Source organism: Sus scrofa, chromosome 17, assembly GCF_000003025.6.
Source record: "Sus scrofa isolate TJ Tabasco breed Duroc chromosome 17, Sscrofa11.1, whole genome shotgun sequence".
NCBI classification, from domain to species: Eukaryota; Metazoa; Chordata; class Mammalia; order Artiodactyla; family Suidae; genus Sus; species Sus scrofa.
Genome location: NC_010459.5, coordinates 39,358,796 through 39,575,348, shown reverse-complemented (window position 1 = coordinate 39,575,348; position 216,553 = coordinate 39,358,796). Strand labels below are relative to the sequence as shown.

At 48.8% G+C, this 216,553-nt stretch overlaps 2 protein-coding genes and 1 long non-coding RNA gene across 30 annotated transcripts; 1 reads left to right on the top strand and 2 right to left on the bottom strand.

Moving 5' to 3' along the window:
* Nucleotides 48,257–52,750, top strand: LOC110257364. Its single transcript, XR_002339877.1, has 3 exons — nt 48,257–49,806; nt 51,656–51,779; nt 52,674–52,750. It is a non-coding gene; the product is annotated as an uncharacterized LOC110257364 (long non-coding RNA).
* Nucleotides 54,154–76,667, bottom strand: AAR2 (AAR2 splicing factor homolog). Of its 6 annotated transcripts, none has more exons than XM_001926938.7 (4): nt 76,358–76,650; nt 72,597–73,405; nt 68,058–68,287; nt 54,154–55,472 (listed from the first exon to the last, which is right to left on the bottom strand). In XM_001926938.7, exons 2-4 carry the CDS (start codon nt 73,351–73,353, stop codon nt 55,305–55,307), a joined length of 1,155 nt encoding a protein of 384 aa, XP_001926973.3. In that variant the 5' UTR covers nt 73,354–73,405; nt 76,358–76,650; the 3' UTR covers nt 54,154–55,304. The 6 variants fall into 6 exon arrangements, with proteins under 6 accessions (XP_001926973.3, XP_013840796.1, XP_005672965.1 ...); XM_013985342.2 differs by having other exon boundaries at nt 54,366–55,472; nt 76,588–76,667; XM_005672908.3 differs by having other exon boundaries at nt 54,366–55,472; nt 76,444–76,653.
* EPB41L1 (erythrocyte membrane protein band 4.1 like 1) lies at nt 80,285–214,961 on the bottom strand. Of its 23 annotated transcripts, none has more exons than XM_021078008.1 (26): nt 214,358–214,510; nt 196,886–196,936; nt 140,157–140,347; nt 138,846–139,010; nt 136,790–136,894; nt 136,144–136,186; nt 130,895–130,970; nt 127,330–127,548; nt 124,490–124,577; nt 123,757–123,909; nt 122,209–122,306; nt 121,752–121,927; nt 118,749–118,897; nt 117,874–117,909; nt 115,346–115,528; nt 112,226–112,330; nt 106,485–108,449; nt 105,875–105,982; nt 104,406–104,816; nt 102,446–102,550; nt 100,437–100,517; nt 95,270–95,356; nt 94,385–94,468; nt 92,313–92,393; nt 91,857–91,973; nt 82,727–83,727 (listed from the first exon to the last, which is right to left on the bottom strand). In XM_021078008.1, the coding sequence occupies exons 3-26, from the start codon at nt 140,331–140,333 to the stop codon at nt 83,719–83,721; spliced, it is 4,821 nt and encodes a 1,606-aa protein (XP_020933667.1). In that variant the 5' UTR covers nt 140,334–140,347; nt 196,886–196,936; nt 214,358–214,510; the 3' UTR covers nt 82,727–83,718. The 23 variants fall into 23 exon arrangements, with proteins under 23 accessions (XP_005672960.1, XP_020933674.1, XP_020933672.1 ...); XM_021078010.1 differs by lacking the exon at nt 214,358–214,510 and adding an exon at nt 201,636–201,730; XM_005672903.3 differs by lacking the exons at nt 196,886–196,936; nt 214,358–214,510 and adding an exon at nt 157,604–157,780 and having other exon boundaries at nt 80,285–83,727.

Here is a 216,553-nt window from a genome sequence, read left to right as displayed (position 1 = left end):
TTATTCCAACCTCTCCCTGGGGATGACTGGAAGATGTGGGGATTAAATGTGCTCTGCAAACTGTGGAGTGTTGCACACACCCTGCGGGCCTCAGGCCTGGCCTGGGGTGACCACCAGGAGACCACGGGGAGGGCGTGGGAGCAGAATAGGCACTCTTCCCAAAGTCACAACAAAAGCGTCTGGTCACACAAGTCTTAAAGGGCTCCCTCCATGAGAGTCTGATGAAGTGGGGAGTGGGTCTGTCTTTGGTCCAACACAGGAAGCCCCTCTTCAGTGCCGGCCTTTCCCAAAGAGGGTGCAGTAGAGTCTGCGTGGCAGGGCACCCCACCCAGCCCAGTTGGCCCCTGCACTCCCTTAACCATCAGGGTCCTCTATTAGAAGGAACTGCAGAGCCTCACATGAAGCCCGCCAAAGCCACCGAGCCCCATCGTGTGACAGCCCTCCTCAGGCTCAAAGATGAGGCAAAGCCCCTGAGGACTCCCTTCAGGGTGGCCAGGACAAAAGACTCCAAACTGTGGGCAGACGCAAGGTCCCTCTGAGGTCACCAGGCCCTAGCTTTCACTTTACCAAGGGAGCCCAGAGAGGGCACATGTCCCATCCAAGGGCACATAGCAAGACAGCAACAGGGCTCTTGGCACAGGCTGCACATGACAGCACACTGCCCACCTCCATGGCCAGCCTGCTCAGGAGGTCACCTCTTCCTGGAAGAACACGTACCCCCGCCAACCCCAAGCCTGCCCAGCACTTGGCTGCCTCCCTGCCTCCATCCATGCAGTTCTCAGCCAGCAGTGCCCTTCCCCACATTCTCCATCGACCCAAATCCCTCTAATCCTCCAAAATCCACCCCAGATCCAGTGTATGTCCTCCAGGAAGCACTTCCCCGCAAGGCCCAACTAGTGGCCCCTTCCCACCGCTGGGACAGCACCGGCCTCCTTCACTGGCAAGGGCCTGGCAAGATGACTCTAGTTTGCAGAGCAGGGCCCCTTGGGTTTGACTCTAGGTCCCCAAGCCTGGCCCAGGGCTGGGCACCCAGCAGGCCTCAGGAGCACTGGCAGCTCAAAGACAGATGGAGGACTGGGCAATGGGAGGTGAAGGAGCTGGTGGCCTAGTGAAAGAAAGGAGGGGTGAACCAGTAAATAGGTGATAATGTGAGCAGATGAACTGATTCAGGAATAAAGGGCTGGCAAGATGGGCACAGACTCACCCAAGAAAATGTAGGGTCTTGCCTGAGCGTGGCCCCCTCACCCTCCTGTAGAGCCCCTGGGGGCCCCTAGCCTTATTGGGATTTTCAAGGCCATAGGCCTATCACTCCTAGAGGCCAGCCAAATGCCTCTAGGTTTGCAGACCCAGTAGTCGGAGGCCAGGAACCCACAGGGATGGTTCAGGGTCCCACTATGCCCTACCCCAGCCCTTGACTGAGAATGGCCCAGACCTGTCCTCAGTACCAATGGAACAGCATGAAGAGGCAGGCAAAACCCTGGCCCTCCCCACACCAACCACACCAAGCAACATCCAATAATGAGGAACAGTGACTGGGGAAGTGAAGGCAGAGGTCCACGGGGCTGCCCAGGTGATGACAGGGACACAACTTGGCCTGGGCACCAAGGAAAGCTTTCTTCTGGAAGTGATGCCTGAGTTGAGACCTGGATGATGAGTAGTAGTTAAGTAGGCAAACACGGAGAGGAGGGCAGGATGTTCAGGCCAAGGAACCAGCAAGTGCAAAGACCCTGAGGTTGGAGGGAGCCTGGTCTGCTCTAGGACCTGAAAGCAGGCCAGGGAGACGGGAGCCAATGTGGCTAGAGGAGGAACGAGTTGGAGGAGGAAGCTGGGCTTCAACCTGGGAGCTGTGGACATTTATTGAGTACCTACCACGGGCTTAAAAAAAAAAAAAATTCTACATTCAAGATTTTTACGAATTCACATTCCAGAATGTTTAAGTGTAAGTATTTAAATACATTGTAACCAGATAATGGTATTTTTTAAAAGCTTTTTTGAATGAATGAATCTATCAATCATGGATGTCTGGGAAGGTAGAGACTACCTGCTCCCTGTCACACTGAGTGCCCAGTACAATTCTCAGAACCTCCTCAGCATGGAGACTGGCATTTATGGAGCCAGTGGCCCATAAACCACACAAGAACCTAACGAGATGCCAGTGGGTGCCCCTGATACATCCAATACGTCACTGAAAGCTCCAAAGTACACAATCTATCCTTAGTTTCCAAGTGCTGCACTGCCTCTCTTCAAAAACACCAATTCAGCTGCCAGGCTGCCACGCACCCAGGGCACAGCCCTCAAACCTGCAGCTCCATCGCAAGGCTGGCTCCTGCCGGATGCTGCCCTGGGTACCACATAACTCAGCCATCCATCGGCCCGCTCCATCCCACACTTTCTCTCCAGTCTGGGCCTTGCACAATTCCCTAGTGCTCAGCACAGACCGTCTCCCCACCACCACAAAATAGGGGCTCCTTGAGGGTGGGAACCACATCAGGCCATCACACGTCCCCAGTGCCTCGCACAGGCCTAGCCTGGCCGCTGATGCATGAATGAGGGGTGGGTGCCATGCACACCACACACAGGCATGCTCGCAGAAGTCCAGCTGCTGTCTCTGGGCTCCGGGAGGACCCAGGAACCCTGGTGCACCCCTGCCACAGCACGGGCACAAGCACACACACCTGCCCCACGTGCACAGCCTGTGTCCCTAGGAGCTGCTGGGAATACTATCAGCATCTGCCCTGACTGGCCACCAACAGCCAGTGCCAGGGTCTGCTGGTGGCTCCCAACACTCCAGCTACTGATGGGCCACCCCGCTCTGTGGCCCCACCCAGTCCTGCTGCCCCCAGGAGTCTGGCTTAGGCCCCTCAGGCCACCCTGGGTCCAGGCAGCCCACAGTCCCCTCTGTGGGATAGAAACTGGGCTCCTCCAACAACCACTCTCTGAGATGGTCCTGTACAGTCTCGCTCCAGCACCTCCAGCCTGGCAGAAAACACAGCCCCCTCCCACAGGCAAAGGCAGGGAGGTAGAGAGAGCCAGGACCCCAGGGAACTGGACTGGAGGGGAGGTGTGCAATGGGGCAGAGGCAGGCCAGTCCAGTCTCCCTGGAAGCAGAGGACTGCAGCCCCCTCCCCCTCTGTCATTTCCACTTCCAGGCAGGTGGGGGTGCAGGAACCCTCCCCCCATTAGTGCTGCCCTTCCAGCTTGAGGCTTCCCATCCTGGGGGCACCTAATCCACCCTCTCATCCCCCAACCCTACAACTGGCCTTTGCCAACCCATAACCCCTTTCCCTATTTCATTTGTTCCCCAACATCGACAGTCTCGGGCAGCCCCTCTGCAACACAAGCAGCGCGGGGGAAGAAGGGAGAAGGGAGAGGGATGAAGGTATAGAGGAATGAAGGATGGAGGGGGATTGGAGGCGACAGGTTCGGTAGAAAGAGGCCAAGGGCCATCACATGTCCAGGTAGCACATGTCCCCTCCCAGCAGGCCCAGCACATCTGGACCTAGCTGGCCTCTCCGACCACTTGTCCACCTGCCACCGGCTCTGAACGCGAACCCCTTTCACCGCGGGGCGCCGCACGTGGGGGCCTCCCGTAGCCATGTGAGCGCCCCCCCAGCCCAGGTGCCCGGGTCAGCCTGGCCCCTCCCGGGTACGCAAACAGGGAGGGGGCGCTATGCAGCGCTGGGGCGGGTGGGGTTGCCCTCGCCCCCTCCCCAGATGCCTGGTCCGGGGAAAGAGCTCAGGAAGGGGGGACCCGGCGGGCAGGCTCCCCGGGCTACAGAAGCGGGATTGGAGGCAGCTGGGTTGAATGGAGGAATGTCCGGGCCGGCCGGCCAGGAGAACCCTCCCTCTCCTTAGCTCCAAGGTTGGTGGGCTAGGGAGGGGTCTGTCTGATCCCCTGACCGCCCTGCGGAGAGAGGGTCGGGCCGGAGGAACGGCTTCCCAGCTTTAGCAGCCGGTTGCCAAGGGGGAGTCCGCGGGAAAAAGAGCTGGAATGGGGGCTCGGCCCTGGTTAGGGGGTTCTGGGCCCCAGCGACGCCGCCCCCCGGCTTGAGGGTCGGAGGAGACCTAGACTGGGGGATCCGACCCAGAGAAGGGGGCTTCCTAGCCGCAGAGCCGCCCCCTCCAGTCGGGGGCTCAGAGACAGAATTGGCAGGGGGAGGGGGCTTTTCTGCGCCAGCGCCGCCCTTCGGTTCAGGGAGGTCTGTCCGGGAGGAAACCCAGATTTGAGGGTCTTGCCGAGGGAACGGGGCGCACCGGCCCGGGAAAGGGGGTCGGGGCTATGGCGCGCCACCCCCGCGCCCTCACCTGTGCCGGGCGCCGCGGCTGCCTCCGGCCCTCACGGCCGCTGCGCTGCGCCGCCGCCGCCGCTCTGGTCCGTTCGCAGGTCCGCCCGCCTAGGCCCCGGCCCCGGCCCCGGCCCGCGGGCGCCCCATGCCTCTCCTCTCGCCGGCGCGGCGCCCCAGATGCGGCTGCGGGAGGAGGAGCCGCGCGGCCCCGGCTCCCCGAGAGCGGCGGGGAGGGGGCGGGGGGCGGGGAGATGCGCGCGGGGGAGGGGGCCGCGCGGCTGCGCCCAAAACCAGGCGCGGATCAGGCCACCGGCCCGGGGCTGGGGGTGGGGTGGGGGGCCAGTTTCCCGCGCCCACCCCCACCCACGCCCCCTCAACCCCGGGGGGAGGGGGAGGGTCTCCGTGGCCAGCCACGCTTGGTCTCGAGCCGGAAGGGCGCTTAGAGATCCCTGGTTGGCCGTCCAGAGTGTGCAGGATATTGACACAAGGTCACACAGCACGGGCTGGAACCCCAGGCTAGAGAGAGGGTCACCAGGAACCTAAGCTGACAAGGGCCGCCCCCCCCCTCCACCCCGTGGAGAAGAAAAACTGAGGCTCGCACTGGACCAGATTGGTCCGAGTCATACCGCGCGAGTCAGGAGGCCCCAGGATTCGAACTTAAGGCTCCAGCCACTGGGAACGTGTGCCGCCTCCTGGTGACCCGTTTCTTAAAGAACCCTCTCCCTGGTGTCTTCTTGCCTATGGCAGCATAGGGGTTAAAAACAATCCCTGAAGTCAGAGGGACCTGAGCTGAGTACTCATCCTACCCTCTCCTGGGCCTTTGAGATCAGAGACAAGAGACTGTCCTTTCTGAGTCCCAGTTTCTCCACCTGTAATATGGGGACAACATTAGTATGGTATTCCCAACTGGGATCCAGGAAGCAAGGAGATAATGGGTGTAAGCTCCTTACTGGTGCCTAGCATTCAGTAGGTGTCAAATGAATGTGCTTACTCTCAGCTCCCACATCTCCCAAGAATGCCAGTTGAATGCAAATAGAATCAGGACAGCGCTAAAGGATGGCATTCAAGGCTCCTCGAAGCTGTTTTTCCAGCTTCATCCACCACCCACCCACTCTGCCTGCATCTCCATCCTAGAAACAGCTCTTTGAGTGCTTCCCTGCTTTTCCCTGTGCCTGCAATGCCTTTCCACCATCTCTAGCCAAAAACTCCTATTCATCTATCAAAAGCCCAGAGCAATCAGCTGATAGCCCAGCTTCTCACACTCACTACCAACCATTCATGCCTCCCTTCACCACTCCTATTGTCTAGTCTAAATTTGTCTCTGTCCCTGACAATTGTGGTAAGAGGATATCACTCAGAGGAGATGATACCATGAGGCCATGCTCCCTGGAGGAGGCAGCTCCAGTGGGGCCTGGAAGGAGAAGTGAGTTTGGAGTTCCAGGGGAGGAAGGAAGAGTATGTAGCAAAGAAGTGGCTTATGTTTGGGTAGAGTATCGATAGGGCCACAGAGAAGGGCTGCCTGGAGCATTTGGGAAGATCTAATTGTCAAAGCTGGGAGCCAGCAAGAGCCAAGGACTGGACAGTGACCTAGCAACATAAGGTCTGGTCAGAGATGAGCAGGCTTTGCCCTAGAGAATACCCCACTCAGGGGTCCCAGGAGACTTGTACAAGGATGTTCTTAGCAGCATCATGTGTAATAGTGGGAAGCTGGACACAGCCTAGCTACAACCCTGCCCATCAAGCCGAGACAGGATAAATAGCGATGAATTCAGGCAATGGAAAAGTCTCCATGCCATCATCTTCAAAAGAGGTGAATGCAAGCCACATGCATCCATGAAGATAAATCTCAAAAAACACACTGTGACTCAGTTCGTAAAAACTCAGAGTTGTACACTTATGTTTAGGGTAATCTTTGAATTTTATACTTTGATACAATTTTTTAAAAATAAAAATATGTATATCATTGGATGAAATAAAGCAAATTGCAGGTGGAGGATATAGTTTGATAGCAGATACATAAAGTTTGAAAACCTGCAGCACAATACTGTATATTGTTTAGGGACACATGCATATGTAACACAAGTGTATTACATGAAAACATAAAAACACGCATGGCAGTAATAAATAGCAAATTCAAGAGAGTAGTGACCCAGGGGGAGAAAAGAAAGGGAATGTAATAGGGGCATTATTTCAGGCTGGTTTATTTCTTAAGTTGGGCGGTGTGTACATGGGTGTTTGTTATACTGCTCTCTAGACTTTTTTGTGAACATGAAATATTCATAATGTAATAATGCTTAAAAAAAAAAAAGAAAAAAGAAAGTCAGGAGATGCCTGGGAAGGCAATGGGGAGCCATTGCTGGTTCTTGAAGGGCTGTGACACGGTTGGTGAACTGGAAGGGACAAGACTAGAGAAGTGAGGTCGGGGGAAGCTGGTATGACCGTCCAGGGGAAAGGTGCAAAGTCCTGAACAGGGACAGGGAGAGAGTTATGGGAGAATGTTTATCTGGAGGAATAAACAACTGATGTACTTAGGCAGGCGTATGGAGCCAGGCAGGTTAATAACCAGGCAGGCAGTCAGGGAACTATATCCAGTCACTTGTGTAGAACATGATAGAAGATAATGTGAGAAAAAGAATATATGTATATATGTATGACTGGGTCATTTTTCTGTGCAATAGAACACAGTAAATCAACTCTAATGGAAAAAATAAAAACCACTAAAAAAAAAAAAAAAACCTTAAGCAGGAGGTGAGCAAGGAGACATGTGGACTGTGATACACCATCTGGCAGGGGCAGCCCCTACTCAGTGCCAGCTGATTGTTGCCATGTAGGAAAGGAGGCCCAGTGGGGTGATATCTTGTTGTTGTTGTTGTTGTTTTTAAGAGAAATCAGCATTTCAGGTTTTTTAAAATGCAAAATCTTCTGAATTTTAAATGATAGCAACTAAACAAAAAAATATATATCAAAACTTTTTAGGGACCAAGCCTTAAGGTTTGCAATCTCTGGTAAGGAAGAACCTCCAGGAGATGAAATAAAGGGACAATGATACCAAGTTTTCCTGCCAGTGAGTCTGAAGAGGCTCATAACCTGAGCAGCAATCAGGGAAGGCCTCCTGAAAGAATTGACACAGGGTAGTGAAGAAGGAAGGTGTTTCAGGATGAGAGAATAGTAAGAACAAAGGCAGGGGTTGAGGTGAGTGAGCCCAGAAGAGCAAAAATCAACAACAGGGCGTTTTACAAAAGGGAAATATGACTGCTGAACACGGAGAAGTGCCCAACGGGGAGAGATAAGTCAAGACATAAATCAAGCTCAGTGGGTACGAGCTGCCACTTCATACCCATTCCACTGGCAAAAATGAGAAAGTCTGACAATACCAAGTGTGGGTGAAGATGTAGATCCGTGCAGCTCTCTGTATATCCAGCAAATCCGCTCCCAGATGCATGTGCCCAAGAGAACCCTCACGTGTAGACTGGGCCAGTGCTTCTATAACGTTCCTAGGAATCCTCCAAGGATCTTGTTCAAAGGCAGCTTCTGATGTGGCAGATCTAGGGCAGGGCTGGAGAGTCTACATTTCCATTAAGTTTCCAGGTGATGCCAAGGCTGTTAGTCGCCAGGCCACGTTTTGAAGAGCTTTAGGAGAAACGGCACAGGAATATCCATAGCAGCACTGTTTGTAAGAGCAGAAAACCTGAAAACGGTCCAATTATCAACTAACAGGAGAAGGAACAAACAAATAAATAAATAAATTGTGGTAGAGTCATACACAATCCTCAAAATGAATGACTTACGACTATACACAAGCTAGACGAATTCTCACCAACATAGCACTGAGGGATTTTGTTTTTGTTTTTTAAATTGTTTTTGTCTTTTTAGGACTGCACACATGGCATATGGAGGTTCCCAGGCTAGGGGTCAAATCAGAACTATAGCCGCCAGCCTTCGCCAGAGCCACAGCAACGCCAGATCCGAGCCGCATCTACACCACAGCTCGCACAATCTGGGATCCTTAACCCACTGAGCGAGGCCAGGAATGGAACCCACATCCTCATGGATACTAGTCAGGTTCGTTTCCACTGAGCCACAACAGGAACTCCCTGAGGTTTTTTAAAAAATAATATTATATACAGTATACCTTTAAAAATAAATAATAAACAAGTAAAAACTAATTGTTTAGGCACTCATATGTAATAAAACTAAAAGCAAGTTTCCCTTGTGGCTCCGCAGGTTAAAGTTCTGGTGTTCTTGTCACTGCCGTGACTCTGGCTATACCTGTCATGTGGCTTCAATCCTTGGCCCAGGAATTTCCGCATGCCATGGGCATGGCTGAAAAAATTCAACAAATTAGTGACTTCTGGCAGACAGCTAGAGGATGGGATAGGGTACAGCACAGAAGTGGACGTCAGATTTTGTTTCAGTTCTAGTTCTGGGTGGGGGTGGACAGTGGTTCCCAGGCACATATGTTGTGTTTTATAGTGTACTGTATTATATTATATACATCGGGCTGTGCATGGACCAATACTGAGGTTGTGTCATCAGGCAAGGATGCTCTTAACTCATGTGTACCTCAGGTCCACGTTTTCAAAAAGAGAGAGAAGGAGTTCCTGGTTGTGGCTCTGTGGGTTAAGAACCCAGCATAGTGTCTGTGGGAATGCGGGTTCAATCCCTGGCCTCACTCAGTGGGCTACAGATCCGATATTGCCGTGAGCTGCAGTGTGTGTTGAAGATGTGGCTCAGATCCCATGTTGCTGTGGCTGTGGCGTAGGCCAGCAGCTATAGCTCCAATTCAACCCCTAGCCTGGGAACTTCCATATGCCCTTGGGTGTAGCTGTAAAAAGAAACAGAAAAAAAAAAAAAAAAAAAAAGAAGAGAGAGAGAGACTGAGAGAGATGGGGAGAGTTGAGGACAGGCATGGTCCATTTGGGAAAGGTGTTCTAAGGGAGCAGCAGATGCGGGACTGCGGGATGGTTGCCTGACCCCATCCAGGGCCCAGAAAGGACCTGACGTGGTGAGGAAGAGGCTCGGCACCCTGAGTGTCAGATTATCTTCTGACCCCTGCCAAGGGCCCACCAGCTCACACCACACAGATCATAGGCTTCAGGAAAGACCCTGGGAGAGGACAATATTACTCAAACCAAGTGGAGAGAGTCCACTTGGCAGCAGGTAAAGTAACCTCCAGTCTTGTGTAATAACCAGCTCTGGAAATGACTAGATCTGGGTAGTGACTACATCTAGCTAATGATGAGACCTGGCTAGTGACCAGACCAGATAATGTCCAAATTCATCAAGACTGCATTGGGGGATGCCTGGCCCCAGCCCTGCCCTCCAGGTCAACCAGGCATCTGGTCAGGCTGGGTCAGCCCCTTGGGGAAATGCAGAGGGAGGAAAGTGCCAGGGCCCCTGCAGGCAGGGAGGGTTGGCCTCTTTCTCCTTGCCCTAGTGCCCTCAATTAACTTTCTCTCTCCTATACAGCCCCTGGGTCTGGCCCCTCCTCCCCACCACTCTGTCCCTGCCCGGGGCAGCCTCTGAGGTCCCCTGACTGGACCACTACTCTGGTGTCCTCCCAGGATTTGTCTCCAGTCTTCCCCTTTTCAACCCATCCTCCACACCAGCCCCAGAGAGATCTTTCTATAAAACAGATCTATGTCCCCCCACCCCCTTGCTCAGAACCCTGCATTGGCTCCCTAGCACCGGGGTGAAAGTTTGAACTGGTATCCAGAGTTAGCCCAAGGCATTCAAAGCACTTGGCTCTTTGGCCTTTGCATCATCTCTTAATTCAATTCTAGTCAAATTTCATGACTCAGGTACAGGCTCTGCAGTCTCTCCCCAAGACAAGTGGTTTCACACCTCAGCCTGTACAGGTCCTTCTACCTGGAATGTCTCTTCCCGCACTGGATACTCATCTTTCAAAATTCAGCTCACAATGCCAGAAAGGTGAAACACCCACCTGTGTGCAGAGGACCCAATAAATGGTTTAAGTGGGGGAGATTAAGGAGAATTAAAAGAGATAAGGCTACAGTGCTAAGCAAAGGTAAGCTCACAGGGTGCATTTTATGTTCTGTTAAGCGGCACAAATTTTATCCTATGGAATTGGGAACCACTGAATTTTTTTTTAAATAAATGGCTTTGACTGATTACCTTATTTAAGATTTAAATGGAATAAAAAGATCTCAGAAAAGAAAAAGAAAACATTTCAAGGAAGTACGAAGAGAATTAAGGAAGTCTAGTTACATATCAGCCATGAGCAGGGAGTTTCAATAATAACAGAAAAAATATTTTAAGTTTTTGTGTATTCCTTTTTAGTTTTATTTTTCTTGGGTACCTACATCTCCTAATAGGCATTTTGGAATGTATGCTGATTATATATTTAAAATTGATTGCTATTATCAAAAAATGTTAAAGAAGGTCTCTGCAAATAAATAATAGTTACCTAAAAAAAAAAAAAAATTCAACTCAGATGTCACCTACTCTGAGAAAACCTTCCTTGATTTCTATGTCCCAGTCTCCATTCCTAGTCTGTCACCCCCCAAATACTTTATTTTTTCCCCTTGGTATTACCAAGCATTTCTTCCTTTTTTCTTTAGCTTTACTGAGGTACAGTCAACAAATAAAAATTATATACATTTAAGAGGTACAACTCGATGTTCTGGTGTGTGTGTACATTGCGGGATGATCACCACAGTCAAGTTTATTAACATATCTGTCACCTCCCATAGTTACTTTTTTTCCTAGTGGTGAGAACACTTAAGATTTACCATCTTAGCAAATTTTAAGCAAACAATACAGCATCGTGAACCTTAGACTCCAAAATGCTTTATGATAGCAAAGACACACCATGTCTCAAACACCTTATAGCAAATTTGGTGCCCACCTTGGAGTCCAGCAGCAGCCAAGGTGGACAGCTCTCAGACATGGGTCCAGTGGAGGCACCCAACAGTTCTCTCTGCTCTTCTGCCTAACGACTTTTTTTTTTTTTTTGTCTTTTTGCCATTTCTTAAGCCACTCCCACAGCATTTGGAGGTTCCCAGGCTAGGGGTCCAATCAGAGCTGTAGCCACCAGTCTACACCAGAGCCACAGCAACACTCACCACAGCTCACAGCAACGCCGGGTCCCTAACCCACTGAGCAAGGCCAGGGATCGAACCTGCAACCTCATGGTTCCTAGTCAGATTCGTTAACCACTGCGCCACAATGGGAACTCCACAACTTTTTTTAAAAAAACTGAAGAATAGGTAGGTGATCAATATTGTGTTAGTTTCAGGTGTACAGCAAAGTGATTCATACATATAATTCTTTTTCAGATTCTTTTCCATTATAGGTTATTACAAGATATTGAATATAGTTCCCTGTGCTATACAGTAAATCCTTATTTATTTTATATATGGTAGTGTGTTTCTGTTAATCCCAAACTCCTAATTTATCCCTCTCCCCCTTTCCCCTTTGGTAATCATAAATTTGTTTTCTATGCCTGTGAGACCATTTTCTGTTTTGTAAATAAGCTCATTTGTATTACTTTAAAAAAAATTTTGGCCACACTCATGGCATGTGGAAGTTCCCGGGCCAAGATCCAACCCAAGCCACAGCAGTGAGAATATTGAATCCTAACCACTAGGCCACTAGGGAACTCCTGTATTTTTTTTTTAAGATTCCACATATAAATGATATCATATAATATTTGTCTTTGTCTGACTTACTTCACTTAGTATGACAATCTCTAGGTCCATCCACGTTGCTGCAAATGGCAGTATTTCATTCTTTTTATGGTTAATATTCCATTATATATATGTACCGTATCTTCTTTATCCATTTGTCTGTTGGTGGACACCTAGGTTGCTTTTATGTCTTGTAAACTGATGGTGTTTTCTGAAATCCCAAGAGTTTGCTCTGCCCAAGCACAGAACAACTTGGAAATGCAGGGGAGTTAACACTCTCAGGAGCATCGTCAATCACGGGGGTCAGGAACCAGTGGGTAAATGCCCAGCTGCTTCTCCTTCAGGGAGAGTTCTGAGGCGTTTTCTCTGCTGTTCCTCAGAAGGTCCCCAGTAGCATGGAGTTCCAGTGGCCACGTGCTAATGCACATTTTATTTCTTTCCTCTCCTGTCTCACTCTCCAGACCTTCTCCTTCCTGCTTCCTGGAATCACCTCCCAAACGAACTACCTGGCTCAATCACTGTCTCAGGTGCTACTAATTTTAGGGGGAAATTAAAACTAAAACATACCTTCTATCTCTCCCATAAGACTGGAAATAGTTCCTTGAGGCCCAAGGCTACGTTAAATTCACCTCAAATTGTAGCTAATGGTCTGGGTTCACATCCTGGCTGTGCTGCTTGCCTTGTGTGGCCTCAGCCAGGTCACTTCCCCATACCTATAGGCCCAGGCAAAATAAGTAGGAGATTCCCAGACTGTTAATGAATCTGGGTTGGGGAGGGAGGAATTATATAATTTTCCCTTTCCTTTTCTTTTCTTATATTTTCCAAAAATTTCAAGTGTTCCTATTTTCCTTTGCTTTGTTTTGACACTATGGAGGGGGTGTGGGCTCAGGAGTGAGCAGGCCCTGGGTTCAGCATGTGGCTCTGTCACCTACTGGCTGTGACTAGGCAAGTCACCCAAACTCACTGGGCCTCAGCTTCCACATCTGGAAAATGGACACAGGCATGAGCACCTCCTCTGCAGGGTGGTTGTGATTTCCATGATGGAAGCTCTTTGTAAACCACAGAGTGAACTGCAAGCCTGAGCTGTGGTCATCCCTATGGCTGGCATGAGGCCTGGCATGAAGGAGGTGCCTGGGAAATATCCAGAGAGCAAAAGGAGTGAAGCTAGTAGTGGGACCCAAGGATGTTCTTTACCTTCCTCCTTTGTTCATTCCAGGCTCACTGATCCCACTGGACACCAGGGATGCACAGTTGCAGGAGGAACGCTCTGTCCTCAGGAGACTTGCCAGCTCCAGAGGAGACCCATGAAAACCCACCATTCCCAGCGGGGCTCTGACCCAATGTCGGGGGAGTGTAGGAAAGCGTCTAAGAAGAGGTGACTCCCAAGCTGTGTCGGGCTTGGTCTGATGAGCAGAGGGAGGACAGAATGGACATTCTAGCAAGAGGGGACAGTGTGCCCCAAGGCCTGGAGGACAGGCCAGGCCCCTGCAAGCCACCACGGGCAGTTCATTAGGGCTGAAGCTTCAGAGTTCAAAGATGAAGCCAGAATCTAGCAGCGGCTGGATCATCATGAACTTAAAGTCACCTGAGGAGTCATGATTTTCAGTTGAAGATGGTGGGGATCTATGGAGAATGAGGACAAGACTGGGAAAGAAGCTTTGACTTTTCTCTGTGAACCAGGGCAACCCCCTTTGCCTTTCAGAGCCTTAGTTTCCTCGTCTGTACAGGAGGAGCAAAAATATCACAACAGGGATGTTCTGAGGAAGGCTCCGGCCTGACCAAGGAAGGTGCTCTGTGGATATGAATGGAATGAAAGGATGAATGAGCAAATGAATGGATGAATTTCTGCCGGGCACAGGATCACCCTGGTACCCTCCCTCACACTATTCTAGGCCTGGAACTCAGCCTCTTCCCCTCAGTCCTACCCTTTCCTTGTCCTGCCTTTCACAGTAAGGTCTCCTACTTGCCCACAGGCCAATGGACTGTAGGGCTGGGACTTTTCTAGGGTCATCAAGTGAGTCAAAAGCACAGCCAGGTCCAGTGCTCTGTCCCTGCTCTGTGATGCCAGAAATGCTTCTTCTCTGCCCTTCAACATGGATTTACTTCCAGGCCCAGCCCTGGTGCTTTCTGGGATGGGGAGATGCTTGGGTTCCACTGTTTCGTTGACGGGCCAGAGCCGCCTGCCTCTGCCTCCCAGATGCCCGAGCGACCATCTGCTCCCACCAGAGCCCTCGGCTCTTTTCTTAAAATAATTCCTCCTGTTTCCTTGGAGACAACTCTCACATGGAAGAAAAGAAGGGAGGAAGGGAACAGGAGGAGGACAGGTTGGGTCCCATTTCCTGAGTACCTACTGTGTGTTGTGCCTGACCCTCGTGACATCCCTTTGACCTGGGGATCCCCCCACCCCTCTTCAGATGAGGAACTGAGGCTGGGAACCAGTGATCACATGCTCCAGATCTCAAAGCTAGTAAGGGCAGAGTCAGGATTTGAACCTGGGTCTGTAAGGTTCAAAAGCTAAAGCCTGGGTGACATGAGAGGAAGGTGCATTTGGACTGTCCTTACCCCATGTCTGAATGCCCCAGACAGGGTACTACCCCAAGCCACCCTCCCTTACTTGACCAAATCATAAACACATATGAGCACCTGTTGTATGTTAGGCCGTGGACCAGGCATGGAGTAGGAGGAGTGCCTCAGATAGGAATCAGACAAAGTCTCCTCCCTTGAAATGGAGTGTAGAGGGAGTGGGAGGGGCAGAAGACATTTATTTCCTGTGCATACACAAAAAGCTTTGGAGGGAGCATTTCAGCTGATCTTCCAAAAACTGCAATTGGTAGGATTTAAGCGAGGATTTATTTTTCAGAGAGGAAACTGAGGCCCAAAGATATAAATTCACTTATCCAAGGATACACAGGGAGCAAGTGGTGAAACTAAGATAAAGCCCCAGATTATGGTAAAACGTGCCAGAATTGCCCCAGAGACCTGCACAAAGTGTTGCTATGAGGTTAGGAGGGAGTGGTGGCTGGCAGCTCAACAATGCTTAAGTGAGGGGAAGAAAAAGGATGTGGACAGATGGGTCTCAGCCCTTTTCTGGCCTCAGCTCTCTTGAGCCAGCTCCAAGGCTGATGTCACCAGGGTATCAGACACTACCAGCCCAAGTAAAGAGGTAACCAGATCCCACTTATCTCAGTATCTCGTGAATCCCACATAAAGCATCTCATAGACATGTCTCACCAATGAACATTTGGTCAACCCTAAACCCTTGTGTCCTCTGGTTGCCCTTACTCATGCAGCCCATCTGGTTGACCACACTAGGCCAGGTCTTGGGTTTAGAGGCAATTCTTACACGTGGTGGCTAGGCCTGGGGAGATGAAGCTGTTTCCAAAGATTTCTGGCAAAGTGGGATCAATGCCATATCAAAATGCCTGCAAATTTTCACTGCCCCACTCTGTGGTGCAGGTCTTACTGCAGGGACTATGGCAATCCCCCATTAGGCAGAGGAAGAAGGGAGGAAATTTTGGGTGGAGGGCCTGCATGAACAAAAGGCAAGACGAAAGGGGGATTCAAGGAAAAGCAACCAAATGAGTGTGTGTGTGTGTGTGGAGGGCAGCAGAGCTGAGGCCAAAGAAGGGGTTTGATCAGGAAAGACCTTGAATACCATATCAATAGCTCAGCCTTCATCTGGGAGGCTAAGAGGTGCTATCACAGGGTTTAGAGGACAGGGAAGATATGATTTGATGTTGTTTCATGGTGTCTGATATAGAAGATGGCTATTAAGAGAGTGAGAGACAGAGTTCCTGCTGTGGTACACCAGGTTAAGGATCCAGTGCTGCCGCAGGTGATGGATCCTAAAGTTGGCGATGGAGGGGGAGGAGGCAAAAATGAGGCTCAGCTTTCTGGTGTGGGCGGCTGGTAGGACTGCCTTGAGATGAGAAGACTGGACAAAAGGCAAAGGGGTGGAAGGCCCACCTGGGAAACTGAGTCAAGTGAGGTGTCTGTGGACGCATGGTCCTGTTCCTCCTTTGGGCTGCATGTTTTATAGTTTACAAAGAGTTGTCCATCCACAGATTCCCTGGAATCCCACCAGCAACCTATGAGACCAATATCCTTTTCTCAGAGAGAAAATTCAAGGCTCAGAGAGTGACAGTGACTGAGGGTTCGCTGAGTAGGTGATAGAGCTAGGTATTTTGCCTTCAATATAAGGCTAGTCTCCTGCACCCAAGGGGCCTTCCAGTCACCATAGGTTTGTAAGGAGATGTCCAGGAAAATGGGAAAACAGGGGAGAGGTTGGGGCTGGAGATAGAGTGACTGAAGGCATAGAGTGAATGAAGTCATTCATGGAGAGGGGTTCAAGAGAGACAAGAAAATCACCTGGGCAGCAACCGTCAAGAGTTGAGCAGAAGAGGCCAAAAAAATGTGAACAGAGAAGCAGAAGATAAATCAAGAGAATGCTGTGGGACATAACTGGAGAAGGTCATGCTTTCAGAGGAGCAAGCAGCCAACAGTGTTAGGAAATGAAGACTGTTTTTCTTGCCTTGCCCATACCTGGGGCCCAGGGCAAGGCTTCCAGGAGACAATGAATACACCTGGTGGAGTGCTGGACACAGGCTAAGGATAGTTGTTCTGGTCCTGGCTCCGCTACCATCTCTCTCTTTTCCTCTCTAGACCCCTGTTTCTCCCTCTAGCTAATAAGAGGGCTCCTGTTCCTGGAAGCATTCCTTTATTTGTTCAATTAATTCAAGAAATATTTACTAAGAACCTGTCATGTGTCAGACACTGTTCCAGGAATCTGGGAGACTTTATTAAACCAAAGAGATAACTATTCAGGCTTCCTAGAGCTTAGGGGACTGGTCAATAAGCACACACACACACAAAGATACAGTTTACTAGGTGGTTATAAGTTCTATGAAAAAAAGGAAAAAGGCAGGTCAAGGTAAGAGGAGTAGGACGTGCTAAAGTTGGTGCAGATTTAGTTTTAAATAGGGTAGTCAGGTAGCACTCACTGGGAAGGTAATATTTGAGGAAGAGAGTGAAAGAGACATGACATCCCTGCAGGTATGTGGGGGAAAGGCATTCCAGATGGAGGAAACAGCCAGTGCAAAGGCCCTAAGGTGAGAGATACTAGAATCTTCACTATTAAATATCTGAAGATGCCAGAATAAACCATATATTGAAATAGATAAGTCTTAGAGAATTAGAGAAATCCTCTCATGCCAGAAACAAATTTGGAACATGAGACCAATAAGATAAACCCACACTGAAGCTGCAGGATGCCAGGCAGACATCTACAGCTCAGGTAACACAAAATCTATGGCCCATGTAAGGCAGAGAGCAAAATGAGTCAAGGGTCATCCTGTGGATATTATGGAGCCAAGAAGGGCTGCACCACTGGAAAAAAGGTGAACTTAAACAAAAATCCTGCCTCACAAAGGGACGCAGCAAAGAAAATGATCTGTCTCTACCCAGGGCCTGTGTGACATTAAAGAAAAATCTCCCCTATGAAGGTGTAGAAATTGACTGGCCCTGACATGGCCTCATGTTAGGCCTGAATTTTAAGTATTGATGAGGTACTAAATTCTCAGCTTGAAATTAAAGCTGAGAATTTCAATTTAAAGTGGACTCCCAAATTAGCAAAGCCAAAAGTTAGTTCTTTGAAAAAAGATCAAGAAGAGAGAGAGATAAAAAGTTAACATCAGGAATGAAGAAAGGCCATCACTACAGATGCTACAGACATTTAAAAAATAATAAGTAAAATGGATAATTTCACTGAAGTGGACAAGTTCCTCAAAAATTTTTACCCACAAAAACAGACACAAGAGAAATAACAGTTAGAATAGTCCTATATCTATGAAGGAAAATTAATCTGTAATTAAAAACCTTACCATAAAAAATTCTAAGCCCATGATTTCACTGTGAGTTTTTCCAAATGTTTAGAGAATTTATCAATTCTATAAATTCTTCTAGAGAACAGAAAAGGAAAGAATATTTTGTGACCTGGTTTATGATTTAAGCCTAACCTGTTACCAAATTCTGAGAAAGATATTATAAGAAAGAAAAATTAGAAGCCAATGTCTCCATGAACATAGATGCAAATGTATTAACAAATCTAGTCATATATAAAAAACATAATACATTATGACCAAATGTGATTTATTCTATGAATGCAAAGTTAGTTCAACATCTAAAAATCTATCAATATATAATTCACCACTTTAATAGAGTTTGTTATATTTCTCAAAATATGTGGAAGATATATTTTATAAACTTTAACACCTATTCACAATTTAAAAAAAAACTCTGGAGTTCCCGGTGGCCCAGTGGTTAACGAATCTGACTAGGAACCATGAGGTTGCAGGTTCGATCCCTGGCCTTGCTCAGTGGGTTAGGGATCCAGCGTTGCCGTGAGCTGTGGTGTAGGTCGCAGACACGGCTCGGATCCCACGTTGCTGTGGCTCTGGTGTAGGCCAGCTGCTACAGCTCCGATTAGACCCCTAGCCTGGGTACCTCCATGTGCCGCGGGTGCGGCCCTAGAAATGGCAAAAAGACAAAAAACAAAACAAAAACAAAAACAAAAACAAAACCTTTGAGAAAACTAGGAATATAAGGCATTTTCATTAATCTTATAAAGGGCATCTATAAAACCCTATAGCTAACATCATATTTGTTGGTAAAAATTTGAGTGCTTTTCCCTTTAGATGAACTGTCTACTATCACCATTGTTATTCAACACTACAAACTAGCTAATGCAATAAGGCAGGAAAAAATGTACAATATGGAACAGAAGAAGTAAAAATGTCCTTATTCACAGAGGACATATTGCGCATGTGGAAAATCCATAAGAATTTAAAAACAAACTTCAAATTAATAAGTGAATTTAGCAAGACCTCTACATAAAAAGTTGATATTCAAAAATTAATTTATTTACATATATGAGCAACAAACAACTAAAATATAAATAAATAATGCCATTTACAATGGCACCAAATTCCATAAAATATTGAGTAACAACTCTAATGAAAGATGTGCAAGGCTTCTACACAGAAAATTACAAAACCTTGCAGAAAGAAATTAAATAAGACCTTAACAAAGGTAGAGATATACTTGTTTATGGATGGAAGACTCACTATTTGGAAGATGTCACTTCTTCCCACATAGATCTATAGATCCCAATCCCAATCAAAATATTCTCTAAGTTTTGATAAGCTTGTTCTAAAATTTATATGAAAATTCAAAGGACTTTCTTTTGGAGGACTATATTGAAGAAGAAGAAGAAAGTTGTAGGACTAACAATACTAGATTTCAGGATATACTGAAAAACTACCACCTCACACCAGTCAGAATGGCCATCATTAATAAGTTCACAAATAACAAATACTAGAGAGGGAGTGGAGAAAAGGGAACCCTCCTACACTGTTGGTGGGAATGTAAATTGATACAACCACTCTGGAAAACAGTATGGAGGTACCTCATAAAAATAAATTTAGAACTACCATATGAACTAGCAATCCCACTCTTGGGCATGTATCAGGACAAAATTTTCCTTGAAAAAGACACATGCACCTGTATGTTCATTTCAGGAATATTCACAATAGCCAAGACATGGAAGCAACCTAAATGTCTATCAACAGATGAATGGATTAAGAAGATGTGGTACATATACATAATGGAACACTACTCAGCCATAAAAAAGAACAAAATAATGCCATTTGCAGCAGCATGGATGGACCTGGAAACTCATACTAAGTGAAGTAAGTTAGAAAGAGAAAGACAAAATACCATATGATATCACTTATATCTAGAATCTAATGTATGGCACAAATGAACCTTTCCACAGAAAAGAAACTCATGGACTTGGAGAATAGACTTGTGGTTGCCAAGGGGGAGGGGAAGGGAGTGGGATGGACTGGGAATTTGGGGTTAATAGCTGCAAACTATCGCCTTTGGATTGGATAAGCAATGAGATCCTGCTGTATACCACTGGAAACCATATCTAGTCACTTATGATGGAGCATGATAATGTAAGAAAAAGAATGTATAAATATATGTGTGACTGTGTCACCTTGCTATACAGTAGAAAATTATAAACCAGTTATAATGGAAAAAATAAAAATCATTAAAAAAAGAAAAACTATACTTTGGAGGACTAGTTCTGGAGTATATAAAGAACTCTCAAAGCTCAACAGTAAAAAAAAAAACTCAGGTAGAAAATGGACAAAAGGCATGAACGGACATTTTAACAGCAAAGACATTCAGATGACAAATAAGTACATGAGAAGATGTTCAATATAATTAGCCACTAGGAAAGGTAAATTAAAACCCCGTGATGAGCTATGACTATATACCCATCAGAATGGCTAAAGTAAAAAGTAGTAATAAGATCAGAGTTCCTGTCATGGCTCAGTGGTTAACAAATCTGACTAGGAACCATGAAGTTGCGGGTTCGATCCCTGGCCATGCTCAGTGGGTTAAGGATCTGGTGTTGCTGTGAGCTGTGGTGTAGGTTGCAGACACGGCTTGGATCCCGTGTTGCTGTGCCTCTGGTGTAAGGCCGGCGGCTACAGCTCCCATTGGACCCTTAGCCTGGGAACCTCCATATGCCGCAGGAGCAGCCCAAGAAATAGCAAAAAGACAAAAAAAAAAAAAAAAAAAAAGTAGTAACAAGATCAAATGCTGCTAAGGATGCAGAAAAACTGGATGACACATAAATTGCTGATAAAAATTTAAAATGGCATAGCACACCTGGAAAACAGTTTGACAGTTTTTTTTTAATAAAAATAAACATGAGCTCCTGGAATGATTAAGAGATTATATTAAGGTTGCAGAATACAAGGTTAATATATAACAGTCAATTACTTTCCTATATACCAGCAAATGACCAAATAGCATTTGAATTAAGAAACACAATATCATTTACATTAGCATCTCACAAAATGAATTACTTAGGTATAAATCTAAATATATATATATGATTTTATGAGGAAAATTATAAAACTGATGAAAAGAAATTGTAAAACTAAATAAATGGAATGATATTCCATGTTCATGGATAGGAAGACTCAACATTGTCAAGATGTCAGCTCTTCCCTTGGAGTTCTTATCATGGCTCAGTGGTTAACGAATCCGACTAGGAACCACGAGGTTGTGCGTTTGATCCCTGGCCTTGCTCAGTGGGTTAAGGATCCGGTGTTGCCATGAGCTGTGGTGTAGTTTGCAGATACGGCTCGGATCCCGCGTTGCTGTGGCTGTGGCGTAGGCCGGCAGCTAAAGGTCCAATTAGACCCCTAGCCTGGGAACCTCCATATGTCACGGGAGCAGCCCTAGAAAAGGAAAAAAGACAAAAAATAAAAAAGACACACGCACCCACATGTTCATTGCAGCACTATTCACAATAGCCAAGACATGGAAACAACCTAAATGTCCATCAACAGACAATTGGATTAGGAAGATGTGGTATATATACACAATGGAATACCACTTAGCCATAGAAAAGAACAAAATAATGCCATTTGCAGCAAGATGTATGCAACTAGGGACTCTCATACTGAGTAAAGTCAGAAAGAGAAAGACAAATACCATATGATATCACTTATATCTAGAGTCTAATATATGGCACAAATGAAGCTTTCCACAGAAAAGAAAATCATGGACTTGGAGAATAGACTTGTGGTTGCCAAGGGGGAGGGGGAGGGAGTAGGGTAGATTGGGAGCTTGTGGTTAATAGATGCAAACTACTGCCTTTGGAATGGATTAGCAATGAGATGCTGCTGTGTAGCACTGGGAACTATGTCTAGTCACTTATGATGGAGCAGGATAATGGGAGAAAAAAAATGTATACATGTATGTGTAACTGGGTCACCACGCTGTACAGTATAAAAAAATTGTATTGGGGAAATAACAATTTAAAAAAAGAATATAGATACAGACCTTACACTCTTCACAAAAATTAATTCAAAACGGATCATATATCTAAAATGTAAAACTATAAAACTCCTACAAGACAACATAGGAGAAAACTTGGGTGTGGTGATGAAGCCTTTTAAAATACAACATCAAAGGCATGACCTGTGAAAGAAATAACAGCTAGATTTCATTAAAATGAAAAAACAAAAAACGAAAGACTTATGCCCTGGGAAAGACAATGTCAAGAGAATGAGAAGACAAGCCACAGATTAGGAGAAAATATTTGAAAAAGATGGGTTTGATAAAGGACTGTTATCCAAAAGATACAAAAAATTCTTAAAACTCAACAATAAGAAATTCCCATCATGGCTCAGCAGAAACAAATCTGACTAGCATCCATGAAAACTCGGGCTTAATCCCTGGCCTCATTCAGTGAGTTAAGGATCCAGAGTTGCAGTGAGCTGTGGTGTAGGCTGCAGATGTGGCTCAGATCTGACACGGCTGTGGCTGTGGTGCAGACCAGCAGCTACAGCTCCAATTCGACCCCTAGCCTGGGAACTCCATATGCTGCAGGTGCAGCACTAAAGAGCAAATAAATAAATAAATAATAAAAAAATAAACTAAACAAAACCTTAACAATAGGAAAATGAACAATCCAATTAAAAAATAGGCAAGAGACCTGAACAGACAACTCACCAAAGAAGACACACAGATGGCAAGTAAGCACATGAAAAGATGTTCAGCATCATATGTCATTAGGGAAAACAATGAGATACTGTAGTTCCTGCTGTACCTCAGTGGGTTACAAAACGAACTAGTATCCATGAGGATGTGGGTTCAATCCCTGGCCTTGCTCAGCGGGTTAAGGATCCATCATTGCCATGAGCTGTGGTATAGGTCACAGATGTGGCTCAGATCTTGCGCTGCTATAGCTGTGACGTAAACCAGCAGCTGCAGCTCCAATTCAACCCCTAGCCTGGGAACTTCCATATGCTGCACAGGTGCAGCCCTTAAAAGAGAGTGGCCAAAATCCAAAACATAGAAAACACCAAAGGGCAATGAGGTGTAGAGCAATAGGAACTCTCATTTCATTGCTAGTGGGAATATAAAATGGTAGAGCTGCTTTAGAGGACAGTTTCTTACTAAACTAAACATACTCTTACCACATGATCTAGCAATTGTGGCTGTGGTGCAGGCCAGCAGCTACAGCTCCAATTTGAACTTCAGTATTTACTTAAATGAGCTGAAAACTTAGATCTACACAAAAACCTGCACATAAATATTTATAGCAGCTTTGTTCATAATTGCCAAAACCTGGAAGCAACCAAGATGTCCTTCAATGGGTGAATGGATAAATAAACTGTGGCACATCCATGCAATAAAATATTATTCAGTTCAAAAGAGAGATGAGCTATCAATCCATGAAAAGACATGGAGGACACTCAAGGAATATTACTAAGTGATATAAGCCAATATAAAAAGGTATCAGACTGCATAATTCCAACTATGTGACTTTTGGAAAAAGGCAAAACTATGGAGACAGTAAGAGGATCAATGTTTGCCAGAGGTTTGAGGTGGGAGGGATGAATTGGCAGAGCATAGAGGATTTTTTATGGCCGTGAAACTACTCTGTGTGATACTATAAAGATATACATGACATGCATTTGCCCAAACCCATCGGATGTATAACACTAAGAGTAAATTCTAACGTAAACTATGGACTTTAGGTGAAAATAATGTGTCAGTGCCACTCCGGTGGGGGATTTGATAGTGGGAGAGGCTGTGCAAATGTAGGGGCAGGGGGAGTTCCTGCTGTGGTGCAATAGGATGGGCGGCATCTTGGGAACACTGGGATGCAGGTTCGATCCCTGGCCAGGGACAGTGTTGCTACAGCTTAGGTAGCGACTGCTGCTCAGATCTGATCCCTGGCCTGGGAACTTCATGTGCTTCTGGGTGGCCAAAAAAGAAAAAAACCCACTTGTAGGGGCAGGGGAAGTATGAGAACTCTCTGTTTTTTCCACTCAATTTTGCTGTGAATCTAAAATAGCTCTAAAAAAATAACATCTATATCAAAAACAAACCAAAAAAACCCACCACTACCAATAACAACTAGGAGTTCCCACTGTGGCATAGTGGGTTAAGGATCTGGCATTGCTACAGCTGTGGTATAGGCTGCAGCTGTAGCTCAGATTTGATCCCTAGCCCAGGAACTTCCATGTGCCACGGGGGCAGCTGAAAACAACAACAACAACAAAAACAAAATAAGCATGCTATTACCATACAACCCAGAAATGCATTCTTGGGCATTTATCCAAAAGAAATAGGAACTTAGGTTCACACAAAAATCTGTATATGAATGTTCAAAGCAACTTTATTAATAATATCCCCCAAATTGGAAACAATTCATATCCTTCACTGAATGACTAAACAAATGTGTACATTCACCGCAGAACACTATTCAGTAATAAAAAGGAACACACTATTGACTCTGCAATGATTTGGGTGATTTTCTTTTTTTGTCTTTCTGTCTTTTCTAGGGCCACACCCAAGGCATATGGAGGTTCCCAGGCTAGGGGTCTGATCAGAGCTATAGCCACCAGCCTACACCACAGTCACAGCAACGCAGGATCCGAGCCGCGTCTGCGACCTACACCACAGCTCACAGCAATGCCAGATCCTTAACCCACTGAGCAAGGGCAGGGATTGAACCCACAACCTCATGGTTCCTAGTCGGATTCGTTAACCACTGCGCCACGACGGGAACTCCTGATTTGGGTGGTTGATTATCAAGGGAATTTATGCAGAGAGAAAGAAGTCAATCCTACAAGGTTACATACTATGTTATTCCATTTATATAACACCTTTGAAATCACAAAATTATAGAAATGGAGAATAGAATAGTGATTGCCAGGGATTAGGGATAGTCGATGCAGTGGGGAGAAAATGTGAGAGGGAGAAGGGTGTGGCTAAAAAGGGAAATGCAGGGGTGGGGGGGGATTCTTCTGGAGATGGAATTGTTGTGTATCTTGTCTATGGTGGTGAATACACGAACCTCCTCATGTAATTAAAGTGTACAGAACTGAACACACACACACACACACACACACACGAGTACAAGATGGGAATTCTGAATAAGACTGTTCTGAATAAGATTGTTACCAATATCCACATCCTGCTTGAGAGACTGTATTATACCTTTGCAAGATGTTACCACTGATAGAAACTGGGTAAAAGAGCACATGGGCTCTCTCTGTATTACTTTTTAAACTATACGAGAACTTCAATTATCTTGAAATTAAAATTTTAATTATTTCACAAATATACAAATATCAAATCATTCTGTTGAACACCTGAAACTAATGTTATAGACAATTATGTCTCAATAAAAAATGAATTAAAAAGTTTAATTTAGAAATAAGCTACAATAATTAAGTTGGTGTGCCATTAGTGCAAAAATAGACAAGTAGATGAAGAGTAAAGAATAGAAACTCAATAACAAAAAACAAACAATCCGATTGAAAAATGGGCAGAAGACATAAAGACATTTCTCCAAAGAAGACATTTAGATGGCCAGTAGGCACATGAAAAGATGCTCAGCATCGCTAATTGTTAGAGAAATGCAAATTGAAATTACAATGAGGTATCACTTCACATCAGTCAGAATGGCCAGCATTAATAAGTCTACAAAAAACAAAAGCTGGAGAGGGTGCAGAGAAAAGGGAACCCTCCTACACTGTTGGTGGGAGTGTAAACTGGTACAACCACTATGCAGAACAATGTGGAAGTTTCAGAAAGCTACATAGAGAAATACCATATGATCCAGCAATCCCACTCCTGGGCATATATCTGGAAAAAACTATAATTCAAAGAGATACATGCATCCTTATGGTCATAGCAGCACTATTCACAATGGCCAAAATATGGAAACAACTTAAATGTCCATTGACAGATAAATAGATTAAGAAGTTGTGGTACATATATAGAATGGAATACTACTCAGCCATTAAAAAGGAATGAAATAATGTCAAGAGCAGCAACTTGGATGAAATTTGAGATTATCGTACTAAGTGAAGTAAGTCAGAAAGAGAAAGACAAATACCATATGTTATCACTTATATGTAAAATCTAAAATATGGCACAAATGAACCGATCTACAGAACAGAAACAGACTCACAGACAGAGAACAGACTTGTGGCTGCCAGTGGGAATGGGGGAGGGAGTGGGATGCATAGGATTTTGGGGTTAGTAGATGCAAACTATTACATTTAGAATGGATAAACAACAAGGTCTTACTGTATAGCACAGGAAAATATACCCAATCTCCTGGGATAGACCATGATGGAAAATAATATTTTAAAAAGAATATATGTATATATATGACTGAGTCACTTTTCTGTACAGTAGAAATTGGCAAAACAGTGTAAAGCAACTATATTTTTTTAAAAAAGAATATAGAATAGAGAGTCCAAAACACAAATGCTGCACACATATATGATTACAGGTGTCTCTGCAGTTCAGTGGAGAAAAGATAAGTATTTTTCAATTAAAAATATTTACAGGAGTTCCCATTGTGGCTTAGCAGGTTAAGAACCTGACCAGTGTCCATGAGGATGCAGGTTTGATACCTGGACTCTCTCAGCGGCTTAAGGATCCAGTATTGCTGCAAACCTCAGCATAGGTCACAGATGTAGCTCGGGTCTGGTAGGTCATTGCCGTGGCTGTGGTGTAGGCCAGCAGCTAAAGCTTCAATTCGACCCCTAGCCTGCGAACTTCCATATGCTGCAGGTGCAGCCCCCCAAAATAAAATGTGCAAAAAAGTATATTTATTTTGTATTTTCAATAAATAGTTCTGTCAAAACTAGATATCTGTATGAAAAAGAAAAAAAAAGGATTCTGACGCTTACCTCACACAACATGCAAAATAAATTCAAGATGGAGGATCATAAATCTGTATGTGGAACTGAAAAAATACAAATTCTAGAAGAAAACATGGATAAATATCTTCATTCTTGAAGATTTCTGAAAAGGTATAAGAACTATAAATGATAAGAGAAAATAATGATAAATTAGACTTCATTAAATTTGAATTCTTCATTTAGGAGCATTTGAAGACAAGCCTCAGGGAGCTCCTGCTGTGGCTGAGTGGTAACAAACCTGGCTAGTAACCATGTGGATGCAGGTTCAATCCCTGGCCTGGCTCAGTGGGTTAAGGATCTGGGGTTGCTGTGAGCTGTGGTGTAAGTTGAATACATGGTTCAGATCTGGCGTTGCTGTGGCTGTGGGGTAGGCTGGCAGCTACAGCTCCAATTCAACCCCTAGTCTGGGAACCTCCATATGCTGCAGGTGCAACCCTAAAAAGACTGAAAAAAAAAAAAAAGACAAGCCTCAGACTGGGAGAATGTATATTTTAATACATCTATCCAAGTAAGGGCTCATATCCTGAACATGCAAAGAGCTCCAATGAATCTATAAGGAAAGGACAAGACAGCCCAAGTTTTAAAATGCCCGTGAGGACAGGTTAATGATGAGACAAGAAGGGCCCCTGACCTGCTCACACCTCAAAGGCTCAGCCACCATCCCCCTTCCCTGAGCAGAAGGGCCCCCCTGGACTGGACAACACAGGATGTGAGCTGCATCTCAGCTTCCACTGCCCCTCAGAGAGGGGAGATGGATCTAAATTATGGCCTAAGACAGGCTCTAGAGGAAGAAGCAGCCCAGGCCTGAGATAAACCACAGTGGTGGATTTCAAATTCTCATCAGGATAGGGGGGATGTGATATTTCTCAGGTAAGCGCATATTTCCTGAGGGAGAGGTTTGGCCTCGAGAAACTGCCCTTGGTTAGCAGCTGCCCTAACCAGTCACTGCAGGCACAGATCATCAAGGTAGAAAGATGGAGAAACACCCTAGGGAACCAAGTATGGGCAATGTAGGTTTCCTTGTTGCCATTACAAATTGTCTCCACCCACCAATGCTAACTGGTCCAAGATATTTGATGCAACCTGGGGGCTCAGGTATGAGGAAACCCCAGCAGGCAGCCCAGAGGAGGTCCCCAGGAATTCTATTTTTTTTGTTGTTGTTGTTGTCTTTTGTCTTTTTAGGGCTACACCCATGACATATGGAGGTTCCCAGGCTAGGGGTCTGATCAGAGCTGTTGCTGCAGCCTATACCAGAGCAACAGCAACGCCAGATCTGAGCCACATCTGTGACCTACACCACAGCTCACGGCAACACCAGATCCTTAACCCACTGAGCAAGGACAGGGACTGAACCCACAATATCATGGTTCCTAGTTGGATTCGTTTCCAAGGCACCACAACGGGAACTCCTCTATTTTCGTAACCTCAGTTTTCATGATAAGATGAGAAGCTGAGGCACAGAGGGATTTAATGTGACCTGCCCAAAATCAACAAGCAAGTCAATGGTAGAGCTAAGATTCTAATCTAGGCAGACTGACTCCAGAATGTTCTGTGGGAAGAGCTATGTGATTGCTGGGTTGCAGAAGTCACATTTTGAAAGACTCTATTCCACAGCAATGCTAAAATAGAAATAAAGGAAAGTGGACAATTAGTGGAATATTTCTTGAATTTTTGGCTGTAGACTTTCAGGACTAGAAGGGACCTTGGAGGTCTGTTTGCTCAAAATCATTGTTTGCTGCTGTGCACACAAATCTGAGAGGATTTCCTGACATGCCCCAACAGCACCAACAAATCTTCAAACAGTTGACTAGAAGCAGATATAGAACCACAATCTTTTTTGTGCAATGTGAAAATTCAAAGAGCTCAGTAAACTGAAAGTTCTTTTACAGATAATTGGTGGTTGACTCATTTGCAGGCAAAAAACTGACCTCAACTGATGTGAGGCCTTTTTATACCAATTAGTATGAATATTTACATATTTTGCTGCAGAAATATCAATTAGTTTCATTAGAGGTGTTGCCACAGACATAGTGGTGTCCCAGAGCTGATCCATACTGGCTCATGGGAGCTGCTTGCTTAAATATTCAAGAATTCTGTAAGCCATTCAGTTGGTAGCTTGAAATTGGCTGTGGCTGGAGTATTTACACTGAGGAAATCAGAAAATGCTACAAATCAGGCTATTTTTACCTCCAAGAGCCAGTACAAGTGCACCACTGCCCTACACTCTGCTGGAGGTGTTATATAATGTGGAATACGCACCACTTTTACTCTTCCAGTGTATTCCAATTAATTCCAAGTTCAAAAAAAAAAAAAAAAAAGAGGACAACAGATCTGAAAGTGCATCAAATAGGGTATCAAAATAGCCAATAAACATAAAAGGCGTTCTACAGCATTAATCATCAGGAAACCACAAATTAAAGCCACAATGAAATACCCCAGCAGAGTGGCAAAAATTAAAACTATACAATGCCAAGTTCTGGTGAGGATGTAGAGCACTTGGAACTCTCATATATGGCTCATGGGACAGTACACTGGCACAACCACTTTGGAAAACCGTTTGGCTTATCTACTAAAACCAAACATCCATATACTCTATCACCCAATACTCCTGGGTATTTATTCAATAAAAATAAGTGCTTATGTTTACCAAAAGTAATATGCAAGAATGTTCATAGCAGCTTCATTCATAATGGCACCAAACTGGAAGCAACTCAAATGTTCATCATCAGGACAATGGATAAATAAATTGTGGTATATTCGTAAACTGGAACACTACACAAATTGTTACCACATACAGTAGCATGAATGAATCACATCCGATATTACATCAAGATAAGGAATCCTGTGTTAAACCATTTGCATAAATATTCACAACTAATCAATGATGGTAGAAGTTAGAATAGTGGTTCCCTCTAAAGCCTTGTGGGCTTTGCTTTTTTGTAGGAAACTGTTCAATTTTCTGAAGTATCGAAAAATATGAAAAGAAATTCTGTGATGCTCCCAGAAGCAAAACTAAATCTTCCCTGGAAGAAAAACCCCTCATTCTAGCCTTCAGTGAATCCCCGCAGATACAGGTCAAACTGACAACTGAAAAGATTCAAAGCATTCAAGAAAAACACGCTACCCTGAGCAAGACAGAAGAAGCCACACACGACAGAAGCAGATCCCCAAAGACTTCAAATATTTGTATTACAGGGTTGAATACAAAATAAATACACTTCATGTGCTTAGAGAAGTAATAGAGCCAGTTGAAAATATGAGTAAGGAGCAAGAGACTCTCCCAAAAGGACAAGCAGATTTGAAAGAGAACCGAGTCAGACTTCCAGAAATGAAAACTATAATATTGGTATGTGAAAACCCATGGCGGGGGGGTGGTTTAAACAGCAGATCAGCCTCATATGAAGAGAAAAAAATATGACTTGGAATCTGAAGAAATTATCCAGAACATAGGAGAGAGAGGAGACAGAGAGAAGTAAAAAATGAGATTTGGAGGCTAGCCCTAGAAGGTCTAACAAATGTCTACTTAGAACTGCAAGAAGAGAAGATAAAGAGAAGAGTAGGAAGGGAGTATTCAGAGAAGTCTAGACCTGATGAAAGACATGAGTCCTCAGATCCAGGAGTTACAATAATCAAGGACCTAACATAAACAAATAGCCTGCATGTACCATGACCCAAGGCAGACCACCAAAGACCACCAGGCATGCAGCACAGGACCCAGAACCCAAACCCTCTGGCTGACCCCTGAGGGGACTATTGGTCACTTAGAGGCTTGTGAGGAAATCTATTTGGACTCTTAAACCCAAAGTGAAAAGTGTGCCCCATAACTGGGCCCTCACCTTGTGGGACATGGGAATTACTCAGTTCACTCTCTCCAGGGTCACTTACTACCAAGCTGTTTCCATGGCAGCCACACCTTCTGGAACTCACAGAAACCCGGGTGGGGCTCAGCCTCCCCACTGGTCTCCCTTCTTCCAGACACTTCCTCTCCTATCCATGCTTATGCAGGAGCCAGAGATCTAATCAAAAGACAACTCTGACCTTCACACTCCTCTGCCCAAACTTCTTCCATGCCCCCAACCCTCTCCTTCACTGGCACTTGGGGCTGGGGCCCTTGGTATCCAGCCTAGTGATAATAGGAGACTCTTTCCCTCTATTCCTGCTTACCCACCCTACTCTATGTTTCCTCAACACCCTGGGTTTTTGAAAATCTCTGACTAATGTGCTATTCCCTCCTCCTGGCAGGCCCTTCTCCCTCTTGAGTATCTTGAAAATTTAAGCTCATCCTTTAAGATGTTGTTTAAATGTCCTACACTCACAAGACCTCCCCCCCCAATCGCTTCCTATCCCACCACCAGTGGTCTTTTGCTCTTTGATGCTTCTCCAACTTTACATAGACTTATATTTTAATAAGTCATGGTATTTTTCATATTATACTGTAATGATCTGTTTACATGTCTGTCTCATTGCACTTGCCATAGACTGTGAGGATATTGAGGTCAGGGACCAGGTCTTGCCATGTCTGTGCCACTAGGGATCAGCCCATCACAGAGAGGTGGGTCCCATCCCTCACAGAAGGCAGGAAAGTCAGCGTGAAAGGTGAAACATAAACAGTTAAAATTGCCCTATGAGATCCAACCAATCGCCTCTGAAATGTGGCATTTGTGGTTTTGCTTTCACCAACCCACTTAGTAACATGTTTCTGTATAATCATCTGGAAAGTCATGTGGTTCAGCCATCCTCCCTCGGGGGCACACACCCACAGAGGGGAATGGCAGGTAGAGTCAATTGTGCTTTTAAAATTAGTTTTTCCTCTCTCTGTGTTTTGCTAAGGATATGGTTGAATTTACATAAGTTAAATGTGCATATGATCCAACTGTACTGTTGAATAAATGAGAGGACAGTGGGATAGAAGAGTGGGTGGATAAATGGATAAAAAGATGGATGGAGGGATGGAGGGATGGATGGATGTGTGAGCGGGCAGCTGGACCAATGGAGCAGTAGTAGACAAACAAATAAAATAATTTTTGTTTCAATGCCAGGTTATCTCCAGCCCTGCTGTTAGACCTCAGAAGTCAACCTCAATCCAAGCTACTTGTTCTCTGACCCACTCAGACTACCCTCCCCCTGAGTCTGCTATTCACAATGCTCACTCTATCTCCACTCAGGGAAGGCACTCACTCAAACTGGTCTAATAGTTTTGACAGCCAACACCCCCCTACTGACTTCAGTAGCAAATTATGTGATGGAATGGCCACAACAACATCTCTAATTTCACATGCTCTCCCATTGAGAGGTAAGGTCTTTGTTCCTTTCCTCTGAAACTGGGCGGGCTTATGATTATTGCAGAAGTGATGCAAGGCTACGTGATTTCCAAGGTTAGGTCATAAAAGGCACTACAATTTTCACATGGCCCTTCTGGGATGCTTGTTCTTAGAACCTAGCCACCATGCTGTGAGAAAGCCCAATCCAATCCAGGGAGAGGTGGCATGAAAAGGCCATGTGTAGTTGCTCTGACAGACCCACTGAGGTCCCAACTGACAGCCAGCACCAATGGCCAGATGTGGGAGGGAATGTACTCCAGAGGATTCCAGCCTCCACTGCCTAGTCACCCTCAGCTATTGAGTCTTCCCAGGGGAGGCCCCAGACATCATGAAGCACACACCCCCATGGTGTCCTGTTCATATTCTTTACTGACAGAGCCTGTGTGTGTGATAAAATGGTTGGTTTGTGCCTCTAAATTTTTGGGTGATTTGTACTGCAGTAATAGTAGCTGGAACATCCTCCCCCATCCAGCCAGGCCCTGCCCTGACTACCCTTAGGGAGGTGAGGGGGAGGTCTGAGCCCTGTGCTGGCCTAAATCCTGTGTCAGTCCCAATTGAGGCCCAGTGGGCGCAGGGAGCGGGCCTCCACCAAGCTCTCCTTCCCTGACTCTTCAGGGTGGAATGAGGTCAGCTTCCAGGTGTCCTGGATTCCCTACAGACAGGGGTCAAGGCCAGGCCGGGGCCCCTGTTGATGAGATGGGGCTTCTGAGCAGGAGCTCAACTCCAGCAAAAGCGTGTTCTGACTCCATCTGAGACTGGCCTGGTTTGCTTCCAGATTTTGTTCTTTTTAAAACTGGTTCACTCAGTGGGTATTTAAGACAAAAACCACAGTCTGATTCGAGGGGAAAAAATAGTATTGGGGTCTAGGAATTCGACAGATCTAGGTTGAATCCCAGCTCTGCCACTTACCAGCCGTGTGGTCTTATAAGTGACATCACCTTTCTGGGCCTCTTCTGTGTAGTGGGGATAAGAATAGTTATCTCTTCATGGGTTTGTTGTGAGAAGAAAAGAGATGAACTTTGGAAGGCTCCCTACTCAGTGCCTGGCACACAGTAGGAGCTCAATAAATGTCAGCTCACTTTCCTCACTTCTGAGTGCAGTATATCTCTCTTCCAGCCACAAGGCCTAATACAGTGCCTGTATACACTACACATGCAATAAATGTATCTTAAATCAATGGATGAATTTCTCAAAGTCCTCTCAAGTCTTCTCGGCTCCTCTCCAACTTCAATCCACACGTTGACACATCTCTTCCCCAACTGACACTGACGTCCCAGGGGCAAGGATACTCACTCTTATTCACCTTTTTTATCCTTCTGTACCCCCAGCATACATTAGGTGCTTAACTGGCGATTACTGAAACAAAACAAGTGATTCTGGTTCGGCACAGAGTCCTTTAGGATCTGCATCAGGTTCCTGATGAAGGTTGGAGGTGAAGCTGCCACAATACAGAGCTCTCTGCTACCCGGGTTTCCATCAGCTTCTCTTTACCAGAACCATCTGCTGACCAGCACTATCCCCTCCCCTCCCAGAGCCACAGGCCCCCATATTTTTGTCATCACAGCCCACGTGATGGATACACTCCCAAGAGTATCCACAGGCTTTTGACATCTCTCAAGAATTCTTAAGGTCAGGAAAGCACACGTGATTTTGGATAGTGTCTTAGGCTGGGTTCCCCTGGATGAGGACTGGAGTCACAATGAGGGGAATGAGCCAAAAAAGAGAGTGACATCAAGAATGGAGCTAACTGAGTTACCACTGCAAACGACTGTCCCGCTGAGGGGCGAGGAAGTCTTTCTCCACCACCCCCAACCCCTTTGGTGGGAGATAGCTCCTGGGGCCCTAAGCCCCTGGCCCTTTGGGCTGAATGTGCTCCCACAGCAGAGAACACCCTGGGGCAGAGAAGCGCAGAGGTCATCGGCAGGCACCCCGCACACGGGAAAGGGAGTGGGACACACACAAGCCCCTGCCTCAGCGCCAAGAATGACTGTTTGTTTTGTTTTGTTTTGTCTTTGTTTTTTTAGGGCTGCACCCATGGCATATGGAGGTTTCCAGGCTAGGGGTCAAATCAGAGCCCTAGCAACTCTGGATCTGAGCCGCATCTGCAACTTACACCACAGCTCACGGAAACACCAGATCCTTAACCCACTGAGTGAGTGAGGCCAGGGATGGAACCTGCATCCTTCATGGATACTGGTTGGGTTCATTAACCACTGAGCCACAACAGGAATTCCCCATGAATGGCTGTTAACAGCCATCAGTTACTCATAGCCTGAAATACAGGTGAGGGGCTGCAGGTTCTGCAAGGTCCAGGTAACTCCCCCACTCAAGGATGAAAGTGAACAGGGGTTCACAGCTATCTCTGTAACTTTGAATCCACTCAAATTGACCATACTTAAAGGAGATCATTTGGAGAATCTAGGACTTTTAACAGTTATTGTGTAACAAACCTCAGATCCCAAAGGAGAGGCTGGAAGGCACTGCCCCACAGGACAGAGATAACAATGATCCTCAAATGCCCTCAGAATCGCCCAGATCCCATCCACTTTAAGTGGGCTGCAGGCTCCAGCCCCCTGGTTTCTCCGCAAGTTCTAAGTCCCCCACATGACAAGAGGAAGGGGCTCCTCCAGGGCCCCCAAGCTGGGGCTTGGTGGGTAGCCCAGAGGTCTCCAAGGCTGTCCCCAGATGACTCCTTCAACCTGCTTCCTTATCTCTCAGCAGCCACCTGTGGACCGAGGCTCCCTGCATTTTTCTAGGCTTTTCCTGAATGCATTTCAGGAAGAACCAACTCTGAATAGCAAACTTGGGATAAGACAGTGATCAGAACAAAGATAACAACAAAAATAGTAATACTTGTCTCCATGAATCCTTTTTAAAGCCCAGAAGAACATAGAGAAAATAATAGCTAACATTTATTTCGCATTTTTCAGATAAATGCTGTCTCAGATAAAATAATTTACTGACCACTAACAAGTGACAACTGCTGGCATCACAGAGACGAATAAGGTGAACATAGTCCCTGGCCTCATGGAGCCTACACTCTAGTGAGAAAGACCGATAAGAAACAGACAAATCGTGATGATAAGTAGTAGCATCTGATGAGCACTTGTTAAATGCCAAACACTGTGCTCAATTCTTAACATGGATTGTTTCATTCAATCCTTACAACAATACTACTTCGAAGTGATAATGTTTTGTCTTCAATATACAGATGAAGAATCTGAGGAATAGAGAAGGTAAGCAATATGCCTGAGGCCACGCAGCCGGCAAGAGGCACATCTGGGAATGCTGAACCTAAGATTTTCTGATCCCAAAACCCATGTTCTCAACCAGGCTATCTCACTCATTTGTTCCCTGCATCTCAGTTTCTCATCTGTAAAGTAGGAATAAATGATAGTAGCCTCCTCATGGCATTGTTGTGATTAACCAAGATTGTGATGGGAATACGCTGTAAATGGCCCAGTGGGAGCTGCTGGTTTTCTTATCTCTGGCTGAGGCCTGAGGCTCTGGCCTCTGATGCCTGCCCCTTGCCCCTGATGGCTGTCTGTGCATGGCCCGATCCACAGCCACCAGGCAGGGCTCTTGATTCACAGAGAAATCGCTGTTTCCCTCACCAGTCCCCTAATGACACCGTGGCTCCATGGCTGATTTAATTATAGATTAATCAGGAGAGCCAGGGTGAGAGCTCTCTTCTTTTCTCCCACAAGCTGGAACGTGAGCCTTGAGTGCACACATGCATCTGAGGGACAGAAGTGAGCCCCCTCCAGCCCCCTGCCTCAGGGGAGAACTGAAATAAGTCAGGACCCCTCTGCCTGGGGCTCATGGTTCTCCCAGCCTCCATCTGTCCAGCACTGCCCAGGTCAAGTTCCCATCACCAGGCCTTTGCTGTCCCTTAGACACCAAATGTCCTTATTCTAACCTATCTCTTTATAGCCACATTTTCAAGATTCTGCCAAAACTCTGCCTTCTACAAGAAGCCTCCCCTGATGTCGCACATGGGGTGACTTCTTCCATTCCTCTTCTGAATTCCACAGAAGTTGACCTGGCTTCATGTGAAGTCCCTGACTATTCCTTATCCTGAGCTCACCTCCCGCATGGGATGAGAGCCCCCTGAGGACAAATGTGTCCCCAGCACCCAGCAGGGACTGGCATCATTAAACTGACAGAATGAATAGCGATGACAGTAAAGCTACAGGGGAATTCCCATGGGCCTGAAGAATCTGGAGGCAAGAGCCCAGTCTCCTTCCAGAGCCCCAGTCTCCTGAGAACATGCTGGGCCCTGGAAGGGCTCACACATCCAGATGACCCCTGTGGCCTTTCCTCAGAGGCTGGATGGCTTCTTTGGGCTTCTCTTGCCCTCCTGGAGACTGGCCTCCTGATTTCCACTCAAGGGGAGCTGGTACCAGGAGTCAGGCATAGGCTGGGAGAGATACCACATGCCCTGCATCCTACGCCCGCCAGAACAGACCTATGCGCTACCTGCGGCTGCCTTATTTCTCCCTAGTGGACCAGACCAGATGAACCACTGCTCAGCCGTGACCATAATGATGCTGGTGGAATGTGCTGATCACTTACACCGGCTCCTACCCCATCCCACCCCATGCCTGTGATCATTGACCTGTATTATGTCCTTCAACCCTTCCAGTGACTCAGAGCAATGCCATTATTGGCCCCTTTTTCAGATGAATAAATTGAGAGGTGCATTGACTTCATTAGAAATGGCAGAGAAAGGAGTTCCTTTTGTGGCGCAGCAGAAATGAATCTGACTAGTATCCATGAGGATGCGGGTTCGATCCCTGGCCTTGTTCAGCAAGTTAAGGATCTGGTGTTGCCGTGAGCTGTGGTGTAGGTCACAGATGCAGCTCGGATCTGGCATTGCTGTGGCTGTGGTGTAGGCCGGTGGCTACAGCTCCAATTCGACCCCTAAGCCTGGGATCCTCCATAGGCCAAGGGTGCAGCCCTTAAAAGAAAAAAAAAAAAAAAAAAGATAAAGAAATGGCAGAGAAAGTCTTAAAGACAGTTTGACTCCAGAGCCTGCACCCAGCAACTCCCCACACAGGCTGTACCCTAGGCCACCTACCTGGCTCCAGCCGTGGCCCTTGACCCCTGACCCTAGGTCATCCTTGCTGCAGATGGGATCCATGGCCCCAGGCCGCTGCTCCTGCGCACCTGGCATCCTCTCGGGTGGCATGAATGAACCAGCTCATGAATATGCAGGCATGCCTGCGCTGCGCACACAGCGCTCTCAGCTAAATCTGATCACAATGAGGGATAAATTAAGCGCCAGGATAAATGCATTAAAAATCACGGTCGGAGGAACATGCTGTTCAGGGAGGGGTCTGGAAAGTGGGGAGAGGAGCAGTGGGGGAAGCTCTGCCAGGCGCTGCCAGCCGCTCCCAAACAGCCCCAAATGAAGTTCCCTTCCGTGGGGGAGGACCCTCCCCCATCTCCACCCCCCCCCCGGTTCCTATGGAAACGCAGAGCAGAATTTAGGAGGGAAAATGCCTGGTGATTCGCGATATGGGGAGGGCCCAGGAATAGCAGCTGGGGCTGGGGCTAGGAACAGGTGTCAACAAGGACTTCTTCCTCACATGGGGTGAAGGAGAGGGTCTGGTCCAGCCCAGAAGCGCCCCCCCAAGCTCCTAGCAGCATCCAGAGAGGGGGTGTGGATAGAGAACCACATTTGACCAGACACAGGGTCTAATACTAGTGGTGTGTCTTTGGGTAATAACATACCAATAATAGCAGCTGGACAGCCCCACAGTATTGGTGGCCCCACAGATGGGAGGAAGGCACTCGACGTCCCTCTTTTATGGGTGGGGGAGGGTGAAGCTCAGAGGTGTGGAGTGACTTGTCCAGTTTCACGCAGGTAGGACTGGACCAGGCAGCTTGAGTTGGCATCACTCCATTATAATCTCTTCTCAGGGCAAATCTTGTTCATCTAGTCACCCAGTTACTACTCTGTTGCAAGCACTTCTGCTAGGCACTGGAAATGCAAGGGAGGGAGACAGACAAAGCTGCCGCCTTCAGGGAGCATGAAGTATTGACTGGAGATGGGTGGCTTGGCCCAGGCAAGGAGAAGATTCCAGGGCTCAGGCCAGAGGAAGAAAGCTTTTGGGAAGCCAAGGATGGACTTGAGGGGTTCACAGAGCTCAGATGATATAAAGCCTGAATAGTGTTTGGTTGGCTCTATGTGACAAGCAGGGACTCTAAATCCAGCTCTGCTGCCTGCTGGCTGTGAGATCTTGGGCCAGTTCCTTAAGCTCTCTGTATCTGACTTTCTCCATCTGTAAAATGGGGATGATAATGGCAGCCACATTTTGTGACTAATGAGGTAGTACATTTAAATACTTAGGACAATGCCAGGCGTGTATTGAGTGCTCTTAAAAGTCACCCATTGATATTTTTATTATTAGACCATTCAGGCAAGAGCTCTGCTCTCCCTATGTCCCAACCCCAAGATGAAGGGCCAAGGGCGTGCGCTTTTTTTTTTTTTTGGCTTTTTAGGGCCGTACCCGCAGCATATGGACGTTCCCAGGCCAGGGGTTGAATCCGAGCTGCAGCTGCCAGCCTACACTACAGCCATAGCAACACCAGATCCCAGCCGCGTCTGCAACCTACACCACACCTCACAACAATGCTGGATCCTTAACCCGCTGAGCGAGGCCGGGGATCAAACCTGTGCCTTCATGGATACTAGTCCGGCTGTTACAATTGAGCCACAAAAGGAACTTCCCCAAGGGTGTGCTTCTTTCTCCAAAAACACCTCCAACTTCAGTCTCCCAGAAGCTGTTCCCCTGGTGGAGGAGGGTGGCTGAGAGGCTTGCAGGTCATTGCCCACCCTGCCTCCCACAGCCAAGCTTGGGCACGGATGGGTGCTTGTGAGGGAAGCACACCACTGCTCACCCACCACTCCCAGCAGCCCCAGCTCAGAGTGGGTGAAGGAGAGAAAGAGTCCACTGAGAGGTGGACCTCACCTGAATCAAGTGACTAAAGGGACCTAGCTGGGGAAGGGGCACTGAGCAGAGTAACTGCTCAAAGAAATGTCTCCCTGGCCAGTGCCCACGATGTCCCAGGACATCGCTGGACTTCCACGCTTCACTGCATTCTCACTGGGCAGCTCAAATGTCCTGACTCATTGCACAGGGATTGGTTCCATTGTACTCTAGCGAAATACTCAAAATAAACATAGGCATACAATGAGGAGTGAGAGTTAAATGAAACAAATGCCTGAGCCCAACTCAAGATCCTCATCTCTAGCTGGTGGCCAGATCTGCTTTGCTTCCTCATCGCCACACACTTTGAGTTGACATCATCCCTGAACCCTGCCTGCCCAGGGTGTGAGCTTTGGGATCAGGAATGTGAGGGTACGTGGAAAACCACAAAGGGCAGTATAATCCAGAGGGATGACTTGGAGCTGCCTAAAACCCCAATCTCCCAGTTTAAAGGTCTGATGCAGCTGCTTCTGAGCTAACCATTGGGAAGGTCTCAGGTTTGGGGTGGGGGTGGGGGGTTGGCCACACCCACAGCACATGGAAGTTCTTGGGGGTGGACTCTGAGTGCAGCTGTGACTTACACCACAAATGTGGCAATGATCTTTAACCCACTGTACTGGGTTGGGGATTGAATCACTGCAGAGACAACACTGGATCCTTAACCCTCTGCACCCAGTGGGAACTCCAGGAAGGTCTTTGTCTAGATCCTTGTGCTGGTCAATAAAGAGGTCTGGGTGGCAGGCCTCCTCTCATGGGTGGCTGCCTCTCTTCTCCTAGTCCCCGTCGCCTCCCCCTCCTTCCTCCACCCCCAGCTCTCTCTCTCTCTCCTTCTGGTTGGCTCTAAGCTTGTTTCTTTCTCAGATGGCTCTTTGCTCCCCCAGTCTGAACAGAGTGAGACCCCAGAGAACAGAGCAGTGGCCATGATGGATGGAGGGGCACTGGATAAGGAGAGACAGTCCTGGGGAGACCTGGCCGTGAGCACCCAGGAAGCTCTGGGCAGAGCCCCTTTCTACTCTCTCAGCTTGTCCTACCCCTTGTCCAGTGCTGGCTCCTGGCCCTTCTCGCTCTGAGCTCCTCAGCTATGCAATGCCACCTCCCCTCTGCATTGGTGCTCCCATTCTCTCTTCCACCCAAGCTGACCTCCAGCCTCTGGTGGAGCTCAGCCCCCTTCACACACCCCTCAGGCCTGCAGCCAGGGCCCCCACGCCCTGCAAGGCCAGCCCTATAGTATCTAAGCACCAACTGTCAACTGGCAGGATCCAGGCTGCATCATTCCTCTCCTCAGAACAATGGTGACATGTCACACTTGCTCTCCATAGTCCCAGGTGAGTGGGGAGCTGCAGGCAGAGAGAGGGCACATGACCTGCCCAGGATATTCAGGAAGAGGGCAGTGGAGAGCCAGTAGCAACTAGCTTGTGAGCTGGGCTCCCATGAGCCTAGTTTTGAGCCTCCCTTCCTGGAAGCACAGATGAGCCTATGAGGCCCCTATGCAAGCAATCAGCCTGGAGAGCAGGAGATACAGAACAAGCTCCCTGCCTGGTTCTACACATTGTAGCCACCAGCAGAACTTGGTGGAGGCTTTCTACCGGCTGGATGTTTGGCGTTATGGTGAGAAATGAAGCAATCTCAAGGACACCAAGCCCGTGACCCAGCCAGTCCACTACTATGGAGCCTAAGAATGGATGTGGTTGAGAAGCAAAGATGCTTCTTCTCTAAGTATGTTCACTACAGAATGTTTGTGAAAAATTAGAAATCCGTTCCCCAGCAATAGGAGGGTGGCTATGCCCAGGTATATATACATACAATGGAATATTATGTAGCTGATAAAAGTGATGCAGTAAATGTAAATCTACAGACATGAAAAAATACCAAAATCTTACAAAACAGCATGTACAGTGGAATTGCATTATTTGTAGATGTGTATCACCCGCCCACACACACGCACAGATGCATGTACATGAAAAAGACTAGTGTTTTACAGCAAAATTCTTAACCACAGTTTGGTGGTAAGAACCAGGGGAAGTTAAAGAGTTTTTTCTTTAGCTGTATTTTCTAAGTTTTCTTTATTATATGTTCATTGTAGAAAAAGAGAATAGAGTTATAAGTTTGCATTTATCTTTTTAAAAAAGGGTAACCCTTTGACCAGTCATTCCAGGTCCAGAAAGTTGTCCTCAGGAAATAATTAGGATAACCAAAGATGTAACTACAGGAATGAATGATTTGTTGCTTCTCATGGGGAAAAAACAGACATAAGCTAAAATTTTCAGCAGTAGGGACTGGCTGAGTAAAGAGTGGTGTAATCATATGCAGGGTGCCATGCAGCCACTAAAATTCACGTTGCAGAAGTGCAGCTGTTGACTAGGACAGATGTTTATGAATATATGATTGGGAAAAAAAACAGGTTTTAGAACATTATGTACTGAATCAGCCCTTCTCTCTAAAAGATGTGCTCCATCCACAGTCTGGAAGGATATATGTTTAGATGTTGATGGTTGTTTCATTTAGCACAGTTTGATTACAGGTGATCTAATTAATTTAGTTCTTCACACTTTTCTGATTATTTTATGATAAATATGCAATATTTCAGGTTTATTATTACATATGTATTATTAAATACCTAGTTTTAAAAAATAAATTTTTAAGAAGGAAAAATAGCCTATTCTGAGCAGCCAGGCAGTAGTGGTGGGAGCTGGACCCCATCCATACTCCCCTCCAGGGTGGGCAGAGGCTAAAGCTTCTGGAGAGAGGGCTGGGATTGGGGGCAGCCAGCTCTGAGCCTGCGCTAGCTAAGGAAGCGCCCCCCAGCCCCCCAGGCCTGCTCTCTGCCATTCACCCTCTGGAATTAGCTTGCAGAGACTGTTTTAGGAAGCCCGTGGGCGGCTGGAAGCAGCTTGTGAGCAGAGCTGGGGGCCGGCTGAGAGCGGCAGAGAATGAGTGCCCAGAGGAAGACAAGGCAGAAAATAAAGGGAAGCCAGCACCCTTTCCCATTTTTCTTTTTGGTTTGATTTTTCAAAAACAATCTCTGGAAAATCCTTGCTTCGGTCCAAATGTTTCCTCCTCCGCCTTCCCCATCTCCTCCAGGCCTCCATAAATGGGCCAAGTCTAAGCCTGTGAAGCCAGGACCAGGGTTCTGGTCTCAATGCTTCCTCTTAACTTGCTGTACAACCTTGCTCCAGGTGCTCACCTTCTCCGAGCCTCAGTTTATGATTCTACCAAACTGGACTAGAATGGGCTCGACGTTCTCATCTCACTCTTGAGGCTCCATGTTTCTGGGATTCTATCTCAGGAGCGAGGCAACTGGACCACATATTTCCAAGGCCTCTTTACAGCTCTAAGATTCTGAGATTTGTGCTTTGAGATCCTTGAGAGTCTCAAATATGCTGGCAAAGCCTCTGGATTTTGCAGTCTATGGTTCCAGAAAGGTATTAAAGGTATTAAATTGCTAAGATTCTAGTTCAGATTCTAGCTGAGGGGCTGCTCGCTGTTCAATATCAAAGACTATTTCTGGGAACATCCCACCCCGGCCATGGAAATGTGAGCTCATGTCAGGAGTAAGTGGCCAACTGGTAGCTGAAACTCTGCCTTGAGCTGCCAGTAATATCTCCGTTTATTCCACACCCACTATGTGCCAGGCCTGTGGGCTACAGGGATTAGTAGATCTAAGAGGTATTATGTTTATGCCCACTTTCCAGATGAGGAAGCTGAGGCTCAGAGCAGTCCTATGACTTGCCAAAGTCACAGAGCTAGACGGTGGTAGAGCTAACACCTGAACCCAGATTAGCTGACTTGAGAGCCTGCTGAATTGCTCCACCACCTCCCTGCAGGCCCCAGCTCTGCTGGCCCCGGATGGGCAGTTGGTCGTGGGGAAAGGCAGGAAATGGCTTCCAGACAATCAGACTTGCAGGTCATGGAGCCAGTGCACACCCCTGCCCTGCCTACCTCCCCCAGCCAGCTGTTGAGCAGGGGCTTCCTAGAGGGTGGGGCCTGCATGCTTGGAGGTGTGGCTCCAGGAAGGTGTGTCTCTGTGTCTCCGTGTGGGTGTTCCTGGGCATGGTGTGTGTGTGTGTGAGAGAGAAAGAGAGAGAGAGAGAGAGATGTGAGTGGTTTGGATGTGGGTGCTGCTGTGTCTGTCCCGGAGCAGAGCATGTGAGAGAGACAGAGGTGGGTGAGCTCTGTAGAACTCGCAAGAGGGAGAGTTTCGGGGTACGCTCCCCCCCTCCTCCTCATAGGGTTGGGCATACAGGCCTTCAGAGGTCCATGGCCTTGGGCCCCTAAAAAGCTACCTGTCCCCCATGTATCCCCTCATTTTGCCAATTTGAACCCAAAGCCCCCAGTCCCCACACCTATTGCTTTCCTGGGCTCTCATCCATCTGGTAGCTGGATCCACCATGATCCAGCACCATGACAGGAACCTCTTGGGCCAGATTAGGGTCTCGAGTTAGCCTTGGCTTTGATTCAGGGAGGACCAGTGAAGACCCTGCAAAAAAGGCTGGGTTCCAGGATCCCTGGTCCTGAGCCTAGCTGTGTGTTCACAAACAACTCACCTTCAGCCTCTGGACTCCCCCTTCCTCTGCCCTGAATTGGATCTGCTATTGCTTGTGTCTGTCTTAGGGACCGGTCTGAGGAGAAAGTCCTAGAAAAAAGATCTGTGATCTAAGACCTGGAAGGGAACTTCACAACTACCTACTGAAGCTGCTCTCCTGGTGGATGTCTCTGTTAGCCCCATTAAGCTGCCTAGGTTTTATTTGCCTACCTCTAGGAATGGAGAACACGCTACTTCCAAAGAGCTCACTCCGTTCTGGGCAGCTTTAACTGTAAGTTCTACTTCATACTGAGGTTTAGATGTGCCTTCATCCCACTGGCCTCAGTCCTGCTCAACACTGATCATTTCCTTTTCTTTCTTTCTTTTTTTTTCTTTTTTTTTTTTTTTTTCTTTTTGCCATTTCTTGGGCCGCTCCTGCGGCATATGGAGGTTCCCAGGCTAGGGGTTGAATCGGAGCTGTAGCCACCAGCCTACGCCAGAGCCACAGCAACGCGGGATCCGAGCCGCATCTGCAACCTACACCACAGCTCACAGCAACGCCAGATCGTTAACCCACTGAGCAAGGGCAGGGACCCAACCCGCAACCTCATGGTTCCTAGTCGGATTCGTTAACCACTGCGCCACAACGGGAACTCCAACACTGATCATTTCTGCTGAGGTGGGGGGAAGTCAGTATAAAGCCTTGTGGAGAACCTCGAGACAAGAGGCCGTTTCTGGCACCAGGAAAAGGGTTGAGAACCTCACAGACATGCCAGGCTGAGCAGGCACAGGGGGGCCAAGGTCTGATCATTCTTCTGGGGGCTGATCTCACAGCTGGGGAGATGAGAGTCCCAGGCCTGCCAGACCAAGGATGCAGGGTGAGGCCGCTAATGCCTATGAGAAGCCAGTGGTGGCTGTGGGCTCTGGAGAGCTCTGGGAACGACGGCTGGGAGAGAGGGGTGTGTTCACATAGTGAACAGATGACGGGGAGGGGTGTGGCTCCCCCTCTAGCACAAGGCGGCCGCCAGGATGAGTGATGACATGTGCTGGGAGCTGGGCACACGGAAGGGGCTGGATGAGCACGGCTGTTAGGATCGTATTCATCCATCCACCCATTCATTTACTCGCTCTCCTCCTCTGTGCCAGGCCCCAGGACAGAGGGATGGTGACCTGGAGATGTAGCAGGCACAGCCCCACTTCTGCCCCCGAGGACTGGGCAGGAGGGGACAGACTCTGCTCTGGCATGTGATCATGCACCAGTGCATGCTCAGCACGCAGGCCCTGGCTCCAGACACAGCACCCAGAGGGGGCTGTGAGCATCCTTGGCTCAGTGCCCTGCTAGGGGAGGTGGGGAGCATACAGCCCCCTATCCTTTAGGGACTGGGTGCTGGGGTTTCACAGGAGTCTGGGGCAGAACCAACACCCCATGTAGGAGGAAAACAGCCCCAGAGGAGCTTAAGGACTTGTCTGAGGGTTACATCAGGGTCAAGACTCCTGACATGCTTGCAGAACTGCAGTTTCCTGATGGGGAACACAAGTGAGAACACAGCTCTTGAACTTGGGGCAGGTGGATAAGACCATGGGAACCTGTCCCTACGGAGCAGCCCCAGCCCCATGCAGCCCAGGCTCCAGGCTGCACATGGAACAACTGGGATGCCACTCTGACATGAACATGCCAGGTGACCTTGAACAGAGCCTCTGTCCTCTGTGGGCCTGTCTCCCCTGCTCTAAGACCAGGGCACTTCAACTGGACCAGGAAAGACAAGCAGCTTTCCCTCACGTGCCAACTTCCTGCACTGGCTGAGGCTGCCTGGGGCATCACATTGAGAAGGAAAGGGCATCAGGACCAATTCGTCACGTCTCACCAGGGAGAGGGCGTGGAGTGGCAGTGTGTGTGCCAGAGCACCCCCTGGGTCAGAGAAGCACTGGGACCCCCACCTCCAGCTGGCAGCAGTGTCCTATGAGTCTGCGGGCCTGAAGCCTCCTCAAATGCCCCCTGGGGACGCCCCCTTGCCCCACAGGAGGGGGGAAACACATTGAGCCTCTTTCTGAGGAGTACCCAGGGCCTCGGGTGCTGTGGCCCAGCCCTGCCTCCAGAGGCCACTGAGCCCAGCTCTCCACAGTGACACAGCCCTGCTACCAGGCCAGCTCCCCATCGCCTTCCCCTCTAATCGATTCTGACAGATGACCAAGCCTGTCTGCATTCAGTGTGGACCAAATAAGAGCGAAGGGTCTGAGTGAAGGCAGGAAGGACGGCACTGAGAGGAAAGGGCATGAGCGAGGCCCTTCCTCCTGCCTTCCTGGTGCCTGGCTGTGTCCTGGACACTTGGGGAAGAAAAAGACTTACTTCCACATTCACTATTCATTTGCTCTTCACTCTTATCCTGAGAGGTGGTTACCACCCCCATTTTACAGATGAGGAAATCGAGTCCCTGAAAACTTCAGTAACTGCCCAGTATTATCATTTTGAGCAAGGCTGGGATTCATTCATTTCCAGAATCCAGGTGTTTCTTCTTTCTAGCCTAATGGGCAGTCAGCTGGTAATGCTGTGGTTATGAGAGCACCACACCTGTGCCTCAGAAGGACCTGAGTCTGGCCCAGCAGCTCTTTCACGAGGTGGGTGGGTTACTGACCATTTACATTGCCTCACTTGGTCCTCTGTCCTCACCTGTAAAACTGAAGAATAAGTCTCTGTCTGCTCTCTCAGCTTCCACACGCCCCCACCTTGTCCCTACTTCTGGTGCTTCGCTGCAGAGGCACATTCAGAATGAGTGAGTGTGGGCCCGGGCAGGACTGGGGTATAACGACATCAGTTCTCCCACCAGAGGATGGGCAGAGACCCCGTGGGTTAGAACGTCATCCTCTGGCCACACAAAAGTAGAGTAGAGCAGAAAAGTTGCAAGTTGGGCTTGCAAATGTGTTTTTGGTTGGCGTGCACAGTGTTTTTTTTAAACCTGAATTTGCTGCCAACATTTTAAGACAGAGAAGTTTCATATAAAAACCCATATTCCTGACTTCTCTTGAAAAACTGGAAGCTCTGACAAGCCTGCCTTGAATTGGCCACCCTTGGATGGAGCTGGGAGCAGAGCATGCTCCCCGTCCACTCAGCTACGGGCCTGCCTGTCCCCTGTCAGCTTGAGTCCTCCTCTCCTGATGCAAAGGGTAAGACCTTAGGCTCTGCAGTCAGGCTAGCCTGGGTTAGTCTAAGCGCAGAGCTCAATTGCAGTGGGACTCTCAGAAAGTTCCCTAACTTCTCTAGGCCTGTTTTCCTCACAGGTGAAATGGGGATTCCCATAATACTTCCTTCACGAGGACGCCGCCAGGCTTCCACATGAAGGTGAGTGTATGTAGAGCTATTGCTATGGTTTAAGATGCTGCCTGGCACACAGTGAGCACGCAGTAAATGGCAATCTTGGTCTTCACCACCACCACCCTCTCTCGACAGGGGCCACCAAGTCAGGGGCAGCAGAAATAGCGGCACTCAACATCCTCCCCAGCCTGGCTCCGGCCCATCCTGGAGCTCTCCCTTGGCTGAGCACATGCTTGTGGGGTGGCGGCAATGCTGTCTGGGTGAGGCGTCCAAAAACAACAGATCAACAACCACTCAGAACTCCAATGCCATGGCTGAGGCCCACGACATAGTCCAGGCTGCTGGCCAGTGAACTCAAGCTCTTTTTCCTTTTGGGAAGGAAACAACTCACCATGTGACCTTGGATGAGTTCTTTTTTCCTCCTGGGATCTTGATTTCACCAACTGCAGGATCAGCCTGTGGTCTCTGTGCTCCTTTGAGCTCTGCCATCTTGGGAGTTTTGTAGATGGGAAGGCAATGAAGGCTAAAGCCTCACAAATGTAAGAATGAATTAGGATTCGCTTGACTGCAAGGGCAGGAAACTGTCACAAACAGCTTTAAAGAAAAAACGTATTTGTTGTTTTGGTGACTGACTTATTTCACTCGATATAATATCCTCGAGTTTCATGCAGGTTGTCACATATTATAGAATTCCCTTCTTTTTAAGGCTGTATAATATTCCACCACATGTGAATTCTACATTTTCATTATCAAATCACCTTTTGATGGACATTTAGGTTTTTTCCACATCATTGCTGTGGATAGTATGAAGTAACAAAATAGTCAAATTCACAGAATCAAAGACTAGAATGGTGTTGCCAGGAGTTGGTAGAGGGGGAATGAGGAGTTACAAGTCAATGGACATAAAGTTCCTAATAAGCAAGATGAATAAGTTCCAGAGATCTGCTGTATAACTTTGTACCTATAATCAATAACACTGTACTGTACACTTAAAAATTTAAGGTAGATCACATGTTAAATGTTCTTACCACAATAAAATAAAATTGAAAAAAGAAATTTAAAAAAAAACTATTGTATTGGCTCATTTAGAGGAATCCTAGGAATTATGGGCTGCAGGTGGGGCTGGATCCAGGTGTTCTAGTGATGATGTTGACTCTTATCTCAAGGCTCAGCTTCCTTCTGTGTTGTTCTTATCCTCATTTCTGGTGCAAGGGCTTTTTTAAAATGGGTATGACGAACCCTAATAGGTCCAACTCAGAGTCCCTCTACCACCATAACACCAAAAGCATGCAGTATCTTTCTGCACCTTCTAGAAGAAGCATCCCAGGGAAGACGCCAAGTGGCTTAGCTGAAGTTGTGTGTCTATCTCTGTGGGCAGAAGGATGGAATGAGTTACTGTGATTGGCACTCCATAGTGACATGTCATACCAAAGATGACATGGAGTAGAAAAAGGCTTCCTGATAGCAAAGGAGGCTTGATATCAAAAGGAAGGTGAAGAGAAATGGGTTGTTTCATCTACAAGATAACAACTGCTGGCCATTCTAGGCCCTTTAATGCAGGGACAGAGCCTTCTCAAAAGGGGGAGGTAATCTCCAAGTCAATAAAGAATTTATGCAGTTAGCCTCATGCTTGGAGCAAGAAAGTACAGAATTGTGAACACATGATTCTAGCCTTGAGAAGCAACAAGAAAAGCACTCCACATCACCAGACTGTAATACCAAGGGCCAGATATGGGTGTAGTTCTGGCTGTAAATGCCTTGAGGGGATCAAAAAGGTTTATGAGAATCCCTTGATGGCTGAGGAAAGGACACGGATTGAGGTGTGAGGTGGTTTTTAGGACTTAAAATATGGAGAGGAAAAAATCAAGAACAGATGTGAGGTATGAAAGGTAGGGGTGGGGACGGATTAAGTGGGGCTGAGGAAACATGGTTTTGACTGTGGCAAAATACAAAACAAAAAACCATAACACTGAGAAACATTTGAACAAAATATGGGTTAATGGGTATTCCATCTTGATTCAGGAATGGACTTTTAAGTATTAAAGCAGTAGGAAAAATCAAAAAGAACAAGCTTGGCATATTTGACATAAAAAAGTAAATATACACTTCAAAACATCATAAAGTTAAAAGGCAAATTGGGGGAAATATTTCTAATATTAAGATATGTTATGATAAGATAAACACATACTTTTTTTTAATAAAAGAAGATTCAATAGAAGAATGAGCAGAGGACATAAGCAGACAATTTCCAAAAGGGAAATGAACAACGGTGGAGCCTTCTTCACTCAAAATGTATCAAGGAGACACCGGCTCAACCCCGATATTCTGTTCTCTACCTTTGGGCTGCTAGGCTTGCAATAAAACAGTTTATTGAACCACAGACGATGTTCAGGCATTCAATCAGCCCCTCAGAGGCCTTACATCTGGCAGCATCTTTCTCTAAAGCAAATAAATACCTTCTGCCTCCACTCAGGTGTACCCTAGCCTGAGCAGCCCCTCGGTAGCCCCGGGGGTCCAAAAAGAGGCTAGAAGCAGCCTCCTTCAGGACCAAATGCTGCTCCCCTTCCTCCAGGTGCCACCCCACCAGAGCCAGGCCAGCCCATTGTGCCCAAGGCTAGATACAGACACTAAGAGTCTGAGCAAGCTGTCATGAACCAAGAGGCCATCGGGGCCTGCCCACCACCCTTGTAAGTGGCGGACACTGCCAGTTATCAGGCTGGCAGCCTTGGATCCACTGGTAATTATCACAGATTACGTAACCATTCTTATTAAGGAGTGCTGCGCGGTGGCAGGGCCGTGCTGAACTCAGGCTGGGATTCTGACTCTGAGACTTGCTGGCCCGTGCCTCACCTCTCGGAGCCTTGTTTCGTCATCTGCTTCCTTAAAGACTTGGGGCCCCATGTGAAGAAGGTGAGTGAAGGACCCAGCACATACCCAGCAGCGAGGAGGGAGGCCCCCACTCCACGCCGGCTCATGTTAGTTGCCTCCAAGTCCATAGACATTCCCTGGTGGAAGTAGGTGCACGAATCATCCTTGACCAGGACAAATTACTACCAAGAGCCTTCAACTCTCATTAGTTACCAGAGCCCCCAAATAGCAAGGGTGACCCTCCTTATTGCCCAGGGGCTGCAGGAACAGCCCCGCCGGGTGCTGGCGGTGACCACAGCCCATCTCGGCCCTGGCTCACTTCCTGCTTCTTAACAGAGCCATTGAATCTCCTGCCTCCACCCCACCACCCAGAACTCCTCTGACAGCCCTGCCCAGTCCGTCGTCATTGCCCTGCCTACCCGAATGTACCATGGGCATCTGGGAACAGGCAGGGCTGGCAGATCCCTGATGGGACAGTAGTAGGGGACCCATGGGGTGGGGGTGAGGGGACCCAACAAGTCAGTATTCTGCTCAGAAAGCTGAGACTTCAGAATGAAGGGTTATCAGGCTAGAAGGGCACTGAGTCATGAAGGCAGCCCCCGCGTGCACACCTGGTACCACTCTGATCCGAATCAGCGCCATCTCTCACCTGGATTATTGCTTTAACCTCCTTACTGGTCTCCCTGTTTCCACCCATCCCTCTGCAGTCTATGTCCAACACAGCAGCTTGTGATCCTGTTAAAACAAAAGTCAGACCAATCACTCTCCAGCTTAAAACCCTCTAATGGGTCCCCATTTCACTGAGTAAAACGAAACCTCTTACCACAGCCCCTAAGTCCTGGACAACCCGACCCCTCTGTAACCTGGATGTTTTCTCCTTCCATTCTCTCCTTTGATGCTCCACTCACGCCATGCTGACACCCTGGTGTTCCTCTAAAACACCCGACATGCTCTTGCCCCAGGGCCTTTGCACTTACTGCTCATTCTGCCTAGAACACTCTTCTGCCAGATACACACATGGTTCACTTGCTCTCAGCCTTCAAATCTTTGCTCAAATGTCCCCCATGTAAACTACAATGTGCCCCCTTACCCTGCCAGAACTCTCACTTTTCCTTATCCTGATCTACTTTTTTTCCAGAGCATTTCTCACAACTAACACACTCTAAAATCTACTTCTTCAAATAGATAAATAAGGAGCGCCTGTCGTGGCTCAGCTGTTAGCGAACCTGACTAGCATCCATGAGGAAGTAGGTTCCATACCTGGCCTCACTCAGTGGATTAAGGATCCAGTGTTGCTGTGAGCTGTGGTGTAGGTCACAGATGAGACTCAGATCCCGAGCTGCTGTGGCTCTGGTGTAGGCCGGCGGCTGCAGTTCCAATTGGACCCCTAATCTGGGAACCTCCATATGCCGTGGGTGCCGTCCTAAAAGACAAAAATAAATAAAATCTACTTTTTATGCTTATTGCCTGCCCCCTCACACACCCCTCCCCCCAACCAGAATGTAAGCTCACAGGGCAGGTGCTCAGAAAGTATTAGCTGGGTGAAGAAGGAAGAAAGCCAAGCTCCGCCCAGTGCAGTTTCTTCTATGGGCCCCAGCTCTGCATTCTGGATGCAGATGCCTCCTCCTTTGCGACAGCTCTCCCAGCCTCTCTGCCCTGGTGCAGGCCCCACATTTGTTTCCAACTGCATCTCATGCGACAGTTCCCTCTTCTCACCGTGTAACTCCAACTGCTGGCATCCCCTTAGACATGGAGAGTCCAGACTCAAGCCAGGTTTAAAAAAAAAAAAAAACCCCTCTGGAGATGGACAGAGAAAATGGCGAAATCTGGGGAGGGAAGAAGCAGGACAGAGATCCAAGGAAGAGACACCTGTGGAATTTCTTTCAAATAGGCCATCTGACATTGAACTGAGAAGCCCTCTACTTCTCCTAACTTCCTCCCACCATGCATTTTTAATAGACAGCCTGAGAACCCTGAAGATCCATTTTCCAGAGAAATCTACCAAGTCCATGCAGGTGAGCACCAGATTGAGCCCAAAGGACAGAAGACCTAGCTGTTGGCGGGGGGTGGGGGGGGGAACAGGCCTCCCTGCCCCCCAGCAGGGAGCAGCTGACATGAGGTTTGGCTCTCACCCCCCATCTCAGCAGGGGGGCCAGTCCACAGCAGGTGCCCAGGGTTTGGGGGGAGAATAAGCAGCCCCCACGCTGCTGAGATAGAAAGGTCTGGAGGGGCCTACGGAAAACAAAGCCTGCCTGGGCCAGATGTGGTCTGTGCCAAGGTGAGGAAGTGCCACTCCCAGTATCAGCAGGTGGCTCAGGTGAACCTCCCAACTCCATCCTGCTTTAAATCTGGCGGACGTGACTCAGAGGTGGCTTGGCCATGGCATTCTCTCTGTATCTCCAGCCCCCATCAGCAGGGGATGGCATCTCGGTCAAGCCAAAGTCTGATTAGTTGGAGAAACCAACATGTCACAGCACCCTGAGAATATTAAATAATATTTACAAGGGGATGACGTTGGAAAAATAATTACCGACGGTAAGAGGCAATCAGTGGCAGGGAACTCCTCCACTGCTCAAGTGGTGAGAAATTAGGCAGATCAGGGCTCAGAGCAATGAGAGCTTGTCACAGGGACAGTGGAAGGGGTTGGAAAGTCGATACCTCTGCTGATTCTGTTAATAGGATAAAGCAGCCTTGCAAATAAGAACCAGACCCCAGGAGGCCTGCATTTGAGGGGATTTTAAAATCAGGCCAGGCCCTGCCAATAGCTTCACTTTCGGATGCGTTAAAAGTGGAAAGGAGCTTAGAGATCAGCAATGCCACTGGTTCTGTGTGGAAGGTTTCTGCCTTCCAAAAATACTGCAAGTATTAAGTAATTATTAATTTGTTTTCACATTTTTTATTCATCAAAGACACAGAGAGGACTGCCATCTGGGACAAGCAGGAGAAGACAGAGAGTCGGTGTCACTCCAGCCCCAAACAAGAGAACTATTGTTTTTTTTTTTTTTTTTTTTTTTGTCAATCCAGCCATATTATCTTGTGTAAATGGAGTCTCCCTTTAGAAAACAGTTAAAATAACACAAGGGTCCATTTTTAAGTGGAGGGAGCCTGAGGGAGCCTGGAGTATCTCTACCAGAATCTCCCAATCGAAGCAAACGCTCTTATTTTATATGTAAGTACACTGAGGCCCAGAGAATGTTCATGGCTTGTCCAAGGTCACACAGCTGGCTGTCAATAGGGCCAAGGCTAGATCTGGGGACGTGGAAAGAGGGGAAGACTGTCTTGGACATGCAAGGGCAGGAAAGGAGTAAATCATAGCAATGAGTGCAGCACTGGGCTCAGCTACAGACACCAACAGGCTTGGCTTGACTCTCGTCCTCAATCCTTACTAGGTATGGGAAACTGGCAAAATGATTGAAGCTCTCTGAGCCCGTTTTTCCTATCAGTAAAGTGTGGACAATAACAGCACTTACCACATATTGTTGTGAAGATTAAGTGAAGTAACAGAACACATCATTTATAAATTGTAGCTACTTTTCCTTCACCCACTTGTGTGCGTAGGTGGAGGGGGGAGTGTCTGTCTAGACCTAAGACCAACAAGCTCAGAGAAGGGCACATGATCCAACTCCCAGGTGCTGTCCTGACAATGCCAGTGGGAGACAAATTCTGTCCGAGTGGCGCTCTAGGCACCAAGTTGTATTGCTGTTACTCCAGGTAGTAACTCTAAGCTTGCCTCAGAATGCAGGCCACATCCAGATTCACTGCCTCTGCACCATCTTAAAGTGTACACTTTCAGTAGTTTTTACTATATTCATACGGTTGGGCAACCATCACCACTACCTCCAGAGCCTTCAGCACCCCAAAAAGGAAGCTGGTACCCATTAGCAGTCAATCCCCATTCTGCACTCTCCCATGCCCTGGGAACCACAATCCTTCCACCTCTAAGGATTTGCCAACTCTGGACTATTCATATGAATGGAATCATACACGTGGTCTGTGTCTGGCTTCTTTCACTCAGCACAGTGTTTTCAGGGTTCGTCTCTGCTGATGCATGGATCAGGGCTTCACTCCTTTGGAATGTGCACTTTTAACAAGCTCCCCAGGTAGTTCTGATGAGTGGGCTTTTGGGAGAAAAAAGAACAGCAAATTCACACAAGGTGAAATTTCTGGTTACTATATAGATACAGCGCCTGGATCCTTCCTTCAGATGTGTCCATCTTGGAAGCCCCACCAGCAACTGCTGCACGTCGCTGGCTGCCTGTCTCCTCCAGGGCCTGCAGAGATTGGGCAGGGTCTCCTGGGGCTCAGGAGGAAGGACAGGTGCACCTAGGGACATTGCCTGGCTGTGCTGGGAATCGGGCAGATTAACTATAAGAGACTCACGCAAGGGGATTTAGACTCAACTCAAAGACTTTAATGTACGTTATGCTCCTGGAAAAACAACTCCAAGGAAACAAGTGGAACCAAAAGTCTTAACCAGCAGGGACTCTCATTCAGAAACCTGGTGTGAGCTGCAGCCTTGGGAGAGCAGCTCAGGGACGCTGGTCACAGCACAACAGTGTGAGGTCAGGTCATGCAGGGCCTGTGTGCCTGATGGGTGTGCCCTCAGGACTCCCAGACACCGGAGCATCCCCACTCCTGTGGCTGATGGCACTACAGCAGGACTGGGAAGATCTAGACTGACCAGGTCACTTCTGAAGCTTTGAATAAAGGTGCACAACTTCAACAGGGCCAAAGAGAAGCCAGCTTAGAGCAAGAACCTTCTCTCTGTTGTTGAATCTCCAGGTCATCAGAAACAGTCACAGTTGACTGTGGTGAGGAATGGGGCACGGGAGAGTTGCCAAGTCCCACTTCTAAGTCTGACGCCTAAGAATGGAGCAGATGGGAGGGGTAGGGCCCCGGCAAGGCCTCTGAGGTCGATCTTGAAAGACTATCCACTGGGACCCCTGGACAGGAGAAAGAGGCTTAGATGGAGAAAACAAAAGCTGACTGCTCATCAGAATCAACCCAACTGTCTTCTCCAAAACCCTTCCAAATCTGGGGCTCCAGAGGGGTCACACGCCATGTTTTCTGTAATATGTATTCCCATTTAACAAAGACAGGCAGAAATTCTGGCTCATCTCTCTGTTACCCTCCGCTGACCTTTTAAAAAGTCATCAACTGACATCTCAGACTCCCGGGCAGTCCAGGGTTTCCTGTTTTCTAATGCTTCTATGGAATAAACAATCAGTTCTCTTGGGCTCTGGCTCAATTTCTTCTCTTTTGGAAGGAAGCAGGCTGCTGCCAAGGCAGGTCTTTTGGAATTCAGTTAGGTCAGCACCAAGACCGGGCTGACAGGGAATCACAAATATGCCTTTACGACAGGATATAGCCCCTCTGGCACTGAAGGAACTTATTTATTGGTGAAAGAGGGAATTCTGGCTCCATTTCTGCAGAACTTGGTGGGGCTAGTGCCCCAACAGGTTCCAGTAGGAAGGAGGAACGGAGAAGCCAGGACTGCAGCCATGAGGGAAGGGGCCTCCCCGGGGCGAGAGCATTCCTGGTTAGCCGGTCCCCACACCCTCCGGGAGCTCCACCACCACCGGGGCGCAGTCCTCAGGCTCTGCTGCAAAGTCCCATCGAAACTTCTTGGTCAGGTGAGCTTGGAACTTTTCAGCTTTCTGCCTCAGGGTGGCATCCACAGCCACACTGCAGGCGGAGGAAAAGAAAACCTATGGAGAACAGAGGATAAGTCACTCTTGAGAACACAGAGGGGCTGAAGAGAGCTGTGGAAATTTCCTCAGGGTGTTCAGCTCTCTGGGGCGTGTGGATCAGCTGCTGCTGGCAAAGGCCCAGGACACCTGCTGTGCTCCCCCCAACCAAGAAAGAAGGTCCAAGCCCAGCTGAGAAGCTGGGGCAGGACCAGAATGGAAAATTACTATCTTGAGCAGAGATGCCCCACTGACAGTAAGGCCAGTGGGGCCATCACCCTGGGCCTACCCTCTGGGGAGATCTACTGGGCACCTGGGCAATAACTCAAAGTGAGAGGTAGTTAGCTATACCAGTTGGGGCTAAGAAAGGCTGGGGGGCTTCTAAATCCCTGGATTCCATAAAGTCCCAGGCCCTAACCCACTGAGGGTGAACTGTTGCGCTAATCTAAATGAGCCACAGGCTGCTGATTTGAGGTTTCTATTCCCTTTAAAAGTTGTCTCTGATTTTTGTAAATTGTGGTAATATATACATAATATAATATCTACCATTTTAACCATTTAAAAGATTATCATTTAAAAACTGCACTAAAGGGAGTTCCTGTCATTGGCTCAGTGGTTAATGAATCTGACTAGGAACCACGAGGTTGCAGGTTCAATCCCTGGCCTCGCTCAGTAGGTAAGGATCTGGCATTTTGGTGAGCTGTGGTGTAAGTCGCAGACACGGCTCGAATCCTGCATTGCTGTGGTGTAGGCTGGCAGCTACAGATCCGATTAGACCCCTAGCCTGTGAACCTCCATATGCCGTGGGTGTGGTCCTAGAAAAGACAAAAAGACAAAAATAAATAAGTAAATAAATAAATAAAAACTGCACTAAATGTATATAAAATCTACCATTTTAACCACAGTAAAAGCCTGTGGCATTAAGTATATTTACATTGCTATGCAACCATCACCACCAACCACCTCTAGAACTTTTTCATCCTCCCTAACTGAAACTTTATACCCAGTAACTCCCCATTCCCGCTCCTCAGCCCCTAGTAACCACCATTCTACTTTCTGTCTCCAGGACTTTGACTACTCTAAGTACCTCCTATGAATGGAACCCTATAATACCTGCCCTTTTGTGCCTGGCTTATTTCACTTAGCATAACGTCCTCATTTCACTTATGCAGCAGGTGCCAACATTTCCTTTCCTCCGAAGACTGACAGTCCACTGTACGCATACACCGCATTCTGTTTTCCACTCTGATCTGTCAATGGCCACTTGGGTTATTCTGCCTTCTCGCTCTTATAAGTAATGCTACTACGAATGTGGGTGTAAAAATATCTCTTACAGAGAGATATTTTAGAGTCCCTGCTTTCGGTTCTTTAGGGTATATACCCAGAAGCAGAGTTTTGGGATGATAAGCTAATTCTGTTTAATGTTCTGAGGAACCGCCATACTCTCTTCCCACAATGGCTGTGCCATTTTACATTCCCATCAGAATGGAACAAGGGTTCCAACTTCTCCACATTCTCTCCAACATCTGTTATTTTCTGTTTTTGTTTGTTTGTTTACAATAGCTAGCCAGATGGGTGTGAAGTGGTGTCTTACTGTGGTTTGATTTGCATTTCTCTAATGATTAGTAAGGCTGAATGTTTTTTTCACCTATTTATTGGCTGTTTGTATATCTTCCTTGGAGAAAAGTCTACTCAAGTCCTTTGCCCATTTTTGATCAGGTTGTTTTTTTTGTTGTTGAGTCATCAAAGTTCTTTACATATTCTGGATAGTAATCCCTTGCTTTGATTCTTTTAAATTCAGTTTCGTCCAATAAGAACATGGGCAGGGTGAATAGTGATTTTCTCTACATCTAAAACTCCATTCTGGATTGTCTGGGATCCCAACCCCTTCTAAGAATGACAGCAAACCCATTACTGCTTCTCACACTATTTTACTGTTTTCAAAGAAGTTTTAGAGTATCCCACTGGAGCCTCACAAGGCCCTGGGGACACACACTAGGATGCCTATTTTACAGAAATGGAGGCTGAGAGGAGTTAAATGGCAGGGTCTAAACTACCAGAAAGGAAGGAGTCATTTTTCCCACGGGCTCTCTGCATGACCACCCCAAACACAGGGGCGTGAGGGTGAAAGCAGCTCTTCAATGCGCATCACCCTCATGCCACAGCTGGCCCGCAGAGCACCACAGGAAGAATCTGGGCTCCAGGGGCCTTGACCTGACAAAGGCAACAGGTACATTCTGCAGCTGATTCCAGGGACAACCCCCTCCCCATCCACCGTTTCTCCACTGTCTTTCTGTTAGCAGGAGGAGTGAGGCTCATTGCTCAGAGCCACTTTGTTGGGGTGATAGTATGGACAGAAGTGACAGGGATGGGGTGTGGAAGGAGAAGCTGGCAGAGGGTGGGGTTTTATAGAATTTGGTTTCATTACTTGGGAATTGACTAAATATAGGAGCAGGAAGCATAGCCACGACAAAATGCCAGGTCAATAACTAATTAGAAGGGCTGTGCAAGCTTGGTGGCCAGAGGACAGTGGGGAAGCTGGTGGCATGTCCGTAGGCAGGTAATGGAGGTTGCTCTGGAGCGCAGAATGTGAAGCCAGAAGGGCCTGATCTGGGAAGCAGAAAAGCCTTGTTTCAAACAGCATTAGCTCTGGAGGCCCTGCACACCCATGGGTCTATCCCTAGAGGTCCTAGGGAGCCTGCTGGCTGAACTAGCAAAAGCTTTCTCCTGTTTCGCCTCTTTACATGGTAAACTGCACTACTCTCTATATTGCCCTCCCTCTCCAGCCACGAAGAGCAGCTGCCCAAACACGCTCTATTGGCTCTTCTATGCCTCTACGCACACATGCTTTTCCCTCTGCTTATAACAACCTTCCACCTCTGCTTTCTCCTCCTTCATCTACCAACTTTTACTAGTGACTCAGGGTCAGCTCAGATGCCACCTCCTTCGGGATGTTCTCCCAGACCAAGGATGGAACAGGTGCCCCTCTGGACTGCCCTGATGCCCTGGGTTACCTGGAACAAAGCCTCACTCTCAGTCAGTAACACTGCTTTAACTGTTAAGCTCTCCCAAGGGATAACAAGCAACCCCAAAGCAGTGACTCCTTTTCAGACCTACATCCCCTCTCCTGGCACAGTCTGATGTATAAAGAGGAACCATTAGATGTTTAATGAACAGGAGAATAAAGATAAAAGGTTCTCAGAAAATCCATTTCTGGTTCCCTTTTACACAGTGCCTGCATCAAATGATTGCTTGATAATTACGTGATTGCTAGAGAGAATAAAGGACTCATCCTGGGGAGGAGGTGGCTTATTTACCAGGCCCCTGAATGCCACTGGCTCACAAGCCATCTCCTTGTGACACGCCTCTTATAAAAACTTAAGCTGAGGAGTTCCCGTCGTGGCGCAGGGGAAACGAATCCGACCCGACTAGGAACCATGAGGTTGTGGGTTCGATCCCTGACCTCAATTATGGGTTGAGGATCCGGCATTGCTGTGAGCTGTGGTGTAGGTAGCTGACGTGGCTTGGATCTGGCGTTGCTGTGGCTGTGGTGTAGGCCGGTGGCTACAGTTCCAATTAGACCCTTAGCATGGGAACCTCCATATGCCATGGGTGTGGCTCTAAAAGGACAAAAAGAAGAAGAAGAAGAAAAAAAAAAAAAAACCTCAAGCTGAAAAGAACTGCTCTAACCTCTGCTCCCCAGTACTGGCTTGAGCTTCCCTATGGCATTTCTCACATTCTGCTCACATCACAGTGATCTATGCGCCTTCAGAGTAGGGATCGCTTCCTAATTATCAATGTGACCCCCAGAGTTAGGGCCCACAGAATGCTCATTGAATAGATATGAATGAGGTGGAAGGATCATCCTGTATTTGGCAATGGCCAACAATGACAGACTGGAACAGGCTGGGCTCGTACTCATCGTTCATCCTCCTCACCCACCTCTCCAATACTGCCTGGGGGTTACATCAACTACAGGCAGGTATAACAGGAGCCTCAGCCTGAAAAACTAGGCTTCTAACCTGAAAAAAGCTATGTCCTTTTTAAAGAACTTGTCAATCTCATATTTACCACAAACCTGGAGGTAGGAGGACAGGATATTACTATTCCCACTGTACAGATGAGGATGGTGATAAATGCTGAGCAAGTGATAAATGCCAAGCAAGCAGGGAAACAGAAATCCTGCTTCCCTACCAAGACCTTCTTTTAGTCTTGATACAGACCTAATGTATCCTTGATATTTTCAGCAATGCCCTGGGGGAAACCAAGGGGCTTGGAGACCAGATGCTTCTGGAATTGCCCCTTCTGCAGGCCTCCAGGACCCAGGGCACCACCTAGGTTAACCATTTTAAAAATCAACTTTATTGAGGATGGGATTAAGATGTCTGAATGGAAGGACTGGAGCTCAACTGCTCTCCTAAAAACAACAAAATTTACAACCAAATACTGAGCAATCTTCAACCAAATGGACCAGAAACTTTCAAAAAGATATCCTACTCCAGAAGACAAAGAGGAGGCCACATCAAGAGGAAGGAGGGGCGATTACACGACATAAGCAACCCCATACCTCCCAGGTGGGAAGCCCCACAGACTGGAAAGTAACTGGTTCACAGAGACTCACCTACAGGAGTGAGAGTTCTGAGCCCCACATCAAACTCCCACGTGTGCAGATCTGGCACTGGGAAAAAGGGCCCCCAGAGCATCTGGCATTGAAGGCCAGTGGGGCTTGTGCACAGGAGCTCCATGAGACTGGGGGAAATGGAGACCCCATTCTTAAAAGGCACACACAGACTTTCAGGTGCACTGGGTCCCAGGCAAAGCAAAGTCTCCATAGGAATCTGGGTCAGAACTGACTGCAGTTCTTGGAGGACCTCCTGGGAAAACAGGGGTGAATGTGGCTTGTTGTGGGGGAAGGACATTGGAAGCAAAGCTGTTGGGAATACTCATCAGTGTGCCTTTCTCTGGAGGTGGTCATTTTGGGAAAATCTGGCCCCACCCATCAGCACTGAGAAGCCCCAGGCCAAACAACAATCCTGGTGGGATCACAGCCCTGCCCCTCAGTAAACAGGCTGCTTAAAGACACGCCACACACACAGCCCTCTAATCTCACCCAGAGACAAAGCCCCACCCACCAGAGGGATAGGAATCAGCTCCACCTACCAGTGGGCAGGCACAAGTCCCTCCCATCAGGAAGCCTACAGGAAGGCTACAGCAAGCCCTGGTACCAACTTCAGCCACAAGGGGGGCAGACACCAGAAGTAAGAGAGGCTACAACTCTATTATCTGCAAAAAGGTCACCACACCAAAAACCTATAAAAATGAAAAGACAGAGAACTATAACTCAGATAAGGAAGAAAGAAAAAAATCCCAGAAAAACAGTTAAGTGATCAGGAGAGTCTCAGCCTCCAGGAAAAAGACTTTAGACTCTTGATGCTGAAGATGATGCAAGACATTGGAAATAAACTGGAGGCAAAGATGGATAATTTACAGGAAACACAGAGCAAAGAGATACAAGATATAAAACTTAAGCAAGAAGAGATGCAAAATAAGTGAAATAAAAAATCCATTAGAAGCAGCCAACAGCAGAACACAGGAGGCAGAAGAACGAATAAGTGAGGTGGAGGACAGATTAGTGGAAGTCACAGATACGGAACAAAAAAGAGAAAAAAGATTGAAAACAAATGAAGAGCGTCTCAGAGAACTCTGGGACAACGTTAAACGCACCAACATCTGTATTACAGGGGTGCCAGAAGAAGAAGAGAGAGAGAAAGGGACAGAAAAAATATTCGAAGAGATAATAGCCTAAAACTTCTCTAACATGGGAAAGGAACCACTTACTCAAGTCCAGGAAGCACAACGAGTACCATATAAAATAACCCAAGGAGGAATACCCTGAGACACATATTAAACTGACCAAAATTAAAGACAAAGAGAAAATCTTGAAAGCAGCTAGGGAAAAGAAATAAGTAACATACAAGGGAACCCTGACAAGGTTATCGGCAGATCTTTCAGCAGAAACTCTGCAGGCCAGAAGGGAGTGGCATGATATACTTAACGTGATGAAAGGAAAAAAATCAACTTTATTGAGGTAAAATTTGCATACAACTAAAGTCATACATTTTAAGTATTCAATTCGTTTTGATAAATGTATACATCCATTAACCACTATATGATATAATCAATAGACATGTTTATAATTTTTTCTTTTGGTATCCAATTCTATGAGCTTGAAGGCCCATATATTATCATAATCAGGATACTGAACAATTCCGTCACTCAAACAAATTCCTTTACGCTGTCCCTTAGCGAGCAAACCCCCCCCCTTGTCCCCAGCTCCTGCCAGCCACTGATTTATTTTTATCCCTTGAGTTTACAAACTTGATATTTTAAAAACTCAACAATTCAGAAGAAGGGATGTTTAGATAGTATCTCATTTTCAAACAACAATTTACTTTGATTCTCCTGTTTTTAAATTAATTTTATGGGAGTTCCCGTCGTGGCGCAGTGGTTAACGAATCCGACTAGGGACCATGAGGTTGCGGGTTCGGTCCCTGCCCTTGCTCAGTGGGTTGACGATCCAGCGTTGCCATGAGCTGTGGTGTAGGTCACAGACGTGGCTCGGATCCCTCGTTGCTGTGGGTCTGGCGTAGGCCGGTGGCTACAGCTCCGATTCGACCCCTAGCCTGGGAACCTCCATGTGCCGCGGGAGCGGCCCAAGAAATAGCAAAAAGACAAAAAAAAAAAAAAATTAATTTTATGAAAATTTAGTAATAATCTGGTTGTTTTATATACTAATGTGAAATCAAGTAAACTTAAAAATCGCTGAGAAATGAATCATCTTAATATCAGAAGATTAATCCTGGATATTTTTTAAAAACTTCTGGAATAGGATAATAACAGTTCACAAACATTTGCATTTATCCAAAACTAAAAGCACACCCATTGGGCATTCTTCTTCAAATGTTAAAAAAGGTACTGGAGTTCCCGTCGTGGTGCAGCAGTTAACGAATCCGACTAGGAACCATGAGGTTGCGGGTTTGATCCCTGGCCTTGCTCAGTGGGTTAAGGAAACGGCGTTGCCGTGAGCTGTGGTGTGGGTTGCAGACGTGGCTTGGATCCCACGTTGCTGTGGCTCTGGCGTAGGCCGGTGGCTACAGCTCCGATTAGACCCCTAGCCTGGGAATCTCCATATGCCACGGGAGCAGCTCCAGAAAAGGCAAAAAGACAAAAAAAAAAAAAAGGTATTAATACTTTCATCATTAAGATATTGTAAACTGTAAATTACTTTAGTCAGAAATATGAAAGCTTTCCTTTAAACCCAAGTTAAATCAACTGAGTTCAGTCAGGTCACCTTGAGAAATCCAAACTACCAGGTAGGTAGTTGAGTCACCGCTTATCCTATTTTTCGGCTTGATTGAAAAAATAAAATGTCCTAATTTTTTCAATTCCTAAATGATTATTCAACTTAGAATGAAACTAACCAGAGGTAGTACATTTTACTTCCACTTGCAGAAGAAAGTCTTGTTAAAAGCAGGACTATCATTTCACAATGATCACCAGGAAGGAGAAAAGCAGTAGGAGTCATGTCTTCTGAGGTCAGTTTAAAGAATTTGAAATGCTTCATGTGGGGCTCTCATCATATACTAGAGCCCACCACAGTGGGCTTTAGAATCAGAGTTCATCCACCAGCTCTGGAAATCTTGGGCAAAATCACATGACCCTCCTGTTCTTCATCTGTAAAATGGGATTACATACTTAACTCCTAGCATTGTTGTAAGGGCTAAATGAAGTAACTGCAGACTAAGTGTGCTGAAGTGATAGCTGATGGCAAGAGGTGTAGGAGTAGGTAGGTGAAATTTATCATAGCTGGTGTTACGATAAAAATCCAGGCATACGTAGTTTTATTATACCTCACAGATATTGTGTTATTTACAAATTGAAGGTCCGTGGCATCCCGGCACTGGGCAGTTCTGTTAGCGCCATTTTTCCAATAGCATTTGTTTACTTTATATCTCTGTCCCATTCTGGTAATTCTCGCAATATTTCAAACTCTCCACCACTAAAAAGATTACAACTCACTGAAGGCTCAGATGATGGTTAGCATTTTTTAGCAATAACGTATTATTTTTAGAAATAATGTTAATGCACCCTTCATAGTCTACAGTGTAACATAAACATGACTTTTACATGCACGGAGAAACCAAAAAATCTTGTGACTCACTTTTGGTGATAGTCGTTTTACGGTGGTGGTCTGAAACCAAACCTACAAGGTCTCTGAGGTCTGCCTATACTATAGACATCATTGTCAGAGCTAGTGTTTTCTCTTAAGAGTTAAAGGTGGACACTAGCATTTGGAATGCTAAATGCAAGAAACAAAGCTGGAAAGCCTATACAGCCTATTGTGACTAAAGGTATTTAAAAAAATAGGTTACATGACTATATGCCTCAATGCGATGCAATCAGCAATAAGAGTCCTTATTTTGGGAGTTCCCGTCGTGGTGGCTCAGTGGTTAACAAATCTGACTAGGAACCATGAGGTTGCAGGTTCAATCCCTGGCCTTGCTCAGTGGGTTGAGGATCTGGCATTGCCATGAGCTGTGATGCAGGTTGTAGACGCGGCTCGGATCCCACATTGCTGTGGCTCTGGTGTAGGCCAGCGGCTACAGCTCCGATTCGACCCCTAGCCTGGGAACTTCCATATGCCACAGGAGCGGCCCAAGAAATGGCAAAAAAAAAAAAAAAAAAAAAAAAAAAGTCCTTATTTTGCACATAACTCACTTTCTAACATACTATTAAATTCAGATTATCCTTTCATTGGTTTTCAACAAACTGCGATGACTCAAATTGCTCCAAATAAGAGAAAAAAAGTGGTATCTATTTTTGTAAAACAAATAACTTTTATTCAAGCTAAATCCATGGGATTTGTAAAAACCAGTGGCATCTATTCAAAAGGCCTCTAATGGCAGAGGGCATTACGTGGCTGATTTGATACAAGCTGATTTGGCTGTCCTTAAGTGCTCACACACACAAACACCAGTCCCTCTCCATGGGAAGTAGCCATTTAAACTCCGAGGTAAGAAAGCCAGTTCCACTTACTTGACTACCTGTGGGGAGAGCAGGCGGCTGGCTGAGGAAGGCTTTTATGGGCTGATTCATTCCCTCACAAACACCCGGAGTGAGTGCCTGTGGGCAGGGGGACTGGATCTCACTGCCAAGAAGGCATCAATGTAACTCTCCATCAAAAAAGAGAAAAGTTTTTAATATCCTTTCCACATTTTGCCCATCAAAAATCTGTGTCATCCTTCAAGCTCATGGTCAAATGGCCCCCTTCACAAAAAGCCATCCCTGACCCTCTGTCTCCTCAAATCTCAACCCCAGGCCGAATGAACCAAATCCCTCTCTGGGGCTCCTAATGCCCTTTGATCAGACTTCACTATTCACTCCTATCATATTAGGGTCATCTACTTACACTGCCACAGGAATCATGCACTCTGTCCATCTAAAAACACCCAGTAACACAACGTAAGATAAGTGCTAGGCCTCAACTAGATGGTGAAGATAACCAGATAAACAAAAAAATAGGCTTCTGGTGAAAGCTCATGGCTCAATGGGGAGTCAGGTAGAAAACATACACATTCTAGCAAGCACAACCTGTGCAACATAACAGTGACAAGTATAAAGTCAGCTGATAGTATGGAAAGAAGGGAGATCAGGGGTGGCCTCACAGAGAGGGGTGCCTAGAGGGCCTCTGGTAGGATGAACAAGTACATACCAGGCAGAGGGAAAATAGGGTCCAGTTAAGAAGGCCTGAAACATGGTTATAAAGTTCTAGTCATGTCAGATGAAAAACTTTTAGAGATCCACTCTGCATATAGTTAACCATACTGTACCATATACTTACAATTTGTTAAGAGGGTAAATCTCATGTTATGTATTTTTTACAATAAAAAAAAAAAAAAAAAGAAGGCACAAAACAGCATGGCATGTCTGGCGACTTGCAAGGAGACCACTGCCGCTGGAGTTGATGGGGGAAAACAGGGAAAGGAAAGAGAAGCCGGAGAACAGGTTAGGAGTCAGATCAGACTGGACCTTATGACCTCTGGTTGGGCCTTTAACTTTTTAGGCAATGAGGAGCACAGAGAAATAGGATCAGAGGTGCACTGTGATAGCAGTGTGGGGGACAGGTGGACTGATGGGGGTAAACATAGAAGTTGATAAATTCTGATGCAGTCTAGATAACAAAAGGGTTAGGGAAATGGCAGGCCTTCTAAAACACTTACTGCCATCTGGAGTTACCTGATTAAATTATGTTTACTTTCCTGCCAAAATATCAACTCCAAGTCAGGGACTGTTTCTCCTGTTCACAGCTATATTTCCCATCCTAGAATAGGGCCTTGTATACAGCAGGTGCTCATCAAATACCCGCTAAACCAATGAAGAGATGTTTCTGCACAAGCCCTTCAACTTCCAGAGTTTTATGTCAGCTGCCTGATCACAGGGACCCTTCCAACAGTGTGCTGGTTTTAAAAAGTGTCCTATACCTCTAAGAAACAGACTAACTCATATATGGATTCCTCGACACTTTCAGGAGAATGTTGTACATAAAGAGAGATGCTCAAAAAACACATTTTGATATATATATTTTTAAAGGCACACATTGTGGATTTTTCCAAATAATGATATCAAATTTTCTTGGTGAAAAGTCTAAAGACAGAATTCTTCTAACCATCAGCTTTGCACACTCCACCTGGACATCTAGCAATCCAGCTGGGCCCTTTCTGCTTCGCAAATCATTGCTGGCAACAAAGCCTGAGCAATTAGAGCTCAGCTGTTGGTTGTGCCAACAACGGCTGGGACAGCCGGTGATACAGTGTGGCCCTCGTGTGTTTGCATGACAGCATTAACGCACATCACATGGGAAGCACGTACTCCCATGGGCCACAGCCACTGCCAGAGGTGAGTCAGCAGGCATCAGCCTCCTACTGCTCTGCAGCCCATAACCCAGTAACTTTGGGGCAGATTTCCCCTACAGAGGAAGGATTAAGGGATTTAATTTCTGTTATACCAAGAATCAATAAAAGGGTAGTTTTATAACTCTTCTCAAGTAGAATACACCAGGCTCAAATCATCAGCCAGAATGACTCATTTCCATGGTTTATACAAGTCCTTCAACTTCCAGAGTTTTATGCCAGCTGCCTGATCACAGAGATTCTTTCTACAGTATGTTGGTTATGGAAAAGTGTTCTGAACCTCTGAGAAACGGGCCCCTGATGGTGTCTCTACTAATGTCAATCAAGAATATTTAGGGGGGAGTTCCCGTTGTGGCTCAGCGGTAACAAACCTGACTAGTATCCATGAGGATGTGAGTTTGACCCCTGGCCTCGCTCAGTGGGTTAAGGGTCTGGCATTGCTGTGAGCTGTGGTGTAGGTCGCAGATGTGGCTCGTATCCAACATTGCTGCAGCTTGGATTTGACCCCTAGCCCAAGAACTTCCATATGCCACAGGTGAAAAAAAAAAAAAAAAGAATCTTTTGGGGAAATCTACATTGCATTCAATATGCAGGGGGTAAGCACAGGCCTTAAACCTAGACTCACACCTGGGTACAAATCCTGCCTCTGCCACTAACTAGCTATGTGACCTTACATAAATGACCTTTTTGAGTCTCCGAGTCTCATCTCTGAAATGGGAATCATCCTCCCTGCCCTACAGTGCTCCAGAGAGAGTAAATGAGGGAATCCTTATAGAGAGATAAACATGTGCCTATTAAATGACAAAGGGCATTTACTGACTATTCATTTCTTCCTTTTTCATAGGTGGGAGTAGGAGGTTAGTCAATTGCCACCTTTTAGGGAGCAGGCTTTGTGGGGGTCTCACATGCATGGATAAGAAAGCAGTCATGGAACAGAAAGTATAGAAACTGACAGCTTGCAGCTTCTGCCTCTTCTATACTTGAGAAGTTACAAAATGTGAGTGACAGAGGCTGTCCCAAGAACATAAAGGAAGCTAATCTGTTTGCAAAGGGAGGAAATAGCACAGGATGAAGATTGTAAGTTGTTTGAAGCTTCTTCCCTAATTACCACTCATAATGAAAATTTAATTGCTAAGTTAAAAGCAAATTTCACTTTTTCTGTCAGAGAATCTCTGCAGAAACTGGCACATTTTGTTTGAACAGGAAATCAAAGTTACTTTAATGCTTAAATGAGATCTAAGGAGCTGCAGATGTTTCCTGGGGAATAACTAGCTTCAAAACTCTGTCCTACTAGATAGCAGCAACTTTCAGCTACAGGGAGGAAGAAAAACTGTTTTGAGCCAAGTAGCTCATGGGGTGGGGCTGATTCAAATGCCATGTACCCCAGTGCTAGGCATTCTGGGGGCAAAGCGAGGAGAAGGTTGTACAGAGAGGGCCTCTGGCATTAAGGAACTTACAGTCGGTCGATTAGGAGAGAGAGAGAACCAGTGAACAGCCTACGATTAGGAAAGTGAAATGAAGAAAACTTGGCTCAAGGAATAAGAGCAAGAAACGAAAAGGTAAGCCTGCGAGGGTACTTTCACACACCTTGGTCTTAATTCTGACCCACCTGGGCATCAGCCAAAAGCCTGCTCACCTGTAAGGTGCTGGTGAGGAAGTTGTCCTGGGAGACAATGTCCACAAAGAAGTCAGCGGGGATCTCACCGAGCTGGTGGTACAGGATGGAGATGAGGTTGATGTAGAGGGTGTGGTGCTTCACCATGGCCTCTTCTGACCGGCACAGAAGGTTCAGGAGCTGCTTCCAGTGCTCGAATGCCTCGTACACATTCCCCAGAAGGAAGCATACGAAGGCAAACTGGAGCTCACCTGAAAGGCGCAGAGAGGAGAAACGATCCTGAGCGAGGGGAGCACCAGCTGACTCCCACAGGCTGTTAGTTCCACTGGACCTCGGCAACGGGGGCTTTCTATCCTTGTCACTCCTCCAGAGCCTGGCATGGAGGAGCTTTACACCTAGCAGCTACTCAACAAAGCTTTGCTGAACTGCTACATCTCAAGCCATGACAAACCAAACTGATCCTGGATTTCTGTAAAATCAGACTGCAGGTGAAGGGCTACAGCATTGAAAAAGTCTACAAACTGTGTCCATAGATATTATGCCAAGTAGATCTCCAAACTAGCTTCCCATCTGAATTACCAGAACTTGTTAAAAAATAAAGCTGCCGAGGAGCTCCCACCGTGGCACAGTGGATTAAGAATCCAACTACAGGAATTCCCACCGTGGCTCAGTGGTTAACAAATCCGACTAGGAACCGTGAGATTTCGAGTTTGATCCCTGCCCTTGCTCAGTGGGTTAAGAATCTGGGCATTGCCCTGAACTGTGGCGTAGGTTGCAGACACGGCTCGGATCTGGCGTTGCTGTGGCTGTGGTATATAGGCCGGCGGCTACAGCTCCGATTATACCCCTAGCCTGGGAACCTCCATATGCCGCAGGAACCTCTAGGTGCAGCCCTAGAAAAGGCAAAAAGACAAAAAGACGACAAAAAAAAAAGAAAGAAAGAAAAGAAAAAAGAAAAAAGAATCCAACTACAGCAGCTCCAGTCACTGCAGAGGTATGGGTTGGATCCCTGGCCCTCTGTGGTGGGGTTAAAGGATCTGGTGTTGTCACAGCAGCAACATGGATCACAGCTGTGGCTTGGTTCAATCCTTGGACTGGGAACTTCTACATGCTGAGGGTGTAGCCATAAAAATAAAAAATAATAAAGCTGTCAAAGCCTCTCCGTGAGAGAACTTGTTGCGGACAGATAATAGGGCCTCAGTATCTGGAGCGCTAACAAGCTCCTCAGGTGATCCTGATGCAGATGGTCTACTGCAGGGTCAGGGAAACACTGCACCACTCCAGGTAATCCTCAGCCCAGCTCCAGGAGACCGTGAGGGAAGGTGGCATTTGTCTCATTTTATTCATGAGGTCAAATGACTTCCCCAAGGACACATATCTAATGCTCGGTAATTGAACAATGGAAAGATAAAACAAATTTCCTATGGGTGGAACAGTTATAGAGCCTCTCAGCACAGGAAAATTCATAAGCACTTTAAAATTATTTGGGAGTTCACATCATTGCTCAGTGGTTAACGAATCCAACTAGGAACCATGAGGTTGCGGTTCGGTCCCTGCCCTCGCTCAGGGGGTTAAGGATCCGGCATGGCTGTGAGCTGTGGTGTAGGTTGCAGACACAGCTTGGATGCCACGTTGCTGTGGCTGTGGTGTAGGTTGGCAGCTACAGCTCTGATTAGACCCCTAGCCTGAGAACCTCCATATGCTGCAAGTGTGGCCCTGGAAAAGACAAAAGGACAAAAAATAAATAAATAAAATAAAATGAAACAAAATAAAATAATTACTTGTTTAATAAATAATGATAAAATTATTCTTGTTTAATCATAGGGCTGTGTGATTTAATGTTTATTTAATGAGCAGCTTGTGGCTAAGAGCATGGGCTCTGGAGCCAAATGGGGTTCAAATCTCAGCTCCGCCACTTTGCAGCTACATGACTTTGGACAAGTTAATCTGTGCTTCAATTGCCTTATTTGGGGGCTGTAGGGAAGATTAATATTATATATTAATATTATATCCCTACAAATATAATATCCCTAACAAAGCAGCACTCAAGAAATCTTAATTATTATTCCCACATGCCCACCAGATGCCTGTCTCAAACAGTCTTGATAATCCAGAAGCCACTGTCCTTGGCCAAGAGCTGGGCCTCTGGCTGCCAAGATATACTGCTGCTGATCAGAGACGTTCTCTCTGGCTTCAAATTTAAGGAGGGCTTCTGTGGTATATCTACATGTGGGCCATAAAAAGAATAGATGTCCTCAACACCAAACACCTCTTTCAACACATGTGGTGTCTGATCTGTCTCCTCCAGAGACCTGGAGCTCTAACTAATTCCCTGTTTCCAGGCTTGTGGAACTAAGTTTGCTTTATGCAAATAGCTACCTGGTCTAGACATTTTGGACATCTGATCAGTATTTTCAAAATATAGTCAATTTTTCTTTGCATGATAGAGATTAATGATTTGCTTCTTCAGTTGGCTTTACCTTGTTAATTTGTGAAAATACAAGCTTATTCTCTAAATTTAGGGCACTTATTTCAATTCATACATTTCTGTCCTAGTCTAAAATTAAATTATGAGATCAGAAATAATTTCAAAGAGCTGTCATGAAGATACAGTGATCCCTGCAACAGACCTTTTCACAAGACCTTTTCTGAAGAACTGAAATGTTTAAGAGGTAGAAAGGAGAATTTTTGTTCTTTTTTTTTTTTTTTAAAGGACCCAACCCACCGCATATGGAAGTTCCCAGGCTAGGGGTCAAATCCGAGCTACAGCTGCCAGCCTATGCCACAGCAACAGCAACACGGGATCCAAGCTGTGTCTGCGATCTACACCACAGCTCATGGCAACATGAAATCCTTAACCCACTGAGTGAGGCCAGGGATCAAACCCGAAACCTCATAGTTACTAGTCAGATTTGTTTCTGCTGAGCCACTAAGGGAATTCCTGGATTTGTTCCTTTTTAAGCCAGAATTTCAAGTGTTACTTGTTAAATGAAAATAGACACACCCCTTAAAATGTCCCTTTCTATCAGCTGTGCCAAATTATATAAGAGGCCATATATTCAAAATTCTCACTGATCTTCCAACAGACAAATATGCATATACTTGACAACTTGTAAAAGAAAAAATATTAAGAGCTGTTAAAGATGTGACAAATGTTTGCTGTCACTAGTAATAGAAGAAATATAAATTTAAACAAGATGTCAATCTTCAACTATCCAGTTGGAAGAGGCCTTTGCTAAATTGCCATGTCAAATGCCCTCTCAAGGGTGATGGGCAAGAGCCTCTCCAGCTGGTAAGAACGCGTGACCTTCTCCTGGCAACATGCACACTCTGATCCAACAATCCCAACTCTAAATGAATGCAGGACACACAAGGATGCTCATGGGACAACGCCCATAATAGGGAAAATAGGAACAGCTTAAAGATCCATCAACAGGGGCTGGTTCAATAACTAAGGAACATAAGCAGCAGCCACTAAAGAGAAGTGACCATTTCAGTGACATGGAAAAATGTTTATATTAAAGCAGGTTATGAAATAATATACTGTAATCTTGTTTTTGTAAAAAAAAAATATAGACATATATACCTATAACTGAAGTTTTAAAGAGACTAAAAGGAAACAGAAATATATATATTAAAAAACTGAGAAATACATACAAATATATATCTAAAAGATGGAAAGTAAATACAACAAAGTGTAAAACAAGTGGTTATTTATAGGTGGTATGATTTGTAATTTAATTTTTGTTTTTCTTCTAGGATGAATATATGTTACGTTTTATAATAAGGGGGAAAAAACAAAACAAAAACTCTAACAATTAAAAAAAAAAAATTACTGCTCGGAGTTCCTGTCGTGGAGCAGCAGAAACGAATTTGACTAGGAACCATGAGGATACAGGTTCAATCCCTGGCCTTGCTCAGTGGGTTAAGGATCTGGTGTTGCCGTGAGCTGTGATGTAGGTCGCAGACACGGCTCAGACCCTGGGTTGCTATGGCTCTGGCGCAGGCCAGCAGCTATAGCTCCGATTGGACCCCTAGCCTGGGAACCTCCACATGCTGCAGGGTGCAGCCCTAAAAAAAAAAAAAAATCACTGCTCTGGCTGGAACCTAGAGAGTCAGGAGCAAACTGAGGGGCAGACGAGAGGTCCCTAGTAACCCAGCTAGGCCTGAGAACCAGGAGCCCTGGGCTCTAATATCACTACAACCATACCACTAAGTCAAATCCTTTCTCTCCATGGACTTCAATCTGTAAAACACAGTGGCAGGAAGGCTGGGCCACACCATCAGTTCCCAGAGGACTGTCTGCTTCAGCTTCACCTACAGTGCTCCTCTGTTAGGTAGACAGATAAATTGCTGGGACCTCACTCCAGATCTCTTCAATCAGTCTCCAGGGGGAAGGCCTGGGAATCTGTATATTCAACAAGTGTACTGGGCAAGACCTCCTCCTGGCCAGGTGTAGGAACCACTGGACTAGATAACACAAGATGTGTCCCCTGTTCTAAAGCCCCTCAGTACATACCCCTCCCCTGGCCCACTCTCAAAGAGCCTGTTCCTCCTCACCTAGCACATCCTGGGGGCTGTTGGGGAAGTGCTTGCTGAGCACAGTCTCCAGGGCATAGCTCAGGTCCATGCTGTGCCTGGTTATTTCTGCTGGCGTGGCACCTGCCGGGAACATCTGTGTGGGCAGCTCTGAGAAGCGGATCTCTGTGCCGGCTCTGGGCTTCATCTCAGGCAGCCGGGCCAGGCCCTCCTGGTAGCTTTTGCACTCAGTGCCGCAGCGGGGTAGATTCTGGCCCACCCGGTCCTTGGTGTGCTTCATGGACAGCACTGGCAGCACCTCCGAGAAGGCACAGATATGTCGACTCTCGGGCTGTAGCTTCTCCACTGTGGTCTCACTGATGAAGCTGGTGAGTGAGATCCACTTCTTGAGCGTGGCATATGGGTAGGGTCCCAGGAACTGGTCCAGTTCCTGGAGGTTGGCCCTCATGGCCTCCACCTCAGCTTCTGGGGCTGGGGACAGGTCTACCTCTTCCCGGACTGCATTCCAGCGCAGGACCATCAGCCCCCGCTGCTGGAGGCTGAGGAAGAAGCCCATTCGAGGGCCCATCTCCCTGGGATTGGCCTTGTCCACAGAGCTATAGTGAAGGAAGTGGATGCCTGGTGGGATCATCTTCACACCCCGGAACTTGGGCCCCACCTCCCAGGAGTTGTAGTCAATGCCAAACTCCGTCCCCTTGGGCATATTCAGGATGACCACAGTGGCCCCTTCAAAGAAGAGGCGCTTGGCAAGCTCAGGATCCATCTGCATGGTAGCCATGGAACCAGTGGTAGGTGACCAGAAAGAAAACTTCTCTAGTCTTCCAGAAGAGCTGAAAAAGAAAAAAGTCAGAGTTAACCAGAACCTGGGGAGGATGCTCCACTTGCTGAGCATTCTCTATGTGCCAGATATTGAATTAGACCCCTGACATAATTTTTGCCCTTAATCTTCAACACAACCCTGTACCATTTTACAGATGAAGAAAATGAGACTCAAAGAGAAGAAGGTTTTTGTGTCTTGGTTTAAGGAGCAAGAACACTCACTTCGAACACCCACTTCACAGCTAGAAAGACATGTTACAGAAAGTGTCGTGCTCACAAAAGGACCCAGTTAGAATCTGGGTACCCTGCCCTCCAGGCCAATGTTCTTTCCACTATTCACTCTGGATCTACTCTCAGATCTCCTTCTCATACAGAAGATGAAGTCAGAGAAGGCCTGAATGGTCCATTCTTATAACTCTGCCTAAACTGTCTTAAACTAGAACCCTGTCTAAAACCTGTTGTTGGAAAGTCCCCAGAAGAGTTGAGATCTACTCACTCAGTTTTCTATAAGCCCCAAGGAAAGCCCAGAAATGGACAGAAGGTGGAAAATGAGTGCTTAGTAACTAAAATTCACAAATGTTTTGGGTACTGGAGAAGTTTTCAACCACAACCACAACCCCCTTCTCCTCTTACTTATAAAAACCTAAAGTCCAGGGAGTGAACTATAGTGAAAGTGAAGTGAAACAACTTCCCAAAGGGTCCAGTCAGTGGCAGCTCTGGACCACTCACCCAAAATGGATTCAGGTAGCCTGACTGGCCTCAAATCACTATTTAGAAGAGAAAGACCTGAGAACATTTATGTTATCTACCTCTGAACTACCCATGAAGACACAGTGATAAAACTTCTGTAAGCAGACACTACCTTTATAAGAATTGTTCCAACATGAACTAATCTAAACAGAACATTATCTAACCTTCTAGTCCCAAGACACCTACCTATTCAATTCAATAAATAATCCTGGAGCGGCTGCACTGTGCCAGGATCTTCGCCGAGCACCAACAGAAGCTTTTGCAAAATAAGTAAAAAGTTACTGCCATCTAGAAACTTCCAACCTAGCCAGACATATAAACAAGACCCTAAAACTTCACAAAGAGAAGAATCAGCTGCCTGTTTAATTCTTTTTATTCATTTTAAACAAACAAAACAAAATAACTGTGAGGAAAAGAACCCTTTTCCAAAAATGTTAAGTGCAGGGGATTCCCTTTGTGGCACAGAAGAAAGGACTAGTATCCATGAGGATGTGGGTTCAATCCCTGGCCTTGCTCAGGCGGATCGAGGATCTGGCATTGCCATGAGTTGTGGTGTAGATCATAGACAGTGCTCATCCCTCATTGATGTTGCTGTGGCCTAGGCCGACAGCCGTAGCTCCGATTCAACCCCTAGCCTGGGAACTTCCATATGGCGCGGGTATAGCCCTAAAAAATCAAAAACAAAACAAAACAAAAAATGTTAAGGGCATATTTTATTGTCTTAATCCAAAAACCACTACGAATGACTCTCACTCTAAACTCACATTTTTTTTCAACTGCAAGTCATAATCCATTATTGGGTTAAGAAATCAATTTAGAGGATCTCAACAAGCATTAACTTTTTAAATAAAAGGGCAGAATTTTTAAAAATCAGAGTGCATTATAAGTTGTAAAGCTAAGTACTGTTTTCTGAAGCTTTGTGTATTTGTAATGGACTCTTGCTCACAACATAAAATGTATCTGTTACTGTAGGTCACAGTCAAGTTTCAAAGCCACTGCTCTGAATAATTTATCTTCATCTTCCTATTCCCAATATTGAATTCAGAAAGTATTTAGTAAATATTTGCTAAATAAACAGTTATTGGGAGTTCCCGTCGTGGCACAGTGGTTAATGAATCCGACTAGGAACCATAAGGTTGCGGGTTCGGTCCCTGCCCTTGCTCAGTGGGTTAACGATCCGGCGTTGCCGTGAGCTGTGGTGTAGGTCGCAGACGCGGCTCGGATCCCGCGTTGCTGTGGCTCTGGTGTAGGCCAGTGGCTACAGCTCCGATTGGACCCCTAGCCTGGGAATCTCCATATGGCGCAGGAGCGGCCCAAGAAATAGCAAAAAGACAAATAATAATAATAATAATAAACAGTTATTGCATTTAGAATAATTGCTCATCAATTAACTATCTTTGCTGGTGGCATCTGTGTGCTCCTCCTTGAAAACAACACTCCTTTTCATTCTATTTTCATAACTGTAGTTCTCTTCACTATGTCTTCTGCAGCTGGCACATGGCCTGGCACTAAGTAAAGGCCCTGGAATGCAGAAAGTCACATCCATCCACTTCTACCACCTCCTTACTCTAAGCTACCATATGGCTTGTCCAAAGAGTGACTGCTCCTCCAATCCCTTCTCCAACAGCAGAAGTGACCTTCTCAAAGAGCCAATCTAAGCATGTCACCGCCCACATTTAACATTCTCTGATAAGCTCCCCATGTGGCTCCTGGCAAACCAAAACTCTTACCATAAACCTTCAAGGCCTGCGTGGCATGGTCCCTGGCAACTCCTCTTCAGTCTGGCCCCTTTCAGTCCTTCAAACAGGAGGCTTCCGAGGATAGAAAACTCTTCCCTTCCCTCTTTCTCAAATCACCTTTCTCAGTCACCTTCTCAGCAAAGTTTCCCTAACCTGGGGCTAGGTCAGGTCTCCTATGACACACTCTCATGGTGCCCTGTCCTTTCACTTATCAGAGCAGCAATTCTGCAAATGTTAATAAAGGGCTGTCACCTCCAGGAGACTTAAGTTTTTTTGTTATGTCTAGCACTTACTAGACGCTTGGTAAACATTTACTTAATAAAAGCATGATATGCTTTTTGTAGAGGAGAAACAAAGGCTTGGTTTGGAAAAAAGATCTTATCCGAAGTTACAGAGAGTAGGACAGGACCAAGTCAAGCAGAGCCAAGGCTTCCAGGCCCCCCAAGTCCTAAGGTTAGGAAAAAAGCAAGTTACCCTGGGTACCCAAGGAAGTCCGGGCGACGGTTTATCTAGCGCCGGTTCCTCAGGGAGCAAGGCCCGCAGAGACAGTTGGGACTCACCACCGGCCCACAGACAGGAACGCCGCAGACCCGGCTGGGTGCCCTAGCTCAGGGCCCTCCCCGATCCCGAGTCGGGAAGAGAAGCGGCCCAGCCACACACAACGAAAGCAGAGCAGTTGAAAGACGACATGAGGCCGCACTCACAGACTCGGACCTTGCCCCCGGCTCAGAAACCACGGAAGCCACCGGAAGTTCTTCCGCTTTAGCGCCGGATGGGAGCAACGCGGAAAGGAGCCGGGCGGATCCCTCGGTCGCGGGAGGAATGGCCCGTGGCTGCCGGTTCCGCCTTATCAAACGTTGCCTTTCGCTACTTTTAGTTACTGGTTTTGGCTCCTGAACTGTGGATAATAACATTCATCAAACGATGCATTTTATATCCCGCTCCAGAAACACTTCCACCAGACATGGTTTTTCGTTCTCAATCAGTCAAGGTCTCTGAATTTGGGGTCAAGGTCATGGCTACCCAGTAGCCACTCAGAGCTCAGTCATGGTCCTGGTCAGCCAATCTCTATGCAAGTGACAGTGTCACTGCTGGCCGGTTATCACGGTCCCAGCTTCCAGCCATACTCAGCTGTAGGGGAGAACTTCTGAAACCCAGCCCAGAGAGAACCAGTCTCACAGTAGTCACTACATTGGTCCCTCCAGCCATAATCACCCAGTGTCCTCTGGCAGTGCAGGCCTAGTGTGTTATCTCAGTCAGGCTGTACATGCACATTGAGGGAGGGAGCCTGTCTTGTTCACCCTTGTTTTCCTGTAAACTAGCACAAAGACAGACCCAGCTCAATACATATATTATGCATTTAATTAATGACCATAATTCTTTATTAATTAGTGACTTTTATGTTGGGGCCTAGCCCTGTACTGGGTGGTTCTATCAGAGTTCAACAAAAGAAGCAGAGCCAGTAGGAGGTGTATAAGAACTTATTGAAAGGAATTGGCTTATGTAATTGTGAGGGCTGGCTAGCTAAGTCCAAAATGCACAGGGTAGACCATTTGGTATATGATTTCGAATCCTTGAACAACCCTAGTAAGCAAACAGTATTCCAAACGTACAGAAGAGAAAACTGAGGCTCAGAAGTTACACCGCCAGAGAGTGGTGGGGCTTGAATGCAACGCTCTGACTGGCTGTTCTTGTCCCCATGCTACTGCTTCCTAGCTTGTCTGTCACACTTTCTCAGTGACAGCTGGACATGCCAATCTGTCTCAGTCAAAATTCATCTCTTAGTGTGTAATAGACTAGACCGGGCCCTGCAGTCATGGTTAATCACAATGAGCAACTGCAGGATTAACCAGAGATGGCCTCCATCAGTTACAGCCATGCATGTCAATCTTCACAGCCTGGCGTGTCTGTTCCATTTCCTGCATAAAGAGGATCAGCTCCCTCCCCACCCCTTCCCATTCCCATTCTTAGATGCTGAGCTTGGTCAGTCTGTTTTCAGAGCTCCTCATTCCAGCTGGGCTATCTTCTGAGACTCCAGGGCACTGAACTGTGGACATAGAAGCTCTAGGTGGTAGTTTAGAAATTCCACCTGGTAGGTTGCCTGTCCATCCAGATCAGGTTTCTTAGCCTTCATACTATTGAAATTTGGGACCAGATTAATTCTTTGTTGTAAAGTGGCTGTCCTATGCATTGTAGGATGGTTAGCAGCATCCCTGGTCTTTACCCACTATATGCTAGTAGCACCCCTCAGTTGTGACACCAAAAATGCTTCCAGATGTTGCTAAACGTTCATGGGGAACACAATCGCCCCTTCTCCCGCCCACCACCACACACACAGATTGAGAATCACTGCTCTAAAGGAATCAGCCAGGTTAATTCCTAAGCAGCTCAGAGACTGACCCTGTATTTATGGAAGGCAGAGATAGAGATCCAGAGTGTGTGGTACCCAGTGTTCGCAAACCATGTCTTATTCCAGGACCCTAGATGTGACAGATAGCTAAAGGAAAAACTACGGGGAGAATTCAGGGAAGGATTCACAAAACTCCCAGAAGCAATTGCCTCTGAAAATGGACAGTAGTCTGGAGGAAGTTTAAGAATTGCTTTTCACTGCACAGCAGTTTGTATCATTTAATGAATTATCTTTAAAAAGAAAAAACATATTTAGTATTTGAAATTATAGAGAAATTCTCAGGATTTAAGTTCTTAAAGACATTTATAATGGCATGTACAAGGTGACTTCAATTCTGATAAAATACATATACATGAGAAAAAAAGAAAATGTATCAAATAGTTAGCAGTGGTTCCTATGAGATTTGGGGGAATAAGGAAAGGTGGTTTGGGGTGAGTTGTTTGGTAGAATAAAAGGAAAGTGCTGGTACGTGCACTTCCTGTAGCCCAAGGAACAAGTTTAGCTTTTACATGAATTATGATTTTTAAATTTTAATATTTTGCGTTTATTTTTATGAAGACCTCCTTTCTTTGGCAAGTGACACTAGTTTTTAATTTGTGTAAGAAATATAGTTTCCTTAAAAAAAAAACACTTTTGGGGAGTTTCCTGGTGGCTCAGTGGGTTAAGGATCCAGCTTTGTCCCTGTTGTGGCTTGGGTTCAATCCCTGGTCCAGGAATTTTCACATGCTGCCCAGCCAAAAAAGAAAGAAAGAGTTCCCGTTGTGGTTCAGTGGGCTAAAAACCCAGCACAGTCTGCGTGAGGATGTGGGTTCAATACCTGGTTCAGTGGGTTAAGGGTCTGGCGTTGCCATTAGCTGTGGTATAGGTTGCAGATGCAGCTCGGACACTGCATTGCTGTGGCTGTGGTGTAGGCCTGCAGCTGCAGCTGCAGCTCAGCTTCAACCCTTCGCCCAGGAACTGCCATATGCCACAGGTACAGCCCTAAAAAGAAAAAGAAAAAAAATCCACAGATAAAAAAGAGAGAAGAAAAATTTTTAAAAAAGTTAATTTGGAGTTCCCATTGTGGATCATCGGTTAACGAACCCAACTAGCATCCATGAGAACGTGGGTTCGATCCCTGGCCTCGATCAGTGGGTTAAGGATCCGGTGTTGCCGTGAGCTGTGATGTAGGTTGCAGACGTGGCTCAGATTGTGTGTTGCTGAGGCTGTGGCGTGAGCTGGCGGCTACAGCTCCTATTTGTCCCCTAGCCTGGGAACTTCCATATGCCTCAGGTGTGGCCCTGAAGAGACAAAAAGACAAAACAAAATAAAACAGTTAATTTAAAGAAAAATGGTAAGTCAACATTGGAACGAGTGACACGTATGGGGCTATGGCAACACATGTGCAGGTGATGGGCAGGGGCTGAAGTTGGAGTTTGCTGTATACATTATCCACTGGGCCTCCGTGGAGGGGGGTGTAGGAAAAGACCCCAGTGTGGATGCTCTTCTTTCAAGTGTGCCTCCACACTCCAAGCCTTTCTGGGTTCTGGGTCCCCGCGGTTACTGTCCCTGCTGCCAAGATTGCTCTCATTCAAGTTCTTCACCTTACTGGATCTTTTTCTTCATTCAGCTCAAAAATCATGTCCTGAGGCAGGCCATGACTGGTCACCTTATCTAAAGAGGTCTTCTTCAGTGACCATACCCTCCCCCAGTGCATTTCTTTCCTAATGCTCATCAATCTGGAATTGTCTTCGAGTGTTTGCCTGTTTCCCCCACTAGCCTGCGAGCTCCCGGAGGCCTAGGACTTTGTCTTATATGTTGTGGTACCTGTAAAGCCTAACCCAAGAGCTGGATCACACTGGGATCTGCAAATATTTGAATGAAAGTATTGTAGGTTGAATGGAAATATTCTAGTTGATATCGCTCTACCCCAGTTTTAGCCCTTTCCAATCCCAAATGTACTAGTAGCCAAAATGAGAGTAAGAGTAGGAGAGAGAGAGAGGCCAAGGCAGTTTGTGGATCAGCATCAAACACATTTATTTCACTTTTATTGAGTATACAAGAACAGAGAGCACACGCATACAGCACGGAGCACTGAGGTGGGGGAGCGTGGGGACAAGAGAGGAGAGAGGGGTGTGAGTAAAAAGGACCAGGACAGCATTGCAGTTGGTTGGGAAGGTGCTTTTGAAAAAAAAAATTTAGAGTGATGTTGCTCATGCAATTTCAGGCCAGTCTTGGAATGTGCTTGCAGGATTCAAAAACTGAAACAGGTCTTGGCACTTCCTGTACCCTCAGATGGAAAAGATCCCAAGAAAGCAAAAGAAGAGAAAACAAAGATTTGTAGACTGCAGAGAGGAAAAAGGCCATGGAGAGCATCTGCTTTATCCTGTTCATTTTGCGAGTGGGGAAACTGAGGTCCCAAAAAGGGGATGGGACTAGCTCAATGGCACGTGTTGAGTTAGGGGCTGAGCCAGCTTGGCCATCCAGAATGCCTGCCTGCCCTCCAGGACTTTTCCCACTATGCTACATGGTCTTCTGGGGCAGGGAGGGGGTGGAGAGGCGGCACAGAAAGGATGAGAAATGTAAAAAGGAAAAAAAGGAAAAGTAGGTTGAAGACAGACAAGACAAACGTCTATATTCCCTATGAAGAGGAGGATGGGGAGGAAACGGTGCCCTAGATTTCAGCTTTGCAGCTCCCCTCCTCCCTGGTGGCACTGCCTGCATCTCTGCGGAAGGAAGGTCAGAGCATCTGTGGGATGGAATGCTCCACAAACCCTGGCTGACCCACACGCTACGCCTGGTCCCTTCCTCCCTGCCCTAAAGCCACACACTTAAGGTCTGTAGGCAAGTACAGAACCTAGAACAAATATTCTCCCTCTGAGATATGTCCAGGGTGCTCAGGACACCTGGTTTCTGCAGAGAGGGAAGCCCGAGCCAAATTCCAGGTGGCCCAGAGAGGGTGGGGCCATTCCAGTTCTTGGCCCAGAAAGAGCGGGGGCTGTCAGGTTGAGGACAGGAAGGAGGTTCTGTGGCCTCTCTCCCAGGACTGTAAAAAGGACCTGGTGCGTTCAGTGCACTATCACTCTCAGGGGAAGCTGGAGTGGGCCACCAGCTTGCCCTGGGGGGAAATGTAGCTGACAGTGCCATCTGAGTCCAGGCACAGGGCTCTCTGCCCTCTCTCCATCCCATTGTTGCCCACAGAGGCAAACACTACTCTGGTTTCTTGTCCTGCCTCAGGTCAGCACCAGTTAAGCAGCTAAGCATATGTGTTACCGGGATAACTGATAAGCAAGCCCGGGCCCTCGGTAGGGCATCGCCAGGCAACATCCGGTAACTGGAGAGAATACGGAAATGCTCTCAGAGGAGATGGAGATGTCGGGTTGGCTCAGGGGGCTTCCCAGGTCCCTCTGGTCCCCCCACACCTTCTCCTCGAGCCGAACCATAGTGCCCGGCATGGGTAGGCACTCGATAAATATTTGTTAAGTGAATTTATAGACTGCTTTAGAAGCAGGATGGGGGAAGGGAAATGGGACCAAGAAATTAAAGAGCAGAGGGGACGTACCCCCTCAGAAAGGGACACATTCAGCTCAGGAAAGCAGCCTGTGTCAGGAGAGCCTGGGAAAGCCCCTTTGTGCCAAAGGGCAATGCCAAGCTCTTGAGGGGGTCTTCCCCAAGGGCTTCTGTGGTCTCAGGTCCATTTCTGGGACTCTGAGGGCACAGACTCAGGGCAGACACTGACGGAAAGGGGCAATCTCCAAAGCCAGGGTCTTATACACAGATGGAGCCTCAGCAATACCACCTTTCCTCCCAGCTTGTTCTGGGGCAGACGGAGCCTTTGGCCGTGCAGTTCTGACCTATCTGAGCCTGCCCTGTGTTCGGTCTCTGTCATGGCTCCTTTGGCCCAGGAAGAAGAGAATGATTCAGACAGAATACAGGAGTGGTAAGGGAAAAAGACTGAGCCAGGTGAGGGCCACCATCTTCCGAGGCAGCCTGGGGCGTCACCTCCCTTTGAATGGGAGTCGCTCTCACAATACGATCAGGGAAAGGCAAGACATGTGGCCAAAAAAAGAGATGATTAAGAATTGAGGCAAGCCTCCTAGGGAGGTAGGGGGACTGAGCCCGGGGACCTGGGTGGCAAAACTAACTCTGGACCCCACGCCTGAGCACAGACCAGGCCTGGTTGCTATTGCCCAGGGGAGAAGGCATCTTGAACCACATCCGTGTTGCTTCCTTCCTGCCAAACCCCTGCCTCTCCACTTGGGGACCCCGCCCCTCCCCACTAATCAACCAATTACAAACACCACACACTGTATTTCTACACTGAACCATGAGCTCCTACTGTGAGCCACCCACAGCCAGAGTCTGGGTCTCTTTGGCTGGGCCGGTTCGGTGAGATCTAGGAACCTTGGGATACATCAATCACAGTCAGATAATTATAATTTTAAAATGTCAGCTTCATACTTACCAGCACTGTTTATTTTAATATTTGTTTCCTGTTATAGGTAATATACATAACTTAAAAGCACATCCATACAAATCTCCTACAAGCTGCACCTTCATAATGAGAACCCATAAACATACAAGGTCTACTTCCCTTCCTGTGGCTTGGTTTTACGTTCCTGCTCTTCTTTTTCCTTTTTCTGGTTTCCAATGAGAGTCATCTGCAGGGGCCCTCAGCAGGACCAGGACACAGAGGGTGAGGGGCAAGGGGTGGGGAAGAGGGAGGAGGGAACCCAGACTGAAAATGACGACAAGACGTGGGAGAGTCGAGGGGGGAGGGAGAGGAAGAAAGGAAGGTGGATTTTGCAGCCCAGTGTCAAGACCCCACAAATAATCCAGTGTTCCTCCTCCTCCTCCTTTCCCAGTGGGAAATTCTCTCTCTTTCTCAGAAACTGGTTGACGGGGCGTGTCTTGCTGTTGCAGCTTCTCTTGCTTGGCTGCAAAAGTGTTTTCCTTTGCATTCGAGTGGGCAACAGACGCAGGAGGAGAAGAAACGCTCATCCACTGAACGGGACGTGCAGAACCCAGATCACATTATACCTCTACAATCAGCACGGCCTGGCTCGCCTTGGTTGTTCTGCAGGCCTTCAAAGAGGGGGAAGAGCAAGGGATTATTGTTGTTATACTTTTTTTTTTTCCCCTCAAAAATCCCACTAATTCTTCGATTTGTCTGCAAAGGAAATGAAGGCGTTCAGATGTTGGTTGTTGCTATTGGCCGAATACTCGGCCAGCCCCGGCAGCAGTGAAGGACGTGGTGTTTCCTGTATATATATCTATATCTATATATATCTATATATATATGCTTTTCCTTTCCCGGTCTCTTGTCAGGGACAGTACGTCGCAGCTGGGACGTCGGTGTTGAGTCGGAGAATCCAGAATGAAGGCCCCTTCTTTACGGTTCTCTGGCTTGGGTTGGACCAGAAACACCAGCATCTCTTCACAGAGGTCAGGATTCCTGAAGCCAGAGGTATGGGGGGAAGGGGATGCAAAGAAAGGGGGAGGACAAGAAGAGTTAGTAAGTTCAGTCACTCATCTTTAAATACACGGCAGGAGGGAGTTCCCATGTGGCCTAGCAATGTGGGATTTGGCAATGTCACTGCTGGTTCCATTCCAGGCCCAGCAATTTCCAAAATAAAACCAAAAAAAAAAAAACCTGGCAAGAGGCTGTTTTCACTGCCTTTACCATGTGCCTGTTATTATGACTCAGGAAGAGTGACTTGTCCAAGGCCACACCGCTTCTAAGTGGCTGTGAGAACTGAACCCACATCTGTCTGACTCCAAAGCTCATGCAGGTTTGCTGGGTTGTTTGTTCCCAGGGAGGTGGTATCTTTAACTTGGGCCGGAAAATTTGTCCACGCTGCCTTAAACACTGAGAAGGTAAGACTACACTTTTTTTTTTTTTTTTTTGGTCTTTTTTTGTCTTTTTAGGGCTGCACCCATAGCATATGGAAGTTCCCAGGCTAGGTGTCGAATCTGAGCTGTAACTGCCAGCCACAGCCACAGCCACAGAAATGCCAGATCTGAACCACGTCTGTGACCCTATACCACAGCTCACAGCAATGCTGGATCCTTTAATCCACCGAGCGAGGCCAGGGATCAAACCCGTGTCCTCATGGATACTAGTCGGGTTGGTTAACCACTGAGCCACGGCAGGAACTCCTACACTTGTTTCGTATTGCCTTTTCTTTTGTTCTCAGTTCTGAGAAGTGTTTAGTCGTAATTGAAGTTATTCTTTGTCTTTCTTTTCTTTTTTTTTTTTTTTTTTTGTCTTTTTGCCATTTCTTGGGCCGCTCCCACGGCATATGGAGGTTCCCAGGCTAGGGGTCAAATCGGAGCTGTAGCTGCCGGCCTACGCCAGAGCCACAGCAACGCGGGATCTGAGCCGCGTCTGCAACCTACACCACAGCTCACGGCAACGCCGGATCGTTAACCCACTGAGCAAGGGCAGGGATCAAACCCACAACCTCATGGTTCCTAGTCGGATTTGTTAACCACTGCGCCACAACGAGAACTCCTGTCTTTCTTTTCTGTTCTCCACGGCTTGCTGTGTCTTGGGGTTAAATCCCAGAGAGTAGTGTTTAAGTAAAGAATCTGGAGTCTGGATTCCAACACAGGTTTGGTTCCAAAACTTAGTGGTTAAGGGGCAAGGGCTCTGAAATCCAATCCCATTCCATGTCTACCAGCTCTGTCATTTCCGGTAAGTTTCCTAACCTCTTTAGACCTTAGTTACTTCATCTGTAAAATGGGTCCTGCCTCATGCAGCTGTAGGGAGGATTTAAGACAAGGATCAGCATATAGTAAGCGCTGGGTAAATACAGCATTATTTATATTATTATTATTATTCTATTATTATTATTACTGTTCTTATTATTACTATTGTTGTTAATTTAACAACATACTCTTCTGATCTCATTGAGGGCAAGGGCTGTCTTTTTTTTTGGCTCTACCCATGGCATGTGGAAATTCCCGGGCCAGGGATCAAATCTGCACCACAGCTGTAACCAGAGCCACAGCAGAGACAAAGCCAGATTGTTAGCCTACTGAACCACCAGGGAACTCCATGGTCTGTCTTTTCCTCATTGTTGTCCTTCTAGTGCCCAACACTATCCCTGACACACAGCATCTACCCCAAAGCATTTAGCAGGTGTTGTATCATCCCTTTACCACTTGCATATGGTCAAGTGCTAACGGAGCTGCAGAAATCTGATTCTCCTCGGCTCATTTGACAGGTGGGAAAACAGAGGCCCAGAGGATTCAATGACTTAGCAAGTTGGTGGCAGAAACAAGACTAGAATCTGGGCGTTCCCTTCATGCCTCAGCAGTTAACGAATCCGACTAGGATCCACAGGGATGCAGGTTTGATCCCTGGCCTCACTCAGTGGGTTAATGATCCTGTGTTGCTGCAAGCTGCCGTATAGGTTGCAGATGTGGCTCGGATCTCGTATTGCTGTGGCTGTGGCATAGGCTGTCAGCTGTAGCTCTGATTTGACCCTTAGCCTGAGGACCTCCGCATGTGGCCCTAAAAAAAAAGAAAAACCAAAAAACAAACAAAAGAACTAGAATCTAAGGCTCCTGCTTTGGAACAGGTCCATTCCCCACCCCCCCCATTTGATTAAAATTTTGAGTAAGAAAGCTCTGAGAAGTTGGGTGGCTGCTACGTTCTTGCTGGAGGGGTTTTGGCATCAGGTCCTGCCTGAAGGAGGCAGGCCAGTGAGCAAATGTGGAGCAGAAGTCCCACATCTGGCCTGTGAGTTGCAGGAAGAGAAGACTGTGTAAGGTGGGCGTGATTTCCACCCTCAGAGCAAGAACTTGGAAGAGGAAGAAATTTCACAGGGATGTCTGCTGGAGCAGGGACAGGTGTTCCGGGAGGACTGGGGGAGGGGAGGGAAGATGAAGACTGGCAAGATGGACACCCACGTGGCAACGGGGCCTCGAGCACGAGGCTGGTGGTAGAAGGCTAGGGTCTGACTTGCTCTCATCAACCCCTCAACATGGCAGAACTACAGGGACAAGGAATCAGGTTCCTATCGCCAAGCACCTTCTGCAGGTGAGACACCACCTGGGTACGTCACTATGGACTGAATGTTTGGGTCCCCCTCAAGTTCACGAGGTGAAGCCCTAACCTTTACAGGGCTGGTGTTTGGAAGTGAGGCCTTTTGGAGGCGCTCATAAATGGGATGCAGGCCATTATAAGCTGAGACACAAAGACAGACTTTCTCTCTCTGCTCTCCACTGTGTGAGCACACAGAGAAGATGACTGTCTGCAGATCAGAAGAGGGTCTCACCAGCAACCGGACTGGCCAGCATCTTGGCCGTGGCCTTCCCAGTCCCCCTACCTGTGAGAAACCAAATGCGTTGTTTAAGACACCCCGCCTGTGGTGTTGTTACAGCAACCCAAGCGGCCTCTGACACTCATAGAGGTTGTTTAATTATTACAGCAGCTCCAGCTTATAGATTAATTCTACCTTGTAGATGAGGAAACTGAGGCCCAGGAAGGTTCCTCTGGGCACACAGCTGGTAAGGTGTCTCTGGGTCCAAAGCTAGGCGTGTTCTTTCTACTTGATTCTGCTACTTTCTGGGAATTTTTTTCTTACGGTGCCCGTTTCACCTGAAATTTGCTCATCAGTTAATCAAGTGCCTGCCATATAACTCAGTGTAAACATGATGTGGGTTTGTGGGATATCTTCAAGAGCCCATAGACAATTCAGAAGGACCGAGGACATCTGAACAATACCGTATGATAATTTATTCTCAATTTATTACAGCAGAGTCAGAACAGGCAGCATTCTGCTACCCTCCTTTGCATTAATTAATAGTTATAGCCATAATTATCTTTTATCAAGCACTTACTATGTGCCAGGCACTGCACTCACTGCTGTGGGTGTGAGATCTCAGTAAGCCTATGAGACAGATGCTATGAACAGTCAGGTGTGGTGAGGAGGTTAAGATCATAGGGCAGCTCTGGAGTCTAACAGATGAGGTTTGATTCTAATTCATTGTATTCCCAGTTCCATATGTGTGAGCAAATCATCTAATGTCTCAGAGCTTCGGTTCTCTTACTTGTAAAATGAACAAGTGGATGACAGTACCGACAGCAAGCACAAAACCTAGTGCCTGGAACAGTGTAAGCACTCCGTAGATTATAGTGATTGTTACCATATCACTGTCATTGCCATTTGGCTGACGGGGAAACACAAGCTGGGAAGGTTAAAAAACTTACTCAAAATTGCACAGCTAAGAACAGGCAGGACTGAGATTCAAATCCAGGTCTGTAGGACTATTATCCTGGGTACCAAAGTGCATCCATCCATCAAACCAACATTTCCCAAGCACTTTCAAAAAGAATTTTTTTTCCTTCTTTCTTTCTTTTTTTTTTTTTTTTTTGTCTTTTGTCTTTTTTGTTGTTGTTGTTGTTGTTATTGTTGCTATTTCTTGGGCTGCTCCCGCGGCATATGGAGGTTCCCAGGCTAGGGGTTGAATCGGAGCTGTAGCCACCGGCCTACACCAGAGCCACAGCAACTCGGGATCCGAGCCGCGTCTGCAACCTACACCACAGCTCACGGCAACGCCGGATCGTTAACCCACTGAGCAAGGCCAGGGATCGAACCCGCAACCTCATGGTTCCTAGTCGGATTCGTTAACCACTGCGTCACGACGGGAACTCCCTTTCTTTTTTTTTCTTTCTTTCCTTCTTTCTTTCTTTTTTTTCTTTTTCTTTTTTTTTTTTTGCCTTTTTAGGGCTGCACTGGCTGCATATGGAGGTGTCCAGGCTAAGGGTCCAATCAGAGCTGTAGCTGCCGGCCTACACCACAGCCATGGCAATGCAGGATCCGAGCCACATCTGTGACCTACACCACAACTCATGGCAATGCTGGATCCTTAACCCACTGAGCAAGGTCAGGGATCAAACCCGCGTCTTCATGGACATTAGTCAGGTTCGCTAACCACTGACCACGAATGGGAACTCCTAGAAAAGGAATTTCTAGCTCAGAGAAGACCTCTCCTCAAGAATTAATGAGTCTAATTATATTAAGAATCAGAGGTGGTTCCTACTTGGTGGTAATTAACGGGAAAGCAGGTGGGCAGGAAAGGCCAGGGAGAAACTTCTGTCTCTACAGGAGCAAGGACAGAGGACTGGGGAAGGGGAGAGAAGATGGATCCAAAAGAGACAGGGTGTGTGGCACTGCATGGGACAATGGCAGCAAAGAAAGAACTAAAACAGGGGTGAGGAGGAGGGAATAAGATGGCAAAGGGAGTAGTGAGGTGGGCAGATGTGAAAGGCTATATGGGGTGGGCGGGATGTTGGGGGCTGGGATGAGAGCACTGAATGGCCAGGGAACACAGGAAGTCAGAAGCCAGGGGGCTGGCTGGGATGCCCCAGGAAAGACAAGGAGGAGTGAGACTGAGAATGGAGACACTGTAGTAAAGCAAACAAACAGCCAGAGGACCCTATATCACTGGAAGGGGGCTTGTCCCATCTCATCATTTTGCAAATGAGGAAACTGACACCCTGATGGTCACACAGCCCATCAGTAGGGTGGCTGGGATTGGAGTCAGGTCCCAAATCCCAGCATAGAGGTCTCTGTACCAGGTGCTCCTACACCTGGCAGCACACAGACCTCCTAAGAACCAAAGTATAAAGATTCCCAGGTCCTGGCCTGGTGCTTCTAAGTCAGCCTTTATGGCAACAGTTCTCTAGTATTTGGTTGCCCCAGGTGATAGGGCCAGCTCAGCACCAGGTTGGCAAGTGACCTACACTCTACCACTCTGTGATGCAGGGGACAAAAAGCAACAATAACTGGACAACTGAGGGGACAGGAGTGACAATCTGTATGAAAGTCTGAGGAAGGCTGGGAGGTAGGCTCTGCCCATGATCAGCTTACACATCTTCTAGACCAGTGCTGCCCAACAGAAATAGAAAGCAAGTCACACATGGAATTAAAATTTTTTCTTCCTGGAGCTTCCTTCATGGCTCAGCAGTTAATGAAACCAACTAGGATCTATGAGGATGAGGGTTTCTAACCCTGGCCTTGCTCAGTGGGTTAACAATCCGGCGTTGCGGTGAGCTGTGGTGTAGGTCGCAGATGCGTCTCAGATCCTGCGTTGCTGTGGCTCTGGCGTAGGCCGGCAGCTACAGCTCCGATTCGACCCCTAGCCTGAGAATTTCCATATGCCGCATGTGTGGCCCTAAAAAGCAAAAAAAAGTATATATATTTCTGCTTTTTAAGGTCCACACCCGCAGCATATGAAAGTTCCTGGGCTAGTAGTTGAATTGTAGCTGCCGGCCTACATCACAGCCACAGCAACGTGGGATCCCAACTGTGTCTGTGACCTACACCACAGCTTGTGGCAACGCTGGATCCTTCACCCACTAAGCAAAGCCAGGGATTAAACCAAAAATCCTCATGTAGATTGGGTTGGGTTCTTAACCCACGGAGCCACAACAGGAACTCCTAAAAATTTTTTAGATAACAGATTTTCTAGACAACATTTTCTTTTCTTTCTTTTTTTTTTTTTTTTTTTTTTTTTTTGGTCTTTTTGCTATTTCTTGGGCCGCTCCCGCGGCATATGGAGGTTCCCAGGCTAGGGGTCGAATTGGAACTGTAGCTGCCAGCCTACACCAGAGCCACAGCAACGTGGGATCCGAGCTGCGTCTGCAACCTACACCACAGCTCATGGCAACGCCGGATCGTTAACCCACTGAGCAAGGGCAGGGACCAAACCCGCAACCTCATGGTTCCTAGTCGGATTCGTTAACCACTGCGCCACGACGGGAACTCCTCGACAATATTTTCTAAACACTCTAGATATTTCTGGTTTTCTAAAATTTTCCAGATAGATAGAAAATTTTCATTTCTAAATTCTAACTGTAAAATTTATATTAAAAACAGTAAAAAGAAACAGGTGAGATTCATTTTAATAATGTATTCTACTTAACCCATTATATTCAAACATATCATTTAACATGTAATCAATATAAAAATTATTGAGCAGTTTTATACCCTTTTTTCCATATGTTAACTTTTGAAATTTGGCACGTTTTACCTTTAAAGCACATTTCATTTCAGATTAGCCAATTTCAAGTGCGGAACAGCCATGTGTGGCTAGCAGCTCTTACATCATAGCACAGAAAACCCACTTCCATCATTGTGGAAAGTGCTCTTGGATGGCACTGGTCTGGATGGGGGTTGGTAGCCTTTCAAAGTGGTAAGAAAATGTTTCAGTGCTTTTTCTTCTGACACAAAGTGAGTGGTAATCAAAGGATGAGACAGGAATGTTCTTATATCTTTGGAAGAAAAATAAAATGGTTTCCTTCACCAGGGAAGAGGACAAATAGGAGACCTACTGTTTGGGGGGTTTTCTTTGAAATGGATTTAGTTTTCATGGAGGTGGAATGTGTGAGGTATGCAAAGTACACAAGTCTGAGTGTGGAGCTTGACACATCTTTACACAAGTACACACCCATGTAACCCCCTACCCCTGCTCAAGAGCTGATACTTCCATGGTAACCTGTGGCTCCCTCCTGTTAATGCCACCCCAGAAATAACCAATACTCACACTGTAATCACTGCTGATTAGTTTTGCCTGTTTTTGAACTTCCTATGAATGGACTCGCACTGGATGTACTTTAAAAAAATTTTTTTTTTGGTCTTTTTAGGGCTGCATTCATAGCATATGGAGGTTCCCAGGCTAGGGGTCGAATGGGAGCTTCAGCTGCCGGCCTACGCCACAGCCACAGCAATGCAGGATCCTTTAACCCACTGAGCGAGGCTAGGGATCAAAACTGCATCCTCATGGACACTAGTCAGATTCATTTCCACTGAGCCACGACAGGAACTCCTGGATGTGCTTTTTTTGTGTTTGACTATTTCACTCAACTCAATGTCTGTGAGATTTTGTTGTTATAGGTTTGATAATATGCAGTAAATTTCCAGAAGGGCCAGAAGAACCCCTTCCCCAACTTCCCCTAATTTTAGCTGATAAAAGACCTCTCTGCTAGGACACCATCTCATTCCTCTTATTCACCAAGGCCTTGATGGAAAGTAAAATATTGGGCTCCCTAAGATTCTGGCCCCAGGTGGCCTGAGAAGGGTTTCCAATCTAGCAAGATGGATGAGATCAAGGGCTCTGGTCATCATGTCCATTCTTGGTAACATCCAGTGACCAGTGATGGAGACAGAGACACAGGGACAGGAATATGGCCCTGGGCCTGGTAGAACTCTTTCTGACTTCCAGCTTATAGGCAATGGCCAATGAGGTTATGTCTCTCTCCATCAGTCTCATCTCAGGACTGACAGGTAATCTTCTCTCCCCTTTTCTGACCCCTTCTGGATTTTACTTTTCTGAGTCTGGAGCCTGAAACCCCAAAGAAACTGAGGAACCAGTCTTCCTTCCCCGCTGCACTCTGACTGGTGGTATCTGTGGTAGCTGGCTCTCTAGGAAGGTGCGAGGGGAAGGGGGTGGGTCAAAGCTGTGCTGGGGTTCAAGCCTCTCGGTAGGTCCCTTGGCAGGGAAATGGCCCTGGGAGGATCTTGCCTCTGTTGTCTCTTCCATGCCCTGGCTACTGAGCCTCATAAGCCTTACCTGTGGCTTCTTGTCCCTCTCCTCCGGGGATGGGTCTGTTTCTCTGTATACGACAGCTTTGGTTACCAGCATGTCAGGATGTTGCAGTTTGGCCTCCTTGATGGCCAAAGCCAAGGCCTGGAGGAAAGGAACAGCAAAGTGAGGATCCAGAGCACAACGAATTCCGGAGAGGCCAAGGAAATGTACGAGCTCCCCCATGCCCAGCTGATGAGGCTGAGGCCCCCAGAAGGGCAGTGGTCAAAGAGTTAAAGGGAGAGATCAGATCTAGGTCTTCTAACTCCTCCTGGCTCCCATTCAGTGTCCCTTTCTTAGGAGGGGGCTTTTCTCCTTTGGACGTGGTCAGCAGGAAGTGGATATCTTCTCTGCTCACAAGTGCAGCTCTCCACGGGTAACCCAACATGGGAGGGACTGGGGGCTGGGCAGCACCACTGGGAACCAGGCTCCCCGTCCCCCTACCTGGTCTTGATCGACATCTTCGTCCCCTGTGATGATGATCCGCTTCTCAATCCTCGTCTCAGAAAACCCTCCTTTCACAGTCTGCAGATCGAGAGAGGGGCAAGCTCAGCCTTGGGTCCTGCTGGGCCAGCAGCCTTGACAGGGGACCTATCCGAAGCCTCCTTCAGGGGCAAAGCTGGAACCAGTGGTTGCCTTCCCTCCTGGCTCCCTCAGTTTTTTCCTTTTCTGGTTTTGGGATCCACGATTGCACATCCTGCCTGGCTGCCATCACTCCCCCAAATACCAAGCTGCCCCCCCTAGTCCTTCCAAGCCCAGCTCAAATGCTGTCACCCTGACCCTGGTGAGCAATCCCTCTGCCTTCCTGCCCTGGTGCTTTCTGAGTGGCAAGTTCATATCTCTCATGGTTCTCGGCCTCTCTGCCTTGTGCTGACCTTGCGTGTGTGACCTGCCTTGCTCATTAGGCTGGGGCTCTTGTGGCAGGGGCTGTATTTTGTTCATCTCTGAATCCCCTCCTCCCCCACTCCCCTGTCCAATCGGTCCAGGACAGGTGCTAAAGGCGAATTTGTTGAATGAACACATGAATGAAATGTGAATGGTGACAAAGCTCTACTTTGAATGACTTCAAACAATATTAGAAAAGAAAACTGCACTGATGATGCTTATAACTGCCACTGTTTTCTGAAGGGGTGGGGTTTGGATGCAAGTTTAGAAGTAGAAGGTGGGGCGGGACCTAACTGCTTGGTACATTAAAGGAGAAGGGTGGCTTAGGGAAATCCCAGCTGGAGTCAGGAGTGAACAGAAAGAAGAGGGGGCTCCCAGTTGGCAGGGCCAGGAGGGACTTTGGGAAGAAGAGTTATCTGAGCTGTACGCGGTAGGGTGTGTGATCGAAAACCTTCCTAGAAAGCTTTCAGTGAGGTCATCATTGCTCACTGATGCTTTGGGTAGGAGTGGGTGCTTTCTGGGGAATGTGGTACATGGGAGCAGACAGGGCTGGGACAGTCTGTGCATCAAGGGCCAGCACTGCTTTCCAGACTCCTTTGATGCTGGAGCAGAAGCTCCAACTCATCCTGGCTCCCTGGCCTCTCTCCTCCAAGCCTCGCTCCCTGCCCTGGGCCCCCTCCTGCCTTTCTCCCCGCCACTCACTCACAGACACATCGGCCAGCCTGTCCTCAGCCCTCTGTCCTCAGCTAAGCCACAGCTGGCACTCCAAGAATGCCTCCCTTCTTTGGCCCTGACTCTTCCTCCCCACATCCTGCTCTAGGCCCTCCATCCCTAGTCTCTCCATAATGCTCTTCTTTATGCCCTCAACTCTTACCTCCTGGTGGACCTAATCTCCTCTCCTTAAACCCCTCTGTATTGGGTCACTCCCCAGTTCAAAAATCTTGACAGCTTTTCAGTGGCTCTCGGACTCAGACCCTCTGTTGTCACATTTGTCCTGGGATGTGTCTTATTTGTCTCTATTCTGCTTTCCCTACCCCTTGTCTAACCTAATTTCCCACAGTTACAGCCCCTACATGCTGCTTCTTCCTGACAGAGACCGTTTCTCCTGCTTCCCACATGCCTCGCTTACAGCCCCTCCAGCAGCCCCTGGCACAGAGAGGCAGCATAAGGTGATGCTCGCTAACTTTTGCTCGGTGGATAAATAAGCAAACACACAAGGTCTGCTCCCATCTTCCATGTTGCTCAGAATGTCTACCTCTGTCTTCTTCCTTACGAGTCCATCCTGGCTTTCCAAGACCCTATACAAACCCCACTTTTTCCAGAAGGCCCTTCCTCATTCTTTGAGCCTTCTTTGAATCGCTCCCCCCACCTAAGTCCCTCCAGCACTTAAGATCTATAAGGCGCAAATGCCATGGTTCACAATTACTTCAAGGAGATGGTCCCCCAACCTGGCCATCAACACTGAAGGGCAGGTCGGTGCCTGGGACCACCTGTAGCACAGGACAAAGTGCACAGCACTCCGGAAACTGGGAACACCACAGGTCTTCTCTGTTACAAAGCAGAGCCATGGCAATGACCTTACCAAGCCCCACGTCCAGGCTGGGGGCAACCAGCGCCCTGATGCTACTCACTTTGGTAACATGGGTGGTGGTGGAGGTGGAGAGGGTTTCCGCGGTGGCGCCGTAGGTGCTGGTGAGGACATCTTTCCCGATGATCTGCAGAATATAACCACCCCCACCCCGGGGTCAGGTGAGGATGCTGGGCCCTGCATGATGGGGGTGGGGATGGGGTAAACCAAGGGAAGAGTGGGGGCCCCATGAAGGTGAAGTTTGGAAGTCAAGATGCTTTGAACCACTAAGACTAAGAATTCAGGAATACTGGAATCTTCAGAATGCTAGACCCATGAAATTCTCAAACCCTGGAATCTAAGATTCCTAGAACCCAAGATTCCTTGGGTCCAGAATCCTAACAAGACCCTAGAACTTAAGAATCCTGGCATCTTAGAAGAATGAACAGAGGGATCCAAGGTAGATAGAGAGCCCTCTTGTTCCCCCACCCTGTCAGGGCTGGGAACAGGCTCTCTCTGAGGCTAGAGGATAAGAAAGACAGAACTGGTGAACACAAGAGCTGCAAGACCTCACAGTGACAGACTTGGAATATTGAGGCTGCCACCGACAGACCAGGTCCAGCATCCAAGCCTCTGGACCCCTAGCCCATTGCTCCCCCTGGCCAGTAAGCAGAGCAGATGCAAAAGAGCTGTCACATTACAAGCACCACCAAGGGGAGGGGTCACTTCACCCCATACTGCCACTACCCTGCTTGTGAGTGGGAGTGGGGGTGGAGGGCAATGGACCAGGGAGCCCTGTGGGCATCTGAATGTGAGGCCGTTTCCTGGTGTTGCACTTAAAGGGGCGGCCTCCCGGGCTCTATGCTGCACTTGCTGCGGGCCACCTGTGGACCAATGTCCACATTCTCTGCATGGAGTCCCCTAGCCTGAGCTGGCCCTGCCCACTTACCGGAGAAAGAGAACGGATTTCCGTGGCCACCGTCTGTGGGCCTGGGATCATGGCAGCTGCCCCCTTCCCGGACTTGAGACTGTTCTCCTGGGGAAACAATAGTGCTCAGATGGCCAGGTCTCAGGTGGAGGGGCCCCCAGGATGGACAGAGCACGTGGCCATGTAGCTCTCACAGCCACAAGGTTGAATAGTGACACTGGAAGCAGAGAGCTGAAGGCATCGCTCAGTTCAGTCATTCTGCTTTTGTTTATTGCTTGCTCAAGCGCTGGTGCACGCGCGCATGCACACGCACACACACACACCCACACACACTCACTCAATGCCTGGCACTGGGGACACTGTGGTGAACAAGATGCAGAGTTGCTCCCTGGAAGTGCAAACAAAGGAGTCAAGACACCCAGATTTCATCCTGGTCCTGTCAAGTTCCAGCCGCATGACCTGGGGCAGAACCACGTCCGCTCTACAGGCCTCATGGATTCAGCCACAGACAGGGACCCCTGCAGTGCAGGTTCATCCATGGTAACAAATGCCCCACTCTGGTGGGGTGGGAATAACATATACACACGACTGTAGAGAAGGGATGATTGGCAAGAACCTACTCTAGAGCAGCAGAAAATCTACTCAATAGCTTGTGATAACTATATGGGAAATAAGAAGGGTTATATCTATACGTGTGGATGATTCACACTGTTATGCACCTAAAACTAACTGGTATGTAAGTCAACTATATTCCAGTAAAAATTAAAAAAAAAAATTCTCAAGCCCTGGAATCTAAGATTTCTAGAGCCTGAGTTTCCTCAGGTGGGAGGTGCTGATGTGGGGAGTGCGCTAGTTGTGTATCAGGGCCAAAGAGGGGGGTTCTATGGGGGAATCTCTGTGTTGTCCTCTCAATTTTGCTGTGAACTTCAAAATGCTCTGAAAAAAATAGTCTTTTAAAAAAGTTTTAAAGGGGAACCCATGTCCCACTCTCACAGAGACATTTTGAGGCTAACAGGAAAAAGCTTTGCAAATGGAAATCAGTAGGGTAAATACAGGGGTACAGACTGGCTACTGACAACAGAATAACCAGTGTTTTCTGAGTACCTGCTACACGCCAGGTATTAGGCTAAGGATGCATGATCTCATCTGAGCCTCCAAACTACCACTGGAAATTGTTTTATAGTTGGGAAACTAGAAGGTCGGAACTGTGAAGTGCACTATTTGTTCAAGTCCCCCTGCAAGTGAGTGCTAAAGCGTGTATTTATTTATTTATGTATTTATTTTCCTTTTCCTTTTCTTTTTTTTGCTTTTTAAGGGCCGCACTTGTGGCATATGGAGGTTCCCAGGCCAGAGATCTAATCAGAGCTACAGCTGCTGGCCTATACCACAGCCATAGCAATGCAGGATCTGAGCCACGTCTTCGACCTACACCACAGCTCATGGCAATATTGGATCCTTAACCCACTGAGCAAGGCCAGGGATCGAACCCGCAACCTCATGGTTCCTAGTGGGATTCGTTTCTGCTGCACCATGATGGGAACTCCTAAAGCCTGTATTTAGATCCAAGTTCACACACTCCTGCAACAGCACTCTCCCCTTGGAAACGGTACCCTTGAGGTAACTCTCTGCGTCCTATCTTGGAGTCCAACTGCTGGATTTGGCTCTGGATTTACTGGCCCACAGCTGGAAGGGGCCCAGCTGCCAGCCTCCACCTTCCACTTCCTGCACCATCTCAGGGCTCAGCCTTGTCCATCCAGGGGCCCAGAGCTGCATCCATTCTGTAGCTCCCCAGCAGGCTGAACCCCAGTCCTGGTCTGTGCAGGATACTGGACCTCTGCCTGCGGGGAGACAAATGAGGATAGGAGCCCTCTGCCTTCGCCTAACCATCCCCCAATGCCTGCCTCCAGCTGAGGCTGGCAGTGACCTGGTTACCTGGCATTCCAACCACAGGGCACTGTCTCAGAGGAAGTTCCAGAATGTAGCCCAGCAACAGGCCTTAAGAGGGAGTCTGCTGGGGTCAGTACTTCCTTTCTCCCAGGGGAGGGAACATATACTAGCCCTTGTGAATGCTAATGTCACTCCAGGCCTTTCTCCCCTCAAGGCGCTGGTTCTCCCACTGATCCCTTCCCTGGCAAAGCTTCACCTCCACCTTCACACTGAAAACAGAGGCTACTAATGGGGACACAGGTGGTTCAAAACATGACTGCCAGCTGCTCCGCCTGCCTCTCCTGTGTCTTCAGCCAGTCCCCTGTCCCACCTCAGGGAGGAGCAGTCCCAATCCCTGGCCAAGGCTACGCCACCATCTCCCTCTTCTCGCAGACTCAGGGCTCTCTTCCCACCGCCCTCTCTCTGGGCCGCCCCAGCCATTCAAGGCTTGCACTGCCTCATCAAGGGCACTGTCCCCTATCCCTTTATCTGTAGCTCAGATCTTTCTTGAACTCTAGACCTTTAAACCAATTGTCTCCTAGGCATTTTCTCCAGAAAATGTGCCCCAAGATACCTCAGGCTCTTCAGACCCAACATGCAATTTGCGGCCCCCTCCACGCCTGACACACACCTGCCCTAAAGAGCACCCTCGTCCGTGCTCCTTGTTTGTGTTGGTGCTTCTTAGACTTGAGGGGTATCACCTGGAGGGCTTGTGAAACCATGAGACCACTGGGCCCCACCCCAGAGTTTTCGAGTCAATAGGTCTGCGGCGGGGCCTGAGGATTTCCCTGCTAATGGGCTCCTAGCACCTTGCTCAGAACAGCCAGGCTAGTGACCTGCGTCACCAGCCTCTCTCTCCTCTGATCCATGACCAAATCCTGTACCTTTCTCCCTCCAGGCATCCTTAACCCTGTCCCCTCATTGTTAGCATCTGCCTCCTCACACTCCGGCCCTGCCCCAGCCCCTAAACCAGTTCCCTGCCTTCTCTTTCGGTCCCTCCCAGTGGAATGTGGGCGCAGAGATGCTATTTTCTATCTCCCTCAGTGCCCGGTTCACAGTGCCTGGCACACTGCTTCACACATTATAAGAGTTCAAGAAATACTTGCTGAAGGAAGGAAGGAGGGGAGGAGCAAGGAAGGAAAGGAAGGAAGGAGGGGAAAAAAGGGATCCATGACTGCAAGGGAGGGAATTTTGGCTCCACAGAGGTGGCTGGAGTAATCTTCCTAAAACACAGAAACACACATTTCATGACATCATGCCCCTGCCTGAAAAAATTGAAGTGGTTCTCCATGGTCTCCAGGATGAAATCTGAATTTTGCACATGACATTCGAGGTCCTTCACGCCCTGGCCCAGCTTTCCTTTCCAGCCTCTTCTCTCGCTGCTCACCCACCACACAGGGAACATCTCATGTCATTGACCACTTCCTTTCCCTCAGTGCTATGATTCTTCATATTCTTGCCTTTACATCTGCGGTTCCCACGGCCTAGAAGACCTCCTCCCATGACTGTACCCTAATTTATCCTTCCAGAGTGGCTCAGATGTCACTGTCTAAACAAAGGCTTCTCCATTTCCTACAGTGGCACCCCATATCCTGTGGTCCCTAGGAAAGCATTATTACACTGCTCCATGAAAGCGGGAAAGGATAGTGGCAGCTCACATTTATGGACCACTTACAATGTGCCAGGCCCTCTTCTGACCACTTTGCATAGATGACCTTCATTTAGCCTCACATCCCCTCTTTGAAGGATATGCTAGTATTTCCCCTCTCCCCATTTTACAGAAGTGGAAGTTGAGGTTTGGAGAGGTTTGGGTAACTTGCCCAAGGTCATCCAGCCAGGAGGTGGGAGGGCTGGGCCTTGTTCACCACGGTGTGCCCAGGACCTAAACACAAGGACACGGCACATTAGATGTGCACATAACTGTTACTTGGATGAATGAGTTCTAATAGACATTATCTTTTTTTAAACTCTATATCCCCATACTGGGCAGAGTAGAGGTTAATAAATGCTTTTGGAACAAATGGATGGATGGATGGATGGATGGATGGATGGATGGAGGAGTAAATGAATGATGTAACAGCCTGTTCACCATGGTACCAATTTACATTTAGCCCTATAAACATCCTGATGCCACGTGGTGAAGGGTTGTGAGGAGAGGAGGGTCTGAGTGACCGGGGGAAAGTGTGCAAGTTGGTAACTGGCTTGGGTTTATTTATCTTAAAGTCTTTGTTTACTCAAAACCTTCCTGCTGGGTAGTCTGAATTAAAGTAATTTTCTTCCTATGTGCAAAGCATGGGTTTGGTAAGAGAAAGCATTTGAAAACAACCCCCCCACAGCTCAAGACAGATCCAGCCCAGGCATGGCTACCCTCCCAGCCCAGCCCCGGCAGCCCCGCGCAGCCAGAGTTCACAATGGTCAAGGTGAGGGAGCAGAGCAGAGTGGGTGAGGGGGACAGTGGGGCTTCTGGCATCAGAAGGCCCGGGTTGGACCTGGCTCTACCCCCTATCAATTGTGTGACCTTGGGTAAGTTACTTTGCCTCTCTGAACTTCGTTTTCCTCATCTGTAAAAGGTGGAGAAAAAAGAGCCTCCACCTCACAGTTCTTGTTTTATTCCATGAGCGCAGTTCATGGCACCACAACCTGTGAGCCCCAAATGCTGGCTCTCTGTCATCATTAAAGAAGCTAATGTTGCTGGGCTCTCTGAAGAGCCCGTGAGCCAGGCCGAATGGGGAGTATTCCCATTTTACAGATGAGGACACCTAAGGCCAAGAACCTTCCTTCATGGGTCAAACAACAAATTAGGAGCAGAACCACTAGATCCCTCAGGAGACAGCCCCAGATCCTGAGCCTCCAGTTTAGGTTCACCGCACGCCATCTACTGACCGAGGTGAGGAAGTGGCCTGGGACACGAGAAAAACACACAGCTGTCAGGAGGACAGACCTTGCGGCGCAATCCTGCGGTGTTGCCTATAACCCAATAGTACCAGCCCCTCTTCATCCCGGACACAGGTGACTGAAGGTCCAGGTGACTGAAGCTCAGGGACGCCACCTCCCTCATTATTCAATGTGGAAAACTGAGGTCTGACTGGATGTCCTGCGGCAACCGTGTGCCAGACAACAAGAGTGTGACGTTCTGTCGCTTGGCTGATGTGGTAAGGGCAGAGGAGGGCTTCCTGCCACGGCTGGCGAGGGGAGCTTGTTTTCTGGCTGTCTCCGGCCAAGGGGTCTGGTCAGAGAGGGAAGGCTCTTGGGTCCTACTTACCATGGTGGTCGAGATGGTCTCTGTGGTGATGGAAGGAGTAGTGGCCATGAACTCCTTCCCCCCTGGGGCAGCCCCATCCACCTGCCAGTCAGAGGAGGAGTTGTCAGAGGGAGAGGGAGTGAGGGGACAGAGAGAATATGGGATACGCCTGCACCATGCGCCACCCGGGATCGAGGCATCCCCGGGTCCAAAGTGACAGGCAGTATGAGCAAACAGGCAACTTGAGGAGGGGGATGTCTACACATGCGCCAAACTACAGAGGGGCCTCACAGGTGCTCCAGTTCCTTCCAATCATCTTTTTTGATAATGGGAAAAGAATCCCAGATAACCTGATAAATTCTATCCAAATTTCAATTGCCCCAGTGAGCCCAATGCTAGGGATTCACCCTTTGGATATAAACTTTGAAAACCAGGAAGTCTGAACAAAAAAGTTCACTGCAGCACTCAGCATTAACTGCAAAAGAAAAAAACAAAACAATCACAGGTCCATTGATGGGAGATAAACGTGTGAGAAATCGGGATCCATTCCTAAGTGGGAAGGAGGCTGAGACGGGGCCACATATGCCAATAGAGAGTGATCTCCAAGCTAAATATTAAGGTAAAAAGGTAAAGTGTAAAAGAGAACAATCTCGGCTCAGCAGAAATGAATCTGACTAGTATTCAGGAGGATGCAGGTTCAATCCCTGGCCTCTCTCAGTGGATTAAGAATCCAGCATTGCTGCGAGCTGTGGTGTAGGTCGCAGACGCGGCTCAGATCTGGCGTGGCTGTGACTGTGGTGTCAGGCCAGAGGCTACAGCTCCGATTTAACCCATAGCCCAGGAACCTCCATATGCCACAGGTGCAGCCCTAAAAAGACCAAAGAAGAGAGAGAGAGAACAATCTCTTTTGTGTAAAAAAAATTTAAATATCTAGAGATGTAAGTACATATGTTGTTATATGCATACATTTTCCCCCCAAGAGGAATCACAATGAAAATTTCATTTTGTCCTATTTGAATTTCGTAACATATTTTTCTGTTGTTTTAATGTCAATAAGGATTAATGAGCTGTGGAATTGGGGGCCGTTTTTAGTTTTCTTCATATTTCTTTGTATAAAAACAAAACCAACACATGTTCCTAAAACAAAACAGGCCAGAGAGGAAGCAGGCTATCTGTGGTCACACAGCTTGTCAGAAGGCAAGAGGTCTTGACAACTGCATTTACGGCTTCATAAACCTCTGTGCATGGTTATAAAAGTGGGAGAACAAAATTATGGAAACAAAAGAATTGCCCAGGTTGTGTAGATTGATGTCTTACTTTAGTTTTTGAGACAAGGACTGGTCTCCAGGGCAAGAAACGCCCCAGCAGTGCAGTTCTTCTGGGCAGACAGAACCAAGAGGGCATCTCTCAGACCCTCAGTCTTGATTTTCAAAGCTTAAAAACCACAAAAGGCGCTTAGGAAGTGCACTGTGAGCAATGCACCTGTGTCTGTTTATGCCGGCTTTCTCCAGGGCACTAGTGGTTCCATCTTGCTGAGACAAATGACTTTAATCTCTCCTTCGGTTTGTTCATTTTGTCAGTCTGATGTGGAACCCCAACGCACACACGCACACACAGTGACCCAAGGTGAGCTGTTCTGACTAAAGCTGAATTGGGGTCTCCCTCCTCTCTCAGAGCAGCCCCTGGGAATACCTCAAGAAACCTCTCCAATTCCTTGCAGCAACCTGAAAGTCATGAGTTAATCCACTATCAGGTTTAGTCCTGATAACACTCCCAGAAGGATGCGGGAGGCATGACCCTCCCCATTTTACAGATGGGAAAATCGAGGCTTTGAGATGTGTAAAGGACAGGACAAGGGGCTGTCCCATCACCTACCCCTGCAGCTCAGAAGGAACAATGAAACTCAGAACAGCATCAGGGTTAAAACGGCAGTCCCGGGGGAGCCAAGGTGGCAAGAGTTGGCTAAGGGTCTTGGCCATGGTGAAATGCCCCATGCCTATGCTCAGGGCACACTGGAAGGCACAGGTTACCTGGGTGGCGTCCACATTGGTGACTCTGGTCTGCAGCACAGCCTCCGGCTCGATCTTCTTTCTGATGGCCAGGCTGCTGACAGTCATGGTTTCCGCTTTCACAGGCTGTAGAGAGATGAGGAAGAACACGCTATCTCCAGCCCCGGCATGACTCAGGGTCACAGGCGACTGTGGCGCAGGGTCAGCAGGTCATCTCCCATCCCTGCAGCTGGCCGAGTCTCCGGACAGGAACACAGGCCAGGGCAAAAGAGGTATGGTGTGAGGTCAAAGACAAACAGCCCAAGAGGGAACCCAGAACCACCAGCAGCACCTGGACAGGCTGCCCATGACCCTGCCACCACCAACCTCATGGTGGCTACCTCCTGGGTTTCAGGCTACCACTAAGAGGACATTCACTATTCACTCAACATGCTCTGGACCAGGCCCCCCCCACTCAGTATTTTCCTTATGTACATAATCCTGAATGGTATCAATGGTTATGCCACTACCTCCCAGGTGCTTTATTTGAACTGTTCTTTAGAACAGGACACAGGGGGTGGCAGTGGGGGGCCAGTAGGAGATGTGGGTAAAGTGTTTATTGAGGAATTAAGGACCAGACCAACTGGGGCCATGGCCTCCGAGTGACTGAATCATCCGATTTTTTTTTTTTTTGACCAAACTCTCAGCATGTGGAAGTTCCTGGGCCAGGGATCAAATCCAAGTCACAGCAGTGACCCGAGCCACTGCAGTGACAATGTCAAATCCCTGACCTAATAAGCCACTTGGGAACTCATGATTTTTTTTTAATGATATAAAAAATCCCTGGGTTTTATATTCACTGTCCTGATTTTTAAATCAAGGTCAAAGAAAATACATTTGCGAGCCAGATCTGGCCCAGGGCCACCAGTTTACAACTTGTACTCTAGAAGTCATCGGTTCAATGATTAGTCTCTTCTGAGTCCTCCATCTAACCTAGCTCATGGCTATACACACAGCAGGTATTAACACACGTGAGCTGAATGAATGAATGAAAGGTAGCTTGTTATTTGGTTGGGAGAGCGGTAAGAGGGGATTCTTCAAGCTGGCTGTAACTGAGATCTAGCCATTCACTCAATTAATCATTATTAGTGTATGGTGTAAGCTTAGTGGAGCTGCCACCTGGTGGGAAAGCAGACCTGTCAGCCTCCAACCTGACTACTTGTGATGATGCTGGGAGCAGAAGCATTGCAGAGCAAGGGGCTGTGCAGGGAGCAATATTTCTGCCCAGGGTCATCAGGAAGGCGTTTGCTAAAGTGCTATCTGAACTTGATCCTGGAACATGACAAGTCTGCAAGGCACAGAAAGGGAGGAAAAATCTTCTCCAGAGGGAGTGAAAGCCCAGAGTGGTTAAGCTCGTAGCTCAATGCCTGGTATGTGGGGGAAAGGGGAGTGTGGTGGAAGGTGGCTGGGGCCGGAAGAGATGAGAGAGCAATGGAATAACGTGAACAAAGATCCTCCGAAGGGAGGACACAGCAGAGAGGCCTGTGTCCCCATCAGTGATGATGTCTCCTCTTCTCTGGGAGTTTCCACTGCTACTACCCCCAAGACCCCAGGCCCCCAGGGAAAGGAGCTGAGGGTGGGATCAGGAAAAACCATCTGACTTTCAGAGCAGGCTGCAGGCGCCCCCATGAGTCCACAAGCACACGTCTCTGCAGGTGCCATGCAACACAGGCAGGGGAGGAGAAAGTAGGACCAGACCGCCTGTCATCACTTGACCCCAGGCAAGCGATGGGACCACAGGTAGAAAGCGCCCAGGAGTGCAGTCAGGGGTAAACTGAGCTGCCCAACATGCGAGCACAGAACCATGCTGTTCTGCGGAGGGACGATCATGCAACACACAACAGAGCTTCAGGCTGGCGGCTCAGTCTTCTCACACATGGCCCAGGGCCCTCTGAACATGCAGTGCCTGCTGGGCCCGGATCTCCACGATGCTCCACTGTACCTCGAACTGGGGCATATCTGGGGTGGAGCAGGCCCCTCTGTCTGGGCTGTCCTCAAGGCCCCCAGACTCGTCATCCTGGCTGGGGCCCCCTTTGTTGAGATCCCGGGAGAACACTAGGCCCTCGGTTTCTGAGTCGCTTTTGTCTCGGTCGAGCTCAGGCAGGCTGCGGGAGAAGTCTTCGAAGGCGCTGCCGTGGTAGTCGCCAATGACCGTGAAGTCGACCTCGGCCTCCAGGCTGGATGTGGAGCTGACCGTGATGCTGGAGCACTTACGCTCAATGGCCAGGTGGTTGTCCTTCAGGAACACCGCGTCCCTCTCCTGGTCCTGGTCCTCGTCTCCCGTGTCACTCTCTGGGGCCCTGGGACGTGGCGGTTTGACTTTCTCCTCGGAGCCCTCCCTCAGCCCTGCTCTCTATGGCCAGGTAAAATCAAAGGAGTGGGGGCGTGGGGTGGGAGAGAGAGAGAAAGAGAGAAATCAAGATGGTGAATGACAGAAGAAATCTTGGAGCCGTTCGATGCCCCAGTGGAAGAGTAGGTCAGGAAAAGAAAAATACCCCCAGAAAGGTCCCTCGACATAATAAGCTTTAAAAAACCGAAAACTTCTCAAGAGTGAGGATGCTCCTTTCCAAGGGTCTCCCGCTAATGGCAAAAGCAAGTACAAAGCAAACATCCTGCCAGATGGTCCTGGACAGGAGGCCCCATCCAAGATTTGGATCTGGGAGCTTATCAGAAGCAGCACTGTGCACAAGGCAAGGATGGGAGCCCAGACCCCAGGCCCATCCGTGCAGGAGGACATCGAGAGACAAAAACCAAGGAGGGGGACCCCGGGATTCAGGGATACCCAGGACGGGGAGGCAGAGAGGCTGGAGCCGAGAGCTTTAAGGAACAGAGAAGGAGCCAGCACGGTTTGTCAATTCCACTGAGTCTCTGTGGAGGGCTCAGCATCGTCTAGAGGGAGGAGCAACGTGGGACAATTCCTGGGAGCCGGGGGCTACATCGCTTCAACCCCGAGCTCCATGAGTGGGCTGGCGGCCAGGCCACAGACTGGAGATTCTGGTCCCATCAGTGTAATTGACAAGAGCAGGCCAAGGGAGTGCTGGAGGGGGACCAGCAACTCTTGTCCGACATACATACCTCTCAACTGGCCTGTCAGGGATTAAACACCACACACACATTTTTGGCTGTTTTATGACATTCTTTTCAGAGACCAATCTAACACCCACCAAATATTCGTAAAGTACATGGCTTCGGGTTCTAGAGACTCAGTACGCTTAGAGTTTCACGTGCTAGAGACAAGCCTCCATTTAGCCAGTTTACGGAAGGTTGAGCGGTGTGAGGACGCATTCCAGACAAGCCAGAGTTGAGCTGCCACAAGAGGCGCTGCCGGAGCAGGTAGGGACCTAAGGCAGCGATGCACCCTGGCCAGGCGAAGGTGGCCGGGTCATCAGGACACCGAGGGGCTGCAGAGACCTGAGGGACTGAGGGGCTGGCGAATCTCAGGTGCACCCTCTTTCCCGGGGGGTTCGCTGCTAAGCTGGTGACGTGCTTCTCTTGCCTCACGGCATCTCCGGGTTTGTTCTGGATTAGAGAAGACAGTTAGTCTTAAGGAGGCAGAAAGGAACTTGGCACTGGGACGGAGAGGGAACCAGAAGTGAAGGATGGAAACCGCTGGACCATCAGCTTCCCCAAGGCAGGAGCATCAGGGAAGGGAAGGGATGAAGGAAGATCGTTGGACAAGCCAAGCCAAACAGTAGGAACCCAGCAGGTGGGGGCAGCAAGGCAAAGCAAGTGTGTAGTTTGCTGGTGGTGGTGCCACCTTCTCCACTGGGGCTGGGTGACCCTCCGGGCACCAGGTCACACCAAAAGCCGATGCTCTTTGTGGCTAAGCTAACATGGGCCAAGCAGATGAACTCGTCATTCCGCTACACTCGGGCCTGTTTAGGGAAAAGAACTCATAGGGATGGACAAGCAGCCTCTGATGGCAGTGATGACGAGGGGCCACTGAAACATGCTTCTAAAGAGCTACGCGGCATGCGGTCAGCTCCCAGGCTGGGGGGCAGCGGCGGGGGCAGGGGCTCACGTGGCCAGTTCCCCCAGTAGCTTCCTCCAGTGCGGTTTCGCGGCCTGGACTGGCAGACACGAGCTCGAGGTCCATGAGTCCTTCACCGGGGGATGGGGCAGAAACGCCCTCCCTGAAGTGTCTGGTAGCTGATAGCATCACTGAAGGTGTGGCTTTGGGGACAGCAAAGTCCCCTAGAGGCTGACACTGGACAAATCCCAGGTCTAAAAGCTTATTTCGTTGTTGCTCGACCTGCCCCGTGGAGGCCTCTGATGACAACTCGGTAAAGGCCCTGGTTTCACCTTGACTCACCCGGCGGGTTTCAGCTCCGTGGGTCTCAAAGATACGAATTTTGTTGGCCACTGAGGTCTTGCTAATGTCTTCCAGGGAGCCCTGCTTCCCCCCAGCCTGGAAAGTGGTCATCTCCTTTTGCTTTTCTGAAGGAAACACCAACCCCTCGGCTTCTTCAGGAACAGCTCTGGGCTTTCTGCTGGCGACAGGAGGTGCCCAGCGCTCTCCTCTGTCCGGGGTCCCAACCAGCCCTCCTTGGTCCTTGGGCTCCAGGCTCTCTTTAGGAGGATGGGCATGTTTGAGAAGTAGAGGGGACTCTTCTCCAAAGGGGTCCCTGAGCTGCAAAGGCTCCCCTGACCCATGAGGGGGTGAGCTTGGAGAAGCTTCCTCTGGAGATGACTGAGCTGAAAAGGGCCGGGGGGAGGTCTGGAGTGGGGTGATCGCCTCCATCTGAAGAAACACTGGGGTCTTGCTGTCCTCCACTGCAGGTTCTCCCATCTGGGTGTGAACTGGTCCCCTCTCTTTGGGCAGGAAGTTGCCTCTGTCCGGCTTGGCCGGCTTCCTGTCGTCACTAGGTGCGATGGCCCAAGGGTCTGGACACACGGGCCCTCCTCTGGGAGGTGAGTGGTTCCATCCTGCTGGGGGACTTTTCGCAGCTCTTCCCATCAAATCTCCACTCTTGGGGGCCTCTTCCTCTGCAGCTACTGAAGATACTGGGTGGGTAAATTCTCCTTCCACTCCCCACCGGGACTGGTCCCAGTCCCCAGCAAATGCCGGCCCTGGAGAAGGTCCCTTTCCAAGCTGCTGGTCAATAGCCTCCAGGTCATTTGGTCTATGGTTCCTGCGAAGCCCGGCCCCTTCCTCTGAGGAAGCTTCACCCTCTTGGGCCTTGTTCCTGCCGGCAGTGGCAGCAGAGCCCTGGGGGCCTGAGGAGTTCAGCTCCCAGCTCTCCATGAGCTCCTCCGAGAGCTTCCACCTGGTCTCATCTGGTCCAGGTGGGACATCAAAGTGCTCTTCTCTCTCCTCCAGGGGTGGAGGGAGGGCTTGGTCTTCAGAATCTTTCTCTCCGTAGTTTAAATAGAAGCTCCTCTCTGCAAGGGAAGTGTCGGTCTCGTCGCTCGAGTCGGCTCTGGCTTCTGTGTGGGCTGGGTCCAGCAGAAAGGACTGGAGTCCTCCAGTGTCAGAGGCTGAAGAGGGGACATCCACCTCTGCGGGTCTGGTTCCTGGGGCAGTGGGTCTTCCACAAGCCTGGAACTCCTCTGGCTCAACCACTGGGCCCTCCAGCTGACCACCGGAGACCTGGGGCTTCCAGATGGTTGCCTCCCCAGGGTCCACCCTGAGCTGGGAGCCCTCCAAGAGCTTTCCTGCCCCTGTGCAGCCTGCAGGCAGAGGAGCCCCTCCCGGGCCTTCCCGGACCCAGGGACCTTCCTCCCACACTGACTCGAAGTCTTCAGGGCTGGCGATCATTCTTCCTTGTTGCTGGGTGTTTGCTCTCCTGGCTCCCACCATTTCTTCTGTGGCCACTTCAACTTTGAACTTGTCCACCAGGATGTCTACCTTGGAGAGTCTGCCATCAGCAAGGATGTCTGCGAGGCCTGCCTCACTTTCTTCCTGCTGCGTGGTGGTCACTGTGAGGAGACTGAGTTCTTCTGGCCTAATGTACTCTCTTTCTATAAATACCCAATGCTCTGAACCCTGTGTTTCAATTGGAGCAAGAAGAGTTAACATGAAATATCAGGCACCTGAAGAACAGGTCACTTCTTCTCTCTGCCAGAAGGGACCAATCTACCACCGAAAGGTCAACTTGTCTCCAGAACTGACTGGGGAGAGGAAGGCAGGACAATTCTGGTCAACCCCACCAAGGCTACTCTTCCCATCAAAACACTGACTCCCTTCAACCACTGCCTTAACTTTGTGAAATGGTATCCCGTTCACAAAGTTGGGTCTCATGCCCTCCCTGTGTTAGCCGTGGGAAAATGAAGATTCAGAGATGGTCCAGGACTCTTCCTCCTCCATTTTTAATAACACTACCAGCATCAGAGGGGAAAGTAGCAATTACATCAGATGGATTCTTTGAATGGTAGAGCCGAAAGAACTCCTAAGACATCCTCCAGTCCAACATCCTCATTGGGCAAATGGATAAACTAAGGCCTAGAGAAGGTCAGTGATTTACCCAAGGTCACAGTTAGTTGATGGTAGCGTCAGGAAAAGAAAGCTTGATTTTTGATGCCTGAGATCCTTGCCGACTTATCTCACAACCCATGAAATATGGGTCCCAAATGTGATCTAATGTCAAGGTGGGCATGGAAGCATTAAGTTTCACAGGTCACAGCCTGAAATCAGACCTTTCTGCAAGAGCTAATTGTAAGGAAAGTGATTAGAATGAAAAATACGAACAGCCAGCTCTAGAGGTCAGTACCAGTCACCACAGTGGCTTAAACAGCTTGCACTTTGTGGGGTTCATTCCCATAGAAACAAATGCCACGGCCTGGTCTCGGGGAATTCTAACAAAGTTCACAGAAAGAGTGGAAAAGGACTGGCCAGGACACATCATGGAAGGAAAAGACAAAGAGCAGGAATCCAGCGCTGTCAAACAGGAAACCGCCCTTTACCTCCCCTAGAGTCTTTCAAACGACACTTAGGAGGGAAGGATGGACCTCTGGAATTATTAAAAAAGAAAGAAGGTTATTGAGATTTAAATTTTCTGGCAACAACAGAATAGTTTCTTCACATAACATCTTGATGGACGTTTAACAAGAAACACAGATTTTGAAGTTGGAGGTCTGGGTGCCCCAGAGCCCCACAGTGCCTACCTCCTTTGAAACCTCTGCTCTGAGTCAAGGCCCTTATGGTGGAGATGTGGAAACTGAGGCCTGGGGAAGCTAAGCACAGTGCCCAAGGTCAGAGAGTGAGCACAGTGGCCAAGGCAGGCCTAGAACCTGGTCTCTGACTCCAAGTCCTATGAAGAGCTCCATGTTAGGAAGCACCAAAAACTGCTCCCTACAACAGGAAAGGGCAGGTCTCCATGAGTTGGGCTCTGATCCAGGGGCTCTGGGTGAGGAGTCTGTCAAAGCCCAGAAGACCTGGAAGATTCTGAAGGATCAAGGGAGCACTGTAAACCCTCTGACCTCCACTCCCTTGCTCCATTTTAGCAAAATCTCCGTGACTGTCAGGGAGTCACACCGCGTTAAGAGAAACTTGCCAACAGGAAAGAGAGAGAAGAGGAAGAGGGAAGACCCAGACAAAGTTTGTCATGGGTTTCCAAGATTTTTCTTCAGGTGGTTAAGCCTTCAGGACCACAGCACTTGAACCACCCCAGAGGGGAGAGCTTCAAAAGCCTACAAAGCTTCCTTTTTCTTCTGCTTGGGAAGCAGGTGCCTTGAGCTGCTCACATTCAGCTTGCACTGACATCCAGACAGTCCACGAGACTGCTTCTGGAACATTCCTGCCCCAAGTCTAACTAGAAGCTAGTTTCTAGAATAGAAGCTTAGAAACTAGGTTGAGTGGGGGTGGGAACTGGCACAGAGCAGAAAGTTCTGCAGGAAGAAAAAGGGAAACACGTATTTATATTTAGATAGTATGTGCCAGGCAATGTCAGCCCATTGTTTAAGGTATTAAATTTAATCCAAATGGTGACCTGTGAAACAGATCCTGTTAATTTCAGAAGGGGAAACTGAGGCTCCCAGAGGGAAGAAGAGGTTCTATTTCTAACAAGCAATTCTGAAGAGAAAAAAAAAAAAGATGGAACAGAAAGAGGAAAACTAAAAGAGAGAAAGAAGCTTTGGCTCTCTAACCTGATTCATAGGATGAATGATAGGGATGTCCCCAAGTCATTCTTTCCACTGAGCCAGGGGACCTTCAGTGCCTGCTCAGAGCGCCCCCTGCTGTCATTTTGGGCAACTGCAGCAAGAAAGGCCACAAAACCAAAGCTGGGAGCACAACTGGGGCCAGTTCTGTTCTGTTCCTGCCCAAGCCGATAGGAAGAAAATCTCCAGCCAGGCATTTCTGCTGACCCTGGGCTGTTCAGAGCCCACCTGGAGTTCTGAGCCACATTTTGGGCCCTACTCTTTACAGCAGAGTCCCAGATTTGGGGGGGAGGGTGGGAGCAAGATGAGGAACCATGCCCTGGGAGAAGTCGCTAAAGAAAAGGGAGGAAGGATGCTCAACTCTGAAGAGCTGTCCTGGAGGAGGATGCAGAACAGACCTACAGGCGCCAGGGGGCAAAGTGAGGCCCACAGGCATAAGACTCAGAAGGGCAGGTTGTAACTCAATATGAAAACTTTCCAACAGATGACTGACTGAAGATAAAGTGGACTGCTGTTAAGAACAGCAAGAGCCCCCTTGTGGAAGGGGCTCTATGGATGATTTTCAGGGATGCTGGTGAAGGGCGAAGGTTGGGGCCCCCACTCCTCAAGTAAGGGCAGCTGTGCTTGGCTCCACATACATCTCTGTGCTCTGAGGCATCACTGCTTCCCTAACCCTAGGAGGCTGCTGATTCCCATCCAACTCGCTCAAGAGGGAGTGCTCCCAGTTTTGTTTTTATTTTTACATTGAGGAAAAATTCAGAGCAGAACTGTGATTTATGTTTTACCACTTACATGGCTGACTCATGTCTCTCTTATGTGTGTTCCAGCACATTTTTAGCAGCTACAAAATTTTCTCCGGGAATAGAGAACAGTACATACCCTCACACACACTATGCCCACAGAGGAGGATCAGATGTTAGAAAGAAGTTTCACCCAGATGATCGGTCAATCTCATCCAATCCTGACAGTCTATGAAGTTCCAGCAGACAGGGAGGAGAAAGCTCCCCAACCCCTGGGCCTGGATTCCACCAGGCATCCATGCAGGGGAACAGGAAGTTCCGAGAGCCCTCCACCGGCCGTCGTGCTGGGCACAGATGCAATGGCCTCCTCATTTAGAAGGCCTGCCTGACCAACATCTCTACAACCCCAAGGATGCTCCTTGGAAAAAAATGCCCACTTTTGCCTGCCTGGAGACTCTGACAGACCCAAGGTCAAAGTGGAGTTTAGAGAAGATGGAGGCAGGGGATGGAATAAGTAAGTTAGACCTTATTCACACTTGAACAGAGATAAGACCTCAGGGCAGAAGGCATTTAGGTGCTATGACCCCTGATCCCAAGCTTAGCAGTCGGAGCCTGCCTCCCTGGGGCCTAAGAGGAGAGCATTTCTGCCTCCCCTTCTAGGCCAGAGATGACTAGGGCTGTCCTGTCTTCCTGGAATGGTTTCAGCCCTGTCCTCCCTAAGAAACCATAGATGAGGGAGGGACCGGCCCTTTATGGATCCCTGGGATGGGAGACACTCACTTATCGCAGCACGGGGACACCACGGGCTACCCACTGCTCCCATCTGCCTGGCAGAGCCTGGACCACCCCCACCCCAGCCCAGAGAAAGGGTTTTCTTAAGACCATTAGGGCAGTTCTGGGCGGGTGGGGAGGTGAGGACAGTAACCTCAGGAGATGCTGCGAGGCTTTTCTGAGTGAATACTTCCAAGCCTGTGGCCGTCCCAGGCTCAGGTGCCAAGTCCTGCTGAGAGGTGTCCTGGGTCCTCCGGGACTGCAGGGGAGGCCCAGGGCCAGAGGAGAGGGAGAGAGGGAGGAAGGGAAGGAGAGACAGAGAGGGAGGGAGAGAAAGCAGGAGAGATACACACACATACACAGAGTCCATGAATAGCCCGCAGACTATGTAAATCCCGCCCCCTTAGGATTAGGTCAGGAAGGAGCCATATGCCATGAGGACTGTGGGGCAAGATGGAAAGGAACTGCCTCTTGGGGTAATTCAAGGGAGGGAGGCCCATGGTCAGCTGCCAGCCAGCACCTGGCCTTGGGCCTTTCTTTCCTCATCGCCTGCACACTCTTAGGAGGTTTACAGCCGTATCACCTAGACTCTGAGTCCGAGCCTTCTCTGGGTGTCTTTGGTTTAGGTAATGGTTCACTCCTAAAGTTTGGATTTCAACCCGTTTTTTAAAGTTACCTTTGAAATGAAAACCTGTGTTTGGCAAATGGAAAATCCTTATGGTTTGGGGTCTCTCTTTTGATTTAAGTTCCTACCATTTTCCCATTGGACCAGATGAAGCCCAGCAATATATGAGGAAGCGACTAGGAACTCTGGATGACACCCTCGAAGGACATTCCCAGAGAGCCCATATTTGGATCTGGGATTCTAGTTACTGTCAGCAATGGCCCCATCACTGTCGAGCCCTTTCCAATTTAAAAAGTGCATATTTTATATCCATTATTTCACTCGACCTTCCCAACAGTGCTTAGGAATTTCAATTTTGGTCCCCTTTTAGATGGACTGACTAGGCAGTGAGGTTCAGAGAGGTGAGGTCACTCACCCATGGACCCAGTCCAGTCCTGGGCTATGGCTCCTCCCCATTTCCCAAATCTTCAAGGGCCTCTAAATGCCAGTGGGACCTGTAAACCAGTTAAATGGTCCATTGCTCCAAGGTGAGGTCCTGGATCGGGCTTTTCTCCAGCAATGGACTATGCTTCTTGTGGGGCAGCAAGGGGTCAGGATGTGAGACAGCCACCACTTTTTAATAAGACCCACCTCCTAGCAGTCCCAGCTGTCACCAGTAGGTGGTGCACCCAAGCCAGGCCGCTCTGAAGCACCTCAACTCTCCAGAGCCTGGCTCTCCAGGGCTCAGCCTTCCCTTCTCTGCTGGAGTCAGAATTCTTTCTGATGCCTTCACATTCACCTCAGGACTTAATAGAGGCCACTCTGGCCAAGTGTCTCTCAGGGCAGGAGGAAGGGGGCACATAACTGGATCACTAGCTCAGCCTCTTGGCCCCACCCAGGGTCTTCAGGGCCTTGATTGTGCCAGGAGTGACCGTGAAAGCCCACCGTGGGTGAAGAGATTTGCCCTCTTTCTGTAGCATCAGCCTTAAGGCCCTTAAAGCAACCCTAACTCTGTGAAGCACCAGCCAGGGAGCTACCACAGCAACCTCGCTAAACCAAGCCCTCTGTTATCCAGCATGTCAAGGCCACAGGAGTGCTGATTCAATCAAAGGCGCACTTATTAGATCATGGCTGCATCACCAATTTTTGAAGCAGTAAAGGGCATCACATGCACAATTGACTTTATCTTGGTCTTCATATGATTTGGTCTTGTTCCCGGGCAGCTGTGATTTAATAGCAAATACAATGTTCGGGGGCATAAGAAAATCAAGTTCTGGCCCCTCTTCTATCAGCTATGACACTGATCAAGTCCTTTACTTTTCTGAGCTTCTATGGCCCACCAGTAAGACCTTGAACCAAGTGTGTTCTGAGGGTCCTTCCAACTTTAAAAAGGATTCTGACTTGGAATGAATCTTCTGTGTGAGTGTCCCAGGACTCTCAAAATGAAACAATAAATAACTCATATTGAGTATCTAGGTACCTGATGGCTCCTCCATGCTTTATCTCACTGAATGCTCACCATACTACTATAAAGTAGGTACTTTTATTATCTCCACCTAACGGAGGCTCAGAGAGGTTAAGTAACAAGCCCAGAGTCACCCAGCCAGCAGACAGCAGAGCCAGAATTCAAACCCAGGCACCATTAAGTCTAGACCTCAGACAGGGTTGAGACCAGTAATCAGCAGCACTATAGAGAAAATACCTAAGTATAAATGGGGGGTAAATAGTGCCAAGATTTAGCAGTGCTAAAAAATAAACGCTTGGGATTACAAATATAGGAATTTTCAAGATCCTACCTTTCTCTTTTTCAATTGAGAAAACACCCCATGCTTTCCATTCTGAAAGGCGGATCATGTGGGATCTTTTTCCAGAGCAACAGGATCAGCTCTGACTTTCCTAGAGGATCTGTTCCCCTTTGGTGGGCTCTGAGGATCCTTCCAGGAAGGAATGCTCCCCCTTCAGTGTTCGTACAATAGGCACAAAATGGTCTGATCACTGGACTTAACTACTAGTGTGCATAAGAATTGCCTGGGGCACTTATTTAAAATACTGAACCCAGGGCTCTGCCTCCAAATATTCTTTTTTTTTTTTTGGTCTTTTTGCTATTTCTTGGGCCGCTCCCGCAGCATATGGAGGTTCCCAGGCTAGGGGTCGAATCGGAGCTGTAGCCACTGGCCTACACCAGAGCCACAGCAACGCAGGATCCGAGCTGTGTCTGCAACCTACACCACAGCTCATGGCAACGCCGGATCGTTAACCCACTGAGCAAGGGCAGGGATCGAACCCGCAACCTCATGGTTCCTAGTCGGATTCGTTAACCACTGCGCCACGACGGGAACTCCCAAATATTCTGATTCAGTAGGTCTGAGCCCTAGAATCTGCATTTCTAACCAGCACTCCTGCCCCAATACACTCTTGCTGATAGAAGACAGATACACCAGGCTACGGTGAGACTTTTGAGTCTTTTAAGGTGGTCTCTGGGGCTCAGGATTCCAAGACTGAGTGAGTCTGACTTCCTCGATTTAACCCACCACCCTACGCTCATCGCCACCTTAGGCAGCAATGGGGGGAAGCATATAGGTGGGGAGGGGAAGGGGACATCAATACATAGCAACCTTCCCCATGGTCTTTACCCAAGGCCCCAGGTGAGTGGTTCAAGGTAAGACCTACCTCATTGGCTTTCTCAGGGGTGCCCTTGGGGGAGGGGGAGGCAGGCGAGGAGGGCAGCCTGCGTTCCCGCTCCCAGTCTCGATCCCGGTGGATCAGTTTGCTGTTGGGTTCCTTCAAGGTCCTCTTGAGCTCATTGATGCTGGCCTGGTGCTTCAACAAGACGTCCTCTGGCTTGTCTAAGAACTAGGGGTGCATGGAGAGGAGAGTCAGAGGAATCGGCAGTGAGAGGAGGATGCAAGGTGTGGTAAAGCTGGTAATGGTCCCCAACACTGCTCTTCCTCAGCAAATGGGTTCCCATCCATGGCCCTGCCTTATCCCACACCTTCCCATAAGCTAAACAGGGCAGGGATGATTAGCCCCAACAGGTGAACAAAGCACTCAAGATTAAACAAAAGAGCAAAAAGTACTTAAGTTTAACAAGGTTAAGATGAGACTTCTCCCTGGCCTGAATCCTGGCCTCGGAACATCTAAGTCAACCCAAATCGCACAGGTCTGGATGAGTTCCCTCTAGTTTCATAAGTCTCAGAGGTGACGTCTCTCTGGTTACAACCAAGGCACAGAGAGAGCTCACTGATCCTGTTCACTAGGCTGCTCTGGCCCATTTCCTGGATCCCTACCTCTGGTCCAGACTTGGACGACTGTGAGTAGCAGGACCCTCAGTCTAGGCCCCTCCTAGCCCAATATGTGCCATCACTCAGCTTCTGTAGGGCCCTTCTAAAGCCAGGGACATCCATAAAAATGTGCCCTGCTTCCACACCAGGCACCCAGGAGAGATTACGTTGAGCATCTTCGGCTGGGAGCCACTACCCTTCCCAAACACCCAGGATCTCCCAGATACCTTGGAGGTACCAACTGCTCAAGGTGACAGTGTGAGATACAGCCAGAGAGAGAACCTAGGACTCTGTGGAGTGTTCAGGAAGATGAGAATTAGAGACCAGGAAGAAGAGAGGTAACTCCCAAGGCCAGGCCCAAGAACTGCGCTGCGGGCGACAGCTGGAGTCACAGGTGCACATTAAACTGCCAAGCCTGAGTTCTGGCCAGTACAGCATGAGACAGCAATCTGCTCTCAGTCAAGAGAGGACCAGCCTTTGCATGGGAGCTGGCAGTGGCCAGCCTACTTCTGGGGGGAGGGCAGGTGGGCTGGTAGCCCAAGGACCCTTATCAGCAATGCTGTTTTGAGGATTTAGGACAAGAAGTGGACCATCTCAGCTTATTATAAAGTCAGATCAGTGATTCTGGAACAGCGACCTGGAAGGCAAGCTTGCCCTTGGACAAGGCTAGAATCTTGCCCTGGGCATATGTCTGGCATCCAAGGATCCACTATGACTAACTCCTGAGTTAGTTCAGGAAGGAAACTGATGCCGTTGAGGCTCTGCTTTCCCTCTCGGTCTGTACCTTCTGCATCCCTTCCTGAGCAGGGCTGCCTCAGGAAATGTCTGTCTGAGAAATCAAACCTGAGAGTTTGCCCAGGGCGGGGGGTTGGGGCTGCTGTGGACCCAAGATGTGGCTAGGGACCTTCTATCCCGAACCTGCCGCGCTAGCTCTGTGGACATGGTGTGCCCGAAGGCTGAAGGGAGTTGTGGAACCCTGGGATCCTTAAAGGTTAAGGGCCTGAGGGAAATCTAGTCCAAATGCCTCACTGTGCAGACAGGGGGGTTGGGGCCTGAGGGGCTTTCTCAAGACCCTCAAAAAGTCAGTGGCAGAACTGAGGTGGAAACCCAGATCTTGGGACTCCAAAAGCCAGGCCCTGCTAATGGCCCAGCCTTTGGCCTTTCCCTCAACGCTTCCCTAAGAACAGGGAAACTGCAGTTAAGGTTCAAAGGAGAGACGTGGAGACTGTGAAAGGGAAGGAGTGGTTAACACAGCAGGAATCAGCTGACAGAAGCATCAAATGGGAGGAGGGACAGGAGGAGAAGGAGGAAAGAGGAGGCTTTCCTGACGATGCTGGAGCAGCAGAGGCCCTACCTGTGGGAGGTGCCCCCGGGGTCTGAGAGGTCAGAGGTGCTCTGAGGCTCCTCCCTCCCCCCACCCCCCACTCCCACATCTGGTTGCAAGAGATACAAAATGAAGCTTGGGGTGGGACGCAGGTGACACAGATGAGGTGGAGGCATGACCAGATGGTGGTGTGGGGAGGAGAGGAGTCCAAGGAAGGGTTGGGGGCATGGGGGTGGAGATGAGTTCAATGAAAGGATGGAATGGCCTGGAAGAACTGAGGGACACAGGTGGCAGGGTCAGCAGGTGGAAAGCAAGCATGGGGTAGTCTGGAGAGGTGGAATATGATGCTGGGAAGAGGGAAGGAGGGGAGGGAAGAGAGGGGAACATGGTTGGGGGTGGGGGTCTATGGATGAGCTTAAGACGGGGAGGGGGTGATGGCAGGTGTGGGTGGGTGGGGCAGGAGTATGACCGGGAGAGGAGGAGAAGCTCAAGCTGAGATGGTGCCGGGATATGAGCCTGGGATGGAGGGTGGGCCGGTGACAGAGAGCTGGGAATGAATGGCTGGGTGAGAGGGGACAGGCCCCATGCAGTACCTCCTGCTTGTGTCTCGGCGTGGTTTCCTGCTCCGGCTAGCGGGACGTGGGAGAAGGAAAAGGAACCAGCAGGGTCAGTAGAGCAAATGGATTAGAGATACCGCGACTGGCCTGGTCCAGCAGATAGCCCAGAGCACTCTGGGAAGCTGGGTGGGCCGCCAGCAGGGCAGCGAGGTCGTCAGAAGGTGTTGGGCGTGTAGCAGGGAGCCCAGGAAGGTGGAGAAGGGGAGGGGAGGACTGGAGCCAAAGCGAGCAGTCACACTCAGCAGATGGGACGGGAAGATTCTAGACGATTACGCTTCTCGCTGTCCGAGGTGGGAGTGCATGACGGAAGCACGCTACACCGTGTATGCATGAGCCTGTGTGCGTGTGCATGCTGTCTGCATGTCGGGTGCATAGCTCTGGGTGAGAGGGGTATCTGTGAGTGAACGGGTGAGTCTGGGGCCATCTGGGCCTGTGTGAGTGTGGGCACAGGTATGTGGGAAATGGGGGCAGGCGGCAGGAGGGGACACACTTGAGCCTCACACTGTGAGGGCCTGCAGGGACACCCTATCATGGGTGAAGGGCGCTGTGCACATCCAGACCAAGTTGCAGGGGCACATTAGGAGGGAGCAAGGAGGCCAGAGTCCACTAGGAGAGCCCCTCAGGGAAAGCAGGTGAGGGGAAGGGAAGGGGACAGGGTGGGCAGGGGCTCCACCGCGCCTGAGGAATGCAGGTGTTGAGCATGGCCCAAGGGCAAGGCCCTGTCCATGGAGCACCGCACAGCAAGGGTACCTGGCCACAGTGGGGGGCATCGGAAGGCCAAGGCTGAGCCTAGACCCAGGATCAGGCTCCCAGCCCCCTGGTCAGAGGGTACAAGAAAGCTGGGCTCGTACCTTTAGCTCCTTGATCTTGGTGGGAGTCCTGACCTCTCCTTCCTCAGCTTCTGATCGCCGGCCCCCCGACTCGCCATCCTCCTCCCGCTTGTCACCGTCAGGTCCTGCATCATGGTTCTCACTGACCGAGGCTGGGCGGGAGAACTCTGCTGAAGTGGGCAGAGACAGCCGGGCAGCCGTGTGAATCATCTCCCAGGTGCAGGGACGGGAAGCCAGCCCACCACCCACCCAACCATGCCTGGCCTGGAGCAGCAATCCCAGGTCACTCAGATGTGGGAGGAGAGCCGCCTCCAGCCCCGGGCCCTCTCCTGATTTCTATAGCACTCAAGCCTGAGTTCAAATCTCAATTCCATCTCTTCTTGGCTGTGTGATCTTGGGTAAGTTACACAACCTCTCTGGAACTCAGTTTCCTCATCTACAAACTTCAGACAACTGAAAGGAGGAACAAGAAAGCTAATGAATCTGAAAGAAGTGGTGGCTGGCACACAGTGAGCCAATTCGATCAACGGGGACTCATAAATGTTACTGTCTTTGTAGTGGTGGTTGTAGCAGATGCTTGACCATCATTTAGCAGTACACAGATAGCCTGAGATTAGCTGATGTTAGTGAAAGCTAAAGTGCTGAGGTTTGCAAATGATTGACCTTCTTTACAAATCAGAGAGAATTCAAGGGAATCCTACAATAACATCCTTCCCTCTCACTGGCACTCCAAAGTCCTTTTCTGAACAGGAAAGAAAGGGATGGAGTTATAGACTTTACACCAGACACTGAGTATCTGTGCCCAGATACTACGCCCATGGATTGTGTCTCAGTGGAAAAGTGGCTGGAAAACACTGAATTAAAATGACCAGAGCATAGATTATATTTGGGATTGCCAAGGATTTTTTTCTTTTAAAAAGGAAGAAGAAAAATAAAAATAAAATAAAATAAAATGGAAGAAGAATTACCCTTTTTATTCGTAGATATTCACTCGGCAAAGTGCCCATTTATGTACATTATTTTATTTGACATATACAATACTCTGCGTTGATGGCTAGGATGGGAATTAGGATAAACTGAGACATCGAGAGGGGAAAGGTCCCACTGGTAACCTTTCAGTCAATCAGGACAAGGATGCAGGCCTCCTGGCTTAGAGACCAGGCTTCCTAGATGATGAGCTTCACGAGTTCTGGGCCAATCTTTGCTGCCTTGCACAGCCTGGGCTCCGTTTAACCCTGGGCATAGTACTGGAAGCTGCAAGGGAGGACAGAGGGACAGGCCTTGCTTTCTCTTTGCTTAAATCTCAGCTCTCAGTCCCTGCCTACTCGAGGAGAACAGGGAGCTTCCTGAGCCCCAAACTGACCCTTGCAAACCTACATGTCCTCCAAACACGGCCGGGGAGTCTGTGGCGTCCTAGTCACTTGGCAAACTCCTAGGTTTCCCTCAAGGCCCTGCCTTGTTACCCTCTCTCCTCAGGGCTGCTCTGTATTCTGTACACACTTCTCCTATCACTGAATGCTCACAAACCTACGATTCTGTGAGCTTCTCAAAGGAAAGGGCTATACTTACTCTAAACACCATACCCAGGACCTAACGCAAGGCCTGGCACATGTCCAACCCTCAGAAAATATTTGTTGCCTTGTCTGGAGATCAGCCCACACATGTTCTGGGAGTATCCAATGGTCTGCCACCCAAGTTCCCACCTCTTTTCATCAAGCTACCCTCTACAAACCTAAAAGCAATAATAATCTAATCTTGGTCCTGCAATTTATTGAGGTCCTACTATCTGCCAGGAACTGTTTGGGGTGGTTGTAGAGGTTTCATTTATTTAGTTCTCCATATAACACAATGAAGTAGGTATTATTTATTTTGCAGAAGAGGAAACAGGCATAATGGAGTTAAGTTGCTCAAGGGTCTCCCATCCATTCATTCAAATATTTCTGGACCACTTCCTGCGTCCGTGGAGCAATAGGTCAGTGTCAAGGCTGGGATGTAAACTTGGATCTACTGAACTCCCAATGCCTCATGTGGCTTCTGAACCTCGTCTATAAGCTTGTGTGCATATCCTGGGAGAGTCCTGCACCCTGATGGGTGCTGATTTGGTAGGACTGGGTCGAGGCCTGGGACTCTTCATGTTTATAAGCTCACAGCTGGTCTAATGCAGTTGGTCTGCAGACCACGTTTGAGAAGCCCTGGTCTGCTTGATACAGGGCAACATAGGGTCAGTTTTCAATGATAGTAAGGGCACCTGTCAACTCAACAGAAATGGGAGCAGTGGAAAGTGCCCTACAGTTAGATGTCAATCAGCTCGGAATCCAATGGAACCAGAAAAAATGACTGAGAACAACTCTTTCGCCTCCAGTAAGGCATCAGCAGCTCCACAGTTTCAATATACCATTTGGCAATATACCATTTGGCAATATACCATATATGGGAGTTCCCGTTGCAGCTCAGTGATTAACGAACCCGACTTGGTTTGATCCTTGGCCTCGCTCAGTGGGTTAAGGATCCAGCATGGCCGTGAGCTATGGTGTAGGTCACAGACGCAACTTGGATCCTGAGTTGCTGCGGTTGTGGTGTAGGCCAGCGGCTACAGCTCCGATTATACCCCTAGCCTGGGAACCTCCAAATGCTGCGGTGCAGCCCTGAAAGACAAAAAAATATATATATTGATATACATATATATACCATGTATACCATTTCAACATACCATTCTCCCTTTATGGTGACAAGCTGTGAATTGTTAAGCTTCTCAGGCAGGGGGCCCGAAAAAACACATGGCTGAACCTGGGACCCGCAACTCAGGGAAGTTATGAGAAGTCCGTAGAGTGGCCGTGTCACATCCCAGCAGGAGAGCTGCCATAGGTTGAACTAACCCACCAACACGAACTAACCCATGCAGCAATGCTCTGGGGCCGCCACGCCTGGTGCAGATCAAATATGACGTGTCCACCACTTCCACTGCTCACTGTGCAGCACCTGGCATGCCCCCCCTTCCCTCGAACACCACCTTCTGGGGCATACCTCCATCGAGGCTGCGGGACATGGTGTACCGTTTGCTGGAGGAACGCTCAAAGAAGGGCGCGGGCCGGTCGATGAGGGCACTGGCCTGGCGGGTCTGTGCCTGGGTCCTCCCACTATACCGGAACTTGGAGCCCATCACCAGGAAGCCCTTGGGCGGGGGCTCAGGGGACACCAGCCTGCAGTGGAGGGATAGAGTGGAGATAAGGAGGGAGGATCAGACCTGCAATCCCAGGGCCACGGCTGGACCACAGCTGGCCTTCCGTCCCACTGTCCCACCAGCCACAACAACTCTAAGTGGCCCAGAAGGGGAAAGAGGAAGGGGGTGGAGGCCGGGGACAGGGGAGGGTGCTTTCCTAGAGTCCCTACTAGCTCCTCCTACTGACAAAACACAAACATCACCTTCATCCACTTGTAGCCTCTGCCTCAGCCCCTTACCCCAGCCCAGGGTCAGGCTCACCGGAAGAACGTATGGTGCTCGATGCAGACCTTCCACAGTCTCTTGGCCGACCGGTGATTTGGGAGCTTAAAGCCAATCGTGCTCTCAAACTGCTCATACTGCAAAAGCAGGGTGGGTGGGTCAGAAGCAAGGCCTGGGCCCACTCTGGCCACCATTCCATCCTTTCTGCACCTCTTCCCAGGGATGTTCAGTTCTGGCCTGTTTGTTCATTTATTCATTCACTTAATCAGTCAGGTGGATTAAGCCCTTACCCTGTAACAGGTCCAGTGCTAAGCAACAGAGACACCATGGTGACCAAGACAGAAGCTTCTCGGGACTGGGGGTGGGGGTCGGGGGTGCTCTGATAATAAGTAGTAAACAAGCTCATCTCAGATACTGATAAGGGCACAAAGGGAAGGAAGAGAGATGTGTGATGTGCCAGAGAACGTCTGGGCAGGCGTGGGGCTCAGGGGGTGGGGAGTGCTATTTGAGAAAGGGTGATCAGGGAAGGCCCTCTGCCCAGGTGATCTTTGAACAGAGAGCTAGAGGATGGGAAAGGAACCAAGGCTGGGTGAGAAGGTGGGGCAGAGGATTTCAGGTAGAGAGAACATCAAATGCCAAGGACTCAGGCAGGAGAGAGCTTGTTTATTCAAGGATCTTGGAGAAGGCCAAGCGGCTGGAGCGCCGAGGGTGTGGGGCAGCAGGGCAGAGACGTGTGGGAGAGGCAGGTGGCCAGACAGAGTCAGGACTTGAGTTCAAGAGCTAAAGAGAGTTCTTCAAAGACTTAAGTGAGGGGATGGGAGTGGCGTGGGTCGGACACGATCTGACGGAAGGGACTAATTTTAAGCTCTCTCTAGCAGCTATGAGGAAAATGGCCTAGAGAGACAATGGAGCAGGAAGACCAGTGAGACGAACATTGTAGGGACATAGGGGAGAGGTGGTGGCTGGTGCAGTGCACAGAGGGGTAGGAGCAGACAGGTTCTCGCTTATTATTGAGGTAGAAGGAAATGGAATTTTTTTTTCTTTTTGGCTGTACCCCACGGCATGTGGAAGTTCTCAGGCAAGGGATCAAACCCATGCCAAAGCAGTTACCCGAGCCACAGCAGTGACAACGCCAGACCCTTAACCCGCTGAGCCACGAGGGAATTCCTAAAATGGACTTTTTGATGGGTGGGACGCAGAGAGTGGACATATTCATGTTTGCATGTGTGTGTAGTCATGTGGCTGTGTGTATCTTTGTATGTGTACACACCTTGGTACTCTATGTAAGCAAGTTCAGGGACATGGACATATGTTAATTGATCTGTGTTACCTGAATATATGTGGTTTATCTTTATACCTGTGTGTGTGTGTGTGTGTGTGTGTGTGCGTGTGCGCGTGTGCACAGGCACATACCTAAGGTACCAGGTCTATGTAGAGAGCCCCAGCAAAAGAGGGCTCTCTCCCTACCCAGCACCCAGCACCTCCATCCATGCATCTGGGGTAGGAAAAAACCCAGACCCCGCTGCCAGGGTTCACTCCATTTCAGTTGATCCCAGTGAGGACGGGGAGTTCCCAAGGCAGGCTCACCTCCCCAGGCCGGATCTTGATGTAGAAGTTACTCCTCTTATAGGAGATCTTGAGAATCTTGGGCCAGGCGAAGCGGTTGATTCTCAGCCGGTCCCGGTAAATGAGCAGGCCATTGGCACAGACTCCTAACATGATGTCAATGCCCTCAGAGTCCTGTGGGAGAAGGGACCGTGGAATGACAGGACTGGGCTCCATGCCTGGGGGCAGCCTGCAGCCCACCCCAAAATCCCTTGCTGAGCTCTGCTTGTAATGAGCCCTCAGGAGCAGGCTTTGAGCATCCATGCTGGAGTCCCACTGACTAATCCCTCACATAGCCATTCATTCATTCATTCTGTCATTCTGTCATTTATTCACCCGCTCACTTGTTTGATCATTTTCTCTGTCAATCACTCAGTCAATTGCCCAGCAAAGATTTCATGGTACCTATGCCATGCTTGGCCATGCACTTTGTGCTTGGGATACAGAAATAAGTTAAGGCCTACATCTTTCCCTCATGATGCTCCCAATCTAGTGATGACACAGACAGGTTCATAAATAAATATAATACAAGCAGAAAATAATAAGGGTCATAGGAAACTACAGGGTTATAGAACTTCAAGGAATGAGAAATGAGCATAGAAAAGGCGTTGGGTTGGAGGTAACATAGGGTCTGGCACGCCGAGTCCTCCAGAAGGACTGGTAACTCCTCAGAGGCGCCCCCAGACACTAGAGGAACCCCAGCACCTAGTGGTACCTTGGCATGGTGCAGGTCTACTCCGTACATGGAAAGCTTCTTGGCATTCTCTAGGAAGTGGATTTCTGCTTCTCCTGGGGTCATGCCCCTAAGGGAAAGAAAGTGATTGCTGGTGGCCATGGAACAGGCCCAGGCCAGAGTCCTGCTGGTCGAAGGTGGCCAAGATCAGAACCTGTGATTCTAGAAAGGCAAATGCTCTGGGGCAGGTGTGTGGCTGGGCCTCACCAATCCCTCCCCTCTGCCCGCAGTGCAGGATGGTGCACCCCCAGCCCCCATTCAGTCCACTGAAGTCTCATCTCCTGCCAAAGCTCAGGTCCAGTCTTGTTTCCTCCAGGAAGCACTCAGGGGCTCAACTGGGACTCAAGTTTTTTGCCTCATTCTGCCACTGGGTTAAATGTGAGCCATAAATTCTGTTTCTCCATGACAGTAAAACCACTTTGGATGACATTGCTCATTATAATCACCCAGGAGCTCCTAAATTATTACCTACATGAGCTATTTTTCTCAGAATTTTGTATCAGAAACCACTTAATCTCCCTTGAGGAACAGGTCACATTCTCCTTTCTGGAAAGAAGAGTTACGTCATTCAACAAGTTCCTTCTTTGCTTTGGCTGCCAGGAAGCTGTACACTTTACACTTAGTCACAGCTAACACTTATTGAGTACTATGTGCTGATTATTGTTCCAAGAACTTTATGTGTATTAACTCATTCGAATCTTCATAACGAGTCTATAAGGTCGATATCACTATTCTCATTTTATACATGAGGAAACTGGGGCACAGAGAGGTTGAATAATTGCTTGAGGGGACACAGGTTTTAAGCAGCAAAATCAGGATTTGAACCCAGACAATGGGGCTCCATGGTTTGTGTTCCCAACCATTTCACTTACATCTGTCTCCTATCTTCAGTTGCCTGAGCTTTGTCTACCTCAGGGAGCTGCTGTGTGGGGTACCTGGACATTAGATGTCAGTGTACTTTAAGTCAAAAGAGTTTTTCATTTTGTTTTGTTTTGTCTTTTTGCCTTTTTCTGGGGCTGCTCCCTTGGCATATGGAGGTTCCCAGGCTAGGGGTCGAATCGGAGCTGTAACCACCAGCCTACGCCAGAGGCACAGCAACGTGGGATCCAAGCTGCATCTGCAACCTACACCACAGCTCACAGCAACGCTGGATCGTTAACCCACTGAGCAAGGCCAGGGATCGAACCCGCAACCTCATGGTTCCTAGTCAGATTCGTTAACCACTGAGCCATGATGGGAACTCCAAGTCAAAAGACCTTTTAAAGCTGAAAGGACGGCCATTAGGATTTCTCCAGCCCATAGTGATCTGAACTTATTTTTCTGAATTATTATGACTCTTGCAAATCCCTAACACATTTTGCTGCCTACCACCGGGATGACAGACTGGCAGACACTGCTATCTGGTAGTACAGTTTCAGCGTCTACTCAAGACAATATGATGACGGCTGTTACTAACCAATCAGAGTCAGCATGCAAATCTCTGAGAAACACATGTGCCATCTGGACCTAGTGTTCCATCACACCCAGCAGGCTTTCTCCCTCATGTACACCATCCCTCCATCTCTGGCCCTGGACCTCTCTCCAGATGCAGCCCCCAGGACACAACCCTTCTCATTCCTTCCGCCCTCATTAGCAAAGACATAACATCACCGTACCCCCACACACACGTATAGCACTTTACAGTTTATAATGTGCTTTCACATTATTTATTACATTGGGTTTCCCTAACAAATCTAGACTCAGAGCCCAAAGTACTTCTAGCCTAAAAGGACCATTTAGTTTCAAGGGTCCCCCCCAGGGAGGGTGGATCACCCTCACAGCAGGGATTTGGAAATGGGGGTAAATTTGGTGGTTACAATGACGAAGGGGGTGTTATAGGCATTTAATGCTTAGGGGCCAGGGATGCTAAACATCCTACACAATGAAATTCTCCCGCCCTGAACACCAGTATTTGAGAAACACTCTGGAATAAGGTGCTTTCTGCTGCACAAACAACTATCCAACCCCTCGAATCACAAAGCAACAATAATAGCCATTGTGTGGTGTGTCTTTAACAGGTGCCATTTAGACCCCCTCAAGAACCCTACAACATAGGTTTTATTAGTGCCCACGCTGAACAGATAAGGAAACTAAAACAAAGGTAAGTGAAATGACCAGCCTGAGATCCCCTGCTTAGAAAGTGGCAGAGCCCAAAGATGAACACAGACTGCCTGGCTTTAGAAGGAAAACTTTTAAACTTTATGCCAAGATCAAAACATCAGGACCCGGAGTTCCCATCGTGGTGCAGCGGAAACGAATCCGACTAGGAACCATAAGGTTGTAGGTTCGATCCCTGGCCTCACTCAGTGGGTTAAGGATCTGGCATTGCCGTGAGCTGTGGTATAGGTCACAGACGTGGCTCCGATCTGATGTTGCTGTGGCTGTGGTGTAGCTCCGATTCGACCCCTAGCCTGGGAACTTTCAAATGCCGAGGGTGCAGCCTGAAAAGCAAAAAAACAAAACAAAACAGAACAAAACAAAATAGGACCCTTACCAGGGACACACAATAGTTATTCATATCTCCAACTGGCAGATAAGGAGACTGATTCTCAGAGGCCAAGGACAGGGAATTATCACACCCATATAGGAGCTTAAGATCCTAAGATCCCAACAGGTCATTTAAGCTCACATAGCTAGTTACTGTCATTCCCACTTGATGAGATGATCTGTTCTCAGACACACCTTGGATCATCACAGGTGGGGTACCTACGGTGCAGTATCTGGGGGCCTAGCCAGCCAATGGGCCAAGGAGCCAGAGCAGGCCTGGGTGGAGGCCCTCTCACCTGTATGTCTTGTGCAGCTCCATGATCCTTTCTTCCAGCTCCCGGGTCTGGTTAGGGGCGAAGCGGAGCTCGCTGACATAGTTGCCCACATGCTCCTCGGCGTCATAGTCGCCCAGCTCAGCCTGCACGGCGTAGGAGCCCAGCAGGGCGTGCGTGACGAAGGAGCAGGGCAGGCGGCCTGTGATGATGTCCGCCCGCAGCTGCAGGCACAGGTAATATCTGGAGATAGGGGAGAGCGGGCATGGGCGCTGGGGCCCACTCCCTCCCTGGATGCCCCCCAAGCACAGCTGCTCACCCACCTGCAGCACCAAACTGACCCACACTCAGGGCAGTAGAAGAGGAATGTTCCCAGACACTGGCATGTCATATGTTAATAATTTGGGTGTATCCTATAAGACGGTTTTGTCACATTTGATGTGATAAACATTTTTGTTCATTTCTAAGTCTGAGGGATTTTTCCTACTATGGGAACATTTTCAATTTTAACTCATTTTCAAGCTAAATTAGGACTACTTTGCTGGTTTGACCTTTATTTTTCACTTATTTACTTTAGCTTTTTTAGGGCCGCATCTGCAGCATATGGAAGTTCCCAGGCTAGGGGTCGAATCAGCGCTGCAGCTGCTGGCCTACGCCACAGCCACAGCAACATGGGATCCAAGCCACATCTGTGACCCACACAACATCTCATGGCAATGCTGGATCCTTTATCCCACTGCGTGAGGCCAGGGGTCAAACCCACATCCTCATGGATACTAGTCGGGATTGTAACCCACTGAGCCACAACGGGAAACTCCAAGTATCATATATTTTTAATTACACAATTAATATACTCATTATGGGAAAATAAGTAAACTTCAGAAGTGACTAAATTTCCTGTTGTTGTCCGTTCTCAGTCCTAATCCCCACCCCCAGAGGCCACTCTTGTTACCCTTGTGGTGGTTAGTCCTTTTCCTCCGGGGACATACAGAAATTCACGTGGTTTTGATTCATGTAAATGCTATCAGATGCTATATCTGACTCTACAGCTTGTTTGCTTTTTCATAGCCAACTATGTGCCTTAGAGCCCTTCCCATGTTTGCACACGTGACTCAGCCTTAATCATTTTAACTTTTGCACCATATTCCTCAGTCTGGACAAACTTGTTTGCCAGTGTTTTCTCAAAAAAACTTTTTTATTTGGCTCCAGCTCTAAGTGAATTGTCTAAAACCAAATTGGTTTAAAAGAAACATTTCCAACCGCTAGGGCATGATTTTTTTATAACTTTCATGCACCCTTGGATGATTTTACAATTTTTAGAACAATTTCAAACCATTTTCATTATTGTTTTTTAAGTTATTGTGTATTTTTTTCAATGTTCTGGTTCATTTTCATCCTATGATACCTCCTTGCCCACTTTGCTGTTTCACCATTTTTTCCAATTACTTGTTTCTTTTCTTTTTAAGTCTCTGTTACTTAGTATAATTTTTACTGTCCCATGACATTATTTTGCAGTGAGAACTGAAGCTCTGGCAAAAAGCATGTGGGGGCCTCAGTGTGTGCTCAGAGCTACGGCAGAGACTCAGAATCAGCAGCAGCTAAAACATCACAGGCATCAAGTATGGGCTCATAGGCATTGCACTCAAGAGTCTTTAAATTCAGAAATTACCATCAAATACACTGACCAGTCTTTCATTTCGGGCACTTTGTCATTTTGACCAGTTTATTCCAGATCTAAATATTTTTTACTAAATATCTGCTACCACCACCCAAGCCCCTGAGGCCATCTATACTGAGCAGGGCTAACTTCCCTCCTGGTTTCCCTGGAGGTCCAAGGTCCAGGGACCGGCACAAAGAGGAAAGGCACCAGTGGGCCTGACCAGAGGGATGGTGGCTGTATTGATCTAAAGCTTTCAGCCCTTTAAGGAATGAAGTTTAGACCCTGCCGCTGCCACCTTGGCCCCAAGTGACCTCAGGGATTAAAGCAGGGCTAATGAGGCCAAGGCTTCAGGACTGATCTATTGCAGGGACATCTGTTTTATCTCCCAAGGCCAGAGTATCTTGACCTTGGTGCACTACCTGGCAAACAGGCAGACATTAAGAAGGGACCCGATGGGAGACAGAGGCTGGCTATTAGCCCCCTCTCCTGCTGTAGGAATAACTCCAAGCCCACCTTTGGTGGGCATGGAGAGCCCAATACATAGATGACACAGCCCTATGATATCATGACGTGAGACTATCTCTTTGGGAAGGGGCTTAAAGAGAAAGACCCTTCCTTGTTTTGGGTTCTGGAGGCAGGAAGAGCCCCATGGAAGCTCTCACCCTGAGAGATCTTTGCACCCCTTCTCTTTTGTGGGGGGGATCACAAGTGCAGAATATGGAGGTTCCCAGGCTAGGGGTCAAATCGGAGCTGCAGCTGCCGGCCTAATGCCACAGGCGCAGCAACTTGGGATCCAAGCCACATCTGTGACCTACACCACAGCTCACGGCAACTCGACTCCAGATCCTTAACCCACTGAGGGAGGCGAAGGATCAAACCTGAATCCTCTTGGATACTAGATGGGCTCGTTCCACCAAGCCAGGACAGGAACTCCCTGCAGCCCCTCCCCTTTCTAATCTTCCCCCTGAGGCGGGAGTTACTATTGTGGCTCAGTAGTAACAAACTTGACTAGTATCCATGAGGAGGCAGGCTCTATCCCTGGCCTTGATTAGTGGGTTAAGGATCTGGTGTTTTCCCGAGCTGAGCTGCGTGGTAGGTTGCAGAGACGGCTTGGATCTGGTGTTGCTGTGGCTTTGGTGTAGGCCGGTGGCTACAGCTCTGATTCGACCCCTAGCCTGGGAACCTCCATATGCTATGGGTGGGGCCCTAGGAAAAAAAATACTGGCCCTGAGGCACAAGGAGACTGCACAAGCCACCCATGTTCAACCAAGCAGCCGGGGCAGTTGGGGCAAACTCCGTGGGGCAGTCACATGCCTCCTTTGACCTTCACATGTCTGACATGTGCACAGAGTAGCACGCAGGACCAAACTCCAATTTGCAAAGGCATCTGTGTTCTAAATCCCTTCTTATCCCTAAATAAAACACTGGTGGGCTACCCACAACATCAGCCTTCAGATGTGTTTGGATTCTCTGACCCAGAGATGGCCCATATCATGCTTTTTAAAAGTTTAAATTAGTTGCCAACATTTAAAAACTGTGGTTTTTACTCTCAAATCTCTAGCTTCACTCCAACAATCGGGCCTGATTCCCATATAGCAGTGACTGCCTGAGCAGAATGGCAACTGTTCTAAGTGGCGTCTGTCCTCCTGAATTCACGTTGAGCCCCAATGCCGCCTGTAACAGCTCCCCATTTGCAGTCAAAAGTCAGCTGCCATCCACCACTGTGTTTGTATCACTTTCTCTTGCACTGAGCTGGCTTCCTTTGTTGATGCTGTCTGCCTGGTCTCAGTTGGCATCTGGGCTTGCAGCTGCCATCATACACCCATACAGCACCTCGAGTCTCCCAGGGCCAGGTGCCCTCATCACTAGTCACACGGCCAGCATGCCTGCCCTGCTCCACCCCCATCCCCATCCCTCCCTATCCCTCACCTTGTGATATCTTCTGTCAGCTGGGCAGGGTCAGGGGGGTAGAACTTGACTGTGAAGGCAAAATTCCAGGGACTGCCTAAGAGGAGAAGACAGCGGAAAGATCAGAGAGGCCCCATCACCCCAGTGGGTGGCCCAGATGCACCATTCTAGGCAATTTCTCAAAGTCTTCCCATAACTATAATCTTAGGACAATCCAAGAAGAGAGCCTGGAACATTATCTCACTTGAAAGATGAGGAGGCTGAGGCCCAGGTTAGAGGACTTGGAACTAGCAGTGGAAGGAAGGTAGAAAGAAAGAAAACCAGTGGTATACACCAGGCATGCTGTTACTTACTTTACATTGCTTCATTAAACCTCATAACAGCCCTATAAGTCCGTCCATGATTAGCCCCATTCTGCAAATGAGGACCAGGCAGTAAAGGGGCCAGTCCAAGGTCACCAGCTAGGAAGTGGCAATGCTGGGGTTAGGACCAAGGCCACCTGGCTCCAGAACCTGTGCCCATTCCTCTACACCAAAGTCTGCGCCACAGGACATTAATGCAAAGATAATTAATCTAGAAAAGTACCACATTAAATAGGTTTCCATATGTATACTACTATATATAAAACAGATATTCAACAAGGACCTACTATATGGCACAGGGAACGCTACTCAATACTGTGTAATAACTTATATGGGAAAAGAATGGATACATGAAGTTCCCATTATGGCTCAGCGGTAATGAACCCGACTAGTACCTATGAGGACACAGGTTCGATCCCTGCCCTTGCTCAGTGGGTTAAGTATCCGCTGTTACCATGAGCTGTGGTGTGGCTTGGATCCTGCATTCCTGTGGCTGTGGTGCAGGCCAGCAGCTGCAGCTCCAATTTGACTCCTAGCCTGGGAACTTCCGTATGTCACAAGTGCGGCCCTAAAAAGCAAAAAAAACAAAAGGGGGGGGGGATATGTATATGCATAACTGATTTGCCTTGCTGTATACCTGAAACTACTAACACAATATTGTAAATCAATATAAAGTAAAATTTAGGGGTTCCCACCATGGCACTGTGGATAAAAAATTCAAGGGCAGTGGCTCAGATTGCTGCACAGGTGCAGGTTTGATCCCCCACCCTGTGCAGTGGGTTAAAGGATCCAGTGTTGCTGCAGCTATGGCATAGGTGGCAGCTGTGGTTGGGATTCAATCCCTGGCCCAGGAGCTTCCATACGCCATGGGTGCAACCATAAAATAATTTATATTTAATTAATTTAAATTTAATATAAAATAAAAAATAAATTAAACAGGTTTCCTAACTTTTTTTTTCAATAAACTTTTTATTCAAAGTATAACATGCATACAAAGACTAGGTCTGCTTTCACTATTACATCTTCAATGCCTAGCACAATGCATGATGGGTAGAAACTCAATAAATATTTGTTGAACAAATAAACGAATGTAGAAATATACCTTACGGGAGTTCCCGTCGTGGCACAGTGGTTAACAAATCCGACTAGAAACCATGAGGTTGCGGGTTCGATCCCTGCTCTTGCTCAGTGGGTTAACGATCCGGCGTTGCCGTGAGCTGTGGTGTAGGTCACAGACGCGGCTCGGATCCCACGTTGCTGTGGCTCTGGTGTAGGCCAGGAGCTACAGCTCTGATTAGACCCCTAGCCTGGGAACTTCCATGTGCCTCAGGAGCGGCCCAAGAAATGGCAAAAAAAAAAGACAAAAAAAAAAAAAAAAAAAAAAAGAAAAGAAAAGAAATAGCACAAAAAAAGACAAAAAAAAAAAAAAAAAGAAGAAATATACCTTACGTGGTGGTGGATGGTGGTGGTTTATAAAACTCATTTTAGGGGCCACATTCCCCAAAGAGCCCAAAACATAACAGCTACCACGACTGGGCAGACTTATGTGCTAATTCTTATGCTACATCCTTTACGCAAATTGTTGCCTCATTAATTCACCAATATCAAAACAGTAGATTAAATTTCCCTTGCCAGATGAGAAAACTGAGGCTCAATTAGAAATTCGGTTCCCAAGGGCGGAGAACCAGGCCACCACGGCCGTGACTCCGGAGCCCAGGTGGGCTGGACCCCTCAAGGCTCAGGGGGATCAAAGGGTGGAGCTCAGAGGAGCAAGGGGGCTTCTTGAGATTGGGGACCGGTTCTGGACTGTCTCAGGAGAAGGGAACTTGGCAGGGTGTGCGGGGGCCACCTGGGAAGCAAGAGTCCAAGGCCCAGCCCTGAAGGCTCTAGCCTCACTTCATACCTCCTCTGGTAGTGCATGGCAACACGCTCCTGGTGCTGAAAGTCGCTGCCATTGGTGCCAGCCGCTCACGGGCCTGCCTGAGACGCCTTTGTCCCCCTCCAGAACCCGGGAGCCCCTCACGCCAACCAGCTGCCATGTCTACCACGTCAAGCTGCCCATGGACACCATTCGAGCAACCTCAGCTCAGTCAACCCAACCGCCAAGCCAGGTTTCCTAACTTGGGACTTCTCAGAGCCCTCTCTCTGCTATTGCGCATTGCACCTCTCCAAGGGAGGCAAGCAGTCAAGAATTTCCAAAACCCATTTGACCTACTGCATCCATTTGTCACAGGGCATCCTTCCAGATTAATATTTCTCAGAATATACTTTGGAAAACTCTGCCCTATATTATGTTGACTCCATCTCAAATAGCAGAATTGGATTATAAACAAGACCCAAAGGCAAATATAATGGGCTAAAAGTAATAAAGAGCATTTCACAGGGATAAATGTTAACCTTCACATTAGATATGAAAAATCAATGGTACACATTTAAAAGGGAGAGAAAAATAAAGGCTGTGGTTTTAGCTGGAAACAAGCTCTGCAAGCCAAGAAAAAGGATGACCACTTAAGAAAGGGTCAGGGAGGCCTTGATGAAAGACCATAATCCAAAACAATGGTCAGATTGCCCCTGGGACATTGTGGGCTCCATGCTCTAAAAGGGCCCCTGACAAAGTGAGAAAGCGAGGTCCACTGGGGTAAGACAGTCAAGAAGGGCTGGCGGCCCTGCCATCACTGCCATCTTGTCCCTGTGGCCATCACCTTCTTCACAGACAGTTATCACGTCTCCAACACCTTACTAAGTGCTGGTCACTTAGCTTGCTAAGAACTTTAAGCGCATTTTTGGAATTTAATCTTTATAGTGATTCTGAGGTAGATTTTCCTTTTTATAGATGAAGATTTTGAGGAATTCTCCCAGGATCACCCAGCCAAGTCAGCAGTGGAAAGCAGAGGTCTAGCCTCTGATCATATGACCCCACAATCTAGGCTCCTGACCACTGCTGATTGCCGGGAAAAAGCAGCCTCAAGGGGAAACAATCCCTGTCTCAAGAATAATAATGGCAATCATTAATAATAATAATAATAATGGCTAATACGAACTGAGTGCTACTATGTGCAGACAACCTTTAGGTGTTGAACACATAATAACTCATTTAATCCTCACAACAACCCTGAAGATAAGGGTTACCGCCACTCTACAGATGATGAGGCACAGAACAATTAAATAACACAAGAAGTAGTGATGAAGTCAGGATCCGAATCTAGGCCGTCTGACTCTAGCATCTGTCCTTTTAACCGTTACACCAGATAGCCTCCTACTATGTGAAGCACCTACTGTGTGCTGGCTGTTGGCCCATACCCACATCACTGAACTTTCATTCTCATCTTGTGAGGCAGGAATCACTACTTCACTTGCTAGGAGGATGCAGGAATCCAGAGAGGTGAAAGAACTAGATGATGGGCACTGAGGTTTGGGAGGAAATATACCCAACTCTGAAGGCCAGGACATAAGGACTCAGGCGCCACCTTCAGAAGGCTGGGGGCTGTCACAAATAAAGACAGGGGTAAAAAACTGATCCATTTTTCAGATGGAGCAGAAGACAGAACTGGGGAGTTCCCTGGTGGCCTAGAGGTTAAGAATTCAGTCTTGATACTGCTGCAGCTTGGGTTCAATCAAGAACTTCCACATGCTGTGGGCATGGCCAAAAAAAAAAAAAAAAGAACTGGATGAATGGGTAGAAACTACTCAGAGCCAGTGTGTGTCTCTACTGAAGGAAGCAGCCCTGCTTCTGGATAACTTGAGGGTGCCCTTGGGAGGGAGCAGAGACCCAAAGATTCTGTCAGCATCTTCTCTTTTCTGAGGTTCCTGGTCCTTGTCAAACATTATCAGCAATCTGTGTGTGTTCTGATTCTTTCAGGCATGAGAGGCAGGCCTGCCAGCCCACTGGGGCTCCTGGGGGCAGCCTGAGGGTCAAGCCTAAAATCCTGTTAGCCCCAGAGGAGGGGGCTCTGTCTGTGAACCTGGCTCTTTGTTTCCAACTGACAGGAGGCTAGAGGAAGAATCCCTCAAACCCCCTCCTGCATAGTCAGCTGGCATCCCTAGGCCCAGCTGCCTGCTGTCATGGCAACAGGCTCCACTATAGCTTTCCAGCCAGGGGACCATGGAGCCCAAGCACAGCCAAAGGGGAGGAGCCCCTGGTAAAGGCATCTCTGCTTCTAGGCTCCAGATCCCCACCCACTGCATGCTCCCTGCCTGGGGCCACCTACCTCCCCCTTCTGCCATTTGAAGGCTGCCCCACCTCTTCCAACAGGCCTTTTTCCTCTGGGCCAGAAATGACAGGTTGCTGGCCTGTTCATCTCTCTCTGCCCTAGGCCTCGAATTCAAGGAGTGCAGGATGGTGTTGGGAGGCCAGGGCTCAAGACCTAGCTTGGCCAATGCCTCGCTCTGTGATTTTGGGCAAATAACGCCTTTCTCTGGGCCTTGGTCACCCATCATTAAATACAGGATATGGCAAAGATCAGGGAGGAACCTAGCTTTCTCCTGACACATTAACTCCTGCCAGTTGGCAACAGCCTAGGACAAGGATTCTGAGCTGGGTCAAGGGTCCTTGATCACTGAAGCCTGCACTGGCCCTGGACAGGAGGGTGGCTGTTTAGGGCTATCAGTTTATCCTCTTGTCCTACCTGATTCTGCAGGTCCGTGCTAGGGCTGACATCCTAAATGCACCTGGGATTCCTCTGCTCACCTCCTTAAGTGACTCTAGACAGTCATTCCTCGTGTCTAGGTCTCAGGCTCCTCATCTATAAAACAATACCTGCCTTCCCCATGACCTGCCATGCACAGCAAATGGACTCCTGGGTCTGAAAGAACTTCCCAAAGCAGGAAGGAGCAGCACAACTGGAGCCCTCGAGGCCTGGAGCCCCCGCCCACCCTTCCTCCACAGTCCAACCAGACCATGACACTCACTTCGGATTTGCTTCTTGATTTCCTTGGAGGGGTCCAGCCAGTTCTGCAGGAGAAAATAGAGTTCCTTAGAGGGGAGATGGAGGAGGGGACTGGGGTAGGTTCAGAAGAGAGAAACATCCTCAAGTGACCTGCAGACAGCCTCCTTGCAGGGAACACGCTTCCCTGGCTGAGTTTTCTGGGTCCCTTCCTTGGCACTGGGAGGTGAGGGAATGGGGTTTGGATTCACACAGTGTTGGGGCCCTGGGCCTAGCATTGCCCCGAGGCAGCACAGTGCTCAGGTGATGCAGCTGCAGTGGGATTAGTGGGAAGGAAGAAACTCAGAGAAGGAGCCTCCCAAAGGTGGGGAAGAGACCCAGGGGATGAGGGCCTCAGTTCCCCCGGGGAGCCATGCCTTGGCTCTCCAGATACCCAGCTGGGGCTGACTTGCAGGTCCCCAAGAAAGGACTGGGAGGGGGTGGGGTGGGGGGAGACAGAGAACCAAGGACAGACAGGGCTCGCTGAACCTTGGGGGTGTGCAAAGAAGGTTCCTAATGAAGCTCTGAGGACTGATGGAAGCCATGGGATGTAGCCAGGCCACTGGGGGCCTAAGAAAAGAGGTGTCCCCACGGCAGGCCTTCCAGCTGACCCCACTCCCCAGCCCAGGTACCTTCTGGCTGTCGGCGTCACAAAAGGTCAGGCCAAAGTAGTCCTTCTCCAGGAGGTTGAGGTGTTCACAGACCAGGTCAAACAGCACCTGGCCCCGGCCATGTTTCTGAAGAGAAGAAAAGAGCTGCTGTGAGGCCAGAACACACCTCAGGGTGGGGTGGGGAGATGCCCCAGACTCCACTAGGACAAGGCTCCCCAAGAGATTTCCAGGGTCTGAAAAGATCTCAGCATTCCTACTACCTATCTGGCTGTGCTCCCCAAGTCCTAAGGGACCCTGGGGTGACATGATGCCCAGCCCATGCACTGCCGTTTTCCAGCCCTACTGGGGTCCTCCTAGAACTCAGACCTGTTGTGGGGAGAGTCAAAGTGGGGTAGGGGAGTGACCAACTTCCCCTTCCTGTATAGTGATCAAGAGAAACAGGCTAAGTTGGATCAAGAAAACCAAAAGTCTGAGCTTTGGATGCAAGAGGAAGAGAAGAGTCACCTGAAATGTGAGGGACGTGGGCAAGGGAGGAGAGGAGGGCCTAAGACTCAGGGTCACAGCGTGACTCTCCTCCCTTCCCCCCTACCCCTTACACTGAGGGAGTGCCACCCCTACCCAGGCAGCAAGTGAGCTTCTACAGGGACTCATGGAGCCTTAAGTAGCCTCAGCTGGAAGCAGCACACTGTTGGGGCCACCTCCTCCCCTGACTGCCATCATCCAGGCATGGTACCTCTCTGAACACCACCCGGGCCTGAGGACTCAGAAGGAAGAATCTGCTGGGACCCCAGACCCACAGGTGTGGGATGAGCACCACTAAAGGATCACAGGGCAGAGGGCGTGGGACACAGTCACTACCCAAAGAGGCAGGGGACTCCAGAGAGAGAAGGTAGGGTCCCTGCAAGGTCTGGTGAGGTCACTGGGGACTGGGACCAGGACTGACTGGGAAGAGTAGCTAGAAAACCAAGGAATTCCTGAGCCTGGTGGAGTACCTCAGAGAGAGTGACCTCAGCCAAACCCTCACACTTTTCTTTTGTCTTTTGTCTTTTTAGGGCCGCACTGGAGGCATATAGAAGTTCCCAGGCTAGGGTTTGCCCTCACACTTTTCTAGGGCAGCTGAAACAGCATCTTGGGGCCTGTGTGGGCAGGAGAGAAGAGGTAGAAGAGATCCCTTTTTCTTTTTTGCCCAGGAGTAGGCAAGGTGTTCAACCTGAAACCTTTCTATCAAAGACATAAACATTAAAAAAAACAAAAAACAAAAAAACCAACCCTGCAGAGAAGAAGGACCCAGATTCCCAAGGCTCAGAGGTCAGTCAGTGCCTAAGACCAGGCTCAGGGGAGAAAGAGAGATGGGTCCCGTAACTCTCAGCAGTAAGGCCACCCTCTGGACTCTTCCATACATGAGCACAGGGCCAGGAACAGTGCCTACATGTGGCAGAACCTCTTAAAGGGACAAGTGAGAGTTCAGAATTGGGGGTTGGGGGTGCTCCTGGCCTGCAGAGGAAAGGGAGATGCTGAATGTGGGGCCAGGAGGGCTGACCCCACAGAGGAGGCATCCGCCCTGCCACCCGCTGGGACAGAACCACGCCACAGGGTTTCTACATGGCCTGGGTGGGCAAGTCCTTCCAGTGGGCCTCCTCCCTAAGCCTGGAGGACACCTTAGCATGCAACCCTTGAGACCTGGCTCCCTGAACAGGTGGTTCACAAGGGAAGACCCCTCCCCACCCAATAAATACATGAAAATGATTCTAGATGAAACTTCAGTGTCTGCTGGGTAAGACGGAAGAGCCCAGGTCCTCAGCCTACTGGGCTACAGATCAGCCCCTAGACAGTGGCTCCTTGCCAAGGTACAGCCACCCTGAGAAACCTTTTCCTGGCACCAGCCCTGTGCCTCATCTAATTCTCTTTGCAATCACAAGAGCCCTCTGAGCCTTGATGTCACTATCTGTGCAAAGGAGGACTAGCTGGGACTTCTCCCCAGAATGTGGCAGTCAGTCCAGGACGCCATGAGAATGGACGCCCTCTGGCTTGGCCAGTTGGCCAGGGACAAGACCTGTGGCGCTGGGTTGCTCCCTACCTCCACCTCACACTCATACTCAGAGGCATCGAGCAGAGTGACTCGGCAGATGGCACTCTTGAATTTCTTGGCAATCTTCTGGGGTGATTTCTGGGCCTTGCTGGGCGTGGTCCTCTCTGACAGGCCATCGGCCTCCCCGTAGTCCTTTTCTTCCATGTCTAGGCTCTGTAGGTCCAACCAGGGAAAGGTCTGGTCAGTGAGCTTGAAACTATAGCATTTCATCCAAATGAGATGCAATAAAAAAGTAGCTGGGAGCTCCCGCTGTGGCCCACCGGGATCAGCGGCATCTTGGGAGTTCTGGGACACAGTTTCATCCCTAGGGCATTAAGGATGAGGCGCTGCCACAGTTGCAGCTTAGGTCATGACTGTGGTTCGGGTTGGCCCAGGAACTCCATATACAGCATTGGGGGTGGGGGGGAGGCAAAAAAAAAAAAAAAAGGCAGCTGGCATTAAGAGAGACCCCAAAATGAGAGCCACAGCCCTCTAAGAATGCCCCCCTCCCCTGCCCCCAGTGACCAGGATCTACGGTGGGTGTGTACAGGAGGAAAGCCAGAGCTTCTGTGTATAATGGGTGGGCTCAGGTGAGGGGTCCACTGCTTCCCTGCAGGTCACTGCTGCTGTGGGCAGCCTCTGCAGGCAGGAGCATCCTACAAACCACACTCAGTGGCCAAAGCTGTCCTGTCTCTCTAGAACAGGGCATGAGTTATCAGGGCATGGTTTCTTCCTCCTTAGTCTGTCACTGGGTCGAGAATGAGGCCAGGACTGATCTTGTGAAGGGAAGGGAGATCAGAGCCCTGCCCATGAATCCCAACTCTGCCACTGACACCCTCAACGACCTTGGCCCAGCCCCCACCCTCTCTGGGCCTGTCGTGAATTAAGGGAGATGGGAATTTGATGGCTAGATGATCCCCTAAGTCCCTTGTCTCTTTAGGGTGATGAATTTTGCCCTGGAGTCACACTGGGTTTGCCAAGATAGGATGGACAGGCCTCGGGGAGAAGAAAACAAGGTGGAAAGAACAAGGATTTTCAAAATCAGATCTAGATTTGACTTACACTTCTATCACTTTACAGCAATGGGACTTCAGGTAACTCACTTCATCGTGCTGGGGCTCTGTTTCCCCAAGTACAAAATGGGGGACTTAATAGTTACTCTCTTCGGTCTTAGAGAGTTTAATATAAAAATGAACACAATGTCCCCAGCACAGTGCTTAGCATGTAATGGGTCAATAATACATCTTGGTTTCCTCCTCTCCTCCCTCCTGGAGGACTAGCTGGGCAGGAAGAGGGACGTCCATGTCCTCAGGCACACACCTGTTCAGCAGGCCGAGCGTCCTGCTGGGGCGGATGCTTCTCATTGGAGTTGGCCTCGGGATGGCCGTGGCCTGCGGGGGTCACTGGGGTGGTTGCTGTGGCAGCAGCCTCAGGCTGCTGCGGGGCCTCCTCCTGAGCCTTCTTCACCTCGGAATCAGGGCCTGTCTCTGTTGTCATGGTGACCAGCACGCCTGCATTGGCACGAAAGAGAGAGCACGTGATGGGAGAGAGGGGCAGTGATGGTGTGACAGAGCAGAGCGAGGGGGACAGGAACCACACACGGAGAGAGACAGATGGAGACAAATGGACAAAGAGCCACAGGAGAAGGGAGGGAGAGACAGAGGCCGTGAGGATGGGAAGGGCATCATGAGAAATGAGGGGCAGCAGCCGAGGTCACAGCCCTCCACCCACACTTGTGTCCATACAGCTCCTCAGGGACTCCAATCTCTTGGCCCAGGTCTGAAATCAGGGCCCTTCCTAGGGGTAAAGAAGAGTCTCTCCAGGGAGCCTCCACGCTGCCAAGAGCACAAAGGACAGTCAGTGACCACCTCCAGGCAGGCCCTCAGCCAGGCTATCTCTCCAACCACAGCACCTGGTACACAGTAGCCCTTCAATAATGTTGGATAAACTGAAGCTCCCTGGGCTCTTGGCCCTTCAGTACTGATGCTGGGCAAGGCTTTTCATGCTCCAAGCCTCAAGGACTCCTGCGCCCTGATTTCACAGGGATGGTATCAGGATGGATGCAAAGGGACAAGACAGGAAGGTACTCTTAGAAAAGGCAATATACAAACAACTCATACAACTCAAGAGCAAAAAAACAACCCAATTGAAAAATGGGCAAAAGACCTGAACAGACATTTCTCCTAAAAAGACATATGGATGGCCTGTAACTGGCACATGAAGAAATGTTCGACACCACTAATTATTAGAGAAATGCAAATCAAAACTACAATGAGGTAGAATGGCTCACACTGGTCAGAATGGCCATCATGAATAAGTCTACAAATAAAAAATGTTGGAGAGGGTATGGAGAAAAGGGAACCCTCCTACACTGTTGTGACAATGTAAATTGGTACAACCACTATGGAAAACACTATGGAGGTATCTTTAAAAACTAAACAGAACTACCATGTGATCCAACAATCCCACTCCTGGGTATATATCTGGACAAAACTGCCATTCAAAAAGACACATGCACCCCTATGTTCATTGCAGGACTAATCACAATAGCCAAGACATGGAAACAACCTAAATGTCCATAGATAGATGAATGGATTAAGAAGACGTGGTACCTATACACAATGGAATACTACTTAGCCATTAAAAGAAAAAATAATGTCATCTGCAGCAACATGGATGCAACTAGAGACTCTCATACTAAGTGAAGTTACGTCAGAAAGAGAAAGTCAAATGCCACTCATATGTGGAATCTAATATACAACACAATGAACCTGTGTACAGAAAAGAAACAAACTCATGGACTTGGAGAACAGACTTGTGGTTGCCAAGGGGAGGGGGAGGGAGTGGGATGGACTGGGAGTCTGGGATTAGTAGATGCAAACTATTGCATTTGGAATAGATAAGCAATGAGGTCCTGCTGTACGGAACAGGGAACTATGTCCAATCACTTGTGATGGAATATGATGGAGGATAATGTGAGAAAAAGAATGTGTGCGTGTTGCTTACATATATATACATGTGTGTATGTCTATGTGTATATATACACACACATATATATATATATATATAAAACTGAATCGCTTTGCTGTATGGCAGAAATTGACAGAACACTGTAAATCAACCATAATAAAAAATTTTTTTAAATAAATGGAGGAATTCCCATCATGGTGCAGCAGAAACGAATCCCACCAGGAACCGTGAGGTTGCAGGTTCGATCCCTGGCCTCGCTCAGTGGGTTAAAGATCCCGCATTGCCGTGAGCTGTGGTGTAGGTCGCAGACATAGCTCGGATCTGGCATTGCTGTGGCTGTGACATAGGCCAGCAGCTACAGCTCCAATTTGACCCCTAGCCTGGGAACCTCCATATGCCAAGGGTGCAGCCCTAAAAAGACAAAAGACAAAAATAAATAAAAAAATAAATAAGTAGAACAAAACCTGCATAGCCCTGATGATGTAAAAGTCAGGAGAACTGGGCTCAGGCCCCAGATCTGCCACAAATGAGCAGTCAATTTGGCTCACTAGGACTCATCCAAGAAACAAGGGACTTAGAGAGAAATTCCAACAGATTATTCTTATCATTTCTGTTTTAGAGCAGGAAATGAAGATATTTCAGAGAATCAAGGACCTACTGCCCAGCTGCTCTTTGGAATAAGCTAATTGCAAAGAGGAAAGGAGACAAAGACAGAGAATGAGAATGGCGTGGTCCCAATTTATATTAAAAAAAAATCCCAGTAACTTCAACAATATATCTTTTGTGTTTGTATACATACAGTAAAAGATCTAAAAGGATACACACCAAACTGTTAAAAGAGGTTAATAATTCAGAAGTAGATAGAGGAAAATAAGAGAGTTCCATAGGGTGGGATAAGAGAGGGATCTTCATTTTTTCTACTTTATACACTTTGGAATTACTTGTAAAATTAAAAATAGGGAGTTCCCATCGTGGCTCAGCAGAAACAAATCTGACTAGTGTCCATGAGGATGCAGGTTCGATCCCTGGCTTAACCTCGATCAGTGGTTAAGGAGCTGTAGTATAGGTCACAGACGCGGCTCATATCTAGCATGGCTGTGGCTATGGTGAAGGCCAGCAGCTACAGCTCCGATTCGACCCCTAGCCTGGGAATTTCCATATGCTGCAGGTGCTGCCCTAAAAAGACACACACATACATACAACTCACAAGTTGTTTGCTTTTTTAGGAAGGCAAAGGATGCATTCTAACCCCCATCAGTGGAAAAAAACCCTCCTTCAAAAAAGTTTGGAGCTAAAACCAGGGCATGAGAAGTGAGGAGGAACCCTCACCCCTGCAGCATATGGAAATTCCCAGGCTAGGGATTGAACTGAACCTGCAGCTACCAACCTACACCACAGCCACAGCAACACAAGATCCGAGTCACATCTGTGATCTATGCCATAGCTCACAGCAATGCTGGATCCTTAACCCACGCACGAGGCCAGGGATCAAACCAGCATCCACACAGATACTATTCGGGTCCATTACCACTGAGCCACAACTGGAACTCGCTGAATCCATCATATTAAATGAGAAAGATCCAGATGAGACTTGACAGGTCTCTCCCCTCCTCAACCCCACCCACCGTGGGGGCCTTTGATGGGCAGATAGACAAACACTGCATCCACCCTGAGCTGTGCTGTGCTCCCAGCCCCAGCTGCAAGCTCCCTTTTTTTAATTCTTCAGTTTCTCCCCTGCATTCCAGGTGTCGCCAGCCCTGCTGAAAGCAAAGGGCACTGGACAGAAAGCCATGAGCCCTGAACACCCAACACAGCCACTCAAGAGCTCTAGAGCCCTAGATAAGGCACGAGCATCCTCAACGGATAATGAAGATAAAAAGTGGAACGCTCTGTAAGCTGGAGCTCACTGCACAAATAAAAGGGTTTGTTGTTATTGATGCTGCAGTGAAGAAGTGAGATGAGAAGGAAGGGAAGGCCGGGGTCCACTGCCTCATCCCCACCCAGAAATGTTTTCCACTCATGTCATTACCCTGGGCTTTACAGATACAGTGTAAAGCCACAGTTAAATAAAGGCTCTCTGCTGCTCATGTGACACTAAGTGCCGATCCTGTGCCAGAGTACAAAGTAACAAGAGCTGCTCCAGAGGAGCTCACGGCCTCGTGGGGTCAAACTGAGACGTATCTGCCTGGCTCTGGATTTCATCTAAGCCTGCACTGGAGGATATCAGCCATTGTGCTAGATAAGGCCTAGAAGGAAGAACCCTTAAAATAAATGCCTGCTTAATTTTGCTTTCAAAAAAAAAAAAAAAAAAAGAATCCACAGGCTAATCTGTATGTTTTGTGCTGGGAGAAGCAGAATCCACATGCCCCTCACGGGTCCAGGCAGCCTAGAGGCTCTGACACATCCACTCCTCCCCTCTGCCTCTGTCTGATTTCAGCCCGTTCTCTCTGAACCTTTCCCGGGCATGCGTCTTCTTGGAAATAGCCAGGAGAGTAATCTTAAATAAATAGCCCTGTCTTTCACTGCCTGGGTCTCCAGCAGAGCCTGCTGGCAGTGACTGTGCGGTACTGGCAGAACCACAGATGAGAGGAGCCACAAGGTTTCTGAGACAATTCAATCTCCTCCTCTTTTACCCGTGAGACCCAGAGAGCAAAAGAGGCTTGAGGAACAGTCATTTCCTCAGACAGGTTCTCCCTGGTCCAGCCCACCCACCAGTCTCCCCCACCCAGCCTCCTGACTCCCCAGGTCCTAGCTCTGGGTCCATTATTCTTTCCACTGCACTTTGCTGCCTCAAGCAAACCCCAACAGAATCTTCTCAGAGGAGAAAGCACTCAGGCCCCCAGCTAGAAACCAAGGAGGGGGCACGAGCCACCCACAAACTCCAAGGCCAGGGGCTGGTTAGATAAATAATGGCGGATCCACGCTAACAAGTGAAAAAAGATGATGTAAAAAAATCATGAAAAATATCTGAGTGAAAAAGCATGATACACGCCAGTTTGTACAGGTTGACCCTATTTTGATTAATGCACACACACAGATGCAGAAAAGTCAGCAAAGCATTAATTATGGTTGTTTCTAGATGGCAGGAATACGAATTATTTTTTCTTCTGTCTCACTGTAGATATTTTTTTCTACTTGGAGATTTCTTGAATGGTTTAAAAAAATTAGAAGTTAAAAAATAAATTTTTCTGGAGCTCCTGTCACGGCACCATGGAAAAGAATCCAACTAGGAACCATGAGGTTACCAGTTCGATCCCTGACCTCACTCAGTGGGTTAAGGATCTGGCGTTGCCGTGAGCTGTGGTGTAGGTCACAGATGCAGCTCTGATTAGACCCCTAGCTTGGGAACTTCCATATGCCGCAGGTGCAGCCCTCAAAAGCAAATAAATAAATAAATAAAATTTTCCAATGCGCATGGCCTGGTATGACAGGATGAGAAAGAGATAAATAAAATCTGTTTAAATTTAAATTTTTTTATGAATTAAAAAGGAAAAAATTACATTTTTTTTTAAACCTATGATGAGATCCTTCTTTATTTCACAAGTGTAGGGATAATGGCATGGTTCTCTCAATGGGGCACAGCCAGTGAGCCAAGAACCTGGCCTTGGCTTCTGCCACAGCCAGTCACGTGGGCCCAGTTCTGCCCAGGCCCAGGTCAGCACAGACTGACGGAGCCTGCTGGGCGGCCAGGCCCTGTAGGGGACCCAGAGGGCCATGTGCTACTTCCTGTGGAGCTCACTGCAACACGGGAGGAGGATGCTCACCCAGGAAATCGTTGAACACCCCAGTAGGATGTGGCTTAGATTTGCCAGAGGATGTTTCAGCCTCTAGAAGATTCTAGGACATGGTGATCAGGAGTACAGCCTGGGGTCTGTTCCCAAAGAAGACTTATAGCTAGGGAGTAGAGGGTGAGGTGGAGTTAGGTTTTGAAAAAAGGAAGAATCTAGACAGGTGACAGCAGGGAGGGCATTTGGGCTGAGTCACCACGTGGGCAAACTCCCAGGAAGGGAAGCGGGTAGGGCTGCGCAGAAGACAGGGAGGAGCCTTGACATCTTGACTTCTTGGAACAAGGAGCCTACAAAGGCGAGCTCCAAACAGCCTGGCAGGAGGGATGGGTTGGAGTCAGAGAGAAGAGAAGGAGCTGGGGGTGGGGGAGCCTTGCAAGAGTCAGAAGTGTCACTGCTGGAAAGGTCCAGACTCCCCTCGGTGAGCCCCACAGTTGGCCAGGCCCAGCATTAGGGACTCCATGCATAGGCATCTCGTGGACCCCTCACAGGGCAGCAGGACAGGGGGCAGACCCACATCAGTCAGATGCAGACCCAAAGTCCAGCTCTACCAGTGATGGGGCAAGTGACCTTGCTCCCTCCCTCGCAAGGTGGTGATGGAGCTTCAGGAAAATAGACAGGACACCCAAAAAGCAACCCTGAGAGGGTCTAGAATTACAAGCAGTGATGGGAAGCCACAGTGGGGACCAGTCTGAGAACCAGGAGTTCAGAAGCACCCAGGAACAGATAGTGAGAGAGATGTGCTAAGAGACAGAGGCCAGCAGAGCCTGACTGATGACACTAACATATGAAAACCCGAATGCACAGGATTAGAAAAGTGAAAGGTCAGCCAGAGAAGTAAACGCTGACGGTGCCTGTGCCAGCCCTGTCTGCAGGAGAGGGGCCCAGTAAGGCCCAGCATGCCTGCCTGGCCAGGTCTGGGGCCAGCTCAGCAGGCTGTCAGCCTCTGATACTATTCAGTATTGCAACCACTGGCTATCTCTCTGGCTTACCTTCCCAGGGCACTGAGCAGCCTTTGGATGCTGTGGCTTTCCATCTGGGTGGCCTGCAGGGGGAGGGTGTCCTAGCCCAGCAGAGGCAGTAACACTTGGCCTGCAGTCCTACTACTCATTAAAAATGAATTGACTGGTTTATACATCAAGCTCGCCCACCAGGTTTAGCATGAATCAGCATCTCTGAGTCCAGCAAATTGAATTTGTTCTTTCTCTCCAGCTCCATGTCTGCCCAGGTCCAAACCACTCTCAGTTCCTGCCTGCATGGCTGCCCCAGTCTCTTCCATGGTCCCCCTGTGGCCACTCGGGCCCTCCTCAGGTTTATTCTCTACAGAGCAGCTTCTGGAATCTTTCCAGAAGCCCAACTGGATGCCCTCTTTATCTATTTATTTTGGCTGCGCCCACAGCATGTGGAAGTTCCCAAGCCAGGGATCGAACCCATACCACAGCCATGACCTGGGGAACTACAGTGACAATGCTGGATCCTCAACCCACTGAGCCAGAAGAGAACTCCAGATGCCCTCTTTAAAACCTCCAGTGGGTTTGTTCCCTGGCCCAGGGCTGTGAGTTAAGGATCCCGTGTTGCCTCTACGGCTCGGATTTGATCCCTGGCCCAGGAACTTCCATACACTGCGAGTGTAGCCAAAAACAAAAATAAAAAAACCTCCAATGACTTCCCATCAAAATAAAACAAACTCATCAAAGCTGCAGGTCCTGCACATGGCCCATGCTTCAGCTCTTACCACGAACCAGCCCGTACAGCCACCATCACTGTGATGACTGTGTCCCCCTGGCTTTCTGTTGGCACCTCAGCCACACTAGGCTTGTTCGTGTCTTGGGGCTTTGCCCTCAGTGGTCCCTCTGTGTGGATGGTGGGCTGTCCCCTGTCTCTTGGCAGCTCTCACCCTTCAGATCTCAATCTTTGTATCCCTTGACCACTCTGTCTAAGGTGGGTTCCTCTTTTTTTTTTTAGGGGGGTTACAACTGTTTGTTTTGTTCTGTTTTTTGTCTTTTTAGAGCCGCACCCGTGGCATATAGAGGTTCCCAGACCAGAGGTCAAATTAGAGGTGTAGCCGCCGGCCTATGCCACAGCCACAGCAATGGGGGATCTGAGCTGTGTCTGTGATCTACTGCAGCTCATGGCAACACCGGATCCTTAAATCACTGAGCGAGGCCAGGAATCAAACCCAAGTCCTCAGGGATGCTAGTCAGGATCGTTAACCGCTGAGCCACAACGGGAACTCCTTCAGCTGGTTTTTTGGTTTTGCCATTTTAACCACTTTTAAGTGTAACAATTCAAGGGCATTAATCACATTCACGATGCTGTACAACAATCACCACTGCTTCCAAAATTTTTCATCGCTCCTCAAGCAGAAATTCTGTTCCCATGAAGCAAGCATGCCAAGTTTGGTTTTTTTCGTAAGTTCACAAATAACTTATATTTATTGATCGACTCATTTGTTTCTATTCCTCCTCTAGAATATAAACTCCACCAAGACAAAACTATCTGTTTCATTTTTCATTTTTCCCAGGGCTTAGTGCAGTTCTTGATAAATAACAACAACAAAGCGAATATTTATAAAGTTTGCTATTTTACCGGCATTGATCTAAGCAATTTTACATCTATTAACTCGTTTAATCTTCATAATAGCCTACAATAGGTAGTCTTTTTTTTTTTTTTTTTTTTTTTTTGGCTGCACCTACAGCATACAAAAGTTTCTGGGCCAGGGATCAAACTTGCGCCATAGCTGTAACAACACCAGATCCTTAACCCGCTAAGCCCCCAAGGAACTCCTATAATAAATAGTCTTAGCATCTTCATTTTACAAAAGAAACTGAAGCACTGAGAAGTAAAATAATTTGCCCAAGATCACACAGCTAGTAAACGGCAGTCCCAGAAATCTGAACTCAAGAGAACCTGGGGTCAGATGGATGGGTAGACAGATATATGGAAAAACAAATGGGCGATGGGTGGATGGAACACCGAGACAATTTCCAAGTCTAGAGACACCTGGGCTGCATTCACCTTGGGAGACTTTCTGGCTACCATCCAGCCAGCCTGTCCTGACAACCTATCAGACCTTGAGCACCTGACTTCCATCCAAACTCCTAATATGATCATCCTTGTTTTACTGATGAGGACACACAGGCCCCAAGAGGACAACCAATTTGCCCAAAGTCACAAGGCTATGCCAAGTCTCTCTGGCTTCAAAGTCTGTCCCACTATATGGCATTTCAGCAGCCTCAGGGGGTTTGTCCTGTACTAATTTCTCCCAGGGATGTAAAGCTAGCTAAGGAAAAACTTCCCAAGATTGAAAGGCAACTACGCTGAGAAGTGTTGAATTCAGAATCAGGACCACAGTTTCTTTTTTCAGTTCTGTCCCTTCCCATCTGATGGGCCTTGGGCAAGTCACTTCTCCATGCTGAGCATCAGTTTCCGTATTTGTCAAACAGGGATGAGAGGCCCATCATCTCACATCAGTGCAGGGCTGTGTAGAGAAAGGATGTTTCAGAGAACAAAAGGACTTTGAAATGCAAAAGTTCAGTCACACTAAAGACAAGAGATTCTCATCTCATCACAGATGTTGATGATATAGGTACTGAAAGTGTGCCTTTGCATATATATGCACAGCAGTGGAACAGCATGAAGGCACCCACAGCCAGGAGTGTCCATGGTTATGAGCAATTACTCCCTAGCCAGGAAGGCTCTCTTCTACATCTGAGACACTGATGATTTCTGCCCAGGCGTTTGTGGAAATTCTGAACCAGGTAGGAAGGAGCGGAGAGAGAAAGAGAAATGGACAGGGTGTGGAAGACACCAAAACACCAAGAGAATACTAAGCAGAAAGTGAGATTCTTCTGTTCTGAATGATGTAGGATGTTTTCAATGATGACAGTTTCTAAGACAATCCTTCTTTCTTTTGGAGGAAGTCAGGAAGCACACCTTCCCCTCCTACAATCCCCTACAACCATCTCCTGGGCTGCTGGTCCCTACGTACACCCCCAGCACCAAGCCGTGCTCAAAGAAGCAAGATGCTGAGCTCTTGGACTGTCCTTTGAACCCCCTTGCCTCCTGATTTCTGCTTGCCTTTGGCCAATGGGAGGCACTGGCAGATGAGAGTGTGGAAACAGAGAGAGGCAGATGTACATCTTCCCAGTTGCCCTCCCTATGGTCCTGGTGGTGGCTGAAGGCCTCTGTGACAGCTCCTTGCACAGACCCAGCCAGCACTGAATTCCGGTAACCCCATTCCCTCCTTCTGCTCATTCAAGCTGAAGGGACGTAACAGTTTCCGTCACTATGAGTCTCTAGGTACCCTTTGTGGGTTCCCTTAACCCTGCCCTCAGCCTTATAAACATCTCCAAGTGGAAGCATCTGAATGGAATTCTGCTTTCTTCCAGAATCTGACCGATATAGCACCTTACACTAAACAGAGGGAGGGGAGGAGAAATTGGGAAGAGGCTGTATAGACTAGTGGTTAAGGATAACACAGGAGACCAGGAGATCTTGAACACCCCCTTACCCTCTCTGTGCCACCCCTTACCCTCTCTAAGCCTCAGTGTCTTCATTTGTAAAATCACCACAACAATCTTACCCACATCACAGGTTTACTTTGAAAATTGAATCAGATCATGCCTGTAAAGCACCTACATGCCAAAAACCACAGTTAGGCCTCAAGAAACATTAAACTTTTCATCTTTAGTATTGAGTCTGAAGGCTCAAGTGTTAACAATAACATTTCCTTGGAGCAGGAATTACGGACTTTTTTTTTTTGGCTTTTTAGGGGGTTCTCTATGTTACACAATTTTTCTACTATGAGCATCTATTACTTTTGGAGTCAGAAGAGAAAAAAAAAGAATTAAAAGAAAAAACACAGTGAGAGAGAGAGCGAGCCTATTAAGACTTATGCTTCCTCCTGGGGAAGATGTTACTTCCCATTGGGATTTCCCCAGTGCAGAGCAGTCACTCCCTCGAGTGACAATCTCCAGGTGAACAGAAATGAAATGACTGCCTGTGATGAGGGAAGAGGGGGACCCTGTGTCTCCCTCCCAGCCCAGCCCCTGATGGAGGCAGGGGGTGGAAACCAGAGCTGGGTGCACAGTCACTCTTACTGCTGCTCAGGTCCATACACGGCAGTGGGGAGACAGCAATTTGTCAGAGGCTTGTGGTACCCATGGGCATTAAATAAAACCAAGCAATGTGAAGAGGCTGCCACCAGTCGGCACTGGCTTCTTGCCCAAAGGTTTCATGTGCCACCGTGGAGCCACAGACTGATGTGCGGTTGTAGGCCAGGGACCACGTGACGTAGCCAGAAGTGCGGAGTAACAGCATCAGGAAGGAGAAGCGCCTTCCGCGTGGACCGCACTGATGACTGCAGAGGCAGACGGAAACCTCCCTGTAGCGGGACATCCTCTGAGAGGCGGACAACGAGCTGGCTGTCTGCCGGGCTTTGTCTCCTTTGAGCTCAACAAGGGCCACACGAGATAGGTGGGCTTATTCCCCAGGCTTGTTGAGCAGACTAAGATCACAGAGCTAGTCAGTTCGAGTAGAGCCAGGACTTGGACCCAGGTCTGCTGGCTCATAGTCCCAGGCTCTTCCCCCTCAATCCCGCTATATCCCACCACCTCCAACTTGCTGTTAACCATGTAACCAAAGCTACCGTTGCTCTGGATGTAGAAATAATAACAGCAGTTCAACTGCTCCCACAAGCAGGGCGCTTTACAATCTAAAGGATCCTTTTATAATCGTTTCACTTGGACTTCACCCATCAGCAGTTGGTGAGAGGGAGCATGGAACAGCAGTTACAAACACAGGCTTTGGAGCAGTCAGTCCTGGCTCCACTGGCTTGGGGACCTGGGGCGAGTGACTTAACCTTTCTGAGAGCCAGTCTGAGCATGTGAAAGACCTCCTCCACCTCAAAGGCATTTAGTGAGAGTTAAATGAGACAAGGCAGTGAAGCTCACTCAGCACCATTTCTGCCACAGAGCAGATACGCAGTCAGTGGCAGCGATGGCTCTCATCAGTAAGGCTGTCACCGCCAGACAGGTGGACAAACTGTGGTCCTGGGAAGGTCAAGAACTTGTCCAAGGACACTCAAGGTATAAGCAGCCGTGTGGCCCAGGCAGCAGCTTACAGCAGCCAAAGGGAATATGAAAATTATGCAGGTGAGCTCCGTACTGGGTGAATGAAAGGAAGCGTTCCCCTGAGACATCCCCACCCTTTGAGGGTGACAGAGACAGACCTCCTCCCAGAGCCCAGTCCTAGCATCCTTGCCGCTCAGGTTGCACTGAGAAGGGAGAAGCAGCAGGCTTTCTAAAGCAACCCTTCGCCACCTCGCTGTTTCTGAATCTCTCTCACTTGATTTTCTTTGTTTAAGCATTAGGAGAGTTCATTGTCAGCATTATTTAGAGTACAGTAAAATTGGAAACAACTCTAAATGTTCATCAATGGGGGCTGGCCAAATGAACTAGGATTTATCCACTGAAAAATGAATTACAAAAGCACTACATATATATTGGGGACATCTTTGAGATGCATTTTATATATACTGACATGGAAGGATGTCACTATATAAGACGAAAAAATGTAAATTATAAAATAATAATGCAATTTATGGTCCCATTCTGGTTTGTATGCTTATGTAAGCATAGAAAATATTCCAGAAGGACCCACACCACACTGTCCTCATTGGTTACTTCTGGAGAGAAAAATTTTGGTTGGGGAAGCAAGGAGAGGATATGCATCTTAATTACTAGCATTTTCCCCATAATTTGTTTGTAATTAAAACTAAAGAACAAGGAGTTCTCTGTGGTGCAGCAGGTTAAGGATCCGGCATAGTCACAGCAGCAACTGGGGTTGCTGCTCTGGTGCAGGTTCTATCCCTGGCCCGGGGACGTCCACATGCCGTGGGCACAACCAAAAAGAAAAAAGAAAAAGAAAAGAAACAATACAGTATTTTTTTTAAGGTTTGTTTTGATCAGTCTTATTTACTTCCCACAGTACCTGCTGTAGCACCACTTCTGCCTGTTCTATTCCAATCTGTATCTATGGTCAGACCTAATTTTATACCACTTTAATCTGAGTGCTCACAGTTTCATGGTTTTTTTTTTTTTTTCATTTCACATTAATTGTATCAGAAATATTTCCACATTATTATAGGCATCATTATCATCACAGCTAACATGCATGGTTGCTTCACTATGTGCTAGTTCCCAAGCTAAGAACTGTACATGCCCTAAAGCATTTAGTCTTGACCTGAATGCAGGTACCTGGCCCTAAACGCAGGTACTCAGATTATCCACATTACAGATGGGGAAACTGAGGCTTAAGAAGATGAGCAGGTTTGCTAAGACCTTACAGGTCGGTAAGGACAGAAACTAGACTTAAGCCCTGATCTCTGCGCATCCCCAGTCCTTGCTAGGAACCTCTCCATCCTACTCCCCTCCTGGATACTTAGTGGTGAGCCAAGAAGGTGGCAAGGCAGGAAGTGGAGACCCAGGTCCTGGGTCTTCCTACTTGCGTGACCTTGAGCTAGTCACTTCCCCTCTGTTTTGTTCACTCAATCAATTCTTCCACCAGACAAGCACTTGCAAATCACTCAGCCACACGCTGAGGATAGAACAATGAATAAAACATGAACCCAGCCCTCAAAGAGATCAGAGCCCAGCCTGAATTTTTTCCGTGTAGGGGAAGGCTCTAACCCTGGCCCCACCTCTGTCACAGGGACAGGAAATGAAGGATGCAAAGGAGCTTCACAAGCGCACAGCTCCATACACTGCAAGGGTAAGTATTTCTGTGGCTGTTCACGGCTGCATATTATTTTATCCACTAGATGTTCCAAAATGTTCTCAATCATCTTCCTATTGTCGGGCATTTAGTCCCAATTTGCTGCTATTATGGAAGAAGCTCTGATGGGGATTCATCCAAAGGAAATTATGCAAAAGGAAAAAAAAAAAGCCAGATGCACAAAGAAGATACTGCACAACCTTCGGAATGACTGAAGGGAGAGAAAAGCCTTTCATCTTAAACTCACGAGGCTATAAACCACATTCACGCCCCTGTGGCCTTCCCCACCCCAAACTGCCCCCCACCCCCAGCCACAGGGATGAGGGGGACCATTTTAGTGCATTTTCAACCTTTCTCCTTCCTTGGCCCTCCAGGGCCACAGGACTGCTCTTTTTCCTGCAGGCTATAGTCCATCCTCTCCTTGTGGTTCTCATAGCTGCTAAAGGGACCTTCTCAGACATGGTTCTGTCACACCCCAATGCATGCCCCATTCAGACCAAACACCTGCAAAGGTTCCCAGAGCCTCCAGGCTCCGGTGGAGTGGAAATACCTTAGTCTGACATTTGAGAGAGACTAAAGGGGAAGAGAATGTTTACTGAGTCCCTGCCAGCATGGCACTTAGATCCTTTCTATAACAACCACCATCATGTGGTCTCAGTGAGATAGGTGTTCGTCCTGATTTTACAGATGAGGAAACTGAGGTTCAGATCAGCTAAGTGCATGTGGCTAAGAGCATGTGGCTGGTAACAGTGGAGCTGTAACTAGAGCTCAGGTCTGGCAGATTCCAGAGTTTTGCCAAAGACCCAAACACAAGCTGACTTTCTGACTCACCTCCCAGTACCCTCAGCCCCCTACACCATCTGCTGCATACACACCAAGGCCGCTTGCTCTTCAAAGACACCCCTACTTCCCTCCCCCCTGACATGGGGAGAGGGTGCCCTGCCCCCACAACTATCAAAATTCTACCTAGCCTTTGGTGCCCAGTGCAAAGGCCTCAATCTCCTTGAAGCCTTTCCCGATCACTAAAAAGGGGATCCATGCTTACACAGGCAACGGCATACCCTTGACCTCCCTGGGTCAAGTCCCCGTCCCTCCAGGCTAGACTGGGAGCCTCCTGAGGGGAGCGATGTTTTTCCAGAGGCCATATAGGACCTGCAGGAGGTACTCAGGGGAAATTTTTCAAATCAAACAAAACCGAACATGACCTCTGAGAAGAAACTGCGGGCTGCTGGCATGACCATCAGGAATGTGGCTCTGACTCACACTGCCGGGATGTGAATCCTAGCTCCCCCATGACCTAGCTGTGTGACCTTCAGCAACTGTCTTTCCCCTGCTAAAACTCTGTCCCTTTAATCTGTAAAATGGGAAGAAGAATTCCAACTGTAAAGGGTTTTGTGAGGCGTGTATGAGAAGATTTTGACAAGATTGTATGTTAAGTCCTTAAAACAGTACCTGGCATATAATAAGTGCTCGATAAATGTTGGCTGCTACTATTCTTACCCACAGGCCTCCCACCCACAGAGGAAGCAGTGCCAGCCTGCTCCCACCTGTCCGCCCAAGCTCAGGTCCCCTCCCCACAGGGCCTCCTCGTCACAGTCTCAGCCAGGACCCCTGCATTCCCTCCCTTGTATTTTCTGGCCAATGAGCTCCTATCAAATGTGGCAGAGGCGAGTGGCAGGGCCAACCAGTCTTAGAGCCGACAAGCCTTCCCTCATACCCAAAGGGAGTCCACAGTGTCCCCACTTCTAAGGATCCTGGCCAGGAAGCAGAAGGCCACAGCCAATCCCTCTCTCAGGTTTTCAGCCGGTACCCCTCTGCCTCTACCCCTTAGGACCATAGGAACACTCGGGCCACAGGGCCACCCTTGCCTCTTAAGATCCAACATGCAGTCCTCTCCACCTGCACCAACCCTGGTGCATCGGTTGTCTGGCTCTGCTAGACACCAACCTGGTGCTCCCAAACACTGCCCCCAGTAAAATGTCATGGTGGAGAGAGGGGCTCTGGACCCAACCACACACTTTCCAGCTATGTAACCTCAGGCAGGTGATACAGTCTCTCTGAGCCTTACTCATCTTTATAAAGTGGAATAATAATAGCACCCTCCTGTCAGGGTTGCTGTGAGATAATGCAAAGTACTTATTGCCCCAGTGCAAGGCAAACACTAAGTACTCAATAAATGTCCTTGCTCTGACTGGCTAATCATTGGTATTACTCCAGATAGAGATTATTATCCTCTTTTAATAAGTGGAGACACAGAAGCCCAGAGAGGATCCCAAGGATATCCACACTGGCGCTAACACAGAGGTACCTCTCACCTCGGCTGGTCTGGTGAGGAGACCCTCTACTCCCCACCGAGGCTCAGGTCCAGAACATGCCTGGGCACCCAGCATCCTCTTGGCTCTGGACCCTCCCAAGAGGGACCAGCTCTACCTTGTTACCTCATCCCTGTGACAATTAAAAGGCCCATTATCTATGAGGCAACCTGGCCCTTCCTCCTCACCCTTTGGGGCAAGGGCTGGGAGATCAATGTAAGGGCCCCTCCCAAGGGTTAGCCTCAGGCTCCATGCCGTCGGTAATGCCCGGAAGCAAGCATTTGGGATGTAAGAAACCCAAGCCAGTTAGAAGAGCAGAGTACATAAGCACTGGCTCTCACCCAACTGCCTATGACCTTGGATAAGTCATTCTCCTTCTCTAGGCCTCATTCAATGCTCCAATATTTACTGAATGAGAACTACAGGTCCAAGCATTGCTCTTACACGCTTTCTGTGGAAGCAGCCTTCCATGAAGCTCACAGCACTGGGTCCAGGGAACTGTCACGTGGCCCAGGAAGGGTATAAATAGGAATAATGCCCCCTGAGCTGATCTCCTCTAGGACTGCCTTAAGGTGCCCCTTAAGGAACCATGCTCTGCATACACAAATATGGCGCATGGGATCACCAGGTAGGCCTGACCTCAAACTGGCCAGCAGAAGCCAACTTTATCCCTGCATGGAGCTGGCAGAGCCTCCCTAGGCCACAGTGGCTCAGAGAGGAGGCTGGCACAGGCTGCCTCTGCCGCAGGCTCCATCCGGGAGGAATGGGTGGGCAGACCGACACACAGTTGCCTCTATTCTCCACACCCTTGCCCAGGACGGGCAGCACCGATTCTTCCAGGAGCTTCTGAGGGCACTATACGTATCCCTAGCTCTCAACCTGGCCCAGCTGCTAACTGAATCTGGAAGCCTCCTAATGCTGGGAGGTGGGGGAGAAACGGAGCAGGTGAATGCCACACAGCCCCGGGAAGGCCCTAAACCCAGCCTTTCACTCCCACCTTTGGGTGCAGAGGAGGAGATAGACAGATCCAGAAGTGAAGGCAGGATCACAAGGCAGTCTCTCCCCCACCAATGTATTCTCAGAGTTGGGGGTGGGGGGGGGGGGCGGCAGGCACAGGGGGAGCAAGGACCATGGCCAGCAGCCACAAAGGCAACCTCAGAACTCCCTCCAAGTCCTTGTCTAGCCCCCAAGGTTCCGTGGGCCACTCAGCGTCATAGCTCTGCCAGACAGTGGCCTTAGCACCTGATAAGTATCCTGGTAGCTGTGGTCACTTGCCCTGCTCCCAAGACCCCAGCCTCTTGGGCCCTTGGATGTCCCCAAGTGTGAAGGTGCCAGACACAACCCGGACCCACAAGTCCTCTCCCTCTAATGGGTGGGGGCAGCCTCAGGCCAGGACAAAGCCAGGCCAGAACCGCAGAGGTCCTAGGGCTTTCTATCCCCCCAGCTTTGGGAGACTTGGAAGGGAGGTGGGATGGGAAGTGAGCCTAGAGTGGTGAAAGGTCTGCAACCAGAGGGTGACCGTGAGGGTTGGAGCTCCCCAACGTCCCAGCCTCCAGCCAAGTGACTGGCCTGCAGCATCTGAAGCCTGGACAGAGATGTCCGGAAAGCTCCGGCCCTCCACAGGGGCGACAGGAGTGGTCCCAGGGAACAGAGTGGGCCAGCCCAGCACCCAGCAACCGTTCATCCCTACAGCAAGCACCAGCCCCCGCCTGCCCACCTCTCCCTCCAGGCCCTGGGGAGGCTGCAGACCTGGGAGGTAGGGAGGAACAGCAAGGACCTCCCCGAACTGCCCAGAGGGCCCACAGCCCGCAAACTCAGTTCCTCCCGGTCTGCCCCCGTCGTCCCCCAGGGCTGAAGGCTGGGCCTCCATGTACCGAGCCCCCAGCCCCTAGTGCCACCTGATCCCCGCCCCTCACGTGCCTACCTGGGCCTGGGGGTCCCCATCTCGGGCAGGCTGGGCGGGGGGCGCCCCCTCGGCTCCTGCGGGCCAGCAGGCCGCGGGGCGGGGCGGGTGCGCGGGGCGGCGGCGGGCTCTGCGGAGCAGCCTGTTCCGCGACACCCCCGCCCGCTGATGGATGCCGACTGCAGCAGCGGCGGCGGCGGCGGCTCGGCGTGCGCCGGGGGCTGGGCACCGTGCCCACAGCCCCGGGCCTGGCGCCCGACGCGCGGCCAGCCCCCGCCCCCGCCCGGCCTCCGCGCCCAGCCCGGGGGCAGCCGCGGCGCGCCTGCCTGCTCCCTCCCGGCGGCCCTGCCCCTGCCTCCGCCTCCTCCCCTCCTGCCTCCCTCTCCGTCTCCCCCTCTCTCCCTCTCTCGGGCTCCCAGGCCACCTCCTCCCCGGCGCTGCCACACCGGCAGTTTCCGGACCACTGCGGGACTGAGCATCAGAAGCCAAGTCCTGCGCCTCCGCTGCCCCCCACGCCCCGGCCCCCACGCCCCCAGCTCTTCCCGCCCAGGCCAACCCCTCTGGGAGGACGCGGCCGAGAGGGAGAGGGAAGGGGAGGAGGGGAGAAGATCCTTGACTCAGAAGGGGTGACTCAGCCTCAGTGGGCCTCCCAGCCCACCGAGCCCAGCCGGATACCCTCACCTCCCCCCACAGCTCAGAGCAGGGCAGAGCCTCCCTGGCAATCAGCACTCTTCCCCCTCCAGAGAGGTCTCCCGTATGCCTGTGTGTATATGTGTGCATTTGTCCATCTGTGCTTCCCTGACAGTGACCATAAGTTGTAACGGTGGGCCCGTGTACAGACGTTTCTGGATGTGCCGGGTGCATCCAGGATCCAGGATGACGGGGATGGGGGGTGGCCAAAGAACCTGTGACACTGGCCAAGGGGCTCAAAATCGAGTGAAGCCCTGCTCCCCACCTCCCCCAGCACTATTATAACAAAAAGCGTCCAGACCACCTTACGAGATCCACAGGCCAGGACTGCCAACGGCCTGGGTTCAAGTCCAGCTCTGCCATGGGTCAGCCAGTACCTTGGGGCATGTTGCTCTCCTGCTCTGGGCCTCACTTTGCCAACAATGAAAGAAAGGACTGGATGTACCCATTTCTAGGGGTCCCAGAAAGGCCTGGGGAAGGCCTAGAAAAAATAGTGTGTAACCCACAACATGATCTCCCAGGATTTCTCCTCATGGGTCCACGTTTGCAGCCCACATGACCCCTGCTCCCTAACCACCACCATGACCATCCCAGGCATGCACATCTATTCTTTCTTTCCTCAAATAATTCCTGAGTACCTGCTATGAGCCAGCCACCGTTCTAGGCACTGCAGAATCCATCACACTGGAAACCGCAGAGGTCCAAAGCTGGGAAGCCCCCAGATAAGAACCAAGCCAGCACCCCACCCCCCACCCCCATGCTGCATTTCCTTCAGAGTCAACCTCACCACCAGGCGGTGTCCCTCATGAACACATCACCTGCATCCATCTCTACTCCCACACTCCAGGGACAGGCAATTCCCTCCCTGCCCTCTGCCCTCCCAAGACGGCTGCTCTACCATGGTGACCTCTTCCACCCCAGGTCCCAGTACCAACCCCAGGTCCTCCACAGAATGAGGCTGTGTCCCCTCCCCAGCATCTCTCTGAGAGTCCAAGATAGCAACTCTGTCCCTTCTCCCCACCCCCAGACCAAACCTTCTCTTCTCCAGGTTAAACATGACGAACTCCTTCACCAAATGTTCCCAAGACACAGCTTCCACGCCTTCACTCTCTCTACTGCCCACTAGGCTCAGGAGTGGTCAGAGAGCAGAAGGCAACCAGCTCCTCCCAGTCCTAGAGAAGACACTCTCCCACTAGACAGGAGACAGGAAGATGGACAAATAAGCACAGGGCCAGTTCACAGGAGGACTAGAGTCCTGCTGGGCAGACTTCCTACTCATTTCCTCCTTTGCCTTCAGACTCCCCAGCTTCCCAAATTTAGTTCTTCCCAGGAACTCCCCAGGCCCTCAGGGGTGTGGTCTTGGGCAAGTCACTGTGCCACTCTGGGGGTGCTTGAATTCAATTCACCACACATTTATTCAAATGGATGAATGAAAGATCAGTAAAACTTAGGAGTAACAACAGATGAACTTATTGTTTCATACACACATATGCTAAGAGATTTCTGACTGCTGGCAAGTATTTTTTTTCCAGATTGACTCTCAGCCTCCTCTGCTTGTGGTCCTCCCAACCCTGGGCTCCTGTTGGCAGGACAAAGCCAAGGGGCCAGAGCCCTCCGTTCCTCCTGGTTCAGCTCTCCCTCCCTCGACCCCCCTCCCCTTCCTTTCTTTCCCCAGGCTGGAGCCTTCCCCCTCCTCCCCTGGGGCAGGGCCACTTTCCCACCCTCCTCAGCTAGATGGAGACTCTCACTTTCCCAGAAGAATCCAGACTACATTCCAAAGACCAAGGCCGAACATTCCCAGACCTCAGTCTGGATTTACACCCAAAGGGTCCAATTCCCTTCAGGTCAGTGGAACCATACAGACAATTGGGCTTCTATGTCATCATTATTTTTCTGTTACTATTATTGACTAGCATTTCTATTAGCACTTGCCAGTTTGCAAGGGACTTTCCTGTGCCATCTTCACATCTGGTGATATACCACCATGTTATAAACAGGCAGTCTGAGGCCCAGAGTGGCGAGTGACTTGTCTAAGGTCACACACACATAGTAACACTAGCTCTCTGGACCAGACACTTCCACTTCCCCTCACAATAACCTTTTCCAGAGCAATCTGATTGGGGTGGGGTGGGATGGGGGTACACTCTGAAGGACACATGGCCCCCTACAGGCATCAGTTGAAATCACTACCACAGTTACTCCGCTGCCTTCATTCCCAGGCCAGGGAAACTGAGGCACAGGACCAGGACCCAACCCAGAACCATATCTCATGAAAGCCCCTGTGAAGAAAGGCTAGGAGCCCAAGTGAAGGAAGAGGACACCCCCCCCCCGCCCCCCAGTGTAGAAGGGCTCTTCTGAATTCTGCTTTCAGCCCTGGCTCTGCCACTTCTGTGTTTCTTGGGCAGATGATTTGACCTCTCTGAGCCTCTTATAATATGGGAGAAATTCTTCCTCCCTACTTGAGTCACTGGGTTGCTGTGATGGGAGATCAGCAGATGCTAGCAGAAGAAAAGGGACAGAGTCCTTCAACCCCTCTCTGGTCTGCCTGGGAGGTAGGAGAAAGTCTTTCTTCTTCAATTTTAATGGGAGGGAACTTGATGGTGCAAAAGTGGGAGGATACAGGAAATGCCCGGAAAAGGATGGGACTGATTCACTCCATTAACTGGGAAGGCCAAGCACGAAGCACATGGTGTCAGCTACAGGCCCCCAGGGCCACTAGTGGGGCAGAGACTAAACCAAACATTCAATGAGGCCCCTAGAACCCCCATCCCCAACCCATTTTATCTTTTTTTTTCTTTTTTTTCTGTTCTGGCCATCCCGCAGCACTTGGAGTTCCCATATGACAGGGATCAGATCAGAGCTGCAGTTGCAACCTAAGCTGCTGCCGCAGCAACACCAGATCCTTAACCCATTGTGCGGGGCCAGTGATCAAACCAACATACCAGCGCTCATAAGACGCTGCTGATCCCATTGCACCACTGCAGGAACTCCAGTTATCTTTCGAATGCGGAAACCAAGGCCCAGAGTAAAGTGGCAATTTGCCAAGGTCCCCCCAGGTACTTGGTGGTCTCTGCCAAGGTCACCCCAAGTAGTCAATGGTCTCATGACTCCCAGCCATTAGGGGCTCTTGATTCCTGGGTGGGCAGTATGGGGTGGTGAGCATCCTGGTGCAAAGTTTTGTTTTGTTTTTTGTTTTGTCTTTTTAGGGTCACAAGTGCAGCACATTGAAGTTCCTGGGCTAGGGGTCAATTTGGAGCGGCAGCTGCTGGCCTACACCACAGCCACAGCCATGTTAGATCCAAGCTGTTTCTGCGACCTACACCACAGCTCATGTCAATGCCGGATCCTTAACCCACAGAGCGAGGCCTGGGATTGACTTGTCCTCATGAACACTAGTTGGGCTCGTTACTGCTAGCTACAAGGGGAACTCCCTAGTGCAAGGATTTAATCTTTCATTCAGCAAGCAATAATGTTCACCCTGAGCCTGCGGAAGGCAAGAGGAATTGAGTTGCCTCCGCCCTTGAATTCACAATCAGTCCAATGGGGGAAAATGGCAACAACACCAGTACATTGGAGGTACTGTAAGATGAATCCCCACCACTTTCTGAGGACTTGCTCTGTGCTTGGTACCAGTCACACATTCATGTGTTTAATCCTTACAATAATTCTCTGGCATCAAAAGTATTAACCCTTTTCACAGCTGAAGTCCCCGAGGCTCAGGAGGTTAACGACTTCCCAAAGTTCATCCAGCTAATAAATGGCAGAGCCAGGATGTGAATGCCAGGTCTGTCTGGTGCCAAGCCATGAGCTTCAACCCGTATGCTCTTCCCTCTCTCTTTAGGGCTCTGCTGACCCATCGGGTGGACACTATTCATATATGGCTACTGAGCACTTGAAATATGCCTCATGCACAATGTAAGTGTGAAATTCACATTAGATTTTGAAGATTCAATAAAATAAATGTAACATATCTCATTGATAATTTTTGTATGGATGTATTCAGTTAAATAAAATATATCATTAGAATAATTTCATCTGGTTATTTTGGCTCTTTTTTTTTCATGCGCCTATTAGAAAATTTAAAAATCACCTATGCAGCTCACGTGTGTGGCTCACATATTTCACAAGTTTAGATGTTCTGGGGCTCAGAAAAGGGTTCCTGCAGGAGGGGACACCTAAACTGAATAGCGTGAAAGGCAAGGTCATGGGGGGAAAAGTATGCCAGGGCAAGAGAGCTGCAGAGTATCTGGCTCTGGCCCCAGAGGGAAGCAGGGCCTGGGTGGGCTGAGCTGCAGCCCCAGGCAGCTGAGAGCCGGGCCCGCTTGAGGAGGGTTACCAGAGCCAAACTTTCCAGAGGAGCATGATCCACAGGCCTGAGAAATTCTGCCAGACAAGGCTGTTCTCACTGATCCTTGGCGGTCTCTAGAAGGCACTGCAGGGCAGCTGTGTCTGGGCGTAGAGAGCAGGCAGGGTGGATGGGCAGCAACGCCCACCTGGCAGGGACCTCTCTGCTCCAGCTGCCCTGACCACCTCTCCTTCGGTCTCCTGCAGGAAGCCGCCCAAAGCATGATAGTCCCCAGTGACCTTCCAGCCGAAACCGTGGGAATAACATTCTCCCGCATTAGGTCACATTCTGGTGTGGAATGATGACAAAGCTCCACAAAGGGTCACACAGTGTGAAGCATTTTTCTATACCTACTGTGATGGCATTGAAGAGCCAGAGGGCCATGCTTACCTCTGAGGAGGTGGCCAGTGGCAGAGATGCGGAGATTCACTAAAAGTGACCTTGAGCGGGGTCTAAACCTCTCTAAACCTCAGTTCCCACCTCTGTACAATGGTGATAACACCAACACCCCTTCTTCAAACCCCTAGGACACGGGAGGATACCCACAAAGGGCTTAGTGGACCCCTGTGCTACCATCGGTCTCTCCAAAGCCTCCAAGTCACCTCCCCTCTAGGAAGGTCACCCTCCCTGCCTCCTCCGCCCAGCCTGTCCCTCCTCGGCCTGCTGGACCACACATCTCTTGTCTCTACTTCTGAATTTGGGGTTCAGTTGTCATGAGGCTCTCTGGCCTCTCCAACACGGCAGCAGTTTATCAAAGGTGGGAACTTGGCCTTCCCTTCCTTTCCCTCACTTCTCCCCCTCTCCTCCCTTTGCCCCTCCCCCTACCTCTGCGCCCACAGCCAGGCCCCTGCACAGGTCTGGGCATCCAAGAGTCTCTCACAGCCCACTAGTGGCTTGGACACTTGGCCACCATCTTTTTTTTGATAGGCAATAAATAGATAATTATTAAAATAGGACGCTTGTGAGAGATGTAAGCAGACAGGCAAGAAGGCTCTGCCTTGACCATCATCTTTGAGCAAAAACAATGTGGACCCAAATGACTGCATATGCTGATCTCCACTGAGCATATCTTGAGGAGCTGGTCCCTCCCTGGAAGAGCCTTCCTCCCTACTCTCTGATGAAGCAACTCAAACCCCTCATCCTAACTCTGCAGACCTTTCACAGCCTGGCCTAACCTCATCAGCCTCATCTGCAGGGTCCGTGTAGGCAGTTCTGTCAAACTGAATCACAAGGGCCCTGCCTCTCTGTTTTCGTGCATGTTCTTTCCTCTGCCTGGGAGACTCTCCGTTTCCCATGGTCTTTCATCCAGCCATCCTCCAGGAAGTCCCTCCTGATCCCCTGCTCTCTGCAACAACCCCTCCCAGATAGAAGGCACCTTTTAGCCCCTATCCTTCCTCTTGCACTCTGCCCTCCAGCCCTGGGATGTGTGAATTGCCCTGCCTAGCGCCCAGCTCAGAATATGTGCATGATGCATGTCCCTTGAGACACATCTGCATTCCCAGAGCCAGAGGCCAGGAAGCAAGCAAGAGTCAAGAGTTCACCCAGGATGCCAGGACCCTGCTAAGGCTGAGTTCTGTGACCCAAACTCCACCTCGGCTACATTTCTTAAGGGATCTCCACACTCCAGCTGCCCCTGGGAAATCAGCCCTCTCCTAGGAGGTCTGGGAGCCATACTCCTGGAACATAAAAGATCTGGCGACGTTCCCACTGGATACAGACATCCGTTCAGCTGCCTGGAGTGTCAGCTGAGGTTTGCATCATCCCAGCATCACAGATTCCTTACAGTCAGAAGAGACCTTGGAGAGTATCACACTGAGGCTGGGAGCAGTGAGAGGCAACGGGAAAAAGGCTGTGTGTGTGTCGTGGTCCCCTGTGCCAGAAGATGCTGCAGCGACACCATCAATCAACATCATCATCATAGAGTGCATTTGAGACCCTGCTATGTGCTGGCACTATGCCTGGAAGTATGCATATATTTTTAGTTTTTAACTTCTTACTTCTCTGTAAGGCAGAGATTATATATTTCACCTTGAATTTATGGGGAGGAAGCTAAAGCTCAGAGCAGATAAGACACTAGTCCAAGGTCACACTGCTCATGGGTAGGGGGCCAGGACTCAATCCTAGGCATGCCTGATTCCAGAGCCTGTTTTTTCATCATTAATCCTGCATATATTGGGTTTAACACAAATTAACTGAGGAGATGCTGGCCACGTTTTAGTTCCTGTCTGTGGGGTAGTTACATAAATATGTGTAAACTTATGATCTGGGTACTTCTCTGGATTTATATAATAACTTCAATACAGTTTTTTGTTTGTTTTGTTTTTGTCTCAGAGATGAATCTATGCTAGAGATTTTGGGGATGTGACATACTTTTTTTGGCTATGCCCACAGAACTTCCCTGGCCAGGGATCAAACCCATGCCACAATAGTGACCAGAGCCACAGTAGTGACAATGCCAGATCCTTCAACTGCTAGGCCACCAGGGAACTCCTCAGGTGTAAAATACGCTTAGCATTAGAGTCTGAAGCTAGAAAGCTGGGGGGTTTTGGAGTTCCCTTGCAGTGATGCAGTTGTCACTGTAGCAATTGCCGTGGCATGGGTTCTATCCCTGGTCTGGGAACTTTCACATGCCGCAGATGAGGCAAAAAAAAAAAAAAAAGATATATTTTTTTTTTCCTTTTCAACTATCTTTCCATTGCAACAGGGACTGTTCTGAAGAACTCATAAACCCCCAAGCCAGATCCAGCAAAATTTCACCTGCTTTGTCCACTGCTCAGACCACAGACATTTTCTTGCACTTATAGTCCCAGACCAAGTGTCACCTAGCTAATACTTCTCTTCCAGAAGTTGGCCTTGCTCTGCAGTCTTTGCAACCCTCTCGTCATCCACCTGTCTGCCCCAGATGGCTAAACCAGCGGCTGTGTCACTGGCTAATCCCCAAGTTCATGAGATGGCCGGGCAGCCCTATCTGGATGCTCCCATCTCCTCACACCAGGCCAGGCTGGACAGAGAAGCCATCCATGTATGTAAACAGTCTTCTGCTTGGGCAGCTCTTGCTGGACTCTCCTGGCCAACTGGGCCCTCTGTGGCTTTTATCTTTCTGCCCAAAATAACCATTGGCTTCAGTGATTCTCTGGGCATGAATCAGACTCTCATGAGAGCCTGTGGCAGCTTGAAGACAGGAAGGGCACATTATCCATCTTTGTTTCCCCAGTGCATCAGGGCAAAGATTTGTGGGATTTATTGAGCGCCTCTGTGTGCCTAGAGGGACTGGTGTTGGGGCCCAGAACTCACTAGAAAACACAGTCACGCACTTAGGAAGCTCAAAGTTTAGGAAAAGAGAGAGTTCCTGCTGTGGCACAGTGGATTAATGATCCAGCTTGTCTCTGTGGCATTGCCAGTTTGATCCCCAGCATGGTGCCGCAGTTGTGGTGTAGGTGCAATAAGTGTGGCAGAAAAGGTAAAAAAATAAAATAAAAGGGAAAAGAGAGAAAACGCTAGTATCAGCCAACTGCTATAGAAGGCTAAAATACTAAAGGTTGTAGGAAAGGGAAAAAGTGTTTTGGGGAGTTCAGAGGAAAAAGAGATGAGAGAGGAGCAGGTGTCAAAGAAAGTTTCAAGGCAGAGGTAGTATTCAGGTTGAGCATTAAAGCCTGGGCAGAAGAACCATCAAGATGGAGAATATAGCAGAAAACAAGGCACAGGGTTAGGATGTTCATGGTAGACCCAGGTGACGGGCCTTGAATGGCCTGGAGTCAAGGATGCTGAGGGTTGAGGCTGGGGCTGGAAAGGCGTATGGTGCCCAAGGGAGCCTCAAATGGCCTACCAAGGGGTTTCCTGCACTGTTGAACAGCTAGCCACATGTGACTATTTAAATTAATTACAATGGGAAAAAATGTGAATTCATGGCCACATATGGTTAGTGGTCACCATGTTGGATAGTGCAGATGCAGAGCATCTCCATCACGGAAGACAGTTCTGCTGAATGGCACTGGTACATACAGCAGAAAATCCAGAAGACTGAGCAGAGCTGTGATATGATCAGAGCTGGGCTTTAGACAGGTTACTTTTTTCCTAGTAAAGAGTAAGTGACTGGGGAGTTCCTGTCATGGCACAGCAGAAACGAATCTGACTAGGAACCATGAGGTTGCAGGTTCGATCCCTGGCCTCACTCAGTGGATTAAGGATCCAGCATTGCTGTGAGCTGCGGTGTAGACTGCAGACACAGCTCGGATCCTGCGTTGCTATGGCTGTGGCATAGGCTGGCAGCTGTAGCTCCAATTTGACCCCTAGCCTGGGAACCTCCATATGCCACAGGTGCGGCCCTAAAAAGCAAAAGTAAGTAAATACATACATACATACATAATAAAAAGCCAAAAAAAAAAAAAAAAAAGGGGGTAGGCAACTGGAAGTAAAGTAGGCATTGCAATAATCCCAGTGAGATCAATAACCACATCTCTTCCCCATGTTCATCGCTTCCTATCAGTACGCAGGATAGCAGAGCACCATGGTTCTCAAAGTGTGGTCCCTGGACCAGCAGCATTACTCAGGGAACTTCCCAGTGTGCAGATCCTCAGGCCCCACCCCAGATCTACCAGGTTCAGAGCAGCAACCTGTGCTTCTATCAGCCCTCTCCTGGTTCTGATGCATGCTCATGTGTGAGACCCGCAAGCATAGAGGCTAGGAGCCCACTGGGGTTCTAGGCTCTCTCTATACCTCTACCTTCTGGAGTCTAGAAGACCTGGCTCCATATCCTGGCTCAGCTGTTCACTAGCTGTGCTTAATCCCTTTCTGCCTCAGTTGTATAAGGATTAAAGGGATTTATTGATATATTTTTCTTAGAAGAATGCCTGGCATACACTAAGTGCTCAATGAACATGAATTACCATTTTTAATGCTCATGTGCCACTTCATCTAAACTCCTTTTTGATACAAAGTTGAAATCCTCCCACAGACAATGGGCCAGCATTTGTCTCTTACCAGTAGTGATGGGCTCCTGCATGTCCATCATGTGATGGTATTCCTAGGCCCACTCCCCCATGAAACCTGGATTCTAATCTTGGCTGTGAGATCTTGGGCAGTCATTTTCCTCTTTGGATTCAATTTCCTCACCTATAACACAAGGGGCCTGGACAAGCGTAGTTCTCAACTTTTTATGGGTCATGGCTTCCTTTGAAAATGCGATAGGAACTGCAAAAGCTTCTCCCAGAAAATGGCACACACCCAGACACACACACAGTCTTATTATAATTGCAGGTATCAAGAGACCTCAAGACCTCTATGGACACTTGGATAAGAAACCTTGGCTAGATGGTCTCTAGTCATCCAGATAAAAAGACAACTGTATCTGTATCTAATTTAAAGGAACTCTATGTTAAAAATTTCACCCAAAAGATGAGATTTGAAATGGGCTTTCATAAGATTCAACTGTTGATAGGCTAAATGGTAAGCATCGCTCCCAGAGCCTGCCCCCCACCCTTTTCATACTGCCTCTCAGCACTCTCCCTCCTCTTCCTGCTCCCCACCAGCCCCCAACTCAGCCCAAAATGATCACATAGTCCTGAAAGACACCCCTGCCCCCACCAGCTGTCTCTGGCTCTTCCAAAAGAGTAGGCAGATTGTCCCCGGCCATGAGGAGGTAAAAGAGGAGGAGACTGGCCTGCCTCTTATTCCCCCATCCCAAATGCCTGGCTCAGATGCCAACCACTAAAGAGCCTCCCAGGTGTCACACTCAACCCCCAACACACACACACACACACACACACACAGAGCCATGCGAACAGCCAGAGCCAAGGGACCGCACCTTCAGACACTTGGTGGTGCGGTCACTTGGAACAGGCAAGTTATTTTTAGAGACCAAGTGACAGGACGGGTGAGAGCAGTTCCACTCAGAGCAACTGCTGCCGCCACCAGCCCCGATGAATCACTACCCACTGCGTGAATGTCCACGTCTGTCAGCGTGGCCAGAGAGGCTGCACTGGCTTCTGGAATGAATGTCTTGGATTGGTGATCATGCTGATCACACCAGCATGAGCCCAGGATCACACGAGGGCCAAGACTGCTCAGACTGAGCCAGTGCAGCTGACCCAGACCAATAGCCTCACCCAGCCCAGCACAGCCTCCCCCGAGCAACACAGACCAGACAGGCTCAGCCTGCACCACTGAACCATCAGGGGCCTCTCTCTGCAAAAGTCCCTTCAGAGTAGCTATCGATGCCTCTTGCCCTCCTCAGTCTATCTGAGTAAGCCACTCACCCCCACACCACTGCAATCTGGTTACTAAAGTAATGAGCATCCAGTTAATCACACAGACTTGGTGAGTGTCAAAGCAGCCATCAACTGGTTTCATCTTTCTGGAGGTCACTTTGGAAAAGCACATGATAAGCCTTAAAATTGTATACATCTTTTAACCCAGAAGTTCCTCTTCTATAAATTTAACCTATGGGACCAATAGATATACACAAAGATGTAGCTATAAGAACATCGTCTGGGGAGTTCCCTGGTGGCCCAGTAGGTTATAGATTTGGTGTTGTCATTGTTGTGCCCTGGGTCACTGCTCTGGCATGTGTTGGTTCCCTGGCCTAGGAACTTCCACATGCTACAGGTGCAGCAAAGAAAAAGTAAATAAAAATAAAAATAAAAAGAACATCTGTCTGCTGTATACAAGAGTCTTGTCTTGTATACCAGGGTGAAATGAAAAAATGAAATTAATACAAACATCCAAAAAGAGTAGGTACTTTATATGTAACCTGAAACATGATGCAGCTGTTAAAATACAATGTCAAGGATTCTATGTAATAATGTCCACAACATAATATAGAATTTTAAAAAGCATATGTAACATAGGAGCCAATTTCTATAAAACATATGTGTGCATACATAAGGATAAGAAAAGCGGAAAAAAATATACAAAAAATAATGTTTCCAGAGATTGTTTCATGACAGTGGAATTCCTTTTGTGCCTGGGTTTTGTTTTGTTTTGTTGCTTATTTTCTACTGTATGTATGTGTGTGAACATAAATCATTTATATAAGAGAAACAGCAAGAAAGTCCTGCTATCCTCACCTCACTCATAGCCTCTGGCCCGAACCATCAAAGCCCTTGCTGAAATCTTTTCAGAGCCCCAACTCCTTCAGTCACCACTCTGATCAAGTCTCCCCCCCCAACCCCCCCAGCCCCCACCTCCACCACAGGCTTTGAACTTTGTTGCCTTCCTCAGTTGCCCCCTGGGGTTTCACTAATTGGGAGCCCCATTCGGCCATTCCTCAGAGTCCACTGACAAAGGCCTCCCAGGTCGAAGCCCCTCCTCCAGGGCCCCCCCATTCATGAATCTCATCCGGACAGAAAGAGTCCAGTCCTGGAGAGAGTGTGTCTCATTTTACAGTAAGAAAAATTATTATTATTATAATAAAGATAAGAGTGGTATTGAACCTTCACATTTATACATTGTCTTCTTTTTTATAGAACACTTTATTATACACACTTCTCTTAACCCTCCCAGTGGTTTGTAAGCAGGCATTATTATACCCACTGCCCAGATGAGGAAATTTAGGCCCAGGAAGCAGAGTAGCACAACATTTGCAAAGGTCACAGAGTGAGTCAAGATTCAAATGCAGGTCTGAGTTCGACATATATGGAGTTCCATAAATGGAAGAGCTGAACAGGTTACCTTGGGCCCACATTCTAAGGAGTCTTATTCTACAGCAGCCCTCCTCCCAGAAAATTTCAGAGTTGCTACCCCCCACCCAGAACCCCACAAAAGCCCATCTGGGGCCAAGTGCCCTGCAACTCCACAAGAGCCCATCATTCCCTCCCAGCTTTGGCAACGGGTCCTTGCTGCCTCCTTGGGTCTCCTAGCAACGAGACATCCTGTGGCACCTCTCCACCTCTGGGCTCTCCAGCTTAGGCCTGTCTCACCAAGGCAGGGGCAGCCAGCAGGCTCCTCTCACAGGGGTTGTGGTACCCATGTGTGGTAGAGGGAGAGAAGGAAGGAGATGGAATCAGCCTGCACGACACCCTTTTGGGCCTGCTCCCAGCTTCACATTTGGGGCATTGGCTTTATTGCACTGTCCTTTTCTTGAGCTTCTATCTGCTGACTGGAACAAAAAAAAAGAAGCTGAATCACAGGGTTTGAATTCTGGTCAACTGCAATTTACCTCTGCATTTTGAAATACATGGAATCTTCCCATCGGAATATTAATATTAAAAATAGCAGTAGTAAAGGTACTAGTAACAAAACAGCTACTTTGGCGGGGAGGTCTTTTTGGGGCATATGGAATTTCCTAGGCTAGGGGTCAAATCGGAGCTATAGTTGCCAGCCTAGCGCCACAGCTATAGCAACGCCAGATCCAAGCTGAGTCTGCGACCTACACCACAGCTCAAGACAATACCAGATCCTTAGCCCACTGAGCAAGACTAGGGATCGAACTTGCAACCTCGAGGATACTAGTTAGGTTCATTACCACGGCACCACCACGGGAACTCCAGCTACTTGATTTTTATTCAGTGCTTAAAACCACGCGGGAGAGGCAGAAGCTAGTTTCCCTATTTTACAGGTGGGGAAACTGAAATGTAACTTGTCTAAAGACACTCAGATAATGAATAGCAGCACGAGGACTTGAACAAGTGTGTCTGACACCAAAGGGTATGCGCTGACCACTGCACCACACTGCATCTCTTAGAAATCCCACCCTCTTACCACACAGACAGGGAATCTGAGACCCAGAGCAGGGAAAGTATCTGTAATCAGCCAGCATTTATTTATTTACTGAGCAACTACTATATGTGATGCACTGAGCTACTGCTGTGAATGATAATCTGTTTGGGTTCCACATTGTTGGATAGATGGACTGTGACTATTGAAAATTGTCCCCAAAAAGGAGTTTCCTGGTGGCCTAGTGGGTTAAGGATCTGGCATTGTTATTGCTATGGCTCAGGTCACTGCTATGGTGTGGGCTCAATCCCTGGCCCAGGAATTTCTGCATTCTGCAGGTATAGCCAAAAAAAAGAAAAAGAAAATAGTCAAATTGAGCAATGGGTTAGTGGAAGTTCATTATACTGTCCTCTCTGGTAGTTTTCTGCAAGTTTAAAATTTTCCATAATAAAAAAAGTTAAAGAAAAAAGGCTGATGAGTATGTAAATTTTAAGCCTGGCTTGACTAGGAAATAAATAAAATCACCCAAACTTGGGGATAGTTTCTACTTTTTTTTTCCCCCTTTTTGGCCACATGCTCGGCATGTAGAAGTTCCCTAGGCCAGGGATCGAACCCGTGCCACAGTAGCGACCTGAGCTGCTGCAGTGACAATGCTGAATCCTTAATTGGCTAAGCCACAAGAGAACTCCGACCTCTGACTGTTCTGAAGTTCAGGAAAAGGCAACTTACTGGAGCCCACTTAGTAGCCTCTTTTTTTCCATCCTTCTATGAAATTTTCTGCCTCTATGTTGTTGCTAGGAAACCGGTGAGCCAGGAGAATCCCAGTCTGACTGGCTGACCTTTCCTTCCCACATAGCCCCTTTGGGGGATATAGTGCCCTTATCCCCCAGGAGCTGACCCTACTAGGCAGGCTTTCTGTGGATCCACAAGCCACATGTCACAGAAGAAGATCCTGTCAGCCACTGGGAGAGAGACAGCTATAAATCCAGAGAACTATGATTAGAAAGCAAATTACAGGCCTCTCTCTGTAGGTTTCCAAGTCACAGAACCTTCTAGCAATCAGAGGGCCTTTATTCAAGCTCCTCAAAATTTCCAGAGAGGGCACACACAGTCTCCAGAGAGTGAACAAACACAAAGCAGGAGAATGACAACGTGAGCACGAATGAGAGAGAAAGTACACAGTAGAGGCAGAAAGTGATAGATGGGTGAAGAACGAGAGGCCACTGGGAGGCAGTACAGCACGATGGGCAAGGACTGGCAGCGTGTCAGAGCTCCAATCCCCTTGGGCTTCCTAGCTGGGAGACTTAGAGCAAGTGACTTCAACTCTCTGAGCCCTTATTTTCTCAGCCGCCAATTGGGGATAATTCTACCTATAATACAGAGTGAATGTAGGGACTAAATAAAGCCAGATAGGTCAAGCACTTAACCCAATGGCACATAGTAATCACACAACAAACAGTGGCTTTTAAAAAAGTGCTAACCAGGAGCTCCCATCTTGGCTCAGTGGTTAACAAACCCAACCATTTTTTTAGGAGGACGTGGGTTCAATTCCTGGCCTCACTCAGTGGGTTAAAGATCCGGTATTGCCATGAGCTGTGGTGTAGGTCGCCGATGTGGCTCAGATCCCATGTTGCTGTGGCTGTGGCATAGGCCAGCAGCTACAGCTCTGATTCCATCCCTAGCCTGGGAACCTCCATATGCCATGGTGCAGTCCTTAAAAAAAAAGTGCTAACCGTATGATCTAGTAATTCCATTTCTGGGTGCATCCCCAAAAGAATTGAGAGCAGGGTCTTGGAGAGATATTTATACATCCATGTAATAAATAGTATTTATTATTCACAATAACCAAGAAGTGGAAGCAACACAAGCATCCACGACAGATGAATAGCTAAACAAAATGTGACCCACACATACAAGAGAATATTTGACCTTAAAAAAGAAGGAAATTCTAACATATGCTACTACATGGAAAAATCTTGAGGCCATTATGCTAAGAGAAATAAGCCAATTACAGAGGACAAATACTGTGTGATTCTGCTTATATAAGGTATCTAGAGTAGCCACAATCATACAGGATGAAAGTAGAATGATGGTCACCAGGAGCTGGGAAGAGAGAGGAATAGAGAGTCATTGTTTAATGGGTATAGATTTTCAGTTTTGCAAGACAAAAAAGTTTTGGAGACAGATGCAGTAAGGTTATACAGCTTCACTCTCGTCATGGCGCAGTGGAAACGAATCCGACTAGGAACCATGAGGTTGCAGGTTCAATCTCTGGCCTTGCTCAGTGGGTTAAGGATCCGGTGTTGCCATGAGCTGTGGAGTAGGTCACAAATGCGGCTCAGATCTGGTATTGCTCTGGCTCTGGCGTAGGCTGGCAGCTATAGCTCTGTTTAGACCCCTAGCCTGGGAACCTCCATATGCCACGGGTATGGCTCTAAAAAGCAAAAAAAAAAAAAAAAAAAAAAAAAGGCTAAGATGGTAAATTTATGAGTATTTTACCACAATTTTTAAGGTATTTAATTAAAACAAAAGGTGCTAGAGAGAAAACCAAGAAAGAGAGTAAAAGACTAAGAGACAAAGCTAGAGAAAGAGAAAGAACTAAAAAAAGGAGAGCATCATAATACTGAATGGGGTGATACACAGAGGAGATACTCACAGTATACACACCCTTTTAAAGCCATCGAGCATAAAGGGAGGGATTTTCAGAGGGGATTTTTATTTCTAGGATGCTTAGGGCCTGCTCTCTACCCTCAATTCTGTCCCCACCATGGCCTGTTCTGATAATCACTGAAGCACAAACCTGTGGGAGAATCTGACCTCAATCTCTACCACTTCCTGGAATCCTCAGGGAAACAGGAAGGGATCAAAGCCTAGAGGAAGTGAAGGAAGGAATAACAGGTAGAGATGGCAGCTTCCAGGTGGCAGGGCAGCATGTGCAAAGGTTCTGAGCTATGAGCTATGTGTGGGGAGCACTCCAGGGTGGCAGGAGCCTCTGGTATATAGAGGGAAGTGAGAAGGGGAGGGCAAATAGAAAAACACCTTTATGATCACCTACCACACGCTGGACATGGCCCTATATCATCATCTCAGTGGAAGTTCCTAGGCCAGGATAGAACCCATGCCACAGCAGCGATGCTGCAGTGACAATGCTGGCTCCTTAACCTGATGCTCCGCAAGAGAACTTCACCTTTAAAGTAATCTTAACAGGGAGGTATTAATGTACCCATTTTATAGAGAAAGAAATAAAAATTCAGATAAAGTAACTCACCCCGAGGAAATATAAATGGTAAACAGAGAGTAGGGATTTAAAAACCAGCTGACTCCCAACCTCATGCTTATTCCTTTAGCCCACAGGATACCAGCATGTAAGCCCAAGATCATGGGCTCTGGAGTCAGAATCCCAAATCCCACACTATCTCTCACTAGCTGTGTGATGTGGAGAAAATTATTTAACCATCTAAGTGTCCGTTTCCTCAACTGTTAAGTGGGGATAACCATAGCACCTGCATCACATGGGTTTTTGTTTTTGTTTTGCTTTTTAGGGCCGCACCAGCAACATATGAGGTTCCCAGGCTAGGGGTCCAATCAGAGCTACAGCTGCTGGCCTACACCACAGCTCACAGCAATGCTGGATCCTTAACCCACTGAGCGTAGGCCAGGGATTGAAACCTCATGGTTCCTAGTCGAATTTGTTTCTGATGTGCCATGACAGGAACACCCATCATATGGTTTTAAGAGAATTAAATGTGGGAGTTTCCATCGTGGTTCAGCGGAAACAAATCTGACTAGTATCCATGAGGATGCGGGTTTGATCCCTGGCCTCACTCAGTGGGTTAAGGATCCGGCATTGCTGTGAACTGTCGTGTAGGTCGCAGATGCAGCTCGGATCCTGTGTTGCCGTGGCTGTGGTGTAGGCCAGTGGCTATAGCTCCAATTCAATCCATATGCTAGCCTGGGAACCTGCATACACTGTGGGTGCTACCCTAAAAACACTGAAAAAAGAGTTAAATGTGTAACATGTATGCAACTAGAGAGTATCATACTAAGTCAGAAAGAAAAAGACAAATACCGTATGATATCACTTATGCGTAGAATCTAAAATATGGCACAAACTAACCTATCTATGAAACTGACTCACAGACACAGAGATCAGACTTGTGGTTGCCAAAAAGTAGTGGGAGGTGGGGAAGGGAAGGACTGGGAGTTGGGGTTAGTAGATGCAAACTATTACATTCAGAATGGGTAAACTACAAAGTCCTACCATATAGCACAGGGAACTATATTCAACATCCTGGGATAAACCATAAGGGAGAAGAATGTAAAAAAGAATGTATATATGCGTTTTTTAAAAAGGGAGAGAGAGAGAAAAAAAAGATTAAATATAATACTGAGGAGTTCCCGTTGTGGCTCAGTGGTTAACAAATCCGACTAGGAATCATGAGGTTGCAGGTTCGATCCCTGGCCTAGTTCCATGGGTTAAGGATCTGGTGCTGCTGTGAGGTGTGGTGTAGGTCGCAGACACGGCTCAGATCCTGCATTGCTGTGGCTATGGCGTAGGCTGGCGGCTACAGGTCCAAGTTGACCCCTAGCCGGGGAACCTCCACATGCCATGGGAGTGGCCCTAGGAAAAGCAAAAAGACAAAATAAAATAAAATAAAATAAAATAAAATAAAATAAAATAAATAAATATAATACTGAAAGAAAAGTGCATTGCACAAAGTCGTGTTAGGAAACACAAAGTAGCTTTTCTTATTCATTATGCTTAGGCCTCTAGGCTACAGACACCACAGACAAACTTGCAGCCATTGCTTGTCCCTGGCTGGGTCTAGTGCAATCTTTGGAGCAAGGCAGAGGCCAGATCCAGGTGCCAGAGAGAGCTTAGAGCCCAGGCTGGGCAGGAACCTTGCAAGAGCTGCAAGAACATCCTGGAAATGGCCTACTCCACTCTCTGTTCTTGACCCTAGGGCTTGCATAAGTGGTTCTGCAGACACTCAGTGGGATGTAATATGAGCAGCCTCTGTTCTCATAGGGCTGGACGTAAATAACCAGGGCCACCAACCTGCCTACTCACTGACCTCCACCACGGGAGGACCCCCACTCCATAGCACCTTTTAGGACCAGGTGACCTACAATCGCAAAGCCTTGACACCAGGAAGACCTTGGAGACCATCTAATGCCATCCCTCATCGTACAGATGGCAACACTGAGGAGGGGAACCTGGAGATAAGCGGGGATCTGCTTAAGGTCACAACGTGAGCCAGTGGCAAAGCTGGAACACAACCCTGAGCCACCCATCTCCCTGGACTACTGAAGTTTCCCATTTTGCCTTCCCTATTTTATTGTTGTGTCAACTTCAAGTTTACATATTCAAATTTCAAGAGGTTTAGGAGTTCCTGTTGTGGCTCAGAGGGTTAAGAATCTGACTAGTATTCATAAGGATGTGGGTTTGATCCCTGGCCTCAATCAGTGGGTGAAGATCCAGCTTTGTCACATCTGTAGCATAGGTAGCAGATGTGCCTCGAATCCTGCATTGCTATGGCTGTGGCATAGGCCAGCAGCTACAGCTCCAATTTGACCTCTAGCCTGGGAATCTCCAAGTGCCACAGGTGTGGCACCCCCCTCCTAATTTTTTTTTTCAAGAGGTTTAGTCACCCCTATAGACCTAACTCTGGGATGTTGGCCTTATGAGAAAGGCAAGAACTTTGGGGACAGATAGACCTGGGTTCAAACCCCAACTCCATCACTTCCTAGCTGAATGGCCCTTCATTCATTTGCATATTAGAAGACAAGAACTTTTGGGGACAGACAGATCTGGGTTCAAACCCCAACTCCATCACTTCCTAGCTGAATGGCCCTTCATTCATTTGCATAGCTTATAGTCCTAGCCCTGCCACTTCCTGGTGGGCAAGTTACTTTAGCAATCATTGTTTCAGTTTCCTCATCTGTAAAGCCTGCCTCGCATAGTCATTTGAGTATAAAATGAAAAAAAATATTAAGAAAGGACCTGGTACAATGCTTGCTCAGTAAATGATGTCTACTTAACAGTACTATTATCCTTAATTCTATGACTAGAGCATGTTGCCGGCAGGTAGCAAGAAGATACCTCAGTCTCAAAGCTCTTCCTCACTCAGCTCCCTGACAGAATCACAGAATGTTAAAACTGGCAAGGGCCGCATTTTACAGACAATTGGAGACCCATATGGAAATGACTTGCTCAAGGTCATGGAGCAAGTTCATGAGAGAGTTGAACTAGAACCCAGATTTCCTGACTCCTTTGGACTTAATTCCATAAACATGAGCTCTTACTCTCCAGGCAGCTGTGTTTGTGCATGGATTTGGAGGATGGGGGATGGTCTTTCAGACCCCAAATACCAAAGTGTAGCTGGCTTCAGCCAGAATGGAACTGGAGCAGTAACCCTGCCATGATGGCAGGCCCAGGGCAGAAGCAGGGTGGGACTCTGTGCTGGCAGACCAGGCCAGCTGGGCCAGCAGCCAAAGTGGCACTATAGGCACAGCTCAGAGCCCTCTCACTGGCTCCATAATAAAGTAATTATGGGATTAGGGATAAAATTAGTCACTTGTGTAATTATTTTGCTTAGAACAAGAACAGAAAAGGCCTTTTTAAAGAGTCATTCCTTGGCTCCTCCCAAGAGTATTGCTTCAGAAACCCAGATGAGTGAACACACACACAAACACATATACACACGGCAATGATGGCAGTGGATGGACAGGGCTGCTTGGCTTCCTGTGGCAATGCCTCACAGAGGGCCCACACCTATCAGTGGGGGACCATGGACCACGTTTTCTGATGCTTGCCTTGTGGAGCACCTTTGTCACACTGTCACAGGATATACTGCCTCCCCTTGGGGCCCTCCACCACAGAGAACCTGGTGCTACAGTCTCTTATGACCCTCCCTAACCACAGGAATCAGATCTGGGTTCCCCTGGCCCTTCCTCCAGCATGGAGGTTGGTGGTGCAATTCCAGCAATACCTGGGGGTCCACTAATCCAGAGAGACCCTTGGTATTGGCCACTGTGGTAGGAAGAATAATGTCCCCCCACCATGATGACCACATCCTAATCCTAGGAGTCTGTGAATAGATTACCTCACATAGCAGAAGGGGCTTTGTACAAGGGATTAGGTTAAGAACTTGGGGATGGGAGTTCTCACTGTGGCACAACAGGATGGGCAGCATCTCTGGAGCACTGGAATACAGGTTCGATCCCCGGCCTGGCAGAGTGGGTTAAGGATATGGCATTGTGGCAGCTGAGGTATAGTTCACAACTGCGACTTGGATCTGATCCCTAGCCTGGAAACTCCATATGCTGCAGGATGGCCAAAAAAGAAGAGAAAAAAAAAAAAAAATGGGGGATGGGTAGATTATCCTGGATTATCCAAGTGGGTCCAATGTAACCATAGGGTTCTTATAAGTAAAAGAGGAAAAGAATGGAGTGAATGTGAGGGAAGGAGATGTGACAATGGAAGCAGAAGTTGGAGGGATGCCAATGCTAGAAGGGAGCCACAAGCCAAGGAATGTGGGTGGCCTCTAGCAGCTGCAAAAGGCAAGGAAAGGATTCACCCCTGGAGCCTCTAGAAGGAACACAAAACTGTCAACGTCATTTTTGCCACATAAGGCCCATTTTCAGAATTCTGACCTCTAGAACTATAAGGTAATAAATTTAGGTTGCTTTTTTTTGGTCTTTTTAGGGCTGCATCTGCCACATATGGCAGTTCCCAGGCTAGGGGTCAAATCAGAGCTGTAGCTGCCGACCTACACCAGAGCCACAGCCAGGTCAGATCTGAGCCACTTCTGCAACCTACACTACACCTCACAGCCACGCTGGATCCTTAACCCACTGAGCAAGGCCAGGGATGGAACCTGCATCCTCATGGATGCTAATCAGATTTGTTTCCTCTAAGGCACAACGGGAACTCCAAATTTAGGTTGTTTTAAGTCACTAAGCATGTGGCAATTTGTTACAACCATAGAAAATTAATATAGCCTTGAAACCCAACTTCCCCTCTATGTTTGAAGCCCTCAAAGAAACTCTTTCCTCAAGGGCCAGCCAAGGTGATTCTTAGGGTCAGAACTACCATGAATTACCCCTCGAACTGAAAGCCCAAACACTAACCCAGAGAGACACCTTTGGGGGAAATGGCACCCCAGGAAAAGGGATGGTTCTGGGAGGAAAGGGAGAGGCTACCTTACAGCTCCACTCCAGGGACTCAGGCCCTTGACCACACTCTCCAACAAAGGGACACTGACCCCCCCAAAAGCTGACCATCCCCAGAGGTAGGCTGGCTTCAGTATAAGAGACTGCCTGGAAGGCAGAAGCCTGGGTGCTCGCCTCAGCTCAGTCTGAATCACTAGGTAGCTTCCTCTCTCTGACCCTCTGTCACCATGGGTCAGCATCTATCAAGTGCCTCCCATGTGCCTCCATGCTTTACACGGATGAAAAAGCCCCTCGTCAGGTGGTCACTCCCATCTTGCCCATTTTAGAGCCAAAGAAATGGACTCAAGCAGATAGAGAGGTGAGATGGTTTGAACCTAGACAGCTTCACTCCACAGCCCTACCCTGCCCCCATCTTAGAGTGAATGAGGGGATGGACACCAGGAACAGTCTCTTTAGACCTGAAAGGAATCAAAAGCAGTTCCTGCTCCATCACCTTAGGGCTTTAAAGTGGCACAGAAGTTGGGCAAGATTTACTGAGTGCCTGGCATCCACAGCCTTTGACCCAGAATTCTCCTTCTAGGACCCCACTCTAAGAGGCTTCATCTGACATGCAAAAAAACCACTTTATGGCATATTCACTGAAATGCTATTTATTGGAGCAAAAACTGGAAACAATCTGACTGTCCATCAGCAGAAAAGGGGGTAAACTGCTCACGTATTTAACGGATTCCTCTGTAAAGACACTGGAGGTGGCTTCACATACACTATTAGGTAAACAATGCGGGGCAGCCCTGAAGATATACTAGAGAGGATGACAGCTGTGTAAGAAAAGAGCCAAGGAAAAGAGCTAGAAGGAAACACCCCAAACTCTCAACAATACTCAGTAGGAGTCATTTTTTTTTCCTCTCCCTGTTTTCCAGAATCTCTGTACTGTTACTACTTTAATGATTTAAAAGGATTATTAAAAACAGCAGGAGTTCCCGTTGTGGCACAACAGGATGGGCAGTGCCTTGTGAGCGCTGGGATGCAGGTTCCATCTCTGATCCGGCACAGTGGGTTAAGGATCCAGCATTGCTGCAGTTGCAACTATGCCCCGGATCTGATCCCTGGCCCGAGAACTTCATATGCTGTGGGACGGCAGGGGCAGGAAAAATAACAGCAATAGCAACTTCAGTGGAGCCCTGAGGACCCCACACACTGAGCAGTCAAAGAGAGGAGGAAGAAGAGGCAGATGCAAGCCAGCTGGAGAGGTAGTGGGCAAGCTGGAAAGAAGGGTATGGGGTCATGGAGACAAGGAAAGAGAAGGAAGTGGGGATCCCTAGGGTGAGTGTGGCTTGGAAGGTGCTGGCGACTCGATGCTTGTCCCTATGTCCCCAACTGCATTCACAAGGCAACCCAGGTGCCCAGAAGAATCATCATCAACCCCCAAACATTCCCCACTGAGGAATCTCAGAGTGGCTGCACTGTGACCAGTATCACCAGGAGCAGTGCTTTCAATGCAAATCAGGCACCCAGGAGAATCAGTGAGGCACCGCCCTCAGCCATCCATGCCCAGCCCAGCCCTGCCCAGCCCGGCCCGAGCAAAGTAGAGGAGGCCTCACGTAAAAGAGCCTGGTCAGGATGTTATCTTCAGGACAAGGCTCTCCTGGTCCATAGCCACTCACCAACTCTGCCACCTGTTTCCACAGGACCATGTTCGAATTCTACACAGATGCAGGTGCGTGCACACACACACACACACACACACACACACCCCAACTCACTTCTTGGGCTCTGCCACCTGTTTCCACAGGACCATGTTCGAATTCTACACAGATGCAGGTGCGTGCACACACACACACACACACACACACACACACACACACACACACACCCCAACTCACTTCTTGGGCCTTTCCTCAGCCTCTTTGAGACATGTCCCTTAGATGTTGTGCCTTCTTAGTGTAGGCAGACTCACAGCGTGCCCAGAGTCACACCACCAGCCTTCTCTTGAGCACCCTTTATCTACCCACTCCATCACAACCCTGGGCAAACCTGTTTAAAGGAGGAAAGGTCCCCGGGTAAGTCACATCCCACTTCGCCATATCCCATCCCTGACTCCTGCTATACCCAGGGCAGGCAGCAGCTGAGGAGAGGTAGATGCAGGCTGGTTACAGAGCTAAAAGCTAAACCAGGGAGTTCCCGTTGTGGCGCAGTGGTTAATGAATCCGACTAGGAACCATGAGGTTGCGGGTTCGGTCCCTGCCCTTGCTCAGTGGGTTAACGATCCAGCGTTGCCGTGAGCTGTGGTGTAGGTTGCAGATGCGGCTCGAATCCCGCGTTGCTGTGGCTCTGGCGTAGGCCAGTGGCTACAGCTCCAATTGGACCCCTAGCCTGGGAACCTCCATATGCCGCGGGAGCGGCCCAAGAAATGGCAAAAAGACAAAAAAATAAAAATAAAAATAAAAGCTAAACCAGGCTCTGAAGGCCAGAGACCTAAGAAGCCACCTCTGACCCTCAATCTAGTGAGTCAACAAAAAGCAGGCCGAGTCACTACCAGATGTCCCCCATTACCCCCTCGTTCAGAGAAAACTGACACTCCTTACTGCAGCCCCAGCCCAGATGTAGGCGCCATCCTCCAGCTTGTGGTAATGAACGTGGTTGAGCCAAGACCAGGCCAGTACCAATTAGGCCACCTCCTTTCCTGCCAGTGAGCTCAGCCTTATTACTTTGCTCCATTTGCATCTCATCTGAAAGATCCTCATTTGAGGTCCCTGGAGAATCTTAAAAGTGTTATTCAAACATTAGCTGTGACACTCGGCCTCCCCCACTCAGACATCACCCGCCCAAGGCAATGCTTTGCTCCCTGTTTTTTGGCACTGCCAGAAAAGAGCAGTAGATAATCTGCCACGTAGCACAGCAAGCCCCGCCACCCCCAGTCCCTCCTCAATCTGGACTTCCCCGGCTCCTGGTCTTTTTTAGGGGAGAGACCAGGAAAGCGGACTCAGTGCCTCCAATATGGCAGGCATGTCATCTCATTCAATCTTTGCAACAACCCCAAGGGTGGCATTATTATTCCTGTGTCATAGATGCAGAAACTGAAGCTAAGCAGCCTGGTCAAGGTCACCTAGCTAGCAGGTAGCTGAGTTATGCCTAGAACGCAGGACTTCTGAGCCCCAGCACTCTTCCAACTGCCCTCACCTGCCCCACATGCTCTTCCCCACTCTGCCCCACCCTGAGCAGAGATGGGTGCCATGGGCTACTTCTTGGCATATTACTCTGAGCCTGGGTCCAAGTGGAAAGGATGAGACAAGAGGGGCTGCCGGATTTAGGGCTTGTAAGAGAGGGTTTCCTAGGGGAGAGAAAACAAAATGAAACAATGCTAAGAGCTGGTTGCAACTCCCTATTCTGCCCTGCATCTTACAGGGATACCTATTAAAAAGAACATGGTCAGAGCTCAAGAAGAGTCCAGATGGAAGGTCAACACAGAGAGCATATGGGCTGTGTGGTCAGGGCAGTCAAAGCTGGAAGGACCGGCAAGTTTAGCCCAACATCTTTGTCTTTAAAGGTAGGAAAACTGAGGCCCAAGGAGGGAAGGGGCCTGCTCAGGGTCAAGAGTAAGTCTGTGGCTGTGCCCAATCCTCTGCCCCATAGGTTAGTTTTCCTTGACCTGGGAGAATGAAGGGTCTAGAACAGATGCTGCCTGGCATAAATGAATGAGTGAAGGAACAAGGGGACCCATCACCTCTAGAGTGAAGGGGTGGCACACAGAAACCTACAAGATGCTTCCATGGGGACCCCAGCCTGGCTCTAGTCTCTCACAGCCACGGAAGATGTAGGCAGGAGGGAGGCCCCTCCATTCACTGAAGCTCAAGTTCCACCAGGAGCCAATCACAGCTCTGGAAAGAGGCAGAAACTTTAGTTCCCCTGGCAACACAGACAAAGGCCTCTCCTCAGCCCAGCAATCAGCTGGAGTAGGGATGCGGACTGTATTCCACCCCATTCAGACCAGGCTCCTTTTTTCATAATGAGGGAACCAACCCAATCCTCCTGGTTTTAGCCCCCACATTCAGCCATGCCTCTGGGCCCACCTCAGATCAGAGGAGAAGTATGGATGGGACCCTGAGCTGGGGGCTTAGGACACTAGTGAGTCCTGCCCAGTCTGCGGGGGTCCACTCTTACCAGGTGTGCCTCTGAGTTGGGCCAGGGGCTGTGTGGATGTTCCTCAGCTCATCATCCCCACACTCCTTTAAGAGACAGTGCCAGCTGCAGAAGCACAGGAGAGACTGGACCTAAGGGTAGGCACCTGGCCCAGGCCCAGCTCCAGCATTAATTCACAATTGGAGGGAGTTCCCATTGTGGCTCAGCTGGTTGAGAGCCTGAAATAATGTCCATGAGTATGTGTGTTCGACCCCTGGCGTCAGTCAGCGGGTTAAGGATCTGGCGTTGCTGCAAGCTGCAGCATAAGTCACAGATGTGGCTCAGAGCCAACGTTGCTGTAGTTGTGGTGTAGACCTGAAGCTGCAGCTCCAATTCAACCCCTAGCCTGGGAAGTTCCATATGCTGCAAGCACGGACTTAAAACATTTTTTAAGTTTTGTTTGTTTGTTTGTTTTTAATTCACAATTGGACCTGAACAAGTTTCATTCCCTTCCTCTTGGGGACTCATTTTAGCCATCTGTAAAGTCTAAAATCTAAGACCTATAGTTCTTTGGAATAACAGCTCACAGTCCATGCTCACCAAAAAATTATAAGAAGGCACAGACAGGAGCTTACCTGACACCACTTTTGAAAGATTATCTCATCCTTGGTTCATAGCCTTGGAATACATAAAACATTCCACTGAATGGACTTGCTTCTTTGTTCACACTTTGAGAAGAAGAAAGAAAACTGATGGACTCTGCAAAACAACTTCTAAGTAACCCCCCCTTCTTTGGTCAAGCCAGCACCCCCTCCCTCGCCCAGTCCCTAGCCCAGCAGGGACAAGATGTGTGCAGTGTCCCCATAGAAGGCTCTCTTGTCACTCAGGGTGGAGTCAATCATTCAGAGATTTTTTTTTTTTTTTGGCCGCCCTGAGGTGTACTGAGTTCCCAGGCCAGGGATCAGATCTGAGCCACAGTAACCTACACCACAGCTGTGGCAACGATGGATCCTTTAACCCACTGCACCAGCTGGGGGAGCAAACTTGCTTCCTGGTGCTGCAGAGGTACTGCCAATCCATTGTACCACAGCAGGAACTGCTCATTCAGAGATTTTTGAAAGATTTACCACATCAAGAGTCAGAACAAAAAGAGAGGTTTTTCAGGAAGCTTCTCAAGTCCCAGAAGTTGAACTATTGACATCCAAGCTCACATGCACTCCCCACGCTTTCAGCCTTATGATCCCTCAGCCACCTACCAAGAAACCCTGCAGCCATGAGGACAGGCTGTTTCCCCACCCAGTGCACACACCTGTCAAGACCCACGCTCTGCCCACTCTCCTTCTTCGCCTACTCTCTTATCGGCCACCTCTTCTCCTTCCAAGTTCCCGAGTTTAAGCCCATCACTTCTCACCAGGGCCACCCGCATGGCTTACCCCCTGGCCTCTAGGAACTCTAGGCTTGCCCTTCCAGGCCATCTTCCCACCGCCAGAAATCAGATCACATCATTCCCAACCTAACACCCTGGAGTGGCCCTTATCACCCTCTAGACAAGTTCCAGCTCCTGGCCCAGCACACATGTGCTGCAGGATCTGGGCCTGCCTGTGGTCCACTTTTCTTTTCCTATCGTCCCCAGTGCACACAGCAAACTCCTGTCACTCTAAAGCGCCCTCCTGAATCATGCCTCTGCACTTTTTTCTTGTTTTTTTTGTTTTTTTGTTGTTGTTTGTTTGTTTTTGTTTGTTTGTTTTTTTGTCTTTTGTTGTTGTTGTTATTGTTGTTGTTGTTGCTATTTCTTGGGCCGCTCCCACAGCATATGGAGGTTCCCAGGCTAGGGGTTGAATCAGAGCTGTAGCCACCGGCCTACGCCAGAGCCACAGCAACGCGGGCTCTGAGCCGCGTCTGCAACCTACACCACAGCTCACGGCAACGCCGGATCGTTAACCCACTGAGCAAGGGCAGGGACCGAACCCGCAACCTCATGGTTCCTAGTCGGATTCGTTAACCACTGCGCCACGACGGGAACTCCCTCTGCACTTTTTTCTTTGTACTTGTGGCTCCCTCTGCCTGGAATGCCCTCTCTGAACCCTTCACTGTTGGATGAAGATAACAGTTCACCTTTACTGAGTGCTCAGTATGTTCTAGGCTCTCTGCTAAGCCCTTGGCAGGCACTACTTTATTCATTCTCACCAGAATCCTATGATGCAGGCACTTAATGTGGCCTGTTTACAGATAAAGAAACAGAATCAGCGATGTGAATGGACCTGGCAGATGTCGCATGGTTGATAAGGGGAGGAGCCAGAATAGAAATCCAAGCACCTGACTCTTAGATGGCTCCAATCCTCTGTCCCCCAGGAACAGTGCAATTGCGACGTGGAATCAGAAAACACAGCTTATTCCCAAGAGCATCCTTTCTTCCTGGGCCGTTGGGAATAGCCTGCCTCAGAGTGCCTGCAGAGAGGGCCCAGACTGTTCCTCTCTCAGTTCACCTCCAAACTCTGCACTCCCCCAACTACACAGCAAGCCCTCTTCAAGTTTACTAAGTGTCTGAGCCCCTACCTCAGAAGTAGCTCTCTATAGTTACAATTAATGGCCCAGCAGTGACTCCCAGCAATGTCCTTCAGGAAGTCTAAACTCTTTGATCTAGCATCAAGGGCCTGGCAGGAGGTGGTACCAGCTCATCTTTTCAACCTTAATTTCCCACTGTATCCTCTGCCCCTGCGCATGTGTGCTCTAGCCCCAACGACGTGATGAGGGTTTACCATCCCTGTCATGTTGGTTCTCACTAAAAGCTGCCATTTAACTGAGCAACTTCTGAGAGTCATCCTCTGAGTCAAGCATCTCGTCTCCCTACAATTCATTCATTCATTCATTCATGCATCCAACAAATACTGAATATATACTATGTGCCATGTAACGAGGAGTGAACATTAAAAATAAGACAAATGGTTACAAATTATGACAAGCAGTGTGAAGAATCAAGAGGTGGAGATAGAGAGCAACGCAGTGGGGCCAGGATCAGTGGTGGTGGAGGTGGGAGGGTCTCATTAAGCTGAACTAAAAAGGATAAGAAAGATCTCATGCTGCAAAGAGCCAGGAAAAGAGAATTCAAAGCAGAAGGAACCAGCACATGTAAAGGTCCTGAGGTGGGAAAGAATTTGTTACATAAACAGAGAGGAAGAATTAAACAACCAATGAAGAGATATATGACTGAAGAGGGGGAGGCAGGAGTCAGCTTATTCAAGGCCTGGTAGGACCTGGTAAGGAGTTCAGAATTTATTCTAGGAGCAGAGGAAAGACACCAGGTGACATGGTCTGATTTGTGTTTCACAAAGATCATTCTGCCTGCCCCGTGGAAAGGACACTTGAGGATATAGATAATGTATAATGTATGCAAAGTAACTGGCAGAGCACTGGCTCAGGACATGTTAATCCCTTTTTCCTTCCCTCTTTACCCCCTTCCTAGGCTAAGAATGTTCTCTTTAATTCCTATTCCTTCTTCTGACCTATATATTGTCAAAATTTGGATTTGCTGAGGATGTATGATCTGCATGAGCTTTACTGCTAGATGTGGTACAGCAAGAGAATGCGATTTACCCAACTGCCACACAGCAGGGCTGTGGCCGTGGTAGAACTTTCCTGCCTCTCTCCTTCTCCCAAACTGTACCCTGGGTGGATCGGGAAAGTCAAGAGGAAGAGGAGACAGCAAGTGCTAAGGCCTTCTCCCTGGGTTCTCTCCCCACCTCTTCATGAAGAAGCTCAGAAAGCCTGGTTCTCAGGCAATTATGGGCTCAGGGTGGAGAGGGGCTGGATAACCCCCTCACCCCCCTCCTCTAGGAATACTCTCTTCTTCTGTTTGAGCCAGATAAGGGCAGGCCACAAAAACACTTATGATGGAGGCAGGAGACTTGCTAGACTATTAGCTGATCCTATCACCATCCCCAGGAAGCAGCAAGGGTTGTGGCCCTCATTCTGCCATTCAGAAGCCAGCATTCGGTGTGCTATGACTTGCCTAAGGATAGAGAGAATACAGCAGAACTCAAACTGGAATCACAGCAGGTGGCTGAGGATTCTTGAGCTGAAAACCCTATTGTACAGATGAAGGCACTGAGGACCAAGAAGGGAAGGGGATGGGTCCCCAGGTCACATGCTGAGTAAGTGATGGAACCAGGACTAGGAGTCCAAGTGGCTTCTGCTTTTCAGCTCCCCATGCAGCCTCCCTTAAGAAAGATGGCAAAGGGGGCAGAGGTGAGACGGCTTGGGGGTGGGGAGGGAGGCAAGGACAGGGCAGCGCCAGCTCTCCCGGCCTGCACTGCTTCAGCTCCCAGCCCTCCCACTGCTCCTGGGTGTGGCAAAACCTGCCAAACCAGTGCCTGTGCCCAGGCCAAGTGGCAGAGCCCAAAGGTACAGGAGTATAGGAGGCAGAGCCCAGAGCTGCAGGGGCACAGATAAGCAGCAGATACCAAGAGTTGGAGGGTAGGGAGGTCACAGAGAGGCTTGTCCGTGGCCTACTAGCCAGGCCACATGGGCACTGCCCCAGGGCCAGGATGGGCGCTCGGCACTGAACTTCTCTGTCATCCAGAATCAGGCACAGCCAGGACTCCCCAGGCCTCCTGTCCCCATCTGGCACAAGAGCCTGCCCTCTGCTTCCCCTCCTCCCCGGGACATTCAATATGTCAGCTGTCAGTGCCACCAGGACAAGAGACCCAGGAACTTACAGGAACTTACAGGAGGCAGGGAATTGTGGCAAAAATGACAGACAAACACTTCTCCCCTCCCAACCACAGCCACAAGGATGAAGTCCTGCCACCCTCTGCCTTGCTGGGGACACACATGCTTTACCTCTTGCCCTCCCCCCATCTCAGTGACCAAGACCCACGAAGTAGTTGAGCCCAAGATGCGATTGTGGGGGGAGAGGCCAGGAGATGGCCCTCCTAGGTAGCTCTGTGGCTCAGTGACCCTCGGTGTGGACGCAGGAAAGCCTGCCCTCTGGGTCTTCGGTTTCGGCGTCCTTCCTATGGCGGGGCCAGGTCAACGCCATAGTTTCAGGGAACCTTGAAGTTTTACTCTCACCCACCCGCCCCGACCCCATCTCTCACTTCCTCCTGCCCAAAGGAAAGTATAAGAGGTTATACCCACCAGTGTGCTGGGCTGCCGCTGGATGGAGCTGACCTCTGTGTCAGGGATAACCTGTTCTGTCAGCAGTAGTGCCAGCTGGGGAAGTGGGGCCCACAGGCCAGACTAGGGGGAGGGGAGGGTGCTGATGATCCTATCAACTTTTCCCAAGTGGTCAGAACCCAATTCAGAAACCACTCCCAAGGCTGACAAGAGCCAGAAGCCAACAGCTAGGCAGGAAGGGTCCTTGGCATCAGCCTGGGCTCTTGTGAGCCTGGGACACGTGGGCCAGACAGGTGCCCTACAAAGGTCAGGGAGTATTCTCATATCCCAACCAGTCCCCTCCCTTGGTAGACAGGGAGGAGAAGGCCCAGAGAGAAGCAAGGACTGGCCCAAGGTCACACAACAAGGCCATGACAGAAGTGGAACCACCACCCAGGCCTGATCCCTAGCCCAGGGCTTCCAGGGTCTGCCACCTCCCATGGCATAGACGTTTTTCCAAATTCAAAATCCTGCATCCAGTTTGTGCTGTGGCACAATGGGATTGATGGCGTCTCTGCAGCAGCAAGGACTCAGGTTCAATGCCTGGCCTGGTACAGTGGATTAAGGATCCAGCATTGCCACAGCTGCAGTGTAGGTGGCAACTCTGGCTCAGATTTGATCCCTGGCCCAGGAACTCCATATGCCACCAGGTGGCCAAAAAAGAAAAAAGAAAAAAAAAAAAAAAAATCACACATCCCATGGAGGAACCAAGAGACACCTTCCTCACCACTGCTTGGAAACTGTCAGAGACCAGTATGGACCTCTGCCGTTCAGTACCTATCACACGTATACCTGTTGTGTTCACCTCTGTGCCTTGGCATGTGGGTCAGTGCCTCATGTGCAAATTGGTTGCCTATATCGACACAATGGAGGAACAACTGCAGGCTGAATCTACTTCTGGGCCCAAGCCCTGGGGTTGGGGGTGAGGGAGCTGGAAACAAAAGAGAGAAATGGACAAGGCTCAGGATCTAGACAGGGACACTGTTGGCCCCCAGCTTCCAAAATCCTGGGCCCAAAAGTGAGACAGGTTGCCCCCAATCACCCTGAGGGTACAGACTTTAGGATGTGTGTGTGTGTGTGTGTGTGTGTGTGTGTGAGAGAGAGAGACATGGCAAGGCGACCAACCCAGACGCTCAGCCACTTATTCAGCCACTTGCTCCCTCACCCTCCAAAAACTTAGAGTGAAGATCAGGGTCAATAACAGTCGTCCCCCACTTCCCTGGCAGTGCCGCCAGATCTAGAGGCTAATCCTTGCAGCATCTTTGGCCAGGAGTTGAACTTCCAAAGCAGGAAGACCTGAGCTGAACTCACTTCTCCTAAGACTCACAACCACATCTGTAAAACGGAGATGGCCATGCCTTCCTGCCTCCCTTCAGGAAGTGCTCTGAAGGCCAAATGGGTACGAACATGCTTTGAAAACTGTAAAGTGCCAAAGAGATGTAAGAGATTATTAATAATAATAGCATTCCCATCACTAGCCCCACTGGCCCCCAGAGAATCTCAATCTCTAAACTTCAAGGATCATCACCATTATGGCTACTAACAACACAGTGACACCAACCAGTTCTTAAGCCTTCAACTGTTGCCTGCCTTCTCTCAGTTGAGCTCCATAACCTCTGAAGTAAGAACTACTATTGTGTCCATTTTATAGATGGCAAAACTGAGGCAGAGAGAAATAAGGTATCTTACTCAAATTTACACAGTAGATGGTAGAGCAGAGACTCAAGACTCTATATCCAAGTGTGTCTGAGTCTCTAGCAACTGATGCCAATTACTTACTTTCCAAGTCTTAGTTCCCAACTTGCCAACCGGGAAAACTAACTTGGTCAGTCAGCAATGAGTTCTAGAAACCAACACGGCTGCCACAGGCCCGCACAAGGCCCAGGAGACCAGTCTTGGTGTCTTTGCTTCCTTGCCGCCCCCAATCCAGGGAGGGCTGGAAGTAAAGACCATGCCAATACTACATTCGGAGTTGTGCAACCATCACCACTATCTAATTTCAGAATCCCAGCTATTCTTAAAAGGGCCCAGCTGTAGCCCCCAGTGCTCCTTAGGAACATGGGGCTCCTCTCTGGTTTGGCCCAGCTTGCCACTTTTCTGGGAAAGGCCAGGGTGCCCCTAGGAAGAATTTCTCTGGGCAGAAGTGGAGCAAAATGTAAACACTCACTGGACACTGTGCTCCACTTAGTGAAACAAAGTTGTGGATTTTCTGGGAAAGGGGCCCATCCTATCAGGCCAGCCCAAACCCCAGCCTTTTCCCAGCCTTGCCTCTCTAGCTGCCCTGAATGCAGTGATTGTGCTGACCGTGGCCTCAGTTTCCCCATATGCTCCCTGGACAGCAGGCAGAAACACATGTCTCCAACATCCCACAGAGGGATCCTTTCCAACAAATGGCTAATCTCATCCACTTCGTCAGAAGAAGACCAACCTCTTGTGTCAGGCGAGATCAGCAAGAACCATAGGCTAGGGCTGGATTGAGGAATGCTCAAATTCAGAACTGGTGATGAAGCTTTATTCTTCAGGCCTTAGAAAGCTTGGGAAAGTCTGAACTGGGGAAATGGCCCCTCCATACTGGAATGGACCAAAAAGAAAGTCCCAGAGGCTGTCCTTATAGCCATTAGCACTGGGCAGCAGGAAGAAAGATAAGGATTCCAGACACTGGTTTCTACCTTCCATTGCTGCTCTGCCACTCATTAGCTGTGTGACCCTGGAGAATTCACTCGCTTTCTCTATGTGACCTTGGAGAAGTTACTTGCTTTTTCTGTGTGACCTTGGAGAAGTCACTTGCTTTCACAAACCCACCCACAAAATAAAGATAATTATATCCTCCCTGCCTTAACTCTCAGGATTATGGGGAAAATCTGATGATGAATAGAAAAGCCTTTTGTAGGAAAAATATAAGGGACTTTGACTTAGTTTAGGAAGTAAGAGCCTTGGGGATGAAGAACCCTCCCCCAGTGAAACAATTTCCCTTTATTCTCTACCTCTTCTCCCCCTACAGAAATGCTGAAATCCCTCTAGGAAGGGTGGGAGAAATCCAGGGATCCCAGAGGTAAGAGGGGTCACAGAAGGAATGCTGGACATCTGGGTCTTGTCTAGATGACATTTGTGAAGCCTGCCCCCCCGTCCCTGCCCCCGGACATCCCCTCTAGCTCTCAGGCAGGAAGCAAGCTGGGGGGAAAGGCCTGTATCCACACTGGAGAGAGGCTGGAGAGCAGACAGAGGAGCCACAGTCAGCATTTCTGAGCCACAGCTACAGGATTAGGTGGGCAAGGGCAGAGGGAAGGTGGGGAGGGAGGTTGGGGGCACATTCTCCTGTTGAGTCTCCCCCATCATTCCATCCCTCCTATAAGAGACTTCATCCCTGCTACAAGAGATAATGATGCACCACGTTTCATGTGACAACTGTACCTGTCATTTTCCTCCTCTGTAAAATGGGGGTGATAAAGCCTCTGACACACAGTGAGTCCACTTCAATAAACATGACTGCCATTCTTCCGTCCTTCATAACCCAGAAGGCTTCCAGTGCTAACATCCTCTTCCCCCAATTTTCCACCTGACTTGTTTGAAGAAAAAGCTGAAGGTACTTTCAGGACAGAGCCCAGGCTCGAGGGCATTATCCATCTTCCGACAAGGTGGATGAGATTCACTGTGTGCGGAAGGGGCTGGGGGAAGGAGAGGGGATCTCTCTGTGGGTTAGAGGGACATGCTTCAGCCTGCTGGCCAGGAAGGGGATGGGGAATCCTACCACTCAGCAAGGCTCTTAGAGACAGTCCTGGTTCCTTGAGCTTGTACTGCCTGGAGGAAAGGCTTCCCCCACCCCACCCCAGGGCAATGGTCCACAGGGGAACTCTTCTCCCACCATTTGCCACCAGGAATGAAGGACTGACACCTGTTGGTGCCTGGGCGTCCTTGTCCACCATCCATGTGGGGCCTGCCCTCTTTTTTCTCTTTTTTATGGTTGCACCTGTGGCATAAAGTTCCTGGGCCAGGGATTGAATCCAACCTGCAGCTGTGACTTACGCCACAGCTCTAACAATGCCAGATCCTTTAACCCAGTGTGCTGGGCTGGTGATGGAACCGGCATCACTGCAGCCACCCAAGCTGCTGCAGTCAGGTTCTTAACCCACTGAACCACAGTGGGAACTCTGGGCCTGACTTCTTTACATCTGCGAGGAAAGGTGAAGGCCCTGTGTGTAGCTGGAGACAATCAAACCTTTTCACGTCTCTGAAGAGAACAGTGGGAAGGAGGCGGCCTTTCCGTGAAGCCTGAAAGATGGCTAGCCACCTTCCCCATCCCAGATCTTTAGTTCCGGCCAAATGGAAGCACTCCTGCTTCTCCCTTCCACACCTTTTCTCAAGCATCTCCCTCCACCCAGAGAGCCCTCCCTGAACTGAAAGTCCTAATCCAGCCCCCTCCAAGGCCTAGATCAAATGTCCCCTCCCCCAGGAAGCACATTTTGACTACTGTGTCCCATGCTGCCCCCTTTCCCTGAGCTTCATTTGTGCTTGATCTGTCCCTCTCCATTGGCAATTTGCACTGTTGGCTGTGTCACAGCCATACCTGCACACGTTTATTTATTTCCCCTCTGGGGGACGCAGGTGATTGCAACAGTTTCTAGCACAGGCTCAGAGCCAGGCACACCTGAACTCAAATGCCAGCTTTGCCATTTATTAACCATCTGACCACAAGAGAGTCATTTCTCTTTTATGAGCCTCAGTTTCCTCTGGAAAATGGGGGCAATAACAGTAACTGCTTCACAGAGTTGTTGTTGCAATTGAAGGTGACAGTGCATATTAAGCACTCAGCACAGAGCCTGGCACAGAGTGAGAACTCTAGTACTCTGACTTATTTGCTACAGTGACATTTCAAGCAGGTTCACGGATAATTTTTCTTTACATCTCCTATCACAGAGCCTCACACTGGACAGATGGATGGACGTCTATGGAGGTGGATCTGTGTGCAACATAAGGAAGCCCTTCCCAATGGCAGAGCAGAGTAAGCTGGACCTGGGTCTGCCTCTGGAGGTCATGATCTCCATGTCACAGAACAGCATGCAAACAGACGTAGGATCCACTTGAACTTCCAACAGAAGCATTAGATGTGGGATCACAGTGTGGGCTCTGAAGCCAGACTCCTTGATCTTGAACTCAAGCGTCTCTTCTTACTCAATGTGTGACCTTCACTAGCTGTGCCTCAGTTTTCCCATCTATAAAATGGGGAGAGTAACAGTAGCTACCCAAAGGGTTGTCAAGAGGATTCAATGAAATAATACATGAAAAGCAATAGAATGTGCTCAGCATAGGGAGAGTAATTCAATAAACATTACCTAATACTATCGCTCTTGACATCCATATGACTATGACCCAAGAGGGGAGTTATGGCCCCGTGCAGGCCTACAAGCTGTTCACTTTCCCATAACCCAAGACTCCACTAACACCCCACTGTGCCCTCTTAGCTCCATCTGCCCAGCAGCCTTCCACGGCCCCTTCTGGCCATAGCTCTGCTCCTCCATTTGCTACATGAGTAGGCACTTGACCCAGGCCTGGCCACTCTAGGGAAGATCTGTATCTTCCAGCAACAATGACTGAACCAGAGTCCTTCCCTTGGGTTGATGTATAGATCCTAGGAGGAAAATGGTTCCCTCTTTCTTTCTGTTTGGATTGCTAAACTGGGGCAGTCAACAGCCAACTCCTCACAAGAGCAGAGAGGAGAGACACGCTGTGATGGGAGAGAGATGGAGAGTCTACCTGATTCCTCATCCTTCAATTCCATGAACTGTCTCAGGATCCAGCAAAGTCCTTTTTGGTTTAAGCCACTTTGAATAGACTTTTTATCACTTGTTTCTGAAAACTCCAGGCCCAATTATACAGGTCCTAAGCCCACAGGCAGGGCAGAGGCAGTATTATGACTGCTCCTGTGTGTTCCAGCACAATCCCTGTCATCTGGGCTGCAAAGGACAGTCCACAAAGCATGTTCTCAAGAATCATCCTGACCCAGTGGTCTCTAGAGCCCTGGGAGTCGGCAGAGGCACCTGTAAAAACACTCACGGAGCAAAGAGCAGTAAGGAGGGTAACAAGATTCTGGGTAAATTTCTGCCAATTCAACCACAGCAGTTCTGTTACAAATGCTGACATATCAAGATTGTGCCCCCCCCCAAAGATTTGAAATGCCCTACTCTAATTAATACTCAAAAGAGCATTAAGAAGTAACCAAGGGGAGCTCCCATTGTGGCTCAGCAGGTTGAGAACTTGACTAGTATCCATGAGGATGTGGATTTGATCCCTGGCCTCACTCAGTGGATTAAGGATCCAGCATTGCCACAAGCTGTGGTTTAGGTTGCAGATATGGCTCAGATCTGGTGTCACTGTGGCTGTGGCTGGCAGCTGCAGCTCTGACTCGAACCCCTAGCCTGGGAACTTCCATATGCCATGGGTGTGGCCCTAAAAAAAAAACAAACAAAACAAAACAAAAAAAAAAACCCAAGGCCTATGCATCTATCCCCATTCTCTAGAAAAGGAAACTGAGGCCCAGAAAGGAGAAATGATGAAGCTGAGGCTACAGAGCAAGGCAGTGTCGGAGCAAGGACATGAATGCAGGCTCTGGACTCGCAGACCAAGTGATTCCCACTGCACCAGGCTGCCTGTAAAAATCTATCATCTCTCATATTTCCAGTCTTTCTGGTAAACTGATGGTGGTTCATATCTAGAGTCTCCCTTTTCTAAGCTCTGACCCCTATAGAGTCACCTGCCTCTGAGCCTGGTTCCTTAGAGGGCTTCTGGAAGCTCAAGGAACCTGTGGAGTAAATGCATGGACCCAACCTCTAGCCACCCCACACACCATGTACACATAGGCTTAGTTGCCCTTCTCCCCACCCACTTGCCCGAATGTCAGGAAAAGCCCGGAAGATCCCCTCCTGGGAACTCTTAATCCACCTCCTCTGTCCTGGCTGTGCTGGGGCTGCACACAGAGGATTCCTTGTTCCCAGTGCTTCCTGCCCAGAGATCTCTGTGGGGCCCGTGTGCTGGCAGGAAAGAACCAAATCACTCCTTTTAACTAGAGCTAAAGCCACCCCTATCCCTGCCACCCTCGAGAGCAACATGTCCCAGCTCTGTTTGGCATTAATCCTACCTGCTGTAGCCTGGCTCGGCCCCACCTCAACATCCATGTCCCCTGTTCCCCAGACACACACACAGACACAAGAGAGTTCCCCTAGGGGGAACAGAGGTGCCTCACATGTAATCAAAAGTAAAAACTAGAGGATTCTAGAATGACACCACCACACCCCTGGCAGTTGTGCCTTACTAATAACCCCACAATGATATTTGCATATTACTTCACAATTTCCCAACCAGTATAACTTCATTGGCTCGGTTCCCTCCCCATGCCCTCACCTTGCCAGAGTCACAGAACCCAGCAGATGGCAAGGGGCTTTGACATGCCCCAGGTCAGTGGTTTGCAGAGTGTCTTGCACAGAGCCAAGAATGGGTTCTGTGTCATCCTCTGGAGGCTGCTGGGGGTTGAGGAATTAGCCAATTAGAATCCCCCAGACCCACATCAACTTTGATCACGGCTGCAGTCCCTTTAAGCTGTTTTGTACACTGAGATTCTTTGGGGTTCACTTGAGAAGGGGATTTCCCAGCTGGAAAGTGTGAAAACAACTCATTTACTCTGACCCTGCCTTCTCCCACCTCCTACCCTGACAATGTATGTATGACCCTGAGGCCAACAGAGAGGGAAGTGGCGGTCAAAGGTCACATGGGAATCAGTGGCAGAACCAGAATGAAAACACCCTCTTCTGAATCTAGTCTATAGCCCAGGAGTGGTTAAGCAAAAGAACACTAGGGCTGCAGGTCAGGGAATCCAGCTTCCTAGTCCAAGGCCATTTGTCCTCAGTCATGGTGGGTGGATAAGCAAGATGGGCAAGGCATGCTATCTAACACAGAAGTGCTTAAAGGGGCCCATTTCAGTCCCTTCCTCAAAATAAGCCAAAACCAGAGCCTACCCTCAGCACTGGACCCCTTTTTCAAACCCACCAGGAATGTGTGGCCTACACAAACTCACCCCAGCCCTAAAATAGATTAAAGTATCCTAAAGGCCTGAAAGTACCAATTTGTCCAACTGGAGCAAAAACAGCAGAATTAGGCTGTGCCTCAGTAACACTCACCCCTCCTCCGACTACACCAGCTCCCCCGGGGTAAGGACGTCAGTCAGGCACCTAGAAGGAGGAAACAGTGTTATGGCCTCTGAACTGAGTTCATGGACCCAGCATGGAGCTGGAAATTGAGAGGCTGGCATTTGACTCTCTGAGGAACCTTAGAGAAGTTGCTGAACCTGTTACACAGAAAGGCTCGTGTGACTACGCAGAGCAAAAAGGAAAATAACAAATATGAAGCTGAAGCGGCCAGCAGGGGCCAGGTGGTAAAGGGCCCTGGAGGCCAAGGTGAAGAATTCAGCCTTGATTCTAAGAGCAATGGGAAACCACTGACTTGTAGGGGTGAGAATGGACTGGAAACAGGCAAGAGTAGCCTTAGACATGAGAGGAGGCTGTTGTGGCTGTCTGGGAGCATGTAACAAAGGCCCAGACTGGGGTGGCCGCAGTAGAGCCGGAATGATCTGGATGAATTCCAGAGCTCTTTGAGGCAGTGGAATCCCCAGAACTTGGCAGGGGACTGGATCCAGGGGATGAGGGAGACCCCACGGGCACCCCTTTCATGTCAGTCCTATGGTCTCTAGCACCCAGGAGGAAATACACCCATGGTTTTCTCCTCTTGGCCTATCCTTACCTCAGTTTCCCCATCAGTAAAACAAACATGCTGGGAGTCAATGGTCCCTAAGGTCTTTTTAGCATTAATATTGTGTTCTGGTCTAATTCACTCACAGAGTACTTAGGTCCTCCAGTTTTGTGGGTTGTTTTTTTTTAATGTGATTATATTTCTCTCTTTTCCTACCTTTTATTTTTTTATTTTTAAAATTTCTTATTGAAATATAGTTGATTTATAATATTGTATTAATTTCAGGTGTACCACAAAGTGATTGTTTTATATATATATACACACATATGTGGGGGGGGTGTATATTCTTCTTTAGATTATTTTCTATTATAGGTTATTATAAGATATTGGGTATAGTTTTCTGTGCTATACAGTGGGTCATTGCTGGTTAAGCCCCTTTTCAATCATCTTTAAGCCCCAACTGCAGGCCTGGCCTAGGACACAACGGGCAGGATTGTTAGAAGGCAAAAGCTCAGGTCCCCTGGAATTCACACTCAGAACAATAATCTCCAAGTGGGACAAGGTGTTTCCACTTCACACAGAACACAAGAGTCAAGCAAATGGGAAGATCCCTCGGGCTGAGGTTGGAACAGCAGGAGCGAAAGCTGTGTGCCTGAGCGCCTTTTCCTGCCCCTGCTCCAAAAGCTAGCATGGGCCTCTGGACATTGCCACTCCAGCTGTAACAACAGTCACCCCAAAGCTTACAACCTGCTTCCCCATCCACTGTTCCCCAATGCCCAGGCTCACCCTGGGAAGCCGGACATCGAGGTACCTGGGAGGCGATACAGTGCAGTAGTGTAAGTGGGGGTTCCACAGCCACACAGACCTGGTTCGAATTGTGGCTCCACCACTCTCTAGCACTGTGGCCTGGGACATGTCATTTCACTTCTCTGAGCCTCAGTTTCCTCATTCGGAAAACAGGAGTAAGAGTCTGCTTCTAGGGCTAATGGGAGGATTCAGTGAGAGGCTGCACGTTCCTTATCACAACAATCCAGGAGGCAGCAGCCACCATATTCAGATGTGGACCCTGGGACCCTGGAAGGTGAAATGACTCACTGAAGATGATTAGAGAATCAACCTAGGGGTGAGACCCAGAGCTCAGGTTCTTATCTGCCAGGTTCCTCTTTATTTATTTACTTACTTACTTATTTATTTACTTTTTGCTTTTTAGGGCCTCACCTATGGCCCTAGGGGTCAAATCGGAGCTACAGCTGCTGGGTAGCCACAGCACAGCAACTCAGGATCCGAGACTTGTCTGCAATCTACACCACAGCTCACAGCAACGCCAGATCCTTAACTCACTGAGTGAGGCCAGGGATCGAACCCACATCCTCATGGATCTTAGTCGGGTTTGTTAACTGCTGAGCCATGAAGGGAACTCCAGGTTCCTCTTTTTTAGATGAAAATGTTGAGACTAAAAAAATTACAAATGACTTGACCAAAGCCACAGAGGGAATTCATGGTAAAAGAGGGATTTGAACCTAGGCTCTCTGGATGAAAAAGCCCAGCATCTCCCTGATGGGTATCCGTAAAGTAGGTGTATGTGGAGAAGCTTCCAATTTCAGGGCCCTTTAAACCTGGAACGGGGACAAATGCAAATCTGAGGAGACAGAGTGAGGGTGGTAGTGAAGCTACCTTGAGAGGAAACCAGTAGGAGCTTGTGAAACAAAAGTCTTTTTCTCAGAAGGCCTCTCCAGGGACTGGGCAGGAGAGGGGCTGCTGACAAACAGGGCCATCCTGCCAGGGCTGAGCTAAGGGCTGGATCTAAACAGAAACAGTTCCAGCTTGGCCACCAATTTGCTGGGTGATCCTAGAGAAGTCATACGCGCACACACACACACACACACACACACACACGTCTCTGTTTCTTCAACTAAACAATGAGACGGTTGTACTGAATGGTGTTGAGATTCCTTCCAGTTATAGAAGACTAATAATAATCATTTCTCATGAGTGTCAGATTCCTGGTCAAGTCCTGCTTTCACAAACCCAAAAGAGGAGGCTCCAGTATTCCACAATAGGCATGGGAAGTCCTGCATTCAGGTTCTGACCATTTAGCTAGGTCACGTCCTCTCAACAGGCCTCACCTTCCTCATCTGTAAAATGGGCACATAACTCTGCCAGATCACCAAGAGAACAGGAAGGTCCAAGGAGCTTCTCCAAAGGCAAGCCATCCTCTGAGGTAATAAACAAAACATCCCCAGAGTCCCCAGCCCAATCCTCACCCTCAAACTCTTTTACCGTCTCCTTTTCCTTTGGCCCACGTCCCATTTGGACAAATGGAATAACTGAATGCAAGCTGACAGATGCAACAGCAGTAGCAACAACCCCCGCAGCAAGTAGTAGAAGTAACCACTGCCGCTAAGACTTGACTGCAGATGTGCCAGGTGATGTGCTAAGTGCCATACTTATATCTCAGGAAATTATATGTCAGGTAATCCCCTCCATCAACGAGGTTAATCCCACCCTTAGTCTAGAATCACAGATGAAAGACTAAGGTTCTAACACTGTAAACCAATTATAATGGAAGAAATAAAAATCATTAAAAAATTAAATACATAAAATAAAATTATAGCCAAAAAAAAAAGAAAGACTAAAGTTCAGCAAAGTGAAGTGACTTGCCCAAGGTCACAAAAAGAGCAGTGAGTAGCACGGCCACCCAGAGGCATGATATCATTAGATATCAGAAGTCCTGATCTTATCCTTGAGGCTATGGGGTTATTCAGCATAACATTCCAGCAGGGGGTGTGATGAGTTATGGGGCAGGGGGTGGGCAGTGAGTGGAAGGATATCTGGCCTTCACCCCCAAGCCTCCCCAAATAACTAGACTTTACAGTCTTATATTATTATTCTGTATCCAACTCAAGTCTCTGGCTAGAACAGAGGTGTCCAATCAAAATATGATGCAAGCCAAACATGTAATTTAAAATTTTCCAGTAGCCTAACTTTAAAAAGTACAAAGGAATCAGTGAAATTAATTTTATTTTTTTGGCCATGCCCACAGCATGCAGAAGTTCCCGGGCCTGGGATTGAACACATGCCACAGGAATAATCCAAGCCACGACTGTGACAATACCGGATCCTTAACTCGCTGAGCCAATAGGAAACTCCAAAATTAATTTTAATAGTATACTTATTTAATATGTAATCAATATAAAAAACAGGACTATTATTGAAATATTTTACAATCTTTTTTTCAAACTAAATCTTCTAAATCCAGTATGCACCTTACACTTAGAGCACATCACAATTCTGACACTAAGTTTTCATTAGATATTTAAATTCTCTTAGACTTTACAACTGAAAAAGCGTTTTAACAAATCTAAATTCACAAACATATGTAGAACTGTTCCAACAACTGGAGTATTCTTTTTAATTTTTAAATTAATTAAAATTAAATAAGATTAAAAGCACTGTTCCTCAGTGGCACTAGTTGCATTTCAAGTGCTCGGTAGCCATGTGGCTAGTGGCTACTGTATGGGGCAGCATAGCTGTGACAGTCAAGTCCTAGAGGGCAGGGGTTGGTGGTCTCCTTGGCCCTAGGCCAGAGCCAGGCCTCCCAAAGTAAAATTGAATGTCAAAAGAACGCTGTGTACTTATTCCGACCCCCTACTGAGCCTGACGTTACCATCCACCTCTGATTCCCTAATACTCAGGGTGCTGGAGACAAAGGGATCTGATTATCCATTGCTAGGACAGCACTAAGGCTCAGAAAGGTAGGCCACCTCCTCAAGGTCGCTCAGCTTTAACCCACGGTCTGTTTGACTTGGAAGCCTAAGCTCTGTCCCTAGAGCTTGGCAGGGGCCCGGTCTGGGGCTCAGCCTTCTAGAGAAATAAATAAGCCTTTGCACTATCCCCTCCTCCCCGAGTCCAGTGGCAGAGAACGGCCCCTACAGGACACCCAGTGAAGAGGAGAAAGGGGAAGGAAATGGCAACGGTCCTACACAGCAGGCTTAGGCCACTGCGATACCGTTCCCACCTTCCCCCTCCCCCCTCACCAGGCAGGAGGCAAAGCCAGCAAGGTCCCCTGGCTGCCTGCCCTCTGGGTGGGTCCCCCAGGCTAAATGCTGTGCCCTCCCCCACATCTCGCCCAAGGAACACTCACCCAGAGGCCCTTGGACTAGAGCCAGAGCCCGTACTCACCTCCCAGGGTCACCTCAGCTGGAGTCAAGGGAAAGCGTCCAAGAGGCAGCCCGGCCCCTGGGAGGAGGGGAGGAGCAGGCCCTGGAGGCAGATTCCAGAGTAGGGAAAAGGTGGCAGGTACAGGCCAGAAAAACCTGGCTGGCTCCGCCCCTCTCCTGGGGAGCACAGCTAGCACTCAGCCCCCTCCCACCAGCCTACAGTTATTAGGTTTAACAATTAACTCTGATTGGTTTCCATTTTAGCAGAAGGCTGTTCCAGCAAAAAGACCCATTTAATGGTAGGGGACCTTGGAATACAATAAAGGGGAAGGTCTTGGTGTGAAGGGAGAAAGGGGTGGTTACTAAAACCACCCACCGCCTCCTTCCGTCCCATCCTACCAGTGTAGGACAGCTAAGGGGTGATGGCATAAGTTCCATAAGGTCTGGGGCAGTGCCTGGCATATAGTAGGTGCTCAATAAATATTTTTAATTAACAAAGACCCAAGTGCGCTGAACTAGAATAAAACAGGCCAGATAGATGGGCAGACTAATAAAGAATTGAAGGGAGGCATGGGTTGACTTGTCCTGGGTCCTCGCTGAGAACAAGCTGGGCTGAGGACTGGAAGGGCAGCCACCCAGGACATACCAGAAAACGGCTTTGAAGTCCTCCAGCCCTGGTGCTGCTCTTCCTAGCTGTGACCTCTGTAGCCCTCGCCCTTCCCATAAACAAGGGATGATAGATAACACCACGGTACAGGGCTGTACAGGGCCGGGCCCAAGAGGCTGTGTGCTCTGTGCCGCTGTAATACAGTCATGTCTCTCGCTGCTTGGCAACAGCCTCCTCTTCTCAGGCCACCCCCTGAACGCCCCCACATCCCAATATTCCCCTGGATCCCACCTATATGGCCCTTTTTCCTTTCCGGGAAGGAAAGCCCAGAATGATGACGGCTCCAGCCTACTCACATCCCACTCACCTGGAATCACACACACACCCTGGCAACAGACTGTTCCTAATATGGCATCTGCTTGTCGTTTGTACCCCTCCTTGGGTTCCCTGGCCCCCTCCTCACCCTCTTACCCCAACCCCTAACCCAAGCTTACGACCACAGCCCACCCCAGGCTTGTGCTAAACCCACTGTGGCCAGTTCCCCGGGTGTTCTTGGGTGGGCCCCCCGGCTTCTGGACCTCTGCTTCCCATCTATGTAATGTGGAGGTGAGGGGGTGGATTAAGAGATGGCTTCTCCTGATATTTAGAGATTCTGACACTTCTGGGATCAATTTGCGTTTTAACTTCAGACAGACCAGATTCAGATCTTGGCCAGGGAAACAGGCAGCCTTGATATTATGGGACAGACAAGCCGGCAGAGGCCCAGAGCTACAGCTCACCCCTGACCATTCTCAGCTCAGGCCTGGGCAGAGAGACCAAGGCCTCCATGCTCACTGGTCTCCACTACCTCCACCATAAAGCCCCAACTTTTTTTTCGACTCCACCTTTCCAGTCTTCTCTCTGTCTTTCTCAGGAGCAGCAGCATGAGCTACCTCTCCCCCAGATTCTTCTTGGCAAAACAAAGCTTGAAGCTCCCCCTCCAGCGAGGGTGCTGACCCCAAGGCCTTCCAAGTGGAGATTCTAGAGCTGCCTCTGCTTCCACTCCAATCTTTCCTGCACCTTCCCCCAACTCTCTAAGCATGTGCCCCATTCTCCTGTTTCCGGCCTGGCGCTCGCCTCCTTTACCTCCACAGGGAATACCTGTCTTCCTGCCTCCCACTGTCCGCTCCTGCTTCATGCCCATCCAGCTGGAATGTTACCTCCGCACGGAGTCTACACTGATCATCCTCAGCTCACTCGGCCACGTCTCTACCAAACACTACTCCTCGTACTAGAGTCTCACTAGCCCTGCTTGACTTTAAGACTCTGCAGACCAAGAAACTCCTGCGATGATTTTTCTCTGTCCCTCACCCTTGCTGTCCAGCACCATGAGAACACAGTAGGTATCAGCTGAAACAATATAATAACCATTAACTGAAAAGTAATGAATTATAATTGTTTATTGACCATTTATTCTTTATTAACGCTCAGATCTCAGCATTTTACATGTCCCATTTCAGTTAATCCTCCCAAACCCCAGTCGGCTTGTCATTCCTATCCCTTTGTTTTAAATTGAGGAAACTGAGGCTCGGAGAGATTTTACAAAATGATTTGCCCAGGAAATGACAGGTTCAAGACTGGAATTTAAGTTCTTACCCACTGCCCTACTTGGCCTCCCTCTAATCCACACATAAAGGAGGGGATATGTGAGAGGCTACAACCTAACAGGGATGGGAAACCAGCCCAGTCCAGGCCAGCTAACAAGTAAATAAAGCTTAATAAGCTTCTATTAAGTACCTGCTCTGTGCAAAGCCCTATGCTGGGTGCTGGGGAGCAGAGAATGTTACATGAGACATCTGGTGCTCACAATCTAGCAAGAGACAAGTCACGTCCCAGGATAAAGCGAAGACCAAGCAGAACTTGTCCCCAGAGGGGAACAGATAAGGTGCTAAGGAAATGCAGAGGAGGGAAGGACAAATCTCATTGTGGGGGTGGGGATGGAAAGGCTCACTAGGCTTTGGGGGACAGAGGTTGGCATCTAAGCTGCCTTGACATGGCAAGCAGGATTTCAATAGTGAGTGGGGAAGTGGGGGTGGCATTCCTGGCAGAGATAAACTCAGAGAGTTGGGGCAAAGACACAGGTAAGCACTGGGCATGTCCCCAGGAGCCCTGGCAAACACGTTCTCCAAGCCCTTCCCCTTGGCACTGGTCCCAGGTGTCCAGCCCTGAAGTGAGGCCACCATAAGCATCCCCAGGCTCATAGGCACTTGGTTCATTCTGATGAGTGGCCATGGAAAGAGAGAAAGGGCTGGGTGCCTGGGCACATGGTTTGACATGACCTCAAGGGGCTAGAATCCAGACTCTGCATAGAACCTCTGAAGTTGGGAGATGCTCAAGGAGGGATGTGAGCACCAGAGGTGGGTGAAACGGCGGCGGAGGGGGAAAGCAGGGAAAGGGGCAAAGAATGTGATTTGGGCAGCAGGAGACCTGGCTTCTAGAACCACAGGTCAAAGCCACATGGGACCTTGGGCTTATCCTACCCAACCCTCATTTCATGGCTGAGAAAACTGAGGCCCAGGCAGGGGAAGAGACTAGTTCGCAGCCCCTCAGCACCTTCACAGCAAAACCAGCCATGTGCTATGAGGTAGAAGAAATCTGCCTTCAGCGCCTCACTCTGCCATTACCTCCCAGCGACCTTCCTCCAGGCTTAAAGCTCCCACTCAATAAAACAACCCTGAAGTCAGGAGTTCTAAACTTTCATGGGTCATGACTCAAAGACTCAAATGGTGTCTATGGATCCTTTCCCAAGGATGGGGAACACTCTGAAAAGTGTGCATGCCATTTCGGAAGTTCAGAAACATCTGAGACCAGCGTTCTCTGAGGGCAATCTCAGCACCCTCTGTGTCCCAGTCACCTCAACGGAGCCTACTAAAACAGGCTGATTCCAGGGCCCCAACAGCTTTTAGCTGTTTCACATATTGAATATGGAGAGGGATCTGTGGCTAGAAGTTTTAAAGCCACTGCTCATTAATCAAAGTCCCTTCTGGTTGAGCCACCTGCTCAAGAATGACAATGGTCATGGTCATGGTAGGGGTGGGTGGGGGCCCAGCAGGCTAACTGCAGCTGGCCAGATTCTGAAGTGACATTCTGGATCAGCAACCCTGCCTGGGATGGAGTCTGTCTGGGCTGAACTTGGGTTAAGAAGAGGTTTCCTACCACCCCAGGCTCTTTGCCTCTCTCCAGACTCTCCCACTGGCCCTCCTCCAGGTCTGGCTTCCTTCTTTTTCCTTTCCAGCACAAGCGTGCTCCCGAACCTGGGTTTCCTGGTTCCAGCCTCCGCTTCCCTCCCTTCCACCTACCACTGAACCTCAAAGAGGACCTCCAACCCCCTAAGCACCCTTCTGAGGAGATAAAACTCTCTTTGCAAATGATAAGCTTATTTAACTGAGGGCTCAAGATAATCAATGAAAAACCAAGGTGGCCAGTGACAAAACAACATCTACGAAAAAAAACCCAAGTTCCTTCAATCCTGCCCTGTCACCTGCCCCTGATGCCACATCTCTCACACAGGTAGGCAGCTGCCTAGAACCTGATGGGTTCAGAGCCTTGTCCTTTCCTATAGGAAGGCCAGTCCCTGATGGGGTGACAGCACAGGCTTGGGAAGGAGACCTGGGAGACCTTGCTCTGTGAGCCAAGAATTTATGCTCCCCCCAAAAATTTTTTTTTCTTTTTTTGGCCACCCCGCAGTATATGTAGTTTCCAGGTCAGAGATCAGAGCTGAGCCATAGTTGCTACCTAAGCAGCAGCTGTAGCAGTGCCAGATCCTTAACCCAATGTGCCGGGCAGGGGATCAAACCTGCCTCCCATCGCTCCCAAGACACCATTGATCCCATTGCACCACAGCGGGAACTCCTGTTCTCCAAATTTGGGCAAGTGTGCATCCCTCTGTGGACCCCTAAATGTTCTCACAGGTCCCATCAGGGGCAGCATAGGAAAGACTCAAGAGCACCATCAAACTTTGGATAGATCTGGATTTAAGTCCCAGCTGCGCTACTTGCTGGCCAAGGACTGGGTAGGCCTTGAGCAAGATATTTAGCCTCTTTTAATAAAATGGGGATTGTCATCTCTGCCTCACTGGGTAGCTGCAAGGATTAAAAGACATAAGGCATGTAAAGCACTTAGCACGGGCCAGGCAGACACATGGTGAGCCAATAAACGTAATCACTTGTTTATCAGTCACCAGAGCGAGCCTCTGATGAGGAAGACTCTAGGCTTTCTAATTCTTAAGTGGCCTCAAGCAACCCCCAAACCACCCACCTGAACTGGGTCTGGAGGCTTTATCTTTAGACCTTTAATCTGGATAGATGATGGGGAGAGAGAGGTGGGGAAGGCAGGCGAAGGGAGTGAAAGAAAACTGAGAAGAGAAGGGAAGAGGAGAAGGAAAATCCAAGGGCAAGGAGTGGCCTGGCTTCCCCAGCTTGGGAGAAAGGAGGATGACTTTAGGCCAAGACAGGATAAGCCTTCACTCCTTTCCAGAGCCTTCCCTAGGCCCGCCAAGGCAAGGCTTAGAGGGACCAGCCTGCTGAAAAGCACCGCCCTGGCTGTCAATAGGAACAAAACCTTGGGTTACCTCCAGGCTCTGGCTCGCCACACACTGCTGCCAGCCCATGGTGGCCTCCTCCTGCTGGAGCAGGCAGAGATGGCCAGAGCCAGGCTGAGAACCAAACGACCTGCCCGTTCAGCCTGCGGAGGCACTGCTGGCTCACTCAGGACACAGAGACCCCTGTGCTAGGGATTCTGATCCCCCTTGGGTCCCCATCTCCAGCTTGTGCAGAGCCCTCTCCAGGCTTCTATCTGACCTAAGGTCCTGCTTCTGGGGCTGAAGTTGCAACTAGGGGAAAAGCACCATTCAGCCTGTAAACAGGAATCACACATGTTCAAACTTCCACTGACCAGCTGTGTGACCTTGGGAATGTCACTTCCCCTTAGTGCATGCTTCCCTCCTCTGGCCAAGGAGGGGCATGGAGGGCAAGGACCATCTCTAAAGTTCTCCCAATTCTGGAGTTCCCATGGTGGCTCAGTGGTTAATGAATCCAACTAGGAACCATGAGGTTGCGGGTTCAATCCCTGGTCTGCACAGTGGGTTAAGGATCTGGCGTTGCCGTGAGCTGTGGTGTAGGTTGCAGACGAGGCTCAGATCCCACGTTGCTGTTGCTCTGGCACAGGCTGGTGGCTACCCTAGCCTGGGAACCTCCATATGCCACGGGTGCAGCCCTAGAAAAGACAAAAAAATAAAGTTCTCCCAATTCTGACAGCAGCCAGCCTGCTGTAGGATACCTACGTAGGTAGGATACCTTGGAGCACAAAGGGGCAAAGAGGACCTGCCTCAGAAGAGGAGTGGGCTGGGCTGGGCTCTGCTGAGAATACCGTGCATGTGGCACTGGCCAAGGGTTATTATGATGATGATGATCATAATTAAAAATCACAGCTCTAAGACAATTTCCAAAGTGCTTTCTCATTATCCCCTGGGATTCACAAGCTGTTGAGGTAGGTAGAACTGGATGATGATTATTCATATTTGGCAGATAAGGAAAGTGAAGCAAGATTTAAGTGACTTGCCCAGGCTACTAAGCACAGAGAGGGGGGAATGGAAGAAGAAGTAATAATTACCAAGGGCCTGCTGTGTGCCACCTCATTACGCTCACATCTGTTATCTTGACCACATCTCACCACCACAACATGACACTGCAGGTGCCACTGTCCCTATTTCAGAGAAGAGGACATTGAGGCCGAGAAAAAGCTACTGATTCTAAGCCTCATGGCCATTCCACTGCAAAGCTTTGGGCTTGGACCTGGGCTCATAAGACTCTAAGGCCTGCCCTCTCTTCCATTTTCCTGTATGTACTGGATTGAATAGTGTCCCCCCAAATTCATGTCTGCACAGAAGCTCAGAATGTGACCTTATTTGGAAATAGAGTCTTTGCAGAAGTAATTAGTTAAAATAAAATGAGGTCATACTGGACATGGGTGGTATGACTGGTATCCTTATAAGAAGAGGAGATGACACAGAGACACACAGGGAGAAAGGAAAGAAAGCCATGTGACAACAGAGGTAGATGCAGCTGCAAGTGAAGGATGTCCCAGGATGATCTTGAGCTAGGAGACGGGCATGGAACAGACCCCTCTCTTGGAACTTTCAGAAGGAACCAATCTTGCCTACACCTTGTTTTCTGACTTCTAGCTCCAGACTGTGAGAGAATAAATTTCTGGGGTTTTTTTGGAGGGGGGGGTTGTCTTTTGTCTTTTTAGGGAAGCACCCATGGCATATGGAGGTTCCCAGGGTAGGGGTCGAATTAGAGCTGTAGCTGCTGGCCTACACCACAGCTCAATGCCAGATCCTTAACCCACTGAGTGAGGCCAGGGATAGAACCCGCAACCTCATGGTTACAAGTCAGAGTCGTTAACCACTGAGCCATGACGGGAACTCCAAATTTCTGCCTTTTTTAAAGCCACCCAGATGGTGGTATTTCATTAAGAAGCCCTAGGAAATTAATACACAGTGGGTCCACTGGGCAGCAGACCCCGGACTCTTAAATTCCAGTTTTCAGACTCCCACTCATTAGGCAGTCTTGGAGGTTAATGGAGGCCTGGGGCCCAGGGAAAAGACATTCTCATCCCTCGTTCAGCTCCCTGGCCCAGGCTGGCCTCAAGTTCATCAGCTGTGCTTATACCAGGTTTCTGGTCTCTATCCAGCCCCCTGGGCCCTTCCATCATGCAAATAAGCACCCTCTGAGCCCAGACTCCAAGTCAAAGATCTTCCCCGTCCACCCAGGTCAGTCCACCCAGGTCAACCACTACTGCCACCTGGAGAGGTGCATTTGTGAAATGCAAATCAGATCCTTCCTGGCAAGCATAATTTTCTTCCCTAGCTCCCCACCAGTTGTAGGACTCAAGCTCTTTAGACTGTACCAGATCTGGCCTCAAACCTCCTCTTTATTTCCAGCTATTCACCCCACCCATCCCCACCACACATCGCCTTCTGCTCCAACCACATGCAGCTATTTGGATTTCCCCTAATAAGTTGCGGTGTCTTTGCACATGCTGCTCCAACTACCTGGAAGATAAAATCCAACCTAAACACCATCTTTCTCCTCCATGAAGCCTTTTCCTCCAGGAACGGCCACACCCTGGCACCTTGTACACTGTATATCTTTACATGCCTGCCTCGCACACCCAGCCTGGGAACATCGTTGTATTCATCTCCATCTCTGTAGGCCTGGGGCCCAGTACAAAGGCGTTCAAGAATGTTGAACTGTGGAGTAGCCATAACAGTAATAATCACTAACATTCACCAAAAGTTTGCTACGTGTTCAGCACTGTGCAAAGCATTCCATGTATGTTACTTCATTTCATCCTCAAAACAACCCTTTGAAACAGACACTGTTGCTGGTCTCGTTTTACAGGCAAGGAAATGAAGAGATAGTCACTTGCCCAAGTCCACCCAACTAGTATGTGGCAAAATCAGTGCTATGCACTCTGGAGCCAATGCTAGTAACCAATGTTAGGTACACCATCCATCCTAATACTCTCTCTCTCTCTCTCTCTCTCTCTTTTTTTTTTTTTTTTTTTGGCCACCCCATGGCCTATGGAGCTCATGGGCCAAGGATCAGATCTGAGCCCTAGTTGCGACCTAAGGCACAGCTGTGAGAACGTTGGCTCCTTAACCAACTGTGCTGAGCCAGGGATCGAACCTGCGTCCCAGTGCTCCCAAGACGCCACTTATCCCACTGTACAACAGCAGGAACCCCCTAATACCCACGTTTTATAGAAGAGGAAACAAGCAAGAAAGGAAAAGTGACTGGCCCACAGTCATGTAATAAGACGTGGACCTAGGTCTTCAGATTCCTTATTCAATGTTTTTCCTCTTCTCATTCTTGCAGGATCTTAATCCAGAAGGACACAGGAAACAAGGTAGGCTGTGTCTCCTGAAGAGCTTTTTCTGCCACTACTAGAGCAGGCCCCTGTGTGGGCCTGAGCACACAATAGGGGCTCAAAGCTACAGCCAGGTGATGAAGCAATAAAAATAAGATAAATCTACTTCAAAAAAAAAAAAATCTGAGGCCTGCTTAGATATAACAATGTTAGGACTTGGGAGTACACTTTGGGTATCATTTAATGCCATCTCCCATTTTATAAAGCCACCCGTTCAACAAATTTATTGGACACCAATCATATACCAAGCACTGTGTGGCGGCATTAAGAAGACTGATAAGCAAGTTCCTGCCTATGGGCCCTTAATGCTCTGTGGGGACATTAAGAAGACTGGGGGGTTAACGGTCCGGCGTTGCCGTGAGCTGTGGTGTAGGTTGCAGACACGGCTCGGATCCTGCGTTGCTGTGGCTCTGGCGTAGGCTGGCGGCCACAGCTCCGATTAGACCCCTAGCCTGGGAACCTCCATATGCCGCAGGAGCGGCCCAAGAAATAGCAAAAAAAAAAAAAAAAAGAGAAGACTGGGAAGCAAGTTCCTGCCTATATGGTATTTGCAACCCAGTGAGGGGAGATAGGCAAACAACAAAGTTCATATATAATTACAAACTCTCATAAGCACTACGAAATACAGGGAGCTATAAGAATGTATAACAGGAAAAACTGATTTATCTTAAGGAGTCGTTGGCAAAGGCTTCCATGAAGAAGTGATTCTTGAGCTAAAATCTGAAAAGTGGGAGCTAACCAAGACAAGAAGCAGGGGAAGGGTGTAGTAGACAGAGGGAACAGCAAGTGCAAAATCCTAGAGGCAAAAGAGCTCTTGGTGCCTGGATGAGCCAAAAGAAAGCCAGAGTGACTGGCTTCCAGAGAGGTAGGCCAGGACTTAATCTTGCAGGTCTTGTAGATCAACCTAAGAAGTGTAGAAACTGAGCAGAGCAGGGAAACCCCTTGCTCAGAACTTGGCCCAGAACGGACACTGTCAATGAATCATCACATTATTTGGTGAAGGAGTGATTTGTGCAAGATCACAGGAAGAACTGGGACTTGAAGACAGAACCTCTACTTGCCAGGTTAGTGCTATCAGATACCTCAGGTATGTGTGTGGAAGGAAGCAGGAGATGCTTTTCAGGTGTTTCTTTCTTTTTTTTTTTTTTTTTTTTTTTTTGTCTTTTGTCTTTTTTTGTTGTTGTTGCTATTTCTTGGGCCGCTCCCGCGGCATATGGAGGTTCCCAGGCCAGGGGTTGAATCGGAGCTGTAGCCACCGGCCTACGCCAGAGCCACAGCAACGCGGGATCCGAGCCGCGTCTGCAACCTACACCACAGCTCAGGGCAACGCCGGATCGTCAACCCACTGAGCAAGGGCAGGGACCGAACCCACAACCTCATGGTTCCTAGTCGGATTCGTTAACCACTGTGCCACGACGGGAACTCCTCAGGTGTTTCTTTCTATAGGAGGTTCCAGCTCCCTGTCAGCACCTCTCTTGAGCACAAGAGTGCATTAGAATTACCTTTGTTTGTGGAGTTCCCGTCATGGAGCAGTGGTTAACAAATCTGACTAGGAACCATGAGGTTGTAGGTTCGATCCCTGGCCTCCCTCAGTGGGTTATGGATCCAGTGTTGCCATGATCTGTGGCGTATCCACACATGAGCTGTGGCGTAGATCACAGATGCGGCTCAGATCCCATGTTGCTGTGGCTCTGGCGTAGGCTAGGTCCAATTAGACCCCTAGCCTGGGAACCTCCATATGCCCTGGGAGCAGCTCAAGAAAAGGCAAAGGACAAAAAAAGAAAAAAAAAAAAAAAAGAATTACCTATGTTTGTTAAAACAGACTGCTGGGCCTCAATGTCAGAGTTATTGATTCAGTAGATCTGGTGGGAGCCCCAAGAATTTGCATTTCCCAGGTAACCTTGCTGCTGCTGGTAGGTGTTTGAGAATCATTGTTCTAGACTAGAATATATGTGGCAAGGAGGAGTGGTGAGTGAGGCCCACCACCAGGATCCTAGGGGTCTAGAAGGGGATATTCCTAAGTCTGGATAACAATGAGATAAACTACCACTCTGAGAAAGGGAAAGGGCCTCAAAGTCCCAGAATCCAGTCTACTAGCTGCTCAGCTTGGGAAATTGAGGCTTAGGGGATTTAGACTCTTATGTAAGAAAAGCTCAATACAAATATGTTGAGTGAACAGGTAAATAAATGAACGATTTGACCAAAGTCAAAAGGAGACCCCTGCACCAAATTCTGGGGCTCCTGTGCTGCAGACCAGAGGCTTTCCTGCCTCAGGGAAGGGAACAGCAAGCTCAGCTTTCCTCAGCTTCCGCTGCCTTCAGTAGGAAACATTTTTAAAATTGCAGAAATCTGCTATTGGCCCCCCAATCCTATCACCCATCCGCCCTCCTTCTTTTCACACTCCCAGATCCCTCCCTTTACACCCAAATCCTATGCACTTTATCCTGGCAAGCTGAGCATCAGAGGGGGAGGTGAAGTTCTAGGGAAGAAAAACTGGAAGTGGAGGGTGAATTCTTACACTTGGATAGAACACTTGCTTCATCTTGTAAAAGTCTGTTTCTATCCTCATATCCAGTCTAATCCCAATCTACCTACATTTCAGCACCAGTACTGAAACCCACAAAGCCAGGGGCTAAATTTCCAAACCACCTTCTCACCCAGTTTTTCTAAAATAGGGTGGCCCTGGACAGAATTTTTCTATCCCATTCCAGTTGGCAGCAAAACGCCACTTCTCTTGCAAACCCACATGCACAGACTCACTAACATACAAACATCTATGTGTACATAAAAACAAATATACCAAAACTCATAAAAAACACATACATATAGACATCAAGAGATGCATTATTCACTGATCCCTGATAAAAGACACCTGTGCCCCCAAATGCACAAGAAATACAGAGAGAACACAGCTATGCACACAGACTACACATCTCGAAATGCATGCACTGCAGCAATACATGGGGAAAGGGTAATACACACCCAGAGACCTCTCTCAAAGTAGAGGTCTCCTGAGGGAGGACTCCTTGCAGTGGAGGCACTGGCCCTTTAAGAGAGTGGTTCTCCCTCCTCCTTTCAGGGCACCTAAGGTTGGCTCTATCCCTGGGAGCAGGCAGGGGTGAGGGTGGGAGTGCGGCTGACCTGGCCCGGCTGGGTCTGGCTCTGGGCGACGTTCCCCGCGCCACCACAGGAAATGGATCCCTGAACCGACTGGGTCACCAGCCTAGGGACCGTTGTCGCCACCACCCACACCCACACACCCGGGCTCCAAGCAGGACACGCCCTCCGCTTCAGCTCCGCCGGGTGCACGGGCTCCATTGTCAGCCCAGCTCCCTTCGGCCCCCGGGGTGTGGCCGCCCACCTGCCAGCAGGGAGTCTTGGCCCGAAGGAGACACTCCCGCCGCCGCCTCCCCTCCGCCCCGGCCAGGTGCCTGGCTCCGGGCGACCGCAGCTCCTTGGCCGCCGCCCCCACCCCTTCCTCCCTGTAGTGTGGAGACAAAGCCGTGCACACGCACACGGGGGCTACGCGGGGCTACGCGGGTGCACACCCGCCCTCACACGCGCACACACAAGGACTCACACTGACGCGCGCGCGTGCACACGCGCGCAAACACACATACACACACGGCCACAGGCTCCAGCCACAAGCAAAGCTACCCGCACACACCCTCATCCAAATGTACACACACTCAACTACACATTCGGACACACCCTCTCATACATACATTCACGAACAGACACACGCGCACACACACACACCACCGAGTTCAGACGCACGGAGACACACAGGGCAAACACGTTCATTCACACCCACAGATGCACACCCGGCGCGCACACGCACGCGCGTGCACACACTGATCATCAACTTGCACAGACTCACAGGCACACGCGCTCTCACACCCAACATACACCTGGCGACGTGGACCCCGACACACATACTGGCACCAGTACTGAGACTCACGAACCGAGGCCGGGGGCTCACAGCTCGGAAGCCCACCCCGCCCGCCCCCTAGCCTCGGAGGTGTCCAGCCCCCCTGCCCGCCGGCCTGTCAGTTCTCGAAAACAGGGGACCAAACCCGGAGCCCTTGGCGATCACCCTCCCCACACACACCAGCTCAGACGCTGCAGCGTCCGGGAGCCGGGAGGAGGCGGCGGGGGCGGCTAACCTGGTGGCGGCGGCGCGGCTTCCGGGCGCTGTCTGTCCTCGGTCGGTGAGTCCGGCGGCCGCCCTGCGGGCTCCGAGGTGCACTCGAGCTGCGCACAAACGCCGGGCTCGCTCGCTTGCTCGCTCGCTCCCTCCCGCGGCGCAGCCCCCTCCCCGCCCTCCCTACTCGCCCGGTCTCCCCTCTCCGCCCCGCCCCGACCGGCTCCCCCCAAGGAGACGGCGGCGATCCCGGCTGCCCCAGCAGCCACTGGCGAGCGAGCGAGCAGCCGCGGAGCGCCGCCGCCGCTGGAGCCGCCCGAGCCGCCCGAGCCGGGGCCGCGCATCGGGAGGAGCCGCGCGGGACCCCGGGGAGGGGAGGAGAGGAGGGGGCTGAGCCCTGCGAGTCCGCCTGGCGCTCGTGGCCCGCCGCCCGCTCCCCCACGTGGGCCGGGCGCCTACCTGAGCTGCCACGGAGCTTAGAGGCCCGGGCAAGCTATGGGGTAAAGAAGAGGAGACCCCACCCCGGGCCCCCTCGCACTCCCTGTCCCAGCTCGGTGGGCTCTGGCCCCGCCCCCGCCTCCTCCCGGGTCCCTGCCAGCGCCGACCTCGGTTTTCCCTGGCTAAGACGCCTCGGCTGTCAGCCCGGTGCCCCGGGCTAACCCCACGGCCCGGCGCCCAGCTCGCCCGCCTCCTCCACCTCCAGTCCGGACCTGGCCGACGCCCACCCGCCTCCCCGTCGCCCTCCCATTGTTCCCTTGGCTGGAGCTCGAGGACGATCGCGCTCCACATTCCAGCCCCTGCTCAGGCGGCAATACCTCTGGACCCTTGGCGAGGCTCTCCAAGGGCTGGCCCCTGGCTCTGGGGCGCTGACGCCCACCCTCCACAGTCGCAGGCACGCCCAAAGTAAAGAGCTCTTCTAAATTAGGGTTAAAACCACCACCGCCCTTAGAGGCGCTCCTTCAGGTCCTACTTTGAGTATAGACTGAGACTTAAGGAGGGAGGAACTAAACCAAGTTCAGCAAGCCAGAGATACAGAAGATGTGCAAGCGATTAGGTATCCACATTACATAGAAGAAGAAACAGGGAATTCCTGCCCAGGGCTCCTGGGAGAGGGACAGGCCCTCCAGAAGTGCAGGGAATAAAGAGTCTGGCCTCCTTTGTTAGACACTAAATATTAAAAGCACAGAGACTTGGAAGAAGTATTTTCAGAGGTTTTACTGATGAAGGCCTACAAGTATAGAAGCTCCCACATACTTTGCTGGCAGCACAGAGCCAAGATAAAGCCGAACAATCACTGGACTTCTTCACTGTGGCTCCCCCTCCAGTATAGGATATTAAGTGCCAGGTAAGCAGCTAAGAACATAGCAAATCAAGGGGGGCAGGCCTAGTTTGGGCCTGGAAAAACTTCCACAAACCAAGAAAGGGCAGAGTGAAGGAGAACCTAAGCAAGACTGAGCATAGCTTGTTCGGGGCAGGGTAATTATAATTAATAATGAGAATGAATAATAACTAATGTGTTTGTAGCACATTATTCCAATATCACTAACTCATTTATATCCATAACAGGATTTCCTGCTGTGGCTCAGCAGTTAAGAACCTAATATCCATGAGGATACGGGTTCAGATCCCTGGCCTCGTTCAGTGGGTTAAGGATCCAGCAGTGCCACAAGCTGCAGCATAGGTCAAAGATGCAACTGGGATTTGGCATTGCTGTGGCTGTGGCTACAGCCAGCAGCTACAGCTCCAAATCAGCCCCTAGCCTGGGAACTTCTATATCCCGCAGACATGGTCCTAAAAAAGTAAAAAAATAAAAAATAAATGTAAAAAATTTTAAAAACCATAACAACTCTATGAGATAGAGGTTATATTTCAGGAACTGAAACACAAAGACATTACATAGTTTATAAAGTGGCAGAGTCAGGACCCAAACCCAGGAAGCTGATTTCCAAGCTCACACTTCACCATCACAGGCCAGAGAGAAGCAGCCCTGAATTCAAGGCAAAGACATTTAAATTACCAGGACACTCACCACAGCAGGATTGTCTCACTTGTGTATAGTTGGGACCCAGTACACAGGGCATGGACGTAGGCGTGATCTTTTAAACTGTTGCATGACTGAGGCTGGAGTGCAGAGGGCCATGTGCAGGGCTCAGCTGCCACTCTCTCTGCTGTGCTGCACATTTTTATCAGTGGTTTTAGATGAAGCAGAGGAAGGCAT

Excerpts from the sequence above, each read along its gene's own strand:
- EPB41L1 (XM_021078008.1), bottom strand. The coding sequence starts at position 140,333 with ATGACAACAGAGACAGGCCCTGATTCCGAGGTGAAGAAGGCTCAGGAG. Across the intron at positions 136,895-138,845 it reads AGTATGAGTGTGAGGTGGAG|AAACATGGCCGGGGCCAGGT; the intron begins GTAGGGAGCAAC and ends TCTTCTCTTCAG. Across the intron at positions 124,578-127,329 it reads GAGCTGCACAAGACATACAG|GGGCATGACCCCAGGAGAAG; the intron begins GTGAGAGGGCCT and ends TCTTTCCCTTAG.
- AAR2 (XM_013985342.2), bottom strand. The coding sequence starts at position 73,353 with ATGGCTACCATGCAGATGGATCCTGAGCTTGCCAAGCGCCTCTTCTTT. Across the intron at positions 68,288-72,596 it reads CAGCCCCCAGGATGTGCTAG|GTGAGCTCCAGTTTGCCTTC; the intron begins GTGAGGAGGAAC and ends TGCGCCTTTCAG. Across the intron at positions 55,473-68,057 it reads TCCTCACCAGCACCTTACAG|GTTTTCTTTTCCTCCGCCTG; the intron begins GTGAGCAGGCTT and ends TGTTCTCCATAG.